Here is a 251,944-nt window from a genome sequence, read left to right as displayed (position 1 = left end):
AAAAGATTTTATTTATTTATTTGACAGAGAGAAATCACAAGTAGGCAGAGAGGCAGGCAGAGAGAGAGAGAGAGGAGGAAGCAGGCTCCCTGCCGAGCAGAGAGCCCGACGCGGGACTCGATCCCAGGACCCTGAGATCATGACCTGAGCCGAAGGCAGCGGCCCAACCACTGAGCCACCCAGGCGCCCCTACCTTACGGCCTTTAATGGATCAATTTGAATAGTTACTGGGGGAGTGAAGATTATGTGTCCTATACTGGTAGAAGAGGTTGCCCACAATTGGTCGGGGAGCACATTTAGGAACGGGGTTGGTGCGGGGAGAGGGGCAGGGGGGAGTCGGGGAGAGGTGAGGGTCGGGGCAGTGGACTGACTAGGGGGAAGTACTGGACAGATCAGTTAGGAATTCTGAAGAGCGAGAAGGCAAATGTAGCAGTACTTCATTTTTATTTAGTCATAGGAAATATAGGCCTGGTAAGCCTGCAAAAAATTTCTTCCTAACAAAAGTGCTGGAAGTTGATGTGCCCGGTTGGCTCAGTTGGTAGAGTAGTGACTTAGGGTCCTGAGTTTGAACGCCACGTTGGGTATGGAGACTACTTAAAAAAATAAAAAAAAGTGCTGGTGATGAGGGTACCATTTTGTTTTGCCTTGTTGAGTGCCAAGAATGAACTCTAGGGGTTGAGATAATGGGACAGTTGGTGGCTGATTAGTGACCCTGATCATGATTAAGTGCTTTTGTATTCTTGAGGCAGGGGACTAGAAAATAGATCCAGGAGTTGAGGATTGAAGGAGTTGCTCTAGTGTCTATAAGAATGTCTTGGAGGTGCCTGGGTGGGTCAGCATCCAACTCATGATTTTCATTCGGGTTGCGATCTTGGGGTGGTAGGACTGGGCGCAGTCTGTCTGTCCTTCCCCCACTGCTCCTCCTCCGGCTCACACTCTCTCTCTGAAATAAATTAATTAATCAAATTATATCGTAAAAAGAAGAATAAAACCATCTTCATTCTGAATTGTTATGAGAGTTTCTCCATTGGGGTTTGCTAGGGAGAAAGGGGAAAAAAATCCCCATTTTGTCCTTGGAACATCTCTAATCTGATAGAGGAATTGGTTTTGAGATTTGTGGGTTTTTTTTTTTTTTTTTTTTTGAGAGAGAGAGAGTGCACACATGTATGCACGTGTGAATGGGGTTGTGGGGCGGGGGGCATGTGCAGAGGAAGAGGGAGAAAAGAATCCTAAGCTGGCTCCATGTCCAGCATGGAGCCAGACTCAGGTCTTGATCTCAGGACCCTGAGATCATAACCTGTGCCAAATTCAAGAGTCAGATGCTTAACTGACTGCAGCACCCAGGAGCCCCATGATTTTTTTTTTATCTTTTGGAGCCATCTTTTGTATTTCAAGCATTCCTTTTTGAAAGTTCCAGGTTTTTTTGTTTTTGTTTGCTTTGTTTACGATTCTTTTAAGTAGGCTCCATGCCCAATGTGGGGCTTGAACTCATGACCCTGAGATCAAGAGTGGCTCATCCTACTGAATAAGCCAGCCAGGTATCCCTGAAATGTCCAGGTTTTTGCAAAAGAAACAGGTTTTATCGTTTTAACATGGATTTGGAGTTTGCCATTTGTAGAGCCATAAGGTTAGCCATTAATTCTTTTGAAAAAAATTTTTTTAAGTTGGGGTGCCTGGGTGGCTCAGTGGGTGGAGCCGCTGCCTTCGGCTCAGGTCGTGGTTTCGGGGTCCTGGGTTTGAGCCCCGCATCTGCTGAGCAGAGAGCCTGCTTCCCCCTCTCTCTCTGCCTGCCTCTCTGCCTACCTGTGATCTCTCTCTCTCTGTCAAATAAATAAAATCTTAAAAAAAAATTTTTTTAAGTTAAAAAAATGTTTTAATTTTTTAAAATTTATTTTGTTATTAGCTGATCATCTTTGCCAATCATGCTAGACCATGAGGAGTTTGGTCTGCTGGTCAGGGTCATGTTGTCTGACCCGAGTTGAGACAGAGTAAAGAAGTCCTCTAGAAACTCGGATTAAAACAATTTGATCTTTTATCCAATCTAAGGGTTCCAGAATTTTGGACAAACACTTTTTCGAATCTATCAAAAAATTGTAAAGCAAGTTCTTCCTTTTATTGTTTCGTTTTGTACTGCCTTCTAATTTATTTGAGGTGCCCACATATGGGACATCATTTTGACTTAATTTGCAGCTGTATTAGAAGTTTTTTTCTAGGGCCTCATTATGGGTAAGTTCAAAGTCTTGTGAGGAGTTTTCCTACCCAGCTTTATTCATCCATTCTTGGTCCTGTATAGGTCCAACAAGCATGCATACTCGTTGGTAAAGGTCAGAAGGGTCTGGATTAAGGGCCCTGATAGTCCAAATTAGTTGTCAAGTGAACTCTTTCGAATTTTCTTTTGGGTTAGGAAAGTCTTTTGCAAGATTAAGTTCTGTTTAGGACCAGCATATAACAGAAAAAGTAGAAAGCATGCCGTGGGGGACGGAGAACTGGAAATGGAAGATGTGGAATAATTTCTGATTCAGTGTTGCGTTGTTCTAATTGCTTTCATCTTTGACTTTTGAGTTTTTTTTCTTTTACAGCTGCTATCCCTGAGTCGTTTCTTTTGAGGGCTTATAACCACCAACTGAAACAGGCTTCCACTGATTTTGTGAAGTATGATAGCTTCCCCTTTCCAACTGTGTTCTTAAATATACCAGTTTAGGGACGTCAAAGGTGCCCCAACAAGGCCAGTGACGTTTTAAATAATATTTAGTGATCTGAACCCAGGTTGAGGAAGCTCCCCGGGCCATGGGTTTTTGTTTGTTTTAAGATTTTATTTATCTGTTTAGAGAGCCAGTGAGCTCCAGCGGTGGTGGGCAGAGGGAGCGGGAGAGTAGCAGACTCCACACTGAACTCCCCACTCAACAAGGAGCCTGGGGCAGGGTTCCAGCTCACAACCCTGAGATCATGACCTGAGCAGAAACCAGATCATTAGCCACCCGGGTGCCCAGGGGCCATAGTTTTTATCTGTACAATCAGCAGGCTGATCATCAAAAGCTGTTTCTGAGAGACTGGTACCCATTCTGTATCGGAGGAACCCTCCCCTGAAGGGCTAACAGTTCTGAAACGAGGAACTCTCCCCCCAGAAAGTCTCAAGGTGCCCGACTGGCTCAGTCCCTGGAGCATGAGACGCTTGATCTCAGGGTCCCGAGTTCGAGCCCCACCTTGGGTATATAGAGTATTTAAAAATAAAATCTTGGGGCACCTGGGTGGCTCAGTGGATTAATCCTCTGCCTTCAGCTCAGGTCATGATCCCCGGGTCCTGGGTTCGAGCCCCACATCAGGCTCTCTGCTCAGCAGGGAGCCTGCTTCCTCCTCTCTCTGCCTACTTATGACCTCTGTCAAATAAATAAAATCTAAATAAAATAAAATAAAATCTTAAAGCGGGAGGAGGGGGGAAGGAAAGAAAGAAACGTCTCCTGAGCACTACCGAGGTGGGGAACCCCCCCCCCCCAGGCCCCCATTATAGGAGCTGCCCTAAGAGAGGCGACACGGGGCTGCGGTGCTCACTGCGGCAGGTCCAGACCTCCGCGGGAGGTAATTAGGCTGTTGCACACTTTTGCCGCCGCTGCTCCACACTGTTAAGGGAAAAACCTCTGGAGCGAGCCTATGAGCGAGGAAAAAGACGACCACTCTTTAATGCGGTTTGCAAAGGGCGAAGCACCATCCCACTCCGTTGGTGTGCCCGAGCCTGGTTTACCCCCGCGAGGGAAAAATTTCAGCGGGTAGGGGTTTGCCCACCTATCAGCTGCCCTCTTTTGCTCAAGGCTGCGAGACGGAGGCAACCTTCCAGGGGTTCAAACCTCGGCATGTTTATCAGGATTCCGAGAGGGGCTGCTCTTCGGAGAACCCCACAAAATGGAGGCTGGTGCAAGATGGAGTCAGGGTGGTCAGCCCTTCCCTGACCCTTTTTCTTCTTCAGTGGGAACCAGCACACGCATTCTCTGAAGACACCAGGATATAATCCCATTCCCAAAGTGAGTGTTGAGGGATGACAGTCGCGCCGAGGGGACAGACCCCTTCGCTACGGAGGGCGAGTCCGCTCCTCCCAGACGACTAACCGCACATTCGATAGTCTTTCAACTCAATCGTCCAATTAAGCAATTTCGGTCGTCGTGCAAAAAATTAGAAAAACGGAAAGCTTCTTCTCTTCGGCGATGATATACCCTCGAGGCTCAATACACGTGGATTAAGTTTCTTAAAAGGAAAAACAAAACAAAACACTGCTCGTGGCGAATCTGCTTCTTCCAATATAAAGGTCCGTTCGGGCAAGCGCCAGGAATCTCCCGGCGCTTGGAGTCCGCGGAGTCCGCTGGCTTCAGTGCGAAGGGAAGCCGGAGCCTTGCTGAGGTAAGTGGGAGCGGCCTGGCGGCAGGAGGGCCCACTCCGACGGGAAGGACGAGGGAATTCGAGCCGGACCTTGCGTCCACTCGTGGAGGGGCCGCCATGTTGAAGCCTGGCAAAGTCGGGGGAAGCCCTTCTGGGGTTGTGTTGCGGAAAGCGGGGGCGGTAGCTGGGGTGGAAGAAGAGCCCCTTCTCCCACTCAGAGGGTGAGAGACTGGGGGTTTTGGCGGGGAGGGGGGGCAGCCTCGAGGGCCAGCGGTCCGGACCGAGGTGCGGCGGGGCTGCTAGGAGCACAGGCTTTCCCACCCAGACTTCCGCCTTCGCGGCCGCGGCGCCACTGCGCATGCGCGGGAGGGCTCCGTGGGTTTCGCGCTTGGATGCAAAGCGCGGGAATATTCTAAACTCGGGGGCTTTAGAAAGGGGAAGCACACTTTTCCACGCTTTGTTGGACGGTGTCGTAATAACGGATCTGCATCATGCGTTCTAACTATAAAGCACATCCACAGACACTGTCCTACCTAAGCTTCACCATAACCTAGTGAAGGGGCACGTAGCTACGTTTTTCAGAGGATTTAAGCTTTGGACGGACTAGGTCTTAACCCTGGTGTTCTCAGGATCTCGTGTTCTTGTTCCCTTTCCGCTCTTTTGTCTGTAATGATTAATTTCCCCGTCTACCTTCATCCCCCACCATTCATCGCTCGCATCTCATTTGAGATTTATTTATTTACTTTTAAAGATTTTTATTTATTTATTTGACAGAGAGAGATCACAAGCAGGCAGAGAGGCAGGCAGAGAGAAAGGGGGAAGCAGGCTCCCCGCCGAGCAGAGAGCCCGATGCGGGGCTCGATCGGAGACCCTGAGATCATGACCTGAGCTGAAGGCAGCGGCTTAATCCACTGAGCCACCCAGGCGCTCCTCATTTAAGATTTATGAATGTTTATGAAATGGTAACATTGACCGAAGAAACTGGAAATCTCAACCTAAGGCAGCAGAGGAGGGGATACTCCCAGGAAGATGGATGAGAAACCGTGAAGCTTGCTGCTCTCCTGGCGCTTGGTTTTAGTTTTCTTCCTTTCCTCTTCTCCCCTCCTCTCCCTTCCTTTCTTTTTCATGCCACTTAGGTTTTTTGTTTTTGTTTTTTAAGATTTTATTTATTTGAGACAGACAGAGAAAACTAGCAGGGGGCTAAGGGGCAGACGGAGCGGGAGAAGCAGATGCAGACTCCTCACTGAGCAGGGACCCCCGTGTGGGGCTCCTTCCCTGGTCCCTGAGAGGTGACCTAAGCTGAAGGCAGACACTTAATGAATGGGCTTAGCTACCCGGGCGCCCTGGCATTTAATAATGATAGAAGTATACCCACGAAGGAGAAAGAAAATTCAGACTCTCCCTTGTAATGCTCTTCAGATTTTAATTTGAAGAACGATGTGGGATACAAAGGCAGCAGAAAAATGATTAAATTTCCTTCCTACCTACAACCCTCTGACAAGTCCTGGAAACGGGCAGAGTGACATTCCTCTAGGGACCCAGCTGCCTTGATGCTGATACTTTGCTAAGGGCAAAAGGCAGTCTTAGCCCAAACCCCAGGATCCTGTGAGTCTACTTGAACATACAAAAATTCCTTTGGAGGGGCGCCTGGGTGGCTCAGTGGGTTAAGCCGCTGCCTTCGGCTCAGGTCATGATCTCAGGGTCCTGGGATCGAGTCCCGCATCAGGCTCTCTGCTCGGCAGGGAGCCTGCTTCCTTCTCTCTCTCTCTGCCTGCCTCTCAGTGTACTTGTAATTTCTCTCTGTCAAATAAATGGATAAAATCTTTAAAAAAAAAAAAAAAAAAAAAAAAATTCCTTTGGAAACTCCCTTTATCTCCGTCCCCTCAAGATCGTGTTGGCAATCATTCCCCAAGCATATGACCCACCGATATACATCAGGGGTCTCATGACTAAGGTTTTATTGGAAAATAGCCAGCCCCCTGAAAGTCCTGGAAACCTTGTTTCCAAAATTCCTAGAGATTGCCACGATCCGTAACCCCCTCCCAACTTGAAAGTTGGGAGGGTGCAGCTCTTTCTGCCCTCAGGTCCTGTCCCCATGCTTTAATGAAACCACGTTTTTGCACTGAAATGTCTCAAGAATTCTTTCTTGACTGTAGGCTTTGAACCCTAATGTCTTTCATACATTAAAGAATTCTTAAGGCTTTGAACAGGAGTTCAGTGGAGAATAATATCAGTTTTATTTGATGGATCTTTTATGACCTTTCTTCTTGGAAGGGATTCTTCCTCAGCCTCAAAAACACAGAATCCTCTTGGTTTTCGTAGTTGTTTTTGCTCTCCCCACCTTCACAGTTTTCTACTTTATGACAGCCATCTAAGGAAATACTAAGAGCTCAAGTCCAGCTCTGGAGTGGTCAAAGCCCTTGAATGTAACTCCCTGGCAAAGCTACTTCTTGGCCTTGTGATTTGGGGCAAAAGAAAGCTTTTTGTGTGTCTGTCTCACCTGAAATGGCACTAATAGTAGAACCTGTGTCCTGACAGTGTTGCAAGGGGAGGGGAATTAAGTGCTTAGCAAGGTGCCCGGCACCTCCTAAGTCTTCGATACAAGTTAACTCTAATAAGTATGGTCCTTGCGTGTGTGTCTGCAACCCTGTGATGGAGGATAGGGAGTGTGGTCTAGAATGGTAGGGCCAGTAGAATGGAATTGTTTAGAGACTAGAGCAGGGAGAGAGTCAAACAACATAGCGCTCCCTCTTACTTTCTTCTTTTTTTCATATGGAGAAGTTCCAGCCACAAGAGAGGAGACAGTGAGTTAGAGGCAGCCCCCAGAGGGACTGAAACCCTCTCATCTCGCCACTCGAGCTGTTTTTTTATCCTTTTACGGATAAGGATACCAGAGCTGCCTTCTCTAAAGTTGCTGGTTAACGATGACGGGCATATATACCCTCCTTTTATACTGTGGTGGCGGACGGTATAAGGTGGTTTTGCCTCTCAGTTCGTAGTCTTCATCAGGAAGTGTCCTAGAAGGGAGATAAAGCAAAGCATACACTAGACTAAAGAATATTTGCTGTGTGTTCAGGGAAAATGTGCTTGGTATTACAGAAGAGGTGCCCTGAGCTATGGGACAGATGAATTTGCTTCCTGCCGAAGCAGCTTGGAAGGATCAATAGAGTTTCTGTAAGTGGAGATGTGGAAAGGAAGACACACTGTTCCCAGGAGAGGAAATTGCACAGAGGAGGACCCGGAGCTGGGGGATAGAGCGCATTTAAGGATGAGGAGCAATCCTGGGTAAAGAAGATCTTGCAGTGGCTGTGGTGAAATGATAAGTGACAGTCAGAGGTCTTGAGTGCAGTGCCATTGATTTTGGATTTTATTCTGTGTTTGGTCTTTTTACTGGGAAAATAATCCCATAGTGCACCCTCCCTCCATGACCCATCAGATGAAGAAAAAGAAAAGTAAAAAGATCCTTGAGGAAAATACAAGTAAGAGGGGAAAAATTATAGATATTTTAATAAATATCATGGAAAGATATTATGAATGAGATTACTCATAAATTTGATAGAGCCCTCATTTGTTTGTTTATAAAAGCCAGCTCTGCAGCCAACGTGGGGCTGGAATTCATGACCCCTAGATCAGGGGTCACATGCTCTGCTCATTGAGCTGGCTAAGCACCTGGAGTCCTGGTTTTAAGGTAACGAATCTCAGTTATGGCTCTAAAGTTTTATAGAGGCGGTCACGTGAGCAGTAGCGGTGTCTGAAATGTTGGCAAACTGTATTATTCCAGCCAATTCCCCAGAATGTTTATCAGTTACCGTATCAGCAGCCTCTCCTCTCAACTTCAACTTTCCCATCCTCTTAAAAAAAAAAATTCTGGGGCACCTGGGTGGCTCAGTGGGTTAAAGCCTCTGCCTTCGGCTCAGGTCACAATCCCAGAGTCCTGGGATCGAGCCCCGCATCGGGCTCCCTGCTCAGTGGGGAGCCTGGTTTCCCCCCTCCCCACCCCGTCTACCTCTCTGCCTACTTGTGATCTGTCAAATAAATAAATAAAATCTTAAAAAAAAATTCCTGTATCAGAATGAATCACAGTTGCAGTATCTTTGCAGGGCTAAAGTTACCTTTGCAGTCAGTTCCCAGGCCTTCAGGCATGAACAGATTATCAGCCAGGGGATTGGGAAGAAAGCCCATGTTGCTTTTGAACCGGAGTCGGTTGCTGCCGGGTTGCTGTAATTTCAGCTATGCTACCTGTTGCAAAATACCACATCCAAAGCACCATTTTCCTTTGTAGTTTTGTGTTTTACCAACAGTCCTTCCCTTTCTTATCTTTTAAGGACGCATACCAGAACATTCATAGAAGAGCATGTAGGATCTAGAATTTCTTTCAGAGTCATCTAGGAGTGGGAATGCAAGTGAGGCACAAATGAAGTAAGACTGGCCACGTGTTGGTCAGAGTCAGGTGACGAGTTTGTGGAGGGCTATGCCATTCTCTATGTGGGTACATGTTTGAAATACTTGACAGTAAAGAGCTTTTAAAAACACCATTTTGGGGGGCACCTGGGTGGCTCAGTGGGTTAAGCCTCTGCCTTCGGCTCAGGTCATGATCTCAGGGTCCTGGGATTAAGCCCCCCATGGGGCTCTCTGGTCAGTGGGGAGCCTGCTTCCTCCTCTCTCTCTGCCTATTTCTCTGCCTACTTGTGATCCCTTTCTCTGTGTCAAATAAAACCTTTAAAAAAATAAAAAATAAAAACACCATTTTTCATAGCCGTTCCCAGGCTGGTTTTCCTATGACCATTTTAGCCTGAAAGGTGAGCCTGGATTTTGATCTGCGTTGCCACGTTGTCATGTAGTTGGTGAGTGTCCTGATGTGACTAAATTGGATGGTGCACGGATGGTCCAAATTCAAGCACGTTGCCCCTTGCTTCTTCCCGGGATGGAGTGTAGAGCAGCGGGTGACCACGTCACATAGTGGAGCCCCACTGTCTGGCTTTGATACTGTTCCATCCGCTCTGTGACTGGGAGGCCTCTGGCTCTGGGTCCTGCTTCCTTCCCTACTGAAGGAGGGAGTAACAGTATCTACTTCATGGGGTTGTTTGTTATAAGGATGAAATGAGTAGGTCATAGTAGGTGCTCCATAAAGGCTTGCTGTGATCCCTCCTAGAACATGAACGATTGGATGCCCATTGCCAAGGAGTATGACCCGCTTAAAGCAGGCAGCATCGACGGCACCGATGAAGACCCACACGATCGCGCCGTCTGGAGGGCAATGTTGGCTCGATACACCCCCAACAAAGGCGTCACAGGAGACCCCCTCCTCACCCTGTTTGTGGCAAGACTAAACTTGCAGACCAAGGAGGAGAAGTTGAAGGAAGTATTTTCCCGCTATGGGGACATCCGGCGGCTTAGGCTGGTGAGGGACTTGGTCACGGGCTTTTCCAAGGGCTATGCCTTCATCGAATACAAGGAGGAGCGTTCTCTGATCAAAGCCTACCGGGATGCGGACGGCCTGGTTATTGACCAGCATGAGATATTTGTCGACTACGAGCTGGAAAGGACCCTCAAAGGCTGGATCCCTCGGCGACTTGGAGGGGGTCTCGGGGGGAAGAAGGAATCCGGGCAGCTAAGGTTTGGGGGGCGCGATCGGCCTTTCCGAAAACCCATTAATTTGCCGATTGTTAAAAATGACCAATACAGAGAGGGGAAAAGGGAAAAGCGGGAGCGATCTCGGTCTCGAGAAAGACACTGGGACTCCCGGACAAGGGACCGAGACCACGACCGTGGCCGGGAGAGGAGATGGCAGGACAGAGAGCCAGCCAGGGTGTGGCCAGAAAGTGACTGGGACAGAGAGAGGGACTTCAGAGATGACAGAGCCAAGGGGAGGGACAAGAGGGACCGAAGTAAATAGAGGCCCAGCGCCCCCACCAGCACCCAGACGACGACGACACAGTCTAGACAGAAGCCCAGAGAGATCTGTGTTGCTGTTATACAGTGTGTATGTCCGGGGCTTGAATAAAACTTGCTGATGGTGATGGGAGTCTGGAGTAAGTTTTCTTTCCAGCCTGGAGCTGCGGTTTAAGCTGGACGTGCTGATACGATGAAATTTCATCTTGTTGTTCCAGGGACCCATTATTCAATAAACCTGAGAAACAGTTTTGTCCTCACCAGCACTATACAGAAGGGCATGTGGCAGTGGAGAATTCTCTCTTAATTTGGCAGTAGAGGATTTGTTTTTGGACTTTTTCTCCTTTCTGTTGAAATTGACCGTTTTGGGGGCTTGGCAAAAAGATGACCAAAAATCATTTGCATTGCTTTCAGACTCCTGGGAGCCAAATCTGGTCAGAATACGTTGTATCTTTTCTATCCTTATGTCCATAGTGTAAAGGCTTGCCGAGCTAAAGTAAAGAAGGGATAGAAAAGTGAATTCAGGGAGAATGTCCAGAACTGCGTAGCAAAGCCAGTGTGTGAGCAGTGGCCTAGGTCAGCAGTCAGCTACTCTTCAACAAATGTAATTCCATTCTGGAGGTAAATGCTGACTGCCTTTTTCTCTTCCCTGTTTCGGGCAGGGAGGCTAGCATTTAAAATGAAAAACCCGGGGCGCCTGGGTGGCTCAGTGGGTTAAGCCTCTGCCTTCAGCTCAGGTCATGATCTCAGGGTCCTGGGATCAAGCCCCACATCGGGCTCTCTGCTCAGCGGGGAGCCTGCTTCCCTTCCCCTCTCTCTGTCTGCCTCTCTGCCTACTCGTGATCTCTCTCCTTCTGTCAAATAAATGGATAAAATCTTTTAAAAAAATAAAATAAAATAAAATAAAATGAAAAACCCAAGTTGCAAGCCTCTGGGGTTCTGGTTTGTGAAGCTCCAAAGAGACGGTGATGGTTAAGCATCTGCCTTTGGCTCGGGTCAGGATCCCAGGGTCTTGGGATCGAGCTGGCATAGGGCTCCTGGCTCAGCAGGGAGCCTGCTTCTGCCTCTCCCCCTGCTCATGCTCTCTCTCTCTGTATCTCTCTGTCTCAAATGGATAGATAGAATCTTTAAAAAAAAAAAGAAAAGTGAGCATGAAACAAGTGAAGAGAAATCAATGAAAGGCTGCTATCCGGTTCTGATTGCTTTGTCTTCTCCCTTTTGGACATCCAACCTCCCGTTTGTTTGGGGGCTGGATATATTGGCCTCAGTTTCTGAGGGCTTTGAAAACTACCTTGCTCTTCACAGGACTTTCACAAAAGTGACACTTAGCATTTTTGTTTTACCAACGGCTGTATCTTTGAAAGCTCAGGTTCTTAAAAATTCAAGATGCTTCATGCAAAATAAAGGACTTTGTATCAAGACAACACATTCATGACTAGGTTTTTGCATTCCGAGTATGAATCTCGTTGTTACGAAGGGAACCTGCTCTATCTTAAAAGTGTTGTTGGGGGGCACCTGGGTGGCTCAGTGGGTCGAGCCTCTGCCTTCGGCTCAGGTCATGCTCTTAGGGTCCTGGGATTGAGCCCCGCATCGGGCTCTCTGCTCAGCGGGGAGCCTGCTTCCCTCTCTCTCTGCCTACTTGTGATCTCTCTCTCTGTGTCAGATAAATAAAGCAAACAAACAAACAAACAAACAACCAAAAAAAACTGTTGACGTTTGAACGGTTTTCAAAAAATAGACTCTTTCCTTTGTAAATTTCCAGTGCAGAATTTTACCATCTCCCACATCTCAAAAAACAGCTGTGCAGGAACACCCCTCTGATTTCACTCAGGTTTCACAAAGCGCTCCCTATTACGGCACCTGAAGTATTTTATGGGCTAGTGTTGGCAGGTCCTTCAGCTAAAAGAGCAGTCCACATCAAGAAAGCACGTGTGGTGAGACAGCATCAGAAGAAAGAAATCCATTCACGGAGTTTATGCCGTCCGAGCCACAGTTATCAACCCTGGGTACCAGAACATGGATGGACTAAACAAATACGCACACTCAGACCCCATCCTTGACATGCAGGCTCCATCTTGTATGGGTCCTGATAACTAAACAAAACAAAAAAATTGGTAGAGGCCCCACAGCAAGGACCTTAGCAGTAGCCCTGTGACAAAGGCATACACCCTATCACCTGGCAAGTAATTCTTCTAGTTTATTCTGCAGACTGACGTACATGTACGAAAGTGTGCGGTGCTGTTTTAGGCAGTAAAAGATCGGAAGGAAGCTCCCTGTCCATCGCTGGGGGCCTGGGCAAACGTGAACAAATCGCGCATCCACATGGTAGTTCTTCCATCTTGCACGATTACATCTGATGCTAGAAGATTCTCTGTTGTGGGATGCTGTCCTGAGCATTGTAGGGCGTTGAGCAGAATCCCTGGAGCCTACACCCTGAATGACAGTAGCAGTCGTGACAACCAAAACACCAAAATCAACTCCAGACATTGTCAAATGTCCCTGGGGGACACTGAGACCCACGTCTTAGTACCGACGTGGAGTCATCTCCAGGGTATTCTAAGAAAAGAAAGGTACGGAATAGCACATATATATAGTTTGCTGCCATTTATGTTTAAAAAAAAAAAAAGAAAAAATATATTTTGTTACATAACCGCATGTATATTTATAAGCTCTTTCAAGAAAGACACTCAAGAAACTGGCAACACTGGCTACTCCTGGGGAAAGGGCAACTAAAGGTGGCCGGGGGGAGGGGGTTCTTCATCGTCTGCTTTTATCCTCAGAATCAACTGATAAATCTCGTGGCCAATCTGGTTTGAGAACCACCGTGCAAAAGCCACATTATCCTGTCTGATCGTTATTTTCAGCAGTCTGGAAAGTTCCCATCGACTCTGTAAACCACCCTGATGGTTTCTTAGCAATGTGTAGATTGCGGACCCGTCCGATGTACTTGTGTTCTGTTAGCAAATGTTACCTCTCTCAGTCTGTCAGCACCCAGCCTGTGCCCTGGGTCCTCTGTGAGTAGGAGAAAGACCGTGCTATTTGGGCAGAACCCCAGCTCACCAGCTGCAGGCTTCTAGCTCTCTGTCTGCCACCCCAGCCCCATGAGTCAGCCCGACATGTGGTCCCCAAGCAATCACTTCACCCACCGCCCTCGCACTGGCGAGCCTCCCCGCTTCCCCCCAAGTCCTGTATCCCCTAGGCTCCTCCACCCCATTCCAAATCCGCTCCGGCACACTTGTCTTCTTTATAGGAGACCAAGTGTTTGATACACGGGAGGCTAAAAGGAACAAAGAAGCCAAGGGGAAAAAAAATACAAATGAGAAAGGTTGCAATGTCTCATCCTTAGCAACTTTGGTTAGTACTGCATAACTCGAGCTGATTCCAAGGCACTTGCTCCATGCTCTAGGCTGTGTCAGTAACAAGGTGAGAAAAGAGAACCCCTGGCTCTCTCTTGCAAGTCATCTCCAGCTTCTGGGTGGGGCTGTCATCTCTATTTTCTGTTGCTTCCCATCTAAGTGGGGCCAGCTCGCCTGGTGACTTCAGAGGCCCCGCTTATCTGACGGACGCATCCTACTTATTATGCTACCACCATGGCAACTTCCTGAATGATCTAATGAGAATCTACCACTTCCCTGCCTCCCACTCGATCGAGCACGACAGATGTGTTAATAAAACCTCTACACACAGAATTTCATACAAAGCAAGTCAAACAGCAGTTACAGTGCATGTGATGTATTTGGCTTAAAGAAGCTTGTGTTACTGAAGTTAATGCAAAAGTCTGGCCTCTGCTCATGGTATTATTAAATATATATCCTAAGGGATCAGTCATCTATTATAAACGGTGAGAGCCCTGGGTATAAATAAACATGTCTTTCGAGTTTGGCGTCAGTTTTTCAGTGTGCTTCCTCAAAGCAGACAGTCTGTTTGAGGGATCAGTTCTGAGGGTGCTTCTGAACCCAGAAGTGTGCAAGGTCGAGACACCCGGGGGTTGTCGGGTTCCGCTGCGGGCGCTGGCGGGGGACAGTTCCGGTCCGAGGGCGTGGGGGCAGGGGAGGTGGGCGCTGCGGTCACAGGTGCTGCAGGGCTTCCTGTCCTTGCTCCGTGTAACCGTCATCGCGGTGGGAGTTGGCCCACTGGCCAAAGGACTCCTGGATGTGCACGTTCCTCTGCGCGTTGGCCAGACGCTTCTTGTCGCGGGAGAAGAAGCTAAACCTTTTCGGAAGAGAAAGAAAAATGAGAGCCGGGCCTGGGCTGTGCCCTGTAGAGAGTTTTTTGCCATGCCAGGACACAGAGCAGCAAATGTGGAAGGAACAAATCAACTCAAGGTGGGAAAGAGAAAGTGGGGAGCGCAGGTCAAAGTTACTCGAGAAAGCAGCAGGGTGATTCTGCCTGTCACTGTCCCCGAACCTGGGAGGTGACACAGTGTGAATGCGGCATGCACCTAGGTGACGTGTGATGTGGCTCCTCTCTTACTTAAACACTGCTGACGGTCTCTTCCCATTACCGGTGGAAATAAACAACGACCAGAAACAGACATCTGGGGTTTCTTTACCCTAATGATGCGGAGAAGGTAGTAACTGAAAGCCACAGAGTTTAGGAGGATCCTGACATAAAGAGACGAATGTTTTTAAGTTGTTACGTAACATGACTCAGGAAAGTACATATGCAGCACACCGAAGCCCAGCTTTCGTGGATATTACTGCTAGAGAGGAGTCGGAAGTAGGTATTTTAGAAAAATGAGACAATTGAGAAGTAATTGGATCTGTCATTGGATCAACACTGTGGTTCTGTCATTGGATCAACACTGTGACTATTGTATGTGAATGAAACCGGGGAAAACATCAATTGACAGTGTCAAAAACTGACTTAAGGGCGAAAGCCTTTAGAAGTTAGCACCATAACTTGCTACATGGCGGCAGCTGATGTAGACAACAGCTCTGATTCCTGGGGCACCCGAGTGGCTCAGGTCATGATCTCAGAATCATGAGATCAAGCCCTGTGTTGGGCTCTGCTGGGCATAGAGCCTGCTTGTAAGATTCTGTCTCTCCCTCTCCTTCTGCCCACCCGCCCCCACGCTCTCTAAAAAAACCAAAAACAAAAACAAAAAAAAACTGAAACAAAACCAGCTATGACAACTGATCGTTGATCAAAGTGAACCATCTGATGCCTCAAAGATGAAGGAAGAAATCGCAGGCATAAAGCTTATACAATGGCCCATTAAAAACCTTTTTTTTTTTTTCTTTCTAAATTTTACTTTAGGCTCCACACCCAATGTGAGGCTTGAACTCACAACCCTGAGATTCAGAGTCACATGCTCAGGGCACTTGTGGGGCTCAGTCAGTTACTTGTCTGATTCCTGATTCGGTTTAGGTCACGATCTCACGATCTGAGATTCTCTCTCCCTCTGCCCGCCCCCTCCCCACCGCCTTGCTCGCACTCCCTCTTAAAAAAAAAGGTCACACACTGTATGGACTGAGCCAGGCAGGATCCCTAAAATGGCCCGCTTATTTTTTGAGAGAGAGAGAGAGAGTCTTAAGCAGACCCCATGCCCAGCTTGGAACCCAATGTGGGGGCGCTCAGTCCATAACCCTGAGATCACGACCTGAGCTGAGATCCAGAGTCAGGACATTCAGCCGACAGAGCCACAGGCGCCCCAGCACTGGCCCATTTCAAACAAGGCCGGCTTTGGCTCCACCTCCATGAAGACCACCCGGACCAAACCTGAGGCAGCCCCGTCTTGAATTTGGGCTACTTCTGAATTTTGGTGTCTGACCTTGGTAGGAGAGATAACAGCTATGTTGTGTTTCCCGGGGGCAGGAATGAACAGGGATGCAGGGCTGAGAAACTAAAGCCTCCCATCAACTCTTTTTAGTTCTCTCTGCTCACCTAGTAGCCTTTTTTTTTCTTTTAAGTGTTGTGGCCCATCCAGTTCAGTTTTGGGTGAAAATTTTACTCTTCTACGGTTACTGGACCCTACGATCACCTCCTACCAGGATTAAAGTGGTCTTTCTTCGAAAGCTGGGGCCAGCCGAGGATATCTGGAGAAATCCCCCCTCCCGGCTCAAGTGTCTTTTCTCTATAGCAGACATGTACACTGACGAGCCAAGGCACAACGGTCCTCTCCTGGGTTACTTGCGAGCTCTTCCCATGGTGTCACTGGGGCAGTCAGCGAGCCCAGAACACAGCGGCAGCACATCACTGTTACTTTTCTCCTCCACCTGAGTCAAGCGAGAAAGCCACATGCCACTCCCTGTCCAAGGGGGACACAGAGAGAAACAAAGCATGGGTCCCCTCCTCTGCCCTTCCTCTTGTAAGGACGGCCACATGGCTTTCTGACGGTGGCTTGGCAAACAAAAGCGGTTTAGAAAGCTAGGGCGTGAAGGTCGGAAACAGCGTTAGTGTCACTCGGGGGAGGGGGCGGGGGTCACAGTGGGTGTTGACTACTGACCCGTCACTTAAAGGACCTTCTTTACTGCATCATGGACAAGGTGGTTTTTAGAATGGAAACAGAAAGAAAGAAAAAAAAAAAGACAGAAAGAATTATCGGTGACAGGGCCGAGAACGCCATGGCTTTGCTCGTGCAGGTCAAGAGCCTCATGAGGGCACGTCTGAAATCACACTCGACACCCACTTCAGATGGGAACACGCAGGTGACGGCCATGCAGCTAAAGTGGCCAAGGAAGGCGGGCCAGCCTCAGCAGAGCCGCAGCACACACTGCAAAGGCACAGCTCCAAACCAACCTACAAAAACCCAGTGCCTACAAGGGAAACAAGTCTTCGGATGGGCTGCAGGGTGGGGTCGTCTAAGATCAGTCCAGCTGCTACCATGGGCATTACGGCTGTAAAGATCCTGGTTAGAAGTACAGATAGACACAGAGAAGATAAAAACAGGGAGGCATGAAAAGTAAACACACTGCACACGCAGACCGGCCAAAGGGTTTGCTTATGGGAGATGTCATCGGTGGAACTGTGTCCCCCTCCCCAAAACTCAACAGTGCAGGTCCTAACCCCCAGTAGCTCAGAAAGCGACTCTTTGGAGACAGGATCCTTGTAGAGGTGGCCCGTTAAGACAGTTACACTGGAGAAGAGTGGAGCTTTTTAAAAGGGGGAAATCTGGACAGAGACGCGCCCCCAGGAGGACCACAAGGTGAAGGTGAAAGCTGGGGCCCCGGCGATGCTTCTGCGCGCCGGCAAAGGCCGAAGAGAGCCAGCAAGGCCCGGAAGCTGGGAGAGGCATGAGCCCTTCTCCCTCACAGGCCTCACAAGGAACTGTCGCTGGCGACACCTGCATCTGGGGCTCCTCACCTCCCGAGGCACGAGACAAAAGTGTTTTGGCTTGAAGCCCTGACTGCAGTGGCCCCAAAGGAAGACACGGTGGCCCTTGGGGCTGAGAGGCAGGCCTGGGGTCTGGAAGAAGGGGTCAAACCCACTGTGGGTTAGCGGCGACACCCGCGGGTATCTTCCATTCCAGCATGTCTCCCCCGACAGCCACGCGCTGCAGGCTGCGGGTCCCCGAAGAAGGCAGCCAGGGGGTGTGCAGGAGAGAAGATGAGGTGGCCCGGTTGGGCTGGGCAGGGGAACGGAGGCAGAGAGCCTGCAGAAGCCACGCCCCTGCGGAATTCAGAGCTGATGGTGACTATGAAGATGCTCCAGTCAAGCCACCAGAGCTGATTTTGAACAACTTTGATTTTTTTTTTTTTTTTTTTTTTAGATGCTGGCTGGGAAGAGAGAGGCATGACTGTCTCAGATGAGGCTGGGGATTTCTGTGTTTGGATTTACTGCTGACACACTTCACAGAGTAGCTGGGAGTTGGCATCTTGGCAGAACCCACACGGGTATCTTCTCATGGTGACGGAAGAGGGGATACCTTTTGTCGAACAAGTGGGCCCAATCCCCCAAGGCCAGGCTGTCAGGGGCTCCAAGCCACCCGGTTCTGCACCGACCTCTGCCAGGACCCCTTTTAGCCTAGCAGCAGCCCTGGAAGACACAGTCATCGTGCAGGATGGCCCCAGACCCAGGGTGACAGGTTTGTCTGCCTTCATCTGGGGTCTCATCAGGGCTCAGGCCGGTGCCCAGGGCCTTGGGACACCTGGAGGGTTCTGGCCGAGTGACTGTATGTGTTGCTGGACGCACGGCCGCTTCCTTCTCTATGCGAGGTGCCTCCCCGCAGCTACCCCGTCCTCTAGAGGGGCAGCCCCTTCCGCTGACTTGTTTCGGTTGAATATTTATGTCCTGGGTATGGTGTAGCTGGTTTCACCTACTCCCTCCCCACTGACGATTTCTAGAAAACTCAATCCAAATGAAGTTGCGGCAGTGGCATTTCAGGCGGTGCCACGCGCGGCTGTGAGGTTGCTATTTCTGGGCGGAAGCGAGGAGCGCGGTGGGTAGGAGTACAGGGACAGAATGCACTGCCGCCACGACTGTCTGAGGCTTCGGGGCCGCCTACTCTGACGGCCACCCTTGCTGGCATGTGTGACCAGCTGTTCTGCTCCATAGCTTCCGTGGCTGTCGCCGTGTCCCCGCCGCCTGCCTCCTGCCTCCCGGCTCTGCAGAAAGCAGTTGCGCACGCGCGTGTGTCTGCAGGACTGTGGCCCAGAGACGCAGGCCACACAAAGGGGGCGCTGGTGCCTGGTGGCCACTGGGGACAACACTGGAGTCATTCCGCGCTCCCTCGTGACCTTCCCAGGCGGTGCCAACCTGGACTCTCTGGCCCGCAGCTGCTGGGTCACAAGCTATTCTTGGACCGTCTTCTGGGTTCAGTTTTGACTGGCGGCAGGAGTGTCTGTTTCCCTTCACCAGCTCAGCCCAGAAACGTAGAGGCTGACGTCCTTGGCTCGTGGTGCACTTGCGAGATACGGGAACTGGGCAGTCCGCCCGCAGCTGGTGACTTGGCAGGGGGGGGGGGGGGGGGGGGGGGGAAAGGGGGGCGGGGCGGGAGGTGGAAGGCATGTGTTCCAATCCCGAACTTTGACCCTTCTCAACGGTCCGATCTAAAGGAACCGCAGTGGGCTTCTCCAGGCCCATGATGCATCTGAGAAATGGAGTTAATCATCCTAGCTCTGAGCTTCTGACGGGGTGGAAGATACTTTAGTTCAGGTGGTGTGAGCTGATGAAGCCCCTTCAAACCTCCCTGGTAGTTATGTTCACTTGTTGGTGGACGGGGGAAACCGGTCAAGGGCAGGAAAGCAGCCATGACCTCTACTAGAGAGGCCATGTGATTAACATTCCAGAAAAGCAAGGCTGAAGGGACAAGCAGACCCCAAAGGGTGCCAGAGGTGTGAGGGATAGAAGGGGAGGAAGGCATGGAACCATCTGGAGGACCGCCATGCCCTACCCCCGGCCCCCAGGGAAGATTCGTCCCTGCCCCTGGCTCTGGGCTCCTGGGCCGCACTGATGTGGCTCCCAGTCAGCAGCCGAGGTGGACAAAGGCAACCACTGTCCTGCCTGGGCTGGTCAAAAGCCTTCTGTGCCAGCCTGATCTTCTAGTCATCCTCTAGAAGCTGGGGTGGCCACGGGACTGGCCACCTGCACCCTCTGGACGGGGGGATCCTGCTCTCTCTCCCTCTTTGTCTGTTTCTCTTTCCCTGAGTCTCCAATGCCAGCTGCTTCTCCTGCCAGGCTCGGAGCCCTAGGTCTTGCTGAGCACACAGAGGCCACACTAAAGGAGAGAAGGGCCGAGCATCCTTTGTGGGACAATCCAGAAAGGAGGATTTGACACCACAGCCTCTTCAGGTGTGGGTAGAAGAACCAGTGGGAAGAAGATTGCTGGCTAATTCGGATCACTTCCCTCTGGCTTTTTCCCAGTTTGGGATTTGCAAAAGCCAACTCTTAATTGCCTTTCTGCAGGGAAAGGGGGCTGGAGCAGAAAACCACAAAATCAGGACAGCCCAGCTTTGGAAGGCAGGCTTAGAAACACATATGTCTTAGAAGTCCAGTCCTGGCAGTGGTGTGTGCAGCACACGTGAAGACACTAAAAAGACCAAAGAAAGTAGAAGCCTGAGGTGATGTCTGCTATGCTGCCACCCTCAGGGACAGCATCCACGAACACAGCCCACCTATAGGAAAACCGAGCCAGACGTGGAGGGAACAAGGAAGAGGTCTGATGACAAGGCCTGGATCCAGCTGAGCCTGAAAGCCACTCTGACCTGGGAATTTTGGGTTCCTTAGCCAACAGTTTTTCTTGAGTTACTCTGAGTTGAATTTCAACTGCCAATTTTAGATTATTAACAGTATGTGGCCAAACGGTGTTGGGATTCAGAGGAAGCCCTTCTGGTTCCAAGCTTCACTCCTAGTCAGGGCCGACCCCTAACCAGAACTGGGAACTCCACACAGGGATCAAAGACCAAGCAAACAAGCCACGTAGCTGGCAAGAGAGGCTGGGGAAGGAGCCACGTGTTCCTGGGCGCACTCTAGAGGGCAGCTGCCCCCTCCCAAGAGGAGAGGCTCAGACAGTCACAAGGCTGCACACATTCTCCAATGCCCTTCCCATCGCTTCACAGGGTCAGACCTAGCCAAGAACTTCCCAATGTAATTGGTTTGCAAAGGTCGAGGCACCCAAGTAACATCCCAGTTGCTCTCCCCAAAGGCTCCTGGTGGCCTTCCAACCCACGCCACGCGCTTCCACAAAGCTCCTGCCAGAGTCTGGGAGAAAGAGAGGCCTCTTCTGTAATAAGCCGTGGGTACAGCTGGAAAGCCAAGAGCCAGGAAGACCCTCCTGGGGAGATAAGAAGGCTATAAGACAACAGTGTGAGTGTGCGCACCCGGCACAGTCTGAAACATGGGCTGTGGGGCCGGACTACCTAGGTTTGACCCCAGGCTCTGCCTCTTAATAGCTGAATGTCCTTACGGAGCTGCCTCAGTTTCCTTAACTATAAAATGGGGATGACAGGGCCTCTACCTCCCAGGAGTATCGTGGGGACTCGAGGATATGGTACCTGGCCCACAGCAGGCTCTGAGTAGACACTAGCCGTCCCCCCACAACCAGAGGTTTTCACCCTTTATCTGAAGGCCTGCAGGGGTCAGCACACCAGAAACTGTATGCATAGCTGAACATGAGGCTCTTCCTCCCCAGGGAGAGGGTCCACAAACTCCGAATCTCATGGGGGTCTTTGAGAACCACTCAAGTAGCTTCAAGTCTGGTTGAAGGCAATTCTGAGTTTTTTCTTTCTTGTGTGTTCCCCACAGCAACCAAGGCCTGACTCTGCATGCATTATGTAGGAATAAATACTTCCTTACGGAAGGGTCGGGGGTTATCACAGAAATGCACAGATGGGGTGGACCAGGGGCCATTCTAGACCTTTGCCGGCTGGGGCTGCAGGCCCTTTGGGTGTGTGAAATCGCCCCCACCAGCCTTATCTGCTGCCCAGAGACACACCCTGCCTGATCCGCTCAAGCCCTGAGCTTCAGCCCCAGGCCCCACCCCCTTTCCACCCTCTCTGCCTGCGGACCCCCAGCTGGAACATAGCGTTCAGGCGCAGGGATGAACTCAAAGTCAAGGGCTAAGGCCCCACGTGCTCCATGGTTAAGCCTGTCTCAGCAGGAGGGGGTTAGTGACAAGCCTGGCCCTGGAGCAGGTGCCCAGATGTGAAAGAGCCCGCGTGAACCACCAGGTCAGCTGTGCGCGAGCAGGCTCGCACTCTCGAAGCGTATCACTTACAGTCGCTTGATCCCGGACTCTGGCTGGGGGGATATTCTCGGGTGGACCACTGCTGGAGGTTGGGGTATTCGATTTTCCTCTTCTATTTCTTCACTGGAAGGAGTCGAGAGGCGTGAGATAAGAGAGTCAAAAATTCTGTGAGAGCTGGAATATTCCAGAAGGGTATCGTCTGATGGTCTGGGTGGAGTTATACTGGGAATGGGGGGAACCCAGGAAGATGGCAAAAGTGGCCTGTACCCCAACAGTCTCTTTGCTTGGGGCACTGGCCTCTTAGCAATGGGCATGGCCAGCTAAGAGAAGGGGTCAGCCCTGGAGGCAGTGGACCTGGGTGCCTGTGGTCTCTTTGGCCCAGTTGGTCAAATGTGAAGAATTTCAGGAAAGGAACTCACATCTCAAAAAGGCAACTTTCAGTTTCCTTTGAGGTATCTAGCCACACAGAACTACTTCCTCTCTCCTTTCCTTACCAAATGCTGTCTCCATACCTTGTGGTTTCTTCCATCTGCAATATGACACCCACTCCTGAACATCTCCCATACCTGAACAGTATCCTATCCTTTAGAGAAAGCCCAGTTCAAAGGCCACCCCCTACACGAAGCCTTCCTGATTTCTACCCCACCCCTGAGAAGGGATCTTTCCCTTTGAACAGCCAGTGCACATAGTATCAGTGAAATTTTCTTACGTGCCAGGCATATAGGGGATTTTCAATAAAAATATGTGGCCCTATATTTTCTGTGCCTCTCTTATTTTCCCTACTGGATCAGGGACCACTTCTGGTACATCTCTCCTCCCTTCTGGCTTCCCATTCAAGAAGTATTTGTTGCACATCCACTGCACGCTAAGCCCCATTCTAAGACTAGGAAACCTAGCCATGAACAAGACAAATGTTTTCTGGTCTCCTGTTGTCATAGTCCCTTATGGAAAGACACAATAAAATATGTCCATAGGATCAAAGTAAGATGATGAAGGGGCATGAAAAAAGTAAAGCCAAGGAAAGTGACGATGGCTAGAACTGGGCACTCCCTTGTGCCCAGTAGTACTCCAGTAGTAATGGGGAGGGACAGCTCTCTGAGGAGGTGACCTCTGACCTGAACCCTGATGACCAGGGAGTCAACCATGGGAAGAGCCAAGGGGAACATATTCCCAGCAGCAGGACCAGTATATGCAAAGGTCCTGAGGTAGAAACAAGTGGGGACTGGTTTTTGTTTTAAGTAGGGACTGTTTTAAGAAACCCATAGAGGGGCAGTGTGTATGAAGCTGAGCAAGCATGTGGCGGGCACACCCGAGGAACTGCATTTTGACTTTTATTTTAGCTCACTGAAATGTGAGCAGCCACACAGCTAGTGGCTACGTCACCATACCAGACAGTGCAGCTCTGATAAATGTAAGTTCACTGGCCGTGGGCTGAATGAACAGATACTTAGGCCGTACGGCTCTACCATCTCTGATCCGTAATTCTAAAATCCAAAAAGCTCTAAAAATGAAAATTCATATTTTGGTCCTTCATTTGGTGGCAAAATGTGACATGAGCCCGATTATCATGGCTGCTTGTCCCACTCGCATGCACACTCGCATCTTCCTCTGCGAAAACATTATTAACGTGTGTGATTTTGGGGAGCTGCCCCAGATGCTGGTGGTGTATGTTACGAATACACAGTCTGTGGACTATTCCTCTCTAACAGCTGGGAAGTTCTGAATTATAAAATGCACCTGGGCCCCAGAGTTTCAGAAAGGGCTTGTGAGCGTGGGTGTAAGTCCTTCAGAACAGACAGGGACCCCGGAATGGAGACGGCGGCCATCCCTGTCTTTCCAAGACCTCCTGCAGCCCCCAAAAAGCAGCCCGCCGGGGCGCGCCCGGGGCCGCTCACCTCTTGTAGTACGCCAGCTCCTCCTGCAACAGAAACACTTTGGACTTGAGTTCGTTCCTCTCGTGGAGCACGTCCCGCAGCTCCTGCAGTGTGAACCGGGGGCGGTTGGGGTCCTTGAGATCCATGGCCACCTTTTCCGCCTCCGAGACGCACTCCTCCCCGCCCGGCTCTGTCTGGAGGAGGCAGAGATGCCGCTAATGAATTCCTGGCGGCCGCGCGGCAGCTCCCACTCCACATCCTGCCAGAGCCCGAATTTCCCACCCTCCTGGGGCCTTTGCAGCTATTTTAGGAACTTGCAGGCGGCCTGTGCTCACGTTCAGTGCAGTCAGCGTCCCTCTGGAGATGAAAGCCGGCGGCCACCTGTTCATTGTTCGCCTTCTCAATAGCTAGACCTGCCATCCTGGCGCCTCCCCACCTGACTCAGGGTCTTATTACAAATAACATTAGAACGAGTCCAAGGAGAAGAAACAGCACGACTCCAATGCTGCCACCCTCCCTCATCAATCTGCTTTCCTTTTCCCACATCCTCTCCTCACATTCTTACTAAGACCATTGCTAATAAGACCACTGCTAATTTGGCCAAAACTGTTAGAGCTTGTGCACAATTTTCTCTTCTTCTTCCATTGGGCATTAAGTCACATATGTTCTCCCATGTGTTACTGGCCTTCTGGTCAGGCCCTCAGCCTCCCCTGCTGTGTGCTGGAGGTCAGTGGAAGACGGGAGGGGGAGGGGCAGGGGAGCTGGATCCTACCAGGCTAAGTCACCTGCCTCAGGCCAGATCCAAACCCTGTCTTCCCTCTTTCTCACAGCAAGGGTTTTTGCTTCGGAAACAAAACTGTGGTAATATACACTTAACAGAGAACCGACCATTTAAAAATACACAATGCTGTGGCATTTAGTACATTCACAACGGTGTGCAATCACCACCTCTGTCTAGTTCTGGAACATTTTCATCCCCCGTCGAGGAAACTCCATACCCATTAACAGCCATTCCCTAATTCCCCGCCCCCACCCCCGCCCACCAGCCCCTGGTGGCCACCATCTGCGTTCTGTCTCTACGGATTTGCCTTTTCTGGACATGTCAAACAAATAGAATAGTACAGCATGTTTCCTTTTATGCCTGGCTTCTTTCGGTTTCCGTGTTTTCACTGTTCATCCATGCTGTAGCGAGTCAGGGCTCTGTTCCTTTCGACGGCTGAATACTAGTCCCACGTATGGATACGCCACGTTTTGCTCATCTTTTGTCCTCTGATGGGCATTTAGGCCATTTCCACCATTTGGCTAGTGTGAATGGTGCTGCCACGAACACCCATGTATAAGGATTTGTCCAAACACCTGTTCCCAGTTCTTCCGGGTGGGTTCCCGGGGGTGGAGCTGCTGGGTCACGTGGTGACTGTATGTGTGACTCTGAGGAACCGCCAAGCTGCCTGGCACCGCGGCCACCCCACCTGTCACTCTGCCGGAAGCACAGGAGGGTTCCACCTTCTCCACATCCTCGCCAACACTTGTGGTTTATTTTCCATCTTTTTTTTTTTTTTTTTTTTAAAGATTTTATTTATTTATTTGACAGAGAGAAATCACAAGTAGACGGAGAGGCAGGTAGAGAGAGAGGAAGGGAAGCAGGCTCCCTGCTGAGCAGAGAGCCCGATGCGGGACTCGATCCCAGGACGCTGAGATCATGACCTGAGCCGAAGGCAGCGGCTTAACCCACTGAGCCACCCAGGCGCCCCTATTTTCCATCTTTTGAAAGCAAGGAAGTTTTTGCAAGCTGCCCCCAAGTCAGCTGGCCAGATCTGCAGGTGGCCATATTCCCCCCACGTTCCTGACACCCTTGGACCGCCAGTATCCCATCATCCACCGGAAGGAGTGGACACAAGTTCAGGACAACGGGGATGCTCTGGAACTGGGGGAAATGGGCTTGAAATAGAGACCTTCTGTGGTGTCTGGAGGGCTCCATTGGTTAAGCATCTGCCTTCGGCTCGGGTCATGATCCCAGGGTCCTGGAATCGAGCCCTGCATGGGGCTCCTTGCTCCGCAGGGAGCCCGCTTCTCCCTCTCCCTCAGCCCCTCCCCCTGCTTGTGCTCTCTCTCTAATAAATAAATAAAATCTTAAAAAGAAAGAAAGAAAGAAAGAAATAGAGACCTTCCCCTACCCAAACCCTCAGAGCAGCACAGGGAGAAAGGCACTTATACCCAGACGGTGACGCAAGGCCAGGCTGTTGAAGGACCCAGGAAGGCAGAGCTGAGATGCCTGTGTCCTGGGAGAGTCAGGACAGGCTGTTCTGGGAAAGGACACTTGAAAGGAGACACCACCCTCCAGAGCAGGTCAAGTGACAGAAGAGTCACCCAGCAGGCACAGGCCGGGGGAGGGGGTCTGACCAGGAGTCACACGGAGCAGCAGGCAGCAGGGGAGGCGTGTGGCTGCAGTAGAAAATGAACACCGGACAGATACCCCGCTGCCCCTGCTGTCTCTGAGCAAGGGAGTGGGGCCTCCTCCCACCTGAGAAGTAGGGGAGGAAATGTTGGATGATTTAACTTCCCAAGATGCTACTGTAGGCTTCTGTTGATGCCACACCTTCGGGGGGTGCTATGTGCTCAGGGTCCGTCTTCAGTGTCTGTCTCCTACAGGGCCACATGGCTGGACAGGGTCCTCTACCCAACATCGCGCATGGCAAGCGGCTGGTATACAGCTGGCACTCACTAGCACCAGTTCCCTTCTCTTCCCCTGCCCAGGTGAACCGCAGAGCATCCCTGAAGGTCTATAATAAATATTCAATAAGTAAATGGCCGTCTCAGTGAATATTGGATGTCTCGATAAACATTCAACATTCACTGCGCATCAACTCTGAATGAATCAGGTGGGAGCGGAGGGAAGAGACACACAGAGGGAAACCTACAGGGTCGTGTGGCAAGAGAGGAGCAAGGACATCAAACTCTAACTGGGAGGGATCACAGAAGACATTACTGCAGATCTGGTCTCTGTGCATGGGGTCCTGATGAATGCGTAGGAGTTTCCCAGGAAGTCTGGGGCCCTCCGTAACTCCTCCCCCCAACATTTTGTTTGGCCTTCACTGTGTTCTAAAACTCTCTGGAATTAGTTCCCAACAGTTTTATATTGGGAAATTTCACACTCAAGTTTGGGTCTTGGGCTTCCTTTTGGAAAGAATATTAGAAGATTGGGTCACACTGGATCTTCATGCTAACACTGGGCTGGTCCTATGTGGCAGCTGTTGCCTTTGACGTGTTCTTTCCAGGTCTGCTCAGCCCCTACCCCCTTCTCCTTCCATGTCTGGACCCCACAGGCCCCGGCAGCCCAGGCCGTGGACCCAAATCTCAGGCTCACACACTCCCTCCGGACACCACAGGTTTCCGCTCACCCCCACGGGTTGTGAGCACCCGAGACACCCAAGGGCTTCCTCAGGTCTGAGGTCTTTTTCTCTGGAGGAGGGATGGATGGCTCTTTCATCAGGGTAGCAACCCGGTGCCCTTGAGCTTGGGGGATTCCCAGACAGGTTTGCAAACCAAGTCCCGACTTCCAGGACCACTGCCTGGAAATCCCAAAGAGGGAAGCTTGGGGCTCCAGCTTTCCTGGAAGCCAGCAGGCACTAACGCAGCGCCCTTGGATGGGGTTGCCCTGGGAGAGAGACTGAAAAAGCTCTTTCCAGCAGGGGAATCAGGCCCATCGGCAGTGGGTCTTCTAGGCTTACTCCACGAGGGACCTCGGAGGTGGCTGGGGGTTATCGAGGATTGTCTGCTGGTCCCTGGAGGCACTTTGGGTACAGAGGGAGATAACCTGAGGTCCCAGGTGCTCCCCAGGGAGGCCCAAGAGGCCGGCTGACAAGTTGGTGGGACCAGAGTGGCCGAAGGGAGGCAACATTCTCCATCAGGCCCTGCGTCCTGAGGCCTGGCCTCCTGAGCCCACTCCCGCTGGGCACAGCACAGCCACCGTTCCCGCAGACCCTTGAACATACTTCTGAACAGCCCCTCACCCAGCAAAGGGGGAGTGACTGTGTCTTGGCCACCCCTGGTAACTTCTAGGCCACCACGCACACATTCAGCAAAAAAACCCGGCGTTACACGCCAAGCGATCAGGGCCTGTCTTTTTTTTTTTTTTTTTTTAAGATTTTATTTATTTATTTGTCAGAGAGAGAGAGAGAGAGAGCGAGCACAGGCAGAGTGGCTGGCAGAGTCAGAGGGAGAGGCAGGCTCCCTGCGGGGCAAGGAGCCCGATGTGGGACTCGATCCCAGGACGCTGGGATCATGACCTGAGCCGAAGGCAGCTGCTTAACCAACTGAGCCACCCAGGCGTCCCAAGGGCCTGTCTTATTTATGGCAACAAACACACACTTACTAAGATACCAGAATTTGTAAGGCAGAGAGGTCCAGTAGGAACTATTAATGTTAGTTTCCTTACTGATTTTATATGAAGTCCTTTAAACAGAGAGCCCACCATATCATTGTCTTAGGGGCTTCTATGTCTACCTGTGAAAGGCAGGAAGCTTCCAGTGAAAACATGAGGAGGGAGAGGAGCGAGAAAACACACTGAATAAAGGTGTTCAAGGACCACATGTCGCACGACTCCGTTTCCCTAAAATGTCCACAACAGGCATATTTGTAGAGACAGAAAAATAGATTTCATGGTGGCCAGGGGCTGGGGGAGGCAGAGATAGGGAGTGGCTCTTCGTGGGTACAGCGTTTCTTTTTGGGGTGATGGAAATGTTCTAGATGCTGGGGTTGGTTGTATGACAGAGTGAATATACTAAAACCTGTCACATTGTATACATTAAGTAGTTAAGTTGTATCTCAGTAACTATGTTATAAAGATACATCAGAAGCTTTGTTTACTGGACTGGAGTAATCAAGGCATGATGAGAATGGACTCCTCCCCAGTTCCGGTTCCCTCTGTAGCTCCCATCTCCTCTTACCGATCTCGGGCCAGGAGGAGCCCACGACCCAGCTGCACCTACTCATGCTCCAGTCTGGCTCGTGTCCTTCCACCTGTCTGGAGCGGCCCACGCCACAGTCCACCCCAGACCTCCTACCCATCCCGTAAGACTCCTCTCAATGATCTGAAAACCTGCACAGCTCTCGCTTCCCACTAGGAATTCACTGTGTGCTCTCCTCTGATTCCAGGCCCTCTATCCCAGCCACACTATTTGATCTACTGAACCAAAGTCAAGCTCACTCCCCTCACTTGTCAGATAGGAAACTGAGCACCAAAGGGATCCATGAACCCCAGGTCACACAGCAGCTCGAGCAAAGCCACCGCACCCTGCAGCTTCCCTATGTGAGTGACAAGCATCTTGAACTCCACCTAGCTCCGAAGGAGGGAGTCCAACCCAGCAAAGGTGTCCTGAGTTTGGGAACAGACTTTGCAAAACAGCTCCGGGGGTTAGTTAGAACTGTGACCTGACTTTACTCCGTTTCTGTCCCATCCCCCTGGTGCCAGCAAGAGAAACTGAAACAGACAGCCAGGTGGGCCAAGGGGGTGTGACATGTCCCTGCCCTTGCTGCTAAGGAGATCTGGAGCAGGGCTGGGAGTCTTGTGGCTGGGGCAGCGTCCTTAAGACCTGGGTTTGGACTGAGCCCTCCCCATCCAGGAGACAGGCCTGAGCCCTCATGGGGCACAGGAACCAGAAGGGGTACGCCAAGGGAGTGGGGGTAACAGGCCAAGCTTTGCCTAGTGGCTGTTTTTGGCGTCTGCCTCATCCCACTGCCACAGGTTTGGTTCGGCCCTCACCTTTCTTTCTTTCTTTCTTTCTTTCTTTTTTTTTTAATTTATTTATTTGACAGGCAGAGATCACAAGTAGGCAGAGAGGCAGGCAGAGAGAGAGGAGGAAGCAGGCTCCCCGCTGAGCAGAGAGCCCGATGCGGGACTCGATCCCAGGACCCTGCGATCATGACCTGAGCCGAAGGCAGCGGCTTTGACCCACGGAGCCCCCCAGGCGCCCCCAGCCCTCACCTTTCTTGCCTGGACTACCGCACGGGGCCCCCACAGCCAGGTTCTGCCATCAGCTCCCCTCCTTGTTCAAACTGTCCTCCAGAACCTCAGAACTGATGCCATTGCTCCCCTGCTGAAGCCTATGAGGGATCCACACTACCCACTGCTCAGAGATCTGTGTGTGGCATTTCCAGCACCGAAGATGACAGCTGCTGTCTCTGTCTGCCCTGCATCTGCTTCCATACTTCTAGGGGCTGAGTCCTGGTAGTTGTCCTCTGGAGAAACTCCCCTGGTCCCACTTCCAGTGCATGCAGCATGGACAGGCACCACGAGAGGTAGCCATGGGACTTGGGACTGGACACCATGCATATTTTAGACTTTGGGCCACAGCACCTGGTTCTGTGACGGGATGAGGAGAGGGCTGCCTGAGACTTGCTGGGAATTTGGGACAGAGGCAACTTCTTTCCACTGGGGTTGCAAAGCTGACAGAGTCCCAGGGGCCACTATATGGCATGGCCCATCTGAGAATACCACCAACACAGAGGAAAGCAAAGCTGAGACATCTTGAGAGCATCATTTGGGCACCTGGAACCAGCTATACCTGAAGCCAACATTAACACAAAGCCTTTAGCTATATAACCAAAAAAATTTTTTTTTAAAATCCTTAACACCTTTTAATTTAGGCTTCTGTCACTTTGGGCCAAAAACAAGCCCTAACCTCTCCCTTTTAAGACTTTTCTCCCTTACCTCCCTAACTGTATCCCAGCTTCCTCTCCTTCAGAGAACCTAGACATGTCTGGCCTGAAAGATGCTTAATGACTGTGCTGGCACTTGGGCCAACCTGATGGTGAGCTCAACTGTCTTACCTTCCCGACTTGTTACCCAGGAAACTAGCACAGTGTCTACAAACCACAAACAGTCAGTAATTATTTGCTGGAAGAAAGATAAGCCCCAAGCTTTTCCCTAAGGGTTCACTATGCTGTCCTGAAGCAGAATAACCATCATCTTCATCCACCTATCAAAATCTTAGCATTGTGAACACTAACATCAAAGCCAAAGGGACAGCTCTTCCATGAAACTGCATGCCACCGCCTTCAGGATTAACTGTCCTATCCCTGTGTTGCTGGCACCCCCACCCCCAGGGGACACATCCATGGGAGAGACACCTCTAGCCCCCTGAGTCTCAGCCCTGGACCCATCTGGATTTTCGCTGCAACTGTGGTGTGGTCCCGGAAACGTGGCAGGGACCCACCTCAAGCACACATTGCATGTCTTCCCACTCATGTCCTGAGCTCTGCTCTGTAAGTTCTGCCCAGGAATGTCAAGGCATTAATACCCCCGGGAGTCACCCTTAGTCAACTGGGGGCAGGTGCATGTAGATTAACGTTCCAAGCCTTTCTCCTCCAGAAAGACAGTTCTGGGACATGGTCTGTGGGCTTCTCAGAGGTCCCAGCAAGACTGAGCTCCCACTGCAGCCTCAATAACACACACTCAAATTCACTTTTCCTTCTTCCCTGTCTCACGCCTCAGATCTTTGGGATCACCGCCCACTAAACCTCCTGCCCATTTTCCTTTTCTCAAGTTCTGCTTTGAGGGAACCCAGACAAACACAATCTCTTACCGCAAAGATAGTCCCCTTTCACCTTAAGTGCGACACCACTTGGAGGTGACCAAGTCTGTCTCCCGCACTGGACTGTAAGCTCTTTGAAGCTCCATAGTCCCCAGCACAGTGCTCTCAGGGAGAAGACCAAACTCCACTCTGTGGCCTACCTGGCCTGCAGGAGTGGCCCTTACCTATCTCTCTGACCTCACTCAGACCTTCTTCCTGCCCTTCATACTGCATACCAGCCACCCTAGCCTTCTTACCCTTCTTTGACTGCATTGCAATTTCTCCTGCCACAGGGCCTTTGCATGTGCCACTCCCCTGCCTGGAACTTACTCTCCATTTACTTGTTTACTCTCATTCTTTTAGTCACCTCTTAGAAAAGCTTTTTTGACTCCTCCAGACAATCATGGTAATAACAGGCAACACTTTAAATGAACTAACTCATTTAATTCTCATAATAATCTGGTGCTAAGTACTATTATCATCCCCATTTTAGACTCAAGGAAAACAGTCACAGAAAGGCTAAATAATTTATCCAAGGTCATGGAGGTAATAACAGGCTAGATCTGAACCGAAGCAGACCAGCTCTAGCATCCATGCAGTTAACCACACAACTTAGCTCCTCCCAGGTTCCTCCTACTTTCCCCAAGTGTAATGGAGAAAACAAGGCAGCCTTGCCCACCATGAGCCAGCTTACAGGCCTACCTTCCCATTTTCTTCAGTGGCTGGTTTCCCACTTACCTCAGGCTTCTCCTCTCCATTCTGGCTGAGTTCGCCCTGCAGCCTCTCTCGCAGCTTCCCAAGCTCTGCCCGCAGGCTGCCCATCTCCTGTTCCTTGGTTTGCAGATCTGCCTCTAGTTCCACCTTCTGTTCGATCAGGGCCTTCCCTTGGGCCTCTACCACTGTCACACGGTGGCGGAGGTCATGGTTGATCTTCATCAACCGGGTCTGCTGCTGCTGCAGCTGGAGAGAGAGGAAGGCCATTTATGAGGCTGCCACATACAGTAGCTCACGTTGTGCACTGCACAAGGGCAAATCCTCTACAGGTGTGCCATCATACTGGAGACATTTTGACTTTTTTGAAGTTGGTTCATATTCTTATAACTGTTGATGCCAGAGATGGACAATTTATATATTTACTATAATAATTTTATGACAGATGGAAAGTAAGTGTTTTGTCAGTATAGTATGATGATTTCCCAACAAATGGAAGTAACATGCCTTGTGTCTTTCTAATTTAGGTGGAGACACTGTGTGGCGTTCTGGAGCAGCCTGGAGCACACTGGCCTACTCACATAGGGGCACAAAGGGGGTGATTTGGAGGAAGCCTCGGGGTCAGAACGAAGCCAGGCTGGGCCTCGGCACCTCCCCAGGGTGTGGGAGCAGCAGGTCACCGGGCAGTGCCACGATTCCTCCTGCGTGACCATGCAGACCTGGCTGAGGGTCCTCCCTGTGGCCTCAGCATTGGTGCTGCCGGGCCTCGGGCAGGACCCCTGCCCCACAGAGCCCACGGCATGAGGCCAAGGCAGAGAAGGGGAACCGCCTGCGGGGAGGAGGCCATCTCCCGTCATTATCTGCTGGCCGGGAGGGTGGACATGGGGTCGGGGCTCCTCACTTACAGCTTCCACATCCTCGTTCTTCAGACCGAGCTCCCTGTCCTTGGCGCGAATCTCGTCGCGCTGCTTGTCCACCACCTCCTTCAGCTTCTTCATCACTTGCCGCTCGCGCTCCGACATGCCTGGGATGGGGGGGGCAGGCGAGACCAGCTGGTGAGCACCCCCCCCCGCGCCGCCCTGGTCTGACCCACCGGCCCCTTCCTCTGGAGGTGCCCCTGACCCGGGGCTCAGTTCAACTGTTCCCTCCCCACAGAGGCCCATCCTTCCCGGCCCCCCTAAATGAACCCTGCCCCCTCCCCCCGACTACTACCTTCATGATACTTTTTTTTTTTTTTTTTTAAACAGACAGACAGACAGAGATCACAAGTAGGCAGAGACACAGGCAGAGAGGAGGAAGCAGGCCCCCCGCCGAGCAGAGAGCCCAATGCGGGGCTCGATCCCAGGACCCTGAGATCATGACCTGAGCCGAAGGCAGAGGATTAACCCACTGAGCCACCCAGGCGCCTCCATGATACTTTTTACAACTACCGTCTCGTAGGTCTTATCATCCAACAAAAGACCATTCAGAGCAGAGGCTCTGAGCGCACACACCGGCTTTCCCATTTACAGCTAGTGTGGCTTCAGACCAGCCTCTCTGTGCCTCTGTTTCCACATCTACATGACGGGAGTAAGAGTACCTACCCCATACGGCTGTTGTGAGGATGAATTTAGTGAGTACACAGGAAGCACATGGAAGATGATGCCTGGCCCACAGCAGGGAGTGGTGTCTGTTACTTAGTTGTTTATCGTGTGTACCTCCTGCCCCTGGCCCACAAGTACCTGTCGGCCCGGGGGGCAGGGCCTTCACTGACCTATTCACCGTGTATTGCCTTGGCTAGCACAGTGCCTGGCACACAGTAGGTGCTTGCTGAGTGGGCCCAGCACACAGTAGGTGCTTATTAAGTGATCCGGTGAGTTAACAAACCGTACCAGTTTCACGTGCCTGCTGTAACAAATGGCCAACCAAATGTGATAGCTATGTACCAGAAATACATTTTCTCATAGTTCTGGAAGCCAGAAGTTTAAAATCAATCCAAAGTCAAGATGTCACCAGAGCTGTGCTCCCTCCAGAGGTTTTAGTGGAGAATGAGCCCCTTCCCTCTTCTGGCTTCTGGTGGCTGCTACCGTTCTTTGGCTTTGGACACTCCAGTCTCTGCCTCCGTGGTCCCATGGCCTCCTCCTCTTCTGTCTGTCAGACCTCTCTGTGGCCCCCTCTTTTAAGGATACTATGATGGCATTTAGGACCTGACTAATGCAGGACAGCCTCACCATTTCAAGATCTTAACTGACTGAGCCACCCAGGTGCCCCCACCTCAAGATCCCTTTTTTTGGATTATTTATTTATTTATTCATTTATTTGACAGAGAGAGACAGAGAGAGAGAGAAGGAACACAAGCAGGCAGAGTAGGAGAGGGAGAAGCAGGCTCCCCGCTGAGCAGGGAGCCTGATGTGGGGCTCAATCCCAGGACCCTGGAATCATGACCTGAGCCGAAGGCAGATGTTTAATGACTGAGCTGCCTAAGGGCCCCCCACCCCCGCAATCTCAAGATCTTAAATGAAAACACATCTGTAAGGATTTTACCATACAAGATAACATCCACAGGTTTGAGGGATTAGGGCTGGATATTTTCAGGGGCTGTTAGCCTCCTCCAGGCATTGGGGTGGACAGCTAATCCTTGCCTCCCAGGAGCAGTGGGAACCACAGACTCACTCGGTTCTCCTGTGCTCGGCGGGGGGGGGGGGGGGGGGGGGGGGGGGGGGGGGGGGGGGCATGTGCCGACATAGCAGGCATCTGAGAAGAGCCGCTCTGTGTGAGTCCTCGACTGTTGTCCCGACACGACTTCCTTGTCCAAGGTGCTCCATCCCATGTGGATCTTCCCCTCTCCTGTCCTGGACATCTCCAAGCAGGTGGTCACCACCAAGAACAAGCATTTGTGTGTCCAGAACGGTGTGTGATGTCGCCGGGGCCACAAACGCAGACAGGACATGGGTCCCGCCCTTGAAGAGTCTGAGCCTTTGTGTGACAGGCACGAATGTTGATGTCCCAGAGGGCGGCTGTCCGGTCCCAACCCTCTGTACACTAGGGCTGCCCACACGGGAGACACGCCAGGCTGATGGAGCAGGGACTCACCCCCCCCCCCCCGCCCACCGACACACGTTCCCAAAGCATAGCTTGCTCCTGTTAACCCCATGAAGTACGAACTGCTTTGTATCTTTGACCCTATTTCAGTGTCGTTTCCAGCCCCTGGGAATGGGCAGTATTACTGTTGGTTCCTAACATCAGTCCCATCTTACAGACACAGAAAACTGAGGCCCAGAGACAGACTTGTTCCAAGATGTACAGCCAAGTGCTATCAGAGCTGGGACTCCAACCCGAGTTTTCGGACTCTGAAGTCCCATGTCCTTTCCATGAGGCCACGCCACCTTCCCATTGCAGGACAAGACTCAGAGGCTCCACTAAGGGGACTAGAAGTGTCACCATGGGGCAGACTCTAGTCCATTCTTTTTCTGACAGGGCCACCTGCTTGGGGTACCCTCACATCTTTGTGCACGTACACACACGCACATAGGCATACACAACCACGTACACACATGGTGTTTATGGAGCGTCTGCCGTGTACCTGACACTGGGCTAAGAGTCACTGGGGTGGGGATGATCAACAGATGCAGCCCAATTTTGCTCCCACTAACTTACAGACACCAGACGGAGATGGTGTCATTAGAGACCATGATAAGTGACACGGCAGACGCAATGGGGCCTGAGAGCACCACAAGGGGACCCGCTGTAGACTGTAGGAGCAGAAAACCCCGTTGCAAGAGCCTTTACACTGAGACCTGAAGGACCCAGGGGTGGGCAGGTGACGAGGACAAACATCAGAGGCTAGCACCAACTCGTGCAAAGGCCCTGGGGGCAGAGACTGCGCATCTGGAGAGCTGAAGGGCAACACTGGTGGCCAAAGCTAGTGGCCACAGCACAGTGGGCACGGGGAGGCCGAAGCTTGAGCTGCGAGCAAGCCTAGACCATGTGGGGCCTCAATGGCCAGGAAGGGAGTTGGATTTTCGCCTAAAGGGGCAATAAAAGCCTCATAAGCAGGAGGAAGGTCAGGCCAAGGAGACCGGGCAGGGGGAGCCAGAGAAGAAAGGTTGCAGAGGGCAGGTGTGCACTATGCAAATGAGACAGGCCAGAGGGAAAGGAATTATAATGAAGACACTGATGGGGTGATGGGGAGGCTCCAGAGTCAGAGAAAGATGAGCTGGAACATGCAGGTTCCAACACGGCACACAGCTTACGGCTTCTGAAGCAACATCAACCGCTTGGAGCCCTCCCTTGTTCACCTGCACGTTTTCTAGCTTCCTACCTCTCCAACAAGGCTGTGCAAAGTGCAGACGGAACTCACACAAGCCCACGAAACAGAATTCTTCCCGACGGGCAGGCCTGGAACCGAGCCCACCACTGGGCTTCCTCCTTGACCTGCCCAGGGGCCAGGGCAGGGTGGGGCGCGTCCTAAGCAATGCGGCTGAGAGAGGCAGAGACGCCAGGGTGGGCTGGGGGTGGGGAGGGGAGGCAGGGGTGGAAAGAAGGGGCAGGGATCCCGACAGGACAGAACGGATAGGCTAGGATGGAAAGTCCTGAGTGTGCAGTGCTGGGGAGAAGGTGGGGCCGCGCGAGCGTCACTGCTCGGAGCTGCTTTGGGACACAGGGGTCCTTCTGTCTCTTCTCAACAGCCGCCTCCTGAGCACACCCCCAGCAGGTGCAGGGTGGCTCCGTCAGCAGCCACCCAACCAGACACGACGCGACGAGGATGATTAGAAAACTGAGACATACTGGTGAGTGGAGAAGGCAGGTGGCTACCTGCACAGCACCAGACGCAGACAAAAACGTTCACCGGAGCTTTATTCGGAACAGCCCCAGCCTGGAAACAACGGAAATGCCCACTAAGAGCAGGACAGAGAGAGAAAGCAGGGTACTCGCGTGCAGGGCGAGGTGACACCGCGTGAAGAACAAGCCGGGCGCTCCACTTGGAGCTCACAAAGTCGGTCACTTGTCCAGTTGTCCTCCTCCTTCAGCGCAGTCAGCCCAGAGGCCGCAGGGCCCTCCGGACCTCTGCTGGGGTACCACAAGGCCGCCTGGAGGTCCTGGGCACTGGGCTCCCGTCCCTGCTAACATCTCTCAGCCACTGCTGCAAGGCAGGGCCGAGGCTCTGCCGGTGGGACAAGAGGACACCACCGCCATCTCCCAAAAAGGCAAGCGTGACACAAGGTGTGCACGTGTGCTGGGGCTGAAATCAGGTGGCGATGGAATCTGAAAAAGCCACACACACATCTGCTGTTTGCTCTCTGCGCACCTGTCCTGTTACAGGCTCCAGGCCAGGGCCTCAAGAGCTGAGGTCACTTCATTCCTGGTGGTGGTGGCAGGGGGGACAGATTTAGCTCCTGGAGGAACTGGGTGGCGGATGGCGGCGTGTCGACCCAGAAGAAAGAAACCTGGATCCGTAACCCAGCTACCTCGTTCACCTCCGGGGGACCTCTGGCTTTAACCCAGGACAGCAGAACAACGCAAACAAGAGCTTGGGGTCTGAAGCCAGATTTCCTGGACTCATTCCCCGCTTTGCTGTTGATCTGCCATTGACCTTGGGACCAGTTTTCTCGCCTGCAAGATGGGATCAAAGGCGGGTGGGGGGTGCTCTTGTGAGGTTAGAGGGGTTAATCTACGGGAAGTGTTCTCAGCAGGACTCAGCATTAGCTGCCCTTTTATACACAAAACTTAAATGCTAGTCCTCCCTGTTCCAAAGGCTGCAACTCAGATAAAGTCCAAGAGTCACTACAAAAACTTTGAGAAGTTAAAAGAAGGTGGTATGTTTTCAACAGACCCAGGGGCCTCGTGGAGAGCTGGGAGCGCAGAGCTAACACAGCCACCTGGCAGCTCAGGGTCCTGGATCTAGATGTAAAGGTGCATTTGAGCAAGTGCAGGAAAAAGCAAGTCCAACGTTGGTCACAGGAGCAAACAAACACTTCGACAGACAAGGAGCTTCCTTCCACATGAGGAGACAGCACAGAGAGCCAGGCAGAAGGCTGAGAGGCAACGGTGAAGTCAAAAAGGCAAGTGACAGTCACAGCAGCACAAGTCACAGCGGCCCAAAGGTAGAGCCCGAATGTACATCAAGAGCTGAATGGATAAACCAATTGGGGTCTATCCACACGATGGAATATTAAGCCCCATACAGAGGAACGCAGGACAGACACCTGCTACAATGTGATTCACCTTGAAAACACGAAGCTAAGTGGGAGAAGGCAGACATAAAAAGGCCAAGCGGGAGAAGGCAGACATAAAAGGCCACACAGTGTACGAGTCCCTTGACAGGACACGTCCTGTGACAGAGAGCAGACCGGCAGAAGCCAGAGGCCGAGGGGACGGACAGGCAGGTGAACTGGGGACTGACCCCTGATGGGTGCGAGGTCTCCTTCGGGGGCGGCACAAATGTACAGGAACCAAACAGAGGTGATGGTCGCCTAACTGTGTGAGTGAATTATGTAGTAAATGCTGCTAAGCTGTACACGTTACAACTGTTCCTCTGATGTTATGTGAATTTCACCTCAAAAAAAAAAAAAGGGGGCAACCCAAAGAACACATACTTTTAATTTGTGTAAAAAATTATATTTAATTTAATTTTAATAAAATCAATAAATTTAATTTATAAAATAAAATTTATAATAAATTTAATTTAATAAATTAATAAATTGTAATTAATCAAATCTAAATGAAATTAATAAATTTAATTAATTAAATTTAATAAAAGTTTAATAAAATAAAAATTTTTAATAAAAATTTTTAATTTTAATATGTGTTTTAAAAAAAAGCAAGTGACCCAAAAAAACCCCAAAAAACCAAAAATACATTTAATTTGAAAAACTAAATACATGTTTCTCTGCCGTGTCCATCAGAGCAGCTTTGGCTCATCAAAAAACAAAACAGGCATGGAAGCTGTATGTAGAATAAAGGGAGTAGTCTAAAGGGAGGGTTTTACCTCTGCTAAATGCAGTGAGAAGGGAGCCGAGGGAATTCTCAGAGGTTTCCTCAGTTTTGTTACAATCTTTCACAGTATTGATACACATTAGATTTTTTTTGAAGACCAAACAACCACCACCCACATACCCACACCATCCTCACCCTTGATCGCTAAAGACAGAAATGTCCTCAGGAGACTGAGCCACTTGCCGCAGACCTCGCTGCCCCGTCAGTAGCCACGCGGGAGCTGCGATGCAGGTGTCCTGATACCGGGCCAATGCGTTCTTCACCCCATCAGAACCAGAAAGCTGCTTTCCGCATGGGGGAGGATGAGGAGGACAGCTAACATTTACCCATCACCTGCCGGGGGCGGTGATGGGGCTGAGAGCTTGTGGCGGGGACAATGCTGGTGCGCGGACGCCCTCAGGTCCCCGTGTCTGTCTGCACCCCTCTTCAATGTGCCTTTTTTCTTTTTTAAAAAAAGATTTTGTTTATTTATGTCAGAGAGAGAGAGATTACACAGCAGGGGGAGTGACAGCAGAGATCCCGATGCGGGGCTCGATCCCAGGACCCTGAGATCATGACCTGAGCTCAAGGCAGATGCTTAACCGACTGAGCCACCCACGTGCCCCTCAGTGTGCTCTGCCACTGACCAGGCACTGGGGGCCACTAGGCTGGCAGGCTCTAAGGGCAGGAAACGGGGCCACTCACACTCCAGAGCTCACAGTCCTCCACGCGCTCAGCCTGTCCCACCCCTGCCGTATGCTTCTGCCCCCTTCCCTGTCCTGCTTCCTCGACCCCTCAGCGGTCTCCTCTGGGGATGCTCCCTTCGTAAGTCACCCGCACAGGAATCCTCACGTCAGAGTCCCCTTCTGGAAAAATCTGATCTAAACTGTGCTTGGCTCCTTTTATCCTCAGAATGCCTTCTGGAGTGGGACCCCTGTGGTCCCCATTTTGGAACCAAAGCAACCTGAGGTATACGGTGGCTGGTAAACTCACGCCGGCCACACCGCTGGTTAGTGGCTCTCCCGTGACTCACACTCGGGCAGTTTTGGCTGCAGAGCACCTGCACTCCTGCAAACCGGCCGGAGGCCTCCCGTGGGCCTTGAGCCTTACGTTATCAGCAAGTGGACTGCGTAGAACAGCAGCCCCCTGAACTCGTGTCCTCCTGGACGCGATCTTGTGTGCAAACGGGGTCTTTGCAGTGAAGACGGGGTCATGCTGTCCAAAGGTGGGTTCTGACTCCCAACACTGGTGTCCTCATGTCAGAAAGGAGAGGGGGCTTCAGAACGGACTGAGGCGGCCACGTGATGGTGTGTGACTGTGACAGTGGCGACGCTGGAGGGACACAGCCGTAAGCCAGGGAACCCAGGCTGTCCCAGCAGCTGGACGAGGCAAGGCGGGACCCTCCCCTAGAGCCTCTGGACGGCATGCAGGGCTGTGGACACCTTGGTTTTGGACGTCTGGCCTCCAGATCTGTGAGCAAGCACATTTCTGAGGATTTAAGCCTCCCAGTCTGGGGCGCTTTGTTGCAGCAGCCCGAGGACACGCATCCAGGCAGCTTATGGAGAAAGGCCCGGCGAGGGTGCACTGCTGGCTTTGTACTGAGCTAAAATGCATACTGGTCACTCTTGGCTTCCACAGACGCTTCAACGGGGAGCACAAAATCAGCATCACTGCCCTCAGGGACACCTCTTACTGGACAGCTGCGAGGCTGATGCTGTATCTACTTCTTTCTCCACAATCCTGGGAGGCCAGAGTGGCCATTCCCATGTCACAGGTGAGCAACCAGAGGATGGGAACAGTCGGTCCCCTTCTCCAGGTGACCCCGCTGGGAAGGGCAGGGCTGGGACTTGAACTCAGACGTGCCTCACTCCACTGCACATTCTCCCTCCAAAGGGCTGCTCCGTCGAGTCTCCGAGAACACACTGCCTTTTTTTTGGGACACTGATGTTCCAGGCTGCCCTTCAGAACGTGGCTGTGGGGTCCGTCGTCCCCCTCTCCCGGTGACAGAGTTGTTTGTCCGGAGCCCGAGAACTGTTTCCAGACCCTTGAGCGCATCTCTGTGCCTCCGTGTTCCCGGTCCCATGGCTTCGATGCCCGTAATTCATCTCCAAGGGCACAGACCCGTAGTGTTTCTCGTTGTCCTCCGGCTGACAAGACGGAGTTCCAAAAACAAGGGACAGAGATGTGCTTTTTAATCTGGAGACTTCCAGGGAGCGGGCGGTAGCAGTGCACCCGTGGCCCGCATCGGTCTGTTCAACCCCACTGCAGGTAGGGTCGGCTCCCCTGAACAAGCTCTCCCGGCCTACTCACTCCACACCTCACAACGGCACCCCTGCATCTGCAGCCGGCCCCCAGGCCTTGCCCCACTGCTCACGGCGGTGCCTGGCATACAGTCTAACTTTGCAGGCTGCACCTCCCCTCAGGGACTCCTCTGCCCAACGTCTATTCCTCCTGCAGGTGGAAGACGTGCTTTGTCCTTGCTGTGTTCCCATGGTTTCCCGTGCAAAATAAAAATAACCGTGAAAGGCATGCCTGGCATCTGCCCGGTCTCTCCGCTGGGGGGGTTGGGGGAGGGCTGGTGCAGACTGGAAAGCCCAGGCCTCCCCGGGCTAACCCTTTGGGAGCCAAACCCACGTGAGATGTCAATTAAATGTGTCTCAGATGGGGCCCGTGTGGGCTGCTTCACGGCAAGCCAGCAGGGAGCTGGGAGCCGAGGCAAAGCTCTCCCACGCGGACTGAGCTGCACACACACGGAAGCCATGAGCAGAGGAGGAGCCCTGGGCGGTCAGAGCCACGGCTGATGGCCCCCGAGGCTTCTGCGGCTGCCGGGGGTGGCAGGGGGTTCCCCGGTCACCCTCAGAGGCCTCACGGGGCCCGGCAGAAGCAACACACACAGAACAATGGCTGCGGCCTCTTCGACAAGTTCAACGTAGTTCCCACATGACCCAGCAATTCCACTCCCAGGTCCACACCCCAAAGCACCGAACACACACATCTGCACAAAAGCTTGGAATGTTCGCCGCAGCACTATTCACAATAGCCAAACGCTGGAAACAGCCCGAGTGTCCAGCGACCGATGAATGGGTAAGTAAAACACGTGGCCTGTCCGCACAAGGGCGGGTCCTTCGGCCACAAAAAGGAATGAGCCCCTGACACCTGCCACAATGCAGACCGGCCTTGAGGACACCGCGCTCCGTGAAACACGAGACACAGAAGACCACGTTGATCAATTTTGTGCACACAAAATGTCCAGAACAGCCAATCTCCAGAGGTGGAGAGGCGATCGGAGGCTGCTTGTGGCTGGGGTTGGGACAGAAGTGAGAGGGACTGCGCAGTGGCAGCTAAAGCGTATGCTGCCTCGGGGTGCCTGGGGGGCTCAGCGGGTTGAGCCTCTGCCTTCGGCTCAGGTCGTGATCTCAGGGTCCTGGAATCGAGCCCCGCATCAGGCTCTCTGCTCAGCAGGGAGCCTGCTTCCCCCTCTCTCTCTGCCTGCCTCTCTGCCTACTTGTGTTTTCTCTCTCTCTCTGTCAAACAAATAAATATAGAAACTTGAAAAAAAAGAAATTAATCAATTTATTTAGAGAAAGTGCACAAAAGAGTAGGGGAGGGGCAGAGGGAGAGGGAGAGAGAGGATACTAAGCCGACTCCATGCCCAGCACCGAGCCTGATGCGGCTTGATTTCAGGAACGTGAGATCATGACCTAAGCTGAAATCAAGAGTGGGACGCTTAACCGACTGAGCCATGAGCCCTGCCTTACTGTTCCTAAAAGAAAGAAACAGATCTATATGGATGGGGAAATTCTGCAAGATACAGTAAGTTAAAAAATCAAGGTGTGCTATACCCCATGTGGCATCCCAGACTGGATCCCGGAACAGAAAAAAGGACATTCCCCTAAAATCTGGTACAATCCAGATAAAGTCTGTGAGTTGGTTAATAGTAACATGCCAACGGGGGTTCCTAGCTGTGACCCATGACCGTGGTAACATGAGATGTCCTTATTAGGATATACTGCGAGGGGCATTGTGGGACTCTCTGAACTATCTTTGCAACTTTTCTGTAAATCTAAAATTATTCCACGATAAAAAGGTATCTTAAAACAGCAAAACAATGGGGGCGCCTGGGTGGCTCAGTGTGCTGAGCCACACTGCCTTCGGCTCGGGTCATGATCTCAGAGTCCTGGGATCGAGTCCCGCATCGGGCTCTCTGCTCAGCAGGGAGCCTGCTTCCCTTCCTCTCTCTCTCTCTCTGCCTGCCTCTCCGCCTACTTGTGATCTCTGTCTGTCAAATAGATAAATAAAATCTTTAAAATAAAAATAAAAAATAAAATAAAAATACAGCAAAACAAAACAAAACACCCAACAACCAAGGAGCTGGACAGTCCAAAACATGTTACCATTTGTGAGGAGGTAGAAAAGGATATTCTCCTCCTGCATTTGTGTAAAAATGTACATTTGAACGTGCACAGAAAATCTGCAGCAAGAGAGTAAGGGGTCTCCTGTTCTAGGCAGACTGCCTGGGGACAGCAATCAGGAGTGGAAGGGAAACCAAGTTGTTCACCATAAACACTGTGGCATTGTCTGATTTAGAAGAAAAAAAATACGGATGTGTGGGCGGCTCAGTGGGTTAAAGCCTCTGCCTTCCGCTCGGGTCATGATCTCAGGGTCCTGGGATCAAGCCCCGCATCGGGCTCTCTGCTCCGCAGTGAGCCTGCTTCCTCCTCTCTCTCTCTGCCTGCCTCTCTGCCTGCTTGTCATCTCTATCAAATAAATAAATAAAATCTTAAAAAAAAAAAAAAAAGGATGTTATTTATTTATTTATTTCTGAGAGAGAAAGAGAGAACGCATGCACATAAGCAGGGGGAGAGCAGGCAGAGGGAGAAACAGGCTCCCCGCTGAGCAGAGAGTCCAGTGCAGGGCTCATCCCAGGATCCTGGGATCATGACCTGAGCCAAAGGCAGACTCTTAACCGACTGAGCCACCCAGGTGCCCCAAAAGTCTGTTTTGTCTTCCATTCATATAACCACATCAGCTTTCTTTTGGTTAGTGTTTGCACGGTCTATCTTTCCTCAGCCTTTTACTTTCAACCTTTAAGAGAGAGGTCTCTAGAAACAACACAGAGTTGAATTTTTAAAATCGTTTATCTAGAACTTTTAACCCATTTGCATCTAATATGACCTCCAGTATAACTGATTTAAATCTCCCATCCTATAATCTACTCCTTTTCTGCTTTTTTCTATTTGTTCTTTTTGTTTTTTGCTTTCATTCAAGGGATGGAGTGCACACCATTATGCTACTGTGATATTGCAATATAATAAGAAATATATATATTTATATATAACATAATTGAACATATATAATACATATATTTTGGTCTTTGACCTCCATTCTTGGCAGAGTTCCTAAAACTCTTGTGATTTCCCAACAGAGGTGAGAAGAGCATCTTTTGTTGTCATAACAAGCCCCTTTCTACTGTATCTGAGTTTATGATAATGAACTTGGTGATTCCCCCTAGACAGCTTCAAGATGGCATCTGGTTGCCAGAGGAACCAACCATGTGATTCGTGATTAGAGGGTTAGAACTTTCAGCCCTAAATCCTTACCTCTGGGGAAGGGAGAAGGGGCTGGAGGTTGAGCTAATGATCAATGGCCAATGATTCAATCATTCGTGCCTACGTAACAGAACTTCCATCTGTCTCTGGGGTTCAGACAGCTTCCAGGTGGATGAAGAAATACATCCATGTACACAAAAGGCAGTGCACCCCAACTCCTCTGGGACAGAAACCTCTGACCTTGGAACCTTCTAGAGACCTTACCCTATGTACCTTTCTTCATCTGTCCGTTCATCTGTATTCTTTATAATATCCTCTGTATCCTTTATAAGCCAGTAATCGCGTTTCTCTGAGTTTTACGAGCCAGTCCAGAAAGTATTGAGCTTGTTGCTGGGAGGGAGAGGGGAGGGGTGGTGGGAACCTCTGACTTTGTAGCCAAGTCAGGCAGAAGTGAGTATCCTGGGAACCTGTTACCTGCAACTGACACCTGAAGTCGGGGCAGTCTTGTTGGACCAGTCCCCTAACTGGTGGAATCCGAGGCTAACTCCGGGGTAAGAAAGTGTCATAACTGAATTAAATTATTGGTGCCTGGAGAGCTGGAAAATCGGCTGGTGTGTGTGGTGGGGGAAACACCGCACACAGTTGGTATCGGCGTGCTGTAATCAGAAAAATAGTTTCCCTGGGGCGCCTGGGTGGCTCAGTGGGTTAAAGCCTCTGTCTTCGGCTCAGATCATGGTCTCAGGGTCCTGGGATCAAGTGACGTACCAGGCTCTCTGCTCAGCGGGGAGCCTGCTTCCTCCTCTCTCTCTCTGCCTGCCTCTCAGCCTACTTGTAATCTCTGCCTGTCAAATAAATAAATAAAATCTTTAAAAAGAAAAGAAAAAGAAAAAGAAAAATAGTTTTCCCTTAGCCAAGTTCTTCTGCCATTCTGGAAGGGAGATTCAGGTCTTAGCCTGTGCCTCTCGGCCTCCAAGCTGGCAGTTCGAGTGCCAGGCAGAGAGCAGGCACGTCCACAATGAATGACTTTACAAAGGGTCAATGAATGAGCAGTGTCCTGTCAGGAATCATTAGCTTTTGGGCACTAGACTAACACGGTGGCCCCAGATCAAGGGGTCCCAGACTGATACAAGCCTTCCTTCAAGGGGCTGATGTCAGCCGACCTGAGCGCCAGTCCTGACTTCGCCACTAGCTTGCTGGGTGACGCTGGGCACTTCACTGCGCCTTCCTCAGCCTCCTTCTTTCTCATCTGTTCAATGAGGCTGCACTTGACAACCAAAACCTCAGGAGTAATAGCTACCACCTGCTGCCTGAGGCATTAGGTACTATTCTAAGCGATCTGCAGGTGTTAATTCAACAAACCCTTACCACAACCTTATGAGTGATATATGGTTATTTCTCCCATTTTTACCTGGGGAGCAACTTAGGCACAAAGGCCAAGTGACTTGATCGAGGTCACTTACGAGTTAAGTATTGGGTTAGGCTGCACACCCGGGCAGTCCGGCTCCGGAGCCAATGCTTACAGCCACTAAGACTTTGGCATCCATTGCACAGATCACATGCCAACAAAGGAAAGGTAGGGAAAACAGAATTCCAGCACCTGGATCGAAATTTCCTCTTCTTGGGCCCTACAGTCCTTATCCGTGTGCTACTTTAGCCTCACAGAGGTGTAAGTACGGTTCTGAACTTCAGTGTCCACGTAAGCCCATCTGTCACCCCATCAAGTGGGAGGAGGGGGCCTGTGTGGTGACCCAGGGAGTTTCTTCAAAGACAAGAGAGAGGTCTGAGATTCCCAGGACAACGGGCAGCTTCTGACGGGGCAGGAGGCTGTGGGGGACAACAGGGCTGATGCACGCAAATCCCATGTCTACCTTTGCTGGCCGAAAACCCAGCAGAGGGCATGCAGTGAATGTTCTAGATCCGTTTGCAGGATGAATGACATTTTGGGGGCTTTAGTGCCATTCCGATCTGGTTTACCACCCTGGGTTGCTCATTGTTCAACGCGTGCCTCTGGCAGGAGTCCGATCTCTTTCCAGCACACTAAGGATAAAATCTAAACATTGGTCTCTAAGGGGTATGTGACCTGACCCCTGCTGACCCTTCTGACCTCATCTTTAACCACCTTTGGCTTCGATCATCTCTTCCCGCTACACTGGCCTTCCTGGCTTTTTATAAAACTCATGCCCCAGGGCCTTTGCACTTGCTTCCCTCCCAAGCTATGTGCATGGCTCACTCCATCACTTCATTAGGGGTCAAACAGCACCTAGTTAGAGAGGCCTTCCTTGATCACTGCATCTAAAGAGGCCCTCCCCACCAAGTCACCTCCCTCATCTCCCCTAGTCTGGGTGCTTCCAGAGCACTGGTCACCATTGGGAATCATGCCATCTATCTGTTACTTATCTGTCATCCAGCTCCTCTGTGTAGAACCTAAGCTTCATGAGGGCGAGGGTTCTGTCTTGTCCACTGTGTGCCCCCAATACCCCCCGGCCCCATGCCCACGATCACAGCAGGAGCAGCCTCTTCCCCGACCTCCCGGGCCGGCCCTTCCCCTTACCTTCGTGCTTCTGGAACTCCTCCTCGGAGAAGCTGGCATCTTTGTGCGAGAGGTTGGTCATGAGCTGCTTGTTCTCCTCCTGCAGCTGGGCAATCTGAGAAAGGAGGTCCTGCGCCTCCCCCCGCCACACGTCCTCCACCAGCTCCAGCTCCTGTGAAGGCGACCGGCCGGTGTGGGGGTCACAGCCCATCCAGGGCAGCGGCCTCACCCCCGCACAACCTCCCCGACACTTGGGAGCCTTCCTGTCCCCCCGAGGGCGGGCACACTGAGAACAAGGCCACCACAGGTCCATGCAGCAACTCTGCAAGAAACAGAAGGGGCCCCCTCCTCCGGGCAAGGCCTGCACTTGTGTTTTAGGACGCAGCCAGGTTAGAACTGTCTCAAGAGCCATAACCGTGCCTCTTAACCAGACAGAGAGAGCACGTAGATGAGCAGCCCTGGACCACGGGGCCCCTGACATTCCCAACCTCTCTGGGGAGGTCACAGCCCTGATCTGTGCATAGATCGGAGTCGGCACCCGCTTGTCTCCAAGGGAGAAAGGGGCTGTGAAGACCCCGGGGATGCCACCTGGCTCAGGGCTCCTTGTATGTCTGATGCTGGCATCTCTTCAAGGGGTCTTGGGCAACCAATGCACTTAGCAACGCTGAGCCTCAGTTTCCCTTAGCTGGCGAGCCACAATATAGAGATGCACAGGACTATGTGGGTAACTAAGGTCAGTCCATTGAAATCATTTTGCGGATGGCTACGATCAAAGAAACAGACGGAAGCGTTGACAAGGACATGAAAAAGTTGGAAGCCTCCGGCCCGGCGGATCAGGGTGTAAAATGGTACAGCCGCCATGGGAAAGAGCCCAGCAGCCCCTTAATAAGTTAAACCCTTCCCACGTGACCGGAAATTCCAATCCAAGGAGCTGCCCCAGAGACACGAAAACCCACGTCCCCACAAACACCTGTATGTGAACATTCCCATTCTCACAACCGCCGACACGGAGAAACCACATGTCCACCAACCGATGGACAGTGTGATCAACCTTGAGAACAAGGTGCTACGTGGTGCAGTGAGGCCACACAGTGTGGGAAGTGCCCGGAACAGGTACATCCACAGACAGAAAGCAGACGGGCGCTTGTCTGGGGCTGGAGGGTTGGTGCGGGAATGAGGAGTAACTGCTCCCTGGGGATGGGTTTTCTTTCCAAAGTAATGACAATGTCTAAAATTGATTCCGGGGGTGCCTGGGTGGCTCAGTTGGTTAAACGTCTGCCTTTGGTTTAGGTCACCGTCCCAAGGTCCTGGGATCGAGTCCCGTGTTGGGCTCCCTGCTCGGCGGGGAGCCCGCTTCTCCCTCTCCGCCTGCCCCTGTTCTCTCTTTCTCACTCTCTCTCTCTCTCTAATAAACAAATAAAATCTTTAAAAAAGCCTAAAAACGATTTTGGTGGAAGTTACCCAACTCTGTTTGAATAGACCAAAACCCACCGAATTAGACACTTTAAATGGGTGAACTACACGGAATGTGAATTACAGTCAATAAAGCTGCTGCCAAATAAATAAATAAATAAAAGATCTTTTGTAAAACCAGAAACTAAACATAGCGCAATCGCTGTGGCGGGGACAGAATGCTGGTTGAAAAGGCAAAAGGTCGAATGGAGCCTGTCGACCCAAGTTTGAATCCTGTCTCTGCCACTTATCAGCCGATCCCGGGGTTATTTCATCTTTGGGTGCCTTGGCAATGTGGAAAATAGTGTGCTCTCTACCTCCGAGGGCTGTCACGAGGCTTATGTCAATATCTGGCACAGTGCCCAGCCCCCAGAAAATGCTAAAGATGTGTTTGCTGGCTTCTGTTCCTCCTACAGCCTGTCACAAGCCGGCCCAGGTGGCCGGATAAACAGGGCCTCCGTTCATCTTTTAAATACATTCCCAAATCCCCATCTCCTGTCAGGAAGCCTGCCGCAGCGGGAAATGAGGGGGTCATTACGGTATTCGCCCAGTTGGTTCAAGGTCGCCAGGAGAGGTCAAGGTCGGGGCCAGAGGGCGGAATGATGGAGCGGGCACGTGGCCTTCCCGTGCGCAGGTGTGGGCCGCAAGCAGAGGCAGGTGCTCCCATGCCTTCCTTTCTGCTCCCACCCGGCCCAGGCTGAGCACGGAGGAACCCAGGCGGCAATGGTCAAGTGTGACTGACTGCATAGCCCACTCCCCGAGATGGGGAGAGTCTCCGCGGTTACCCCGGTGGGCCCGTGTAATCACAAGGGTCCTCCTCCGTGAAAGAGGAAGGCAGGAGAGTCAGAGCGCGAGTCGATGGGGGGACAGAGATTTGAAGACAGTAGCCGGCGGGCCGTGAGGATGGAGGAAGGGCCCAAAACCCGAGGCGTGCAGGTGGCCTCCGGAAGCGGGAAAAGGCAAGGAAGTGGATTTTCCCCTAGAGCTGCCAGAAGGAATGAATTTCCTGACCTCTTGATTTTAACCCAGAGAAACCCACGTGTGGTTTTTTGACCTCCAGAATGGTGTGCAGTATTATCCATACTGACATGAACCATACAAATCCAACACTGTATAATCATAATAAATGTGTGTTACTTCTAGCCAGTAAGTTACGGTAACTTGTTAGGGTCATAGTAGGAGATGAATACAGACTTTAACCAGCAGGGATGTTTTTTCCCCTCCCTTCTCTAAAAGGGGGCGGGAAGGAGTGTAGTTCTTGCCTTGAGCTGACCACAGTGAATTTAATCTAGCCTCCATACCAGCTAAAGGCTCCTCCAGGAAGTCACCCCTGATTGATTACTTCCTTTGCCGTCTTCAAATTCCGTACGCTGGCCTACAGGCTCCAGTATAATCAGACCCCGAATCCTCCTGACCTCCCCTGCCACCTCTATTCCTTCCTCACTCTGTTGTGGGCCTTCGTGGGGTTTTTTGTTTGTTTGTTTGTTTGTTTTTTGACAGACAGAGAGAGAGAGAGAGAGAGCAAGTGAGCACAAGCAGGGGGAGCGGCTGAAGGAGAAGCAGGCTCCTTGCTGAACAGGGAACATGATGCAGGACCCGATCCCAGGACCCTGAGATCATGACCTGAGCAGAAGGCAGACGCTTAGCGGACTGAGCCACCCAGTCTTTGGACACCCCCATTCCTGCCTCAGGGCCTTTGCACTTGCAGAGGCATCTGCCTAGAATGCCCCACTCCCAGCTCTCTCTGTGGAGGGTACCCACACTTGATGCAGATCTCAGCTCAGATGTCACCTCCTCAGGGAAGCCTTCCTGACTACCCATCTATTAGACCCCCATCCTGGCCAGTCTCTTTCATAGCTCCCTATTTTATTTTTTTCATATCCCTTATCTTAAGTTGAAACTTAAAAAAAAAAAACATCTATTTCCTCACACTAGAATTGCACCATCAAACAGAGTGGCCACAAACCACATGTGGTTGTGGAGCACTTGAGACGTGGCCAGGCTGAACGGGCACGTGCAGTAAGGGTTTAATAGGCACCAGATTTCAAAGACACAGGAAAAAAAAAATGCAAAATATCTCTTTAATAATTTTTGGGGTAATTATGTGAGATGATGGATGGTAACTAAGTTTACGGTGATGATCCCTTCACAATATACACAAATATCAAATCTTGATGCTATATGCTTAAAACGAATACAATGTTACATTTCAATCATATCTTCATGAGAAATAATTTTTTATGTCGATTACGGTTGGAAGTAATAGTTTGTATCAACGGGGTTTGATATGTTATTAAAATTAACCTCTCCTTTTCATTAATGGGACAAGCCACATAATTTTTCTACAAGGCAGCACTGCACTAGGAAGTCAGGCCTATGAGGGCAAAAACCTCATCTGTTGTGGTCCCCGCTGTCTCCCCAGTGCCCAGAATAGTGCCTGGTCCATAATAAGTGCTCAAGAAATACATATGTGGCATGAATAAGGGAACAACATATACTGTTATGTTATAGACATTATAGACAACTGTACCTACAGTTCTAAGCCTATTTGTATTTTTCCTGTCTTCCCAGTTACCCACCCACTGCCTGAGATGAGGATCCAACTTCCCTCGTCTCTGCCCTCCCCACCCAGGAGGGCACCTTGCATGCCCTGGACCATCAACAGGATTGCAGACTGAGTAACCAGATAGAACACGTTAAGACTGTGCCCTGAGGGATGTCTGGGTGGCTCAGTAGGTTAAGCATCTGCCTTTGGCTCAGGTCATGATCTCACAGTCCTGGGATCGAGCCCCACATCAGGCTCCCTGCTCAGTGGGGAGCCTGCTTCTGCCTCTGCCTGCTGTTCCCCCTGCTTGCATGCACGCGCGCTCTCTCTCTCTCTGTAATAAATAAAATCTTGGGGGAAAAAATAAAAGACTGTGGCCTGAGTCTGTGTGATGAGCAGAACTAACTGAGTCTAGGGGTGCCCTTGGGGGAAGGGATGGTGGAAGACAGGGTGAATGCTTTATCAGAGCCACGTGTGCTGAGAGAGAGTGGGGGGCAGAGAAAGTAAGGAGGTATGAACAGACAAACTGATAAGACCAGATTTTTGTGGAAATAACACTGTGAAAAGCCTTTGAGACTACAAGGAAAAAAAAAAAAATTAGATGAGTCTCTCTTGATCCTAAGAATACAGAGAAAAGGGAACCCAGGGCTGGGGCGAGAAAAGGGTTTTGTCCTCTGATTTCAGATCATCCTCCGTGTTTACAAACAAGCCCAGCTCAGAACACGCTGGGGTTTACTTCCTGGCTGATCGTGTTCCAGGAGTGACAAGTGCAGCTGGTTGGGAATTCCATCAGACTCCAGGCCTAGTGGCCTCTGATGGCCACAGGGGTGTCTCCCAGCCCAGCTGCTGCAGAACTCAAATGCCGAGGGTGGGGACACAGGTGCTGGGACTTCTGAGTGACGTGGGCTAAGTTCCTTGGTCCCGGTTAATAAGAGGCAACCACAGGAGAGGATTTCAAAGATCCCTTCCCCGAACTCTCTTAAGAGTTAACCAGCCCTTTGCACCACAACCCCAGCAGACGCGTGCTATTACCATCCCCATTTTACAGGTGAGGAAACTGAGGCACAGAAAAGCGAGGTGACTTCCCTAAGATCAAACGCGGCAGGGTCTGAAACCAGGCCGACTAGCTCCAAAGTCCCCTCTCTGGGGAGCCTGACATTAATTACAGGGCTGGGGCATTTTCAAGCTCTCAGTGTGATCTTGGAAAGGTTGCTCAACGCTAAGGAGCTTGAGTTTCCTTCCTGACCTCAGGGCATGGGGACCTGAAAGGGCAAACACCGTCAAACCCTGCAAACACCCTGCAAACACCCGCGCTCTTAACCACTCACGGCTCTGCCCCCAGGTTAAGACACAGCCACCATTGGGGCTATTTTCCTTGAAACACAATAGCTTTCAGCCTGCCAGGGAGGTTCAGAGAGGCCAAGTGTATTTCCTGAGGCCACACAGCAAGCCAGGGCCCACTCAGGCACCTTGATTCCTCCAAGGAAAGGCGTTTCCTCCTATTCTCTGTCCAAACAGTCTGACAGAACCTTCCTTGCGCTGAAGCTGGGGCAGGAAACCACACATCTCCCACTTCCTTTTCCCCAGGCACCTTGTCTAGACTCCCAGCCCAGTCGAGAGGTCCTGATTCACATGCTCAGAGGGATTCTTGTTCACAGGGTAGAGGCTTAGCTTTAAAGCTGCCCAGAACCAAGTCGATCCCTCCAATCAGGGGAGAAGCACTAGAGTTACCTCCACTGGGGCTGGGATTCTCTCAGCACTAAAGTGGGACAAATTCCCCCCTCCCTCCCCCAATTTTCTTCCTCTATAAAATGAGGATAGTTCCTGCCTCACAGAGTTCTGTGAAGATTAAAGATAAAAGCAAGGAGGGGACAGCACCTCAGGTTAATAGACTAGAAGCCCTGGGAAACAATTTGTAAATAGAAACCTAGAGACTTGGGGGGGGGGGGGGTTGTCAATGAGCTCCGTGGCTGGAGGTCACATCCTCTTTGCGCCGGGGGTTTTGGGGTAAGAAGAATGGGGATTGAAGCACATCTTCTGGGGTAACACTAAAGGGCAGAGGGCTTATTTCATTGCTAGAAAATAACAGTATCTAAGCACTTTAGATATATCACACTTAATTCTGAGAATTCTGATAAGGTGGGTCTTACTACTATCACTATTTGATATGGAAGGAAATAAAGCACAGAGAGGTTGAGTAACTTCACCAAGGTCACACAGCTATCGCATGGGGCTGGAACTCAGGTCTGACTCCAAAGAACTACCCTTAATCTCCGCAGCGTTATATGCCAGGTGGTGCGGGATGGACGGAAGAGGGCCAGGGGCCTCCCTCCCTCTGTCTTTCATCCTTTCGGTTCCCTTCCCACCTAGTTCCTCCATACACATACGTGTGCACCTACAGCTGCCCGATGCTGAAGGCCCCCAAGGTCCCAGCGGCCCCATTCCCCGGATGGGCAGCCTGGGGCCGCTCGCTGCCCACCTTCTGGTGCTTGCGCTCCTTCTCGATGCGGTCCATCCTCTCCAGGCGCAGACGGTCCAGCTCCAGGCGCAGCTCGTCCAGCTCGGGCGCGACGTGGTGGCGGCTGACCAGCACCTCCAGGATCTCCAGGACACGCACGACCTTGGGCATGAGGCGCGCGATGGCCTCGCAGCCGTGCTGGTCGATGACCCGCTCGAACTCGTGGCCCACGAGCGACGCGATGTCGTACACGTCCATGACGGTCAGCTCCGCCACGTTCTTCTCCAGCGCCGACTCGGCCGCCAGCGACGACCCCCGGTCCTCCTCCATGCCCCCGGGCCGGCCTCTCCCCCACCCCGCAAACTAGTGCAACTCCCAAACTTGCCGCTGTCGAGGGCAGCGCCGGGCCGGGCCCACCTCGCGTCGCCGCCGGCGGTCCGCGCTCAGCTGGCCCTCGGGCGAGGGCGCACCGGGCGGCCGGCCGGCGTCCGCATGGGCGGGGGCGGCGGACCGCGAGCCGGAGGGCGGCGCGCGGGGGGCGAGTCGCGGCGCGCGGCTCGGCCCGGAGCCTGCTCCCCCGCGGGAGGAGGAGGCGGCGGCGGCGGCGGCGGCGGCCAGGAAGGCGCGCGTGCGCAGGCCCGCGGCGCCTCCCAAGTTGGGAATCCGAGTTGGGCGCAATGGAGGCGCGGGGTCTAGCTGGAGAGGGGGCCCGGTCGCCCTCGGACACAGTTCTCGCCCGAGGGTCGCCCCCAAGCCCGGGGCCGGGGAAGGAAGCGCGGCCGCGGCTCCTCCGGGAAACTTTGGTGGCGGCGGCGAGACCGGGTGACCGGCTCCCCCCGCGGGGATGCCGCGCGCCCCGCCCCGATCCCGGCCTGGCGAGGGGCGCGCCCGGCTTCCGCCGCCCGAGGGCGCCCGGGTCCCCGCGGGCCCCGCCCCGCGACCCGCCGGCCAGGCAGCACCCCGACCCCCAGCACCCCGACCGCCGCTCCGCCCGCGGGACCTTCCTCCCCGCCGCCCCCCGCGCGTCCGGGCGCGCCGCCCCCTCCTCCGGCCCGGTCCTGGCTCCTCCTCTCCCTCCCGCCGGGGAGGGGTCGAGACTAGCCCGGAGGAGAGGGGGCGGAGGCCGTGGAAGCCGTGCAGGCGGGGTGGGGGGACGCCGGTCTCTGGACGCTTCGCGGAGCGGAGGAGCACCTTCTGCGTTGGAGAGGAATGGAGGGTCGCGAGGTGGCCTCGGGGCTGGGGCCCGTGCTGGGGAGAGCGCGAGGACCCCCTCCCCGCTCCCTCCCCCACCGCAGACCCGGTCCCGGGCGGACCTGGTGGCGCCGGGCCCTGCGCTCCCGTACAGGCGCCCGAGAGGGGCACGAGAAAGGGTGGAGGGGTCCCCTGCCCCGAAGCCGCCGCACTGCCCCGCCCGCAGAGCCACGTCCTTTAGCAGTTCCTTGTGACATAAACACCGCTTCACAGAGGAGGTGAGGCCGGGGTTTGGAGCTCGGCACCGCGAGTTTTTTTTGGTCCAAGCCCCCTGTCCTTTTGACCTGGCTAAATCCCCTAGTCCATGAGACACCCCGGCCCCAGCAGAGTCTTTCCAGAACCCACCAAGCCCTCCCCCCCTTCCCATCCTCCACGCAGGGCTTAGGGACCCTCCTCTGCATTCCCACAGCCGGCCGCCTCCTCCCATAGAACCGCTCACATGCTGAGTTTTAACCGTGTGGGTTACACAGGCGCCTCCCCCGTGAGACGAGCTCCTTGAAGGCATAAAAAAAACTTTAACGCCCTTAGAGCCGCAAAGCTCCCACCAGCCTAGCAGATATGGACTTTAAAAAAAAAATAAGTTGAAAATGGACTGCACAGCTATTTCATATTTAATTCTAAGAGCTTTGCAAAAAAAAAAAAAAAAAATTGCCTCATTTAATCTGTACTCCCATCAGTCTTCAGAGTGTGGCCTAATGACCACGGGGGGTCCCTAATACCCAAAGGGTCTCTGTGAGGTTGTCCCTTGTGCCAGCTTTGTATTAATATGAGGCAAGATGCACCTGGCATATTTAACACGGAATGGCATCTCACAATAAGACTGAACATCAGAAGCAGTTGTGAGAATCCTGCTGTCTTCCAACGAGCTAGACATTAAGGGGATTTGCAGAGATGTGAAATGCCACTATCCTCGGTGTTTTGTTTGTTGGGGAGCATAGTTACTTTTATTAAAAATATATATGTTGGGGTGCCTGGATGGCTCAGTGGGTTAAAGCCTCTGCCTTGGGCTCTGGTCATGGTCTCAGGTTCCTGGGATAGAGCCCCATGTTGGACTCTACACTCAACGGGGAGCCTGCTTCCCCCCTCTCTGTCTGCCTGTCTCTCTCCCTGCTTGTGATCTCTGTCTGTCAAATAAATAAAATCTTTTTTTAAAAATGCATGTTAAAATGTATCTGCTTTTGAATTAATATTTTTAAAAATATCGGTTTAGATTTCTGCTTACAGTAGATAGTCATAGATAGAATCCACTTAATCGAATCTCTTTATAGAGTCTTCAGTGGGTTTTGAGAGTGCCCTTGGAAAAGGGTCTCTGAGACCAGAAGGTTTGAGAACAGCTGCGTCACCACATCCTAAGAAGTATCATTATCCCAATTTTACAAATGTGGACACTGAGTCACAGAGCAGCTGGTAAGTGCTAAAACCAGAGATCAGATCCATGGCCAGCAACCCAGTGAGGTGGACATGTGCTTATCCCTGTCCTAAGTCAAGGGCAGGGAGAAATAGGAGCATTCCCTTCCTGTAGCTAATATACCAAGTGGCCACAAACTCGGTGACTTAAAACAATAGGAACTTATTCTCTGACTGTTCAGGAGACCAGACGTCTAGAATCAAGGTGTTCGGCAGGACTGGGCTTGTTCTGAAGACTCTTGGGAGGATTCTGCCTTGTCTCATCCAGCCTAGGGCATCCTTAGTTTGTGGCCACATCACTCCAGGCTCTGCCTCCGTCTTCAGGTGACCCTCTCCATGTGTGTCTGTCTTCTCTTCTGTCTCGTGTAAGAACCACCTGTCATTGGATCTAAGCCCATCTGCACAATTCGGAATGATCTCATCTCAAAACCTTCAACTTAATTACATCGCAAAGACTTTTTTCCAAATGAGGTCTCCAGTTCTGGGACTGGGACAGGGACATATCTTTTGCGGCAGTGTGGCACCATTCTACCCACAGCAGGAGGTTAAGTAACTTGCTTAAGTTCCCGCAGCGCAGCGGGGAGGGATGGAGCTGAACCCGGTGGGTGCCCACCTTGAACAAAGGACTAAATAATGAATGCCCAGACTGGGGCAGATTTGCCTTCAAGGCAGCAAAGATATACTTAGCATAGTTGGCTGAGAGGGACAAGGACCTAGGAACTGGAGAACCATCCTGCAGCCTGACCTTAAGACCAGGGCAGGAAAGTGAGGGGACGAGTGGGGAAGGCAGAAGAGAGGTGACTCCAAATGATGAGTCGGGTGCTTAGGGGAGTGGCTAGTCTTTTTTTTTTTTTTAAGATTTTATTTATTTGAGAGAGAGAGCATGAGAGGGGGAGTGTCAGAGGGAGAAGCAGACTCCCCACTGAGCAGGGAGCCTGATGTGGGACATGGTCCTGGAATCCCAGGACCTGAGGCGAAGGCAGTTGCCTAACCAACTGAGCCCCTCAGGCACCCCAGGAATGGCTAGTCTTATGTAAGTAGAGGCAGTCAAACCTGGTGGGTAAACTTTCAAAGCCTCTCTGTGCTCTAACCCTGGTGCAGTCACTGACCAGGTGTGTGACCTTGGGCAAGCCACATGATCTTTCAGGGCCTCCGCTTCCCATTCCGCTAAGTGGGATCACAGAGAGTAATTGTTATTATTAAATGAATCAGCATGTGTGCTGGCTTCAGCCTGTGCCGTAGAACAGTTAGTTTCTGTCATCATTACCATCATCGTTGAAGATAACGGGAGCAGATATCCGGGCTGGGTGTAGACGTTGTTGTCTAGTTGACAACTGGATATGTGGACCAGGACTCAGGACCAGAGCAGTGGTAAGACCCGTATCGACATTCATTCATTCAATAAGCATTTAGCTCTTAATATATGCCAAGTACTAGGTTAACCCTGGGGGGTGTGGCTATGTGCAAGAGGCAGGAGACAAGTTAAACCCCAAATAAACTAATTTCAGATAGAGCAAGACGGGGTTGAAAAGGGAGAGGAGCATCAAGAAATTAGTGTGTCCCAGAAACCAGGTGTGTTTGCACAACTCAGTTGGAAAAAGAGTCCCACACCCTGTATTTTTTCAACTGTTAATATTTTCATCTGTATTTCGGAAACATACTGAAACCAGGTACCCAGACTAGCATCACCCCTAAGAAAAATAGTAATTTCTTCATATCAAATATCCAGTGTTCAAAATGTCAATTGTCTCATCCCTTTTATTTCTTTACAGTTTTTGTTTAACTCAAGATCCAAATAGTATCCACATATTGCAATTAGTCGATATGTCTCTTATTCCTGCTCTTTTTTTTTTATTAATTTCTTTTCAGCGTAACAGAATTCATTGTTTCTGTACTGCACCCAGTGCTCCATGCAGTATGTGCCCTCCATAATACCCACCACCTGGTACCCCGACCTCCCACTCCCCATTCCCGCTCTTTTTTTAAAAATTTTTTTAAAGATTTTATTTATTTATTTGACAGAGAGAGATCACAAGCAGGCAGAGAGGCAGGCAGAGAGAGAGGAGGAAGCAGGCTCCCTGCCGAGCAGAGAGCCCAATGCAGGGCTCGATCCCAAGACCCTGAGATCATGACCTGAGCCGAAGGCAGAGGCTTAACCCACGGAGTCACCCAGGTGCCCCCAATGGACACTTTCCGCGGGCCAGCTGAGGCGGGCAGCCCTACACGGCCCAAAGCCTGCCTTCTGACTGTGGATTTGCTTATTCTGGGCATTTCAGATAAGTGGAATCATACACTATGTGAGGGAAGAAGAGAAAGCCACAAACTGTGTGTGGGAGGCCCGGGGGAAGAACGGGCTCTGTTTGGGTGAGTCAGCAGACGGACCCAGGACCGGATGGGGACCAGTGTGGGATGCCGTTGAAGGGGGCACCAGGGATTGACTGCGGGGGCAAGTTCCTACTGGACGTGGTGGGGATGTTATGTGACATCCAGCAAGTCCTTGCCTCTGACTCTTTGTCTCAGTTATTTCATGAGTAAAAGGAGAATAATCTCCATCACACCTCCCTCCAGGATGTTTGGGGAGATTAAATGAGCGGAGATATGTAAAATGTGTAGGACAGAGGCTGCCTCGCAGTAAGGGCTATGCTAACATTAGCCGTTGCTGTTCCTACTGTCCCGATGGTGTTACTGTTGTTACCGCTGTGGCATCCCATTTGGAACAAGGGCATCATAAAACCAACCCTGCTGTCTGACTGGGTGTGAGGTGCTATTGGAAGAATTTGGAATTAGGGCCCCCAAGTCCCCTCAGTTCTTTCTTTTAAAGATTTTAAAGATTTCTTTTAGAAAGACAGAGAGCGGGGAGTTGGCAGGGGAAGAGGGAGAGAGAGAATCTCAAGCAGGCTCCATGCTTAGCATGCTTAGCTTAGCACGGAGCCGGATTCGGAGCTCGATCTCACGACCCTGAGATCACGACCTGAGCGGAAATCAACAGTGGGATGCTCAACCGACTGAGCCACCCAGGCGCCCCTCTTCTCCCTTCTAACCTATTTTCTGCACAGCAGAAATTTTGCATAGTCGGGAAGTTTGTATGTGCTTGCATTTTATCCTGCCAGGTGTCAACGCCAGGTTACGATAAAACCCAGAGCCCTTACCTTGGCCGACCCAGACTTTGGTAGCCTGATCTATGTCTACTTCTCCATCTCCATCTCCATCTCCCAGCCATTCCTGCCGGTGTCCTGTGCACCACGGCGTCCCTCCAAACTCGAATGCCTGGTGAGAGCATCCGCATGGACGAGATGGTATCCCAGCCGGTGCGTGGAGATCAGGGAAAGCAAAGCATTTAACCTTGTCAGCTCCGGCAGAAGGAACAGCATTGTACCTTCACCAGGAGTCACACGGGGACGGACCACCCTGCCCAGGCTAGGAAAGGCAGCTCAGATACTGAGCAGGAAACAACACACGACTCACGCTGAGGCAGGGATGCAGACGCAGGCCAGAGCTGGGTGGCTGGGAAACTCCAGGGCATTCCAGATCATTCGAGGGCCCTTTCCTCTGCCATCTGCTCGGCTCCCAAATTCCCTTGAAATGACTCAGAATTCTCTATGAATAAAATGATACAATGTCTGTGAATTGCTCTTAAATAACCCACTCAGAGTGTGGAAAATGGTTGGGAAGGTGGATGCAATGAAGACTGTCCTTTCTGTTAATTGTTGGAGGCGTGGGGCGCCTGCGTGGCTCCGTGGGTTAAGCCTCTGCCTTCGGCTCAGGTCATGATCTCAGGGTCCTGGGATCGAGCCCCGCATCGGGCTCTCTGCTCAGCGGGGAGTCTGCTTCCTCCTCTCTCTCTCTGCCTGCCTCTCTGCCTACTTGTGATCTCTGTCTGTCAAATAAATAAATAAAATCTTAAAAAAAAATTGTTGAAGCCAGGCCATGGGTACATGGGAGTTCATTATACATGCTTCCTCCTTCTGTATTATTAGAGAATTTTTATAATAAAACAGCTTTTAAAAGAAAGCAGACTGGGGACTAAAAGGAGTGGCAAAGTGGGGTGCCCACTTGGCTCAGTCAGTAAAGCACGTGACTCTTGATCTTGGGGTTGTGAGGTTAAGGCCCACCTAAGGCAAAGAGCCTACTTTAAAAAATACAATAATAAAAAAATAAGAGGAATAGTAAAGTGTTTGCTTGCCTGTGATCGCCATACCTCTTGCTTCAGCCATAGGTGGGACAGGAGATATCTGATGCCACTAAGGGGAACAGAAGATCTGGAGTGGGGAGAGAGGGTGAGGGAACGCTGGGGACCACCCACACGTAGGGGCAGACGTTTCCTCTCTCTGTGAGTCCGTTAGGCTGGGCACATGTCAGATAGTAGCAGTGATTATGTGGAAGCAGAAGTCACTGCTTCCTGGAAAATCAGGCCACAGGGTCCTGAGAAACCACACTAGGGCTCGAGAGGCAACTTGGGGACACTTGGGAATAGCTTCCCTGTCCTGTTGTCATAGATAATGCAAGGGACTGAATGCCCATGTCCCCCCCCAAGTTCATGGGTTGAAATCCTGCCCCCCGAGGTGATGGTATTAAGAGGTATTATTTGTTCCTTTATAAAAGAGGCCTGCGCGCTCCCTTGTCCTAATACCGTGTGAGTTCTATGAGCCAGGGAAGGGGGTTCTCGGCTGATACCAAATCTGCCAACATCTTAATCTTGGACTTCCAGACTTCGGAACTGTGAGAAATAAATTTCTGTTGTTGTCAAAGAGCCCAATCCATGGTGATTTGTTTGAACAACCCACTAGTGTTTTATGAGAATTCCTGTTTTTCGGGAGTCTGAGTGGTCTCTCGCACAACTCTTTTACTTGCCCTGTTCCTTGAGCCCCATCCCAAGGGCTGAAACCCGAAGGAACTTCACACCCCCTCCTCCACCCGCACCGCCGTCCTGACTTCCCGTGGTTGCCGTTCTGGCTTCTCATCCCTCCTTCTCCTCCTGCTTCTTTGGCGGACCTGAGGTAATCATGGACAATTCCGATGTCATCATTGTATCTGAACCCTGGTGACGTCACATGAGACTCCTGGTCTCTTCTGCTTTGATTTTGTTTGATAGTCGACCTCCCTCCAAGGGCATTGGATGGAAGTATACACTCAGGCTCCCCTGACCCATCTTGGAAAACAGGATGATCAAACCTTAGCAACGAGATTCTTTCAAGTACATTGTGCACCGTCTCTGAATTTCAGTGCCTGCTTCTACCTGAAGGGAGGTTGCCTGGAAATGCTAGTCTGGGTAGATTTTCCAACATGTTAAATTGACCTGGTGGTGGTGTTTCTCTACTCCAAGGGTCTCATCCAATGCTTGGGCTCTTTTTTTTTTTTTCCCTAAAGATTTTATTTGTTTATTTGACAGACAGAGATCACAAGTAGGCAGAGACGCAGGCAGAGAGGAGGAAGCAGGTTCCCCGCCAAGCAGAGAGCATGATGTGGGGCACGATCCCAACCCTGGGATCATGACCTGAGCTGAAAGCAGATGCTTTAACCCACTGAGCCACCCAGGCACCCCTGGCTCATTCTTTTTATTTTTTTAAAAGATTTTATTATTTATTTGACAGAGAGAGATCACAAGTAGGCAGAGAGGCAGGCAGAAAGAGAGGAGGAAGCAGGTTCCCTGCTGAGCAGAGAGCCCGATGTGGGACTCGATCCCAGGACCCTGAGATCATGACCTGAGCCAAAGGCAGCGACTTAACCCACTGAGCCACCCAGGCGCCCCTCATTCTTTTTATTGACAACTAATTCCATTCTATAGACACACCACATTTATTTTTCTATTTACCTGTTGTTGGACATTTGGGTCATTTCCAGTTTTTGCCTCATTCAAATATGCATGTTCATGTGTTAAGTCTTTCTGGACACGTGTGTTTCTTTTTTTAAGGTAAACACCTAGAAATGCAATAATGTCTGGGTAACGCTATATATATATAAATATATATATGACTTCATTTATTTGAGAGGGAGAGAGCGAGAGCAAGAGTATAAGATCAGGGAGAGTTAGAAGCAGACTGATCAGGGAGCCCTATGTGGGGCTCAATCCCAGGATTCTGGGATCATACCCTGAGCTGAAGGCAGACGCTTAACTGACTGACTGAGCCACCCAGGCACACTGTTAAGTGTATGTTTAACTTTTTAAGAAATGCTTAACTGTCTTCCCAGATGATCGTGCCATTGCGCCTTCCTACCAGCCAGGATGAAGTAGGACAGGCTGGGCCTTTGTGATTTTACCCACGTCCCCGGGCGATTCTGCTGCTCACCCAAGTTGAGAACCACTGGCTTAGGGGATGATGGAATTGGGGGGGGGGTGCTCTTTTTCAGGAGGCGACATGGGACCAGAGATCTGGCTAAAGTGACAGAGGAAGCCAAGAGAAAACTGGGGGGAAGGTGGCTTCAGGCAGAGGGAACGGGAAGTGCAGAGCCTCTGACTCAGGAGTGTGTCTGATACAGTGGAGGGCCGGCGAGGGGGTCTGCAGGCTTGATTGGTTTTGCACCGGAGAGTGTCCTAGTAGACAGCCAGAGCGGAGGGCAGAACCCTCAGGGAAGGCTAAGAGGTATGGACTTCATTCTGAACAATCTGGGGAGCCAGTGTAGGGTTTTTGTTTTTTTTTTTTTTTTTAAAGATTTTATTTATTTATTTGACAGAGAGAAATCACAAGTAGATGGAGAGGCAGGCAGAGAGAGAGAGAGAGGGAAGCAGGCCCCCTGCTGAGCAGAGAGCCCGATGCGGGACTCGATCCCAGGACCCCGAGACCATGACCTGAGCCGAAGGCAGCGGCCCAACCCACTGAGCCACCCAGGCGCCCCACCAGTGTAGGGTTTTTGAGCAGAAGCATGACATGATTTTGTAGCAGAGGAAACCAAGGCTCAGAGAGGTGAATTAACTTGCCACAGGTCACACAGTAAGTGGCCGAACTGAGTTTCTGGCCAGGTCTGTCCACAGCCAGAGACCGTGTTCTTGACCTCCATGCTCCCTTTGAGCTGTCTTTGGTGTCAAATAAATGTATAAAAAGCAGATGTTTAAATGTCAACGTCCTCCAGCCGAAGAGCGCTGGGAGCACACCAGTGGTTGAGCCAGTCGGACTGAATCCTGCAGCTCGGGAGAACGCAGGCCACGGGGGATCCATGGGATGTCTCAGTAAGCGTACCCCAGGGGGCTACAAAGAACCGTATGCAGGGTTTGGGCTTTGGTTGGGTGATTCTGGGGAGACATTCAGAATCGAGGAGCTTTGCTGGAGAGTGCATGTTCTCAGGAGGCAAGGATCATTCTGGGACTGGAGCTCTTACATCTTCCCTAGACAGAGGACAGACTGGAGCCAGGCAGAGGGAGATGTTTGGTGTTTCATGGCCTGAACCATGCTCAAGTTTAGACTTATTTACTCATGTCACAAGGTGGCCTTTTCTGATGTTGATGTTCGGTGAAACTTATTTACGGGAGAGCGGGAGAGCGCAGAGGCCCACTGACGTGCCAGGCCGTCTCCTGGGTGGCGGACCCTCTTCTCCTCTCCCTCGGTGGCTTCTGGACAACACCTTGGGGGATGAAAACTTCCCATGTGTTTGTTTGCCTTAAACAGCTTTATTGAGAGACAGTTCACATGTCATGAAAATCCACCCATTTTAGGGGAACAGTTCCATGACTTTCAGTATATTCACAGATATAAGCAACCATCTCCGCTGTCATGTTCCAGAATATTTTCATTGCTCCAAAGGGAAACCCCAAGAGCAGTGACTCCCCATTACCTCCCTCCTCCACAGCAGAGCCCAAGGTAACCACTAATCTAGTCTCGGTGTCCGGTGTCCGTGGACTTGAGTATGCTGGATACTTCATGTACATGAACTCACAAAACATCTGGTCTTTCGTGACCAGCTTGAGCCTCTTGTGTTCAAGGTCCGTCCGCAGTTGTAGCAGGTGTCAGCCCTTTGGTCCTTTTGGTGGCTGAATCTTAGTCCGCTGTGTGGACGGAAGACCTTTTGTTTATCTCTTCAACCACTGAGGAACTTCTGAGTAGTTTCCTCCTTCTTGTTGTTTTGCCTGGGGTAAAAACCCTACTTCCCTCTGAAAGCTTAGATCCCTTCGTAGGAACCTGTGTCCGCTCACAGAGCTCCTCGTTTCTGGGAGGCGAAACCAAGCTCCAGCGGAGAGTGAGATGGGAAAGGGGAAAGGGCCTTTGTCCAGGCCGGGAAGCTCATGGCCCTTGAGAACCTGCTTTGTGCCAGGAAGGACTCTGGAAATACAAAGAGAAATTAGGGCAGCAGTCCCTGCCCTCAACTAGCTCATAGTCCAGAGAGTGGAGACAATACACGTGTTGTTTCTCCCCACCAGGATCCAGCCCATTTTTTCTGGTCTTCTTCAGGGGAATCCCCCCTCCCTTGATCCCTGGTTCCTGGGAAGGAGAAACCCAGGCCTGGCCAGTCTGCTTTATCCAACCCGGGGGTCTAGTTGTTGACACATGGATGGATATTGGCCTGACAGCCCAGGGAGATTCCATGACACTTTTCCTGGACTTCTCACAAAAGGTTATTTTTTGTTGGGTCTGTTGTTTTTCCTATGAGGTTGCTGAGAAAGTAGGCTGGAAGCCTGGGGCTGCTGGTGGCCATACTTAGGTTGTCTGGGGAGAGCCAGCCTGAAGCAGAAGGCCAGAGAAGGAAAGCAGGGCTCAGACACGGGAGCATACAAAGCAGAGAGCAAGCAGCCTTCCTGGGGTGATTTTACTCCATTTTACAGGTGAGGAACCAAAGACACTCCCAGAAAGGAATTGAGTATGAGCCTCTTACTGAGTGACAGGGCCAAGAACTATATTTCTAGAGGTGCCTGGCTGGCTTGGTCCATAGAACATGTGACTCTGATCTTAGGGCTTAAGTTTGAGCCTCATGTTGAGTGTAGAGATTACTTAAAAATAAAATCTTAAAAAGAGAGAGAGGGAGAGGGAGAATTATATTTCTAGTCCTTTATCTAGTCTTTGAAAACACAGTCGTTCCTTAGGTACTATTCAAAATGTCTAAACCATGGTGCCGATAATTGACCTAAATTATTTTAAAGCATTTAAAGCATTGAGCCTGCTTATCATGGACATCTACAAACACACAGGGGAAAGTTTCTATAGTTGTAATGCCTTTTGTTTAGGATCCCCAGAGTTTTTCAAAAAGTCTTCCACAACTCAAACTGACTTATGCAAATAGTTACATAAATAGGAAATCCAGATTGTGGACTTCAGGCACAGCTGGATCCAGGGGCTTAGTGATAGCAATGTCATCTGACTTCTGTTGTTCTTTGCCCATCAGCTTTGGGTTTGCATAATGTTGATATCACTTTCATGCAGGCTATCAACACATGGTGCCAAAGGTGGCCTCCAAGACCTGTAGGGCTACATCCTGCCAATAACTTCAGCAAATTCAATGAATTTTCATTGCATATCATTGGCTCAGTTTGGGACACATAGCTACCCTTGGAACAGTTACTGTACTTATGGACACGTGGACATGAAAATTGCTGATTAGTCAAGCATAGAGCCAGAGGGTGGAGACAGTCCACCAGAGTGATGTTGAATAAGACCGGAGAGAAAGGAATCCTCAATGAGCTAGTAGAGTGCTCCTACAGAGGGGTGAATGAATGTTGAGCAGGGTCATGTAGCCAAGTCTTTACATTCACTGGCAGCTCATGTTTAGACTTGACTTTTTTTCTCTCTCTCTTTCTTATAATCTCTGTACCCAACATGGGGCTCAAATTCATGACTCTGAGATCAAGTTATCATGTGCTCTGCTGACTGAGCCAGCCAGCTGCCCCCAGACTTTTCATTTTAACAGATACTAATTTCATTTTTGGTTTATAATTTAGGACAAGAGTTTGTATCAGCCGGAAAACAGAACCCATTCTAGATCTTTCCAACAAAAAGTTTGTTTTGTTTTAAGAGATTTTTACCTTTAAGTAATCTCTACACCCGGTATGGGGCTCAAACTCACAACCCTGAGATCAAGAGTTGAGTGCTCTACCAACTGAGCCAATCAGGTGCCCCTCCACAGAAAGGTTTCAATGTTGGAAATTGGTTCAACACATGCATTTATCTATTGCTGTGTAATGAGTTACCTCAAAACTTTTTGAAAAAAGATTTTGTTTATATGGCAGAGAGAGGGAGAGAGAGGGAGTACATATGCAGGAGGAGTGGTAGGCAGAGGGAGAGGGAGAAGCAGGCTCTCCGCTGAGCAGGGAGCCCGGTGTGGGACTCGATCCCAGCACCCTGAGATCATGACCTGAGCCAAAGGCAGATGCTTAAGTGACTGAGCAACCCAGGCACACCTCAAGTTACCCCCAAATTTAGTGACTTCTGACAACTGTCATTATCTTTCACAGTTTCTGCAGATCTGGAATTTGGGAGCAGCTTGGCCCAGGAGTTCTGATGATGGAGTCTTTCATGAGGTTGTAGTCAAGATATTGGCAAGGGCTGCTGTCATCTGAAGGCTTAACTGGGGCTGGAGGAGCCACTTCCAAGATGGCGCCCTTGATGACTGTTGGTGGGAGGTGTTAGTTTCTCTCCATGTGGGTCTCTCCCAGAGCAGCTCGAGTGTCCTTATGACATGATAGCTGACTTCCCCACAGGAAATGAGTCAAGAGAACAAGGTAGAAGCTACAATACTTTTAATGACATAGTTTCAGAAGGCACACACTGTCTCACCTACTACATTCTCTTAGAAGTGAGTCCCTAAGTCAGTTCTGCCTTCCAGTCTGGGAGAAGGGAATTAGGCTTCACCTTTTGAAGGGACGAGGGTCAAAGAATTTGTGGGTATATTTTGAAAGCATCACAACAGGAGCAGCAAAGAATAGTGGGACAACCCACAGATTAGCAATAGCAGAAAGACACTGTTCCAGTTAGGACTGGAGGGGAGGGTTGAACAACTCTGTGAATGCGCTGATTACCATTGGGTGGTGCACTTTAAAATGGTGAGTCTGGGGGCACCTGGGTGGCTCAGTGGGTTTAAGCCTCTGCCTTTGGCTCAGGTCATGATCCCAGGGTCCTGGGATCGAGTCCCACATTGGGCTCTCTGCTCAGTGGGGAGCCTGCTTCCTCCTCTCTCTCTGCCTGCTTCTCTGTGATCTCCTCCTGTCAAATAAATAAATAAAATCTTTAAAAAAATAAATAAAAGGGTGAGTCTGCTCTTTTCCTCCCTGACTCGTTGTGGCTTGGCCGCCATCAGGACTATTCAGACCAAGAAGTTCATGACCAACCAACTACTTCAATGGAAATAAATGGTCACTGGTGTTCATTACCCTGGAAAGACAGGGGTACCTAAGACAGATTTTCGGGAAAAACTAGCCAAAATGCATAAGAGCACATCTGATGTCATCTTTGTATTTGGATTCAGAGACAATTTTGGCGATGGTGTTGCAGGATCATTGAGAGAAGGCGGTCAAGAAAGAGCTCTTGAGACATTTTATGGCACAACTTAGCAAGTTTATTTAAGCAGCAGGAGGACAGGACCCGGGTGCAGAAAAAGCTGCATTTTTGCTGTAGGAAGGTGGTGGTTATATGCTTTGTGCTCAAGCAGGAGGGGACATGCAGGGAGTATTAGATCTTACATGTCTTCTTTGAATTTCTACTCATAAAACTACTTCTGCAAGATTTCTCTGGCGCTTATCATTCAGTTTGCTATGAATTGTCCCTGAGAGGTTCAGGCAGTCATGAGACCCTGTAGGAATGTAGCAACCAACACATATTTGATCCTTGTCAAAACCATGCAGGCTCTATAGGTCAGCCTTCTGGGCGGAAGGTGAACTTTTTTCCTGCCTCTGTCCCTTATTAGGGGCATGACAACTGGCTTTGGCATGAAAATTTAGCATTCCTTGGATTGTGCAAAGAAAAATGAACCTCAACACAAGCTTTCAAGACGTGGCCTGTATGAGAAGAAAGAGACGTCAAGAAAACAGTGAAAGGGGGTGCCTGGGGGGCTCAGTGGGTTGAAGCCTCTGCCTTCGGCTCAGGTCATGATCTCAGGGTCCTGGGATCGAGCCCTACATCGGGCTCTCTGCTCAGCGGGAAGCCTGTTTCCTCCTCTCTCTCTGCCTGCCTCTCTGTCTACTTGTGATCTCTGTCAGTCAAATAAATAAATAAAATATTAAAAAAAAAAAAAAAGGAAACAGTGAAAGGAACATGAGAACAGCACGAAGAAAGTCGGGGGGACTGCAAAAGCCAGGGTTGGTGTGGGCAAACAGTGAGCTGGCTACTGGACGACAGAAGGCATTCAAGATTCTCTAGTGACTTGATCTGGGGTAATTGTGCAGGTTTTTCATGAGAGGGGTAATGATCTAAGAACTTCCCTGTGGTTAAAAAAAAAAAAGGGTGATTTCATGGTATGTGAATTATAGACCAATAAAGCTGGAAAAAAGCAAAGAAGGAAGGGAGGGAAGAAAGACCTGGTTTTTGCTGCATCTCGCTGACTCCCACCGATAACCAGCTGGTAGGTTCTGAGCCAGGCCCCAGTTGAGAGATTCATTCATCATTCGTCATAGAATTACTAAGTACCCACTGTGTGCCAACCACTGGCTGTGTCCAATGTATTCATGCACACCGAGGCTCCCGGGCATAGGCCAGTCTGTGCCGAGGACCCAGAACGTGCACATTTCCTGTGGGTGACCTGGCAAGTCCCGAGAGCCTGTCTTCAGATATTGAAATAATGTCAGAAGATGCTTCATGAGTAATTTATGAGAGTGGCGCTGTAAGGAAAAACCTGCGTGAGAAAGGAACTATGCCAGGCAGTTGACAGTGATTATTTGATGGTTCTGTGACTACAGTTACTTTTCCAATTTTTAGATAGCACAGTTAATTATATAATATAAAAAATTTCCAAAGGATGTCTGGTTGCATTTTTTGTCTGGCCATCACTGTTTTCCGACATTGGAGTTAATTGCAATTATTTATTTATTTTTAATTTTTTTATTTTAAAAATATTTCTATTTATTTATTTGACACAGAGAGAGAGAGAACACAGAGAGAAGCAGGGGGAACAACGGAAGGAGAGGGAGAAGCGTGTTCACTGCTGAGCAGGGAGCCTGATGTGGGGCTCGATCCCAGGACCCTGGGCTCATGACCTGAGCTGAAGGCTGATGCTTAACCATCTGAGCCACCCAGGTGTCCAGTTAACTGTATTTAGATACAGCATCTGTGCTCCAGTTTGCCACAGACCTCCCCTCTCCTTATTGCCTTCAGCTGGTGCCATCTCTCATTCACATAAACTGCCTGATCCCTGAAGGCATTTGAATTTGGGTCCCCCGATTTATATAATAAAATCCCCACAATATACGATTCACTGTGGTCCACCGAGATGATAAATGTCCAAGTTTTAAGTCCCCGATAAGTGGATTTAGAATATCGAATCAGTCTGAAAAGGGAAGTTAACATATTTAATTTCTGGGTAAAACCAGAATTGTTCTTAGCACTTTTCTATGGAGTTCAGTTGCTTGGGAGTCCAAAAGGCTGTTTCCATCAGATTACTTCAGCTTAATAGGAAGCGCTGTAGGTATTATAATCAGAAAGAAATTCAGTACAGTGAAATGGAAGCACATAAGTGAGTTAGTGAGGCTGGAGAGACAGGATCTAGGCTTCTAGAGTGACACTACAGAACTGACCTGCCAGGAGAACCAGGGCCTTTGCCACAGTGTGGACAGTGGGGAATCAGGGGACTATTACAAGACCACTTGAATTCAGTAATGTAGGGTCATGGCAAGGCAGTTTCCATCGATGGAGCTGCGCACCTGTTTCTGGACACCTGAAGCAGGAAACTGGATTTTGGGCCACTACTGCCCCCTATTGCCTGTTGGTCTTTCAAGAAATAATGCCTTAAAAAAACAAAAAACAAAACAAAACAAAAAAAAAAAACACCACCTCACAAATTCGCAAAGCACCTTCAGATATACTGTGTCATCTGGTCCTCATGATAACAAGCAAGGCACATGGCGGGGGGGGGGGGGTTCATCATCTCCTCTTTACAGGTGAGGAGACTGAGGCTCAAAGTTGATGGAATGTAAGGTTACACGGCTTTGTGCAAAACTGGAGTAACCACCCAGGTCTCTTCATCCCCGGGCCAGGGCAATGAACTCAACTCACATGTCACGAGTGAAGTCTTTTGTGGCCCTGTGGTAGGCGCTGAGAGCACAGCATACAGATATCAAGGCTGGTGGCTCATGAGTGTCGTGGACTGGCAAATCACCGTTATCTGCATCAAAAGCACAGTGCACGGGGCCTGTACGTGGCAGAGGTATGTCTAGGGACATTCTCGAGTAGAAAAGGGGTGACACTTGAGTTGGGTTTTGAGGGATGAGTAAAGTACGTCTGGAAGCAAAATGCAGAAAACAGTCCTAGCATCTGGCAAGAGCTAAGGGGGCCTGATGAGACAGCAGCGCTTTGGGGAGCTCATAGAATTCTAGTTTTGGAGGATTTGAACAAGGTAGAAAAATGTTTTTGTAGTACAAGTATTATACACATACAGCAAAATAAGGTGCATCAGTCTTACGTATACATCTTTTTGAGTTAAAAAATAATACAATATGTAAACATGGTAAGATGTTAAACTTTCTGAACATCCTGGGAGATTCCCTTGTGCCCCTTCCCAGTCTATACCCACCTCCGTCCTTCTCTGGAGGTTTCTGGGGGGGGGGGGGATGAGGGTGTTTCCCAAGGGGTAAGTGCTTTCCTTGCTCAATACAGCTTGTCAAGTAACCAAACACTGTCGGATGACAGGCAGGTAATTCATCGGACCGCCAGAGAATGGAGGTGAGCTCATGGTCTGAAGGCAACTTCTGCCACTAGGACTCATGGTCAGGATTTCCGGGGTTAGGATGGAAGGGGCTGGCATGGAAGTTGACTGGAGGGTTTTTCCTGAAAGGGTAGGAGGCTTCTTTGAATCAGAGGATATAATTTCTTCCCTTAAGTGGGATGTGCCAGCAAGCTGGTAGATAGGTTTTTTTGTTTTAATACCAGAAGTGGGGCGCCTGGCTGGCTCAGTCCATGGAGCCTGGGACACTTGACCTCGCAGTTATGAGTTCCAGCCCCACCTTGGGTAGGTAGAGTTTGTTTAAAAAATAAAACCTTAAGGGGCACGTGGGTGGCTCAGTCGGTTGAGCGGCTGCCTTCGGTTCAGGTCATAATCTCAGGGTTGCAGGATCCAGTTCCGCATCGGGCTCACTGCTCAGTAGTGAGTCTTTTTCTCTGTCTCCGTCTCCTTCTCTCTCACAAACAAATAAATAGTTTTTTAAAAATCTTTAAAACAACAACAACGACTACAACAAAAACAATTAGATGGTAATGATCCCGAGGACTTCTGGAGGGTTAACAAGCATCGGAATTGGATCAAACTGGTCGAAAACTGAAAAAGTGGAGACAAGTTTGGAGTTTGTTAGCGAAAATCTCAACGCTCTTGGGGTGAGACCCCTGTTTCCTTTGATGTCATTTTTTTTTTTTTTAATTTATCTGAGAGCGCGACAACGAGCTGGGGAAACAGAGAAAGACAAGCTCAAGCCGACTCCCTGCTGACCGTGGAGCCCCATCCGGCGCTCCCGAACTCAGGACCCTAAGATCGCGCCTTGAGCGGAAATCAGGAGTCCCACACCTAAATGACTGAGCCACCCAGGCGCGCCTCTCCTTCTTCTTAGTCCTAGTGCTGCCTCCAGATCTTTCACCACCTCTTTGCACAGTCTTAGGGAGTTGCATTGGGCGCGGGAGGTTTTTCGATACCGCCGCTTTCTCCTCTGGTCCAGGTGCAATTTAGGTTGCCCGGGAAAGGGGAGGGAGGTGGGGACAACGACGTTTGGCCCTTCAGAGCCACCGTCGAGGCTCAGGTTGGGCGGAGCCGCCGTGTCCCTCGGCGGCCGCCGTGCGTCCGTTACGTGGCAGCTGCCGGAGCCCGCCAATCCACGGCGCCCGCATCAGCCCCCTCGGGTGGCGCAGCCGGAAGGGGCGGAGCTGAGACGGCGGCGGCTGAGGAGGCAGCGGTGGCGGCGGCGGCGGCGGCTCTGGAGGCCGCGGTCCTGGTCCTGGCTTCGGCCCCAGCCCCACCATGGTGACGCTCGCTGAGCTGCTGGTGCTCTTGGCCGCTCTTCTGGCCACGGCCTCGGGTTACTTCGTCAGCATCGACGCGCATGCCGAGGAGTGCTTCTTCGAGCGGGTCACCTCGGGCACCAAGATGGGCCTCATCTTCGAGGTGGCCGAGGGCGGCTTCCTGGACATCGACGTGGAGGTGCGGGCACGCTGCCCGGGGCCCAGGCGGGGTCGCGGGGCCGTGCGGGGTTGGCGGCGCTGGGGCGCGCGCGGGGCCTGCGGGGGCGCGGGGCGTGGAGGCCGCTGTCCGAGTGCTGGGAGCGGCCCGGGCCGCCGTCTGGCCCCCCGCCTGGGCGACCCCCCAACGGCCTTTTCCCCCGCGGTCCGCCCGGGTTCCATACCCCGGTACCGGGTCGGATACGGAGCCGTTGCTTAGCCGCCTTGGGTTCTTGGCTTGAGCGGCGGGGCTCCCCGTGGACCCCGTCTCCGAGCTTTGTCGGCCAGGCGCCGCGTGTCAGCTCGGGGCGCAGAAGGCAGCTAAGTGTTGAGGTTGGTCGAGGGCAGGTCCGTGCTGGGGCTGCAGCTGCATTTCGTCGCGTGACGGATTCACGTTGGGGCCTGACGTGAGAACTTGAGAAAAAGTAAAGCGAAAGCTGTTGAAGGCTAGACGGGCATTTGTGTTGTGCCGTTCGTTATTTTTCAAAGAGCGAGCCTGAGCGTGTAACCTATTTAAAAAGAAAAAAAAAAAAGATTTTATTTATTTATTTGACAAAGGTCACAAGTAGGCAGAGAGGCAGGCAGAGAGAGAGAGGAGGAAGCAGGCTCCCCGCTGAGCAGAGAGCCCCATGCCGGGCTCCCTCCCAGGACCCTGGGATCAGGACCTGAGCCACCCAGGCGCCCCACGTGTAACCTATTTTTATGCCGACCTCCAGATACCTCCTGAGGCCATCTCTGACTAGGGAAAAGGTGGACTAGGGTCATTCCGTTTAGGGATAATGATGGCAGATGAAGTATCTGGAGAAATCAGGACATTGTTCAAAGAAAGCTGCAGTCCCTAAATTTCCGTCTCTTATCTTTTTTATTTTTAAGCCGAAAGAGTAAATTGCTTTTATTTTGCTTTCTTAGTAAGTAATCAATACTTGAATTCACTGTTAACATTGTTAGTTGAGTTCAGGGGTTTTCCTTTTGACAGTGGATAGCGGTGTTGGGCACCAATTACACAGTCCCCGTGAAACCCAAAGATCAGGGGATACTGGAAGGAGGGACTGCTGAAATTAGTTAAGACTTCAGAGATCAGCTCTTCCAGTCTCCCAAGTTCTGCAGGTGACAGGCTTTGTAAGAGGAACTAAGTTAGTTAACCAGGGCCTAACAGCTGATTTTTAGCAGATGGCTGAGAACCCGGGTCTCTTAGTTTCCAGTCTGGTCTTTCTTCTTAAGCCATTTGGCATCTCAGATGCCTTCACTGGTTTGCAGCAACCAGTTAGGAAAACCCAAAGGTGTAACTTGCTCCGATTTCTTAGTTTTATTATTATTTTTAAAGATTTTATTTACTTACGGGCAGAGGAGGAGGGAAAGCAGGCTCCCCGCCGAGCTGAGAGCCCCATGTGGGGCTCGATCCCAGGACCCTGAGATCATGACCTGAGTCAAAAGCAGAGGCTTTAACCCACTGAGCCACCCAGGCACCCCTTTTTTTTTATGTTTTGATATTAATAGCATGAATGTGTGTTGGTGATAGAAGGCCAGTTGGAGACAGGTGTAAGGTACTGTTTCTGCTTCTGAGGGGTTTGTGTTTAAGTGGGACAAAGGAAGCGCGTCAGGACTGAAGCAGGTCCTGGAGAGTCCGTCATCTTGTGCAGCCTTGTTTCCTAAGCAGGAGAACTGCAGCCAAAGAGGTCACTCTCATTAAGTGACAACTGCATTTTCTTAGCAAATATTCTACAGCCAATAGACAGTACCTACAAACAGCACGGTTTAAAATCTTTTGTGATGTGTATTTCTTTCCTGCCTCCAGATTACAGGGCCCGATAATAAAGGAATTTATAAAGGAGACCGAGAGTCCAGTGGGAAATACACATTTGCTGCTCACATGGATGGAACGTACCGGTTTTGTTTTAGCAATAGGATGTCTACCATGACTCCAAAGATAGTGATGTTCACCATTGATATCGGGGAGGCTCCCAAAGGACAAGACATGGAAACAGAAGGTGAGATGAACATTCAGATTTATATCCCGTTTCAGGAATTGATGTTCTGTACATTGTTGCTCATCTTGAATGGAGTATTTATATTTTTTGACTTCTTCTTCTAAGTTCATTAATTGTGTTTAAAACCAAAAACTTTAGGGATACATTTTATTTCTCCAGGACTCCAAATTAACAAAAACAAGTTTCTGGGAATTTGTATTTATTTTGGTTCTTTAGAATTGCCTCTTCTGGCAACTTTTTATAGTCAGTCTGTGCTTTTGTAAGCATGTAGTTATGTGTGTTTTAGGTGGTTTGTTGTGTTGATTTGCTAATCCTGGTATAGAAGTCATTGTTTGCTCATTTATACATGACTAGTTGGATTAAACCTAGTTGTTTTATTTTTGTGTGTTTATATCTTACACTTTTCTTTAGGTGGTGGAGATACCTGGGATGGTAGGTGGATTGCTTTTTGACAGCAGCATCCTGTCTTGCATATTTTTCTTTGCTGCTAATTTCTGCTTTGCTTTCCTTTCTAACCTCGGTTTGTTAGCATGAGAGTGTTTTTTCTCTTAATTAAAAAGAGACCCCTACAACTAACTAGAGTTTTAGAGCAGTTGTTTTTATTTGGTTGATGGGAAGTATAGTTAGGCCATTTTAAATTAATGGCCCTAGAACTACAGTGATTGGCTTCTTAGTAACGTCATACTTTGTTTCTTTAAAAATGAATGCTGAGGGTGGAAAGATTCAACTGTAATTGGAGGGATAAAAGTCTTGAACGTAGCTAGTAGCAAATAGTGTTCACTTTGTATGAAGCATTTTGGTGGCTTTTTACCGTTATTGAAGTTTTGAAACTTGTTAGGATGTGAAAAGCAGTTCTAGAAGCGATGTCTGGAGATGGTGACAGAAGCTCCTTCAACCATATTTATAATTCAGTTAATTTTTGTTTCTTCACTGACCAGTAGTACACCCTGAGTCGAGTCTTCTAGTTAAATTGTTTACCAAGAACCAGCACATTTGGATTGGGGTGGTGGGCGGAAGGCAGGGGTTGTACAGTGTACGTCAGGATTTGTGGAAACTAGCAGTTCAACACATTTCCTAGTATTGACATTTGTCCTAAATATTAAGCATTTAATAGAGTACTTACATCATAAAGAAGTATTTGTTAGGTTTGAAATCTGTAGAATTTAGAGAGTCCTACTATTTAGTAATTCCTGTGTTTGTTTTTTGGGGCCATTTACAGTGTAGGACTTGGCTAACTTAAGGAGAATTCGGAGTTTTCAAGAGGTTTGTGCTTGTTTATTTTCTGGAAATTAGTCCTTTCTAAATAGTTAGAAAATGTTGGCTGATGAATGTGACTCTTGAGTTATTCTTAAACCTTTAATATCTAAAATTCTTGCTTTTGTTTGCTAATGTCAGTGAATGGAAACTCTGAAATCAAACCCTGTTCTAAAGCAATGGTCCTCAAGTGAGGACAGTGTTTGCCCCCAAGAGGATATCTGACAATATCTGGAGACTTTTTTTTTTTTAAGTAGGCTCCATGCCCATTGTGGGGCTTGAACTCACGACCTTGAGATCAAGAGCTTCATTCTCTACTGACTAATCCATCTAGGCGTCCCTATCAGGAGACATATTTTATTCTCATGGCCGGGTGGAAGATCCTAAAATGTACTGGCTGGCCCCCCACAACGAAGAATTATCTGGTCTAAAATGTCAACAACGCTGTTCCTAAGAAATCCTGCTCCCAGGTTTCATGTCGTGCTTGGGGGGGTTTCCCAAATGAAGCTTGTGAGGGATGATTTGAGATTTGAGATTCTACCTAACTACCTTAACATGGGTAGGGGTCCTCTGTTGGGAATCTTCCCTGTTGATAGATATTTTTTTCCTAACTCCGTGTTCACTGTCATAACGTAGCCCTGTCTAGAAGCCTACACTTACCCTTCAGAACCCTTAGTCTGCCTTGTATTCATTTTTGGCAAAAAAGAATATCTGATTTTAAACCTTATGCAACCGAGAGCTTGTCTTTTCACTTATGATGCCTGCCATTCCCCACTGTAGTGAAGTTATTGCTGTGATTTCCATAGAGGAATGTTTGAATTTTGGTGTGGATTTTTTCAAGAATGTCTTGGGTTTTTGTCTGGTTAGCTTCATTGAGATTAAAAATCTGTTTTGAGGCTGCATTTATATTAACATTAGAGTTATATGATTTTAAAGCATAGGTTTTTTTGTTTGTTTTTTTTTAAAGATTTTATTTATTTATTTGACAAGCAGAGATTACAAGTAGGCAAGAGAGGCAGGCAGGGAGAGAGAGGAGGAAGCAGGCTCTCCTCGGAGCAGAGAGCCTGTTGCGGGGCTCGATCCCAGGACCCTGGGATCACGACCTGAGCCGAAAGCAGAGGCCTCAGCCCACTGAGCCACCCAGGCGTTCCCTAAAGCATAGGTTTTGATTTTAGTTAAATATTATTATTTATAGAGTTATTATTAGGAATTTTGTTCTATAGTTTGTGTTCTTTTTTTTCTCCTCCTCAATTCTTTTTTTTCTTTTACAGTTAGTTAATATAGTGAACTTAGCAGTAATTCATTGGAGGAAATTTCTTAGGGTGAATTGTTTTCCTTTTGTTAGTAAGCATTATATAGTATGTTTCCCACCCTGAAAGAGCTTTCTGTTCTGGGAACGGACATTTAAAAAAATGCTTTGAGAATTTATTGTCATCAGTAGTCCAAAATGACGTCTGAGCCATTTCGAAACAGCTTCTAAACAGAGTATGCCTTCTCTGAGGAGTATTTTGAGGAATATTGCCTTATGCATATTTTTTCAAAAGGAGATGGCCAAATGTGTGCTAATCTGTTTTTATAATTTTCCGTAGCTCACCAGAACAAGCTAGAAGAAATGATTAATGAGCTGGCAGTGGCGATGACAGCTGTAAAGCATGAACAGGAGTACATGGAAGTTCGGGAGAGAATACACAGAGCAAGTAAGTTAACGCTGGAACTTCACAACGGTGTCTGGTGGCCAGAAAGTCCTGAAGTCCTGTTACCCAACAGCTTACTGGAATTTTCCTCATTTGGGTATTTTATAAATATGATCATAGTAAAGCATTGACTTGAAAATGCAACTATGCAAAAATATTTTTTGAGTACGTGTTTGTAGAGCTTTGTACCAGACTGGTTTTTTATTGGGATATTCATTCTAAACTGAAAAATGCTGTTAAGATTTAGTATGAGGTTTTAGGAGTTTTAAGAAAAATCTCTGGTCTGCTGAGGAGTAAAACTAATAGTTTTCCCAAAGCAGAAAGGAAAAATAGGAAGTGGTTGGTTTTTAATCACATAGTCGACATTTCTTTGCCAATGTATAATATTATATGCTGAAATCTTAGATTTTTTCCTAAAGTGGAAGGTTTAGGCTAATTAAAATAGCATGAAAACATGAGTCCAAGCAGTCACCAGGTGAAGCTCAGCTTGGGTTCCTGGGTTTGTAAACTGGGAACATGGAATGTGTTTATCTGTGGAAACAGTGATGACTCGAATCCCATGTTAGGTTGCAAAAGCCCATCTGGCCCAAGATCCAGCCGGAAGTATTACACCTTTGCACGTAAAATTGAGAGGTACCGTATTGACGCCCGGACAAGATACCATATTTTAGATCCAGGTCCCCACCTGTGGTTCAGTGTTTTTCATCCTCCAAATAGTTCTTGGGGCTAGATCTCATGGGAGCAAGCTCGTCCTCGAGTGCAAAGTGGTTGCAGTCAGGAGTCTTTGTTCCGAGTTTGGGGTAGAGCGAGAGAGTGACTTGAGAGAGAGAGAAGCACAGGCTGAACCTCTTCAAGATGTGGTTCGTGTTCTCCCTACTCTCTTACATTTCTTGCCACGGATGGAAATGAACCTTTAGGACCTAGAGCACGCTCCTAGCCTTTCGGTGGGAGAGTAATGAGTAAACACAACAGACTGGAGAAGTAAGAGCCCCTGTCCTCACTTTCTGGGAGGGGAGTGGGGCGTGAGGGGGACCACCGCTTGTATTCACGTGCTCCCGCCTCTTCCGCTATGGTTCTTTCTCCTCTTTGCCTCCACTGGTACTCTGTTTACCCTCTGGGATCGACACCTCCTCTCCCTCACCCGGTGGAAACCCATCTGTTGATTACCTTGCTCTCCACTGGAGCCCAGCCCATTCTGGGGTGAGAAGGTCCCTGAGCAGAGTCTGAAGGCTGAAAGCTTCTGCTTTTCACTTTAACCAGTTCAGACCAGGTGGCTTTAAAGGTATAGGAGGTTCTTGGGAACACAGTATTCGGAGAATCCTGTCTCTGGTCTGTGGGGGCATCCAACCTTGTTGTTTTGCATTTAATTTGAGTGGAGATGCTCTGTATTGTTTCACAAATAGAGTTTTAGGCTTTCTCTTTATTTTTGAAAAATGAGATAGTTCTCACAATGTTTTTTGTATATCTTCCTACAGCACTTACCCCTTAGGGTTGAACATAATGAGACTTTTTTTCTTCCTTTATCTCCAGTGTTGTACTATACTTTGTTACTTTTAGATGTGGCTAATGTGTGAATAGCGTGAGGACATTGTCTTATACCCACACTTTTCCAGGTAAAGTGAAGAGAGAGAGAAATACTTCTTTTTACATGACGGCTTAATATTTTGAAGTATTTACTCGGCCATTCCCCTCTCTGGACACAAGTCTTAAGTGCTAGTCCTTCACAGTTAATGCTGGGTATTTGTTACTAAGTTTTCAGCAGAAGTAAACTTCATGGCATGGAATTAGTACTAAAAACTTCAGCTTTGGTGTTTTTGAGGGTTCTAATTAGTAATATACTTGGGCATGTATCTCTTCTTATTCTGGGAAAACCCCATTTTTTGTTAACTGTAAGTTTTATTTTTGGGGGGCTAATTGCTTTTCACTTCTTTTTGAGTGATTATTAATCTAGTAGCCATTATAATCTAGGTAATGTTCTACAAATGATATTTATCTAAAAATATGACACTCACTTATTCATCTGATAAATATTATTACTATATTGCTGATTTATAATTGTTTTTAAAATTGGCCATTTGTAGAAAAGTCAGAAACTGCCTAGTAATTTTAAAAAGTAAAGGCTGTAGATTTGATCAGAAATTTGAAAGAATGTGACATAGATTGAGCAGAATAAATTAATAAAGAGTGGTCTTGGCTCTTGTTTTAAGGATCAGACCCTTAGCTTAAGAGTGGGATAGATCATGGACTGGTTCCAGTTTGTTGTAATTGCCAGTATTGGTTCATGAAACTGAGAAGCCTTCAGCTGGTACAGCTGTCAGATACATAGTAGGTGCTCAGTATTTGTTGAATACATGTTTAAGGAAAAAGCCACTTAGATTGACACATTTTCACTAGGTAGGTAGTGCTTTAGGGTAACTGTGTGTTCTTGAAATAGTCTGTATTTTTTTTCAAGTCTGTTTTCTGATTCAGCAAAAAAGATTATAATATAGGATATTTTTTTTTAAAGATTTTATTTATTTATTTGACAGAGCTCACAAGTAGATGGAGAGGCAGGCAGAGAGAGAGAGAGAGAGAGAAGCAGGCCCCCTGCTGAGCAGAGAGCCTGATGCGGGACTCGATCCCAGGACCCTGAGATCATGACCTGAGCTGAAGGCAGCGGCCCAACCCACTGAGCCACCCAGGCGCCCCTATAATGTAGGAATATTTTAATGTGAAGGAGAAAGGAGGTCATATTGGGTTTTAACCCTAGAGGTTGAAGTCACTTGGACCAGTCACTTTTCCTCACTGCTCTCCATACACAAGCAGAGCAGACTTGACCATATCCCATGAATCTTTAAGGTCCCATTTAAAGCTAAAATTTTCTGCTGCTGAGTTTGTTGAGTTGCTTGGGGACAAAAGACAAAAAGTATTTAGGATACTGTGAATGGTGTGAAAATACTCTTAGAGTAAAGACTAGGATGACTCATGATGCTTATGCTTTATTTTATTTTTTTTTTTTTTTTGGTTAAATTTTGTCTTTTTGTCTGTCCTCACAGTCAACGACAACACAAACAGCAGAGTGGTCCTTTGGTCCTTCTTTGAAGCTCTTGTTCTAGTTGCCATGACATTGGGACAGATCTACTACCTGAAGAGATTTTTTGAAGTCCGGAGGGTTGTTTAAAAGCCTTTTCCTGATGATCTCAAAATCATAATTCACTGTTTACCAAACATCTTGGTGATAATGATGTCATTAGTTTCTACATTTTTATTTTTGAAACTGTACATTCACAGCTTATGTTTCTTTGTGATTAATAGATATTGGGGGAAAACACCTTTTTAGGACAGTTAGAGTGAAAATTTGACACTTGATTGGCAAAAATTTCTTATTTCAATTCTGCCTCCATCATCCAGGTCTGTCAGAACTCCCCAACACTATAAATGAAACACAGGCATATAGTCCTGATTATATCTTCTTTCCATGTGTTTTCATGAAGTGCAGTTCAGGAAAGTACTTCATGGATAGTACTTCACTTAAATGACTGCATTCTTTGGCTCTCTTATCCTGCAGTTCAAGTCATTAAAGATTCTTTTTGTTGAATCCTTATGAGAAACAACTGTCTGAATCTTGACACTTTCTACCCAGCCTCCTGGCAGAGCTCTGACTGGAGTGTGGCCAGATTGGTACTTGGATACTTGTCTATCTTGTTTTTGCTTTAAAGATTAGACTTAACCACATTTCCCCTCTAAATTTGTGTTTTAAACCTTAGGACTCAATCACATCCAATTAAATTGATGACACAAGCAGCTAATAACCATTTTTTGGTTTCTGCCTAACTTTGCAAGCAGTCTCTACTAAAGCCGGTTCTCTGGATGTTGCAGGCAATGGTAGCTCTTTTCTTTCTGTGCTGGCACATCCACTTTCTCTGCTCTTGGCATGTAGGAAGTGTGCGTTCATAAAATTGGAAACATCTGGATTTCTGATGCCAAAGGATTAAAGCCTCTTGGATTTCATTGCAATGATATACAGCCACTATTTTATTTTTGATCAGTGGCATTTTTGCCACTGTTTAATTAGGGTACTGGACATCACTGTCAGTACTAGGATTTTGTTTTTGTTTTTTGGGTCTTTCTTGGCACATGTGGATTTTGTTTTGTATAAAATGAAATGACTTTTTTTTTTGGTCTCTGATGATGGGTTTAAAATTAAAGGAGCATCTGGTCGCGGTGTGGGGGTGATCCAGGATTATGTTGTGACTGATGTATATTAGTTACTTGTACATTTTTTCCGGATCTTTACAAGGGGAAAGCTACAAGTAACGAGTTTTGTATAATTAATTTAAATTTGTTACAGGTTTTCATGTTCAGGATAAACAATTTTTCAACCTTTGGTGAAAATACTTGCAACAGTTTAAGGTGACTGTATTTTACCTTAAGACAACAGTTGCAATGCCAATTTTTTTTTTTTTTTTTTGGGTGTGTGTGAAAACACTTCAAAATTGAATTAAAAGATGTACATTTAAAATTGGTTGTGTATCTAATCTGCCCCAAGTTCAGTAAATAAACAATTCTTTTTAAAAACAGTATTTTGTGTTTCATATTAATGATTAATTCACATCTGTTAAATATCAACTTTCTATTCATATTTGAAATGAGACATGTTTGTGTTTTCTGAGTTACTATGCCTGTTTTAGATGTCTGTCGCTTTGTACATCTGTAAACTTGAGGATAGTGAGTAGGAACCCAATATTAGTTTTCCTTGAGTGGTTTCTTTTGATGATTCATTGTTAATATCTTAAGTATTTTTTTTTCATTTGGAAAAAAAGTTGAGTTATTTAACTCAGCTGCCTGGTTTATTGGATGTGGGAAACACGTTTAGGAGGGATTCAGTGATTTGTGCAAGGCCCTCAGATGAAGCCTGGTGGAATCAGAAACTAGATCTCTGCTTTTAGAAATTGTTGCTCTTCCTCTGTTACACTAAGGCCCGTTAGTAATAAACTACCATTTGTTGGACACTGTGGAATGTCCTGGCACTATGCTAAGTGCTATATGCAGTCTGTTTTAATTTATTCCTCAAAACGGCCCTTAACCTTGGGTGCTATTATAATCCTCCTTTGGGAAATAGGGAAACAGGCTTGGAAAGCATCCAAGGGTCCGAAAACTAGTAAGTAGATACCCAAATGCAAATGCTAGTATGCTCTTTCCCTCTGCCTTTATTTTCAGAGCTATGGAAGTCCCATTTTATAACAGTTGTCAGGGGTATTTTGAGGTGTGATCCTGTTTCACTGGAAACGTTGCCTCAGACTTTTTTTTTCCACTTCATTTAGTTTGTGATGACTGGAGTCTGTATGAGTACTATTCCCATTTATCCATCCCCAAAATATCTGAGTGACTGCTGTGTGCTGCCAGCTGTAGCCCCTGGGTTAAAGAAATTAAAGAAAAATCCCCATTGTCGTGGGACTTACCTTTTAGGGGAGGAAGAATAACCTTATTAAGTAAATTGATCAGTGTATTAAGTAAGTAATTGATCGCGCTATTAAGTAAGTGCAGTGGAGGGGAGGGGAGGCAGGCTGAGCGGTGTTAGTGATTAGGCAAGGAAGCCGCACTGAGATGACATCTGTTAAGTTCGGCGCAAGCCGCGCACGGAGTCCGGAGTCTGGCACGTAGCAGGCCATGAATGAAAGCTTGCTGAACGAATGTGTGCGTGGACAGATGAGCCCGCCCCAGGCGACGGCGAACCGAGGAACAGGAAGATCATGTTCTCATTTGGTAATTCTAACCTTGTCGGAAGTAAACCATCATTTAGTGTGTACCGGGCGCTAGGTCCCCACCATCCCCGATTTCGCATATCTGTTGACTGGGGCTCCGGGAGCGGGGTCCATTTCTATCCACTCCAGACCATCCTGTCCCTTGGCCAGGACGCGGTCTTGTGCTGCCACCTGCCCCTGATGAGCGCAGAAAGCCAGCGAGCCGGAGCAGAATCCCTCCGCCGAAATGCCCGTTCTCGGTGGGAATGCGCCCGAGCCAAGGCGGCTGCGTGGGAGGGACGGCACGACCCCGGTCTGGCCCCGTCCCCACCGCCCACTTTCACTGCCCGGCGGTCAGCTCTTCCCGCTCGCGCAGGACCCTTTCCCCGAGCTCGGGAACTCTGCTGCTAGAGCGCGGTTGCCGGCGGTCCCGCGGACGGCCGGAAGCGGAAGTGCTCGCCGGCGCCGCCCCGGTGGCGGCCGGGTGGCGGCGGTGGCGGCCGAGGCCGAGGCCGAGCGCGCCATGGAGCACGTGACGGAGGGCTCCTGGGAGTCGCTGCCCGTGCGGCTGCACCCGCGGGTGCTGGGCGCGCTGCGGGAGCTGGGCTTCTCGTACATGACGCCGGTGCAGGTACCCGGCGCGGCCGGGCGGGGAAGGGTCCTCCGTGCTCCGGGGAAGGGGGTGGCAGGCGGGGCAGGGAGGCTCCGAGCGGGCCGCCCCCACCCCGCCCCGGGACTTCTGCCGCGTCTTCAGTCTGTCTACCCTGGTTAATGACGCCGGCGGGTGGGGGGCGGCGGCGCCCCCGCGCCAGGGCCCTGACCTCCTCGGCGACCATCACCCCCCGCCCCTGGCGCCTGTGAGTGCTGGGGCCCAAGTGCCGGCTGCGTCCCAGCGCTGCCTCTCTAGCAGGTGACAACGTCTCCGCGCCGTTTCCTTCTTACGGGTTTCCTAGGGTTGCTGTGGGACGTCCCTAAGACAGTGTTGGACACATTATGGGAGCTCAGAAAATAATACCTGCCGTCTTCCTATGCGGGCCAAGTGAAGCCTTCTGGCCCCATTTATATGTTTACTCAAGAAATATTTGTTGTGGGGCGCCTGGGTGGCTCAGTGGGTTAAAGCCTCTGCCTTCGGCTCGGGTCATGATCCCAGGGTCCTGGGATCGAGCCCCACATCGGGCTCTCTGCAGGGAGTCTGCTTCCCTCTCTCTCTCTGCCTGCCTCTCTGCCTACTTGTGATCTCTGTCTGTCAAATAAATAAATAAAATCTTAAAAATATTTGTTGAGGACATACTGTGTATCAGGTTTTCTAGGCTCTGGGGACTTTGCAGTGTTGGTCCCCAGGCATGGACCTTATTTTCTTTTTTTAAAGATTTTATTTATTTATTTGACAGAGATCACAAGTAGGCAGAGAGGCAGGCAGAGAGAGAGAGCGGGGAAGCAGGCTCCCTGCTGAGCAGAGAGCAGGACTGGGATCATGGCCCGAGCGGAAGACAGAGGCTTTAACCCACTGAGCCACCCAGGCGCCCCTTACTTTCTACTGCAGGGGAGGGAAAAAGGAGTAGAAAACGGTCATTTCAGTTGCTGGTAAGTGTCACTGAGGTCCAGGACAGGAGGTTAAGGTGGTGTGTTAGGGAAGGCCCCTCCAGTATCAGCCATTGAGCTGATACCGGAATGATTGAGGAGCTGACTGGGGGTGATTGGGGCAGGATATCTCAGCAGAGAGAAATGCCAGTGCAGATGTTTGGGGCTAGAGGTGACCTGGGAGGAACACAAAAAAGGCCTTTGGTTGGAGCCATCAGGCTTAGTATAAGAGATGAGCAAAGTAGGGTCCATGTTGTGCAGGGCCTTGGGGGAGTCTGGATTCCATTTAGATGCAACCGGAAGCCATCTTAATGGGAAGCAACGGATGAAGGGAAGGGAGGGGACTGCTGTGTGGAGAATGGACTTCAGGGGCTTCGAGAAGCAGGAGGTCAGGGGGGGCAGTGTCAAGTGAGAGGTGGTGGTGACTTGGAGTAGAGTGGATTCTGAGAAGGGAAGTTTGAGAGAGTGTTCAGGTTGTTGGGGGGCCAGATGTAGGCTTACCAAAGAGAGGAATCTAGAGGGAGTCAGGTTTTTGTCTTTAGCAGCTGGGTAGATGGCGGTACCCATTACTGAGATGAGTAAGGCAGGGAGAGGTAGCACGTTTCCGAGGGAAATTCAAGAATTACTGAGTTGAGACGTCCATGAGACCCTCAGGAAAGAGGTGGAGGAAGCAGGAGATGACAGTTGGGGGTACTTCGAACCCTGCCTTGGGACTGTAGTGCCGGGAGACCCAGTCACTGACATCAGCTGTTGGTAATCAGGGGCTATGCCGTCCACTGTGGGAGTCGGTAGACACATGAGGCTCTTGAACACTTGAAATATGGCGAGGCCAAGTTGAGATGTGCTCCACCTGTAGAAGGTACAATGGATTTTGGAGACTCAGGATTAAAAAAAGGAGTGGAACATTATCTCATTAATTAATTTTTAAAATATTACCTGTTACAGTGACATTAGTCTGGGTCTCCTGGGTTAAATAAAACACAGTAGTAAAATTCATTTTACGTTTTTCTTTTTACTTTTTTTTTTTTTCAAGATTTTATTTATTTATTTCACAGAGGAAGAGAGATCACAAGTAGGCAGAGAGAGAGGAGGAAACGGGCTCTCTGCGGGGCTCGATCCCAGGATCCCGGGATCATGACCTGAGCCAAAGGCAGAGGCTTTAACCCACTGAGCCACCCAGGCGCCCCAAATAAATAAAATCTTCAAAAAAAAAAAAAAAAAGTGCTCTATGTGCTGTGATGGGTGAGCTTAGGCTCTGAGGACCAGGAGTGGGGTCTTGGAGGGGATGACCTCAAAGCTGAGACCTGAGTCTGCTTTTTGCAAGACCTGGAGGTACCCTGTGGTGTTTAAAATGAGAGGGTTTATTGGAATCATTGTGTCTTTTTTTTTTTTTTTAAATATTTCATTTATTTATTTATTTGACAGCAGGAGAGTACAAGCAGGGGGAACAGTGTAGAAGGAGAGGGAGAAGCAGGCTGGCTCCCCGCTGAGCAGGGGCCCAGTGCGGGGCTTGATCCCAGGACCCTGGGATCATGACCTGAGCTGAAGGCAGTTGCTTAACCAACTGAGCCACCCAGGTGCCCCTGGAATCATTATTTTTTGATATGAGAGCTGGTAGATACTCCAAACCTCAGTGTCTTCAAACCCTTCCTGGTCCAGAGAGGAAAAGGACGTGAGGCAGGGCTAGTATTTAGGACTCTGGAATCCCAGCTCAGCTCACTGTTCCCTCCACACTGTCTGTACAGACACCGCTCCTGTGTTCTGCTGTGTTGCCTCTGAGCCAACCCCCTGGGGTGCTTTGTGGTGACTCTACTCAGGGTCTGCATTGTGTGTGTGTGTGTAGGGGGGACCCACTGTGACCCAGGCCACCCACTGTGTTCCGTGGGCTTTGGGCGACCTCCATGGAGCCTGGCATTCTCTAACGGGGGCTTTGCATCTCTTTCTCTAGTCTGCAACCATCCCTCTGTTCATGAAAAACAAAGATGTCGCTGCAGAGGCGGTGAGTACCTCATCGAAATGCAGCTTGTCCTCCTGTTTTCCCTCCAGAATGAACTGTGAGGAAAAGCAAACCAAATTATCTCCGTCTTGGCAGGTCACAGGTAGTGGCAAAACGCTCGCTTTTGTCATCCCCATCCTGGAAATTCTTCTGAGAAGGGAAGAGAAGCTAAAAAAGTATCAGGTGAGGTGTATTTTTACTTAGTCGTTGTAGAGGTCACAGTTCAAAGAAGCTGGTCAAAAGATTGAAAAAAAAATCTGTCCTCATTACCTGCAGATACCCTCTGTTTCTGAACCTGCCTGCCTGTTGATATTTATCTGTGGCTCTCCAGATCAATAATTCTGTGTTTCCTCCCTCATTCATGGCTTTGTGCAGAGCAGCAAAGACTCGGGTCACCTGCTGTGCTCGTTCCCAGCCGAGTCTGAACAGGGCAACGCTCTGCCTTCCTGCGTAGCTCTTAGACTGTAATAAACAGCCTTCCTTCTGTTTACCGCTGTGATTCTTGCTGGGGATTTCAGCGTTTAAAACGGTCTCAGGAGTAGAGCTGAAGCACTGGCTAGTGTTCCTGAGCGCCAGAAGGCTGGGATAGCCCTTTCGGAAAACGTAAGCGTGTGGGATACGCTCCATCCAGGCATGAGCTATAGTGTGACCCGCAGCGAAGTCAGTATTGATAAATCAACTCTGTATTATTCAAGGTGTCTTTAAACAGAAGCGCATATAAAAACCAGCTTCCGTATTGATTGATTGACAAAACATGACCAGAGGCTCCCCGGAACCTGACCCTGCATTTCCCCCAGTGGGGATGCATTTCAGTGTTTGTGAAGCCCGTGTTTGTCCATAGTGAGACCTGGCTGGGACCTAGAGCAGTGACTGATAAGCCCTGGGACAGAGGAAGCAGTGGAAACCCAGAATCCTGTTCCCCGGGGCACTCGGGGCACTCTGTGAGCTGCACGGTTCTGGCGCAGGTGTTCAGCTCTGTGAGCCCGCTCTGCTCACTGTCTCCTTTCCCCGCACTCGGGCAGGTCGGGGCGCTCATCATCACACCCACGCGGGAGCTGGCTATTCAGATAGATGAAGTCCTGGCGCATTTCACGAAGCACTTCCCGCAGTTCAGGTGAGTCGGACACGGCTCCCCTGGTAGCTATGGGCTGTTCCTTTGCCTGACCTGCTCAAGACCTGTTGCTTGTTTTAGCCAGATTCTCTGGATCGGAGGCAGGAATCCTGGAGAAGATGTTGCAAAGTTTAAGGAACAAGGGTAAGTTTGCTTGCTTCTGCTCCTTGTTTTTGGCACTGAACCCAAGAGGAAGCGATACCTGGTCTCGGCCTCATGGGGAGCATTCCCTTCGGCAATGCCCTCTCCCCAAAAAGTTGTATTCTCCAGGCCACATTCCCATTTTGTCTGCTGGCTCTTTCCTGGGGAATATGGCCTTGATGAGCATTTCGCCTTCAGTGAGTCTCACCCTGCAGAGGAGAAGGGAGTCGGGGTGGCCCTACCTCTCGCCAGGCTGACTATACAGAATTTAGAGCCCTTGCTTTTCTCACTCGGGGCTCTCTAAGTGGTCTTATCTCACTCCTGGTGGTCCCTGACCTCACGCTGAGTCCCAGCCCTGCAGGTAGCTACTTGTCTGCCTGGCATTTCCCGGGTATCTCCTGGCTATTGCAGACATGTCTGTGATGGGTGCTTTTTATTCCCAAATCTTCATGTCGTCTGGGGTTTCACAGTCCCCTGTCTACCCATGTGCTTCTCCTGAAGTCGGGGACTTGACCTCGATGCTCCACTGTCCCTTCCGTCCCCGCCCCTCGTTAACCATCACCGGCGCATTCACATGTTCTCTCCAGAGCACACATCTCGAGCCCTTCGATTTTTCCCTTTGCCCCCTCTCCCGCTCTGATCTGGACCAGCCTGTCTCTCCTGGGCTCCCGCCGTAGCGTTCTCTCCTGTGTGTTTCTGCTTTGCCTTCTTACAATCTACTCTCCAAAGAGCAACCCAGGTGGCCTTTTCAGAGTGCCAGCCTGATCATATCACTCATTGAAAACTCTTTACTGGCTCTTTACTGCCCTTAGGAAGGATCCTAATGTTCGTACAGGGCTTGCCAGGCCACCATTCTCCACTGCCGCTGCCTTCTCAACGCCTCTGCTGCTGCACAGACCCAGCTTTCCTCTAGAGCACTGCGTGGGTCAGGTTCCCTGGGTCCCTAGGCAGGCCCAGCGGTCGGTGTGCTGTCTGTCCCACAGCATTGCATCTTCAGGGCCTCACACGGTGCCGAGCACACACAGGTGTTTAAAAAACAGGCGGATGTTTGGCCGCATGCTGGCCATCAGCCCTGTGGGATTTTTTCAGCTGCACCATGAATAAGGTTTATTACGAATAGTGATGGGTTTTGTGGCTAGTTTGTTCGAGAAACTTAACAAAGAGAACTGCTTCTATTAGCATTTGCCGTGTACCAGCTATCCTCTGCAGTGCCTTTCAGCTGGGGTCACAAAGTTGTGTAGGGGTCAGAGGCTAACATCAGTGTGTGAAAGGGCTGGGGTGGGGTTGGGTAGGAACTGCTCAAACACTCCTCTCTAGCTGGTTGGTTGCCTTGAGGATTCTGGGCTCAGTATTGCCAGATAGTGAATTTTTTAAAAAGAACATGGAATTCCAAATTTTTATGTGTGAGCTCTACACATTTTAAACCATTGGCATGTGATTCACATTAAAAAACAAAAACAAAACACGTGGAAGACCTGGCTGGCTCAGTCAGTGGAGCATGCAACTCTTGACTTGGGTGGGCTTGTGAGTTTGAATCCCACTTTGGGTGTAGAGCTTGCTTAAAATTGAAGGGGCATCTGGGTGGCTCAGTCAGTTAAGCATCTGCCTTCAGTTCAGGTCATGATCCCACGGTTCTGGGATCAAGCCCCACCATCGGGCTCCCTGCTCAGTAGGGAGTCTGCTTCTCTCTCTCCTGCTGCTCCCTGTTTTTGCTCTTTCTCTCTCTCTTGCTCTGCTCTGTCAAATAAATAAAATCTTTAACAAAAGTTTCTTCTAAAAAAAAAAAACCCAAACAAAAAACCAACTTTTTGCAGGGCAGCCAGCGTGGAGGGACCGTATTTGTCCTTTCATCTGTGGCTGTGATTTTTTTTTTTTTTTTTAATGATTTTATTTATTTGACAGAGAGATCACAAGTAGAGAGAGAGAGGGAAGCAGACTCCCTGCCTAGCAGAGAGCCTGATGCGGGACTCAATCCCAGGACCCTGAGATCATGACCTGAGCCAATGGCAGAGGCTCAACCCACTGAGCCACCCAGGCAGTCCCTGCAGCTGTGATCTTTAACATAAAATTCTCTCTAATTCTATTAACACTTTCATTTTGTAGTTGAGTTACTTTGGGCCTAACGTGGCTGAATAACTTGTTGTAGGTCAGGGGTCAGCCAACCTTTTCTGTAACGGAACAGATGATAAATATATTAGGTGGACCGCGTGGTTTGTCACAGGTATTCGGCTCCACTGTTGGGGCGTGAAAGCTGCCGGAGACAATACATGCTGTGCATCGTCAGTAAGACGGCACAGAAGCAGATGCAGGCCAGATGTGGCCAGTGGGCCCCGTGTGTGCCCACACCACCCTGGGTCTTGGCCTGGAACCTGTCTGTTTTCCTCATGGCCCTCACGTTTCTGCCCTGAGCCCTGTCGCCTCACTCATGGCTGTCTTTCCCTTTGGTGGGAACTTAGATGACCTGGGTGACCATGGGGCATTCTAAAACTTAGTATTTGGAATCACAGATATTCCCAAGGTCCAGAGAGTGTGGTAAATGTTTATTGTGTTTTCAAAGTGGGAACATCATTGTGGCCACTCCAGGCCGCCTGGAGGACATGTTCCGGAGGAAGGCAGAAGGCCTGGCTCTGGCCGGCTGTGTGAGGTCCCTCGACGTCCTGGTGTTGGATGAAGCAGACAGACTCCTGGACATGGGGTTTGAGGCAAGGTACTGGACTCTGGGCTTCTTTGGCTTTGGGTGATACTGGCAGAAAGGAGAGCAAAGTGAAACTCCTTTACCACCTTATGACTGCCTTTATTGGGCTCATTTGAATTTCAGATCATTAGGTTGTTTGATCTTTCAAGTACTACCACACAGTTTAAGTTCCAGTTCTACTTCTTAAGATGCATTTTCTTTCATAATTTCTTTTAAAGTTTGTGTGTGTGTGTTTTGAATAGCTGTTGGGATATAATTCATCTATCGTATAATTCACTTACTTAAAATGTATAGGTCAGGGTTTTTAGTTCCAAAAAGTTTTTTGTCTTACCTTCATTCTCTTTTAATTGCCCCACGTGATAAAAGTACAATTATGTATTCATGTTGGAGAAAACTTGGAAAAACTTAGAGTATAAAGAAGAAAAGAAAAGTATAAAGAGAGTATTAAAAAGTATAAAGAGTGTAAAGAGTACAAAGTGAAGAAAAGTTGCTCATAATCTCATCCCCTGGTTAATGTCTACTGTAAATACTGGGATGGCTTTTCCCCTGGTCTTCTAAATACCTGTTTACTGTCATAAGGTGGTATTTGTTGATGATGCTGATAAACGAGGGGCTAAGCTCGAGGCCTCTTTTTTTAGCATAAACACCATCCTGGAGTTTTTGCCAAAGCAGAGGAGAACAGGCCTTTTCTCTGCCACTCAGACCCAGGAAGTGGAGAGCCTGGTGCGAGCAGGGCTACGGAACCCCGTCCGGATTTCGGTGAAGGAGAAGGGCGTCGCAGCCAGCAGCACTCAGAAAACTCCTTCCCGTCTGGAGAACTACTACATGGTGCGCACTGGATCTCCTTGCCGATTCCCGTGGCTCGGTCAGAATGCTGACTGGGGTCTCATGGGCGATGTGGCACTGCTTCTAGGGCAACCGCCTGGAGGGCGCTGTTGACATCCATAGGCTCCCCGGGTTGCGGGTGTGTGTGTGGGGGGCTGCTTCATTGCTGGTGTTTCCGGGCTGGGCTGGAAAAGTCAGGAGCCCACCTTTCCCGGGTAGAGGGAGGGGTCCATAGGTAGCGTCGTGCCTGGCTGAATGGGTGGCAGAATGCGACGGCCCCGGACAAAGCCCAGGGACACATCTTGGCTTTGTCCCTTACTAATTGAATGCACTTACCTATACAAAGGGGCTCCACTACTACCCACTTCATGGGTTGTGGTGCGGATTGATTGATTACTATGGATTAATACAGATTAGGCTAGTGTGTAGTACGTAGTAAGCACCGGTACCTGTTAGCTCTGGACACTGGCTGTGGCTCTTGTGGCTTTCTGCTGTTTTGTGTTCATTTCACTGATTGTGTTCGGAGAGATCTGAGTGTGTGAGAAGAAGTTCCAAATTGAGAATTTGGTTTTGGTAAAAATAGGGGGAGTACGTGCAGATGGGTTTAAATGTCTCTCATGTAGGGGCCTGAACGCAGCCGTTGAGTGAATTAGGAGGGACTGGAGTCTGTCTCCGTGGCGGTCTTTGAAATTTTGTACATTCTTTTCTGGAAGCCTGGGTTCATCTTACAGCAGCGATTTCTGAACATGGAGATGTATCAGAATCTCCTGGGGGCTCTTAAATAGTATGGATTCTTGGTTTGAATCCTAGACCTACTGAGTTAGTGTGCTGTGCCCAAGAATCTGCATTTAAAATCTATCCTATCTACCCTGGAGGGGTACCTGGCTGGCTCAGTCTGGAGAGCGTGCAACTCTTGATCTTGGGGTCATGAGTTCAAGCCCCATGTTGGGCATAGAGCTTACTTAAAAACAAAACAAAACAAACAAACAAACAAACAAAAACCTACCCTGTATATAGCTGGTGTGGTCCCTGTCTGTATACTGGGATTTGGGGACGATTGCTTTAGATGACTGTGTGTCTCCGTTATGTGACTCTGACTTCTGTCAGCAGCACATGCTGATACCCATTCAGAGCTAGGTGGACCGATTAATTCACTGACCGATTAATTCATTCTGTGATAGAACACAGAACTGTGTTCTGTCAGTGGAGGAAATCGGATTCCTTAACGTTTAAGGCTGAAACTGAAGATAGCTGAAGAGCTTATTAGCATAAGTTTTTTTTTTTTTTTTAATTGATTTCCTTTTTTACTTTACAGGTATGTAAGGCAGATGAGAAATTTAACCAGTTGGTACATTTTCTTCGAAATCATAAGCAGGAAAAACACCTGGTCTTCTTCAGGTAATTCTTCTGGATGCTGTGGTGGGAGAATCTGGGGTTCAGTCACCTCCAGAATGTACAGATGCATGTAGCCCTAAGGTTTGGAATTCTCTCAGGAATGTTTTTGCTTCAAGTAACTGAGAACCCAGCTTTTGTGACTTAAGCAGGAGGAGTTATTTTTCTCCTGTAGAAAGAAGGCCAGAGGTTAGGCAGGTCCTGACATTGGGTAGTGTCTCCCCCGTGTCCAGGTCAGTACTTCTGTGACTGTCCTTGGCCTTTTATTCATGTCTGTCCCTTCATGGTTTGAAGATGGCCACCGTCATGCTTGCTGCCCCTCTGCACTGAAAACAGAAAAGGGAGGGGGAAGGGCATTCTTCACATCAGAAGAGCAGAAAGCTTTCTCAGAAGCTCCTCTTCCCCAGCTGACTCAGGTTTTCATTTCAGGGGGCAAAGGTGAGTCACTGGGCAGCCGCTCACCTCCAGAGAGGCAGAGGAAATGAGTGTGCAGCTGTCCCAGCCTCTGTTGTAGAGGTGAGGGAGGGAGTGGCTGGGAGTGGCCTTGAAGCAGCCAGCCCAGTGGCTAACACTGTTTTGTCCTGCTGTCAGAACTCCAGGAGGGCTTCAGATCTAGAGTTTAGGGTGGCTCATGTTGGTAGCCATTGTCCCAGAGAGGATGGGGTCCTCTCCACTGCAGCTGGTGCTCGCCGCCTCCGTCCCCAGCAGTAGGGGACCCAGGCGGCCAGTGACTCTGAGCCCTCTGTCCGCTCTCGCAGCACCTGTGCCTGTGTGGAATACTACGGAAAGGCTTTGGAGGCCCTGGTGAAGGGTGTGCAGATCATGTGCATTCACGGGAAGATGAAACACAAGCGTGATAAGATCTTCATGGGGTTCCGCAGATTGCAGAGGTGCGTTAGCTGCCCTGCAGCTCACTGTGTGCTTCCGCAGGGCCCTCACATGGGGGTTGTGTTCTCTGCCCGGAACCCTCTTTCTCCTCTGCCCAGTTATCACACCCGCTCTGTGTGGTCCCGGGGCGCCCCATCCCCAGACTGACCCCATCATGCTGCACTGCGCTGACTTCCCTGCAAGATCACAAGCTCTGAGAATCTGGCCCAGCCCCTGGCCCAGGGGTTTTGATACCTATTTGTTGAATGGGTGGAGGGCATTTGGGTAGGAGCAATTCATTGAAGTCTCATAAGTTCTCATTGGGTCACTGCACAGTTGGGACCTCGCATCTCAGAGTGGCCATAATTAATTATGCATGTAGAAGCAACATTTTTCTGCTTTTCTAAGAGCCTCCTGGCTGTGTTGTTAAAAGCACTCTTCTAGGAGTGCCTCTGCCCTTGGCTCAGGTCATGATCTCAGGGTCCTGGGATCGAGCCCCCGCATCGGGCTCTCTGCTCAGCGGGGAGCCTGCTTCCCCCTCTCTGCCTGCCTCTATGCCTGCTTGTGATCTCCCTCTCTCTGTCAAATAAAATAAAATCTTTAAAAAAAAAAAAAAGCATTCTCCTAGACAGAGTGATAGAATGGACTGTACACCTAGGATTAGACGTATTACAGTTTTTGGTTTGTTTTAAAGAAAAGTATGCTGATTTAAAAAGTCCTTTCCCAGTCTCTTCCCTACCTGTTTTCGTTGGGAATTTGTGAAGTCCTGGATATCCTTAGGAGGAAAAAAAGTCAAAATGGGATTCCTAACTGCTTGCATCTGTGAGAGGTTCCAGAACCTGTGCAGTCCTGTCGTCGTCCTCATCGAGGCCGGGAAAGACTGATGGTGAGGATGCTTGCCCCCCTCTCTCAGAATGCTGTTTTCTCATTTTCTAGTGGGATTTTAGTGTGCACGGATGTCATGGCCCGAGGAATAGACATTCCTGAAGTAAACTGGGTTTTGCAGTACGACCCTCCCAGCAGCGCAAGGTACGGCATGACGGAATGTGACCCTCTGTCAGGAATCCGGCTCCATGAATCCTGATGAAGATACACATAATGATGTTCATCAAAACATTACTTTCGGGGCACCTGGGTGGCTCAGTGGGTTAAGCCTCTGCCATTAGCTCAGGTCATGACTTCGGGGTCCTGGGATTGAGCCCCACCTGGGGCTCTCTGCTCAGCAGGGAGCCTGCTTACCACCCTCTCTCTGCCTGCTGTTCCGCCTGCTTGTGATCTCTCTGTCAATTAAATAAAATATTAAAAAAAAATTACTTAGCAAAAATGGATGAATAGGTGAACCGTCCCTGGCGTGTGAAAATAGTGATGCCATAGTATACGATTTGTTATTTTCACATGCTTTTTTTTTTTAAACAGTGACAATTTTCTTAAAATATTTTATTGTTTTATTTATTTTTTTTTAAATTTTTTTTTAAGATTTTATTTATTTATTTGACAGAGAGAGATCACAAGTAGACAGAGAGGCAGGCATAGAGAGAAGGAAGCAGGCTCCCTGCCCAGCAGAGAGCCCAATGTGGGGCTCGATCCCACGACCCCGAGATCATGACCTGAGCCGAAGCCAGTGGCTCAACCCACTGAGCCACCCAGGCGCCCCAGATTTTATTGTTTTAAATGAGATGAGAGAGAGCGGGAGACAGAGATAACATAAGCAAAGGGAGCGGCAGGCAGAGGCAGAGGGAGAAGTAGACTCCCTACTGAACGGGAGCTCGATCCCAGGACCCCGGGATCATGACCTGAGTTGAAGGCAGATGCTTAACTGACTGAGCCACCCAGGCGCCCCTCCATGTGCTTTTTGAAGTTCTTGCACAGAAGCATCTGATAGATGCTTAAAGGAAATCAATACATGATTCCATATATGAAAGTCTTACTCTCCCAGAACAAACTTAATTTCCTCATAGATCCTTCCAGACAGGAAAATGTGAGGAAACAGACCTCCCACGTGGTAATGATCATTATTTTTTGTTGGAGGGCTTACAGGCCACTTTTCTGTACGTTTGTCTCCCAGTTTTCTTCTAGGACCTGTTTTACCTGTATCATCAGATAGGCATACATGTAAACTTTCCTAGTTCACATTAAATGTCTTGCAGAATCCTGTCCAGTTTGCGGTCTATATTTAACTGCCGGCATTTGCATCTGTGACCCTAGTGAGAGGCAGGGTTGGGCTGAGCCATGGAGTCTGGGCCCCTGCTTGCCCACTCTCACATGGTGATCGCCATCCCATCCCCCATTCACAGTGCCTTTGTTCATCGCTGTGGCCGTACAGCCCGCATCGGCCACGGTGGCAGCGCGCTCGTGTTCCTCCTTCCTATGGAAGAGTCCTACGTCAGTTTCCTTGAAATTAACCAAAAAGTAAGCGGTCTTCTCTTCTCATGTAGGATGCCCAGTGATAGGGTACTTGGTAGAGTTCTTTTCCAGCAAGTGGCCCGGAACTTAGAGGAGGGGTCTGCACACTCGGGGGCCAGGTGGTGACACAAGGGCAGGAGGTGGCTGGCTTGAAGGCAGCGGGGAGGCTCCCGGCCCATTCAGGGTGGCAGCCACTGCTCAGCTCCAGCTGAGTGTCAGTACTTGGGGACATAGACCTAGTGTTGGATATTCCCCAACTAGAAATCAGGATTTTTATATAAAATTGATTTAAAAAATTTCCTTAAAAAAATATCAGACTAAGTAAAGTACTTGGGAATTTTGGGCTTCAGTGTCTCTGATTAAAGATTACAATGAATTGTTTTGCCTTTGGTTTTGCTCTGGCTCTGATGGGGTTTTGGGGGCGAGGGCATCCCAGCCAGAAGAGGTGAGCATGTGGTCTGTGTGCAGTGCCCCCTGCAGGGATGAAACTCCAGAAAAACACAGGAGACCTCCTTCCAAAGCTCAAGTCCATGGCCTTGTCCGACAGAGCGATGTTTGAAAAGGGCATGAAAGCGTTTGTGTCCTATGTCCAGGCTTATGCGAAGCACGAATGCAACCTCATCTTCAGAATAAAGGGTAAGGTGATTTCATGTAATTGTCTCCTTAAACACCTACAGCCTTACAAATAGTGCAGGTGTGAAACTTCGTCTTATAAAAATGTTAGGTGTATGTCAGGGTTAGTATTTTCTAAATTTTTTTTTTTTAAGATTTTATTTATTTATTTGACAGACAGAGATCACAAATAGGCAGAGAGGCAGGCAGAGAGAGAGGAGGAAGCAGGCTCCCTGCTGAGCAGAGAGCCCGATGCAGGACTTGATCCCAGGACCCTGAGATCATGACCTGAGCCGAAGGCAGAGGCTTTAACCCACTGAGCCACCCAGGTGCCCCAGTATTTTCTAAATATTTAAAAGAAGCATCCCTAGGGTTTGTGTAGACAGAACAAATTTGCTACCGAGTATTCCTTTTTGGTAAAAAATAATTATTTTAATTCTAATTAAAAAGAACCCACTCAGTCATTCGGTTAGAAAAGAGCCATCTTCTTTGGGTTGGTGCTTACGATTCTATTTTGGGTGTGCTAACTCTGATGTTTTGGTTTAATTAGATCTTGATTTTGCTAGTCTTGCTCGAGGATTTGCCCTGCTGAGGATGCCCAAGATGCCAGAACTCAGAGGAAGGCAGTTTCCAGATTTCGTGCCTGTGGATGTTAACACAGACACCATTCCATTTAAAGATAAAGTTAGAGAGAAGCAGAGGCAGAAACTACTGGAGCAACAAAGGAAAGAGAAAAGAGAAAATGAAGGGAGAAAAAAATTCATAAAAAATAAAGCTTGGTCAAAGCAAAAGGCCAAAAAGGAGAAGAAGAAACAAATGAATGAAAAAAGGATGAGGGAAGAGGTACAGTTTTCCTTTATTACTTGACTACTCAGCTGAGAATTCTGAATGAATTTTATCAAAGTAGTGTCTTGTAGTAGGGAATGCGTGGGGCTTTTGTATTCCTTTATTTTGTTGGGAGTTGGCTGGGAGTGTGACATGTTTGTGGAAGCTGATCTGAGAGCGTGTCGTTGCTGTGAGAGCACGTCCCTGAGACGTTCAGTGGTTTGTCACTTTCTGCATTTAGGGTTCCGATATTGAAGACGAGGACATGGAGGAACTTCTCAACGACACGAGGCTCTTGAAAAAGTTTAAGAAAGGCAAAATTACTGAAGAAGAATTTGAGAAGGGGTTGTTTTCGAGCGGCAAGAGAACAGTCTCGAGAGCAGATACGGGGATGCCTGATTCGGAAGAGGACTGCTGACCCGGCCGCAGGGCATACTCGGAGCGCAGGGAGAACTGCAAGTGGGCCCCGCACAGCACCCACGCACTTTCCCTGTGTGCTGGATCCACAGCTGGCATCCAGGAAAGTCGTGTTCACACTGGGGACGGAGGGCGCGCTTCACACTCATGACTGCTTTATGGAAACCACAGCAGCCTTTAAGGCCAACAGAAGAGGGTAAGACTGAGTGTAAATAATAGATGTATTTATTTTGATGGGTCCCCTCTAAATTAAAGCTCATTTTTTTGTGCCTATTTTATACTTACTTTCTAACATAAAGATACTGAGGTATACTTGATTTTTGGCCTTTTAAGTTTCCTTACTATTACCAACCACCTGACCTTTGTGGGTATCCTTGCCCTGGACTTGAGTTCTCTCTCTGAGGAACTGCACAGAACACCCATGTGGAGGGGCTGTTGTTGCCGGGGTTTTCTTCTCTTTGAAGAATTGTCCCCACCACAGTTTTAGGGGAAGGAAGCAAGTCATTCTAGGGAAAAAAATTATGCTTTGTGTCAAATAAAATATTGCCTTCTATTTGAATGTCTTGAGTGTGTGAATGTGGCTACAGTGTCTTCACTAAGATGGCCAGTACCTCCGGGCCTGGGGTAGCACTCAATACTGATACAACACCATAGAAAAATCTTGCGTGTAGTTTATTTGAGAAGATGCTGGATTTGTCCCCAGGTACAATTTTTAAAAAGCTGTTCAGGAGCAAACATGTTTTAAAGGTAATTCACATCTCCTGCAGATACAGACTTTCAGTTTACAGATGTTCTGGAAGGTCTTCGTATGTGCTGAGGCCACGGAGGCTGCTCCTGCTAAATGCTGTTTCTACCTTCCTTGGGTTCTCTTGGTTTCCTTCCCGTCTGTCCCAATACCGATGTTGGGATGGCAGCCCCGGGCTTGAGGTCTCTACTGGAAGTCTGATGTGACTTCAGTCTGGGTTTCCAGCCTTTCTCCTAAGGCACCACTTATATGTCCTGGGTGGCTGTTGGTTTCCACAGGGGCGCCTGGCTGCCTGTAGGAACACCTGCTTTTTCAGGCCTGCATCTCTTTAATCGATGCTTTTGGCAAATCAGTCTGGAGTACAGGTTAGAAGGGAGGTAGGCTTAGGTATGTCCTTCATTGGTTAAATAGCCAATAATATAACTTGTATTTCTAGAAACTGGGAAGTATCTAGACACCATAAACACAATTCAGGTTGGGTTTTAGGGAAGCCATGAACACATTATAGATGGGGCTGAAATGGGTAAGAAATTTTCTTATGGTCGTAAGAAATCCTAAGTCTTATGGTTTTAGGTCCTTATTCCTTAAGTCTTCTTTAAAAAAAAAAAATCAGTTTTGGGGGCATCTGGCTGGCTCAGTCAGTGGAGCATATGACTCTTGATCTCGGGGTTCTTAAGTTCAAGCCCCACGTTGAGGGCAGAGATTAGTTAAAGATAAAATCTTTAAAGAAAAAAAAAATTCAGTATGGCCTGTCCCACGGAGGGGTCAAGAAGCTACTCACCCCGCCCCAGGTACATCAGCTGTGCGGCGGCAGGAAGGGGCCCGGGGGTTACAGATACAGCTTGATGAGCTCGTCGCTGACCGCTGAGGGCGTCAGCACCCCCAGGTCTGTAAACAGCAGTGTTATTAAGGAAGGGGACGTGTAGTCGACCCATGGGTGGTCCTCTTTGAGATCTTGTTTGGTCTGCATAGTCTTCAGAGTATCTGCCTTATACTGAGGAGACAGGAAGCACGTGTTGGTTTTCCCCCACACACCCAGGGCTCAGAGGTGGTGCGGGCTGGGCCTGAGCCATCAGTGTGCGGCTAGCTACTACCTGAAGTGTTCCCTGCACGTGGGGGAAGCCAGCTGAGTGGCACACTGGCGAGGAGGGCAGAGCGCAGTGGGGAAGTCAGGATGGCGGTCTGGTGGCCTCCCGGCCAACGGCCTTGATTTAATGAAAACCCCAAACCGTGTCTCCCCTCACTGGCATGCTGGATTCACGGCTCCAAACCTCTCGCGATAACAATTTCAGGTCTTTACAGAGAGCTTTGCTATGTGCCTGGCACGTGCCAAGCTTTTCTCCTGGATTTTCTCAGAACTGTCCTATGGCTCAGAATGCACTTCCAGCTCATCTGACAGATAACGGACGTTCAGAGCACAGAGCGAGGGCATCTGCCCCGGGCCTTGTGGTTAGTGAGCAGTGGCGATGGGGGGCTGAGCCTGGAGAGTTGACTCCAAAGCTTGGTCTGAACCATCAGCTTTCCCAGTGTCCCTGCAGCTCCCTCTCCTACCTGAGAGGGACTGAGAGATGGACGTGCTGCGGACAAACGGGACTCTGAGTCTGAGCTCAGCCAACCACTGATCTCTGCATGGCAAGTGTGGGAGCAACTAGTGATGGGAGGGGAGTAACTCACTGAAATACTCCAACTCTGCTTCTTCCCAAAGGCCTCAGTTGAGACTCAAATACCCCTTCAAATATGCAAAAAAGAAAGTCTTGCCTTAAACTTATCTGGGACATCCTGCTGGTTTAGTGGGAAGAGTCGTACAAACTTGAAACTTTCCGCAACAACATAAAAAGGCTTGTTCTGGGCTTTGGCGCACACGGCCATCTGGTTGGTTCCAATCTGGAAAGTCAGAAAAAGCAGAAGGATGAGATCTTATAGCATATTCGAAAGCGTGTGAATGAACATAAAATATGTAAATCTGGCTTTGGAATCAAAGACGATCTTTTTAAAAAGACAACAGAATCGACATTTCTCTCAAGATAAACAAATGGCCGGGGCGCCTGGGTGGCTCAGTGGGTTAAAGCCTCTGCCTTCGGCTCAGGTCGTGATCCCAGGGTCCTGGGATCAAGCCTCACATTGGGCTCTGCTCAGCGGGGAGCCTGCCTCCTCCTCTCTCTCTCTGCCTGCCTCTCTGCCTACTTGTGATCTGTCAAAGAAATAAAAAATCTTTGAAAAAAAAAAAAAAGATAAATGGCCAATACACACATTCTCAAAAGATGCTTAAGATTGTTGTTATTAGGCAAACACACAAATCAACCCACAAGGAGGTACTACTTCACACCTACCAGCATGGCTATAATTGAAAAACCAAAATAACAAGTGTCGGCAGGACTGCAGAGAGACTGGAATGCTTGTGCAGTGCTGAGGAGAATGGACAGTGGTGCGGCTACCATGGAAAAGTCTGGTGGGTTCTTGGGACGCTAGACGGAATTACCACGTGACCCAGAAATTCCACCCAGGTTCACACCCACAGGAACTGCGAACCGGAACTCAAATAGACGACTGCACCCGTGTTTGTAGTAGCCTTATTTACAAGAGCCGAAACGTAGAAACGACTCAGGTGGACAGGAGTTGGTGGACAAACAAACGTGCTCTCTGCACGCGATGGAACGTGACTCGGCCATAAACGGGGATGGTGTACTGACTCCCGCTACGACGAAGATGGGCTTTGAGAGCGCCATGCTGTGTGAGACCGCGGCCCTGAACTGTACATGTGAAAACCCTATGCTGTATCCACTTCACCACGCAGCAAAGGATCACGAGATCTTTCCATGTTAAGCAATGGATGGAGAAATTTTAACACACTATATTGATGTCAAATATGCCTAATTAAAAAAAAAAAAAACCCAACAATCAAACCCAATTCTAGTTAAAACATGTTTTGAGGAAGATAAACTGCAGTCTTGTGATTCACATAGATCAAAGAAATGGGACCAAGATTTGGCCACTGCAGTGGCTTCTGGGGACTGGGAGACAATTTGCTGGGATGGTGTCGTCTGGAGGCTAAGGGGGTGCTGGGGGAGCGAACGGTAACGTTGCCAGGATGCGGGTCAGCGCCCCCTCCCTGCCCGGAGCAAGTACTGTGGGGAACTGACGTTCTTACCTTGTTGATAATCCCTCCGTTTTCAACAACTCCTTCAGCACCAACTATGACAAGATCCACTTTCTCCATGATATAACTAGAGGAATTTTTAACAAAATTACACTCTTTTCTTGGCTCTTACGAGCAGCAGTATCACCTGCAAAGACCAGTATTCCATTTTCACCAATGTAAGTTCCTCTCATCACTTCCTTCCTTCAGAAGAGCACTTAACCCAAGACAACCTGGGCACTGCTGGCAGTTCTGCAACCACAAGCGTGAAAACGCGCTGTGACCCCAACCACCCCCCCCACCGCCGTGTGAGTGCCCTTCCCACGGCTGCCCGGCACACGTACACGCACAGGTGCAGTGACAGACGTGAGAATCCCGTGACCCGCTCTTGATCCTCACTACCTGTGCTACGCTCTCTTTTCTGATCAACTTCAAACAAAACAAATTTAAAAACCTATCGTGATCCAGAGTTGGAAGAAAATGTTTTGTAATTCAAGAATCTTTGAGCTACGGTGAAGGCCAATTTGCCTTTGAAAATGAGCAATGAAGCAGAATTCTTCAAAATGCTTTCTTTTGAACGCTTTCCTAATTTCCTTAATTATCTGCCTTATGTCTTTTTTCCCTTTTTTTTCCCAAGAGACTTTCAGTCCCGTTTTCTTTTGCGAGGTACACTGGCAATTCTCAGAACGTGTTTCCTCAGTTTTAGAAGTGAAGTCATACGGGAAAGTCAAAGAATTCCAGCGTGCCACTGAGGACAGCCCATGCCTTCTGCTGAGGAGGGAGCCCTGATTATATGTACTGACTCGAGCCTGACTTTCGCACCTTCCTCTTAAGACGCATCGTAAGGGACCCTGGGTGGCTCAGTAGGTTAAGCGTCTGCCTTTGGCTCAGGTCACGGTCCCAGGGTCCTGGGATTGAGTCCTGCACTGGGCTCCCTGCTCAGCAGGGAACCTGCTTCTTCCTCTCCCTCTGCCCCTCCCCTTGCTTGGGCTCTCTCTCTCTGACAAATAAGTAAAATCTTTAAAAGAACAAAATGAAATGCACCTTAAGGCCACATAAATGACTCCTATTCTCTGAAACACGCTACAGCTTGTCTCCTGCATACACCATCGAGACCTTTTCACGAGCTTGCTGGTTTAATGCGGCCATCAATTTGGAGGCAGAACTTGAGCCAGTGCAGTTCTATGAATGGGACTCCAACTGGAAACCCTGTTCCAATCTGACCCCAGGAGTGGGTGAGGAAAAGGAACAGTGTTCAGGGGAGATGGGAACTTACCCAACAGCAGCATCCAGGACCACAGTGACAGGGACGTTGAGGTGGCAGAGAGCTCTGGCCATTTTCTTACTGGAAAATGACATTTTTGAAAACATGAGCAGAAGTCCCATAGTGGCAGATGATGAGTCACTTAATTTGGACAATGGTAAATCACATTAGCTTGAGACTCAGTTCATATTCAGGGACTAAGGGGCATGTTCTAAGACTCTGGACTAAGGAAACAAGAATTTGGGTTCTTTAGAAGAAAACGTGTTTCAGGAAAACTATATTCTTGGGGACTCTGGGTAAGAGATGCAAATACAGCAAAAAAGGAGACAGTTTTCTCTTTCATGATCTTCTGGATGGAGATGGGAATTATCTACTCCTTGATAAAAAAATTTTCCATTCGTGTATCTAGGTCCTGCACAGTGGCCTACTATCAATACAGATATTTTTCTTTGAGGACAGGAAAGGCATAATGGCGAGACTGAGTCACTGCTCAGTGGGGGGGGCATGTTCTGGGGCTTTCTACACAGGTTCTAATCCTTCCCTTGCTCTCTAAAATGACCGCTGGGCCCAGAACCAAACGGAATGATACTTGCCCCGATAAGTCGGGCTGTGACTCTGTGATGTACACACTGAAACGCTTCTTGGCCACCACTGCTGCCTCCAAAACTCTCAGGACCACTCTGGAGTAGGCATGAGTTAATATTCTCTGCAGACCAAGAAAGTTCTGTCAAAAGGGCAAGCTTCACAGTGATCACCCCATACTCTGCCCCGCGCATGCCCGTTCCCGGTACCCCCAGGCTTCTCTCTATGCGCGCTCACAAATCAACTGGAATCAAGCGAGATTCTTGATGGCCCATCTGTGAGGGGTGGGTCACCTCTAACCATACCAAATGCAGGAGTGGAATCTCCATGTGGTGTTGCTCACGAGATACAAAAGCCTTTCTATCTGAAGGCTCTGCTCGGTTCCTTTAGGGGCGCTTTCCTAGTTCAAAGACATGGTTCTAAGACAAGGCCCACAGGCACGAGGCAGGTTGCAGGACGAAATGCAGGGGCTCGGGTAGGGCAGCAGCAAAGAGGAGAGACAGCGCCAGCTGTTGTCATACGGTCCTTACTACTGCCACATCATCTCATTTTTTTGTTGAGAATCCAAGACAGAAGTGTTGGCTAACTAACTTCTTTTTAAATTTATAAACACCATTTCAGGTAAACAACCCATCTGTGGGCCAGATACAATGGGCAGACACTCACTTTGGCTCTGTTCTAATGAATGGACTATGCGGGTCTGTATAATGCAAAACTGATGGACAAAGCGCACCCTCGCTCCTTTCTGGGCATCGCCCGGGAACCTGTCAGCGATGCGGATTCTCAGCTCCCCCACCCAGACCTGCTGAATCAGAACTGGCACTGAACAAGATCCCCAGGTGGTTCGTCTGCAGGTTCCAACGTGGGCAGCTCTGCTCTGAATTTAGTCTGAAGTCAGCGCTGATGCAGGTGGATATTAATACATTCACACACAGCAGGGCACAGGAGGCGGTCACAGTCCTGTCTCCGTGTGGCCCAAGGCAGCTTTGTTTGCAACTGGCTTTTCTACAAGTTCCACTCACATCTATTACGTCATTTTGTGAAGAACACACTTCAAAGGTTGGGAAGGGGGTAATAAAACAGGAGGAGATTTCAGAGTCAAACACAAATAAAGAATTTTATGGTCAATGGAGGCTTGGATGGCAGGAGAGGGACGCCAGTGGAGAGACATCATAAAAGTTTTACTGCCCCTTTGCTGGGGGACTGGCTTAACCTGCAGCTCCTGTCCTCACTTCACCTAGAATCCCTTGGCAGCTCTGCGTCTCAGCAGCAGCACTGGAAATGGAATGAAAGACAGCATTCCAGGCCAGCCCTGACCTTCACCGAGAAGACACTCAGTAGGAACCAGTGCCAACAGCTGTTAGGTGTTGATTTAATTTTGATTTAGTACATACCCGATAATGAAAACACTTCTTTGATAACAACATCTTATTAAACCAAGAATCATCCATGCTGTCCTATTGGTTTTTTTCTCTTCTGGTTTATTTTATTTAAAGTTTATTTACTGTTTTTCAGTAATCTCTACACCCAGTGTGGGGCTCAAACTCACAATCTGGAGATCAAGAGCTGCACGCTCTTCTGACCAAGCCAGCCTGGCGCCCCCGCCAGCCTGTTTGATGTGCCAGCCTCTGTAGTAGCATCTACGCATTTGTATAGGGCTTACTATGTGCCAGGCATAGTACAGAGTCCTTAGATCGTCTCAGTACCTCCTCCCACAGCAACCTGATAGGGCAGGTGCTGCTATTACCTTGATTTAGCGGATGAGAAAACCAGCACAGAGAGGTTAAGTAACTGGTCCAAGGCGACACAGCAAATAAGTGGCAGAGGAGGGATTTTCCCCCAGGAGTCTAAAAGTCCTTGCTCCCAATTACCACATGTGAGGAAAACTACTCACCGCCCCATCTTTGATGAAAGTATGGCACAGATCTGCAATTTTATTTCTTGATAGGGATGTTCTCCTGAGAAAAATTTCTCCCCGCTCGATCATGATCTTTTTACATTTAGAGTAATCCTAGGAAGAAAAGAGCAAAATGAGGGGTAAAGCCGAGGATACTTGCAGCCACACGCAGGAGCAGACAGGTGGCCCGAGGAGGGCGGGGCTTACCGAATATTCTAGAGAGGTCAGGCTGATGAAGCGCAGGAAGAGCTTCCCACCGGAGGACACGGCCACAGAAGAGTCCACGCCACACAGGGTTTCTATGGCACAGGTGAGATTCGCTCGCAGGCCCTGGATTGTCTCCCCTGCACGGGTCACATGAGGAATGCGGTGTTCAGGTTAGTATCACAGCCCCTTGGCAGATCTGTGATTCATACATTATGTGACCAGAGACATGCCAGTGAGTAGACAGGGTCCCTGCTCTGATAGGACTCCCCTTCTCGAGGAAGAGGCAGACAGTAAACAAGCAAAGAAATACACAAGTTACAGACTGAATGAGGACAGAAAGCAGAATGACGAGAAACGTGGGGCTAATAGGAGTGGCCTCTGGAATGGAGGCCATTTAAACTGAAACCCGAGTAATAAAGGATCCAGCCCCGTAAAGATCCAGTAGGAAAGGTACAGGTGCACACTATAACAACTCAGAGACCTGAGATGGGAATGAACTTTACATGACAGAGAGGCCACCAGACTGAAGCACAGTTTAGTGAGGGACGGCGTGGAAGGAAATAAGCAGAAGTGAAAGAAGAGGTCTGAGAGGCGGTGTAGACAAGGCTCAGTGTTTGCGTGTTATTGTAGGTATGATGGGAAGACACTGCAGGCTGTCTTAGAGACACACGTCTTTAGGCCAGCCCTTTGGATTAAAGAAGGCATTATTAATACTATTATTGTTATTTTGCTTGTGAAAGACATATGCTCTACCAAGAAACTTATATTTAGGATGCCTGAAAGAGTAGGCGATCACAATGGATGACGATAATACTAGAATTCTGGAACACTCTAGCAAGTGCACAAATTCTGGCACAAGACAGACACTCCATAAACACAAAGCTGAACTGTTGCTATAATTTAAGCTTCATGGTTAATTTGATATAACATAGTCACTCTTGATTCAAAGTGTATCTCACTTATGAAAAGGGACCCATTTAATGATGACTGATGGGCTCTTTCCAAGTCAAAATGAAGACTGAAATGAAGGAGAAGTTGAAACAGAGTGCATTACCTTACATAGGCCCCCACACAGTTTCACTTTCTACATTTGTTTTAAAAGATTTTATTTATTTATTTGACAGAGAAAGAGTGAGCGTGCACAAGTGCACAAGCAGTGGGAAGGGGCAGAGGGAGAGGGAGACGCAGACTCCTAGGATCCTGGGATCATGACCTGAGTGGAAGCTGGACACTTAACTGACTGAGACACCCAGGCGCCCCAATTTTCTACACTTCTGCCCGTTCCTAGAGGAGTGTTGGAATATGACCCTCTTCACCTTCATCTCTCTTCAAGAACTCCAGCAAAGTCCGGATGGCAGCTACTGCTGAGGCCATGTCAGGATCTTCTTTCATCTGAGACTTAAAGTAGTCAATTAACTCTGGGGAGGGAGAAAAAAGTGATTCATCAAATTCATTTAGCAGGTTGTAAGACCGGAGAGCTTTTCAGTGACTTAAGAAATAAACTAATTTTATTTAAGATTTTATTTATTTATTTGAGAGGGAGAGATAGAGAGGGCACACATACAGAGGAAGAAGCAGACTCCTGCTGAGTGGGGAGCCCGATGCAGGACTTGATCCCAGGACCCTGAGATTATGATCTGAGCCAAATGCAGATGTTTAACAGACTGAGCCACCCAGGTGCCCCAGAAGCAAACTAATTTTTAAAATACTTTCTTTGGGGCGCCTGGGTGGCTCAGTGGGTTAAGCCGCTGCCTTCGGCTCAGGTCATGATCCCGGAGTCCTGGGATCGAGCCCCACATCGGGCTCTCTGCTCCTCGGGGAGTCTGCTTCTTCCTCTCTCCCTCTGCCTCCCTCTCTGCCTACTTGTGATCTCTGTCTCTCAAATAAATAAATAAAATAAAAAAAATACTTTCTTTTTAGGGTGTTTGGTTTCAGAGGCACTATAAATGTTGATGGGAATAGAGATGACCGGACTTTATTTAGGATTTACCAGATGTGTTTCTCATTTTTGAAAAAGCTATCTGTGCACAAAAGGCATAAAATTTAAGCACCACCACGTGACAGTGGAAGGTCATCCTCCCTCTTATCCTTGACTACAAGTCCTGGGAGAATCCCAGAGTCAACCACTGTACCAATTTTCCCTCCACCTGTCCAGAGAGTCCGTGCCAATTCTAGCCTGTTCACCTACTTACAGATGTACATGTACATGCAAAGCTCCATCCCTCCGTATTTTTTAAATGATACGTATCATATGTCAGTTTGCCCTTGTGTTTCACTTAATAAAACACCCTGATAACCATATTAGATGAGCACATCAAATACGTCTTTTTAAAAAAATTCTAGTACCAGATCCAGTAAGGCGGGGAATCTTACTCATACTTTCCATATGAGGAAATCACGACTGCCGAAATCTGCACACCTCGTCTAAGTCTCCCTTTTTTGGAGGAGGGCCCTGGAAAGCGCTGGGAGGAGGAAGGTCTGGGAATACCCTCGGGACCCATCTTACAGGGACCGCGAAAGGGACCGAGTCGCTACTAGAAGCGGCACATCCCGTCCAGCAGCCCAAGCTTGGAAAGTGACTTCTGGATGGACCCCCGTGCGGCTCTGCTTTAGGCCCAACAGGCCACGTCCCGTCCCGACTCACCATTGCTCTCCATTGTGCCCTCCGGATCGCGCAGCCCGAGGGGACCGGGAAAGCCCGCGCGGCCTGGTAGAGTCCCACGACCGCAGGAGTTCTCCGCTACAGAGACTGACAGCACGCCGCGCGACTCCACACCCCACTTCCGGCGCCTTGGGGCGGGGCCGTGCGTACGGCGCGCCGAGAGGCCTTAGGTCACTGGGCCGCGCCGGAAGTCGGGGCGCGCAGATTCCGGAAGGCGCGCTTGACGGCTACCTGTGCGTTGGGGGGATCCTGGCAGCCATGGTGTCAGACGGTGAGGGGTGTGCGGGGAGGGACCCCCGAGCGCGGGGCCGGGCGGTTCGGGCTTGGCCAGGACCACCCAGCTGGAGCGCTATTGGGGGGCTGGGCAAACCTTTTAGTCTTTAGAGGAGTAGCAGATACATTCATTTATTCAGTAAATAGTTTTGAATGGCCTCTTGGGTGCCAGGCGTTGTTTTATGCGCTGGGAATACAGCAGAGAACATGGCAATCAGGGGCCTTCGTGGAGGTTCCAGTCTAGTGGGCGAGGCAGACCATAGGCAAGCAAATAAGAATAATTTCGGAGGATAAGTCAATCCGAGAAAGACAATTATCATATGATCTCCCTGATAGGAGGAATTTGAGAGGCAGGACGGTGGACTTGGCGGGGGGGAAGGAAAAAATGAAACAAGATGGGATCGGGAGGGAGACGAACCACAGGAGACTCTTAATCTCACAAAACAATCTGAGGGTTGCCGGGGGGAAGGGGGTAGGGAGAGGGTGGTTGTGTTATGGACATTGGGAAGGGTATGTGATATGGTGAACGCTGTGAAGTGTGTAAGCCTGACGGTTCACAGACCTGTACCCCTGGGGCAAATAATACGTCATATGTTAATATAAATATTTTTTAAAAAGGAATAATTTCGGAGGGTGACGAGCTGTGAAGACCATATACTGGGATGCTGCAGTACGTTGTGATTAGGGGATGATCATGGAACAGCTACTTAGAGAAGAGTCCAGGTGCTGAAAGGGAGTCTTGAATGACTCTGCAAAGGCTGTGTGGCACGTTGAGCCACTACATGACACTAAAACAGAATGGGGGACTTGAGGGTAAAGGAAGGTGGAGAGACCTCCATTCATACGTTAAACTACCAGTTATAGAGTCTGATGCCTTTTTTTTTTTTTTTTTAAGATTATATTTATTTGAGAGAGAGTGCTTGCACAGGAGTGGGGTGGAGGACGGGGGCAGGGAGAAGCAGACATCCCGCTGAGGAAGGAGCCTGACTCCAGGCTCCATCCCATGACCCTGAGATCATGACCTGAACTAAAGGCAGATGCTTAACCAACTGAGCCGCCCAGGCACCCCGAGTCTGTTGTCTTAAGAAAAAAGAGACCAGGGTGGTGGGAGTGAAGTGAGCTAGAGGGACGAGAGCAGGAAGCTTAAGTAGATGCGTGGCTCTTGTGGACCATAATATAGAGGTTGAACTTTGTTTTTAAGTGTAATATGAAACCATGGTAGGGAGGAATAAGCAAATAATTTCTACAGTCTAATTTATAATTTTAATTTTAATTTATTTGAGAGAGAGAGCATGAGCAGGGAGGAGGGGTGCAGGCAGAGAGAGGAGCAGGCTCCCGGCTGAGTAGGGAGCCCAATGCCGGGCTTGATCCCAGGACTCTGGGATGATGACCTGAGTCTAAGGCAGATGCTTAACCGACTGAGCCATTCAAGCACCCCTGATTTATAATTCTATTTATTTAATTTATTTTTAAGACTTGACAGAGACACCGCGAGAGAGGGAATACAAGCACAGGGAGTGGGAGAGGGAGATGCAGGCTCCCCGCTGAGTAGGGAGCCTGATGTGGGGCTCGATCCCAGGATCCTGGGATCATGACCTGAGCCGGAAGGCAGACACTTAACAACTGAGCCACCCAGGCACCCCATGACTTTTATAATTTTAAAAGGTCATTTTGGCTGCTGTGTGGAAAAGAGAGCAAGAGTGGAAATAGGGAGTCTAACTGTCCATGCTTATCTTTTTCTTTTTTTTATTTTAAAGATTTTTTTTTTTTAAAGATTTTATTTATTCATTTGACAGACAGAGGTCACAGGTAGGCAGAGAGGCAGGCAGAGAGAGAGGGGAGGAAGCAGGCTTCCTGCCAAGCAGAGAGCCCGATGCTGGGCTCGATCCCAAGACCCTGGGACCATGACCTGAGCTGAAGGCAGAGGCTCCTATTTTAGGAGCCTCTATTTTAAAAATTTTTATTTATTTATTTGACAGACAGAGATCACAAGTAGGCAGAGAGGCAGGCAGAGAGAGAGAGGAGGAAGCAGGCTCCCTGCTGAGCAGAGAGCCTGATGCGGGGCTCGATCCTAGGACCCTGGGATCATGACCTGAGCCGAAGGCAGAAGCTTTAACCCACTGAGCCACCCAGGCGCCCCCATGCTTATCTTTTTCAATCTATACCACCATTCTGTGAGAGAGGCAGGCCTGGCATGGCCCATGTCTACAAACTGTGGGGTAGAGACCCAAAGAAGGACATTCACCGGGCAGTGCATGGGTATAGATACTCATCTCTCCTGTGAGGCGACACTGCCTTTTTCCAGGCCTCTGGGTAGTAGCAAGGAGTGGCTGGCCCTGAGAGGTGTGAGATGGGGCCTCATGGAAAGTAAGGCCAAAGGATTGTGGGCTTGTGGGTAGAGGAGTGAGGGCCTGCGAAAGACAGTTAAGTGCTTCTGTGCTAGACGCTTTTGTGTGTGTGATTTGCACATATCATTTCATCCCAGCAAAAATCCTCCTTCTATAAGGAGTCCACGATCTAGTGGACTAGCTTTAGCAGAACTGGTGAGAGAGATCAGAAACACAAGCAACTGCGAAATGAGATAATGAGTACTAAGTGTCATTAAAAGAGGGTCAGAAGTGGACAGGGGGGTATTGAAAGGCCACACTCTACAGTCAAGCAGATCTGTCTTTGCAGCAGGGAGTTTTGCTGCTTGCTAGCACGCCGTGTGACTTCGAGCAAGCTCCTTTCATCTGCAAAAAAGGAGTGCGGTATAGCCTAATTGTCGAGACAATGTGGATTATGAGATACGTTTTTGTTTAGTATACCACTAAGAGAGATGTGCTGCCAGTCTTAGCTGTAAGATACCATCCTGATTTTAGCAACAGCTAAATGTTAAAAAGAAAAAAAAAAAGGAGAGTGGCCATGTCATAATTGATGGAAGGTGGCAGTAATATATATAATCCAGTATATTGGATTATAGGATTACATATGCCACTGGCTGATGCAGAGATGGCTGACATTGGTGTTCTCCTCAAGTAGGGAGCCAGGACCTGTTGGAAGACCTGGGGAGGGTCTTTACAAACTGGGATTGTTGGCTTGGATACGCTTTCATGAGGCTAATGTGTTTATCCTTTGTTAATACTTTCAGAAGATGAATTGAATCTTCTAGTTATCGTAGTTGATACCAACCCAATTTGGTGGGGAAAGCAAGCGTTAAAGGAATCTCAGGTAAGATTGCTTGAGGAGGCCTATGGATAATTCTGGTTTAAGTGTGTTTGTATTGCTTTTTGGGAATCAGCTTCATTAAAAAAAAATTAGCTTTTTTAAAAAAAGATTTTATTTATCTATTTGATGGAGAGAGCGAGCACAAGCCGGGGGAGTGGCAGGCGGAGGGAGAGGGAGAAGTAGGCTCCCCGTGGAGCAGGGAGCCCAGTGTGGGGCTCAATCCCAGGACCCTGAGATCATGACCTGAGCTGAAGGCAGGGGCTTAACCCACTGAGCCACCCAGGCGCCCCTTATCATGAGTTTAGATTTGTGTAACCTCCAAACCACCACCACGGTCAAGACTGAACCGTGCCAACATACCCAGGAGCTCTCTAGTGCTCCCTTTATAGATGCTGTCCCTTTGTAGTCAGTTCCTGGTCCCGAGCCATGGTAGATGCTGATCTCCTACTCTTGTCCCGCACTTTAGTCCTGTGAATAGGTCATAAAGTGTTTTTGAGATCCCCCCCCCCCAACAGAATGCCCTTGATCATTTTAGGCTGGTCCATTTAGCAAAGTTTGTCCTTTCTGTTGCGGGGTACTATTCCAGGGCATGAGGTAACACAGTTCGTTCCATCACTCACCTGGGAAAGCTCTCCATTTGGGGTTTTTTTTTTCAGTCGTCGGCTATTACATCAAAAACTGCTCTGAGGGGCGCCTGGGTAGCTCAGTGGGTTAAAAGCTGCTCTGAGAATTTGTATAGAGGTTGTTGTGTGGGTAGACGTTTTCATTTCTGTGGGATTAGTGCCCAGGATCGCAACTGCTAGAAAGTAGGAAGAAACTGATACATTGTTTTCTAGAATGGATTTATATTCCCACCAGCCAAGTGTGAGAGATGCAGTCTCTCCCTCCCCTCACCATGCTGACACATTTTTGTACTAACTGTTTTCGTAGCTGAATAATGATCCCTTAAGGTGAATCTTTTTTTTTTTTTTTTTTAAGATTTTATTTATTTATTTGACAGAGATCATAATTAAGCAGAGAGGCAGGAAGAGAGAGAGGGGGGCAGGCTCCCTGCTGAGCAGAGAGCCTGATGTGGGGCTCAATCCCAGGACCCTGGGATCATGGCCTGAGCTGTAGGCTTATTGGCCGTATAGATAAGCCTCCTGAGATGTGTTTGCATGTCATCTATCCATTGTTTGGTTGGATTGTTGGGTTATGTTTAACTGTTGAGTTTTGAGATTCCTTTATGTTTCAAGAGATAAGCCCCTTTTTCAGATATCAGATGCTGAGAAAATATCAGTATTTTCTCTTTAGGTTGTCTTTTCATCCTCTTGTGGTGATCTTTCACAGAGCAGGAAGTCTTTTTAATTTTGATCAAGTCCAGTTACTCGATATTTAAAAAATATAGCCTGTGCTTTTGGTGCTTTTGGTAAGAGTTCTCAACCTTGTCTAGGTCACAAAGATGTTCGCCAGTGTCATCTGAAAAGTTTTACATTTAAATCCACAATCCAGGGATGCCTGGCTGACTCGATCGGTAGAGCCTGTGACTCTTGATCTCAGGGTTGTGAGTTCGAGCCCCACCTTGGGTATAGAGATTACTTAATAAAATCTTAAAATCTACCTTGAGTTAATTTGGTAAAAAGATTTTATTTGTTTATTTTTAGAGAAAAGAGAGATCATATGCAGGGGTAGGGATAGAGGGAGAGAGAGAGAGTCTTTTTTTTTTTTTTTAAGACTTTATTTATTTATTTGACAGAGAGAGATCACAAGTAGGAAGAGCAGCAGGCAGAGAAGGGGGGGAAGCAGGCTCCCCACTGAGCAGAGAGCCAGATGCGGGGCTCTATCCCAGGACCCAGAGATCATGATCTGAGCCGAAGGCAGAGGCTTTAACCCACTGAGCCACCCAGGCGCCTCCCGGAGAGAGTCTTAAGCAGACTCTGTGCTGAGTGAGGTGCCTGACATGGGGCTTGATTTCATGACCTCGAGATCATGACCAAGAGTCGGCGGCTCATCCGACTGCACCATCCAGGTGCCCCCATTTTGAGTTAACTTTTTAATAGGCTGTGACATTTAGATTGAGGTTTATTATCTTGTCTATGAATAATCTAATTGTTCCGGCACCATTTTTGGAAAAATTACTCTTTCTCCACCAAATGGCTTTTGCAGCCTTGTCAAAAACCACTTGGGTGTAGATGTGTGGGTTTATTTCTAGTTGCTGCAGTGCTCTCTTCCTCAACCAGTACCACAGAGTCTTGATTACTATAGCAAGACAGTAAGTCTTGGGCTCCAGCGGGCTGTTTCGTCCCACTTTATTCTTCCTCAAAACTTTTTTTTAACTATTCTGGTTCCTTTTCTTTTCCATATAAATTTTAGAATGAGCTTGTCTATGTCTATAAAAGATCTTGTTGGAATCTTTTTTTTTAAAAGATTTTATTTGTTTGACAGACACACAGTGAGAGAAGAGAGGGAACACAAGCAGGGGGAGTGGGAGAGGGAGAAGCAGGCTCCCCACTGAGCAGAGAGCCCGATGTGGGGCTCCATCCCAGGACCCTGAGATCATGACCTGAGCCGAAGGCAGATTGCTTAATGGCTGAGTCACCCAGGCGCCCTTCTTGTTGGAATCTTGATAGGAATTATCAATTAAACCTGTTTATCAGTTTGAGGATGTATTCTACATAGGCCTGCTAGGTCTCAATTATGTTGGGTCTTCCAGTCTACAAATATAGTACATCTCTCCATTTACTTAGATCTTGATTTCTTTCCTTTTTTTTTAAATCTTGATTTCTTTCATTAGTGTTTTATATATTTTAAAAATATTTTTAAAACTTCTTTTTTATTTTTTTATTTTTTATTTGACAGAGGGAGAGAGATCCCAAGTAGGCAAAGCATCAGGCAGAGAGAGAGGGGGAAGCAGGCTCCCCACCGAGCAGAGAGCCCGATGCGGGGCTTGATCCCAGGACCCTGAGATAAAGACTTGAGCCAAAGGCAGACGGTTAACCCACTGAGCCACCCAGGTGCCCATGTTTTATACTTTTTATCAGAAAAGGCCTGTATAGGGATGCTTGGGTGGTACAGTTCTCCAGTGAAATCATCTGGGCTGGAGTTTGCATTTTGGGGAAGTTTGAAACTACGAATTAATTTTTTTAGTAGTTATTAAACTATTTGATATTTTTCATATTGGACAAGTTTAGTTATAGGTAGTTTTATTTTGATGTTTTTTCTACTTCGTGTAACATTTTTGAGGTTTATCCAGGTTGTGGCATGTATTGGTGATTCCTCTTTACTACTGAATAGTATTTTGTTGCATGGATATACTTCTTACTCACCTATTCATGGACATCTGGATTGTTTCCGCTGATTATTCTCAAACAAGTCTTTGTGTGGACATATGTTTGCTTTTCTCTCGAGTAGATGCCTTTGAGTTGAACTGCCTGGTCACGTGGTAGGTTTAGATTTAACTTGAAGATGCTGCCAGACTGAACAAGTGGGGACGCCATCTTCCATTCCCTTGAGCAGTGTGTTAGAGTTCCAGCACCTTCACTTCCTTGCCAACACCTGTCTGTTTTGTTAGAGTCATTCTAGTAAGCAGGTAGTGGCATCTCCTTGTGGTTTTAATTTGCATTTCCTTAAGGACTATTATATATATAGATATAGATTATATACATATATATATGTATATAATACATGCTTATAAACTGCCCTTGTATTTTCTTAATTGAAATGCATATTCAATTATTACACCCAACTTAAAATTGGGTTGTTTGTTTTCTTATTACTGAGTTGTAAGAACTCTTTATATAGTCTGGATACAAGTCTTTTTTCAAATATATGATTTACAAATATTTTCTTCTGGTCTGTGACTTTGTGGCTTGTCTCTTCAATTTCTTGATGGTGTCTTTCTTAAAATCAAGGGGTGCCTGGCCATCTCAGTCAGTAGAGCATGCAACTTTTGATCTTGGGATCGTGAGTACAAGCCACACATTAGGTATGGATCCTACTTTAAAAAAAAAAAAATACAGGAGCACCTAGGTGGCTCAGCGGATTAAAGCCTCTGCCATTGACTCAGGTCATGATCTCAGGGTTCTGGGATCGAGCCCCACATTGGGCTCTCTGCTCAGCAGGGAGCCTGCTTCCTCCTTTCTGCCTACTTGTGATCTCTGTCTGTCAAATAAATAAATAAAATCTTTAAAAAAAAATACAAAAGATGGAGCACCTGGGTGGTTTAGTGGGTTAAAGCCTCTGCTTTCGGCTCAGGTCATGATCCCAGGGTCCGGGGATCGAACCCTGCATCCGGCTCTCTACTCATCGGGGAGCCTGCTTCCTCTCTCTCTCTCTGCCTGCCTGTGATCTCTATCAAATAAATAAATAAAATCTTAAAAAAAAATACAAAAGAAAAGTCAAAGTTAAAATTAGCTTTATCAAGAGAAAATTGACATGCAGTGCTCAGCACATATTTGGAGTATTTGGTTTGATATGTTTTCGTATATGTATACATTCATGAAATTATCACCATAATCAAAACTATGAACGTATAAATCTGTCACCCCCAGAAGTCTCATATTTCTTTATAATTTATCCTACCTCCTTCTCTCTGCTTGTCCCTACCCCCAGGCAACCACTGATTTTAGATTAGCTTACATTTTCTGGAATTTTATATAAATGGAATCAATGGTCTGGTTTCTTTACTTAGCATAACTTTTGAGATTTGTCTGTGTTGTTACCGTAATTCGTTCCTTTTATTGGAGAATAGTATTCCATCTTATAGAAAGAACAGCACATCGCTGCGTATTACCCTGTGTTGCCCTCCAAAAATACTGTTTTAGTTTGAACTCCCATCAGTGGTATGTGAGAAGGCTTTTTTTTTTTTTGAAACCACACAAGACGTTCTCTTTCCTTATTTTATCTTTTGCCAATATCATGTACCATAAAAGCTATCTCAGTTTGCTCTTAGTGTATTCTATGGCCCTTTGTATTTTTCCCTTGGGGCATTGCCCATTTTCCTCTTCTGGTTTTGTTTTTTTGTTGTTTGTTTGTTTGTTTGTTTGTTTTAATGTTAATGTTTTTATTTATTTTTTTTTTTTTAGATTTTATTTATTTATTTGACAGAGAGAGATCACGAGTAGGCAGAGGGGCAGGCAGAGAGAGAGAGAGGAGGAAGCAGGCTCCTGCTGAGCAGAGAGCCTGATGTGGGACTTGATCCCAGGACCCCGAGATCATGACCTGAGCCGAAGGCAGCGGCTTAACCCACTGAGCCACCCAGGCGCCCTGTTGTTTGTTTTTTACCGATTTTTAGACACTTTATATGAGAAGGCTAACCTTTTGTGTCATATGTTGATATTTTCCCAGTTTGTAATTTGGCTTTCACTTTTGCTTACAGTCATTTTTTTGCCATACAGAAATTTTAATAGATTTGCTTTACTTTTTTTTTTAAGATTTTATTTATTTATTTGACAGACAGAGATCACAAGTAGGCAGAGAGGCAGGTGGGGGCAGGGGGTATGGGGAAGCAGGCTCTCCACTGAGCAGAGAGCCTGACATGGGGCTCAATCCCAGGACCCTGAGATCATGACCTGAGCTGAAGGCAGAGGCTTTAACCCACTTAGCCACCTAGGCGCCCCCTACTTTTTTTTTAATAAAGTGGGATTTATCAGTGTTTTATTTGTTGCCGGAAGTATTCTTTTCTTTAAGAGAAACATGCTTTATTCCAGGATTATAAGAATATCCACCTACATCTTAATAGTATTAGTACTTGTGAGAATGTAAGCTCTACAAAAGAAGGGATCTTTGCCTGACACATAGCAGGAGCCTGGCATACTTAGTGAATGAATTGAAAACTTACAGAAATCATCAGTTTAATCAGTGTGTGTTAATCATCTACTTCGTACATACTAATAATTTGTTAGTAATTTTATCACAGAATATGTGACATGTTTGCTTTCCTTAAATGTTTGCAGAAAATAGTTGTGGAATAATGCACTGATGTGGAAATCATCTCACATAAGGAAAAGTAGAATATTAGTTTTCAGGTGGTTTGCTTTTGGCTTTGGAGGAGGGAGCTCCCCAGCAAATTTTTAGCAGTGAATAAAATTTAAGTGAAATCTTTATTAAGACCCAACCTAGTTATTTGGATAGCTACTTTACCTTTTCTCATGTTTTCTGTTTTTCAACAGTTTACTTTATCAAAATGCATAGATGCTGTGATGGTGCTGGGAAATTCTCATTTATTCATGAATCATTCCAACAAACTTGCTGTGATAGCGAGTCACATTCAAGAAAGGTACGACCATAGTGATTCTTCTACCTATTTGGTGTTTAACATTTGTGAGGTTTTTGTGCCAGTCAGCATGTACTACTCTTCCTTTTCTGTGTTGCAGAATTTTTTTTAATGTAGCGTTGAACAAGACTCGCAGCATGAGTCAGTACATTTTGACAGAGATGAAAATTGGAAGACTCATTAGCTGATACCTAATAGACTTGCATCATGTGCGCATTTAACTTACCCGGGTTCACCCATCCTTTCTAGGCAAAAGCCAGGGACAATTATCCAGCAAGAGTGGCAGCTCCTATTACTGTTCTTTGCTCGAGTCTGCCCCGGGTGGGGGCAGACGAAACAGGAGGTGTGATTCTGCTCTCTTTCCTCGAGTTGTGGGCTCTGCGTGCTTCTCAGGGTGTAATGTTTCACTGCTCTCGGTGTGATTCTGGTGTTTACAGATGAGGGTTTTTCTTGTTAATTGGGTTTAAACCCAAGCGAAGGACTCCATCTGGTGCTCAGCCGAGGAAGCAGTGACCTTTTCTAAGACGGGTGTAAACACCGGCTGGGGCAAAGGGTAGAGTCTCTTAGGGGCAGGTGCGTAGTAGGGCAGCTCAAAAGGGACTAGGTATAGGCTACATATTTTCACCGCATTTACTTTTCATGCATATGCTGACCGTAGAATCATACTTCCCGTGTAAGACATGGCTCTTCTGGGTCTTGATTAAATGTTACATCCTGGTTGAAGTGACTCTTGTGTACCCGCGTATTTCATATAAGGTCAGTGGATAGTTCTCAAACTTCTTATTTCTTAGGGCTGTTCTCTTCGGTGTGTTGAAGGAGCCTGTGGGCCCCCTAGTAAGTGCTCCAGCTCCCATGATCACCATGCATTTTTCTCAGAGTTGAATGAAAAACGATGACTCTGATTTGGTTAAGGTATCAAAAGAAAAACTATGAGAAGCAAAGTTCTCCAGTGTTTAGAAGAATCAAATACGGGGTTTTATAGGATTGCTATAAAAATCATGAAGCACTAGGAGAATCTTTTAGGGACCCTTGGGGCAGATTTTTATTACTGGGGTAGATAAATATACCTCAAATAATAAACTAGTCGCAAGTGAGAATTTGGTTATGACTCTCTTCCCAGCTGGCATCTGAGAAAGTAGAATGAGGACCACCCCAAAGCTGGGACCCAGCACACATGCGTTATTTCCTCTCACTTGTGAGAAAACAGGGGATTGTTAAAACATTCTCTGGGGGTAGACCTCATGTTTGCCAGTTTGCCTGTCTTATACATTTCTTAAAAATGAAACTTACTGCAGAATCTTGTGTCAGAATTGCTGTGGGTGGTTGTTTACTGAATTTCATCTGGATGTCTAGTGAAGACAGTCCTGGTGTAACTTGGTGTTTTTTTCCCCCACTGTTTCAGTCGATTCTTGTATCCTGGAAAGAATGGCAGACTTGGAGACTTTTTTGGAGACCCTGGCAACCCTTCCTCTGAGTTCAGCCCGTCAGGGAGTAAGGACGGGAAGTATGAGTTGTTCACAGCCGCGAATGAAGTCATTGCCGAAGAGATTAAGGATCTCATGACCAAGAGTAATGGCTTTCTCCGTTCTTGTTATCTTACAATTGCAGTTGAATGTGGAGGTCCTGAGGCTTTAAGTCCTGAGAGTTGGGTTTCTTGGGAATATTTACTTGTGTTCTCTCTCTTTTCTTTTGTAAAATCCTTTTCCTCAAAGCCTGTGCCTTGTTTGTGTGACCTCGTGACCTCGCCAGCATCTCCCACTGTCCGCCAGCCTCTACTTCTTGAAACCTACTCTTAGCCTCTAATGCTTTTTTTTTTTTTTTTTTTAAAGATTTTGTTTATTTATTTGACAGACAGAGATCACAAGGAGGCAGAGAGACAGGCAGAGAGAGAGGAGGAAGCAGGCTCCCTGCTGAGCAGGGATCGAGCCCCATGTCGGGTTCACTGCTCAGCAAGGAGCCTGCTTCCCCAATTCTCTCTCTGCCTGCCTCTCTGCCTACTTGTCTCTCTCTGTCAAATAAATAAATAAAATCTTTGAAAAAAAAAAAAAAGATTTTATTTATTTATTTGTCAGAGAGTGAGCGAGCACGAGCACAGGCAGACAGAGTGGAAGGCAGAGTCAGAGGGAGAAGCAGGCTCCCTGCGGAGCAAGGAGCCCGATGTGGGACTCGATCCCAGGACGCTGGGATCATGACCTGAGCCGAAGGCAGCTGCTTAACCAACTGAGCCACCCAGGCGTCCTGGGAAAGGCCACTCTTTACAGACAGAAAGTAGGTTAGTGGTTTCCGAGGGTGGGGGAGGAGTGACTGGAATGGGCCCAAGTGACCTTTTGGGGTAAAGGAAATGCTCTAAAACTGGGTTGTGGTAATCGTATACAGCTCTCTAAATTTGCTTTAAAAAAACATTGAAGTGTTTACTTAAAAGGAGTGAATTTTATGATCTGTCAATTACACCCCAGTAAAGCTGGTAAGAATCCCCGGGAGGGCTTGTTAAAACAAAATGCTGGGTCCTACCCTGCAGTTTCTGATGCAGCAGGTCTAGAGTGGTCCCAAGAATCTGTGTTTCTGGTAAGTTTCCAGGTGATGCTCTTATACCTGGTTCTAGAATCATACTTTGAGAACCATGGGCCTCCAGGGTAAAGTCCCAACTTCTCAGTGTGGTGCTCAAGACCTTTCTGGGTCTGACCTCACCCATGGGTGAAGGTGTCCGTGCTCCTGGACCCGCTGCAGGCCCTGTTCGCACCGGATGTCAGTCCGAGCTCCCCACCCTCTTGAGAGGCTTGGCTTTTTTCACTCAAGGCTTCAAACAATTTTCCAGCTTTGTCTCTGCTTGCCACAGCCGAGGGGGAACATCCTGCCCCCTTTCTACTAGCGGGGCAGCTCTCTGAGGGGCATGAGACAGAGGGGTGGTGGGAAGGAGTGCGGATAGGCTCAGAGCAGGCAGTTGCACGTGACCTTTTGCACCACTTAGATTGTTAACAAACCTGAACCTTTCCAGAAAACACCAGGGTATTTTTTCCTGTGGTAGAATATACATACTGTAGGGTGCACCTGGCTGGCTCAGTCAGTGGAGCATGTGACTCTTGATCTCGGGGTTGTGAGTTCGTGCCTCACATTGGGTATAGAGCTTACTTAAAAATAAAATCTTTTTTGAAAAGAGAATATAGATAACACAAAATTACCATTCAGCCATTTTATTTATTTTAATTTTTATTTATTTGTCAGAGAGAGAGAGCGTGCACAGAGTGGCAGGCAGAGGCAGAGGGAGAAGCAGGCTCCCCGCTGAGCATGGAGCCTGATGTGGAACTCGATCCCGGGACACCAGGATCATGACCTGAGCTGAAGGCAGCCGCTTAACCAACTGAGCCACCCAGGCGTCCCAACCATTCAGCCATTTTAAAATGTGCAGTGCAGTGGCAATAAGTACATTCACACTGTGTGTAAACATCACAGCTGTCCATTCCCAAATTACCCCAGACTGAAACTTTGTACTTCCTCAGCCCCTTACCACAGGATATTTTAAATTGAGACGATGTTAAAAATTACTTATTTAAGCATTACTGAGAACAGATTGCTGCTATGTTTTTAAGTATCAGCTGATTTCATTCTGGAAGAAGAATGCTTTGGTTTGAAAATGGTTTTAGTTCAAGAAAACCTGAACATTCTCTTTAATTTTCTTTTTTAAATTACTTGCAGGTGACATAAAGGGTCAACATACAGAAACTCTGCTGGCAGGATCCCTCGCCAAAGCTCTTTGCTGTATCCTTGGTGTTCTCGTCATTCAGAAGGTGTCTTCCGGATATCTTAACTTGTGATAATTTTTAGAACCTTGGGTGTCCATATTAATGAAAGGCATGAATATTCTAAAGTGGTGGATAATCAAAAAAACAATTTGTCTTGGCCTTGGAATTTTTTTTTTTAAATATTTTATTTATTTATTTGACAGAGATATCAGAAGTAGGCGGAGAGGCAGGCAGAGAGAGAGGAAGGGAAGCAGGCTCCCTGCTGAGCAGAGAGCCCGATGCGGGGCTCGATCCCAGGACCCTGAGATCATGACCTGAGCTGAAGGCAGAGGCTTTAACTCAGTGAGCCACCCAGGCGCCCCTGGCTTTGGAATATTTTTAAGATAAGCTGTAAAAACTTGAAACGTAAAAGAAAGAAGACTCTTCTATAGTATGTCCTGCTCACACGACATTCTCCAGGATGCTTGTAACTTGCTTTGCCAAATTGGGGAGGGTGTGTGTGTCTTTTTTACCTTCCTTAAGTTAGGAGCTTATGTTTGGTATTTACAAAAGTCGTTCGCTGCTCCTGAGGGTTAATAAATGAGTGGTTTCTCCTGAGGCCCACAGGTTATTTGCACTTAACATAGAGTAAAGAACACTGTCCCAAGCATGTTGATGTCTGTTGGTGTGATGTTCTCCCAGTCTTTAAAGAAAAAAAAAAGATGTATTTACTTGGGAGGGAGCAGAGAGAGAGAGAGACAGGCAGGGAGAACAGGCTCCCTGCTGAGCAAAGAGCCCGATGTTTGTTTTCTGGCTTGTGGACTTAGCGGTCATCACAGTATTCTAGGATGTGGTGGATGATCGCAGGGTTAATCATGATGATTTTAATTTTCTGGGACAGAGATCAGGTTTTGGTTACAAAGCTCAGTTGATTGCAGTTGGTAAGTGGAAACTCCCAAGTAGTCTTGTGTGTTTATCTTGGGAAATAGAGCATTTCTTTTTTCACCTAGGTGGATGGATTAATTTAAAATTTGAGGTTATTTTTCTGTTTAGTATAAGTATTTATGAAATTATTTCAAAATTCCTTAATGCTAAAAAATTCAGACATTCATAGAATGAACAAGGAAGTGAAAGGTAGGAGTGTGGTTTTTTATGAGATCTGGAATCCTTATTTTATTGCTGTAATTTTGGTGGACTCTTTAAAAATGTTGGTTATAAAACCTTATGTTTACTAAGATGCAGTTAAATTTTAATCTGTCTTTATCTCTTTATAGATAATCAGGAAATGAAATCAAGGATTTTGGTAAGATTAAAAAAATCAGTACTATATTTATACACCACCTATATCAAATTAGAAAGCATAATGGCATAAAAGTGTTAGACCCATTTATAATAAATATGAGTATCCAGAATAAATTAACAAGCAATGTATAAAATCGATTATGATGAAAGACTAAAATTCTGAGAGACATAGGAGAATTGAAGGAATGGAGAGTCCTATTTTATTCTTGGATATCAGTTTTTCCAAAGTTAAACTATAAATTCAATCTTGGAATTTTTTTAAAGATTTTATTTAGAGAGTGCATGTCACGGGTCGGGGGACGCAGAGGAAGAGGGAATCTGAAGCCAGCTCCTCACCAAGTGCTTTAAGAAATTCAACAGGGCGCCTGGCTAGCTCAGTCGGTAGAGTGTGTGATTCTTGATCTCGGGGTAGTAAGTTTGAGCCTCATGTTGGGTGTGGAGATTACTTAAAATCTTAAAAAAAAATCAGTTTATCTGGAAGAATAAATCAAGGAGAATAGCCAGGTGCTTTCTGAAAGAGAATAATAAGCAGGAACTTGCTGTTAGATCTTAAAACACATTGCAAAGCTGCAGGAACAGTGTGGTTCTGGCACAGTAGGAGGCCCAGAGTAACTGGGAAAGGCCAGGCTCCAGAAATAAAATCAGGTCCACAGAGGAGTTTGGCTTGTCGAAAGAAAGCACTTAAGTCAGTGGGAAGAAAATGGATTATTCAGTTAAAGGGGCTGGGCCAATTGGTTGACCATTTGGGGGAAAACAAAGTTAGATCTCATTGCTCACACCTAAATAATTCTAGTAAAGGTCAGACATGTCACTGTGAAAGTTCAGGTCATAAAAGCGCTGGAAGAAAGTACCTGTTTATAATCTCAGGTTAGGAAGGACCTTGCTGAGCGTGATGTGAAGCTTAAGACCTCAAGAAAATCAAACCCCAAAACAAGGGTGAAAGAAAAGCTATTAAAAAGCATTTTCAGGGGCGCCTGGGTGGCTCAGTGGGTTAAGCCGCTGCCTTCGGCTCGGGTCATGATCTCGGGGTCCTGGGATCGAGTCCCACATCGGGCTCTCTGCTTAGCAGGGAGCCTGCTTCCTCCTCTCTCTCTCTCTGCCTGCCTCTCTGCCTACTTGTGATCTCTCTCTGTCAAATAAATAAAATCTTTAAAAAAAAAAAAGCATTTTCAGTATCGCTACCTGACCGAGGATTAATATAATAGTTCTAAAATGTTTTTTATCTTATTCATTTATTTTTTTAAGTGGGCTTCACGCTGGGCCTGGAGCCCAACTCGGGGCTTTAACTCACGACCCTGAAATCAAGACCTGAGCTGAGACCAAGAGTCTGACACTTGACTGAGCCATCCAGGCACCCTGACCTTATTGATTAAATTTTAAAAGTTACGGTTTACTCTAAAATATGTAGAAAACAAGCAGCCTGCAAAAGAAGAAATGCAAGTGGCCAGTTAGCATTTGAAAATACGCGGAGCCTTACCAGTGAGCAAAGAACTAGAAGCATCTGGTAACAGGGTTTGCATTGTCCGCTACTTGCTCAGCCTAAATGGGCACTTCCCCATGTTGGTGGCAGGCTTGGGGGTAGGTTTTCCTCTTGCATTGCCAGTGGGAGTGTAAATCGGTACAACATTTTTTTGAGGCGTGTTTGGTGGCCTGTAGCAGGATGAAAGGTGTGTGTATTTTAGCAATCCCCCTGATTATTTTAGGAGCTATTCAGAGAGTTGTGTACAGCATATACGAGAGCGTTCCCCAGAGCATTGTCTAAAACAGGACTGGAAGCTTCTTTAGTGTCCTCTATAGAGAACTGGTTCATCAGTGGAGTCTATGAAATTAGCACAAAGGATGACGTACATCCGAATCCACTGATACAAGATTCATCCCCCCGCCCTGCGCCGCCCCTGTGGGACCGAGAAGCAGATTACAGGGCTGCCTGGCTGGCTCAGTGGGTAGAGCATGTGACTCTTGATCTCAGGGTTGTGAGTTTGAGCCCCATGTTGGGTGCAGAGTTTATTTAAAAAAAAATAATTAAAAAAAAGCAGTTTGCAGAGCACTAGATAATCATCCTAGGGCACGTGTGCGCACTGCCTCTGTGTGTGTGTGTGTGTGTGTGTGGGCACGCATGTGCCCATGTAGGTGCTGTGTGGAACTGTTAACCAGGCACTGTCTATCTCTTGGAGAGTAGGTCATTTTACACTGCACCTGTGCACCTATTTATTTAACCATGGTGACTAGGCAGGCAGATTAGACAAGCTGCATTGGTTGTGTTTGCAGTGAGAACTCAGATATGCCCCCAGGTATTCACAGGGATGTGATTTTTAGGTGATTAAGGCTGCAGAAGACAGCGCGCTGCAGTATATGAACTTCATGAATGTCATCTTCGCAGCACAGAAGCAGGTGAATTGGGAGCATCTTTTGTTTTGTTTTGTTTTGTTTTTAAGTTTTGATTTAAATTCCAGCATATTTAACACACAGTGTTCTGCTAGTGTCATGCGTCCCATATCGTGATTTAGCACTTCCAGTTGTCACCCGGTGCTCCTTGTGACAGGTACACTCCTTAATCCCCATCACCTGTGTCCTCCACCGCCCCCTCCTCTGGTGACCATCAGTGTGTTCTCTGTAATTAAGAGTCTGTTTCTTGGGTTGCCACTCTCTTCTTCCCCCTGTCCTTTGGGAGCATTCTTTTTAGGAAATATTTATTTCATATGAGTTTTATTTTTTGAATGACCTATACAAATATTTTGACTAAATGGCCTTACCAGTGGATAAAGAATATGGAATTCATACATCGTACTAGTCATTACTCTATTTTGGGTCCTGGACCCCATGAATATTATGGGTCCCCAGAAAAAAGTACCCTGAAACACAGTTTTGCATATAGTTTCATGGTATTCATGTAACCCTGTTTAGCCCATCCTTGGACCTCAGGCTACGAATCCCAGACTTACAGTTTGCTGCATACCTTGCCTCTGTTGCTCTCTTTGCTTTAGGAAGGTCTTACCAAGATTTGATAGTTTTACTTTGCAAATAAATGAATGAATCTACACTAATTCAAATGAATTATTACCAATGTATTTTCTTTGGTATGTTTTTAAGAAAAAACTTTCTTAAAACTTCAGTTTTAACCCCAAATGCTGCCATATCCCCATATCCATGCCTCATATTCTCCATGTTGTAGCAGCAGCGTGATGTGAAAAGACCGTGGGCTTTGGGGACAGGCAGATTGGGGTGACAGCACTGCTCCCCCCGTCCCCCAAGCTCTGTGACCACAGCCTGGCCAAGGCCTAGGTGTTTCAGCTGCAAAATACAGATCAAATACCTGCCTTGCAGAGTTAATCCACTGTTTTAAGAATAGTCTAAAGAAAGTCTAGCACTTAGTAGTCCCAGTATAATTTTTATTTTTATTTTTATTATTCTATATTTTTATTATTCTATAATGTTTTTGGAATGTTTATTTCAGAATATTTTGATCGATGCCTGTGTTTTAGACTCGGATTCAGGACTCCTCCAACAGGTACGTGTTCCGTGGAAGTGTGGTGGTGGTGGTCAGGGGAGCCTGGTGTGTTCTCTTCGTTGTTAACTGCCTGTCACCAGCCTTCGCACAGTTTTAGGAATTGGCTGTGAGATGCTGTCGGTTAGAGCACTGACATCTCTCTGGTCCTTATTTTATTTTTTTATTGAAGTACATATGACACACAGTGTCACATTAGTTTCAGGTGTGCAACTCTCGGGATCCTTCAACATTTTTATTTACATTTTATGTAATGATTGATTCTGTAAAAGTGAGTCACATATTGAAATGAATTCAGGCAATATAAGAAAGGATTTTTTAAAGGGGTAAAAAAACGAGAAACCCTTCAAATCCTATCCTCTTACAGTTACTGTTGCTAATATTAGGTGAACAGCATGTCACATTTCTCTGTGTAGGTATAGATGAAAGCATGGGTCGCTAAGCAGAGAATCTTTTTTTTTTTTTTAAAGATTTTATTTATTCATTTGACAGTGATCACAAGTAGGCAGAGAGGCAGGCAGAGAGAGAGGAAGGGAAGCAGACTCCGCTCTGAGCAGAGAGCCGGATGTGGGGCTCGATCCCAAGACCCTGGGACCATGCCCCGAGCCGAAGGCAGAGGCTTTAACCCACTGAGCCCCCCAGGCGCCCCATAAGCAGAGAATCTTATAAAGATGGGGTCGTACTGCAGATCTGTGCTGTCCTGTGTGATAGTTGTATGGTTGTTGAGCTCTTGCAAAGAGGCTGGTCTGGATTGAGATGTGCTGTTAGTGTAAAATACACACATTGAATTCAAAGACTTAGTATGAAGAACAGAATGTAAAATAAAGATTTTATAGAATTACCTGTTAAGATGATAATACTTTGAATATACAGAGTTAAATAAAATGTTATTAAAATTAATTTTATCTGTTTTTTTTTTCCTTTTTTTATGCGGCTAGAAAATTTCAAGTTTCACATATTGCCCACATTATATTTCTGTCGGACAGCACTGTTAGATGATGCTTTTCAGTCAACTGTATGAGATGGAAATTTAATTTAACTAAAAAGGGGGAAAAAAAAACCCAAATAAGACTGAAGAAATTGCCAAACTTTTGATAAATGTTTTTTCGACCACAAGAAATATTCTTTGCTAAAAGATCAGTTAAAAGCACAACACTGGAAAATGCTGAGTTTAGGGTACTGCCGAGGACACAGAGTGGGAAGGGGAGATACGATTAGAAAGTATACTAGTGTCAGAGGTTCCAAATTGTCCTATTTCTTAAGCTTGATGGTAGATACATGGTGTTCGTTTTGTTTAAACCTACTTAAACCATACTTACATGTGTATGTGTATATGCTCTTGCACATATGGTTATATTTCAGAATTAAAAAATTGAAAAGGTTGAGTCCATTTTTTAACTGCACATTTCACTCTACACAGCGTCTGTGAACTCCTAGAGGATCTTTCCTGTGCCCTGAGTTTAAATGCCAGCTCTGCCTGCCTGACGCTCACGTCGCTATGTCTGGGCCAGACGCAGGCTCTCTGCGTTCCAGACTTGCATAGTCAGCTGCTCAGGCAGCATCTCCCCTTGGACATCCAGCAGCGTCTCAACTTGAACTTGTCGGAAACAGAACTCCTGGTTTCTGCCGCGCTGCCTCCCGGGGGCCTCCCCCTCTCAGCAGTGGCAGCTCAGTTCACCAGCCCCCACGCCAAAATGCTGCCGCTGCCTTGTTTCTTCTCTTCCTCTCCTTTCCATCCCATTAGCAAATCCTTTTAATTCGATCTTTAAAAATGCGCCCGAATCCCACCATGTCTGCTTCCTTGCTACCACTCAAGTGGCGGATGGTCCTTAACTGGTCTGTTTCTGCGCTACGCCTCACACCAAAGTCTGTTCTCTACAAGGCCGGCAGAATGAAGCTTTCAAAATGGAAATCAGATCTTGTCACTCACCTGCTTAAAACCCTCCCATGGCATCCCCTCACACACAGACTGAACCCCAGAGTTCTGCCATGGCTGTCTGTACATGCCATGATCTGGTTTCCGGGTATCTTCTTTTCCCATGGAATCTCTTTACTCCGGCCATACTGGGCTCTTTGCTATTGCTTTAAAACTACAGGCCTGCCGCCGCTGAGGGTGTCTGCATCAAGCTGTTCCCTCTGCTTCTAAGGCTTCTCCGTAGGTATTTGTATGGTCTACTCCCTGCCCTTGTTTGGGTCTCTGCTTCTGCTTTTCTCAGAGAAGCCTTCCCTGAGCATCTAGGGTCACTCCATGTCCCCTTACCCAACTTCCTTTTTCTTTATGGCCGTGGTCATAGCCTGTGACAGTGTTTCTGCATGTACTCGACTGACTGACTTTCCGTCTTCACCTGCACCAGGTGTCAATCAGTCAATGAAAGGAGTTAAACAAATCGTGGTATAACCATAAGATAGAATATTGTTTGGCCATAAAAAGGGATGAAGTACTGATCTTGCCACAGGATAAATCTTGAAAACATGATGCTGAGGTAAAATTGTATGAGTCCATTTGTACGAAATGCCCAGAATAGGCAAATCCAGAGAGAGAGAAAGTAGGTCGCTGGTAGCCTTGGGGTAGGAGGTTGAGAGTAATGGCTAATAGGTGTGGGGTTTCCTTTTGGGCTGCGGAAATGTTCTGGAACTAGATTGTGGTGGCACAGCTCTGAAGACAGTGAAAAATAGTGAAGCACACATTTTTAAAGGGTGAATTTTATGGCTTCAGGGTGATTTCAGAGCTGTTGTTAAAAATAGAATGAAAATGAGTAAACGTGGCTAGAATAAAAATTTCATCAATAGAAAACACAGGACCGAGGGCATGTACTGTCCTCCACTAAGCTCTTCAAAGGGGGAAAGGGTGTGGTGCCCCCGGGAAAAGTAGCTGAACACCTTGAGAGGTAACGGGAAGTTTCTGGTCCTCACGTACCTTTGCAAAAGCATGCCCTTTTGATGGGCTCCGTCATACCCCCCTCTCCTCCGGAGACCCGAAGAATGGCTGGTGAGATTGACATCTGTCTGGAAAAGCTAAGCGAGTCCCAGTTTGGCAGAGAGCCCTTTGGATGTCTTGCAGGCTTGTGACATCACGGGGGGACTGTACCTGAAGGTGCCTCAGATGCCTTCCCTTCTGCAGTATCTGCTGGTAAGGGACGGTCAACAGGGCCCTAACACCTTGCGTCTGGGTGAGCCCCTGTCTCCTGGGGAATGAAGGGGGTCTCGATGGTGATGCTAGTAAGTGGGAGAAGGAGTAGATGGGTGGCCCAGGGGCTTTGAAGCTAGAAGGGGACATCTTGGGTCGTCTGTGAAGGCAGCTTATGTAAGCAGACAACAGTGGCTGCTTTGGGGAGGTGCTCTGTACCTGCCGAGTGAATAAAGAAGCCTTTCTTGGTAGACTTTTTTTTTTTAATTTGTTTTTAAAAAAGATTTTATTTATTTATTTGACAGAGATCACAAGCAGGCAGAGAGGCAGGCAGAGATGGGGGCGGGGGAAGCAGGCTCCCTGCTGAGCAGAGAGCCCGATGTGGGGCTCGATCCTAGGACCCTGAGATCATAACCTGAGCTGAAGGCAGAGGCTTAACCCACTGAGCCACCTAGGTGCCCCACTTGGTAGACTTTTAAGGAAAATCCTAATTTATTATTCTCTTTGGTGTTCACTACCTAATATCTGATACTTGACAACTTCCGGTTATATTCTCCTATGTTTTCAGTAACATTTCTTTGCCTCTTTTTTTGTTCCCCCCACACAGTGGGTTTTTCTCCCTGATCAAGATCAAAGATCTCAGTTAATCCTCCCTCCCCCAGTCCACGTGGACTACCGGGCAGCTTGCTTCTGTCATAGAAATCTCATTGAAATTGGCTATGTCTGTTCTGTGTGCTTGTCAAGTAAGTTCAAATACTGAGTTTTTCTGTGTGTGGGGGGCACAGAAAATAAGTCAGCTGTGCGTTTGTTTTTTTCCAACATCCTGTTTGTTTTGTGTTTCAAATTTACAGTATTCTGCAATTTCAGTCCTATCTGCACGACCTGCGAGTAAGTATCCCTGGGCTGGTGTGTCTGGCCCACGCGGGGTTGGGGGGAGGGATTCAGAGCCCCGAAGAGGGTCTTCCTCTCTGTGTCGTTACAGGACAGCCTTTAAGATTTCTCTGCCTCCTGTGCTGAAGGCCAAGAAAAAGAAACTGAAAGTGTCCGTGTGATCAGAAGATCCCCCACGCCCCGAGCTAATCTCTTAGAGCTTATTAAGAGAAATTGTGTGGCGAAAGCTGTGATAGGAAGCCCTGAAAAAAATACAGCGTTGTATGGGATGATTTTGAATGAAGTTTCTTACAGGAAAGTTTTCTAAACTATTATCCTCATGCTGTGCTTTTGGGGGACCTGCTTTATTTGAGGGAGTCATTCTGTGCAATCTTTTCTGATGGTTTTTTTGTCCACAGAGGGAGAAGAAAGCATAAATTAGTGACTTTTTTTTTTTTTTTTAATGGGGTGATCATTTGTCTGTCAGCCTGGCCTGATTGCAGGCTTTAGACTCTGTTACGTAGTCTGGGTTCTGCCTGTGAAATGCACAACCAGTGGAATTTGAGCAAAGTTTTAGCGATCGTCCACTAATGGCATTAATCAAGATAGACCATCTTCCTTGAATCAACAGCTGACTTGGACGGTAGTCCTGCAAATAAAATCCTTATTTTCTAAGTTAAGATTTAGCTCCAGAAACTAGCAGATTTGCTTTTGCCTGACATCACTGTGTGTCTGGACATAGTTATCCATGTAATAACTGTCGCTGAGTAGATACAAAGTCTGATCTTAAGTGAATGTGGAGAAGGGGGTGTGGTACTCTGGCAGTGACCTTCCCTTCTTCAGAGATAGTTGGGTGAAGAGCTTCTGCGTGAGAGCTGCTGTCTGGGTTCACAGGGGGGCCTGGTGGAGAATGGATCCTTTATGGCTCAGTATTGTCCCCCAGGTGGAATGAGAAAAAAAAAAGAAGCATTAATGTTGGAGAACTGTTCTCTGAAATAAGTGCGATAGGTTCAAAACAAAAATTATTTGTAATTTCAACAAGAAAAAACTTATTTTTCTATGGAACCTTGACGTTACTAGAAGTCTTTTCAAATTCTAGCACAGTGTAAGAAGGATTTTCAGGAATGGTGGCTGCTTTGTTTTGTTTTACGTATATTGACAAAAACAAACAAGCAATCGTAAATTGACAAAAACCCATTTGTGTACACAACTTTGTATGTAAGTAAGATGTTAATTTTCCCTTCATGCCATCTCAGAAGCTGAGTCTCGTTTAAGTAATTTGGTATTTGGCTAGATGATTTCAGGTAGATTTTGTACTTTGGATTTATAATTTTGTTAAATACACAGAGGCTTTGGTGATCACTTGGCCAATATTTGTTAGTCCTTGAGTTTGAGAATCTTATTTGTCTTTTAGAAATAATATTTAATATTTCACAGTGTAACTATAATGGAAATCACTGTTTTAAGTCTGGGAAGTCATCAGATATCTAAAAGACAATTTCAAAGAAGCTGGTCAGGTTCTTGTTACTACTTTTTTGTTTGAGATGCTTTGTGTACTGGCTTAATTCTGTTTTGGTTTTATTTTTAACTGTTGTGTTTATGGTTTATATAAATTTTTATAATAAAATAATTTAAATTTTTACATTTGCTTAAGTTCTTTTCTCTTACTGTTTATTCCATGCTAATTCAGCTTACTTTCAGGTTTGTATTTTAACTAACTGGATTTGGTCAAATGTCAGTCAATTTTTTTTTTTAAAGATTTTATTTATTTATTTATTTGACAGGCAGAGATCACAAGGAGGCAGAGAGGTAGGCAGAGAGAGAGAGAGAGAGAGAGAGGGAAGCAGGCTCCCCGCTGAGCAGAGAACCCGATGCGGGACTCCATCCCAGGACCCTGAGATCATGACCCGAGCCGAAGGCAGCGGCTCAACCCACTGAGCCACCCAGGCGCCCCAGTCAATTTTTTTTTTTTTTTAAGATTTTATTTATTTTTGGGGGCACCTGGGTGGCTCAGTGGGTTAAAGCCTCTGCTTTTGGCTCAGGTCATGATCCCAGGGTCCTGGGATCAAGCCCCACATCGGGCTCTCTGCCAAGCTCCTCCTCTCTCTCTCTGCCTGCCTCTCTACTTGTGAGCTCTCTCTGTCAAAAACTAAATAAAATCTTAAAAAGAAAAAAGATTTAATTTATTTTTTGACAGGCAGAGATCACAAGTAGGCAGAGGCAGGCAGAAAGAGAGGTGGGGGAAGCAGGCTCCCTGCTAAGCAGAGAGCCTGATGTGGGGCTTGATCTCAGGACCCTGAGATCATGACCAGAGCCAAAGGCAGAAGCTTTAACCCTCTGAGCCACCCAGGCACCCCAAATGTCAGTCAATTTTTTATTCAACTCTGAGGAACTTTTATTTTTTTGAGTAAGCTCTATGCCCAGTGTGGGGCTTGACTCTTGCAAGATCAGGAGTCACATGCTCTACTCAATGAGCCAGCCAGCTGCCCCTGAAGAACTTTAATTTCAAATCTTGTTGAAACTAGATATGAAAATATTGTTACAAACTGCATGATAATAGATGGGTATAAAGTATTTAATGCAAAGTTTCTCACTGTGAAACTATAAGAAGAAAGATAAGATGTTTGTGATTTTATATTGGGAGCAAAGTTAGCAAAATTGGCTCAGTGGGTTGGGCCTCTGCCTTCGGCTCGGGTCGTGGTCTCGGGGTCCTGGGATCGAGCCCCACATCAGGCTCTCTGCTCGGCGGGGAGCCTGCTTCCCCCCTCTCTCTCTGCCTGCTTCTCAACCTACTTGAGATCTCTGTCAAATAAATAAAGAAAATCCTTAAATAGGCAATGTCCTATGAAAAAAATTTTTTTAAATATTTGGTATTTTCGTTGGATAAAGCAAGCTAGTATAATGTATGTTTTGATGTCATAAAAGTAGGAGTTAATTTTAAAACCATGAAATTACTATCTTAAAAGTAGATAGTTACAACTATTCAATTTGTTGTTCTAAAGGCAGCCCCTTGGGCTACCTTTCGTAGGTCAGTCTACAAAAAGATTCCTGCTCCCTTGCTTTTTTATTTTTTTATTTTTATTTTTTTAAAAGATTTTATTTACTTATTTGTCAGAGAGAAAGAGCATGAGCAGGGGAAGTGGTAGGCAGAGAGAGAAGTAGGCTCCCTGCTCGGCAAGGAGCCCAATGCGGGACTTAACCCTAACCCTGACTCAACCGACTGAGCCACCCAGGCGTCCCTCCCTTGCTTTTTAGAAAAACAATGATTTTGTTTTTCAGATAATCCAAGCATGATCTGTAGGACTGTTAGGAACTCCTGAAAGAGTGCATAGAATGCTTCCAGCAGTAATGGCGAGGAGAGTAGATCTACCAGTGACATTTTTATTTGAGAAGTACAGTATTTAAAAATCAGGGCTTTTCATTCATAGTTGAATTGAGAGTTTATGCCTACATTTATATTCATAGGATTGGTTGCACGGCATTTTAAGAAAATATTTTTAATTTTTAATAATGTCATTGTACCTCACAAATGACATTTTTTTTTTTTTACTTCTGAAGCATTTTTCTTTTTTTTTTTTTTTTTAACTGTAATGCTCCAGAATTCCACCGTTCATTATACTATTGGCTAAATAGCTTAATGCAACCAAAAGAAAATAAAAGCATACTTTTAACAAGTACTATATTTTTTTCTGATTAGAACAGAAAATGATTACATGCTTTTTAAGGAAGAAAAAGTACGTAAAACTAGGGGGAGAAAAGAGAAATACTGCTTTAATCATTCCTCCGTCCAGATCCTACCCAGGATTGGGAGGGTTAGAGAATCCCTGTGAATTACTATCTGGTGCATTTCTTTCTCTTTCTCTCTTTAGATTTATTTATTTTATTTTATTTTTTTAAATACAGATTTTTTTTAAAAAGATTTTATTTACTTATTTGACAAAGATCACAAGTAGGCAGAAGAGCAGGCGGTGTTGGGGGGTGGGGAGAAGCAGGCTCCCCACTGAGCAGAGAGCCCGATGTGGGGCTCAATCCCAGGACCCTGGGATTATGACCTGAACTGAAGGCAGAGGCAACCAGTCACCCCAGATTTCATTATTTTAGAGAGTGCAGGGGTGGGGAGAACGGGAGAGAGAAACAATCTCAAGCAGACTCCCTGCTGAGCAAGGAGACCAGCTAGGAGACCAGCAGGGGGCTTCATCCCATGACCTTAAGAGCATGGCCTGAGCTGGAACCAAGAGTTGAACTCCTGAGTGACTGAGCCAAGCAAGCACCCCTGGTGCATTTCTTGACCATGGCGGGATGTTGCATCTGGAAGTATTGACAAGGTTATCTGTTGTTTGGTAAGCAAAGGTCAGATTTCAATAGACCTAAAACAAAAATGTTCTTACTTTGAATGTCTGACAAACGATATTTGCCAATACGGGAAACTGAGGTACTAACGGTGCCTCCCTGCAGTATGTGACAACATGGCAATGTTAAGGTCTTAGTGAAGTAGAACTCAGCGAAGACGAAGATTTGTAGTACATCGAGAACACCCCCATAAACACTCATGTTTGCCTAAATTACTTTCTCATGTTTCCCCTAGATGTAGAAGCATTTTGACCCAGGGATTAAAAGTAATTCAAGACAACGATTTTCCTTGCGAAAATGTCTTTTACTGTCTTGTTAAAGAATACTAAATAGCAATGTGTGTTTGACAACCCTCCTGCTCCTATCGTTCTCCTAGGCTTTGTACCCAGGTACCAAGAGCTGCAAACACCTTGCAGTTCCCCTAGAGCTGATAGGCGGAGTGGTGGCGGGGATTTCATGCCGGTGCTAAACCTGCACAAATCCATGATTCTGTGATAGTGAAAGAACAAAGCGAAGCTCAGTGCAAGGCATTTGTAGTCCCTCAACTTTGAGATCGCTTTCAGAATGTTAGTTTTGCTCATCAACTAACACGGCAAACATTTATTTGGTATTTGCTATTTGTCAGGCCTGGTGTAGACATGGATCTTTTTTTTTTTTTTTTTTTAAGATTTTATTTATTTATTTATTTGACAGAGATCACAAGTAGGCAGAGAGGCAGGCAGAGGGAGAGGGGGATGCAGGCTCCCCACTGAGCAGAGGGCCTGATGGGGGGCTCCATCCCAGGACCCTGAGATCATGACCGGAGCCACCCAGGCGCCCCAGACATGGATCTTTTCAGCTAACCCTCACGCCCCCGCTCCGAGAGCTAACAATGAGTGAACATTTATTGAGTCCTTACTATATGCCAGGCATTGGTGTAGACTCATTAATATGGTACTTCATTGAATCCTCACACAATCCTATGGGGGAAGGGACTATTCTCTCCCTTCTATGGATAAGGAAACTGAAGTTTGGAGAGGCTAGGGGAGCTGCCGCAGGTCATCTAAGCGCAGAAGGAGGACGAAATCCCACAGAGACCTCAGAGCCTGCACGCCCGGTCACGGAACTGTAATAAGGCGTGGAATGCTTTGAGACTACTGACATCAGAATTAAGATACTTTGGCATCTGCCCTCATGCCGGGCAACACGTTTTGTGTTCTTTTTAAGATCCGCTTTCGGAGTGCTGACAGCGCTCTGCGGTAAAAACAAACCACACAAAACTCTTCAAAAAACCAGGAGAAGGACCATGAAAACAGTTCAGCCGCGCTCCACAATTACAGCACTGCAGCCTTACCGCTTACTGGCTGCATCCCAAAGTCCTCCTAAAAATCGAGTTTATTTAAAGGACCGCGTTTAAGAAGCCGGGGTCCGTGGGCTCGCTCTTGCTGAGTGACTGAATTAACTCTAGGTTGGGGGAACTCTTAACCACGCAACCTTTTTCGTGATCCCTCGGGTGGAGATTCCAGAGCGCACGGCCTGTGGGCGGGGCCGGGATGCTGGGCCCGGGCCGGGGGCGGGCTCTCTCCTGCGGGCCGCCCAATCACCGCCCGCCGCTCCGCAGGTCCCCGGCCGATTGGTGGTTGCCATAGCTCCGGTTGGTTTGACAAGATGGCGGCGGCGAGGCGGCGCGGGCCGGGCCTTCTGGCCCTGTGCTTCCCAGCTTCCAAGGCGGGCGCGCTTCTGTGAAGCCAGTCCCGCCAGGCCCCAGGCATGGGCTTGCCGCCTCCGGCCCGTCCGCTCTTGGGGCTCCTCCTTCTGCTGGGCATCCTGAGGCCGCTGTGGGGGGACCTGGGTGTGTACCGCAGGGCAGAGGCCTGCAGGCTGCGGGTTGGGGAGGAGGCGTTTAAGGGGCCAGACTTGGGACTCCTCCCGGGGTCCTTGCAACTAGTAAGTCCGCCCTTCCCCTTCCTTCCCGCCTAGTTTTCCTTCCTGCTTTCATCCGCATGACCGGTCCCGCGGTCACTGCGTCCCTGGTGGGAAGCACCGAAGGTGTGACCGTGTCCCTGACCCTGCTGCAGGACCAGGAAGGTAAAACGTCCGGCCCTTCCTGTGGGGGTGGCGTTGGGGGTGGGGTGGGCCGGGGTCAGGCCGCCCAAGGAGCCCGGGGAGGTGGCATCGCAGGATGTGGCATCCCCGGGGACCTCGGCCGGCAAAGTCGCCATGGGAGCAGGGCTGGGAGGCTGCTGCGGACCAAAGAGGTCCGACGGGCGGGCTGGGGGAAAGAGAGCTTGGGACAATAATGGCTAGCATTCACGGTCCCCTCTGCTTCATGTGCACCCCGCGTTTTCCCAGCAGGAACAGTAATATCCTTTCATGCCATTTAACAGATGAAGACACTACAGAGAGGCTGTCACTTGTCACTTGTCCACAGCCGTACAGCTTGTAACAGGCCCAGTCCCCGGCTGGGAACAGGATTCCCTCCTAGGGAGCCTGACTGCAGCCTGCACACCCTTAGCTGCTGGGCAATGGTGTCTGCGTCCTAATCTTTCCTATAGGATTATTGCCGGTTCCGGCTTGTGGAGTGCTGACCAATGAGACGGGAGACTGGAGCTTGACTGTGACCCCCGCTGTGGTAAGCCAGAGGTAAAATGTTCTCGGTGCCACCAGTGGAGACTGCACTGCACTCTTTGGTTGGACATGGTACAGTTTTCTCTGTGTTTGAACTACCACGACCCCGTGGGTTATCACATCGGGTAGACACCCACCCAGCCCAGTAGGTGCTGATGCCCGGGTCAGGGGTCCTTGGACGAGTTTCAAGAAGCTTCTGAACCCTCTGAAATTTTCTGTAATGTTCTGTGTGTGTTTTTCTGATGAGAGAAGGTTAACAGCTTCCATCGGATTATCAGATGGGTCTGTGACTCAAAAATCTTCAGGAATCACTGTCCTCACCCAGCTCTGAGCTTACGTGTAAGGGTACTCAAGCTGGGAGAGATGAAATGTCTTCCATTTAATAAATGTTTTATTGAGTGCCTAGTATGCGCAAGACATCAACTCTGGAGATAAAGGCTGGGAAAGGCAGACTTTGCTTGCATGTCAGGAACTGGGGACTGTTTTCATTGACTTTTTAATGCGTGTATTTGATGTTCTGCTGATACACTGGTAGGACGATAAAGAAACTAAAATCATGCTGGACACACTGAGTTGATTTATCAGACAGACCCGTGTTTAGTCTTCTCTAATATCCAGACGTTGCTTGGTTTCCTGTTGAACTGAGGATTAGGAATCGGGTCTTGCCTAGTGCCCTAGGCTTACCGGGTGAGACTGAACAGAATAATGTCGTTTTTGTATACAGTTCTTTTGTAAAGTGGGCTGAGGTGATGGGTGATTTTATCGTGTTTCCCATTGTATGTTCTTAGAATGATTCATGCTGTGTTCAGTCACTTTGAAAGGGACAACATACTTTCCTTTCAGAATGCACTGGAGGTGACAGTGAGGTTGAAGAGGGGTCGGCAAAGGTGTTCCTCTAATGAGACGGAGTCCTCCTCAGAGTCCCCGTGTATGGTCCAGGCTCTTCTGGTATCAGCATCTCGCAATTCATCCTGTTTAGCTCATCTACTCATCCGAGTGGAAATTTATGCCAACTCTTCTTTGGCCCATAATGCATCAGGCAAGTAAAATCTTTGACAATCAAAACATTCACTGCCGACTTTATCTGTTGGGTTATAGGCGTTTGCCACATAATCTGTACACTCTGCTCTTGAGTCCGTCTTGCCTTCCTAAACCTACTTCCTTTTTGTTTGAGTTTCTTGGTTTAGAAATTCCCACTTTGTCCTCTTTGACTTAATTCGGATCTGTTTTATTTTGCTCTACTGTTTGTACCCTTGTGGACTGCCTTCAAGGGAGAGCGTGAAGTTCGTTTCTGTGCATCGGATTCTTGTGACTCCATCTTGAAACCAAACCAAACCAAACCAAAACAAAACAAAAAAGCAAGGGAAAGATTAATGAAAGAGTTTACAAAACAAACAAAAACCCCCAAAATAGATTTTCAGTGAAAGCTTTGGATAACCAGCTTCTTTTTCCCAAGGCAGCCTCTTAATATACACTTATGGAAGTGTGTGGTATTCTTGTGTTTAAAAAGAGCACGCACACACACACTAATAACACACAATTTACTATTCTATACCTTTTAAAAATAAATGCCATGCAAATGGAAAAGTGTTCCTTATTGTTTTTAATAGCTCCTAGTACTAGTACTGGAGCTCCCTTGTTTGACTCGTCTCTTACTGATGGAATTTCAGGCAGTCCCGGCTTGTGATGTGTAACCAGCGCTACAACAGACAGCGCTGTGCACACACGTGTTTGGACTTGAAAGTGGTATCGTGTTATTCTCCCTTTCCCATAGCAGTGTTCTCAGAACGAGAGAATGTAGGTGTGCCGGTGGTGAGGGGTCCGGTTTGATAGGTGCCGCCTACCGCAACCACCTCCAGCATCTCTCGCCATTATGGTCATCTGGGATGAAGGGAGCCATGTGGCTCCTTTGTAGCAAAGGTCTGTCACTTTGAGACTCCACAGCATCATTTCCCTCATCACTGTCCCCCACTGTGGTCCTCTATGTGGTTTTGGAAGTGGAGGGGATTGGATAAGCGAAGATAGGGCCGTTCAGCGGGCTACTCTGCCCTCAGTGTGCTGGCGTGGAAGGTTCTCCAAGACAGATCTCCAGCTGCGGAAAGCAGATGCAGCTGGGTGCCTACAGCACGGAATGCGAATATATATTTATATTTGCACAAAGAAGTTCTGGAAGGCTGTCTGAGACGCTGACCGTGGGGGACCCTTTGGAGGAGCGATGTGGGAACAGGAAGGGGCGGGCTATGAAGACTTCACTGTGAACCTTTTTCTTAGATCCTTGTGAGTTCTTTGAACATGTGAAGCGGTGACCTATTTAAAGGTTTCAAGTTTTATTTTTAGAAGAAAAAACATTCTCTAATGTTTAAAATTGAAAACAAACCCACAAAATAATATCCGGGGGGTGCTTAAAAAAACTACCGGAGGGATGAAGGGTAGCCCTAACATTCAAAGTAGTAGTAAAAAATCTTGACTTGACTACATTTAGGTAATAAAATTTCTTTTAAAAAATTTTGAGTCCATTTAGGTAATATTTCAAAGCATCTTTGTGCAATTAGCCAAACTTTGGAAAATTAGAGTGTCTGTATACTGATAATTATGCGATGTCCGGTCTGACCCCATGAAGGTTTGAAACATTTTGCACCCAGTCAGACAGAGCTCAGAACAAGAAAAAGGATGGAAAGACAGACAGGAGGTACGTGGTATGCCTAGTAACAATGAAGCTAGCCAACAGCAGAGGAGACGTATAGATAGATACACAAACATCTATCTATATATCGTATAGTAAAACCCTATTCTAAAATGCCTTGCTTCCGCCCGACAGGTTTAATTATACTGATGGTCAGAGCCTTGTCTGGTCTCAGTGACATAGTCTGTTACTCAGACCTTCTCCTCATTCCTGATGCCATTGACATACGGGGGTTCTACTATATGATAGTGTAGACTACGTAATTAGTGGGGCTTCACATGCTGCAGCTGTCGTGTTCTTGAAGTTAAATGTTACATAGAGTTTAAAGAAATCCTCGTTACCTAGTTTTTCAAGAGGTACCAAATCCTAGGGCAAAGGTAAAATCAGGGGGCGCTTGGGTGGCTCAGTTGGTTAAGTGTCCGAGACTTGATCTTGGCTCAGTCATGAGTTTGAGCCCTGCGTCGGGCTCCATGCTAGGTATCAAACCTACTTAAAAAAAAAAAATGTAAAATTCAGCAGACTGAAAGTTTTACCCAGTAAATTATTGCAGAGAAACTGGGAACACTGCTGTCTGGATTCTGAGTTAGGAGGTTGAAATGTAATACAACATATTCCTTTTCCAGTCCATGTAAAAATTATTCATTTCCCCGCCCACTTTCACCCTGGAACCAGAATCAGGATGTGACGAGTTGAGTCTACAGTGCGATAGGATAGGAGGTTGAGCAGGTAGCATCATTAGATAGAATCTTGCGGCCAGATAGGCGCCAGATAAGCCATCTGAACCCTCCCCGTGGTTTCGGTTTTATCTGCTAGAGGAGGTAATGAAATGGAAGGAGTCAGTGCTTAATGTGAGCCCGTGCTATGAAAAGCATTGTTCAGCGTATAGAAACATAGAATCAGTGCCTTACGGTTATCCCAGCTTGTCAATTTTAGTCCCTCGATTATCTTTAAGATCAACCACAAGTTTCAGTTTATTATGACTCGCACATTTTCCTGTATTTGGGGTTTTGTAGGCGTGATAGATAACAGGCCTGGGGGAGGGTTTACGCACAGCTCAGGGATTCCTTAATGTGTCCTATATGGTCCTGGTGATTTATAAAACAATTGTGCAGCTTTATTTCGAGCATCCAAAAAACCATGGCAGTGTTTTGTCTGCATGTTTCATAGCTGGACTTCTCTGTTCTTTGTGCTTTTCAGAGAATGTGACTGTTATTCCCAATCAGGTGTATCAGCCCCTGGGTCCTTGTCCCTGTAATCTGACAGCTGGGGCCTGCGATGTTCGCTGCTGCTGTGACCAGGTGGGTATGTCCTTTCCCATTCCAGGTGCAGAGGTTCTGCTGCCTGAGGGCATGTGAGGAAGACCAGCCAGTCCCCATCCACAGCTATTTGAGCGATGGGCTTTGAAAACTAAGATTGCGTTTTGTGTTCAAATTGAGTATTTCCTCAATTTAATTTCTCAATCTAATACTCAAATTGAGTATGTTTAGTTCTGTCGGTCTAGTTTAGGGAAGGAAAAAAAAATGGATCTCTTCCAATAAAGTCAGCATTCAGATGATTATACTGAGGGGATGGTGTTACTCTTAGTGAGAAGCCTCTACGGAAAGGTAATTTTTTTGGTAAATAGAGGTACACAACCCTCACGATGACCCCACTTGAGAACATTTCCGTTACACCAAAAAGAACCCTTTGTGCTCCTCTGCAGTATCTCCCCTGCCCACTGCCCATCCTGGGCCCCTCTTCCTCTGTGCTCTGGCTTTCTGCATTGGCCTGTTCTGGACGTTGCGTGTAAGCGGATTCCGATAGCCTGTGGTCTCCTATGTCTGGCTTTTCTCGCTCGGCATCTTGCTTTCAAGGGTTCCACATTGTGGCAGGTGGCAGGAGCTGCGTTCCTTTTTATGGCCAAGTCACATTTCAGTGCAGGGATAAACCACAGATTTCCAATCCGTTTATCAGATGATGGACATTGGGATTACATTCGCTTTTTGGCTGTGATGAATAAAGCTTCTGTGAACATTTGTAGGCAAGTGTTTGTTTGGATGTTGGTTTCCGATTCTCTTGGGTAGAGTACCTAGGAGCGGAACTGCTCTGGCCTATTGGCAACTGTAGGTTTAACCTTTGGAGGTTTTCCAAAGTGGCCGCACCGTTTTACATTCCCATCGGCGGGGAAGGGTGGCGATTTTCCCCATGTCCTCACCTACCTTTGTTACAGTGATCTCTTGGATTTTAGCCGTCCTCGTGGGTGTGAAGTGGTAGTTTGCTCTGATTTTCATTTGCATTTCTGTAGTAGCAAATGATGTTGAACATCTTTTCATGCGTTTACTGGACATTTGTGTATCTTTAAAGACATGTCTTCCTAGGCCCTTTACCCATATTTTTATTGTTTTTATTTATTTTATTGCTGTTAAAGTATAAGAGTTTATTATACCCTTCTGGAGACTAGTCTCAAATCAGGTATGTGATTTGTAACAAGTGTCCCCATTATGTAGGTCGTCTACTTTCTTGTAGGTATCATTTGAGGCCCAAAAGTTTTGTAATTTGGAGTCTGGTTCATCAGTTTTTTCTTTTGTTGCTTGTGCTTTTGGCGTCATAGTTGGGAATCTGTTGCTGGATCCAGGTACTATCCGCATCTGTCATCCTTCTTTGCGATTTAAGAGGAATGACAGATGTGACACATTTCCTGGGACTCCAGTCACTCCTGATTTTGGTTGAGCACAATTACGTTGTGGTTGGTTTCACAAAACAGAAAAGGGAAAAGCAGAAAAGGGAACTTTAGGGTAGATCTCATGCTAACAATTGCACTTACCAAAACAATTATATTTAATCAAAAAATACAACACATCGTAAATCAGTAGCAGCGGAAGTGTCTAGATGGTATTCTTGTTCTCTGTCTTCCAGACTGCAGTCCTGTGCCCGGTTCTGACTTCTGTGTTTGTCATACTTGGTATCGAAGCATGCAGTGCTAGCCACTGGCCTTCTGGGTCAGTGATGTCTTCTGGGAGCTGCTACTCACCCCTTTAGTCGTGATCCGTTCTTTAATTTGAACTGTTCTTGTTTAAAATGTATTCTTCTACTGTCAGTAAACAAGGCATTTAGGACATAACTTTGAGCTCTCAACACTCTGTGCATCAGGGAAGAAAATGGACAAATGACCGAATACAGGAATGAAGTCACTTCTTGATGACATTAACTGGTTGTGTTCTCGTGTGGACCATAAGGATTCTTAGGAGTTCGGACTGTTTGCCCTGACTCAAAATGTCTTAGGTTTCTCCGGGCTCGGGATTTGGATGGTGATGGCGATTACTCTGTTTTATTCCCCATTTGGAATCTATTCCATATTATCTTCTCTTCATACTGTTCCCCCCCCCCCCTCCCTCTCTGTCTTTTTTGTGGGCACATCTCACATCCCCAGTAAGGATGGGATTCCCTGAACGGTTTGAAATCCCTGACCTGGAGGCTTATTAGGGAATTGATGAGAGGAATTCCAGCAGGATTTTACTTCCTGTGAGCTCGGAGCACAGGAGCCTGGACAGGAGACTCTGTTCCAGGCTTCCTCAGTGGCGTCCTGCTCGCCTGAGTGCCTCTGGGGGTTGGAGAGGGGGCGCCCCACGGCAGCTTCTGTCTGCTCACTGCCCCTCTGTTTCCTTTCCAAGGAATGCTCGTCCGATCTAACGGAGCTGTTCAGAGAGGCCTGTTTCACCGGCGTTTTCGGAGGCGACGTCAGTCCCGACTCTGACCACCTGTGCTCTGTGCAGGAGAGCCGCGGGGCGCCCGGCTGGTTCCCGTTCCTGTGTGTGCAGTCCTCGCCGGCCAACTCGCCCTTCCTGGGCTACTTCTACCATGGCTCCGTGTGCGTGTCCTCTCGCGGCCCCGACCTCACTGCCTCCAGTCGCCCCCAAGTCAGTTCTAGATTTCTGTTAGCAAGTTTATTTAGCGCTAAGGTTTTAAAAGAATTGGGCCTCACTGGAGAGAAATTGTTGATGCCACAAAGAGTTAACAGTGGCCATCTGGGTTTGGGGAAGGAGGGCTGGGCTCCCTGGGGGCTTGAGTTTCTTTCTTGCACCTTTCCCTGATGTCGAAATTTGACAGCTTTCTTCTTTTTCTCCTCCTCCTCTTCCTCCTCCTTCTTCTTCTTCTTCCCGCCCCTCCCCCTCCTCCCCCTCCCCCTCCTCCTCCCCCCCTCCCTCCTTCTAGAATTCTCATAACATAAAATTAGCCCCTAACCACTTTCAAATGTGCACCTCTGTGGCTTTTAGTCCATGTGTTATTTTTGTAATTAAAAAAGTGAAACAAAAGTTGAAAGGAGATACAGCCGCGAGCAGCAGTGGTCATCCTTGTCGTTCATCTACAGCTCCTCTCAGCGGCGCGCTTCCTTTCGAGTGCATCTGCGTGCTGATCTAAGAGACCGCTCAGACTTCGGTTACAAGCAAGGAGATCCGATCATGACTGTAGACAAGACCTATGTCACCATTCCGCAGGTAAGCATTTCAATTGCGATGTGCTTGGGGCCTTTAACATTTTTTCCCATCTTGTTAATTTAACTTAAAAAAATCTTATCCTAAGTTACTTTTCTCCTGTGGACTTCCCAGGCGTGCAGCTCTTTATGGTGTCGATTTTAATAGTCTCTCTTAAATTAGCCACTGTTTTTGCTAAATGTGAGAGTGAACTTCCCAACCAAAAGACATTCTCTCAATTCCATGGAACTAACTACCATTCTGAGCTTCTGTTAGTTTAACAGCCAATTTCTAATAAGCTATAAGTAGACAGTAGACAGTTTAATGTAATAGTCCAGAACTTTGAAAAATATCTCAAGGCTGTAGAGTTTTATGTAAAACTTTTTTTTTTTAAGTCCAAAATCATGAGGAAAAGATATTTGTGGGAAGAAAACGTTGGAGTCTAAACGGCCTCTCTTCACTGTTCAAGGAATCCATTTTTATGGTTTTTTTTTTTTTAAAGATTTTATTTATTTATTTGACTGACAGAGATCACAGGCAGGCAGAGAGGCAGGCAGAGAGAGAGGAGGAAGCAGGCTCCCCGAGGAGCAGAGAGCCCGACGTGGGGCTCGATCCCAGGACCCTGGGATCACGACCTGAGCCGAAGGCAGAGGCTTAACCCACTAAGCCACCCAGGTGCCCAGGAGTTTTCTTATTTTATGTTACATACTTCTACTCCTCAACCAGCTGCTTCCAGACTGTGATTAGCGAATGAACTAGATAGTTGATTTGTGGCTCATCTAGTCAGTGAACTTGACATTATTTGAAGACTAGCCCAGCAGTAGGTGTGGGCTGTGGGAAGAAGGCCCATATGGGCCACTGACCTGTGTTTTGTGATTTGACAGAGCTCATAGCCTTGTTGGGATTTCCCTTACCCTCAGGTGTCCCTGGCTGGGCAGTGCGTGCAGAATGCGCCCGTGGCGTTCCTTCACAATTTTGATGTTCGGTGCGCTACTAATTTGGAAGCCTACCAAGAGCAAGATGGTGGCATCATCCACGCAAAGATCAAGAATGGTGCGGTAGGAGGTACGTCATGTTTGTCTGAGAAAAGAACGTGGGACTCCTGGGTGGCTCACTTGGTGAAGCGACTCGACTCTTGATTTCGGCTCAGGTTGTGATCTCAGGGTCGTGGGTTCGAGCCCCGTGTCGTCGGGCTGTGCACTCAGTGGGGGAGTCTGCTTCTCAGCTTCTCCCTCTGCCCCTTCCTGCGCGTGCTCTCTCTCTTTCAGATGAATAAACGAATCTTAAAAAAAAGAGAGAAAGAACACAGACCTGAGTGTCTACATAAACTGCGATCCCATGAGGATATAAATCACTTCCACTGGATCAACTTAAAATACTTCAACTCTCAACTGAAGGAAAGGTTTTCCTCAGAGAAAGCCCAGTTCCATAGGGCAGCACATCCCATATTCGTTCTTCTCTACAAATGGAGGTAGAACTCATAACGGAGAATTAACTGTGTTGAGGTGTACAGTTCGGGGACATTTCGTTCCTTCACAGAGCTGTGCCACCACCCCCTCTGTTTAGTTCCAGAACATTTTCCTGCCCCTAAAGGAGATACTCACTATACCCTGACCCCTAGCAACCACTCCTCCCCTTTCTGTCCCTGTGGATCTGCGTGGTCCGCGCTTCCCATACACGAGGGATCCTGTGGGAGTGGTCTCCATGTCTGGCTGCTTCACTTACCATCATGTTCGCAGGGTTCCCGGGCTGCCGCACTGACCAGAGCTCCGCTCCTTTTTGTGGCTGTGTCCTGTTCCATCCCACGAACGATCGTGCCACATATGTCACCCGCTCATCCTTTGTGGCATTTGGGTTGTTTGGCACGTTGTTGGCAGCTGTGGTCCTGCTGCTGGGAACGCTCGTGTGCGACTGTCTGTGTGGGCACACGTTCGCGTCTCTCTGGCCCTGCACCCAGTTGCGGGATGGCCAAGTCACATTGTGATTTGACTTTCTTTCTTTCTTTTTTTTAAAGATTTTATTTATTTGACACAGAGAGATCACAAGTAGGCAGAGAGGCAGGCAGAGAGAGGGGGAAGCAGGCTCCCCGCTGAGCAGAGAGCCCAATGCAGGACTCAATCCCAGGACCCTGAGACCATGACCTGAGCCGAAGGCAGAGGCTCAACCCACTGAGCCACCCAGGCACCCCCTTCTTTTTCTTTATAAGATTTTATTTATTTGTCAGAGAACGAGAGAGCTCAAGCAGGGGGGAGTAGCAGGCAGAGGGAGAAGCAGGCTACCGGCTGAGCAAGGAGCCTGATAGGGAACTCCATCCCAGGACCATGGGATCATGACCTGAGCCCATGGCAGATGCTTAACCGAGCCATCCAGGTGTCCCGTGATTTGACTTTCTGAGGCAGCGCCAAATCGCGTCTAGAGCAAGCGCACCGTCTTCTGCTCGCCCTGGCAGGGGCCCGCGTGTTCGCTCCTGCAGGGGAAAAGCTCTCAGATCACAATGTCCCTGACTGCCAGTCTCCTCCCCAGTTATCATCAGATGCCAAGGCCCGTGGGATCCCCCTGGGGGGCGTCTGGGGAGGTGGAGGGTTAGCAGCTGGCACACAGGTCAGGCGCGGTCACCGTAGTTGCCTGGTAAGCTTGCCCTTGACCAAGTCTGCATGCTTGTGCTGGGCCATGTCTTCTCAGGAGGCTAACGGACCCCGGTATCTCCTCAGGCATCGTTACGCCGAGAGTAACCTACGAGGAAGCCGCCGACCCAGACGCATTCATCACCAGGACAGGTATTTGAACTCAGGCTCCCTGTCACCTCTGCAGAAACACGTAGGTCATTTCTGAGAAGGGATACATAGTCCTGGAGGGAAATAGATTTTTACAAAGAATTAAAAAAAAAATTTTTTTTTTAAAGATTTTATTTATTTAACAGAGAGAGAGAGATCACAAGTAGGCAGAGCGGCAGGGTGGTGGTGGGGGGTGGAGCAGGCTCCCCACTGAGCAGAGAGCCCGATGTGGGGCTCGATCCCAGGACCCTGAGATCATGACCTGACAAAGGCAGAGGCTTAACCCACTGAGCCACCGAGGTGCCCTGATTTTTACAAAGAATTTAAGGAGCTTCCCCACAGTTAGAAGTTTGGCCCACATTTGGTTTGTTCCTGACTTGTCTTGCCTCGCTGCACAGCACTGTCTGCCGCTTGGAGCCATTCCTCACAGCCCTGAGCTCTGTGGGCACCAGGGGCCCTGCTGGTCTTCAGGGAGACTGTATATAGGCTTCTTCCTCTCTCTCCTCCTTTTTTTTTGTTTTTTTTTTTTTTTTTTTAAATAACTAAACTTTGCCATCTTGACGCAGCCAAACAAGACATTCAGAGTTCCGCTAATAGCGCCAGGATTTTTGTTGTTCACGAAGGATATTTCTGTTACCTTACAATGTGTCGAAATTCTCAACTTTATTCATTTCTCAGATCTTCGTGAAGTACCTATAATACGGTAGTGAGCTAGACGGCAGGCCTCGGCTCCCAGGGGCTGACATTCTGTCCCTTGTCCTTGCCAAACACTGGAGCGGGCGTGTGCGTGTGTCGAGCCATGAGCCGCATTCTGGGGGTCCGGCAGTGGAGCGGAAGGGCAGACCTTCCCCCCCGGACACTGTGATGCTGTAGGGGAGGGGGCCCGTGCTGACTCGGTGGGGCCAGTGATCGACCTGAGCCCTCAGGAGGGTCGTTGATCTATGAAAGTATTTTTTATTCGCAGGAACACTTTTAAGCAATGAATCAGCCTCCAGAAATGTGAATGTGGAAGAACATTATATTTTCAGATGGAATAATAATACAATCAGTGAAATAAATGTCAAAATTATCCGGGCAGAAATTAATGCCCACCAGAAAGGTAAGTTTGTTGAGGGCAGTGAGAATGTTTTCAGTGTAAAACATTTCTTTTTCTTTCTTTAAGATCTTCATAATTATTACATGTAAAATTAAGTCAGGCTTGTTTCTTATTGTATTTGTGATTTAACAGAAAACTTTTCTTTTGTATGGCAAAATGTAATTATAAAGTAAAGAAAATAATACTATGGGGATAATTCCTTTTCCTAGTGAAACGGTACACATTGTATTTTCATTTTGCTTTATTTCTAGGAATCATGACACAGAGATTTATAGTAAAATTTTTAAGCTATAATAGTGGTGAAGAAAAGGAATTTTCTGGAAATCCAGGTAAGACAGTATATCAGTGTATGTCAACTGCTGACCCTATAAACATATTTTAATTCGGTACTCTTATACTACAATAATTGTAAGGCACTCTCTCCGATTTTAGTTTGTGACTCTAACCTTTCTCTTCTCTTTTGTGACACTGTATTCTTTTTCTGATAACAACTTTTTTTTTTTTTAATGTGAAGTGTCCTAGATAGTAACAAATTGTTGTAAATGCAAAACATTCTGTCTCTTTAGCTACTAGTCTTTAAAAAAAAAAAAAAAAAAAGATAATGCCCAATAACGTAGGTAAAATTAGCTTTTATAGAACCAAGAAGCTATATATCACGGGGACTGGGAACTTTTTAAGATTTTATTTATCCATTTGACAGAGAGAGATCACAAGTAGGCAGAGAGGCAGGCAGAGAGAGAGAGAGAGGAGGAAGCAGGCTCCCCGCTGAGCAGAGAGCCTGACGCGGGACTCGATCCCAGGACCCTGAGATCATGAACCGAGCCGAAGGCAGTGGCTCAACCCACTGAGCCACCCAGGTGCCCTAATTAATTTATTTTAATTAAAAAAAATTTTTTTTAAAGATTTTATTTATTTATTTGACAGAGATCACAAGTAGGCAGGGAGGCAGGCAGAGAGAGAAGGAGAAGCAGGCTCCCCACCGAGCAGAGAGCCCGATGCGGGACTTGATCCCAGGACCCTGAGATCATGATCTGAGCTGAAGGCAGAGGCTTAACCCGCTGAGCCACCCAGGCACCTCCCCCTTTTTTTTTTTTTTAAAAAAAGATTTTATTTATTCATTTGACAGAGAGATCACAAGTAGGCAGAGAGGCAGGTTGGGGAGAGGGAAGCAGGGTCCCTGCTGAGGAGAGAGCCTGATTTGGGACTCGATCCCGGGACCCTGGGATCATGACCTAAGTGGAAGGCAGAGGCTTTAACCCACTGAGCCACCCAGGTGCCCCATGTTTACTTTCTTTTAAATGAGATTTTAGTGTACTTGTTAATGTGGAGTTTTGGACTTTATAGTTTTGGATTTCAAAGCAGCCTCCTGAAATTTAAGGGTTTTCAGTTAATGATCTAATTTAACAGGATTTCTGAGAAACACCATTAGAATATGTGAAAAGTGTTGACACTCTTGTCCAAAAAGAATTAATTGATTGCAACCCAGAACCAGTCAGTCTGTGAGATAAGCACTTTCCGAGGCAGGAACGGTTTTGGCAGGAGTACACTACACGGGCATGATTCTCAAGGAATTAACTCTCTTACTTGGAAAGACGGCACCAGGTCATAGACACAACAGAGAATAATAGAAGATAATTAATACATGTGGGCTGGACTCACAGAGAGGCCTAGAACTTGAGAGCAGTGGAATGTTGACCGTCCATCTCCACTGCCCATCACGAAGGACCTGTGTCAAGTAGTTTGTGGAGGTTCTGATCTCAGTGCTGGAAGAAAAGCAGAGTGAGTCAGAGTTCTGCACTCTGGCAAGTTTCTATTCTGGGCTGTGTGGAGGAGATTGTACCTGGGAGAGGAGATAGTGTGGGTTGGGGACAGGAATAACTCAGGCGCTGCCAGGGAGGCAGCAACGGGGCCGCTGGGAGGTGGAGATGGGCAGGGACCGACCAGCGGCCGGAGGGCTCGGGAAGGAACCCGGGTTCAATTCTTGCTGCTTCAGGAATGCTCAGAGGTAAGGTCGGAAACACGCACTAGGCGTGAACCCTGACTTCGTCTCGGTTTGTAAAAAAGGCTCTAAAACATGTTTTTGGGGACATAGGAGGAAGTAGAAGTATGATACATTTTGATTATTAGAAATTATTAATTTTCTCAGGAGGAATATTGGTATCATGGTTATGTAGAAGAATATCCTTCCTTCCGGGAGATGTATGTTAGAGCTCTTAGAGGTGAAGTGTCAACTCTAAAGTTTACTTTCAAAAGGTCTCACCAGAAATAATCTGTGTGTGTGCTCATGTAATCCCGAGAAGATCAGGCTGGCTAATTATCCACGGTTGTTGATATTCGGTGGTATTCCCTTCATCTCTGTGTGCATGTGAACGTTTCTTAATAAAAAAGCAGAAACAGGGACGCCTGGGTGGCTCAGTTGGTTAAGCAGCTGCCTTCGGCTCAGGTCATGATCCCAGCGTCCTGGGATCGAGTCCCACATTGGGCTCCTTGCTCCGCGGGGAGCCTGCTTCTCCCTCTGACTCTGCCTTCCACTCTGTCTGCCTGTGCTCGCTCTCCCTCTGAAAAATAAATAAATAAAATCTTAAAAAAAAAAAAAAAGCAGAAACAGTAAGGCGGGCTAATAGGAGAGACTGGGAATAGGACCTGAATCACGAGGGGTGGGGTTGATTTACCGGAGAGTTCCATGGAAAGGCTGCTTTGGTTTAAGACTCCTTTTAAAGCGCCTGGGACCAGCAGTAGCGACCACTCCTCCAGTACTCAGGCGTGACGGGGCGGGGACTGACTCTTGCCTGCTTGTGCCTTTTCAGATTTGATTTTATTATTTTTTTATTTTTAAGATTTTATTTATTTACTTGTTAGAGAGCACAAGCAGGGGAGTGGCAGGCAGAGGTAGAGGAAGCAGGCTCAGCAAGGAGCTGGATGCGGGACTCGATACCAGGACCCTGGGATCATGACCTGAGCCGAAGGCAGTGGCTTAACCGATGGAACCACTCAGGCGTCCCTCAGATTTTATTCTTAAAATTTATTTAAAAAGTCACACATGGGCGCCTGGATGGCTCAGAGGGTTAAGCCGCTGCCTTCAGCTCAGGTCATGGTCTCAGGGTCCTGGGATCGAGCCCCTGCATCAGGCTCTCGGCTTGGAGGGGGGTCTGCTTCCTTCTCTCTCTGCCTGCCTCTCTGCCTACTTGTGATGTCTCTCTTTCTGTCAAATAAATAAATAAAATCTTAAAATAAATAAAAAGTCACACAAATATCTTTGTAAGATATGTGTGAAGAAGAAGATGCGTGAAGATGGTTTCTTTTCTCAAGTGTATTCTGATCACTTTGCCTGTAGGTTTCCTTTCTCTGTGTTATTCCTCTTTTATACTATCTGATGAGGGTTTGCTGTGTTGGGTTAACTTTAGCTACTTCCCATTATCGCGTTTGTCTAGGTTACCAACTTGGCAAGCCAGTTCGAGCTCTGGATATCAACAGGATGAATAATGAGACGACCTTACACCTTTGGCAATCGGGTAATCTGGTTTGGTAATCTGATTCGTGCTTTGACAAACTAGAATTGGAAATAGGGCCTTATTTTGAATCTAATCAAGTAGTTAATCACTTTAAATTCCTGTTGATTTATTTAGCTCATGGGGAGGGTGGAGGAGATCAGGCTTCTACAGCTTTCTTTTGTTTGGTTTTAAATTTAACTTTGTTTGCTCCTGAAATGCTGGTTATTCATAAGGGAGATTTAAATGGGGGTTGGCTGGGGTGCCTAGGTGGCTCGACTGAGTGGCAGATTCTTGATTTCAGTTTAGGTCATAATCTCAAGGTCATATCTCAGGGTCATGAGATGGAGCCCTGAGTCCAGCTCCGTGATCAGCAGGCTGTCTGCTGGAGATTCTCTCTCTCCCTCTCTCTGTGCCCTCCTCTTGCTCATAGTACATGCTCTCTCTCTCTCAAATAAACAACAAACAAACAAACAAATAAATAAATAAAATCTTTAAACATGGGCCTGGCTGTAGAGTCTCTTGTCATTGTTGCCTGTAGCCCCAGATGGTGGTAATTGGAGATATGACCATAACTTTGATCCAAACAATGGGAAAATCTTTGCGTTGGTGCCAGAGGCATTAACTTTCATGTTCAGAAAAGACCATTGATCCTGGGCCAACTATTCATACAGAAAGGCCCCTTTGTTCAGCTTTGAAAAGATTAGAGTAACCATGACTTCAGTTCTTAAGGAATTTGGAAACTTTATTTCTACTGATGGTTTTCGGTTTTCCAAGAAAAACTTTGAAGTAAATCTTTATTTTTATTTTAGCAAAAATAGAGGATCATCTTTTTACTTTCTAGCTGGAAGGGGTTTGTGTACATCAGCAACTTTCAAACCCGTTTTGTTTGGAGAAGATACACTGTCTGGATGTCTTCTAGAAGTCAGGATCCATGAAAACTGTACTCGGCTCAGGTGAGTGTATCATGGTGAATCTACCTGCCTTTTGAGTGGTTTGCTTAAAATGAATTCACCCCCTGAAATGACAGACAACATGAATGTGAAAAATTGCAGTCTGTAGAACACACTTGTGGAAAGTGGGAGTGGATAGTAGTCTCTTTAGAACTGATTCCCGGCCCCTGGATGGCTCAGTTGGTTAAAGCGTCAGACCCTTGATCTCAGCTCTGCTGTTCATCTCGAGGTGGTGAGTTTGAGCCCAGCATTGGTGTCCATACTGGGTGTGGAGCTCTACTTCAAAAAAAAAAGAGAATTGATTGGAACATTGGTAAAAGGGAAAATGGAGTTCTTTGTTGGCACTAGAACCCTTTCATCCATATTTATGTAGTTGCTCTGCTAAAGTCTGTCCATTGTTGGAACCCTGCACTCCTTGAAGCATAAAAAGGACAGGAGGCAGATGTAATTGGTGTGATTAACACTGAAAGAATACATAAGCCTTGGGGCGCCTGGGTGGCTCAGTCGGTTAAGCATCTGCCATCTGCTCGGGTCATGATCTCGGGGTCCTGGAATCCAGTCCTGTGTCAGGCTCCCTGCTCATCCGGGAGTCTGCTTCTCCCTCTGCCCCTCCCTCTGCTCGTGCTCTTGGATATCTCTCTCTTAAATTAATAGCTATGATCTTTAAAAAAAAAAATACACAAGCCTTGTTACATGGTGTATAAGGAACTTTGTACTTATTTGGGTGGCATTTGGAAGGTGTGTTTATGGATACGCTTATGCATTCTTTTTTTTTTTAAATTGAGGTAAAATTCATGTAACATAATCATTTTATTTTTTGAAAGATTATTTATTTATTTATTTGACAGAGATCACAGAGAGGCAGAGAGGTAGGCAAAGAGAGAGAGTGGAGAAAACAGGCTTCCCGCTGAGCAGGGAGCCCGATGCGGGGGTTTGATCCTAAGATCCTGAGATGATGATCTGAGCCAAAGGCAGTTGCTTAACGACTGAGCCACCCAGGCGCCCCATAATCAATCATTTTAAAGTAAATAGTTCGGTCACATTGAGTGCATTCATGATGTTGTACAACCACTGCCCTTATTTTGTTCCGTCTCTGCAGAAGAAAACCTGTACCGATTAACTATCCACCGTGTTCTCCCCTCCCTCCGCCCCGACAACCACTGATCTGTGTTCTATCTCTAGGGACTGACCTGTTCCAGACCTTTCCCATAAATGGATTCCTACAGTAGGTGGCGGCCCCTTCCACTCAGCTTCAAGTTTTCGAGGTTTATCCACACTGTGGCAGGTGTCAGGGCTCTGTTCCCTTTCGTGGTTGAATCCTGATCCTGTTCCACCGCCTGGCTCTGCTCCAGCTTGTTTATCTGCTCATCCGTCCCTGGGCACCTGAGTTATTTCCGCCTTTGGCTGTCGAACAGTGCTGCTGTGAAGGTTCATGTGCCAGTTTTGATTGGAGTCCCTGCCTTTAGTGATCTTGGGTGTAACCATTCCAGGAGAGGAATTGCTGGGTCATACAGGAATTAGATGCTTAATTTTTGGAGGAACCACCACATCGCTTTCAGTGGCGGCACTATTTTATATTCCTACCAGGAATGTGAGATGGTTCCAGTTTGTCCACATCCTCCCAACACTGGTTAATTTCTCTTGTTTTGCTAGTTGCCATGCCAGTAGGTGTAAAGGAGTATCTCACTGGAGTTTGTAAGTGCGTGCATTCTGACCCCATTTCATCTGCAGCATATCCTGAGTAGCATGTTCTCTGGGGAGCTGGGAGAAGATGGGGAGGCACTAAGCAGGGAAGTAGACAGGTGTAAGTTTCAGCAAGGCTCTTGACTGTGGGGAATAAGGCTGGAGTCAGCGGTCTCTGCCTTGCTGTTCATAAGGTTTGTACTTGCCAGTGACATCACTGGAAAGGAGGGATGCGAAATTCCAATTCCTTTTCTTCCTCTTCTTTTTCTGTTTTTTTAAAAGAGAGAAGGAGAGAGAAAATTCCAGGCAGGCTCCATGCCTAGTGTGGGGCACAATGGGGGGCTCGATCTCATAACTCTGAGATCATGACCTGAGCCAAAATCAAGACTCAGGTGCTTAACCAACTGAGCCACCCTGGCGGCCCCACTAAGTTCCAGTTGTTAATCTTTACTTAATCTTATGGCTCAAAGTTCTAGCTCAATATTTACGTTCCTTTTGCTCTCGGATCCCTCTGGCCTGTAAATTTAGCCTGGTGACTGGGTACGTGATCTACGCACCTTCCAAGTTTTATGACATTCAACGGAGTCTGTAAACTACATGATAGCAACATGAGTCACCAATATTTAAAACCCAGAGTAAACGATTGCTTCTGCATATCTTCCTCTAGTGGCTTAGGTCCCTCCTGGGCAGGCCATTGAAGAGAATGCAGGCGCCCAGCCGCTTTTAATGCCTTTTCCTCTGGCAAGTTTTTATTTGGGCCCCCAGCAAGTACAACCTGGACACTCCATGGAAAGGACCTCAGGATGAGCCCTACTGGCCGTGCGCTGAGAAATGTCTTCCTCTCTTGCAGGGAGAATGCTGCCGAACTACTTGACTCGTTAATACAAGCAACTCATGTTGCAATGAGAGGCAACTCCAATTACAGCGATCCTAGTGACGGCTGGCTGGAAATAATCCGTAAGTCAGAGCTGCAGAGATGTGCGGCGGGTAGCTCGTCGCTGCGAGTGTGCCATGTGGGCTGTGTGGGGGAGTCGTGGGATGAGTCTTCTGCCTGCGCTACAGCTTGGCTGAGTTCTGTCTAGAGGTTAGCTGTCCGGGCATCGGGCTCTTCACATTCCTTACCTCTTATCCATGAGGACTTTTTTTTTTTTTTTTTAAATATTTCATTTGTTGGGGCGCCTGGGTGGCTCAGTGGGTTAAAGCCTCTGCCTTCAGCTCAGGTCATGATCCCAGGGTCCTGGGATCAAGCCCCACATCGGGCTCTTTGCTCAGCGGGGAGCCTGCTTCCACCTTTCTCTCTCTCTCTGCCTGCCTCTCTGCCTACTTGTGATCTCTGTCAAATAAATAAATAAAATCTTTAAAAAAAATATTTCATTTGTTTATTTGACAGAGAGAGACACAGCAAGAGCAGGAACACAGCAGGAGAAGTGGGAGAGGGAGAAGCAAGCTTCCTGCTGAGTAGGGAGCTCGATGAGGGGCTCAGTCCTAGGATCCCGAGATCATGACCTGAGCTGAAGGTAGACGCTTAACGACTGAGCAACCCAGGCGCACCCCCCTGCTTTTAAGAGGAAATCCGCATGAAGTTCAGTGCCCCGTTGTTTTATGAGCTAATGGCCTTTGTAAAAGAAAGTCTAAATGAAGAATGAAGATTTTCAGTCTGTTTCAGTTTGCATTGCTATTTTCGATTGCCAGGAATATGGACAGTTGAGAGCAGACTTTACAGTTTATACAAGCAATGTTGCTAATTTAAAACAAGGTGATTGAAATGATGATGCTGAGTGAAAGAAGCCAGACAGACGTGACCCCGAACCCTCCGGTGCCATGTGTACGAGATGCCCAGAATGGGCCGATCTGCTGCCACAGAGAGTAGCTCGTCACCAGGGCCAGGTGCAGATGGGAGCGAGTGAGGAGGGACTGCTAATGGATACAGGCAATAAAAATGGAATTTGGTGATGATGGCCGCACAACTCTGTGAATATACTGGAAACCATTGAAATGTACATTTAACTGGGTGAACGGTCTGGTGTGAAATGTCTCTCAGGACAGCCGTTACAATAGAAAGAAGTGAGGCGTAGTGGGTAAGAGAGCAGGCCCCACCCAGGCCGGTGGAAAGGCGGCAGTCCTGTGCCTTTGAGCAGAGGAATTTGCAGCATCCAGACCAATAGGGACAGAGCACCAGGAGGCGGAGTGCGTGTGGCTCAGGCAGTAGCGGGGTTCACCTTCTGATCTAAAATGCTGCCCCTGGGCGCCTGGGTGGCTCAGTGGGTTAAGCCGCTGCCTTCGGCTCAGGTCATGATCTCAGGGTCCTGAGATCGAGTCCCGCATCGGGCTCTCTGCTCAGCAGGAGCCTGCTTCCCTTCCTCTCTCTCTGCCTGCCTCTCTGCCTACTGTGATCTCTCTCTGTCAAAGAAATAAATAAAATCTTAAAAAAAATAAAATAAAATAAAATAAAATGCTGCCCCTGAGCTGCCTCTCACTTAGCTCGTCAGGGCAGAAGCTCGAGGGCTCAGCGGGTCGTGGTAGAGCTGGACCCCAGACCCAGCCTCTTTGCTGGCTCCCCGGTGGGCAAGTCAGGGGAGTCTTGAGTATGGAAATGTCCACGGAAGGAAGGCTTCTTCTAGTGCTCTAATTAATGGCATTGCCTTTTGGGGCCAGAAAGAGGAAATTGGCTGTGCATCATCTGCTGACCTAAGTCCCCTCTTGTCACTGAGGACTCTGCCGTGCCCCTCCCTTTGGCCTGGACGGTGGTAAGCAGCTTTCTGGCTCCTGTTCTCTGTGCCCTCTTAGGTCGCTTCCGCTCAGCAGCCTGGAATTCACACAGCGGCCCATCCAGACTCGTGCCTGTGCTCTCCACACCCCTTGTGATTTCGTTTGGATCATTAGGGTCCCGGGTCCCCTGCCCTCTTTGTGCCAGCGAGGGATCATGTAATATGTCTGTGGGCCAGAAGTGCCCCAAATCACTCTCTGACTTTGGGAGGGGTCCTGGGGGCCATGGGGCGCGTAGGCTGTGATGCACCGATCCTTCCGTGCCCTGTGCTTGAGTCACTAGGCGCAGAGTTAGATCCTTTGCTGCTGAGGCCAGCTGGGTGAGCTGTGACATCCAGGGGGATGGAGGGAAGGAGTCAGTAAAGCACGTGAGAAGTAGAGAAACTGGGAGGTTTCGAGATAGAGTAGCCCCAAGGTTACATAAGAAGGACTGAGGTGGTGACATTTTGTTGCCTTCGGGGTGAAAGCAGTTGGCTTCTATGGCTGTCTAAGCCAAAATTAACCCTGATCCTGGTTGATAAACAGAAGAGATGGCGAGGGGCGCCTGGGTGGCTCAGTGTGTTAAGCCTCTGCCTTCAGCTCAGGTCCTGATACCAGGGTCCTGGGATCGAGCCCCACATTGGGCTCTCTGCTCAGCAGGGAGCCTGTTTCCTCCTCTCTCTCTGCCTGCCTCTATGCCTGCTTGTGATCTCTGTCTGTCAAATAAATACATAAATAAACAAATAAATCCTAAAAAAAAAAAAAAAAGAGGGATGTCAAACACACACATCGATGAGGAGGAAGTTGGAAGTCATAAATTGTCACAACTTTCAAGTCCCCCCAGTGTCCCCATGATTTGCTACCCGCCTCCCGCAGTTACTAACTTCTTAGTCGGTTTCATTCTCTTCACTGTGTTACTCTCTGATGACACAATAGGAAATTGCTTCTTCACTCTTTGATCCCTACTAACTGGAGTTGTTAGCACGGATTGCAAATGTCTCAGACGCCTTGTACGAGAACAGCGTCTCATGGTGTTTTACTGCAACTGGATGGTATTTCTGCTAAAGCTCTGGGGAGCCTGGAGCTTGGGAACTGGGTCCAAATGTCTGCTTTTATCACGTGGGTCTGGGATTTTAAAAGTTCCGGTCACTGACTTAACAGATGAGGAAACATTTTGAACACAAGGGCTCGCATGGTCACAGAGTGACGATACCAAGAGCCCGTTAGAGACGAGAGATGTGTAAATGTGATTCCTATCCCAGAACATTTCCCAATTTTGCCTCCGTATCATGGCACTGTACAAAAACCATGGTTATTCTTTCCAAAATGCACAACTTGATATTTTGCTCCAGGCGCAGATGCCGCCGACCCAGGTGCAGCCCCGCCTGTCAGCGTGCACGGCCTCTGCGCGGATGTTCCCGCCCGGCTGCACATCCGCATCCTTTTCTCAGATGCTGGCGCGGTGGAAGGGATGACTCAGCACGAGATCGTTGGCGTAGAGACAAGGTGTGATCGCATCTCGGATAAGTCAGTAAAGTGGCAGGTGCTCCAGAGTTGGGAAATGCTAACCTGCAGTCGGAGTGTTTATTTATGAATTGCAATTATTCCGGACCTGATTATGTGTATAAATGAAACATGTTATCATCTGCGTGTGTAATGGTAACTTGTTCTCCCAGGTGTTTATAAAGCTGTGTGAGGGATTCTGTGCGCTCTCTCAGGGGGCCCAAAGGGGAGAGCCAGGAATCTAATAATCCGTGCATACTGAGTAGGGACTACTGTGGGGAGGGCGTCTCCCCAAGGGGAAGCTGGGGGTCAGCTGCCAGAAGGAACGGGATGGAATGCTGGATGGGCAGAACCGACAGAGGTTAACCACTAAACACAGCTGGTAGCAGTCTTCTGAGAGGGATGTGCTGTGCGTGTACGTGGTGTGTAGAAAACACCTTCATACTCCTCCCAGCATCTGGAAACCCCTCCAAGATGGCTAGCTGCTATTGGTGTTCGTATTAAATTGTTGATTGTTGTAGCTGGGTGGTTCGCTGCGCTGCTCTCTCTCCTTGCGCATATGTTGGAACGTTTACATCGCCCAATGGGGGGAAAAGCACTAGTAGAATTTGAACCTTCTTATTTTTTTTTTTTTTTAAGATTTTATTTATTTATTTGAGAGAGAGACAGTGAGAGAGAGCATGGGAGGCGGGAAGGTCAGAGGGAGAAGCAGACTCCCCATGGAGCTGGGAGCCCCATGTGGGACTTGATCCTGGGACTCCGGACCGTGACCTGAGCCAAAGATAGTGGCTTAACCAAATGAGCCACCCAGGCGCCCAAATTTGAACCTTCTTTAGGAGAATCCCGATTTATATTGTTGCTGTTGGTTCCCTGATACTCTTAACAGGACCAGAAGCCAGTGGTGGGTGTGTTACCTGCGTAATCTTTTCCTTCCAGGTTCTCTACAGTGAACTGGCAGTTCCAGTGTGGGCTTACGTGTGAGGATAAGGCCGACCTTTTCCCTGTCAGTGCCTCTGTCCAGTTCATTAAGATACCTGCCCAGTTACCCCAGCCACTGACAAGGTAATCCAGTTCACGACCTAGCTGACATTATTAGGAAGCAGAAAAATATATACTTGAAAATAAGAAGTTTCTTTCTTTATTCAAGTTTTGATATATTTCATCAGAAGTGTGCTTTTTTGTGCCCATTGTAATCTTCTAAAATGTTTCCTAGATTCCAGATCAATTTTACAGAATATGACTGTAACAGAAATGAGGTGTGTTGGCCGCAACTTCTATATCCACTGACTCGTTATTATCAAGGTAGGGTAAAGCAGGTTTCTGGAAGGGTTATCACTAATATTTTGCCAATTAAAATAGTTTTAAAAAATATGTGTCACAGAAAACTTAAAAAAACACATAGAAGGAGTTTTAAACAATTTACTGATAAGGTTTCCACTTAGAAATGATCACTATTACTGTTTTGGTTGATTTCTACTAAGTAATTTCCCCCCAAAGTTAAGAAATAAGAATTCTGCTTCATTTGGTTCATTTTCTTGCAGGGGAACCTTATTCTCAGTGCGTAGCCAAGGGCTTACTCTTGGCATCCTTCTTCATATTAGCTGCGCTCCTCAGTAACCCCTGGACCAGAACATGCAAAGCTTGAAATGCAGCTACCACCTGACTTCTTTCAGTTCACAGACTTTTGCTTCAGTGACTTGTCGTACTCCTCTGTGCCTTTGTAAAGTTGTAATAAATGCAGTGCTTTATTTTTTAGATTTTTTAAAAGTTAAGTGCACTGTGGATTTAATTCACATACGTAACTATCCAGGTGTGTGGAGAGATGCAGAGCAGACACTCTCATTGCTGGACCAGATCAAGCAAAATGCACAGCAGGGTCACGGTGTAAATAAATGTTATCAGACGCTTTCGTGTATATCACAAGTTCCCACAGTCACGGGAGTTTTGGTCCACATGTTATTCTTACTTTAGAAAGTATTTTCTTCAAATTCTTATATATTTCCAATGAATTGGTTGGTTAATTTCCTCTATTTCAAAGAAAGAATTAAAAATTCATAAAGCCTTAGAAATGTATATACCATAAAATGTATGTATTATTTTGTAAATATACACAAATAAATTGAGGAGGGAAGATGTGGAGGCTGAAGGAGGGAAAGCAATATTGGGAGGAGAGTAAAACAAAACCAGGACAAGAGGTCAGCACAAGTATGATCAGGTACAGGAATCATAGACCCAGGTTAAAATAAGCTGGTTTTCAGTGAAGGATAGTTTTTCCTAGTTGATGCTTGAGAGAAATTCCTCCTGTGGCTCCCTATGAGGGGACAGACAGCATGATGTAGTGTGGGGGTGGGGGGGGTGGATATCTTCAACCACAGCCCACAGGGCCACAAGGCAAATCTCTGCATCTTCTTTGTGGACTAGACAAATTTTAGTCATGTATCAGATGGACTTTGTACAGGGTCAGTAAACCTAATTTTGAGATGTGACTGACTTCCCTTTCGCACTCTGCTGGAATTCGTGGTGCCTTCTGACTTCTGGTGCCTTCTGACTTCCCGGACACATCAGATATGTTGTTGCATTTTCCAGTGTAAATCTGTAAGCCTAGTTCTGTTTTTTTACTGATTCCTATTAAACATGTAACTAATGACATAAAGAAGTTTTCTCCCTCAAGTACCACTCTGTGTACTGCACTGAGAAATACCGATTCCTCCCCTTCTGCTTCTCTTTTTCTTTGATCTGGATCTCTGTGGTGGAAGTGATTACGCCCTGTAGAAAGAGTAAAACAAATTGTCTTTTGTCAAAGAAAAGGAAATATCCACTGGTCAATTAATTGTAGTGATTCAGAAGGTTTTTCTATGGCAGTTAATATAACTAGCTCTGGAAAATTAGTTTGAAATTTTCAAGTGACAGGTAATTGAGCCTGATTTGGTGGGCTTTGTTAGGATGCCTTTTGCAGTTAAGAGGGGAAAAGCTCACTTTGGCAGAAGAATGGGATCTGATGGTTTTAACTTTTCTAAGTTTATACATTCATGTATGCATTTGAGAAATATTTATTGAGTGGCCTCTGCATGCTGGGCCCTGGCAATAACCAAGGCAATGTCGTTTGTTTAGTGGAGCTTTCATTCTAGTGGGGGTGGGGGGGTGGGCAATAAATACAGACAAGATAATTTCAGTGATCGGTAGGTGTGATGAACAAAATAAAACGGGGTGGGTTGGGAGATTACCTTAGCTAGGGGTCTGGGACAGCCTTAGAGGCAGGCACCTTGGAGCTGAGGACCAAAGGAACCAGCTTTGAGAAGCTCTAGGAGAGGGGTGTACTGGGCAGAGGGAGGAATCGCCAAGTTCAAGCGCACGGGCCAGGGAAGATAAAGTAGGCAGGTGTGGCTGGAGCAAAGGGAGTCCAAAGCAGGCGATGGAGATGTTGAGGGCTTGGGGGAAGAAGGCGGTCAGGTCCTGTGGGGGTTCTGCGGGCCGTGGTAAGAAGTTTGGATTTTATTGAGAAAGCGGTGGGAGAAACCAGAGGATTTAAAGTGTGCTACGTGAGCTTTTCGTCCTGCGTCGGAGATGACGGTAGCTGCTGGGCGAAGGATCTGCAGAGGCAGACGTGGCCCGCGGGGCGACAGTGCCTGAGCCCGACCCGCCGTCTGGTCTGCACCGGGCAGGACCCGAGAGAAGGGCCAGCGGCAGGAGTCAGCCGCAAACGCATGATGCGGTGTCATGCTGTCGGTGTGATCTACGGGACGAAGTTGTTCGTGGTTGCGGGGAGCTGGGGACTGACGGCGCTGAGCAGGTGGAATCGTTTTCGGAAATTTTCTAAAAGTGGATCGTGATGTCGGCCGCACAACCACTCGGTACCTTTTCTAAAAATCACAGAATTGTGTACCCTAAATGGGTGAACTTTATGGCACAACCTCAATAAAATTCATTTTCCAAAATGTCTATAAAGAGCCGAGCGAGCGGCTCTCTCCCGTTGGAAGCCTCAGCGGTCGGCCGCCGGGTTTGTGCCGGTTGGCCTCGCCGGCGCAGGCGCGGCGGCCGGCCGCAACTCTGGGCTCCCATTGGTCGGCCGGCGCGGGGAGGGCGGGCACACGCGGGGGGGGGGGGGGGGGGCCCGGGCCCCGGGTGGGGCGGGGGGGGGGGGGTCTCGCGCGCGCGGTGGCGGCAGCGGCTGGCGGGGGCCCGCGGTGGCAGGACCGGGGGCGGCCGCTGCAGCCCGGAGCCCCCGATGGTGCGCGGCGGCGGGCAGGCCGCAGGAGGAGCCCGAGGCCCCGGCCTCCCCGGCTGACCGCGCGGACCCGAGCGGCCCGGAGCCGCCGCCATCCGTCCGGCCCCGGTGGGGCGCGGGCTGGCCCGCCATGGGGTCCCTATTCCGGAGCGAGACCATGTGCCTGGCGCAGCTGTTCCTGCAGTCCGGCACGGCCTACGAGTGCCTCAGCGCCCTGGGCGAGAAGGGCCTGGTCCAGTTCCGAGACGTGAGTGTCGCCCGGGAGACGCGGGCCGCACCTGCCCGCCCAGCGCCGCATCCCGCGCTTCGCTCGGGCCTCCCTTCCGCGGGCTCCTGGGCAGGGGCGCGCCGCTGTCCCCATTTCGCAGGCAGGGAAACTGGGGCCCGGCTTACCGGCCAGAGCTTCCGCAGAGCGGGGCCCGAGCCCCGGGTCGCCGGGCGTCTGGTCGGCTGCGGCTTTGGCCGGGTTAGTTAGGAACGCTCTGTGTAGTCTTCATCAACTTAGGGGAGTGCCATCGGGTGCTCCGGAGCGCCGGCTCCGTGCCGGGCGCTGGGCTCGTGGTGGGGAGAACGAGTCTGAGGAGGCCCATTTGGAGACCCTTTGGAACTTACGGGGGTGGTGGGGACAAATACCAAGCACGTAAAGGCGTAAACATGTTTGCTGTGAGGGTAATGAAGCGGGGTGATGGGATGGTGACTCGAGTCGGGGTGGTCAAGGAAGGCCCTCTTGAGGAGGTGACGTTTGAGCCCGGATGAGGCCTGAATGGGAAAGAGGTGGCCCTGCAAGATCCGGGGGGACAGGGTCCCGGATGGAGGACACAGAAGGAGCCCAGAACCTGAATTGGGCATGAGCTTGGTGTAAGCGCCTTGAGGGGAAGGGGTTTTCCTACTGATGCATGAGGTGCATACCACTGCCTGGTAAGGAAAGGGAACGGTCTTCCCTACAAGTAAGGATAAACACTTGTTCATGTATCTGCATACTTGTTTATTATTTGTTCACACCATGGGGTGTCAACCCCGAGGCCAAGGGGCCCCTTCTGACTTACTCACTCCTGATTCCCCAAGACTTAGCCTGGTCCCTGGCGTTTGTGGGCAGTAGCAGGCGTTTGTTGAATGAAGGAACAAGCCTTTATTGAGCGCCTGCTCTGTCCCAGATCGTGTTTTTAGTGCCGGCGCCTCAATGGTAAGCTGGGTGGACAAGGTCCTTAGGATCTTGCTGCTTACGGCTGGAAGGAGACAGATGCTCACGGTCTGTGAAATTGTGAAGTGCAGTAAAGGGGGAGAACAAAGTGTAGAAGCGGAGAGTTAAGCAGGATCTGATACCGAGTGACTGAACTGAAAGTCACTTCAAGGGAACATTTTATTTCCTCCTGGGTCCCAACTTTGATCTCCTGGTTGTTTCCCTTCATCTCTCTGAGGGGCCCTTAATTTCAAAAGGGAACACCCCTCCCCCAGATCTGATATCAGTGACCCTTGGGTTGGCTCCAAAGGGATTGCAAGGTCAGGGAGTAACCCCTGAGGGACAGCCAAGGCTGCAGAGAAGGCCCAGCTCCCTTCCTGTTTCCTGGAGTCACTTGGGCTTCAGCTCCGGGTCCCACTTCCCTGGTAGGTGCTGTGATCAGCTGTGGGGGGCACCCGAAAGGTTCAGGAAGCAGGAGAGAAACAGCCTCCCTTCTTTGTAACTGGTGGATTTGATCCATCCTGTTAGTGTTCAAGCTGAGAGACTTAACAAGCTTAAACTGTGGAGGTTTGAACAAAGACCCTGATGACCACATTCCCGTTTCCCTGACTGCCATTACAGGAGGCAGTGGAGAATACTTGGGATCCTTCTAGGCTGAAAACCAGTGAAAGAAAAAGAAAGTGCAGATAAAGATCTCAGCTGTGCCTGTCCGTGTGTGTGTGTGTGTGTGTGTGTGTGTGTGTGTGTGTGTTTGGGTTGACACTCAAGCTGCCAGTGTGCTAGTGCAGAAAGCTTCACAGCACCCGACACTTTTTTCTGGAGTTCTCACTGACTTTGCATTCGCCGGCTGGGCTTACTAACATTAGTCTCTTCTGGCTTGCATATGCTGGTTGATTTTTCCCTTTTAGTACTCCTGAGGGAAAGCAGGCAGACCCGGGGTTTCTGTAGTGACAGCCGAGGAGAAGACATGGAAGAGAAGGTCATTCAGCTAACCTAACCGGTGGGGCTCAGAGAAGGGCAGGTTCATCTCACTGTTGAGATGCTCTGCAGTCTAGGAACAATTTCACCGTTCGCCCTTCGGCGGTGGGAAGATGGCTGGTTTGGGTATCAGTAAAACCACCACCACGGAGCCTCTGCTGGCTTTGCTTGGTTCAAGGTTAGTGTTAAAATGAGTCTGCAATAAAATGCAGTGTGGTCGCTCCGTATCTGTGGGTATGCGTCCTGAGACCCTCAGTGGATGCGGGGTGCCCTGGAGAGTACCGAGCCCTGTAGGTATGACAGGTTTTCCTGTACAGGCGCACCTGCGGTAGCGTGTCCTCGACGGGTTAGGCACATTAAGAGATGAAAAACAAGGCAACAACTATAACGAGATACTCTAATAAAAATTACATGAATGTGTTTGGGAGAGTGTATGTGGGTTCCTTGTCTCAGTGTATCGGATTGTGCTGTACTCACCCTTCCTCTCTGGTTGATGTGGGATGAAGTGAGGATGACGTAGGCACTGTTTGCCCTGGGGCCGAGCCAGAAGACTCGGCTTGTCTGCTTCCTGACCTCGGAGGGGCACTACGACTGTGTTTTCCTATCATCAGTTTAGAAATAGGGTGACATAGCCTCCCGAGAAAGAAAACAGAAACAAAACTTTGTAAAAGAAACCGCATAACAGAAAAAAGCAGCTAATAGCTGTGAGGCAGTGATGGTGGCTTGGGTCAACCCAAGTACATTTGTATCCCGGCGGCCGAAATGGGCGTCTTCATAAAGCCCCTGCCGCAGGGGGAACCCTCCTGTCCGCAGAGCGCTCAGCAGTGCTGGGTGCTGCACGGACCCTGCAATGGGCAGGAGTGTGGTTTGTACACCGCTGGTGCCGCCTCGCTTCCTTCTGGTTCTCAGTTTGGTGCATCGTGCCTGACTCACTGAGAACTTGAAAGTGATTACTTGAGATTAGTTCGATCTCAGAAATGATTGTGAATGTGATAAACAGAAGTGAAATTTGAATTTTTGTCTTCTTCCTGGTTAATCCTTTTAAAAATATTAGAAAAACTGAACAAGAAATGAGCCCTTGGGGTGGATGCTGCTTGGCCCAGAAGTTTCATGCCAAGCCGTCCAATCATGATTTCTGAGAGGGCCCCGGACGTTGATGGGCTGGAGGAAAGATAACATTCTTGCCTTAAATGCCTTTCAACACGAGTGATTACTGTGATCTTTTTTTGTTATAAAATAATATATGTCAATTGTGGGGAAATTCTAAAATGTAAGAATCAGATTAAAACTTCCAGGATCCAGTTACCTAGAAATAAAGGCTCTGATTTCTTGGTTAATATTGTTCTAACATTATTTTCCTAATAATGTTTTAAAATGTACATCTATGTGTATTTTCATATAATTGGAATGACACTCAAAGTATCTTTAATTTTTTCCAGGCAGAAATCTTTTTTTAAAATATTTTATTTTATTTATTTGACAAACAGATTACGAGTCGGCAGAGAGAGATAGAGGAGGAAGCAGGCTCCCCGCTGAGCAGAGAGCCCTATGCAGGGCTTGATCCCAGGACCCTGGGATCATGACCTGAGCTGAAGGCAGAGGCTTTAACCCACTGAGCCACCCAGGCGCCCCCAGGCAGAAATCTTAACTCATTTCCTCATTTTATTAAATGTTCTTTTATAATTTCTTTTTTATTGTTTTAAGGTTTGTATTAGAAGTTAAGTAGAGAGAGGAGTGTATGGGAACAGTGAACTCCCGTGTACCCATAATATAAATTCATGGACCCTCATTCCAGCCTTCCACCTCCAGACAAAATCTGTCCCTCCCCTCTGTCGGGACAAGATGATTCTGAAGCAAATCGCAGATACCTAATTTCGTCCGTGAATATTTCAACAAGTATCTCTAAAAAGAAGGGTGCTTAAAAATCATAACCACAATATCATTGTCATACCTAAACTTTTTAATGACAACTTCTTAATAGAATCCAGTACCTTAGTCATTTAAAACATGAATTTTACTAAGGGCATAATCAGTTAAATGACTGAACCGTCATTTTTATACAACTTCATTGATCTGTATCGTAAAATGCACCCATTTCAAGTGTACAGTTTGTTGATTTTTAGAAGATTTACTGAGTGGTGCGTCCATCCCCACAGTGCAGTAGTAGAACGTCATATCCCCCCAGTAGGGTCCCTTACCCTTCCATTTCATCCCCTTTCCTGCCTCCCGCCCAGGCAGTCACTACTTCCTGCCCGTAGATTCTCCTTTTCTGGGCATTTCATGGTAATGGAATTACACAGTATGTGGCCTTTTGTATCTTGAAAGACGCGCTGGCATCGTGTTTCTGAGAGTCACAGTGGTGTTGAGTGGGTCAGGAATTTGTTCTGTATTGCTGGGTGGTGGTCTGTGGTAGGGATGGAGACTGTTCTTCTTTTTTTTTAATTTTATTTGTTTATTTGACAGCGAGAGACAGAGGGAGGTAGTGGGAGAGGGATGAGAAGGCCTCCCTCGGAACAGGGAGCCCGATGCAGGGCTCGATCCCAGAACCATGGGATCGTGACCTGAGCCGAGGGTGGACGGTCAACGACTGAGCCACACAGGTGCCCCGAGACTGTCTGTCCTTAAACCACTTTCCTACTGTCGATCACTTTTTCCTCTGTCCCTGAGGTTGATGTTCTTCTGGGTAGGTTTTTGTCTGTATCCAGTTTTTTCCCTAGGTTAACTTTCTTTCTGGGATAGTTCTGGGCCAAAGGATATTTTTTAGGCTTTTTTTTTTTAAAGATTTTATTTATTTATTTGAGAGGCAGGCAGAGAGAGAGGAGGAAGCAGGCTCCCTACCGAGCAGAGAGCCCGACGCGGGGCTCGATCCCACAACCCTGAGATCATGACCCGAGCGGAAGGCAGATGCTTTCACCCACTGAGCCACCCAGGCGCCCCTTTTTAGGCTTTTTTGATAACAGCTGCCACGTTGCTCTCCGGAAAAGTTTTGTCAGTTTTTACTCCCATCCAGTAGTGTGTGAGGGTGTGCGTTCCCTAAACCCTTGCCAATAATATTTTTATTTTTTAGATCATGTTTACATTTAAATTTCAGAAATTTCAAAAGCAAATTTTTCATCCTTTCTCAGCTCAACCAGAATGTAAGTTCCTTCCAAAGAAAATTTGTCGGTGAGGTGAAGAGGTGTGAAGAACTAGAACGGATATTAGGTAAGTTTTGTTTTATTTTGCTTTGTTTTGCTAGTTTGTGGGGGGGGGATAAGTTTAATTTAGTAACAGATTTTTATATAAGCAGACCTTGTTTGCCTTAGAAAAATTAGAAAAGAGAGAAAAAAAAAGAACTCACCATTCCTTATTTTTTCCTAGTCCTCTATAAAAGTAAGGATTCCCCTACACAGCGACCATGTTATTCCGTTGTCAGCTCCGTTTCTCACTGGTATTTCCTGTAACATTGTCTCACGTCAATAAACAGGTTGCACCTGGGGTCCTTTTTAATGGCTGCCTAGTATTTCATGAAATAAAAGTGCTATAATTTACTTAACGAATCCCTTGTAGTTTATCGTGACTTAAACACAGTACATGTTAATATATTACTTCAGATTATCTCTAAGAAGAGGAAGGTAGGAAGTGGCAGATAGATTGGCTTTGTTCTCAGATCACTTGTTTACCTTCAAAACTCAGTAGCTGTAGGCTACTTCCTTTATCTGTAAAATCTTCAACTTCTTTAGCTTGAGATGGTCACCATTATCCATTCAAGCCTGGAAGTTCTGACCAAAATAGGGGAGAAGGGGGTGGATCTCAGAGGACTGACTGAAGTACAAAATTTAGGATGAATGGAGAAACGTGGGCATGAGAGAGTCAAGGGGGGGCCAGAATAGGACTTTGGGAATGATTTCTAATAGCTAAGATTTATTGTGGATTTTACATTTTTAGTTGGAGATTTTTTTTTTTTTTAAGATTTTATTTATTTGACAGACAGAGATCACAAGTAGGCAGAGAGGCAGGCAGACAGAGGGGGGAAGCAGGCTCCCCGCTGAGCAGAGAGCCTGATGTGGGGCTTGATCCCAGGACCCTGAGATCAGGACCTGAGCTGAAGGCAGAGGCTTAACCCACTGAGCCACCCAGGCGCCCCAGAGATTTTTAAGACAAAAGAACCCTTTTAATCATCAGTTCCTTCGCATATTGTTTAAAGTCCCAGTTACTTGTGTGGACGACGTGTAATAGAGTGACATCATATTCCTGTCTTCGTAACGTAGTGAGTCATTGAGCATGTCATGTGTCAGCAATGAGATTTTTAAATTCAGTGACAACAGTTTAGACAGGTACAGGACTTCCTGTAGGTTAGACTGTTTTAAAAGGCATACAGACTTAAAAAAAAAAAACCAAACTCCCAAGTAAATGAGGTTTCATTGGTGAAAAGATTTTATCCCATTTCCAGAAACCTCTTTAACACCGTGCTTCCTTTGCTATCCTGTTGCTAAGACATCCTCACTTTTCTCTTTCTTAATAAAATAACTGGGAACACTTCTCCAGAATGTGGTATCTAGTAATGAGTTTACCATTCATTGTGAGTTTCATCCTAAGGACAATGGTGCTTCATGGCATTGAAAATGTAAATGAAAGAAATGGAGTTCATTTGGCCTGGCTCGTTACCAGTTTTCTGAACCTGGTTTAGGACGTGAGATCTGGTTGTTGCAAGTCCGAACAGCCTGGCTGACTGGGACCGGTCAGGAGAGCCTGGCTCTCTGCCCTCAGTCTCTCTGGGCTCCATGGGCTGATAGAGGTTGTACTTCTCCTTCCTCATAAGGGCATCTGCAAGGAAGTCACGCTGCCATCTCTGGTGGAGATGGTCTGTCGTGGGGTTATTCCTGCATTTGCAAGTGTGTCCTTTACCTGATTCACCTCCACAGTTCCGTCACGAACGTTTCAGAAACATTGCACACTCGGGGAATTCCAGAAAGCGTTCATCAGGTTGTTGTTTATATGGTCACTGCATGCTGACCTCTCTGTTTAGGGGCGGCTACTTTGCAGATCTTTGGAAATGAGGTTGCAAAAGGCTTTTTCTAAGTCAATTGGAACAAGCAAGACTTTTGTGCATCCAGACATTAATTTTTAGGCGAACCAGGGATGGTCGGGATGGAAAATGTTCCGACTGAGACGTCCTAGAGTGAGTTTTTGCATCTAATTGGTTTTACCTTTTATTCCCACAGCGTATTTGGTACAGGAAATTAATAGAGCCGACATCCCCCTTCCTGAGGGAGAGACCAGTCCTCCTGCACCACCTCTTAAGCAAGTCCTGGAGATGCAGGTAACTTGTTTCTGGTGAAGCCGTCAAAGCTGTCCCTGAGCTCAGACACTGCTTGTTGACTGACTTCATGTTGTCTAGGGCTTGTCGGGTTTTCTTCTCAAAGCTGCTCAATGACAGTTTAAGAACAACGCGATCGTCAGCCTTCAGTAACAGATTATCTGTGATGTAAGATGAACGTTCCCTTTCCAGGTGGTGGTGAACTGAGGCTAATGAAAATCAGTTTGGGAAATCTGGTGCTTCGTCATGTAATATTTCTGATCGTTCTTTCTGGACTTATCCATGCCTTAGCCTGCCTCTCCTGGTACAAGTAAGGGAGGCTGCAGCCAGTGCCTTTCGCATTCTCCCGGACCCGCTGGCCTCCGCTCTGATGCTGAAAAGCTAGTGGCAAGGCCATAAGGTGTTGTAGGTGGGCAGCAAACACAGTTCCTTGTCCCTGATTTCAGCACCTGGTGGGTTGGGGGCATGGCGTCCCCGCTGTGAGGACCCCGGCTTGTCTTGCTCGTTACCGCCCCTGCGAATGATCCACTGAGGTTTGGGTCTGATCCTTGGCTCGTGCACTGCCCTGGGAAGTAGACCAGCGATCCTGACCACGGACGCAGCCTGTGGTGTGTAGCCAGCACCATTCCGTGGCCGGTCGCCCTGGGGGTTTATCGGGGAGAAGTCACTTAACATTTACCGTATGAGAGGACTCCAGAAGGAGTTATGGCATCCGATGGGCAGAACGCCGCCATCTGGTTTGGCCTGTTTGGGTTGGTGGTGATGTAATGACGACTTCAGGGGGGACTGGGCGTGTGTGGCTTCTACGAGGTGGAGCGCACGTGAAGTGTCTGCAGACTTGCTGGCACACAGGTTTCTGTGGAGTCAGTGCTGTGTCTGACACACCTCCGTCGCTGCTGTGTTGTACTTTAGTATTATTAAAGATGCTCGCTGTCTCACTGCTTATTAAGGAAGACTTGACCTCAAGCATTCTTCAGCCCAGTTAATAGTGTATGTGCAACTGTAAGCAGACTCTTAAGCTAGAGACTCGGGTGTATATGCTTAGCAAAGATTACCCTAGTATTTTCTGCGTTGCAAATAAAAGGCAATGTAGCCTCGAAAGAGGAAGACTCTTTGCTATGTGACAGTGGAGAAGCGGAGGGAGGGAAGCCCGGAATAGTAGGGGAGCGGGGCTGGGCCAGGGCCACCTGCAGTGCTTTGACTCACCTTCCAGAACATCTGTTGTGGGCAGCATGGGCTGTGTGGGAATTCCCCGAGTCCATGGGAGACCATGAACAGTGGGCCTTGAATGTCTCCGTCGGATTCGGGCTCGTAAGCCCTCCCTGGACAGGAACATGCTTTCAGGAAATGGGGGTGGCCAGACTCGGAGCAGACCTGTCCTTTAACGTAACCAACCGCTCTCTTGTCTTAGGAGCAGCTGCAGAAACTGGAGGTTGAGCTGAGAGAAGTCACCAAGAACAAGGAGAAGCTGAGGAAAAACTTGCTGGAGCTGATCGAGTACACTCACATGCTCAGGGTGACAAAAACCTTCGTTAAACGGAATGTGGAGGTACTGACCGCCCGCCCCTGCACCGAGACACATTCCTTTTGTACGAATCTTGCTCCTGCAAGGCTTCCGGCTGGGTTATCCGTTCTCAGGGATCTTGATCTGACCTTTATTTTTCAGTCGGGTTAAAGGACATTCAACAAAATGTCAAGCCTTTCCCTGCATTGGTTGGTTTTAGCAATAACGATACTTCCTTTCCGTAAAGTTGCTTCAGTTTGTAGCTGAAAAATGAAAGAAATGGGAAAGTGGAGTTTGAACTCCAAAGTTGTTTCTTTTTTTCCTGCCAAATTGCTAAGAATAAAGGAATTCACAACGAGTGTCTAGTTCATGAGTGGAGTCTGTGACATAGCCCCGCCCACAGTGGGATACGGAGGGGACAAGGTCGTCCCGCCGGCGCTGTCTCACTCGGTGGCTGCGTCCAACCAAGCTCACTGCCTCCGAGTGAGGCAGCGACATAAGTTACAACATCCTTATCTCTAGCAACCTGACTTCGAGGAGTTCTTTACACAAGGGATGGGGATGTGATCTTTTTAATTGACCAGAGCTGTGTTCCACATCTGAGTTACCCCGGGGCGTCAATACCAGGTCGGGCAGCCGGTTAGGATGCTCCGTAAACTCGTTCGGAAACGTGACTTGGGAAATAAAATGTCACTTGTAATGAGACACGCTTGGTTTCGTATTTCTTTGTAGTTTGAACCCACTTATGAAGAATTCCCTCCCTTAGAGAATGATTCCTTGTTGGACTACAGCTGTATGCAGAGGCTGGGAGCGAAACTGGGGTAGGTGACAACTGCGGGGGGGGGGGGGGGGGGGCTGAGCGTCCCGCTGTCCTTGTCGTCCGCAGGGGGATGAATGCGACCATTCGAAAGCCTGTGGTGGAGTGAGAAAGTGAATATTTGTTTGAGAAAACACTGTACTTCTGTGTTTGCCGAGAGGAGTTATTCAGCTGTATTGACTTTTTAGATAAATACCATGGGAACTTCTCCTCTTGGTATAATGAGCTGGAAAGAAGGAACGTTTATGCCACTCAGTGTCATTGCAGTAAGGCTAAAATAATTGCTCAGTGAAGCGTCAGCCCCTGTTTTGTTTGGTGGAAACACAGGGGCTCAACTGAGTTGGTTAACTCATTAATTGTATTTTAAGGATCTTTTTCTGCTATTAATCCTTTCTGTTTACTCCAGCTAATGGTAGCTTGTTTCCTCATGTGATTTGTGAGTTCTTTTTATTACGAACATCTGTTCCTCTGTTCCTTGTCTGTAGGAATCCGATGACGGTTTAGTTTGAGGATGTAGTCCTTCAGCGAGAATTTGTTTTTACATCTCTCAGATAGTGGGGAGCATTCCGCCAGCCTGGGATCGTTTTACATCGATTTCTCAGCTTGGATTTTTTTGTTTTTCCTTTTCTTGCTATGCAAGTAATGTGAATTTCAGCCGTGAAACTGAGTGCATTCTAACCTGTGGTTATAAATTCTCAAGGCAGGGCTGCCTGGGTGGCTCAGTTGGTGAAGCGTCTGCCTTTGACTCAGGTTGTGATTTCAGGGTCCTGGGATCGAGGCCTGAGTTGGGCTCTGCTCAGTGGGGAGCCTGCTTCCCCCTCTCTCTCTACCCCTGACCCCACTAGTGCTCTCTCCCACTCCCTCTCTCTCTCAAATAAATGAATAAAAATCTTCAAAGAAAAAAAAAAAATTCTCAAGAAAGACTTTTCTTCTTCTATCTAGAACCCAAACTGAGATAAATAAGTTTATTTGAGGGTTCCTTTGTAAGATGAAGTTTTTTTTCCAAGTCCACCCATTCACTAAGGGTGTAGGTCTTTAGAGGTGAGGGGGTGGGAGTCCCAACCTTAGCAGGCATTGGGAAAGATTCAGTTTCATCTTCTTAGCTTACATAGACCTAGTGCCTGTCTCCGTTCTGACCTTGAAACTGAAGGCTTTAAGATACTGGGTAAGTGGAATACATCAAGGTAGCTGAGATCCTGGTTTATTTTTGGATCCCAAGAATTTCTCTTAATTATGGGTGCAGCTATATCCTTGAAGGGATGTTTCAAAAATAAGTTTTTGTAAAAGATTTATTTACTCATAGAGAGAGTGGGAGAGTATGTGTGTGTGTGAGGAGGGGGAGGGGCAGAGGGAGAGAGCACCTTCGACTCCCCGCTGAGTGTGGAGCCTGACCCGTGGCTCGATCCCACAGCTCCGCGATCACTACCTGAGCCAAATCAGGACTTGGATGGGCCACTAACAGAGCCACCCAGATGCCCCCCCCATTTTTTATCTAGCATTTTAGATATTTTGCATTTGGAGGGCTTTTAGGATATCTTCACCATTTTGCCTGAAATGATTCATTTCTCCTTTTGATGCAGTCAGAGAATTCCTTGCTTTCAACTGACTGCACCTTGTCTCTCTTCTCTCATAGATTTGTATCCGGCCTAATTAACCAAGGAAAGGTAGAAGCATTTGAGAAAATGCTGTGGAGGGTCTGCAAAGGGTACACCATCGTGACCTATGCGGAGCTGGATGAGCCCCTCGAGGACCCTGAAACGGTGAGTCAACGTCACGATCACCTTTTAATGATGACAGACCGACAGTGGTGTTGGACGCACGGGGCACAAGGAGCCCCTTGAGAGTGAGTTGTTCACCTGAGGCCTTATTATCCCAGCGCATTTCGGTGTGGCTCTTGAAGTCCAGGGCTCTTCCTTGAAATGCCTCCCAGAAATGAAGGGAGACACGTCGCTCCCCTCCGGGCCTCAGACCCCATCCGGGTCTCACCAGTTGACGAGTACCACGTTTTGAAGCGAAGGTCTAGTGCAGAATCAGTTTGCATCTCACTGTCCCATCTCTTTGGTCTCCTCCATTCTGGGACAGTTTCTCAGTCTTTCCTGGACTTGTAGAACCTTGATATTTGAAAATTCTTAGGTAGGATGTCCCTGCGTTTGGGTTTGTCTGATCTTTCCTCATGATTCGATCCGGGGCATGGGTCTTTGGCAGAAGTGATACTGTGTCCTCCTCACTGTGTCCCGCCGAGCGCGTGATTCGGCTCGTCCCATGGCTGGTAACGTTTGCTTTGATCGCGTGGTTGAGGTGGTGATGCTTACACTTCTCCAGTACGAAGTCATCTTTTTTCTTTGTAATTAATACATGTTTCGGGGGACACGCTTTGAACCTGTAACTCTGTAACTGAGTCATTCCTTATCAGATTTCCTTTCCCGTCCCCCCCCCGCCGAGTGTGAGCGGTGGGGTTAGAGGTGGGGCGACGTACAGAGGAGTGGACTGGAGAGATGTGTTCTCCTGAAAAGACAACTCCCCTGTAGTTACAAAGGAAATACGTGCCTGTGGCAGGAAATTGGGAACAAAACGGGAAAGATGAACGAGAAAATTAATCTTCGTGATCCTGCTTAGGGAGAGCCCGTGCTGGCTTTCAGCGTGCGCTCTTCTAGTGCTTGTTCTGTAGGAGTTGGGGTGTTGGATTGGACAGCTGGCGCTCGGGGTCCCGGATCTGGTTATTGTGTCAGGTTTAGGGCCTTTTGGGTTGACCGTCTCGTCCCCTCGCGTCCTTGCCGACACCGGAGCGTATTTCTAGTCACTTCCCCCTTGTCGGTCTTGTTTCTAGGTGCTGACCACTCTGTGTCGGAGCTAGACTCTGGTGATCTCCCTCGGTTCGATGACCTGTATTCTGTGTTGTGTGCTGTCCCTGTCCCGTCTTCAACCCGAGGTGGTTACGCTCCTTGACCCAGTAGTAGCTTTAAAATTGGGGCATCTTCAAACTCAGGTTTGCTGTAAATGCCATTCCCCCCCGCCCCCCGCAGTTTAGTTTCTTCCGTAACTTATTTTGGAGTAATTTCAGTTTCTAGAAAACTTGCCAGGAGAGAGCAGAGACTTGTATCCCTTCACCTGGATTTCCCAGTTGTTCCCACGTCCCCACATTTGCTCCATCAGCCACGTGCTCTCTCGGCGACTCTGTCCCCGTTTTCACTAGGTTCTTCGCATGCCTGGGGACAGGAGGCCGCAGACGTGGCTCCATCACCCCAGAGTTACCCCCGTGTGTGCGCCCCCAGGCAAGGATGCTCTTACACAACCACCTGCCGCCATGAGAGAAACCAGTGCAGGTGCAGCACTTTTGTCCAATCAAACATGCCATGCCCGCCTCCAGCGGTTCTCCTTCCTTCCTGGTCCGGCCCCCTCCCTGGGCCTGCGGTGGCGTTGGGAACATGCGTCCCGCCCTGTGGGCCCACGCCTCCCTCTGGGCCCCCTGAGATTTCTTCACAGCCAGACTCGGGCCACGTTCCAGGCAGGAACAACCTTGGAAGTCTCTCTGGCCACCTCAGCACCCACCATGTGACACGTGATGTCACCTGGACACGTTGGTGTCTGCCGGGTTTGTCCACCATCTCGTCACCACGTTGCCCTCTGTGGTGGTTTAGTAATTTCCAAGTTGTGCTCATGTCCCTTTCCTCACCAGCCCGCCCACCACACTAGCGTCCGTGGACGACTCTCGTGAACCGGTCCCCTCGGTCATGGTGGCCGCGCGGTCCTCATTCCTGCTCTGCTTACTAGTGGTGGCACAGAAGGCCGGTTTCCCCCCTCTCGCGTCTGCGGACTCGGGCATTTCCGCTGTGTTCGGTGACTCGTAGTCTGTTACGGTCCGTATTTATTTGGACACTCAAATTGTCCCTGATGATTTGGCTGCTGAGGGTCCCTTCCCTCGTGGTCCCGTGTCCTTGGCCTCCGGCAGCATCCGCCGAGCCTTCCCTTCCTCGTGGCACAGTGAGACGCCCCAGCTTCGTCCCGTGCTTTCCCTGTCTCAGCCGGAAGTCGGCCGTTTCTCCCAGGACCGCTGGTGCCTTTTAGCAGAGGACGGTGTTCTCAAAGATCCGCGCCCCAGAGTGCTGCTGCCCCTGGGCCCTCTGAGCAGTCGGAGCGTATGTGTCCACGTGCGCGTGCACATGCACACACACGCACCCGTACGTGCTTCGGTGGCTCCCTGTGCTTCGAGATTATGAAACCATGTGCTCTTAAACTATAACTCGAAATCCTGATCGGTTCTTTCTAGATGGAACCTTTCCCCCTGTTTTTAGTCTCTTTCCTGCCAGTGAGAAATCTGGCTGCCGTTGTCCTCGGTGTGTTTCATGAATTGTGCGGTCAGTGCACTCACTTATTCCACATAACCAATCTCCCGGCCACATGGACCATCTCCTCTGCCCACGCTGACCTTTGTCCTTGCTGTGGGGACCCCCTGCCTGTGCTTCCTTGAGGCTCCCCGACCTGTTCCTCATCTTTTGTGGTCTGGGGCTGGATTCTTGGGCTGCTTCTCTCCTCTGTGTGCCCTCAGGGATCCTACATAATTTCACAGCTTTAAATACTGCCTCCCAACTGCTTAGCTTGGATCTCTCCCCACAAAAGCAGACTTTTGTATGTAACTGGCTACTCTAGGTCTACTTTTAAATCCTTGGAAGACATTTCCGCCCAATGCCTAAAGCTAGACTCTGGATCTTTCCTAGCAAACCTGCGCTGCCAGGCTTGTCCAGCTCGGTAAGTGGCAGCTCTGTCCTTCTGACTGCTCAGGTTTCACATCCTGGGGCTCCTCCTGATTCTTCTCTTTTCCCTCAGACCTTGTATTAATCCTGTAGCAGGGTGACTGGAGATGTGTTCTAACTAGGAAGAGACTCTGGTCTCCTGGTCCCGCCCCCGCTCCTGCCCTGATCCAGGACACGAGTGGCCACACCTCAAGTTCTTCCCTTCTGCAGCCGCCGCCTCTGTCCTCAGTTCCTGCCCCGGCCGCTGCCCTACCGTGCTCTCTCCTCCCAGCATCGAGAACCATCCCTGTAAGCCTTCACTTCACTTCCCCTCTTCAAACCCACCACGGGCTTCCTGTCTCACTTGGCAAAACGCCCAGAGCCTTATAGCGTCTCCTCTTGCGGCTTCGTCACCCATCTGCCCTGTGCACCCCGCATCAGTGTGTCGCCTCCTTGCTGTCCCTGTCCCTGCTTCCTCACGAGCTCTCTGGCACACAGAGGGTGTGGCCAGTGGCCACAGTGGCCCGCAGTGGCCACACGGCTTCCTCCCTTCCTTTAGCCTTTAAGCTCCGATGTCCCCTTCTCAGAGAGACCTTCTCTGGTCACCCTATTGAAAGTCACAGCCCCCAACCCCATGCCTCCGTCACCTCCTCCAGCTGTTTCCTTTGCAGCAGTTACCACTTCCCCCCTGTGGTGGACTCTGTGTTTTCTTTGTGTCTCTCACTGGGAAATCGGATATATCCCCACCCCTTCCAGGTCAGGGAGTTTTGTCTCTTTTGTTCAGTTCCGTATTCCTAGCACCTAGAACAGGGCCTGGCAAATAGGCTAAAAACGTACTCAGTTTTATATAGAGAGTATTTCTCAGTATTTGTGGTAGTTCTGTAGGGTCTCCATGGACATGTGAATGAATGATACTGAACCACTGTCCTAGGGAAACACAGGGATAGTTTCTGCAAGCCTCTGCTTACATTTTTGTCCACCGATCAATACTAACCTTGTTTTATGTGTGTTTCTATTTAATATGTATTGTGGATTCATTAACACGGAACTCTTGCCAAGAGCGCTGTGACTCACGCCTGCACGAAGCTTATCTGACACATGGCATTTTGTGTGTGAGGCGCATCTCTGCCTTCTTGGGCCCAGGAACACTAGCTAGCACTTCAGCATTATGCCCGAGGACCATTTTAAATAGTGAAACCACCAGCAAAGAGCCCAGAAGTGTGAAAAACATAACTAAACTGTGACAAGGCTCCTTTACCGTATGAGATGGAACCAGAAGGCAGAGAACTGCCCTGTGTGGCCTCAGCTGGATTAGGCACATCCCGGGACTCGGACTTTGGGCCGCTCTGTGTGTCTGTAAATGACCCCATGCCGTTGCCAGGGCTGATGTTAGGGGAAGAACACGCGGCCGGGGTGGGTGAGGGGCGGTTACGGAGCCTGGGGGCCCGAGGGCATCTGCACCTGTGGAGGGTGTGAAGGGGCCAACTCGTGACAGAATTTGAGCTGGCAGAGTTCTCAGAGTTCTGGATACAGAAGTAACAATAACCCTGATTTCTTCTTCTAGGGAGAAGTTATAAAATGGTATGTGTTTTTAATATCCTTTTGGGGAGAGCAGATTGGCCACAAAGTTAAGAAGATATGTGATTGGTAAGAACAAGAAACGTTTCATTTCATCTCTGTGCTCATGTACAGTGGCTTCTGGTTCTCCCTAAATAGCTCTGTGTTCGAGGAGACATGCAGCACGTGCAAAGATTGCTGTGCTTAGTTCTGTGTCTTTGTTTTTAACGTTTAATTAGCCGTCTCTCTTGCCAGCGTTGTACATAAGATGCTTTAGAAGTAGAGACTGTTTTTAATAACATTCTCAGGTTTTATTTCTTCCCTGGGCATCAGGGCTTAAGAATAATTGGAGAAGGAACCAAATCTGAATTTTTGTGCCTCCGTGTTGCACTGAGCTCCACAGAGGCCTGTCTGTCATCAGGGAGCATCTGGTTCATTTTAGGCCGAACATTCGGCAGGTTTCTCTGTGAGCCGCGGGGGAGGAGGCCCGGATCCAGAGCCTGGCATCGCCACCCACTCGCTGGGTGAGCTCGGCGAGCCCCACGACCAGGCCTCATTGGGCTTTGGGACTGAGGCGACACAGGCGATACAGGGGAGGAGTGCCTCAGCGAGAATCTCTCTGTGACGTATATTCTCGTCAATAGTGGAAAAATAAGCAAGAGCCAAATAAAAATGTCAAAGAACACCCTTTGTTTTTAGATGGTCTTGTTTCTTTGGGAGTGAGGATGGGCTTGGGTATTTCCTTTGCAAAGTGTTTCCCAGAGGCTGATTCTCAGTCACGGGTGGCCTGGAAAGCCATTTCAGGTTTTATATGGACGAATCTGGTGTTATTCTTACAAATATATATTTATTTTAACATACAGTAGAAAAATTGTAACCAGCACGCAAACCCCTGATTTCATAGATATTGTTGCTTGGGATAAGGCTAGAGTTAAGTAGTTTTAATAGTTTTTAATAGTTTTAATAGTCAGAACTTAAAATGTTAAGTGTGGCATAAAAATGTCAAGGTGGATGGGGAGGACGGCCTCTGTTCCCCCTGTGTTGGGGTGCCGTGTGGCCCCCAGGAGATGGGCCCTGGGAGATGAGGGAGAGCTTTACTGCACCGCTGTCAAAGGCAGTTGCTAGGAAACCAAAGCTTTTTTTCCCCTCCCACCGCCCTTTATTTTCTCTTTCTTTTAAGGTAATCACTGTTGTGTGTTCTTGCTTTTGTGTTTCAAACTTGTTTAATGATTCGCAGCCCAAGGGTGGTGGGGAATTTCAGAAAGTAGGAACTGGGAGCGAGCTCGGGGTGATCGAGGGCAGGAATGGAACATGGAACCGAGCGTGTGCTCGGTTTGTTCCTTCCTGCGCACATTTGTTGAGTGTCTGTGCGGGTCTGCGCCTTTTTCTCCCAAGGGGCTGCTTTTATCCCATTTGGAGGGAGATGTGCCCGCGTGCAACACTGAATTTAGTTCTGGTGTTTGGTGTAGCCTCTCCTGGTCCCGACGGGTGCGCGACTATTAAATTCTGTCTCCTAGTTACCACTGTCACGTTTACCCCTACCCGAACACCGCCGAGGAGCGGAAGGAGATCCAGGAAGGACTGAACACCCGGATTCAGGATCTTTACACGGTGAGTGAACGGGAAATGGTCGCCTCCTTCTCTGAGGCGTGTAAAACATTTATAAATCCGTTTGCTTTCTTTTTTGATACGGAAAATTTTGGTGCGGACGAATGGAAGTGTTTCAGGGAGATTGGGCCATCACTTACCTCCCTCCTCTGCATGCAAGTTTTCTTTTAGCGGCCTGTTAGAGACCTAGGTGGTGTTAAAGGGACTTTGGAGAAGATTCTCTGGTCATCAGTGTGTTTAAAGTGGTACCTGTTATTTTGCTTTCACCATGTTCACTGATGTTTCTGCTAATACCGGTGAGAGCTCTTGGGGGCAAGAAGTAGACTCTGACCCCTACAGCAAAAGGGGTTTCAGGCCACATGGAGGGTGGAGGTGGTGACAGGTTGCTGAGCTGAGGCTGGGAGTGGCAAGAGTGGGGCGCTCCGTGGGCCCAGCCCAGCCACGGTGCTGCCACCCAGATGGTGACATCTAACCATTTCCTGTCCCCTTGGGGTGGTGTCCTGGAGGGTCAACTCCCTAGAGGGAGCCTCGGGTCGTCTGGGTCGTTTCTGCCGCTTCCCAGTGGTGCTGGGGTCAGGACGAGAAGGAACGAGCCACTCCCTTGCCTGCCCCCAGGAGAGGCAGGTGCCCGATGGACGGAGACCGACAAGTGTCCCCAGTGCTGGAAGCCCGTGTTTGTTCCCACCCAGGTGCTTCACAAAACTGAGGACTATTTAAGGCAAGTGCTGTGTAAAGCCGCCGAATCCGTCTACAGCCACGTCATCCAGGTGAAGAAGATGAAGGCCATTTACCACATGCTGAACATGTGCAGCTTCGACGTGACCAACAAGTGCCTCATCGCCGAGGTCTGGTGTCCCGAGGCTGACCTGCACGACCTGCGCCGGGCGCTCGAGGACGGTTCGGTAAGGCGACCTGGGGCCCGCCCCTGCCGGGACCAGACGCCGGGACGGGGCTGCTCTGGGGGCGTGGGGCAGCCGGCTGCCCCGCACAGGGGAAGCGGGACAGCCCTGAGCGGAGAGAGGCCGCTGAATGGGCTGGTGTTCAGAGAGCCAGAGCTGTGCCGTGCGTGTGCGTGTGTCGTCTGTGCTGGGAGTACGGAATAGGGTCTCGTGGTTGAAAGAAGAGGTCTGTAAAGTAAAGGACACAGCGGAGCGGCCTCCTCCCAGCCCTGTTGCCTCAGAGATAACTGTTGCTCCTTGTTACGTCTTCGAGTTTCGTAGTCGTAGGGAAGCAAGTATGAATGGGTGGTTTTCTTTCTTTTTTTAAAAGATTTTATTTATTTATTTGACAGAGAGAGAGAGAGATCACAGGTAGGCAAAGAGACAGGCAGGGCGGTGGGGGGCAGAGCAGGCTCCCTGCTGAGCAGAGAGCCTGATGTGGGGCTCGATCCCAGGACCCTGAGATTATGACCTGAGCCAAAAGCAGAGGCTTAACCCACTGAGTCACCCAGGCGCCCCAATGATAGTTTTCTTCACAAAGGGGTGTGTGCTATTCATTTGTACTATTCTTTCCACTTAATCAGATTTTGCTACTTTTTATAACTATGTAATATTCCACTGTGCGGATATACTATAGCCAGTTGCACGGGTCCCCTGCTTGTTCACGTGGTCTGTGGTGTCGCGAATGCCATTGCAGTGACTGACACCTGACCCATCTGCAGGAGAAAGTCCCAGATACCGCCTGGCCACGTCGGTTTGATGATACCAGCCACTGCCCTGCTCTTATTCTGAGTGAAGTTGAAAATCTTTTCCATTCAGGAGCCACTTGAATATTCCTTTTTTTTTTTTTTTTTTTTTTAAGATTTTTATTTATTTGACAGAGAGACAACAAGAGAAGGAACCCAAGCAGGGGCAGTGGGACAGGGAGAAGCAGGTTTCCCGCAGAGCAGAGAGCCTGGTGCGGGACTCGATCCCAGAACCCCAGGATCATGACCTGCGCCAAAGGCAGATGCTTAATGACTGAACCACCCAGATACCCTTATAGTTTCATTTTTTATTTTATTTATTTATTTATTTTAAAAAGATTTTATTTTTTTATTTGAGAGAAAGACAGTGAGAGAGAACATGAGCGAGGAGAAGGTCAGAGGGAGAAGCAGACTCCCCATGGAGCTGGGAGCCCGATGTGGGACTCGATCCCAGGACTCCAGGATCATGACCTGAGCCGAAGGCAGCCGTCCAACCAACTGAGCCACCCAGGCGCCCCTATAGTTTCATTTTTTAATTAAAAAATTTTAATTTAGATTGAGGTAACATATAACGTATTGTTAGTTTAGAGGTCAGTGATTCTTTTATTTTTATAAAATATTTTTATTTATTTATTTGACAGACAGATCACAAGTAGGCAGAGAGGCAGGCAGAGACAGAGAGGAGGAAGCAGGCTCCCCGGTGAGCAGAGAGCCTGATGCGGGGCTCGATCCCAGGATTCTGAGATCATGACCTGAGCTGAAGGCAGAGGCTTTAACCCACTGAGCCACCCAGGCACCCTAGTGATTCTTTGAATACATAGTTTAAAGCAAGTTTCAGAAGAGTTCTCCCGAATTATGCTTTTTGGTATTCGCTCTCTTCTCTTGCTCTGGTTTCTTCCTTTAGGACCCACTGTCAGGTTTCAGTTGAACCTTCTTTGTTTTTCTTCAATGTCTGTCACTTTTTCTTGAGTCTTTTATCCCCCCTCTTGAGTCCTTTTTATCTTTCTTTACTTCTTTTTTGATTTTTTAAAAATTACCATTCTTTTGCCTATTTCTCTTATGGCTTCGTTAACCAGGAAGGTTTCTTCACCTTGGGAGTTCCATCTAGTGTTGTCTCGTTGCTGAATATTTTTTCTTTTATTTCTGATTGCTTGCTGAGTTCTGTTAACCTCATTTATAATGGTATTTATCTAATAAATAAATACCTATCTAATAGGTATTTCTAATACCTAATTCTGCTTCCTGGTGCTTTTTCATATCATGCATTATTTTCCTAATTTTTTTTGCTCATTTTGAAATGAGTAAGGTAAATTTTTGTCTGATTTGTGGACATGTCCTCCTGCTCAGTCTTTTTTTTACTATAACTTTTTTTTACTATAGTCTTTTTTTTACTATAACTTTATGTAAGTTTTGACCTCCATCCTTCTTTTGATCACTCTAAAATGTAATGAGTTTTCTGAAAGCATGTTTAAATATTCAAGGAAATTCTGTATTAGACAAAATATATATTTATACATATGAAAATATTTTTAAGATACAAAAGGGAACCATACATTACATAAATATAAATACATCATCTGTTTTTATCTTGGTTTTACGGAACACGTTCAAGGTACTTAAGGGACTTTTAAAAGAGGGCAGATTCAGGATCACTTTCCTAACTTCACAGAATTTTCTTTACTACTTCTGAGCAGGAATCAAAAATCTGTAAGCCCTTGGACCTGAGGCTTCCTCTCTCCTTCTTTTACCTGGACCTTCTCTTTCCTTATCTCTTTTGTTCCTGTCCTGCTCAGTTTCAGTTTCATTCCTGGGTCTCTCATCAGTGGGGCACCCCTGTGGCGGCAGGATGTCCCGGCAGGTGTTCTGTGAGTATGGGGGAGCTGGACCGCTGTGTCCCCGCAGACCTCACTTCCCGTGGATCCCTTGCACTCATATACTCTGGAAGTAGACAGAACCCTTCCCAGTTCCAGCTGCTTTTCTTGGGTCGCCCTTCTGTGCTTTCCAGGGAATGCCTTTGACTCTCTTGGGATGTTTCTTCCTTGGGTCTCTCCAACGCCACATTGCTTCTCTCGCTTCCTCTGGTCTGGAGACTCTTTCTGTGCAGGTGTCATTGCGTTGAGCTGTTTGTCCCCATTTGCATGTGGTGGCTTGTGGGGACATGCTTTTGTGAGAAGTGTTGTCTGTGGGATTTTGGTTTTGCTCTCTGGTTGCCCTGTCTGCTCTTGAAGGGATTCGGGGCGGTTCAGAACTCTGTGCCATTGGGGATTTTCCCAGAATCCCCTTACTGGCAAGTATCTTAAATAGAATTTGACTGGAAAATCGACTCCTCTTCTAATAACCTGTTTTACTTTATTTAAAAAGGTTTTCCTGGGGCGCCTGGGTGGCTCAGTGGGTTAAACCTCTGCCTTCAGCTCAGGACTTGATCTCAGGGTCCTGGGATGGAGCTCCGCATCAGGCTCTCTGCTTGGTGGGGAGCCTGCTTCCCCCTCTCCCTCTGCCTGCCTCTCTGCCTATTTGTGATCTCTGTCAAATAAATAAATAAACTCTTTTAAAAAATAAAAAGGTTTTCCCTCCCACTATGAATAAACACATTTCTGAAGAATTGTGAACGTTGAAGGAGAAAGCTTACGTACATGACTTTGCTGTACTAATGTTGACATTCTGATTCATTCTCATCTATTTTTTGGTTTTATTAGTAATATTGGGTAGTTGTCTCCAGATTCCTCTTGAACATTTTGAAGAGATAAAAGATTAAGTTTCAGTTTTACGTTAGTGATTCTGAGACTGCCTTAAGTACATATCGCTGTCATTCCCAGTCCTGCTGTTTGCTTCCTGCCCTTGCAGCCTGGCTACACGCTTCCTTCTGTAAGACCGAACCCCCAAGTCCTACCCCCCAAGACTTCCTGACTCCTGTGGCCACTCAGCTGCCCTGGACTCTCCCTGCCAGGCCCCCCCCAGTGGTGGTTTGCACGTCCCCATGTGCCACGCAGAGCCTTGCCTGTCCGGGCTGGCAGGGAGCCATTGGTTGTTGAATGAACTCTTGGATGGTAATTTTTTTTTCTTTCTTTTTATGCGAAAGAGAGAGAGCGGTGCTACGATCCCCTCGTTCATGAACACGATCCCAACAAAAGAAACACCCCCAACTCTCATCCGCACCAACAAGTTCACCGAGGGGTTTCAGAACATCGTGGACGCCTACGGAGTTGGGAGCTACAGAGAGGTGAACCCAGGTCGGAAGCCTGAGGAGTTTTTGTCTGATCGCTGCCGCCTCTGCCTGCGAGGATGCGGCCGACGCTTGCGAAAGGCTCGCGGCTCCCGTCCTGTCCGCCTGTCCGTTCTCTTGCGGGAGTTCTGGAGAAAGTCGAGTGTTGGCATGAACTAGAATTTTCTGCCTCTGGCGAACCAGGTCTCTCGCTTTGCTCTCCCTGCAGCTGTCTTCACCATCGTCACGTTCCCCTTTCTGTTCGCCGTGATGTTCGGAGACTTCGGACACGGCTTTGTGATGTTCTTATTTGCTCTCTTGCTGGTGTTGAATGAAAACCATCCCAGACTGAAGCAGTCACAGGAGGTGAGAGCATAGACACCCCGCTTGGTACACCGGGGCGGGCGATTAGTAGTCGCTCCCCTCTTTTTGACTAAACAGGGGACGTTTCTCAAACGGGGGCGTCTGGCAGCAAGCGTCCCTGACTGGGCTGGCAGGGGCGTGGGCCTGTGGGCAGCGCCGGGGCGTGCCCTGCTCGGGGCGTGCCCTGCTCACGGCCCTGCTCACGGCCCTGCTCACGGCCCTGCTCACGGCCCCGCTTCGGCCGCAGATCATGCGCATGTTTTTCAACGGCCGCTACATCCTGCTGCTGATGGGGCTGTTCTCGGTGTACACGGGCCTCATCTACAACGACTGCTTCTCCAAGTCGGTCAACCTGTTCGGCTCCGGCTGGAACGTGTCCGCCATGTACAGCTCCAGCCACGGCCCGGCGGAGCGCAGGAGGCCGGTGCTCTGGAAGTAAGCGCGGCCCGGGGCACCCCGCGCGGGTTCGGGGGAAGAGCGTTTCCCGAGGCTCCTCCACGCCCCGGCCGTGCGGCCGCTCACGCCGCTCTCTGTTACAGTGACTCCGTCGTCAGGCGCAGCAGGGTTTTGCAGTTGGACCCGAGTGTTCCTGGAGTGTTCCAAGGCCCTTACCCTCTTGGCATCGATCCCGTGAGTGTGCTTTTTCCTCGTCATGATCGCGGCTTCCTCCGGGGTGCCGCTTGGTTGTCATTGTCACGGGGCTCCCTCAGGCTCTTGGGCGTGGCTCACGCCGTTGCACACCGTGGGGAAGATGCCCTGGGGGGGTTTCTGCGTGGGCCGCGGTGGCCCATGTGCGTCCCTAATGAACTTGGTTTAGAGATGAAGCTGAGCTGTCCCTTTGGGAAAGCAGGTCAGTGCAGAGGGGCAGCTGCACTCCGGCATGGTTCCTGACCTGTTTTTACTCTAGGGAGAGCCGGCCCTTCGGGAGCCCTTCAGGGCAGGCTGCTCCCTACGTTTCTTCTTTGTATGTGAGGATTATTATTATTATTTTTTACCCTTTCATCTAGAAAGAAATAGTATGGAGTTTTAGAGCCTGAAAGGGAGCTCAGAGTTCTCAGGGTGCTTGTGGAAGTAGTTTTTGAAATGGGAAGTGTTGGAAAAGGAAGACGTAGCTGCAGGGGCCCAGGAAGGCCTGCTGTCCCCCACAAGGTCGTTCCCCAGGGGGCCCAGGAAGGCCTGCTGTCCCCCACAAGGTCGTTCCCCAACCCCCAATAGCACTCAGTGAGCCAGTTCCCCATCCCCACCCCCACCCCTGCCTTCATTCCAGGCCTCCTCCAGGCTGAGGCACTGTTTCTCGGGACTGTTCGGCATCTTCTGGAGGAATCTCACCCTGGAAAGGGGAGCTTAGAGACCAGCTCAGAATTGGTCTGGGGGCACATGCTGTAACTGCGTACAGGAATGAGAAAACAGAATGACACAGGTCCAGCCTGCCTTCTTCCGAGCTGTCTAAGCCTCTGAATTATTCTGTTCATTCTCACCTTTACACATAATTTGTATAAATCAGCGTTTTTGCTTTCCGTCTTCATATAATTGGAAGCATGCAAAAACTTTTATAATAATTCCCTTTGGCTTTGGAGGCAAATTCCTAATAACGTGTGGCCTAACTTGAAGGAAAGAAAGGTTTCTGAATAAAGGCCCCGAGGAAGGAAGTTCAGGTGGTGTTTTGAGGGGGAGGAGGAGACTGAGGCATGGTACTGCTTCCTTTTGCTTTGGTTTAATTTTAAAAATCAACATTACTCTGATGTAGTTCAAAAATAGAGCCACGTGTGTACCTGGTGTATGTACAAGGTGCAGGTGTCCTGAAAGGTCTCCCCCGCCCCGTCCTAATCCCCTCAGACCCCACCTCCAGCACGGGAACCAGTGGGGTGAGTCGCTAGTGTTTCCTCGCAGGAAACAGATACACCTTTCTCTCCCCCCTTCTTTGCCTGAAAGATCGTTCTGTGCCCAGTTGCGTTTAGCTTAGTCGCCAGACAGAGACTTCGTGTTGCCGTTGCCGTGTCGCCCTGTTGCTAGTTTTCCTGCTGTCCTGCCCCCTCCTGCCCTCTGGGTCTCACAGTGGCCGCTGGCAGCCCGCTCTAACCCACCGGTCCAAACAGTCAAGCCGAAGCCGGCCGAAAGTCTTCTTTCTAAAGTCTTACTTGCACTTGAAAAGAACGAGTCCTTCTGTCCTAAGAGGCCCTGTTTTCCTTTTCCTAATCCCCCCAAGTGAGGGACTCAGAGTGATTTTGTCAGAGAGCGAGAGAAGCAGTCACAGTGGGCTCTGCGGGGCTGGGACAAGAAGCCCCGGGGAGTCCTGCCGGAGTCCCTGGGCCTTATCAGCAGCTGCTGGGCCTTATCAGCAGCGTGGTTTGGCTGCTCTGCGCTTCTGCTTCCTTCCTCTCTCTCTCCCCCTCTCCCCGCTTCCTTGTTTTCTGTTAGACTTTATTATAAAATGCACATACACGGAATGTATAAAACATGTATGTAAAGTTACAACATGCATATTTGTATGGCCCCTGCCCAGGGTAAGGCACCCAGGGACCTGGAACGGGCCCCGCTGTCCCCAGCTGTCCCCAGAGGGCCCCCCCCCCCCGACTCTGTGTTACTCTTTCTCTTGCACTTCCTTTTAGTGTCGCTGCCGAGTCTTGGATCCCTAAACACAGTACTGTTTCATTTGGCGTCCTTTGAACTTTACCTTAAAGATAGAATTGTTTGTAATAGTCTGTGGCCCTGGTTTAAGAAAATCAGCGGTTCTCAGCTCAGAGGCGTCAAGAACAAAGTCTGAATGTTGCCTTCTTTTTGAATCTCTAGCTGCCTTTTGATTTAAGGGAGGAAAATGTGCCCAGTGTCACCTGGGTGCCCCCAAGCAGGTGAAGGAGGTTAAAGATGTCTTGTCTTGTTTTGTTTTGTCTTCAGATTTGGAACTTGGCCACAAACCGTCTCACTTTTCTAAACTCTTTCAAAATGAAAATGTCTGTGATTTTAGGAATTATTCACATGACTTTTGGAGTCATTCTGGGAATATTTAACCACTTGTAAGTACAGATTCTTTTTTTAAAAGCAGTATTTATAAGCCAAGCTTGGTATTTCTTAAACTTTGCTTCTTGAGGGTAGACTATATGGGTCTTAAAGGCAGCTGGTGTGGTGGTGTGTTGTTTCTTTGATTCGGTGGTGACAATACAGGTGTTTGGTCAGTGATTAGTTTATTTAGCAGCTATTTATTGAGTGTATAGCACACGGGTGCACTATACTGCATAGGGCACTGGTCTACACTATGTGCATCGAATACAGGCTTTGCCCCCATGGAGTCCGACACTTGAGGGAGGGAGGCATGCAACATGTACATTCCAATGTATTTCTGGAATTGATTTTTGTTATGTTCTTTTTTCATTTTATAAATTAGAAAACTGTTTACCAGCATTAGTGTGTAAAGAGGAAGAGGTTGTATTTTCTTTTTTTTTTAAATTAAATTAAAAATTTTTAAAAAATTTTTATTCATTTTTTCAACAGAGAGAGCTCACAAGTAGGCAGAGAGGCAGGCAGAGAGAGGGGGAAGCTAAGCAGAGAGCCCGACGCGGGGCTTGATCCCAGGACCCTGAGATCATGACCTGAGCTGAAGGCAGAGGCTTAACCCACTGAGCCACTCAGGCGCCCCTGTATTTTCTGACTCTCACTGGGTCTCATGATGAAACACCAGCATTTTCATTGTGCTTAAACTTGTTTTCTTCATGGACATACCTGAATCCTGTACGAGTTGTCAGAAGACAAAGGCTGTTCCACTGAGCTAGACCTTGTCCCAGGGAATGGAAGAGTACTTTACTCTTTATTCTCTGTCTCAGTCCAGACTGGCTCAGGGTTTGGTCGATTCCTTTTTCCCTAGGCATTTCCGGAAGAAGTTCAATATTTATTTGGTTTCCGTCCCGGAACTTCTCTTCATGCTCTGCATCTTCGGGTACCTCATCTTCATGATCGTCTATAAGTGGCTGGTGTACTCGGCCGAAACCTCCAGAGTTGCCCCGAGCATTCTGATCGAATTTATCAACATGTTTTTGTTCCCGGCTAGCGAAACAAACGGCCTGTACGCAGGGCAGGTGGGTAATGCTCCTTTCCACTCTCAGGAACTTAAAGGAAGTCCTCCCAAGAGCCTTTTTGTGTCGATTAGTGGGTGATGGAAGGTGCTTTCCACAGCCTTCCTGGGCACGTAGGGGCTTCCTGTTTCTCTGGACGTGATCACATGAGCTGCCACCCTGCCCTGGACGCTGGCCTGGGGGATCTGGTCAAGCAGTGTTGTGGGAACTCGCTGCCACTCGTAGCCGTCTGAAGTGCTGGGAAGAAAGTATATTTCTGGAGGGTTTCTGAGTGCTGGCGAATCCCCCTCTTTTTCTAGTTACTTCATTTATTTATTTAAAAGATTTTTATTTATTTATTTGACAGAGATCACAAGTAGGCAAAGAGAGAGCAGGAAGCAAGTTCCCCACCAAGCGGGGAGCCTGATGCGGGGCTCAATCCCAGGATCCCAGGAGCACAACCTGAGCCGAAGGCAGAGGCCCCAACCCACAGAGCCACCCAGGCGCCCAATATCCCTACTTTTCTTTTCTTTTTTTTTAAAGATTTTATTTATTTATTTGACAGAGCGAGATCACAAGCAGGCAGAGAGGCAGGCAGAGAGAGAGAGGGAAGCAGGCTCCCCACTGAGCAGAGAGCCCGATGCGGGGCTCGATCCCAGGACTCCAAGATCACAACCTGAGCCGAAGGCAGAGGCCCGACCCACTGAGTCACCCAGGCGCCCCAATATCCCTACTTTTTAAAGAAAATGCTTTTAGTTTTGTTCTGAATCCTCTTTTAGTATTTTTCTCATGTAAAAGTGAATCCACTTACTATGTGCTCACGTTCCTTATGTCCTCTTTGGAATGATAATGAAAAAATCCAGAACAGGAATATAAAGAACAGCTTGTATTGGTATTCGCCCTCTTACGGTATTTCCAGAAAATTAATTAGCTGGAGTTTGAATCTGTCCAGAATTTTCTTACTTGTTCCTTAGATCGGAACCGAATGATACTGTTCCATTCTGTCGGCAGTGTTACTCTTTGGTTCTAGAATTCAGCTAGGAGTCTAGAAGACATGCACCAGCAGGAAGGATTTGGCTTATGTTCACATTCTGTTCCTTGTTTCTGCGAAGAAGGAGACACTGTCCTTGGGCTTCGCTCTCCAGGTGGGCCGGGGCCCGGTTCGCCCTGTGCTTGCATCCTAACGGGCTTCCTCCCCCTCCGCGCCCGCAGGAGCACGTGCAGAGACTGCTGCTGGCCGTCACCGCGCTGTCTGTCCCCGTCCTCTTCCTAGGAAAACCGCTCTTCTTGTTGTGGTTGCACAACGGGCGCAGCTGCTTCGGAGTGAGCAGGGTAAGCGTGAGTCGGGAGCGTGTGCGCGGGCGGCGAGCCGAGTCCGCTTTCAGGTTGTACAAGGAAGAGCAGCCCGGGGCCAGGGATGCCGACTCCCCTCTCTTCTCCCCGGCCCCTCCGCCTGCTGTTGTTGGGGTTCGACTCCTCCCTGTGTGCGTGGACCCACACCGCGTCTGTCCTTCTGTGCCTGCCTGTGTCACTGAGCACCATGGCTCCAGCTTTACCCCTGTCACCCCTTTTAAGGCTCAGTCACATTCTGTTGCGTGGCGAGACCGCATTCTTTTTGTCGGTCTGTCCATTCGTCAGCGGATGCTTGCATTGTTGCTGCCATTTAGCTCATGTGGCTCTGCTGCCGGGAGCCCGGGCGTGTGAGGCTCTGTTCCAGCCCTTGCCGTCGGTGCTCTAGGATACGTACCTGGAAACGGAGCCGTGGGATCACGCAGAGGGGCTTAATTTTCCGAGGCCCCATCGCCGTTCTCCACGGCGGGTGCGCCGCTTCACGTTCCTGCTGGCGGGGAGCAGAGAGCCGGTTCCTCTGCACCGCATGGAGACCTACTGGTCTTTTAATAACAGCCATCTTAATCGGGGGGGAGAAGGGGGAGTACTTGTGGCCTTGCAAACAACTTTTTAATTGAATTTAATTTAATCTTTTTGATTTCAAGTTTTTATGTAAGTTCTGGTTAATTAATACATACGGTACAATTGGTTTCAGGAGTAGAATTGAGTGATTCCTCACTTACACACAACACCCAGCGCTCCCCGCAACAGATGCCCCCCTTCAGGCCCGTCCCCCATCTAGCCTGTCCCCTACCAACCCTCGGTTTGTCCTCGGTTTGTTTTCTGTCGTTAAGTGTCTCTTAATGACATTTTATTCTCAAAGAACTGAGTCCTTAAGAGAAAGGAAGGGGCTCTGATGTTGGATTTGTCCCGTCCTTAAGATTTCCAAGGCAATGACTCTGCCTTCTTTTGGTTGTTGTCAGAGTGGTTACACGCTTATAAGAAAAGACAGTGAGGAAGAGGTTTCTCTGCTGGGAAGCCAAGACATAGAAGAAGGAAATAACCAGATGGAAGATGGATGCAGAGAAATGACATGCGAAGAGGTAATAGTCTCTGTTACTGTCGAAAACACTACACTGGAAGCCAAGCTCTCCGGTGCCTGGCTGGCTCAGTCGGTTGATCTCAGGGTGGTGAGTTCGAGCCCCACGTTGGCACAGAGTTTGCATAAAAAAAGAGAGAGAGAAGAAAAAGCAACTAAGCTTTCATGGAGGTATTCACCATGAGAATGATGATAATAATCATCTTAAAAAACAAAGAGAAACCAAACTCCAGACACGGTCACACAAGCTTCCCAGACGCTGCTTTGGTCATCTGTTCGTCAGAAGGGTTCTTCTCATTTTGCTTTTTCAACTTTGCGGGGGGATTTGTAGTGTTACTATCACGTGCTGTCATGGGAAGTGACTTCAGATGTCACGAGCTTTGCTTTTGGAAGGTTCTTGTCTCAGAACTTTTCCCTAGTTGTAAGGAGGAGGCGGCCTGCTTGACCCCGGCTTTCAGGGCAGCCTGCTGACTGGCTCCCGTCAGGACAGGAGCCGTGTGAGCTCCGGGCTTAACTGGTTTGTGGGTCTCCAAGAAGTCTGGGAACTTCTTGGTTCTTGGCAAGTTTGTTTTCCGTTCTGAAGCCAGTTGGCGCCCCGATTTTGGAACCTTGGCCACAGCTAGTGCTGACTGATTTTCTTTAGTCTTTCAGTAAGAGAGAAAAGTGCTCTTGGCTGATTGTTACATTAGGAAGAATCCCTAGGACGTACTGTGACGATCTGTCTGGGGTCACTTGCCATCCCCAGACCAACAGCTGCTCGGGTAGTCTGCACGGGCCGCTGTAGCACAGAAACCGACTGCCAGAAGTCCAGGTTCAAGATGTTGGCGGGGCTGGTTTCTCTTCCTTGGCTTGTGGACGGCTGCCTTCTCAGTGTGTCCTCACGGGGCCTGGTCCTCCGTGGGCATGTGTCTCTTCTTGTAAGGACACCCACCCTTAGGATCTCTCTTCACCTTAATATTCCCCTTCAAGGCCTTGTCACCAGACACAGTCACACTGGGGGTCAGGGCTGTAACACAGGAATTTGGAGGGGGACACAGTTTAGCCCTTGAGCTGGCGCTGGGGGTTTGGGATCAGGGGCGGGAGAAGCAGATCCCCCCAGAGAAGGGAGGCACAGTCCTGGCCACACACAGCTGAGCCGTTTTGCTACTTCATGTTCGTGGAAGCTTCCTTTGGTCATCCAATAAAGACTGAACAAAATTTCTTATAATCAACATTTTATAATTATTACGTAATTGAGTTTTGATTTGGGACGATTAATGATTCCCAAGATCATAACAAAGACCAAGCAGCAGAGCCGGGAGAGCATCGGGGGCCTCCTTTCCAGGGTCGCGCAGCCTTTTCACCATCGGGGGCCCCTCTTCACAGTTTCTCTTTGTGAGGCTTGCGTTTACCTCTCAGACGTGCACAGGTAGCCAGAGTCTAGCTCCTGAGTCACCCTGGGCTGTGAGGGTGCCATAGGGGAAACTGAGGCCGGGAGCGCTACTGTGTAGGTCACATAGTGGTCTGTGGTAGAGCTGGGAGTGGAGCTCGGAGCTTTGCTTCACTGTTCCTCATGCTCTGGGTGTTGTCCCCAACATCACAGATGCCACTTCTGTCACCAAGAGCAAGGGGGCGGAAGTGGGACACAGGGTGACTTGTGGGACCGTGTGGGCAGTACACTGGACCTAACACATGTGTGATCTCTCCCAGTTTAATTTTGGAGAAATATTAATGACCCAAGTGATTCATTCCATCGAGTACTGCCTGGGATGCATCTCCAACACCGCTTCCTACCTGAGGCTCTGGGCTCTCAGTTTGGCTCACGCACGTAAGTCTTCGCTCAGACCCGCAGTTCCCAAACTCTGTGCTGTGACACCCCACCGTGCCACAGGGAACCCCCAGGGAGGCGCCAGACCCAGTTTGGGTCAAGTCCTCTCTCTGGGAGGCAGGCCTCGGATTTTTCTGGCATGCCCCGTCTTCCTCAGGGTTTGCGATGATCAGGGGCTGCTTAGCCTCAGGGGCTGGTTCACTTTGACATGAGAAGCAGATCACATCTGGAGTCGGTAGGCGTGTGTATTATTTCGTGGGTAATAAGTCAGAATTGTCAAAAGGAAACCTGGTCCCATGAGCTAATGGTGGTGCCTCGGCGCGTGTGAACAGAAGTGAACTCTGCCAACTGCCTCCGCCCGCAGAGTTGTCCGACGTCCTGTGGACCATGCTGGTGCGTGTGGGCCTCCGAGTGGACACCACGTACGGAGTCCTGCTGCTGCTGCCGGTTATCGCGCTCTTTGCGGTTTTGACAATTTTCATCCTTTTGATCATGGAAGGCCTTTCTGCATTTCTTCACGCCATACGCCTCCACTGGTGAGTTCGAAATTTAGCTTTGAGACTGTTACTTAAAAAAAAGGAACCCCCTTCCTACATGTAGATATATATAACCCACACAGATCTGGCCACTTCAGGGAGGCTGGTGCTTGCCTTCCCGACCCTGGGATCTGGATTCAGATCCCCGGAGTTAAAATGGTATTTTGTTTCTGAAATATTATCACTGACAACTAAAAGCAGGTTTATGCTTGCTGGATACCTCCGTGTGCTTAATGCTTTTAATTCATTTGGGGTCTGGAAAATTCCTTTATCTTATTATAAAATAAAGTAAAAATTCTCATATATTTCTTAACATATAACTATTTCTAGCATATATCGGCTTACTTGTGTGTGTGACAGTACCAGAGTGCAGAGAGAGGCGCGTCTGTGTGGAGTGCGTGAGGTGGCCTGATGGGTTTGTGTTTCTGTTACACATGGAGAAAGGCGACATGGGGCACATACAACATACAACAATGTATTTTATTTTAAGTCAAAACATTTGTGCCATGAGAGCATGTACAGAAGGGAAGCAGCTTCAGCACAGGAAATTTGTTTTTTTTTGTTTTTATTTGTTTTTTAACTTAACACATGTTGTTTTAAGAGATGTTGGAAGTGTTATTCACAATCTTTCATTGATATACTGAATTTTTTTTTTTTTTAGGGTAGAATTTCAGAACAAGTTCTACGTTGGTGCAGGCACCAAATTTGTTCCTTTCTCATTCAGACTGCTTTCGTCGAAATTCAGTGACGACGTGGCATGATCACGTTGCCGTACCTAACGAGCTGTCAGATTTATGGAGAATTATCATGTTACAGAATTTCACTTACGTCAGATTTACGATAGGAAAAATTCCGTCTTCATTGATTGCCTTATGATATAGCCAAATAATTCTGTAAGATATACCTCTTCCTCTGTTAAATATTTTGTAAAGTTTATCAACTTCAGATCTCTAAATTTCTTTCAGTTTTTACAATGAGCAAATATAAGTGAAGGCCCAAAGTTATGTTTAAGTTATTTTTAAAAATACAGGCTTGGGGGAGAGAAGCAGTTTTGAACGGCTCATTGAAAATGGTCTTCGATACTCAATTCCTTTTTACCCTATTAAAAAACAAAAAGTCATTCTGTCGCTTGACGTTGTCAGATAATATTTTCCAACAGCTGAGGTTAAGTATAGTTTTTTAAAAAAATCTAATGACGGATAATCAAAAGATTCACGTTCTGCCTGATTACAAGTATGTAAACATTTTTTTACTGTATGCTGTCTAGGCCTGCAAGTAGGGGGCTGTTTCTACAATTTTGTCTTGTTTTAATAATTGGGGGAAATGGGATAAAATAACGAACAACAGATGGTTATCCCACTTGTATATTTTTAAAAATATTCTAATCCTGTTATCCTTATGTAAAGCCAATTATGAGAATTGTATGTTTGAAAGATAAAACTGTATCCTGAGCCTTAAAACCCAGCGTGACTGTAGAAGATACAATGTGGATGTGATTTGAACGTAGAGACCAGTTTAGCTGATGTTACTGAACCAAAAGGGGTTTATATTGAGTGAAGGGCAGAGCAAAAAGTAGTGTTTTGTATATTTTTATAACAAAATATAAATTAAGGTATTTTACCATGAAGAGATTGCACCTCTCCTTGAGAACAGTATGATTATAATTTTTTACTTTCAGACTAATTCTAAATAAAGGTCTGATAAAGGAATTTAGAGTTAATTTAAACTTTCAAACACTGTTCGGATCAATTGAAAATTAATTCTTATTATCTGTAGTTTAAATTCATCTGTTCACTTGACATTCAGTTTTGAATGAATGTGGGTCAGTCCTACTGAACATTTTAACCTGTCCAGACAGTCCCTGACTTAACAATCGTTCGATTCAGTGAATTTTGATTGAATGATGGTGCGAAAGCCATATGCATTCTTGGAATTTCGAGTCTAGACCTTGTCGCGGGCTCCCGATCCGCGGTCCTGTGCTCTCTTGTGATGCGGGGTTGCGGCCACTGCTCCTCGTCAGCCCTGCGATCACAAGGGTCCCAGACGCCCCCGAACCCTCACGGCCGAGCCGTCTGTTGCTGTCAGCGCGGGAGTCAAGAAATGACACGAGGGAGTAGACACTTCCTTATAGAACAGGCTTCGTGGTGGGTGATTTTGTCCCGCGGGAGGCTTGTGTCGTGCCCTGCGCACGCGGAAGGTGGGCCGGAGGTTGGCTGTGCTAGATGCGTTTTCAACTTAGCAGATTTTCAACTTACGCTGAGACCCCATTGTAAGTCAAGGAAGATTTATATTCTTGTAAATTATGTTCACTTTTCGTATTTTACTGTAGTTGATTTTAGATAATTATTTCCAAAAAGAAATCTGCGGCGTTCCCACTTCCGTAACGTTCTGAGGAAGGCGCACGAGAAGGCCGAGTTGTCCCCGCACTGCTGCACCTGGCTGGTGGCAGAGGTTGGCATTTACATCCCAAGCTGAGCTTCCGGGAGCCTGGAGTCTAAGCGTATCTTCTCAGGGAACGTCAAGACCGGTTTGCTGAGAGGCAGGGACTGAGCACGCTGGCCTGGGACTCGGCCATGAAACCTTTCTAAGTGTAGTAAACGCGTCGGGTTGCTTCTAAGTAAGCAGTTTCCCAAAGCCGGTTTGGAGGGGCTGCGTTTTGTCCCTCCTGTTACAGTGTCCGACCTAAAACGGTGCTGATGAGGCTCTGGGAATTGATTCTGCCCTCAGAGTTCAGTTTCCCTGGCAAGGGGTAATGTTGGTTGCACACTTCTTTGGAGGGGACACAAAATCTCAGTAACGCTGCTCAGGTCGCAGACTTGTCCCTACCAGCTGGCATCTTGATTACTGCTTACTCCAAGGAACTGTGGTAAGAAAATGGTAACTAATTCATCCCTGGGAAACCCTCGATTTCAGGGCACCATTAACTGATTCGTAAACAAGGGACATGCGGCGTCTGCTGCAATCTTTTCGGGCCCCCTCTGGTAACTTGTTACGGGCCAGTTGGTCATTCTTAAGGAACAGCTCTTATCAGGATATAGAACAGAGAGGGCAGAGTCATTTCTTAAATTGAAACCTATGTAGTAGATACGTAAGCTACCTTATTCTATGAAAAACAAAACAAAACAAAACAAAACAGTAGTATAACTTCTGTGAGAGAACTCTCTAGAAATAGAGTTTGATGATGTCTTTCAGGCACCAGGGGACTTTTTTTTTTTTAATTTCCCCTCCCTAAAGCTATAGGTTCCAATGTCAGGTTACCAGAGTAGTTGCTGCACTTAATTTTTAAGCTGTTTGGTAGAACTATTCCACGTACAGTTTTCAAGACAAGACTTCATTCCCTTAGTAGCAAATATCCAGAGGAAAAATGGTCAGTTGTCTGGGGAATGTCAGATATCTATGTGTTTTCCCAAAGAGGACATGGCATGACGGCCACCTTTTCCAGTTTTGATTCAGGTGTTCACTCTGTGTCTTAATGCAGTCCTAACATAAAAATCCAAGGGATTTCTTCAGGAAACAGAATTTGATTTCATCCTGCGAGGGTAAGGAATGTCCCCATGGTGACATAGTTGTGATCAGTTAAGTAACCCAAAGCGTGTTCTGATGATCACGGTGAGCTTTCCATTCATTGCAGATCGGACTTTGAAAAGATTCACCTTTTACCGAATGCTGTTCTGTCCTTGGTTTCAGGGTGGGTATTTTATAAAAACATTCTGTTCTCAGTTTTCAGCCTGCTGTAGCTTAATAAGCCATAGGATATAGCGTAGGTAACTTTTATGATATTTATGAGTTAAATATTCAGACATTTTAGGGCCTAATTCATTTTGGAAAACAAAACTTCTGTAACTGGTCTGCAGTCTGCATTTAGAAACAGTAATTTCTTCATTAAAATGTTAAAGCCAGGGACGCCTGGGTGGCTCAGTTGGTTGGACGACTGCCTTCGGCTCAGGTCATGATCCTGGAGTCCCGGGATCGAGTCCCGCATCGGACTCCCAGCTCCATGCGGAGTCTGCTTCTCTCTCTGACCTTCTCCTCACTCATGCTCTCTCTCACTGTCTCTCTCTCAAGTAAATAAATAAAATATTTAAAAAAAAAAATGTTAAAGCCAAATTTGCTTGCATGCCATCTGGTTCATCTCCAGTAAGGTTATTAAGAAACCTTAATTCAGGATGATGAAAGTAAGGCAGTTCCAATTAATAGTTTTCCAACAGCCAGGTCATTGATGCTGAGCTTTGGTTTAGAATTGTAAGAAAGACTTCAAACATTCCACTTGTTCCTTGATGGGAAAATCCAACAGGAAGGCTAAGTTCTTAGGGTCAGCCTTGTCATAAAGAGACTCAACTGTTGGGGGTGGGGGTGGGTAGTGGGTCACAGTCACTAAGTGAAAACTCCACAAATGCATGAAAGGACAATTTTGCATCTTTCTATCAGTATTGAACTTCCTTTTACTAATGAAAAATAAATATATTTTTAAAAACATGGGTGTTTTGCTTCTTTATATCTGGGCTTGGCTGGAGAGTCAGAGTGCTTGGCCCCTCTCCTGATCCCAAATGCCAGAAGTCAGTTGCCCCTTCTTGGGTCTCCCTCTTCTCCAATACCATGTGCTGCAGGAAGGAACCTGTCCCTTCTTGAACTCTTGGAGAAGTATTTGCCCTTCTGAGGCCCTTTGATCCACAGTGGCTGGCGGCTTGGACTGTCAGCCTCGCCTCTGACTCTGCCCCTGCCCCCTCCGAGACAGGGTCGCCTTCACCGTGCGCCCCCCGCCCCGTCACCTGGCTGGCCTCGGCCGGCTTAGGGGCACCATGGGCGGGACGCTCCCCGGCGGAGGTCCGCAGTCGGCTGTCCGGTTGCCCCGGCGGCTCCCGTCTCGGCCTCGTCTCAGCGCGTCCCGCGCTGCTCAGCTCGGTTCCCGGGTGGGAAGGGCCGGCCTGGGTCCGGTCAGGGCTGGGCGCCACCCTCCGGGCTCCGGGTCCGCGCGGCTGCGAGCGCGGGGGCGGAGGCGGGCGCGCCCCGGGGCGGTGCCGACCCGCGCCCGGTGGCCGTTGCCGGGGCGCCCGTTGCCAGGGGCGTCGTTGCCACGGACGCCGCCCGGCGCTGGGCTCCTGGGGCGCCGTCAGGCCCTGCGCGGCGCCATGGACGACCTGCGGGTGCTGTGGATGCGCGACCGCATCTACACGGCCTTCGGCCTCACAGACCCCAAGCTCTTCGAGGAGCTGCTGAACCGCAACGACGGCGAGGTGGAGGACCTCATCCTGCACTTCCTCAACCAGACCAGCGACGAGGAGGGCGCCTTGCCGCTCTTCTTCTACCGCAAGGTGGTGCCCGAAGAGGTGGAGGTGGAGATCGGTGAGCCTCCCCGACGCCGCCGGACTTCCCGCCGCTCGCCGGCCGCTTTCCGAGCCGCGGGCGCGGACACCTGCTTGGCCCAGTGTCCCCGGCTGGATGGCCCCGCTCTAGGCAGAAGCAGATCTCAGACCCCGGGTTCAATCCTGGGCCCTCGGACGGGTGCTCGGAAGTCTGCCTTGGACTGGGACCTGTTTCTGCGCTGTCTCTGACTCGCTTCCCCATTCTGTCCCTCCTCTCCTGGCTCTTCTGCCACCCTCGCCCCGTGGCGGGAATGCCATCGCACCCCGCGCCGAGCATCCTGTCCCTAGAGACTCACAGCTGCCCATCCTGGAGGCCCAGGAACGGCGTTGGGTTCTGGATGGAGGCGGGGAGGGGGCCCTCCCCCGCCCCCAGCTCCGTGGCTCCCAGGGTCACTCTCTGCTTATTAAGACACCTGGGCAGTTTCGTTGGCTCCTTTATGGGGCTCTGGCCCGTCCACAGGACCTGGATCGCACCACTGCCGGCCCCTTCATCCCTCCTTTCTTTCTCACTCTGTCCCTGCCCCAAGCAAGACTTCTCTTGGCTCCCAGTTACACATCATAGGAATGGCGACAAGTAGCTGCTGGTGTGGGTGGTGGCAGGGAAGAGGGGTGTCTGCAGCTCACAGCGCTAGCCCAAGGCACTGTTCTAATAGGCCTGCGTTTCTAGAAATAACAAAATGGAATCAGGCTGTCTGTGTCACGAAAGGACTCACTTAAATTTTAAAAAATGACACTGATTATTACTGAAGGGCATCCTCTCAAGGATTCACATGACATAGAATTATATAAAGTAAGGACTGAAAAGGCAAACCCTCACTATCCCTCAAGTCCCACTCCCGGTCCTGTAGGTAAGCGGCGCTACAGTTAGTCGTGTGTCCTGCCAGATCCTTCCCGGAACCAATCAATCAAGCAATCATCTGTATCTTCTCTATATAATAATATATAATTTTTTTTAAATTGTTATTTATTTATTGACAGAGAGAGAGATCACAAGTAGGCAGAGAGGCAGGCAGAGAGAGAGGAGGAAGCAGGCTGTCCGCTGAGCAGAGAGCCCGATGTGGGGCTCAATCCCAGGACCCTGAGATCATGACCTGAGCCGAAGGCAGAGGCTTAACCCACTGAGCCACCCAGGTGCCCCAATAATACATAATTTCTAAAATCAATCATACTATATATATTATTTTGTGACATGTCTCCCTCAAATACATCTTGAGAATTTTTCATATCAATACCTATCGATCTATCTACCTTTAATAGGTTTTAAGTACATTGATATACCATATTTTATTTATCCATTCCATAAATATTTTATTTATTTATCCATTCCATAAATAAAATATTTACCTTTCCGTAGTATTCTTTTTTCCCCACAAACAAGGTAACAATACCCATGTACCTTTGCGCCTTGTATATTTCCGTGGGAGAGGTTTAAGAAAGAATTGCGGGTTTCCTAGGTGTGTGCATTTACACAATGGGGGTAGGTTGCCAAACTGGTCTGGAGAAAGGGCCTGCCTGTCCACAGCCAACAGTGGCCAGGTGCCTGTCAGCCGCCAGTCCTGACTGCATTGGAACTGTCAATCTTTTTCATATCTGCCAATCCCATAGATGATGGGGACTGCGCTTGCTTAATCTATAGTACATTTTTGAAAACAATTATTTATTAGACACACACACACACACCCCGCAGTGGGGGAGGGGCAGAGGGAGAATCGTGAACCAGACTCCCTGCTGAGTGAGGGGCTCCACCTGGCGCTGATCCCAGGACTCTGGTATCGGGATCTGAGCCGAAGGCAGATGTTAACCCACGGAGCCACCCAGGTGCCCCCTATATTACATTTTAAATAATAATTAGTGGAGTTGAGCCTTTTTTTTAATGCCCGCTGATTGCTTGGATTTCTGGGGCCTGGTGGAACCATCAGGTCATTCTGCGACCTTGATTTTCATCTCCCGGGGAATTGGCACGGGTCTTCCTTTGGTGCCACTTAGACGTGTCTGGGGTAACTGGGACATTTCGAGGTGACTGCGTTGGCTCGGAAAGCGGCGCCAGTCCGGGCGGGCAGGGAAGGAGGAGCCAGGAGGCAGAAGGTTCCAGACGGGCAGGCGGCAGGTGTAACAACGCCGGGAGCTCGCACCCGAGGCCTCTTAACGCGAGAGGAGCGGGTCTCCCTGCGCCCGCCCGCAGCTTAGGGTGCGCGGCAGGGTCGCCGGGGGTCCGCGCACCGGCCGAGCTGCACCCAAGGGTGGAAGGGGTCGGGGCTCCCCGTCCTCGCCCTGACCTTCCCCCGGGACTGTCGCAGGCGCGGGGCTCGGGGGAGCAGTGGCCTCCGGTGTCTCGTGGGGTGGGACAGCCACGTGTAACTCCTTTCTTCCATGCTGGAGGCGGTCAAGAGGGCGACGTGGTGCCTGCGGCGACGGGGACCGAGGCGTCCGAGGCGACGGAGGAGGAAGGCGAGGAGGAAGAAGAGGACGCTCAGAAAGTCGAGGCGGGGGGTGAGTCAGGCGAGGAAGGGGGTCGGGGGCGCGGAGCGGGGCGCGGTGCGGGGCGCGGAGCGGGGCGCAGAGCGGGGTGCTGGCTGGGGGGGCGCGGGACCCGCGCCCTGGGGGCCGCCCTCTGCCCTGCGGCCTCCGTGGGTGGTGCAGGGGTGGGCAGCTTTTTTCCTTTCCCCTTCCTTTCCGTTGTTACGTGATTTCAGTTTATTTCTGGGACCTTTCTACTATTATCTAACTGAGCTTTCTTTTTGCCTCTCATTCCTGAAATTATTTTACCTTTTTGGGGGGGGGGGGGGGCATTTGCATGTATTTTTTAAAAATTGTATTAAGTTTTTAAACTTAATTTCAGTGTAGTTAACTTTCTATGAGCGTCAGGTGCACGGAATGGTGCTTCAGCGCCGCGGTCCACCCCGGTGCTCCTCAGGCCGCGTCCCCTTCCTCCGCGCACCTGCCTCCCCTCTGAGAACCATCGCTGTGTGCTCTGCAGTTAAGGGTCTGTTTCTTGGTTTGTCTCTTTTCCCCTTCGTTCCTTTTTGTTTCTTAAATGCCACATACGAATGAAATCATTGGATACTGGTCTTCCCCGACTGACTGATCTCACTGAACAGTCTACTCTCTGGCTCCCTCCGTGTTGTGGCCCATGGCAAGCTCTGGTTCTTTTCTAGGGCCGAGTGATACTCCACTGTGTAGAGAAACCGCATCTTTATCCATTCATCTGTGATCGACACTCGGGCTGCTTCCATCATTTAGTTACTGTAGATAAAGCTGCTGTAAACACAGGGGTGCATGTATCCTTTTGAATTAGTGTTCTTGTATTCTTTGGGTAAATACCCAGTAGTGCCATTGCTGGGTTGTAGGGCAGTTTTTTTGTTTTTTGTTTTTTCCCAATTTAAAATCAATTACCATATAGTGTATTATTCATTTCAGAGGTCCAGACCTGTAATGCTTCGGTCTTATGCATAGCACCCAGGGCTCAAAGCATCCTGTGCCCTCCATAAGGTCCATCACCTGGTGACTCCCATACCCCTCCCCCAGCAACCCTGTTTGTTTCCTAGAGTTAAGAGTCTCTTGTGGTTTCTCTCTTTCTCTGATTTGTTTTTATCTTTTTTTTTTTTTTTTAAGATTTTATTTATTTGACAGAACACAAGTAGGTAGAGAGATAGGCAGAAAGAGGGGAAGCGGGCTCCCTGCTGAGCAGAGAGCACGATGTAGGGCTCGATCCCAGGACCCTGGGATCATGACCTGAGCCGAAGGCAGAGGCTTTAACCCACTGAGCCACCCAGGGGCCCCTTATTTTACCTTTTTGAGGCGCCTCCATACTGTCCCCCAGAGTGGCTACGCCGGCTTCTCCTACTGCACTTCTCCTCCACACCTGTTGTGCTTTGTGTCTGTAACGGAGGCCATTGGAGGCCATTCCGTTGGGTCGGAGGCGGTCTCTCACTGTGGCTGTGATGAGCATTTCCCCCGATGCTGAGCATCTTTTCACCGGTCTTTTCGCCCTTTGTATGGGGTGGGGGAAGGGTTGAGGTTCTTAGGGGTGCCTTGGGCCCTCACGGGGCATTTGGTGATCTCTGGAGACATTTTGGTGGTCACCACTGGAGGGTGGGTGCTGGTGGCATCTGGAGGGTAGAGGCCAGGCATGATGTCAAACGGCCTAAAAGGCCCAGCATAAGGCCTGCAACAAAGAATAATTCAGCCTCAAAGGCCAGCAGGGCAGAGGTTGAGAAAACCGTGCTCCAGACCCTGCACGTTCCCAGTAGGGCTGAGCAGCCCTTGGGCCACACTTACCCCGGGAGTCACCAGAGGTTGTAGGCAGACACCTCACTTTCCCAAGATTGTGAATATTTGAAGATCAGAGGGAGAAGGGGTGTTTTGGCAACGTGCTCTCTCTCTGCTAGTTCTCTTCTTCGCAGAAGCACTCACTTTTAACCACAGTCTCGTCCCCTCTGTGGTGCAGATTGCAGGGAGAGGGCTGTGAGGGCGGAAACACAGGCTGTGCCCGTTCACGCTCAGGGAGGCGAGGTTGGATTTTGAGGAGACAGACGGCGGGGATGAGGGTCGCAGCCCTACTCCCTGCGAGGCTCCAAGAAGACTCACCAGTCAGTCTCTGGGCAGGAAAGACCTCTGTGGAAGGAGGCTGCTCGGAGAGGAAGGTCAGGGAGGTCTTCTCGACAAAGCAAATTAACGTTACTCCCAAGTGGAGATTTAAGTGCATTTTTTCTTTTTTTGTGATAAAATATACAGAACCTAAAACTTAACCATGAAAACTTCAGCGGCATTCAGTTGGTGCGTTTGTAAGTGTGTTTTTGGCTGCAGGCGGTTACTGGTGCTCTAACAACGTCGATACGGCTGCTTATAGACTGTCTCCTCCCCTGGTCCCTGGGCCAGGCACTGAGCCACACTGCCATCGAATCCTCCAGAATCTGACCACTCAATGTTATTGCCCCCGTTTTACGGATGAGAAACCCGAGAGCAGACCAGTAGACCCCACACACTTATTTGATTCCAAAGCCACCCTGGTGTCACGTCGTGACTTCTGCAGTAAGAGCCGAACCATACCGGGGACCTCTCTCCCTTCTCTGTGATCGCTGGATGCGTCGGTCACTCCCAGGGCTGTGACCGATGGGCTCTGAGGTTTCTAGATCTGTATCGGTAACAGGAGACTGGGGAGATACACATTCATTTTGTTTAGATTACTTCTCTTTTCATACCCCACTAATTTCGAGTTTCACAGAGAAAATAGAATAAATGCTAATATGTGAGCTGTCATCCTCTTCCTAATAATAAAACTCCCAGATAAGTGAAAATCTCCCGAGAAGTCACCCATTGCACATGGTAGCTGGAATGTACAGGTACACACACACACACACACACATTATTTCTGGCTGAGAACCCACCCATCAGAAACACAAAGAACTTTCATCATTATAACACACATCAAAGCTCTGATAGGATTCATTTGTAAAAAACGTATGTGTAGCTCTTTGGTAACACGTCCGTGGAATGAGCTATGCTGTTGCACAAGAGGCAGGTATGGTCTGATGGCAGGAACTCTGCTTGTCTGATTATTTCTGTTTGCACACTGAATAATGTTTTGCAGCTATACCCGGCCTAGAGAATGAAGACGTGGACAAAGAGATTTTAGAAGACCTCCCCGTCAAGGTACGTCTGGCTCCTTCTCCTCCCTGGTGGGGTAACGGGAACGCCCCCACTTTGAGTCTGCATGACTGGTCGTTCATACGGGGAACATTTCTGGAGTAGAGACGGTAGAATCCTGTGCTCACGTCCCTGTAGCTACCCGCAGATTAAATGATTCACTAGAATGAGTCCCAGGACGCAGAAAAATGCTTATACATGCAATTGTAAGTTATTTCAGCGAGAGCGTGCAGAGTAGAATCAACAAAGAAAAAGGAATGTGGGGCAGAGCCCAGAAGAAAAAGGGGCCCGAGCTCCCGGGAGGGTGACCTGGACGGGCTGCGTCTCCCAGCAAGGATGTGTGAGAACATGTAGGCCATCAGGGCAGCTCACCCGAGCCTTGTTGTCCGGAGTTTCTACTAGGCATCCACCCGTGGTGTGGAGGATCCATCACTAGCCTGCAGGAGGTCGGGCTGATCTAATGGGACGAGGGCCCCCGGCAAACAGAAACGGGCATTCACTACCCATTATGCAGCTAGTAAAAACTACCTGGCATGACCCAGAGCCCCGGGCACACAAACACATGGCTATCAGGTGGGCTGTTCCAAAACCAGAGATGATCACCAAGGAGCTGGCGAAGGACCCGCTTGAAAACCTTGGGAACGTGCAGAGTTTGGGCAACCCAGGGTTGCAGAGTTAACTGTTTACTTCAGACTCCAGGGGTGGAGCTTAAAGCCAGGACGTGAACATCTGGCCTGCTCTGTGCCCCACAAAATTCCTCTGATGTGCTCCACGCACGTACCCCGCCCCAGAAACCACATTCTAGCCTGGTTGTTGTAATTTCTAGCTTTGGGAAGCTCTGTCTGGACTTCTCCCAGGTCAAGTGTGGCTGCGTCGGTCAGTTACTAGAAGAGTCAGGCTGAGCGCTGAAGTCTGGGTGTGCTGTCACATGTGTGTGTGTGTGCACGTGTGTGCGTGTGGCTCGCTCTTGCCCGTTTTCAGCCGGGCAGCTCAGGCGGTGCAGAGAGGAAGGCTCCGGTGTGCCTGGACGTTGGCTTGTCTGGGTGAGCTGGTGTCCATCATTCTTTTTTTTTTTTTTTAAAGATTTTATTTATTTATTTGACAGAGATCACAAGTAGGCAGAGAGGCAGGCAGAGAGAGAGAGAGAGAGAGAGAGAGAGAGAGAGAAGCAGGCTCCCTGCTGAGCAGAGAGCCCGATGTGGGACTCGATCCCAGGACCCTGAGATCATGACCCGAGCCGAAGGCAATGGCTTAACCCACTGAGCCATCCAGGCATATCCCTGGTGTCCATCATTTTGATGCTCCTTTTGTCCCCTGTGTTTCAGAAAACCATTAAGCACACTGTGAATAAGACCTACCTCCATGTGCTGTGTACTCCTGTTCCCGAGGAGTTCCTGGACCAGAATGTGGTGTATTTTCTCAGAAATACGAAAGGTATATTTCTGGCTTGTGTGGGTAGGTATGCACCTGGGTGTGTGTCTGTGAGATTCTTAATTTTTACACTTTCTTGAGACTACGACTCTTTCCTTTCTGGACAGCCAATCCTCATTACTCGTGGGTTCCATATTTGTGAATTCAGCTCCTTGCTCACACTTTTTTATAACCCCGAAATCAATCCTTGTGGTGCCTTGGGGTCACTGACGGATGTGCACAGCATGGGGAAACATTTGACTTTATTTTATTTTTAAGTAATCTCTATACCCAATGTGGGGCTTGAACTCATGACCCCGAGATCAAACCTTGCATGTTCTACCAACGGAGCCAGCCAGGTGTGCCTTAAGGGGGAAATGTTGGAGTCCCTGAATATGTGTGTTCTTGGCTGTGCATGGACACGGGGACACATTTGAACTCTTGCAACAACCATCTTCATTGTGACTGCTTTAGTGCCATGGTTTTCACATTTTTTGGTGCTTCTTGTTGGTGATTTCATGGTTTCAGACGGCATCAAGCACAGTCCTGAAGTGCCACCCGGTGTTCCCGAGCCCGAGAAGGCTATGACGTTTCTTGTGGCGGACACAGGTGTATCAGAGACGCTTAGTTCAGGCATGAGTTAGTGTTGGCTGAGTTCACCGTGAACAGATCAGCCGTGCATGTTAAGTAAGTTGTCTGCAAACAGAAACACAAGTAGAGCCTGGTTTACAGTGTTGACGGCTGCAGAACTCGAATCCCTGCGGGTCCTGCGGGAGCCGTGGCTCGGTATTCGTGGATTCCTTGTTCGGGGGACGTCGGGGAACAGAACTACCGTGACTAATGAGAACTGGCTGTGTAAATGTAGTCTTAGTTCTGCTGTGACAATTAAAGGGAGAGGGATGCCAAATGAGGGGACCCTGAGTTGTAGGATGAGCTCTGGGGCTTTCTCCGTGTGGCTGTGTGATTGAAGACCGAGCAGTTGCTTGGAAGCCAGGTTCATCCCATGGGGTCATTTTGGGGTGGGATGTTTCCACCGTGCATTCCTACATGGGTGTTTCTAGTGACCCTCCTCCCCCCACCCCGCCCCCAATCCAGGGGTAGTCACTCTCCTGTCTCCTCTGACCCCCTGGCCCTTCCTCCTGCCTTATTTAATTTGGGCTGACTCTCTCCACTCTTCCCGCCTGGGTTTTCCCCATTTCTTCCGCCTTTGCCTCCCCATGCGGGCTGTGCATAGCTACGTTTTAGGATTCACCGTAAATTCCGGGACGAACATTTATGTGGCTTTCTTTTTTCTCGTTTGAACTTGGATGGTGTTCTGGTGCACAGGCTATGAGCTGGGCAGCCACGGGGACCCCCTCGGGCTTTATTACTGCTTGTTCTGGTCATCTCTGTGTCTCTACGGTCCGCTTTCATTGAGATCAGGCTCTTTCTTTTACATTCTGGGTTCTTCTGTGCCTTTCCTTTCAGTTTACTTGACTAAAGAAGAGTTTGATGTACAGAACTACACACTGTGGGTCCGAAGCCAGTGAAAGGACTGCCTTGGTTATGCTTGTCCTGTATGTATGTTTTGTTTCCCAACGAGGTTGAGGAAAGAGCCCAAGGGACCTTCAGTAGGTCTCTCCTGCTCAGTGGTGCTTGGTCTGGCAGAGTAAAGACAAGTGAAATAAAACCTGGCAGAAGGGTTGGCTGTCACCAAATCTGTCTTTAAAAATGCCCATCACTCAGAAGGGACTCTGACCAGGTGCGGTGTTGCTGGGAATGAGGACCCAGGCAAAGCAAGGAGCCCAGCCAGTATTTCTAGAAAACACGACTATGTCTCTCCGCTGGTCTGGGTAGTTCCCCGGGGCTGCCCGCACGTCAGGCTTACCTCAGTGTCTCACGGGCCGAGGGACTCGTCCGTCAGGACATCAGCAACATGTTGAGTCTGTTTATGGAGTGTTTCTGGGTGGCTGCTCGGGAAGAAGGAGTCGAGTCTCCGACATTTGGGAGTGTTACCTGCCTGCCACGTGCCCACGCGACTCAGGCTCGCATCTGTTCCCACAGAGATGATCTCCGAGGCGACGGACATGAAGGAAGCCATGGAGATCATGCCTGAGACGCTGGAGTACGGGGTCATCAGTGCCAATGTGCTCCTCTTTCTGAAGAATGTCGTATGTCAGGTAACTGTGCACGAGGAAGGGATCTCGGCATTTTGTAAGGTTCAGGCCCTCTGGTTCGTTAATGCCACACGTAAAGTTCAGGAGCCCTTCCGTCCCAGGGCCGTCGGGGGCCCCAGCGGTAGAGCAGCAAGCAGCACGGACTAGATCTCGGTGCTCTAGGAGCGGATACTGGGGGAAAGACTCAAAACGGATTCCTAAGCTGGAAAGTATCACGTGGTGACAAGTAGCAGGAGTTCAGTAGACCCTAGTACTGTGAGAGACATGGACTCTGTGTGCGCACACGTGTGTTTGTGTGTGCAGGGAGTGGTGGTAAGGGATGGCCTCATGCGTGGAGGCGGCGAGGTCTGATAGTGAAAAAAACCCTCGTGAATAGACTAAGTCTTTAATAAGTTCCTAGGGAAGTGTAACAGGGTGGGCCTCGGGGGGGCCAGGAAAGGCCCTTCTGAGGTTGTGGCATTGAATTGAGACCTGAATTAGGTGAAGGTGTCAGACATGGTGGGGGGGAGGACTTCCTGGGCAGAGAAGGTAGCATGTGCAAAGGTCCTGAGGCAGGAGCAGACCTAGCCTGGTGCAGGAATAGAAGGAGGGCCGTGCGGCTGGAGGGGAGTGGGGAAGGTTGGAAAGGCAGGTAGTTGTTCAGCAGGGGAATAACATGATTGGGTTTGCATCGTTCCTCTGGCTGTTGTGTGAAACTTGTGGGAGCGGGGGGCAGGGGCAAAAGCTGAAGGGAAGAGTAGACCAGTAGGAGGCCTGTGGAGGAGGATGGTTGTCTAGACAGGAGTTCAATCAGGGGAGGGAGTGGGAGGCAGGCAGTGTCCAGATGTTTTACTGGGGAGAGGACGCGTTGAACGTCACTGTGAGGGTGTGGTCTGCAGAATCCAGATGAGAAACCGCACGTTCTGGGCTCTTCAGTCATTGGGAAGTAGGCGTACGAGGTCTTAGACCATGAATCCAGGTTTCAGAAGAAAAGGTCTAGCTCAACCAACCAACCCACGGACATTTTTTTCATCATTTTTACGTGGGTGAAGCTTTGTTATTATATTCAAGTGACTTCGTAAATGCATGTTGCTGTCCTCAGCTGAATGTCCAAAGGACTGTGTCCTCAGACCCTCCCTTATTTTAGATTTTTATTGAAATAAACTCTGTGCCCCACATGGGGCTTGAACTCGCAACCCCGAGATCAAGAGTCGCACACTCTATCCACAACAGCGTCCGCCAGCCACGCACCCCCCTCCCCTTCTCTATTGTAACCTCCGGTGAACCAGCCTGGGGCCGAGCGGACTGGCTGACCCTGCTTTTGTCTCTTGTTTGTGCCCTGGTTTGCGCCCAGCCGTCTCGCCGCGGCCTGTGCTGCCAGAGGAATGCAGGATTTTCTTCTGGGTGGTCACCTCGGGCTGGGGTCACATCCTTACCCTGGGATCATTTTAGGTCAAACATCACTTCTCTCTCCCTAGGGTCTGTGCTCTGCGCCGGAGCAGTTTCCACTTTGTAGTTCTGTCTGTGGCTCTTCTGATAGAATGTTCGGCCCCCAGAGGCTGTCCAAGTGCGTGGTCTTGAACCCGACATGGGGTGATTTGTTTCAGGTTTTCATGCCGGCGCTGTCCTTCAATCAACACAAGGACGCCTCCCTGGGACTCACGTCGGCAGAAATCCCGGACTCTATTGAGCACGATGCGGACCTCCCCAGCGTGCCCGGCGAAGCCTATCACAGCATTCAGCTGATACGGGATGAATTTTTAATGAACATCCAGAAATTTGCAGGCAGTATTCAGAGAATAATGCAGCAACTTGAAGGTGAGGCTTCGTTTCGCTCGTGTTGAGGGAAGCACGATGGGTTTCCTTAAAGAAGGCAATTTCAGAGTCCAGGAGCCTTTTGTTTTCATTTATAATCCTCCATTCCTCTCTGGTCACCATATAAGCGACCCTGAGCTGAGAGGAAGGCCCAGAGAGGAATGACGGAGCCCTGCCCTTCAGGATCTTACAATCTGGGGGCACAAGGGACTATGGCCGAATGAGAACGTGGGAAAGAGATTTGGGCCTTGAGAGGTTTGGAAGAGGGAGACCATGTCAAAGAAGCAGGGAGAAATCCAAGGAGACTTCCTGTAGGAGGCAGCCTTTAACCTCTGAATGGACAGCAAAGCTTTGGTAGGTGGCGTTGGGGAGCCAGGGCATTTCAGGCAGCCAGAAGAGCCTAGACAAGAGAAGCGAGTTGGAAAGCGTGGAGTTTCCATGAACAGGGAAGGGTGGCTGGCTTGTCTTGGCCTACTTAGCTTTGCGTGCAAGGCCAGAAGCTGCTGTTGGATCAGCATGTTGTCCCCTGGGGTGCATGGCACTGTGGGAGTCCCCCAGCCTGGGAGCGTGCGTGGCATGAATGGAGAACAGTGAGGAGGAAAGGCCGGCCGAGCGGGTTGCACCGTGGAGGGCCCCCGCCCGCGACAGCCAGCACGCACTGTGAGATGGCATCATGGTTCCAGGAAAACGAACTGTCCGCCTCTTTGTGGTCACACTGACCGTACCTCCACCACCTAGAAATGTTCTCTGCTGGAAACGAGAAACACCCGTAGAGATCCAAACTTTTGATAACATGCTAGGGACCTGTGTTTTTCCGATTCTACTTTAGAACATTATTTTTACCCCCTCCCCCACCCTGCCCCCCAAAGCAATACTTCTCTCTCCGTGTCTGTGTTTCCTTCACTGGGGTTTATAGCCTTCCTTGGCCTGTCTGCCTAACCCTTTTCTCCCTGAGTTCGTGTAGACTAGCAGAGATGGGAAAAAATGTTTCTTCTAATCTTGGATATGATTTATGTGTCTTTTTTTTTTTTTTTTTTTTTTTTTTAAGGTTTTTTTTTTTTTTTGAGAGAGAGCATGAGCGGGGGGAAGGCCAGACGGGGGAGGGGGACAGAGAGACCATCTCTAGCAGATTCCATGCTGAGCATGGAGCCCAACACCGGGCTCGATCCCCTGACCCCAAGATCATGACCTAAGCTGAAACCAAGAGTCAGATGCTCAACCGACTGTGCCTCCCAGGCGCCCCGTGTCTTGTTGCTGGTGTCAAAACATAGACGCGTGAACACGTTTTTGTGTTTTAGATAAACCGCTAGAAGGAAATGCACTAAAATGTTATCAGCCACTGTTGCTTACTCTAGGTCATGAGACTAAGATGGTTTTCTTTCTTTTTTCCTGTAAGGAGAATGTATGACTTAGGAAAACCAGAAAAGCAGGTGAATTAATATTCTGTAACCTGGGTCGGCACATTGCGGCCCCTGGGCCACATCTCACCTGCTGCTCATTTTTGTGTGGCCTGTGGGTTAAGAATAATAGTCATAGTTTCCAGTGCTTTGATCAGAAATGATTGTATAAGGACCTACATTCTGTCTTCAGCCGTGTCTCTTGGTCTGCAAAGCTGCTAATATTTACTCTCTGGTACTCTTGGAAGAAATTTGTGGGGGCAACTAGGTCAACAGAGCGTGTGACCCTTGATCTCAGGGTTGTGAGTTCGACCCCCTTGCTGGGTGGGGAAATTATCTTAAAACGTCTTTATTATCTATTTATTTATTGATAGAATGAGAAAGAGAGGCGGGGAGAGTGGAAGCAGGCTTCCCGTGAGAGCGGGGATCCCGATGCGGGACTTGATTCCAGGATGCTGGGATCACGACCTGAGCTGAAGGCAGAGGCTTAACTGACTGAGCCACCCAGGCGCCCCCTAAAAAAAATAAAAAAAACTTAAACCAACCCATCCTGTGCCAATCCCTTTTTGTAGTACCATCTCAAGGAAGAAATTGGTTTTTCTTTATGGGACATTTATGAATGGCTTTTTGTAAGTTATTGGCTGTCCGTTGAAAAAGCTCCTTTTTTTTTTTAACTTCATTTAAAAAAATTTTTTTAAATTTTATTTATTTGACAGAGATCACAAGTTTGCAGAGAGGCAGGCAGAGAGAGAGAGAGGAGGAAGCAGGCTTCCCTCAGAGCAGAGAGCCCAATGCGGGACTCGATCCCAGGACCCTGAGATCATGACCTGAGCTGAAGGCAGAGGCTTAACCCACTGAGCCACCCAGGCGCCCCATATATGTTGCATTTTTTTTTTTAAAGATTTTATTTATTTATTTGACAGAGAACACAAGTAGCAGAGAGGCAGGCAGAGAGAGAGAGAGAGAGAAGCAGCTCTGCACTGAGCAGAGAGCCCGATGCAGGGCTCGATCCCAGGGTCCTGGGATTATGACCTGGGCCGAAAGCAGAGGCTTTAACCCGCTGAGCCACCCAGGCGCCCCTATGTTGCATTTTCTTAAAGGAACACATAAGGTTTAAAAAAACAATTAAAAGGTATTAACATACGGGGTGTTGAAGAGCTGACTCTGCCTTACTTTCCTTATCAGTGCGTTGTCCCTGCTGGTGACTTCCTTGGTTCTCCAGCTCTTCCTTCCTCCCTCCTTCCTTCCTTTCTTATTTTTAAAAAAAGACTTTATTTGACAGAGTGGGGTGGAGGGGCAGAGGGAGAAGCAGACTCCCCACTGGGCAGAGAGCCCGGTGCTTGCTCCCAGGACCCAGAGATCATGTCCTGAGCCGAAGGCAGACCCTTCACCGACAGCCCCCCAGGTGTCCGTTTAACTGTCTCTATCAATCACTGTTGCCACATCTGCAAAGTATATGCTTGCACTGCTGTTTCTTCTTAATCGTAGACATTAATGTTGTTTCCTGGAAGATGATAGGATTTCATCCACACTCCCCGGCCGCACGCCACCCTCCCACCGCCCCTGCCCTGCTGCGGCCAGCTCCCATCATGCTTCCATGCTCTTCTTTTCATGACGTCACAAAATGGGTTCTGATGTTACTAGGACAACGGGAAGACCGTTTACTTCAGAGCAGAGTAGGAGCCTTGGGTGAACTTTCCCTCCTTGGACAGTTCCCTTTCCTCTGCCAGCATTCCAAATTGCCATTCTGAAAGTATCTTATAAGAACGTCTTGGACAGGGGGCGCCTGGGTGGCTCAGTGGGTTAAGCCGCTGCCTTCGGCTCAGGTCATGATCTCAGGGTCCTGGGATCGAGCCCTGCATCGGGCTCTCTGCTCCGCGGGGAGCCTGCTTCCTCCTCTCTCTCTGCCTGCCTCTCTGTCTACTTGTGATCTCTCTCTCTGTCAAATAATAAATAAATCAGTCATTAAGCCTCTGCCTTCAGCTCAGGTCATGATCCTGGGGTCCTGGGACCAAATCCCACGTCAGGCTCCCTGCTCAGCATTCTGGTCTTATTTGATGGATGCCAGATAGTCTCACCTCCCTGACACTCATAATTGGGATTAAAAACAAACTCTTTGCATTGTCTGTTTCCTCTGAGGTCATTGTTTCTGATTTATCTTGGCCTGTCTATTTCATGTTGGAGGTTTTTCCAAATTTCTGTTGAGCTCTGGGTTGTTTGTCTAATTTTTATTTATTTTTCTAAAAAAAGGTTTTATTTTTTAAAGTGATCTCTGTATCCAAGGTGGGGTTCCAATACACAACCCCGAGATCAAGACCTGCATTTTTCTGACTAACCAGGTGGCTTAATTTTTTAAATTGAACTTATGGGATGTAAGTTCAGGATCTTAAATAACTTGATCTCCGTGACCCATATATTTTTAAAAAGATTTTATTTATTTATTTATTTGACAGAGAGGGATCACAAGTAGGCAGGGAGGCAGGCAGAGAGAGAGGGGGAAGCAGGCTCCCCGCTGAGCAGAGAGCCCAATGTGGGGCTTGATCCTAGAAACCTGAGATCATGACCCAAGTCAAAGGCAGAGGCTTAACCCACTGAGCCGCCCAGGTGCCCCTCTGTGACCCATATTAACACTGTTATAATGATCTACTTTTTTAAATTGCATTCTAAAGATTTTATTTTATTTTATTTTATTTTTGAGAGAGCGAGAGAGAGCATGAAAGACGGGAGGCCAGAGGGAGATGCAGGCTGTCTGCTGAGCAGGGAGCCCAATGTGGGATCCAATCCCAGGACTCCAGGACCATGACTTGAGCCACCCAGGTGCCCCTAGTTGCATTCTAATAGAAGGGAAAGTCTTACTGGACTGATGTCTGGAGAGAAAACCTTGAATGTTACTGTCTGTAATCATCTACCCCCAGATGAGCGGCTAAGCAAGTGACCATTTCTGTTCTGCTAGGTGAGATCAAATTAGAAATGCCGAGCATCAGTGTGGAGAGAGAGGTGTCTGACCTGGCCGCCGACCCGGAAGCTGTGGAAGCCTTAGAGCAGTGCGTGATCAACTGGCTCAACCTGATCTCTGCGGCCGTCGAGGACCAGCTGAAAAAGACTCCCCAGGTAGGTCAGGTGGTCCCTTTGCTCATTCTGGGGAGTCTGGGGATCTGTTTGACCCAGCCTCTGTTTGTACGGTTCTGTCTGTGAGCTCCTTAAGGATCAAAGCAAACACAGCCACGATGTTGTTCGTGGGCTTGCTGACGTTTAGCATGCTGCCAGACCACACTCTGGCCTGACGAAGATAATGCCGTGTGTCCATCACAAGGCTTGGGCGGCCAGAAACAGGAAACGTTACTCTGTTGGCTTCGACTGCCAGAAACTGGAAATGTTACTTGGTTGGCTTCAACAAGAGATCATTTATGGGCTCCCATAATTGCAAAGTCCAGAGGCAGGGCTGGTTTCAGGTACGGTTTGGTCTGGCTGCGTTTCTCCGGGAATCTCTCTTCTCCGTTCCATCCTCCTCTCAGATTGGTCGCCTTCCCGGTGGCAACTTCTTCCATCCCCATGTCACGTTGCCCGGAGAAAGGCAGCGTTTCTGCTCAGCCTTCCTAGCGAGAGTCCTCCGATCCAGTCTGATTGGTCCATCCTAGGTCAAGTGCATGGGTTGATCCCTATTTGGAGCAGCTGGAGAAGGAAACACGCGCGTGTGTGCTTCATGCCAAGGATGACACTTTGTGTGTTCATGTCACTTCTCAGGGTAACGGTCCCCTGGCTGAAATTGAATTCTGGCGAGAGAGAAATGCTACGCTGAGTGCGCTCCACGAGCAGACGAAGCTTCCAGTAGTCCGGAAGGTCCTGGATGTGATCAAGGAGGCGGATTCCATGCTCGTGGCTAACCTGCAGCCGGTCTTGACCGAGTTATTCAAACTGCACATGGAGGCCTCTGACAACGTGCGGTTTCTGTCCACGGTGGAGCGCCATTTCAAGGTACGCGGGCGGCCCGGCGCTTCGGAAGGTCAGCGATTGAGTTTCCTTTTGTAATTCTGCATTTAAACGACTGCGGCAACACGCATAGGACGGTGCTTGTTTTAACCCCTTGCAAGTGCGTAGCTCACACACGGTGCTGGGCACCCATTATGCTCCATGTAAGCATTTCATCCCGGAACATAAACCCAGAGCTCCTGACCCAACAGTTCCCTCCTCCTGGCATCCCGGTCACTGTGTTCCTACTCTCTGACTTCACCCAGTTTAGGTGTTTTCTGTAAGTGGGATCGTTTGTCTTGTGCGCATAATAGACGACGTCCTTGTGATTTTGACCTGAATTCCCCAGAAACTAATGACATTGAACACCTTGCCATGTGCTTCTTTCTTTGATAAAAATGTCTGCTTTAATCTTTATCCCATTTTTGATGTAGTCTTATGGATTTGATTTAGGAGTTAAATATTTTTTTCTTTCTTTCCTTTTTTTTTTTTTTTGCAAATAAGTTCCTTATCAGATTTATGTTTTGCAGTATCCCCATCTGTGGGCTTTTTCACTTTTTTTTTTTCAATCTTTGTTCTTTTTAAAAGATATTTTATTTACTTGAGAGAGAAGGAGAGAGAATGGGAGAGAGAGCACAAGCAGGGGGAGCGGCAGAGGGAGAGGGAGCAGCTCAGGCTTCCCGCCGAGCAAAGAGCCTGATGTGGGGCTCAATCCCAGGACCCTGAGATCATGACCTGAGCCGAAGGCAGACGCTTCAATGACTGAGCCCCCCAGGCATTCCTCCCCACGGCTTCTTTGCCCACACGGCTGGCGCCAGGGTGCCCCTGGGCTTCTTTCTCTCCACGTGGTACCTCATCCCCCGGGATTTTTCCACAGGGCTTGGGTGTCTCCAGGCCTGGTGGCTTCAGGGTAACCGGGTCTAAGAGACCAGAAGCAGGCCAGCTAAGGGCTGTGTTCAGAAGGGGTACCACATTACCTCTGCCATATTCTGCTGGCTAAAGAAGTAGCAGTCCGGGGGGATTTGATGGGTGGAGAAGATGACCCCATCCCTTCATGGCGAGGGGGCGCAGTCAGGAGGCTGGGGCTGCCTTTGGAAAAGACCCTCTGCCATGTGCATCGTGTCCTGAGTGTGCACGTGTATCCTCAGTAGACATAAACATACGTTCTTTCTCTGTCTATTCTCGCTCTCTAGATCTCTCGGTACGCACACTCATACTTTATACGTTCCTGCAAATTGCTTTATTTCCTTTCGTTGCGAATCTTCTCTTTCCATGTCCGTGTGTCCAGACGACGTCAGACTTCTTTTTGGGGGTGACACACTCCTCCCGTATGAGTGTATTTACTTTTGAATCAGGACGAGGAAGCTTCCCGCGTCCGTGTGGTTCAGTGACCTACTTGACCCCAAAGGCTGAGGTTGCTCGTTCTCTCGGTCAGAACATCACGCACGGCTCCAGCTTCCATGTGGTCTTGGAGACGATCCCGTCCATGATGAGCGCCCTGCGGATGGTGTGGATCATCTCCCGACACTACAACAAAGACGAGAGGATGATCCCGCTCATGGAGCGGATTGCCTGGGAAATCGCCGAGAGAGTCTGCAAAGTGGTTAACCTGCGGACTCTGTTCAAGTAAGAAGTCGGTGTGCCGAGGTCCTCTGGAGCTCTCAGCTGTCGGGGCGCCTGGCTGACTCTTTTTTTAAAAGATTTTATTTATTTGACAGAGCTCACAAGTAGGCAGAGAGGCAGGCAGAGAGAGAGAGGGGGAAGCAGGCTCCCCGCTGAGCAGAGAGCCCGATGCGGCGAGGCTCGATCCCAGGACTCTGGGAACATGACCTGAGCCCAAGGCAGAGGCTTAACCCACTGAGCCACCCAGACACCCCAACATGTCTGACTCTTGATCTCAGCTCAGGTGTTGATCTCGGGGTTGTGAGTTTGAGCCCACATTGGGCTTCACACTGGGTGTGGCATCTACCTAAAAAAAAATAACAAAAAAGGTCTTAAACAGCTTTACTGAAATCCACCCATTTAGAATGCACAACTCAGTGGCTCTTCAGAGTCCTGTGTCTGTCCTCGTAATGGATGGTGGAATACTTTTCTCAGTTTGAGAAGGAGCCCCATACCTTTGAGCTGTCCCTCTGTCTTCCTGAGCCACCTGGCCCTGGGCAACCACAGATCTACTTTCTGCCTCGATGGCTTTGCCTCTTCATACAGACAGAGTCCCCCAGCGTGGGGCCCTCGGTGAACGTCTCCTTTCACTCGGCGTCGCGTTTTCACAGTTCGCTTGTGTTGGGGCGGGTGTAGGTGTGCCGCCTTCCTCTTTATGGCCCAGTAATAACCCCTTGTGGGGATACATAGGTTGTTTGATTTATCTTAATTTTTAAAAATGATTAATTGATGTGCTTTAGAGAGAAAGCGAGAGTGAGTGCCTGAGTGGGAGGAGGGGCAGAGAGACTCTCCTGCAGGCTCCCTGCTGAGTGTGGAGCCCAGTGCGGGGCTTGATCCCAGGACCCTGAGATCACCACCGGAGCCGAAAACCAAGAGTCAGATGTTTAACTGATGGAGCCACTCAGACGCCCCATAGGTTATTTTATTTCATTTTTATTTTTTTATATATTTTATGTATCTTATATTTTATATATATTTTATTTTTTAAAGATTCTGTTTATTTTAGAGAGTACATACAAGTAGGCAGAGAGGGACAGGGAGAAGCAGGCTCCCCGCTGATCAGGGAGCCCGATGTGGGGCTCGATCCCAGGACTCTGAGCTGAAGGCAGAGGCTTTAACCCACTGAGCCACCCAGGGGTCCCAATGATTTTATCTTAATCAGGACCTTCTTCCTTAGTTAACCTGGGGGAGACAAAGTCCTACCGTCAGAGGGAAACTTCCTTCTGGACCCCAGGCCCCTGAGGTGGGAGAACCTCTAGGACCCAATGTTGGAAGAGATACAGATCTTCACTTTCTTTAAAAAAAAAAAATAAATAAATAAAAATAAAGCAAGCAAGCTCCCTGGGGGAAGTGAGTCTCTGGCGGGCTGGGTGGGCAGCTGTGGCCAAGATCAGCCCGGGCGTGGCTCCTGATGCCGGACCCGGCAGGTGTGTAAGGCCCTCACACCCTTGCACGCTGGTGCGGAGCAGCGGCTTCCCAGGTAAGCGTTCCCCACCAGGCTGTGAGATCAGGGAGGCCCTGCGGGGAGACTCTCCCCTTTGAAGCCTGCTGCCCTTGGAGAGCGCGGCTCAGACCCACGGCCGCTCGCTTCCCCCCATCATGGCTTCTTTTTTCTTCGCAGAGAGAATCGAGCCAGCGCCCAGCACAAAACCCTGGAGGCCAGGAACGCCCTCCACATGTGGAAGAAAGCCTATTTTGACACCAGGGCCAAGATCGAGGCTTCGGGGAGAGAAGCTCGGTGGGAGTTCGACCGCAAGCGGCTGTTTGAGAGGACGGATTACATGGCCTCCATCTGCCAGGATCTCTGCAACGTTTTGCAGGTGGGAAGGCTGGTGGAGGCTTTCTCTGCTGCGTGGGAAGCCGGCTGGCTGGAGGCAGGACTTGCCCCATGGAAGACGGTTTGGCTTTTTGATGGCACATTCTCTGTGTCGGGGGAAGCCAGGAGGCAGGCGGGGTCTGGCAGGGGGAAGCACTTGAGAGAGCATTCAGAATGTACCAGAACATACCAGAGCCACACCAGACCTCTTGCACCCCTCGTTCACCCTGCTTTTTGGTGTCCTTTGACCTCTGGCCGTTCCTTCTCCGTCTTTTGCAAAATCCTCCTCTGTCTTCCCCTTAAATGTTGGAATTTCTCAGAGTCCACGCCAAGACTCCTCTCTCGACTCTCCTGAAGCCACATCACGCTTGCCCATTGCTTCAGCAGCTTCCCATCCATCGGTGACTCTCCTAAAGGAACATAAAAGGGTTTAGTGGCTGAGTGGGTGAATGACCCACAGTCCTTTGTCTCACGAAGGTTGATGCATTCATTCATTCTTAGTATTTGTCGGGAACTCATCTGTGCCAGGCACCTGGCTTGCCGCTAGAGAAACTGTGGGAGCAGATCCAGGGCCGGTCACCTAACCTGCGGGGCCCAGTGCAAACAGACGTGGGACCCCTTGTTCAAAAAGCAGGAAAAAAAATGCTATTACAAACATTAAAATATGAAGCTTTTCTCTCTCTCCTGACGTGTTCTCAGTGGGCTTTAGTTTTTGCCACGACCGTAGCAAAGTAAAGAGAGTAAATTTAAATTATTCCATGAATTTTGCCATTCATCCTTAAATGGTACAGTCTTGGCTTAAAATGCAAAGACCAGGGCATTTAGCTCCTATGTGGAGTCACATTTTGTGCCTTGTCAGTTGGATGTGCCCACGTGTGTCCTCGCTGCCGGGGCAGCGGTGACCCGCACACAACTTTTCCTCTGCCTTCTCAATGCGCGCACATCTTGCCAGGCTCCTCTCCCCCCGTGGCTTGCTGACGACCGGGGAAGGGCTGGGACAGCAAGGAGCGTTCTTCGTGGTCTCTGCTGTCCCTCCCCTGTCCTCATCTCAGGACACGTAGCTGGTGAACACGGGGAAGTTACAGGAACAGGAAGCCGTAGGGTCTGTTTTCTGTTCAGGCGTGTTTCTCAGAATGGTTCGTGGGCTCCTGTGTCTGAAGCAAAGCCCAGTTTGAAGGGAGAATGTGGTCTTGCGGAGTAGCTGGTGTCCTCGTGTACAATCGTTCATGCAACACACTTACTTGTGTCCTGACTGCGAATGTCCCCAGACTGCCATGCATGGTGGGCCCACCAGACTCCTGTGCTCGTGGGGTCACACGCTCTGTGCGGAAAGGAGCAGGGGACATGCAGATCCCGGTGTCCTACTTGTATGTGTGCATGACTGCCCATCAGCCTTCATTTACAAAACACATGCAAAGAAGAAGTTATGAAGAATTTCGAGAAGGTCCTAGCAGAGCCTTAAACCCAGCATGGAGCCCTTTGGAGCTTGGAGCCCTGTGGACCTCCCTGGGTCACACGCCTGTGAAGATGGCCCTGGCAAGCATGTCCCTAGCGTGTAGCTTCAGGGACCTTACAGTCCGGTAGAAGAAAGATGGTAGACGTAACAGTCCTACAGATACATAGCTACAGCTGACGTAAACGCTCTGAAAAGTGCAGTCGAGGAGGCTCTTAAAGTGTGTACCGGGGCCTGACCTTTTCTAAGGGGTTGGGCGTGACAAAGTGATCGTCAATGATGAGTTGTAGCTAGCCTGGCAATTTGAACGGCAAGTACGAAGGCCTTGTGATAAGAAGGAACAGGGGACGGAAAGAGAGCCGGGCTGGTGGCAAGGAGACGGGGCGTGGGGCACAGTATGGGAAGGGGTTGGAGGAGAAAGTGAAGGTCTGAACGTGTAGACTTTGCAAACCGTGTCAGGACCTCTGGATCTTGTCCTACAGGCAGTGGGCAGAGTGCCGGAGGTCTTAGACTGGGAGGAAGTTGCCTATGTGACATGATTAAACAAAAATTATTATTTTAGAGAGCGAGTGGGGGAGAGGCAGAGGGAGAGATCTCCAGACTCCCTGCTGAGCGTGGAGCCCATCTCGGGACTTGATCCACCCACCCTGCGATCCTGACCTGAGCCAAGATTTTGAGTCGGATGCCCAACTGACAGAGTCACCCAGGTGCCCCTGTGTGACCTGATTCTTGCTCTCAGGCAGATCTAGATGCAATTTATTTGTAGTTAGAACATTCATAAGAAAACCAAAAGGCAACTTCCTTGTGCTTTGTTTGGGCAGGTTATGGAGGAATTTTACAATATATTTGGTCCTGAACTAAAGGCAGTGACGGGGGATCCCAAGCGCATTGATGATGTCCTCTGCAGGGTGGACAGCCTGGTCACCCCCATGGAAAACCTGGCCTTTGACCCTTTCAGCATCAAGTCTTCCCAGTACTGGAAATATGTGATGGACGACTTCAAGATTGAAGTTCTGGCAAGTAACCCATTGATCCATTTAATCTTGGAAGCAGATACTACATTTCCTCCCATGTTAAATTAGTTATTTAGTTATGCTTAGAACTTTTTTAAGTCACAAAAAGTAATACTTGCTTATTTGTGAACAAACAAACAAAAAAGCAATATGGAGGGGTATACGGTAGACATGAACATTCCTTAATCATCTTTGTCCCCATTCCTATCCTTAGGCAGAATAAGGTTAAATCAAGCCAGACACAATAGCATTTCTGCAAAGCTGAGTTCGGTGTATAATTGGAGAAGACCTAGGAGGGTGATGAATGAGACTTGATTTAGTAGACAGTAGGGAACCACTGAAGGTTGTTGACCAATGGGGTAAGGTCAAGAGAATTATGGTTGAGGAAGGTTCTTCTGGTCATAGTATAGGCTGATTTGGGCTAGGGTATGATAGGAGGTGGGGAGATGATACAGGAGGTTGCAGCTTAGGGTATGGAGGAGGCAGAGCCATAGAAGGGAGACTGTACCTTAGAATATAGTTCCACTCCACACAACGTGATAGGATGGTGGATGGTTCATCGTGAATTCCTTTCCAGCTTCATGTGGGAAGTGCATCAGTAGTACTCCCATTTATAACCCCAGAGCATCTTTTTATATGGACAACCCCAGACAGTTCTTATGTTATCCGAACACTTCCATTTTTTTTTTCCTAAAAGATTTTATTTATTTATTTGACAGACAGAGATCACAAGTAGGTAGACAGGCAGGCATAGAGAGAGGAGGAAGCAGGCTCCCCATTGAGCAGAGAGCCCGATGCTGGGCTCGATCCCAGGACCCTGAGATCATGATCTGAGCTGAAGGCAGAGGCCCAACCCACTGAGCCACTCAGGCACCCTGTTATTAATTTTTAAATCGAAATTTTCATTAAGTCACTTTGTCAAGTGATACTGAAAGGCTACCCAAAAGAAAAAGCAGCCCAAGCTAACCCCTCTCCCTTCCCATTATTGCTGTCATTTTTCATAATTCTAGATTTTTTTTGTTGTTTACCTTCCTGTTTCCTAAAGAACATGCCAGTGTGGTTACTTTCTGATTTATCAAATTAAATCGGTTTCAGAAACCTATTAAATCTTCTGAGTAGATACAGACTTGCCTTTCCTATTCCCTCTTTGCATCTTTGTCATCTAATGTAGTTCTGTCATAACTTTTGGTTAAATAAATGGTTAGTGTTTACTTCTTACGTCTGTGCCAACATTGTTCACTACTGAGCCAAGAAGCCCATTGTAACCATATCACCTTTCTCTTTCGACCCTTTGTTTTTCCTAAAGTTAGTCATTGCTTTTATTTTTATTTGCCTGATTATTTACATACTTTTTTTTTGCAACTGCTGTAACATCTCTGCTATGTATCTAATGGGTTCCATCTGCTCAAAAATATCAGTACTATTACTTTCCTGGCGGTCTTTGTTTCAGAGCTCTCTTTTTCTGCTCCTGTAAATTGTTTCCTCTTTAGACTTACTGCAAAGTAGTCACTCTAGAACTTCTTATCTTTTCTTAACTGTGTTGGATCCTGTTTTCTAGATTTTGCATCTTCCTCTTTCCTTGTAGCTCTTCGTGATGCTGGAGCACCTTTTTTAGGAGCTTCCTAAGAAAGTTTTCATGTTTTTTTTTTTTTTTTGAGTTTTGCAAGTATGGATTCTGAAATAAAATTAGCTATAGAATTTAAGGTTGAAATAACTTTTTTCAGAAATTTGAGGGTATTCATTGATTTCTTGCTTCCAGTGTTATTAGAATTCTGATTTTTTAAAAATTATTTTTAATTAACATATAACGTAGTATTTGCCCCAGGGGTATAGGTCTGTGAATCATCAGGCTTACGCATTTCAGAGCATTCACCATAGCACATTTCCTCCTCAATGTCCATAATCCAACCACCCTCTCCCTACCCCCCCACCCCCTAGCAACCTTCAGTTTGTTTTCTGAGATTAAGTCTCTCTGGTTTGTCTCCCTCCTGATCCTGTCTTGTTTCATTTTTTCCTTCCCTACCCCAAAACCCCCCACTTTGCCTCTCAAATTCCTCATATCAGAGAGATCATGTGATAATTATCTTTCTCTGATTGACTTATTTCGCTCAGCGTAATACCCTCTAGTTCCATCCACGTCATTGCAAATGGCAAGTTTTCATTTCTTTTGATGGCTGCATTGTATTCCATTGTGTGTGTGTGTGTGTATATATACCACATCTTCTTTATCCATTCATCTGTTGATGGACATCTAGGTTCTTTCTATAGTTTGGCTATTGTGGACATTGCTGCTATAAACATGATTTTTTTTTTTTTGAGAGAGAAAGTGTATGTGTGCAAAGTTGGGGGGTGGTGGGGGGAAAGAGAGAGAATCTTAAGCAGGCTTCATGCTCATTGTGGGGCCTAACATCAGACTCAGTCTCACAACCCTGAGATCATGACCTAAGCCAAAATCAAGAGTCCGACGTTTAACCGACTAAGCCACCCAGGCTCCCCTGAACTCCGATGTCATTCTGACTTAATTTTTTCCAGAACTAACCCTACTCTTTTTAGAGTAGGGTGGAATGAGGGTGTAGAGGAAGAGTAGTGGCCTGGCTGTGCCGTGTAGAGAAGGGACCCTGTGTCTGCCTCTCCCCCTCCTGGTGTCTGGTGTCTCCAGATGTTCAGGCTCCTGGAGGTTTCATGTGGAGGAAACCGGTTCCTACCTGCTCCCCTTGATGCCAGCATCAGGTTGTAATTCTGTGCCTTCTGTAACATTATTTATTTTCATCTGCCTAAAATTCATGAACTCTCTCATCTTGCTGTTGTGTCCTCTCCCATTTTCTTGGTTTCTATGAATTAACACTTAAAAACATTTCCTTTTGATCATTTTGAACAGAATGAGGGGAGAGAACAGAAAACCAGTGCAGCCAGTCTGCTGTTTTTAACTGGACACCAGCTTCCGCTAAAGCACACTGGCCACCCATCTCAAGTCACGAATTTGTTTTTGCTTACTTCTTGCCGCTTTGTTTTCTCAGGATAGTTACAGGGACATGAGGACGTTTTAAAAATTATTATTTTTACTAACATACAATGTATTATTTGCTTCAGGGTACAGGTCTGGGATTCATCAGTCTTGCATAATTCACTGCGCTCAGCACCGCACATGCCCCCACAAAGTCCTTCACCCGGCCATGCTATCCCCCCTAACCCCTTCCCATCCGGCAACCCTCAGTTTGTTTCCTGAGATGAAGAGTCTCTTATGGTTTGTCTCCCTCTGGTTTTGTCTTGGTTCTTTTCTTTCTTTCTTTCTTTCTTTTTTTTTTTTTTTTAAGATTTTTATCTATTTATTTGACAGAGATCACAAGTAGGTGGAGAGGCAGGTGGGGGGCTTGGGGATCAGGCTCCCCACTGAGCAGAGAGCCCGATGCGGGGCTCGATCCCAGGACCCTGAGATCATGACCTGAGCTGAAGGCAGATGCTTACCTCACTGAGTCACCCAGGCGCCCCTGGTTTTGTCTTGTTTCATACATGAGGATTGTTTTATTTTATTTTTATTTATTTATTCTTTATTTACTTATTTATTGGCAGGTTATTGAGAAAGAAGCAAAACATTTTATTGATGAATCTTTTAAGACGCTTCGGTCAGCAGAAGCAGCGTTCGACATGCTTTTAAAATTTAAGCACATTCGTTCACGGGAAGCTATCAATCGACAAATGATGATGAAATTCAACGATATTCTTGCACAGTATTGCAAAGAGGTAATTGCTAGATCTATAGGTGCCGGAGCGGTAGAAGAGCCTTGGCAAACTGTGGAGAATGGAATCACGCTCTTGTCTGTCTCTCGCATCCACGTGCAGAGAAACTGGGGCATTTTCCCCAGTAAGCATGTGACAGCACGCCCCAGGCAACCGAACCAAAGTGGATTTGTTCGGTGAAGAAATTCAGTAAGGATTTATAGTTCCCGTTGTGATGGGCTCTGTGTGAGTTAGTAGTCAGAGTCACTTTAATCATTGCGGAAGTCTTAGCTACCTGTATACATCTTTATAGATTAATTCAGAAGAATGTCTCCGGTGTTCACATATTCCAAACGTGGGGGGAGACACAGAGATGGAGAGCGGAACAAAACACAGATTCTGCCTTCGAAGAAGACAGTATCTGGTGGGAGAAACAAACCAAAAAAAAAAAAAATTGCTTATCATTTTATTCAGAGGATAAAGGATCTTAGAGGACAAAATGAGACCATGTGGTGTAATCAGGTGGTGTGACATAAAGGAGTGAGGGGGTCTCCAAACGTGTCTCTTCCTCTTGCCGCCGGAACAAGGGGCTACAAACGTGGTGACTTTGAACCACGCCGATTTGCTACCTGACACACGATCTTGAAGGTCCGGAATCGGCCCTGGTCTCATTGGGTTGAAATCCAAGGGTCAGCAGGGCTGGGTTCCTTTCTGGAGTCTCTAGGGAGAATCCATTTCCTTGTTCGGTCCCCCCCCCCCCCCCCCGCCATCCCCAGCTTTTAGAGGTTCGTGGCTCCCTTCCGTCTTCAAAGCCAGCGATGGCCAGTCCCGTGTCCATCGCTCTGACTCTCTGCTTTGCCTTCCTCTTCCTCTTTTAAGGGCCCTTGTGGGTCCCTCGGGCCCACCCAGCTAATCTGGGGTCATCACCCTTATAAGGTCAGCTGCTTGGCAACTTTGAGTTCCCTTTGTCACGTAATATATTCATAGATTCTGGGGATCGGGACCATTGCTGGGGGGTTACTATTGTGTCTCCCACCTCTAATTACCCACATGAGAGTGTGGAGCTGCTGCTTTTAAAAAGCGGGTCCAGACCATGTGGTCCCCCAATTCCACTTCTGGGCATAGACTCTCCAGAAGCAAAAACAGGGTCTTGAAGAGGTATCGCACACGGCACTAGGCACACAGGCCAGAATGTGCAAACAGCCCGGGAGTCTACTGATAGAGGCATGGGTACACAAAATGTGGTCTCTCCATGCGATGGAGTAAGACTCAGCCTTAAAGGAAGGACCTTGTGGCACCTGCTGCTCCAGGGTTGAGGCCGAACATTTCTGAAGTCAGAAAAGCTCAGTCTCTCTTTGGTTCCACTTGCATGAAGTACACAGAGGAGTTAAATTCAGGAGACGGAAGGGAGAGGGGTGAGTGCTGGGGGTCGGGGGTAGAGGGTGGGGAGTCAGTGTTTCGTGGGGATGGGAGTCTCTGGGACGGATGAAACCGTTCTGAGCCAAGTGGTGGTGGTGATACGAAGGTGTGAATGTGCTTAATGCTGCTGAAAGGCACTGAAAGATGGTAAATTTTTAAAAAAATTTAAAAAGTTTTTATTTATTTGATACAGAGAGAGAGATCATAAATAGATAGGCAGAGAGGCAGGCAGAGAGAGGGGGAAGCAGGCTCCCCACTGAGCCGAGAGCCGATGCAGGGCTCGATCCCAGGACCCTGGGATCATGACCTGAGCTGAAGGCAGGGGCTTAACCCACTGAGCCACCCAGGAGCACTGAAAGATGGTAAATTTTACGTTATATGTATTTTATGTAATTAAAAAAATCAAATAGTTATAAAATCTCAGTGGTGTGTGTGTGTATGGGTGCACATGCATGTGTACATAAGCACACACACACTGTGTAGGCCTGGCTGCTGGTCCTGCCTAGAACAGATCTCAGGATATCTGGGGCGCCTGGGTGGCTCAGTGGGTTAACCTCTGCCTTTGGCTCAGGTCATGATCCTAGCATTCTGGGATCGAGCCCCACATCGGGTTCTCTGCTCAGTGGGGAGCTTGCTTCTCTCTGCCTCTCTGCCTGCTTGTGATCTCTGTCAAATAAATAGATAAAATCTTTAAAAAAAAATCTATTAAGTCAGTGACATGATTGTGCGTGGTCTGCAGTCATAAGGCAATTTGGAGCACTGCCTATGTTAAACCAAAGGGAAAAACCTGCTGGGGTGTAAGAAAAAAAGAGTAAATAATCAGCCAAAAGCATGATTCTGTATCTCATTCGATGTCTGATGCTCGAGCGTTTGTTGGTTTCAAGACCCAGTTCAGTCTTCCTGGCGCACGTGCCTCTGATTGCTTTTCAGATCGACATTGTTAACAAGCTCTTTGTTCAGAACCTGGACAACCCCCCGCTGTACAAGAATCACCCTCCAGTAGCAGGTGCGATCTACTGGGAACGGTCCCTGTTCTTTCGGATCAAGCACACCATCCTCAGGTTCCAGGAGGTGGAGGAGATCCTGGACAGTGAGGGAGGAAGAGAGGTGTGTCACTTTGGCCGGGGTCATCCCCTCGAGTATTTCAGCGACAAGGGAGGGCTGCCCGCGGGAGGGGCATGTCCAAGCCTCCCACTGAGAAGGTCTTTCCTGTGGTCTCTGATTTCAGGATCAGGTTTAAAACTACATTTTGTGGGGCGCCTGGGTGGCTCAGCGGGTTAAAGCCTCTGCCTTCGGCTCAGGTCATGATCCCAGGGTCCTGGGATTGAGCCCCACATCGGGCTCGCTGCTTGCAGGGAGCCTGCTTCCTCCTCTCTCTCTGCCTGCCTCACTGCCTACTTGTGATCTCTGTCTGTCAAATAAATAAATAAAATCTTTAAAAAAAAAAAAAACTACATTTTGTGTTTTTTATCTTTGGCATCATACTATTTTTTAAAAAATTTATTTTTTCACTGTTCCAAGATGCATTGTTGATGCACCACAGCCAGTGCTCTAGGCAATCTGTGCCCTCCCTAAGACCCATTTAAGGCTCGCCCATCCTAATCCCACCACCCTCTCCCCTCCAAAACCCTCAGTTTGTTTCTCAGAGTCCACAGTCTCTCGTGGTTCGTCTCTCCCTCTGATTTCCCCTAATTCACTTTTCCTTTCCTTCTAATGTCTCCCGTGTTATTCCTTATGCTCCACAAGTAAGCGAAACCATATGATAATTGATTCTCTCTGCTTGAATGATTTCACTCAGCATAATCTCCTCCAGTCCTATCCGTGTTGCTACAAAAGTTGGGTGTTCATCCTTTCTGATGGAGGCACAATACTCCACTGTGTATATGGACCACATCTTTTTTTTTTTTTTTTTTAAAGATTTAAAAAAAATTTATTAGTTTGACAGAGAGAGATCACAAGTAGGCAGAGAGGCAGGCAGGCAGAGAGAGAGAGGAGGAAGCAGGCTCCCCGATGAGCAGAGAGCCTGATGCAGGACTCAATCCCAGTACTCCGGGATCATGACCCGAGCCAAAGGCAGAGGCTTTAACCCACTGAGCCACCCAGGCGCCCCTATGGACTACATCTTTATCCATTTATCTGTTGAAGGTCATCTTGGTTCTTTCCACAGTTTGGCGACTGGCCATTGCTGCTATGAACATTGGGGTACAGATGGCCCTTCTTTTTACTACATCTGTGTCTTTGGGGGTAAATACCTAGTAGTGCCATTGCAGGGTCATAGGGAAGCTCTGTTTTTAATTTCTTAAGGAATCTCCACACTGTCCTCCAAAGTGGCCGCACCAACTTGCATTCCCACCAACAGTGTAGGACGGCTCCCCTTTCTCCACCTCCTCGCCAACACACGCTGTTTCCTGTCTTGTTAATTTTGGCCCTTCTGACTGGTGTAAGTTGGTATCTCAGTGTGGTTTTGATTTGAATCTCCCTGATGGCTAGTGATGATGACCATTTTTCCATGTGTCTGTTAGCCATTTGAATGTCTTCTTTGGAAAAATGTCTGCTCATGTTTCCTGCCTATTTTTGGACATGATCATCTGTTTTTTGGGTGTTGCATTTGAGGAGTTCTTTATAGATCTTGGATTCCAGCCCTCTGTATCTTTGGTTTCTTAATCTGTACAGGCATCTTCTAGGTAACCAGGCACAAGGGCTTCTCCCTGAACTTGATCTCCAGCTTTTCCGGAGGAGGACCATCTTTCTGATAATACTGTCCCTCCCCCGCCTGTGGGTGTTTGTATGTTACATCACCAGGGTTGAGAAACCATTTGCTCGAAGGTTGGGAGAGTAAATGTTTTAGGCATTTGCAGGTCATACCCTGCCGTGGTGTAGCAAGAAAGCAGCCATGGAGAGGGGTACAAGGAACAGGCATGGCTGCGTTCTTACAAAACTTGGTGTACCATCGCCAAAAACTCTAATTTCCTGTGCTTTTCACACATCGCAAAGCACTGTCATTCTTTTTGGGTTCCTGCTAATCCTTTAAAAATGTTAAAAGCTGTTCTCTGCTCGGGCTGCACCCAAGGCAGCCCACGGGCTGGAGTCTGCTGATCTCTGCTAGTTGGCATGGATTTCAAGTTGTATCGTCTTAAACACACCCTCCAAAATTTGTGAAAATTTCTGTGCTTCCTTTTGCAAAATGTGCTCACAGATTACTTTGTTTTTAAAGGGGGGCGGGGAGATAGAGAGAGTGAGGAGTGTTATTTCCAAGGGCAAACTGATAATTGCCCGAGTTCCTTGACAGGTAAAACAGAAGTACTTGGAAGTGGGGAGGACCATGAAGGACTATGAGGACAGGAAGTATGAGCAGTGGAGGGAGACCACGGAGCTGGTCCTGCCGACTCTTATGAAGAAGAGCCTGCTCACTAAGGTGCGTATTTCCGGGTCCTTGCCCAGGTTAGGGCGCTGGGGGCAGATGATGGCGTCTGCCATTTTCTTGAGGTTCGGTGTGTGGACAGGTGTTTCCAAAATCCAAGGCAAAGAAGGGGCCAGGCTGCCAGGGGAGGAGACGGAGGCAGCATCCTGTCGTGATGAGGAAATGTGCCGGAATCCAGCAACCCCGCTCACCCTGTGGGCGAGCGGCTGAACTCCAAGCCTCAGTTTCCCCATTTGTAAAATGAGTCAGAGCAGGTGATACCAACACACGAAGCACTAGTCGAACTCTGTACGAAGTAGTTGTCCGTTGACCTGCAGAAAAAGGCCATTTCCCATGATTCGCCCTTGTCCACGGCACTTGAGCTCTACAGAGCCTCTGATAGACGGCAGGTGCTCAGTGACGAGATCCTCGTGGCGGGGCTGGAGGCGAGGAAGGGCAGGAGAGACCTGGGCCAGGCGGCTTTAGGACTGTGGTCTGCGAAATCCTGCAGCAGGGAGCAGACCGAGTGCAGAGGCCCAGATGGGGCGGGCAGGGAAGCCAGGATTCTGGATATTTACATGCAGTTGACCAGTCTGGGAAAGTGAGCGACTACATCGAATTCTTAAAATTCTTTAAATCGAACACTGTTCGCTGAACAAAACACGGATCCGAGCTGGCTCCAGCCGGCTCCCCCGCCTGGCCCCATCCAGGGCCCTTCGCCGATCTCTCTCCAAATGTACGTGGGCCCTGGGCTGTGCGGGCTCCTTCTCGGACCGCCCTCGCCATGCTCGTGAGACCTCTCTTCCACAGACCTCTTCCATTGCTGACGAGACGGCCAACTTGGAAAAGGGAGCCATGTTTGCAATTAATTTTTCACCGGCTCTCAAGGAGATTATTAACGAAACGAAGTACTTGGAACAGCTAGGATTCTCTGTCCCTGAATTAGCAAGAAATGTTGCTCTCCAGGAGGACAAATTTCTTAGGTAAAAAAGGTTCTTCTTTTAAATCAATAGTAAGCTTCTTGATCTCAGAACCCCTTTAGACATTCTTAAAGATTTATGCAAAACTCACCCTCTCTTGCTTTCTTTTTTCCTGCATTTTATTGCCACCAGGATTAGAAATGTTTAAACTGTATTCATTCAACTAAGCAATGTTTAAACTGTATTCATCCATTCCTCTAAAAGTAACGATAACAAACCCATTCCTTGTTAACATAAATAACAGTTTCTAATGAAAAATAACCAATATTTTCCAGAAAAGAAAGTTAGTGGGAAGACCAGCATTGTTTTCAATTGCTACACATCTCTCGATCAAAGCTTTAGCCTAGGGGTGCTTGGGTGGCTCAGTGGTCAAGTGTCTGACTCGTGGTCTCGGCTCAGGTCTCGATCACAAGGTTGTGAGTTTGAGCCCCACATTGGGCTCCATGCTGGCTGGGGAGTCTGCTAAAAAAAAAAGGAAAAAGAAAACAAAGCTTTAGCCTAGTTAATGGTGTTTTTGTAACCTATTTAAAATGTTACGGTTTTTATGAGCTCCATTGTACATGCTCGTATCAGTGACTTTCCTGTGACGCACAGGTACACGGAAGGAATACAACGGATGCTGGACCACCATCACAAGCTCATAGGAACGTTAAATGAGGCAGAGTCTCTCCTTCTCGACGATCATTCCCAGGAATTAATGAGAGTGTTTAGGTCTGGATATAAAAGACTAAATTGGAGCTCACTAGGTAACACAATTCATCTGTTTATTACCTTGTAGACTTCGGGATGCAAAAATAATTTAAGATCACTTTCATTGAATTATACTTCTTGTGTGTAGGTAGATGTCGCTGACACCTGAGTTTCAAACATGAATCATTTATACTTGGTAGAACTTAGACTTAATCTCAAGGCTTTAGTTGGGGCTGAAGATGAGACGGATGTCGTTTGGACAGCCGGCTGACCCGATACTTTGTCCTCCAAAAATAAAGTGACTTTTTTATTTTTTTCCCCAACATCTTTCTATCTTTTGCTAATATTGAAATTCTAATTTTGAAATAATTTGTGGATTCACTCCCAGTTGTAAGAATTAACACAGAGAGGTGCTGTGAATGTTTTACTCGGTGCTCTCCCCACGGTAGATTCAACAAAACTGTTGTACAGCTCACACTCCAGACCTGTTGACACCGATACAAGCGAGGTGTGGCGTGTTTCCGCCACTGCAGTGAGAACTCATGTTACCTCCTCCCCCCTTTTAAAAAAGATTTATTTATTGGGGCATCTGGGTGGCTCAGTGGGTTAAAGCCTCTGCTTTCGACTCAGATCATGATCTCAGGGACCTGGGATTGAGCCCCGCATGGGGCTCTCTGCTCAGTGGAGAGCCTGCTTCCCCCTCTCTCTCTGTCTGCCTCTCTGCCTACTTGTGATCTCTGTCTGTCAAATAAATAAATAAATAAAATTTTTAAAAAGATTTTATCTATTTGGTGGACAGAGATCACAAGCAGGCAGAGAGACAGGTGGGGGAAGCAAGCTCTCCATTGAGCAGAGAGCCCGATGCAGGGCTCGATCCCAGGACCCTGAGATCATGACCTGAGCTAAAGGCAGAGTCTTATCCCACTGAGCCACCAAGGTGCCCCTCATGTTGCTGTTCTAAAGTCCTATGCACTTCACACTCTTTCCCAGCCACAACCCTTACAACCACGAATCTGCTCTCCACGTCCATCATTTTGTCATTTCAAGAGTGTTCCATAAATGAAATCGCATGTAACCTTTTTGGGTTGGCTTTTCTCTGTTAGCATAATTCCCTGGAAGGTTGTCCAAGCTGTTACGTGTACCAGTAGTGTGTTTCTTTGGCGGCTGGAATCCCATGGTCTCAATGTGCCCTAATTAAGCCATTCACCTGTTGAAGGACACCTGGGTCGTTTCCAGGTTTGGCTATGATGAATAAACACATTTGTGCTAGAAAAATATTTGTGTGTGAGGCTTTACATGAACACGAGTTTCATTTCTCTGGGACAAATGCTCAGGAGTGCAATTTCTGGGTCCTATGCTGCTTGCATGTTTAGTCTTTATTATTATTACTGTTATCAATTGCCATGGTGTTTTCCACAGTGGCTGTGCCATTTTGCATTTCCATCAACAATATATGTTCCATTTTTTTTCTGGGTCTTGGCCAGCATTTTGGTATTGTCACTATTTTTTTTTTATTATAATCATTGTGTAGCTATGTAATGGTCTCATTATGGTTTTGATTTGCATTTCTGGATTGGTTAATGATGTTGAGCATTGTCTCGTGTTGGTTTGCCATCCGTGTATCATCTTCAGTGAAATGTTGTTCTATGTCTTCTGATGATACTGTTTGCTTTTGCATTGTGAGTTTTGAGAGTTCTTTATATATTTACATACTAGCCCCTTGTTGGATATGTGGTTTGCAAATATTTTCTCCTACTCCATAACTTGTGTTTTCATAGTCCTAATCGCGTCTTTTATAGACTGAAAGTTTAAAATTTTGAGAATCCCAATTAATCAAGTTTCCCTTTTATGGATCATGCTTTTGGTGTCAAGTGTAAGGATTCTTTTTGCCTGATATGCATCCCAAAGACTTTCTCCTATTTTTCTTAAAGTTGTTATAATTTTGAATTTTACAGTTAAGTTTGTGATCAATCTTGGTTAATTTTTTTGTTCAAAGTGTGAGACTGTAGTTGAAGTTTATTTCTCTTCCTTCTTCCTCCTCTTCTTCCCCTTCCTCCTCCTCATTTTTTTTTTAAAGATTTTATTTATTTGACAGAGATCCCAAGTAGGCAGAGAGGCAGGCAGAGAGAGAGGAGGAAGCAGGCTCTCCGCTGAGCAGAGAGCCCGATGCGGGGCTCCATCCCAGGACCCTGAGATCATGACCTGAGCTGAAGGCAGAGGCTTTAACTCACTGAGCCACCCAGGCGCCCCCCTCCTCTTACTTCTTGATGATGGATGTCTAATCATTAATTGAGAAGGCTAACTTTTTCCATTAAATTGAATTTGCATCTGTGTAGAAAACCAGCTGGGCATATTTGTATGGGTCTCTTTCTGGGTTCTTTATTCTTTTCCATTGATCTATGTGTCTGTTCCTCTGCCAGTATCACAGTCTTGATTACTGTAGATATAGGTTAAGTCTGGAAATTGGCTAGATTGATTCTTCCCATTTTTTTTCCTCAGGAAAATTGTTTTGGCTGTTCCAGTTCCTTTGATTTTCCATATAAATTTTAGAATAATCTTGTTTATATTTACCAAAAAATGCTTACTGGGATTTTGATGGGAATTATGTTAGCTATGTATATCAATTTAAGGAAAATTGATATCTGAACTCTGTTGAGCTTTGCAATCCATGAACATGGTATATCTTTCCATTTATTTACATTTTTTATTTCTTTCATTAGCACTGTTTAGTTTTCAACATACAAGTTTTGTACATGTTTTGTTAGATTTATGCTCAAGTATTTTATCTTTGATGAATGGTTGTAAATGATACTGTGTTTTTAATTTTGGTGTCTACTTGTTTGTTGCTAATTTATAGACATACAATTTTTTGTACATGGTCCCTTTTACCTCCATGGCCTTCTCTGGTAGAGGGATCAGGGTGCCTCATCACAGTAGTATGAATGTGGACATCTAGGCCCCCAACTGGTCCTTATTGGCAAGGGTTTGGGTGAGGTCACAGTTTTTTCTGTGGCGTTTGGCTAGAGTAGAGCAGTTACTTTGTAAAATTTTCTGTCTTGTCAGGATGTTCCTTTCTTTTGGCTAGACAGAACACAATTTTTGGGGCTTTAGCATTTATGGGTTGCCAGTTTCTTTTTTTAAAATTATTTTTATTAACATATAATGTATTATTTGCCCCAGGGGTACAGGTCTGTGAATCCTCAGGCTTACATACTTCACAGCACTCACCATAGCACATACCCTCCCCAATGTCCATAACCCAACCGCCCTCTCCCTACCCTAGGGTTGCCAGTTTCTTAATCTCTAAGTCTGAGATATAGAAGGAAAAGGAACTCATTCTTTGGGTCCCAAGGTCCCTAGCTGGTTGGCTTCTCTCCATGGCAGAGGGAAAGGGAGAAACAGGCTCTCTGCAAGCAGAGAGCCCGGTGTGGGGCTCAATCTCAGGACCCTGGGTTCATGACCTGAGCCGAAGGCAGGTGCTTAACTGACTGAGCCACCCAGGCGCCCTCCCTTTCTTTTTAAATTTAATTTTATTTTTGTTTTATTTTTTATTATGTTAGTCACCATCAGTATATACACCATACAGTACAGTTTTTGATGTAGTGTTCCATGATTCATTATTTGGGTACAACACCCATTGCTCATTAAAGCATGTGCCCTTTGCTTTTTTAAATAAGCAAGGCATTTTTGCTCTTCTTTTTTCCCCTTTTCAAATATTCTCCCCTCTTCTCCTTGTCATTTCGTTCTCTTCTTCCCTTCTCTGAATGGAGAACATGCATATTTGGACTTGGGCTGCCGAGTTAAACCCCCTGGGTTAAAAGTCCAGCTCTACCCTTGTGACTGAACTTTGTGGAGGCCCAGTGTCCTTATCTGTAATGTCAGCATCATCTTAGTACCCAGTTCACGGGATTGTTGTAAACACTTGATGACAGTGACATGCTTAAACCACTGCCTGGCATCCCTCCATGCCAATGGCCATCCCCCAGCCACCCCATCCCTCCCACCCCCCTCCTCTCCAGCAACCCTCAGTTTGTTCCCCGAGATTAAGAGTCTGTCTCCATCCCTGGTTTCTAAGAGATACAGCTGATGTTTGGATTGCTTTGTGAAAAATGTCCAGGTTTACAATTCATGTCATTACTGGCTACTTTTCCAAACAACGGGCCAGAGGAGACTGGAAGCAGAGTAGGGTAGAGTGGAAGGTTCGTGTTTCCATAGCAGTGGGAAGACAACGGAGTTGAACCTTCTCTTTCTCCTCACTACCTCTCCTGCTCTAGGTGATGATTAGCTAAAATCTGAACCGAGAAAATGTATCATTTGATTGATTCTTTTTTTATTTTATTTTATTTATTTATTTAAGAGAGAGTGCAAAACAGTGGCAAGGGAGAGGAAGAAACAGTCTCCCCACTGAGCAGGGAGCCCAACGTGGGGCTTGATCTCAGGACCCTGGGATCATGACCTGAGCCAAAGGTGGACGTTTCACCAACTGAGCCCCCCAGGCATCCCTGGTGGATTCTGAGTACAGGGGTCCTTGTCCTCATCCCTAAGAGTACTAAGGGGATATTAGCCCTGACCAAGACCCAAGGGGATGAGATGAGCAGGGTCTTTCCTGTGACCAGATGCCAGTATTAACCTCCCAGATGTTGGTGGGCAGCATATGGAAAGAAAGAGTTTGAAAGCGAAATATCTTTTTTTTTTCTCCTTTCTCTTTCTTTTTTCCCCAAAGGTATTGCTGACTACATAACTCGGTGCAAACAGGCCATTGGGAAATTTGAATCCCTTGTCCACCAAATTCATAAGAATGCAGATGACATTTCTAACAGGCTTATGTTAATAGAGTCTATAAACCTCTTTAAATATCCAGCACCCAAAAATGAGGAAGATCTTCCAGGTAGATATGATTTCTTGTTTCTCTGATAACAGAAGAAATGGAAAAAATACCCCCAACTGTTGGTTATGATTGCACACGTGCTCACACACACACACACACACACACACACTTGTTCCACAAATGGAACAAAACCATTCCCAAAGATCTCAGTCACTTACTTGAAAGGATCATGAGTAATTCTTTCTTTTTGCCATGTTTTCTATGTTGCTTAGACAGTTTTCAAATTCTGGGGTCTGTGACAATCAGGAGTATTTTTGTCAATAACTTTGTAACAGTAAAGTAGAGTGTGTTCTTATGGGCTGACATTTACTTGTTTAAACAAGGTCTTTTACATGGTCTTAGACAAGTCAAAAAGCAATTAAAGAAAAGCAAGGTTGCGCGAAGATCTAAAAGCCCTCTTATGTATGGAGTATGCTTTAGCAGGCACAGTGGGCATTCCCGAGTTGTCGTTTGTTTTTTGATTAGGGCATGTCTTAACTTTTGGTATTGACTTATTTTCTTTCAGTCTAGGTTAGAGGCTGGTTTTGTATTTTTTTAAAAAATTAACATATAATGTATTATTTGTTTCAGGAGTACAGGTCTGTGCTTCATCAGGCTTACAGAATTCACAACACTCACCATAGCACACACCGCATCCCTCCATGCCAATGTCCATCACCCAACTACCACATCCCCCCCCCGCCCCCAGCAACCCTCAGTTTGTCCCCTGAGATTAAGAGTCTCTTATGGTTTGTCTCCCTCCCTGGTTTCTAAGAGATATAGCTGATATTTGGATTGCTTTGGGAGTAATGTCCTTTCCTGCACTCACGAAGAATGGTAACCGATGTCTTCCTCTACAGGCGTGAAGGAGTTCTTTGAGCACATCGAAAGGGAAAGGGCCAAAGATGTGGATCACATGGTCAGGTGGTATCTTGCCATTGGGCCTCTACTGACCAAAGTCGAGGGTCTGGTCATCCACACCAACACGGGCAAGGCTCCCAAGCTGGGTTCCTATTACGAATACTGGGAACGTAAAATTTATGAGGTCTTGACGAAGCTCATCCTGAAGTAAGTTAATCTTGTTGCCTGTTTTAAAGACGGGGGGCATAGATTAAAATAATTTACATATATGAATAGCTGGAGACAGAGTCATAAAATGCAGAGAAGAAATCATCTGGACAGTAAGTCCACTTTCTGGTTGAAGGGCGCTCCCAGGACGGAAGGGTGACTTTCCCATTTGGCTCTCATTCTTATTAGGCCCCTCGACATTCTGAAAAGGAAATGATTTCCCTCCCCTTATTCAGCTATCCTAAAGACATACATCCTGTCACTCAATATTACCCAAATCCTAGGTGATAACCTCCCCTGTATTGAGAGAGGCTGAACTGAAGGACATATGACCCGATTATTCTCCCTGATGGTCTATAGCAAATCCTTGGCTGGGATGGCCATCACATATGTGTTGAATGTCTATTACGTGGGCCAACCTCACAACAGGCAAGGCTCTCCTGTCCCTTCTAGAGCTCTCAGCCCACAGCTCAGCACCTCAGCTAGACCAGCTCAAAGCTCACTGCCTGAGCTTCATCACATTGACTAAGGATCATTCTAGGAATTCCTAGTTTGGTTTCCTAGAATGACCCTAAGTCAGTGTGATGGGAACATCACACTGGGACTCTTACCTCCATATTGTCAAGGGTGGTATTCATTTCATCATGCAACCCCTTCTTTGTGAAGAACCCCAGAAGAAATTTTTCTAGCATCCCTTCTGATCCTAGTCTCCTGAAAAAGTTTTCTTTCTGTCATTTTTTTTTTTTAAGGAGTTTTCTTTTTTCTCTGTCATTTTTCTGTTGTTTTGTTTTTAAATGGTGTGGGTACTGTGAATTGTTGACTTCATAGCTTTCCCTTTTCTCCTTGGCTGCTGGGAAACTCAGAGCCCAATTTGTAGCCTAAATGCAGCAAGTTTATAGGTACTTATGTTTGTATTGTCTCATTCTTGGCTCTAGGTATATATATATATATATATTTAAAATCTATCACATATGGGAGCTTACTGTGCACAGGCTCATGTTACACTCTCTACAATCTCCTCCTCATTTTTCACAGACTGTTGGGAGGATAGGTGACTTGCCTAAGGCCACACACACACATCTAGTGAGAAGAAGGGCTAGAATGTGAATCTGGGTCAGTGATAACTTCATTAAACATCTGTGATTAGTTTCCTTTCTTTCATATTTTATCCCACTCTGATTTTAGGGTCTCTTACTGCAGCTATTTTTGTGAGCTGATAAAATCTACTTTGGAACAAGACATTGATAAATAAAATAAGCACCTTTGGTTGTCTTGCTTCCTGGACCTAGTTTTTTTTTTAAATTTTTTATAAACATATAATATATTTTTATCCCCAGGGGTGGACCCAGTTTGATAAATTTCACTAAGTTGATCGTTTATAAAAAACTGTGTTCTACACATTTTATTTTTTAAATTGTTTCTAACTTAGATTCCTGTAGCAGCCCCTTATATAGGACACTTCCTGTGATGTTTCCCTTTCTAATATGCTATGTGAGCCATCCATCCAACTATCCATCCATCCATCCATCCATCCATCCATCCATCTTCCCCATCCACCCTTCCATCCACCCATCCATCCATCCATCCACTCATTCATTCACAGGTTTCTTAGAGCCTGCATGTGCCAGGCACTGGACCCTATCCTTCTGGAGCTTCTCCATCTTCATAGGAGAGATACAAAACACAAGGAACCAGACATAACCAACATGATTTCTATGAAAGAAATAAGGCAGAATAGTGTTCCTGGGAGAAAACAGAGCAGCTGTGTTAACTGGGTGGTCAAAAAGACCTCCAGAGGCCACCTTTGAGCTGCATCCAGAAGACCCGGAGCAAGCTACAAGCGTGAGGGACTTTCTGGGGGAAGACAAAGCCTGTATGAAGACCATTTTTCCGAGCCAGGTGGAAGAGTTTCTGGAAGTCAGCACTGTTAAAGTGTCTTCCAACTGAAATCCACTTCCCAAAAGTAGAAATGAGCTATTTAGAAATGTAGGTCCAAACAAGGGTATATAACGAAACTCAGTGTACACTGTCTGCTATGACATGAGCTGTTCCTCACAGCAGGTTTTCACGTGTGGCTTTTGTGATGCTAGCGGTTTCCCTCGAGTGTTGGATGTACGTCACTCCAGGGAGCCCTGGGTCTCTTTTATTAACCCCTCCCAGGAATCTGCAGTCTTTTAATTCTCTAATCCTTGGGAACGTTCCTTTGTTTCAAACGGATACCATCCTGACGGCTCCAGAGATCATCTTGCATCCCAACGCGAGTGAGATCGACAAAATGTGCGTCCACTGTGTCCGAAATTGTGTGGAGATCACCAAGGTAAGGGCGGACGTGTCTGTGTCGATTCACAGGGGGCCCGTCGCCCCTGACAGCTGGCCCACAGGCTTTGGGAAGCAAGTTGCTAAGGAGGTGGCGAACCCAGGCTCTGCTCTGCTCCTCGTCCAGACTGTTCTCCTTCCTGGCTCTTCCTCTACACCTCTCGAGGCCAGAGTGGCCCACGCTGGCTTGATCCCAGCTCCCTTTTCTCCTCTCCATGCAATCATAACCAGTCCCATGGCTTTTAATCCTACTCCTCTGGAGATGACCACCCACGTCTGTCCCCAGCCCAGACCTCTCTGCTGCTCACCCTGCTATTCGAGTCACATGCCCCCTGGGGGAGTCTGCTCTGACCTGAGCCTTGGCATGTCCAAGGTGGAATTCTTGACTTCCTATCCTGCAACTTGTTCCTGCCCCAGGTTGTCTTATTGCAGGAAACTGGCATGAGCACCAACCTAATCGCATGAGCCAGAAACCTAGGAGCCAGCGTTGGTCCTTCTGTTTCCTCCCATCCGTCCACATCCCGGCCCTGGGAAGCCTGGTTGACTCCTGTGCGTCATTCCACACCTGGATGACTGCAGAAGCTTCCACAATATCTTCTCAGCCATGAGAGAGGAGGACCAGAGTTAGCTTTTTAAAGCATGAGTCATTTCACATCAGATCTCTTCTACAAAAACCCTGGATGACTTCACGCTGCATTAGAACATAATCTGAACTCCTTACCATGGTCTTCAGCTATCACCTGCCTGCCTGCTCTTTCTTTCCTTCTTTTTTCTTTTTTTTTTTTTCAGATTTATTTATTTTAAGATTTTATTTATTTGAGAGAGAGAGAGAGAGAGCGCGCACAAGTGGTGGGAAGGGCAGAGGGAGAAGCAGTCTCCCTGCTGAGCAGGGGATCTGATGTGGGACTCTATCCCAGGACCCTGGATTCATGACCTGAGCCGAAGGAAGGTGCTTATCAACTGAGCCAACCAGGTGCCCCAGGAAGAGGGAATCTTGACTGTGTTGCAAAGGGGTGGCAAATTCATAGATCATTCTGGGACCCTGGGGGGGTCCATTTTCCTGACTTTATGTTTCTCCATCTATGGAAACTGATGTTTAGGAAGTGGATGGCTATTGTTAATTTAAAAGTTATTTTTTTCCATAATAATTTACTTTAGGTCTTAGTGGCTTAAAACAGTAACTGAATTTCTTTGCTCATGGTTCTGTGGGCTGGGTTCTGCTGAGAGGTTCTTCTGGTCCTGGCTGTGCTCGGTCACAGGTCTGATGATCACCTGGCTGTTGGCTGGGGCACCATGGTTCTCCTGCGTGTGGCTTGCCATCGTCTGCTAAGCTAGCTCAAGTGCATTCATCTGCTGCTTGTGCAGTTTCAAGAGCATGAGGAGGGCAGCGGCTGGGCCACAGCTGGCACAAGACCATGTCTGCCCCTTTCCGTTGGTCAAGTTAAGTCACACGCTAGGGCATGTGGGAAAATAGACCCTCTCATGATAGAGCTTTGCCAATGAACTCATCCCTTGATGGGAGGAACCAAGGATTGTGGTCATTTTTGTAATCTAGCATGATTTATTAATAATAAAGTGATTTCAGGAGTAGAATTCCGTGATTCATCACTTACCTGCAACACCCAGTGCTCATCACAACCGATGCCTTCCTTGAGGCCCCTCCCCCACCTAGCCCATCCCCCACCTGCCTCCTTCCATCAACCCTGTTTGTTTTCTGTCCTGAAGAGGTCTCTCATGGTTTGTTTCTCTCCTTTCTCCCCCACTTCCCATATATTCATCTGTTGCTCAGCATTATACATGTTGGCTCCATCTATGTCATGGCAAATGGCAAGATTTTATTCTTTTTGATGATTGAGTCATATTCCATTGTATGTATAGACCACATCTTCTTTATCCACTTGTCAGTGGTGGATGTGTTGGCTCTCCCCACAGTTTGGCTAATGTTGATAATGTTGCTATAAACACTGAGATGCAGGTACCCCTTTGAATCTGTATTTTGTATCCTATAAGTAAATACCTAGGAGGCAATTGCTGGATGGCAGAGTAATTCTATTTTGAACTTTCTGAGGGGCCTCCATACCGTTCTCTAGAGGGGTTGCACCAGCTTGCATTCCCACCAAGAGTGTAGGAGGGTTCCCCTTTCTCCGCATCCTCACCAACACCTGTTGTTTCTTGTGTTGTTAATTTTAGCCACTCTGACAGGTGTGAGGTGGTATCTCATGGTTTTGACTGGCATTTCCCTGATGATGAGTGATGTTGAGCATCTTCTGTGTTTGTTGGCCATCTGGATGTTTTCTTTGTTCATGTCTTCTTCCTCTTTCTTAACTGGGTTATTTTTGGGGGGAGTTATTGAGTTTGATCAGTTCTTTATAGATTTTGCATACTAGCCTTTTATTAGATATGTCATTTGCAAATATTTTCTCCTGTTCCATCGGGAAACCAATATTGCACTGTATGTTAACTAAAATTTAAATAAAAAATGAAGTCAAACTCCTAGAGGCAGAGAGTAGAACAGTGCTTGCCAAGGGCTGGGGAATGGGAGAAATGGGGGGTAAGTACTAATAGGTAATTCAGTGATAAAAACTTCTAGAATGAGGTCATGATGAGGGTTATACAGCACTGTGAATGTACTTAGTGTAACTGAATTAGAAACCCTTTAAATGGCTAAAATGGTAAATTCTACATCATGTGTTTTTTTTTTTTAACCATGGTAAAAATGTGAAAGGGAAAAAATAATAAAGTGATTTCCATTATTAGCAAGACTTATTCTTGCATATAGATATATACATAGGAAGCAAGATAAATACTGAAGTGCTGTCTTTTTCCCCCGATTCTTCTTTTGCCAGCATTTTGTTCGATGGATGCATGGCAGTTGCATAGAATGCCCCCCTCAGAAGGGGGAGGAAGAAGAACTTGTTATAATCAGCTTCTACAGTGATATTTCAGTGAACCCTCAGATCATTGAACAAGCTGTTATGATCCCCCAGAATGTCCACAGGATTCTGATGAGTCTTATGAAGTACCTCCAGAAATGGAAGAGGTACCGACCTCTGTGGAAATTGGACAAAGCCATTGTGATGGAAAAGTTCGCCGCCAAGAGACCTCCTTGTGTGGCGTATGATGAAAAGTTGCAGTTCTATTCCAAGATAGCCCAAGATGTCCTGCGTCACCCTTTAATCAAGGATGAGCACTGCATCAGGCTCCAGCTAGGGCCTCTGGCAAACACCGTGCAGGAAAATGCCAAGTCTTGGGTGACCTCACTTGGGAAGCTTCTCAATGAGTCTGCAAAGGAGGAGCTTTATAGTCTCCATGAAGAGATGGAGGTAGCGGATCACTGGTTTTAATGAAACTGCTTCTCATGAAAGTTGGGTCTTCCCTTCAGACTGTTTTTTTCTAGGTTCATTAAGTGTCCTTTGTCCTTTCTTTTCTAGACCCTGACCAAGAACCTGAAGAAGAGCCCCAATACCCTTGAAGATCTCAAGTTTGTCCTTGCAACCATTGCAGAAATTAGAAGTAAATCTCTGATCATGGAACTGAGATACAGGGATGTCCAGGAGCGATACCGCACCATGGCGATGTATAATGTCTTTGTGAGTGAATGATTTTCTTATCATTGAATTCTAAGACCCTTTTCAGAAATGTTTCTCAAATATGACATTTAAAAAAAATTTATTTATCTATTTGACAGACAGAGATCACAAGTAGGCAGAGAGACAGGCAGAGAGAGGGTGGGAGGCAGGCTCTCCCCTGAGCAGAGAGCCTGATGTGGGGCTTGATCCCAAGACCCTGAGATCATGACCTGAGCTGAAGGCAGAGGCTTTAACCCACTGAGCCACCCAGGTGCCCCTCAAATATGACTTTAAGTAAGAACATTTAAATGCAAAGCAACCCCACAGTTATTTAGAATAATGGAAACAGATTATTTCTTGATCTTGCGTGGCTCAAGTAGTATTTTTTCATAGATTGATTTGTAACTGCACACCATGTTGATTCTCCCCCTTGTTTTGTTTGTTTTTTTCCCCTCTTTTTTCTTATTATTTTTGGTGTTAACTTCCTTTAATAAGTAAAAGGCTTTTGCAAAAATGATAAGTGAGAGAGGGAGAGTGAGGGAGGAGGAGGATGTGATAAAAGAAATGGGTAGAGAATAATAATTCAGTTATCTTTATCAGGGGTCATTTAGGGTGGTTTCAAGGATCTTTAGAAGTCTGTGGAGGAGTTTGAGGGGGTTTGACCTCTCCATGAAACTGCATGCAAAATTTTTCAAGCTGTATGTCACATACACTCAAAAAGAATCAGCTGGAAAAGCAGACTAGAAAGAAGAAGCAGATAACCATTATAAGTCTTCATTTGCCTAAGATTTGTATTTCAGAGTTTATGTTGCTTGACTGCTTTGAACACCTTCACTGAGCGATAGCCTAAAAAGCTAGAGGTCCTCTCATCAGAAAAATGTACAGTGTTGCAAAATTTGTATTTTTCTATTTAAAAGAAAAGTTCTCAATGTTGTCTTTGCTTCCATCTACTAAGTAAAACTTTTTAAACAATTTTTTTAAAGATTTTATTTATTTCTTTGGCAGAGACAGATCACAAGTAGGCAGAGAGGCAGGCAGAGAGAGGAGGAAGCAGGCTCCCTGCCAAGCAGAGAGCCTGATGTGGGGCTCGATTCCAGGCCCCTGAGGTCAAGACCTGAGCTGAAGGCAGAGGCTTTAACCCACTGAGCCACCCAGGCGCCCCAGTAAAACTTTTTAAAATTCTGTGTCTTAGAGCTCATTAGGGTCTGCTTGTATTGTCTGTGTGTCTCTTGGTTTCCTTCAAGTCATTTTGATCCTTATCTACCTGTTATTTCTTATTGAGTTCTGGACATTGTACGTAACAAATTTGTAGAGAGAATTGGAGGCTCCAGATGTTGTGTTTCATTAGAGAAGATGTGTTTTTGCTTCTGACAGACAGCACAGCTGGATGTACCAGCAAGCTAAGATAACCTTATTTTAATTGGACATTGTGTTGATTCAAAGCTGGATTTTAGTTTATGAAGGGCTTAGCTCTCTAGGTTATCTCTCTTTCTGTCTGTGTTATTTAGTTATTTTTTTTTAATTTAGTTATTTTTAAATGTGATTTCATCCTGATTTTGTTTGCATTATAAATATATAATTTTTTTCTAATCGAAGCAGTTTTCTCATGAGCTCAAATAAGCCAGCCTGCTATTATTAGAAGCAGAAATCCTTGGGGGGAGTAGCTTTGACCAGAATTCCAGTTCCAATTTGCAGACCACTTATTATTTGTTCTGTTTTTTTTTTTTTTAATTAAAAAATTTTTTTTATTAGCCTTCTGATGCAGAGAAAGAACTGGTTAACAACATCGAAAACATGTGGTTGAATCTGTTTAACGACTCTGTGAATGTGGAACATGCTCTTGGGAGCATCAAGAGAACTTTCACAGAGGTACCTTTTAAATTTTCTGCTTTCTGAGTAAAGATATTCACAAATATCCCTTGGGATAAATTAATGCAATCCTGCCCTTCTCAGATTACTCGAGGTGAAATATCAAATTACAGACAGCAGATAGAGGATTTTGCAAAGCGTTTTTACCGTGAAGGCCCTGGTTCTGTTGGTGACGATCTTGATAAAGGTAAGAATGTTCCTGTTGGACTGGCTGAGGTACTCGACTGTGGTTTGCTTCAGAACTTCACGGGATGATGGAATGGAGCCCTGGTGTTTGACCTTGACTGTACACTAGGTTCACCTGAGGATCCCAAAAGCACATGGATGCCTGGGGCCCAGATCCAAAGAGTCCGATCCCGTTGTTTTGGAGGGTGGTCCCGATGGCAAGATTTTTAAAGCTCCCATGGGGATTCTCTTGTGTTGCCCAGGTGGATTGAGTGATAAATGCAAAGGAGACAGAGTTTTCTAACTGGAAAATTTCACATACGTAACCTGGCCCTCTGGTTTCCTTTGGAATGACGGAGAGCTACAGTTGTGGTAACTCCCAAAGTGTCTTCCCAGATGGCTTCTGTGGATGGAGTGATAGTTTATGTCCACTGCCTATGATTTCTTGTATTTCTAGGCACTCACTGATCTATGTGTTTACTTATTCACCAGGAGTAGAACTTTTAGCCTCTTTTGAAAGAGAGCTCACGAAACATGAAAGGAACCGCCAGGAGCTAGCTAATGCTGAGAAACTTTTTGATCTTCCAATTACAATGTACCCAGAGCTGCTCAAAGTGCAGAAGGAAATGAACGGGCTGAAGGCCATCTACGAGCTCTACGAAGGACTGAAGGTAAGTGTCCGGCCGCACGCCCCTCCCTGAAGGCAGTGTGAGGACTAACAGGGCCCACTGGATTGTGAGGCCACCATGATAAGGAGACGGGGGCCAATTTTGTAGAAGCTCTCACTTTGGCTCTTGGGAGGCAGTGATGGGGAGCGATTGCCAACGGATCCAGGGTTTGTTGCCCTTTGGGGAGAAAGTCGTGGAACTGGATGGTGGTGATTGCCCAACATGGTGACTATACTTGATATCGCTGAATAGGACACGTGAAAGTGCTTAAAATGGTAAATGTCATGTGTATTTTACCACAATAATAAAAAAGAACACTCCCTTTTGTGGCTAGAGCTTGGGTAAGGAGTGGGGTGAACCATTTTAGTTGAAAGTGGAAATTAAAAGTAATAGCTGTCGGGGCACCTGGGTGGCTCAGTCGGTTAAGCGTCTGCCTTTGGCTCTGGTTGTGATCCTGGCATCTTGGGATCGAGCCCCGAGTCAGGCACCCAACTCAGTGGGGAGGCTGCTTCTCCCTCTCCCTCAGCCCCCTCTCATGCTCTTTCTCTCTCTCAAATCAAAATCTTTTAAAACAAAATAGCAACTATCGTGACATTTGGATGTCCTCTTAAGGTTTGTTCCCCATGCAAATTCACGCCATTCATTCACTTGTTCCTCTACCACTTCCCTCTGCTCGGTAGAGCCCAGCTCTGTGCTGGTTGGAGGGGAGGGTCTGGAAGGGAGTTGCATCTGCCCATGCCATTTCTGCCCTCTTGCGTCCCCAGGAGAGAATGTTTAAGTTTGGTTCTCCCAAGAAATAGAACAAATAGGCACCAAATCATTGATTGATCAATCTATCATCTATCTATCTATCTACCTATCTATCTAATGTAAACTCTGTGTCCAATGTGGGCTCAAAGTCATGACCCCAAGATCAGGAGTCATATGCTCTACCCAGTGACTCAGCCAGGTGCCCCACCAAATAGATTTGTTGTAAGGAATCGGTTCACACAGGTACGGAGAGTAGAAGTCCCAATATGTGGAGTTGGCAAGCTGGAGACCCAGGCAGCTGACAGTGTAGCTCTGGCTCAGGTCTGGGCTCAAAGGCAGGAGAAGGCTGGTGTCCCAGCTTGAAGACAGACGGAGAATCCTTTCTTCCTCAGTCTTTTTCTCTCTGGTCCTTGAGTGGATTGGATGAGGCCCAGCCTCCCCGGGGAGGGAAATCTGCTTTACTCAGGCTGCTGATTGCAATGTTAATATCACCCAGAAATGCCCTGGGAAATGTTGTCTGGAATGATGTTTAACCAAATACCCATGCACCTTTGGCTCGGTCAAGTTCACCCATAAAGTTAACCATCGTGCTGTCCCGTGAACCAATCACCATCGTCCTCTGATGTGTAATAGGGTTACAGTCGACAGAGCACGGAGGTTCCCAGGGGAGGAAGGTGGTGGCTCAAGGTGGTGGCATTTGAGCAAGCCCTGAGCCAGGAGCAGGTTTTCCCTGGGGGCAGTCTTTGGATTTAGGGCCTGTCCTTCTTCAGCGTGACCGCTTCTTACTGAGTTCCATCTGCAAAGGCCTGATCTCCACATAAGGTCACGTTCTGAGGTTCCAGGGTGATATGAGTTCTGGGGGGGGGCACTATTCAGCCTGGTACTGCAGGTAGTGGGATTCTCCAACATCAGATATCACAAGAAGATGCCCCTAAAAGGAAAGGAGAACAAAGAGAGGTCTCAGAGGAGGAGGATAAACAGGTGAGTAGAATGTCTTGGAAGCCAAGTGAAAACAGCCTTTCCAGGTGGCAGGGCTGTCGGACTGCCCCACATGCTGTGTGTGGGGGAGGTGTGTGGAATGAACACAGAATTTCATTCGCAGAGGCCACAGTGACCTTGGGGAGAAACATTTCAACGGAATAGTAGCCACCGACCTGATTAGAGTCCAAGGTATTTGCTCCAAAACAAAGAAAGCATAGGTCCCTGCAAAGACTTTTACATCCGTGTTCACAGCAGATTTACTTGTGCTAACCCAAGACTAGAAACAACCCAGTGCCCCACCAGGTGCGTGGGTAAACTGTGCCAGTCCATCGCATGGAATTCGAGAAAGTCGTAGAAAGTATTGAACTATTGATGTCCTAGGGCAGCGATGTGGATGGTCTCAAAATCATCTTGCTGAGACACCGAAGAGCACCTCCTGTAGGATTCCGTCTGCATACAGTTCTAGAACATGCCCATGAATTCATCATGGCGGAAAGCAGGGCAATGCGTGTGGTGGTGGTGGGGGGAGTTACAGAGAGTCAGGGGGAGACTTTTGAGAGCCGTGAACGAGTTCATGATCTCGACTGTGGTGATGACCTCATGGGTGGGCACACATGCCCAAATGTGGCAAATTGTGCGTCTAAATGTGTCGAATTATATATGCCAGTTAATCATCCCCCCAAAAGATGAAAAAGAATGGGGAGAGAGGAATCAGAGGTGCCAAATCTAGACAAGTTTCCCAATGTGTTTTTTTGCGAAGGGAAGCAGAGAAGTGAGTGGCGGTTGGGTAGAAGGGACGTGGGGTCAGGATAATTTTTTTTATGATGGGAGAAATAAAAATGGGAATTGCCTAGTGATGGGAATGATCCAGGAGGGCGGAAACACAGTGATAGGAGATGGAAGGGAGACTTGCTTGCGTGATGTCTGTTGTCCTTGAGTCCAAGGGAAAGGGTGGGGTTGGCATGTGGCCTCGGGTTGGAGTCAGTAGGGTCATATGGGGAAGGCAGAGCATATGCCCAGATGTGCTTCCGGTGGGAGATGTTGAACGGTCTGTTCTGATTGCTTCAGAGACGTGCGTAGCAAGATGATCAGAGAGGAGAAGGAGCAGGAGGAGTGTGGCCGGTTGAGGATAATGAAGCAGGGGTGAGGTGGTGATATGGGAAAGAATGGGGCAGCAGTTGCGCCCCAAGGGAAGGCAGCATTAGGGCCTTGGATTTAGACTGAGGCCAGTAAATGAGGTCCTCAGCCATCATGGTTGGCTGTCTGGGGGTAGGTGTTGAGCACTGAACAAATGCAAGGAGTGGATTTAACCATAGATGAGGTGTTTCCAAATGTGTCAGTGAGAGAGGGGAGGGGAACGGAGGGTGGAGGGAAGAAAGGCCCATTAATGATGGACAGGCTGTATGTTTAGGTGTAGGAACTCCAAAAAGTACTTTTAGTTTCTTTCTGATTCATCTCTCATTAAATTTTTGCAAAGAAAAGTTAACGACTTGTGAATGTCATCTCAAAATAATCTAAAAATGTGTTTGAGCTTTTAATATCTTTTCAGAAGATGAAGAAAAAAATGAAAAATTGTAAATATATCTTAATGTCATTTACATCTAAGTCAAAAGATGACCATTTGTATATTTCATCAATTAACACAATTTTCTGTTAAATACATTTCGTGACTCCAAACAACCCCATTGAGCCTTGTGGTCACAGGTTGCAAATGCAGACTCTGCAAGATGGTAAGTTTTATATAAGGTAGTACTTTCTAGGCTAAATATCAGGAAATCCAGCACAAAATGCTGATTGTCTGTACGCTAATCTGGCAGGATCATCCAAATTATAAGTATTTTGTAAACGTAGCTGCTTTTACTGGGAAAGAGAAGCACATTAGGACCGTGCCTGAATGAAATACAGGCTTTAGGAATGAAGATGTTCTGTGACTTAAGAGATGCCTGATACTGATTCTCCCTTTTCTCCTCTGCCAAGAAAGACGTATTTTTGGACTCCACACATCCTCAAGAGACCGCATTATTTTGGCCGGGCCTTGAAAAAGTTGGAATAATTTTGTTTGTATTTTGGAGCCAGTAATCCGTATTTCCTTTTGAGAAGCTGAGGTTCCCGTGGCTAGATGGGCGCTCTGGTTTGCAAACCCTAACCCAAGGATGGAGTACAGGCTCCCGCAGGTCAGAGGGGCCTTGTTGATGGGACTGTTTCTCACCCATTTCCAGGCTGCGAAAGCAGAATGGTCCCAGACCCTCTGGGTCAACCTGAATGTTCAGTTCCTCCAGGAAGGAATCGACGGTTTTCTCAAGTCCCTCAGAAAGCTGCCCCGGCAGGTCCGAAATTTAACGGTGGCCTACCACTTAGAGGCAAAGATGAAGGCGTTCAAAGACTCGATTCCTTTACTTCTTGACTTGAAGCACGAAGCCCTGAGAGACAGGTTGGTTTCGTCCTGTTAGCCCCTCAGACAGGGGGAGGCGCTTCAGTCTAAAATAGGTCCTTGCTGAGATCTGATGACAAAGCCCAAGGTCGCAACAGCCCCACTGGAATTTTAAGATGCAGGTCACATTTCTACAGACTTGTTTCCTTGAGAACTTTCTAGACAATTGCCAACCACAAGGATTCTCTTATTTTTTTAAAAGCACAAACCCACCAGATGTAAATGGGCATTTGTGGTTGCTTCATTCGAACGGTTTAAAAAAAAAAACAAAAAACAAGCCAGTAGGGGATCTAGATCAATGCCATCGGGTATTTGCAGAAATCCATGACCCAGGTCCCGATTTAAAATG

At 48.0% G+C, this 251,944-nt stretch overlaps 10 protein-coding genes and 1 long non-coding RNA gene across 15 annotated transcripts in view; 7 read left to right on the top strand and 4 right to left on the bottom strand.

Annotated features, from left to right (window-relative positions):
* Positions 1-427: 427 nt before the first annotated feature.
* LOC132023091 (uncharacterized) lies at positions 428-3,868 on the bottom strand. Its single transcript, XR_009405850.1, has 2 exons — positions 3,781-3,868; positions 428-943 (listed from the first exon to the last, which is right to left on the bottom strand). It is a non-coding gene; the product is annotated as an uncharacterized LOC132023091 (long non-coding RNA).
* Positions 3,869-4,304: 436 nt separating this feature from the next.
* SNRNP35 (small nuclear ribonucleoprotein U11/U12 subunit 35) lies at positions 4,305-10,393 on the top strand. 2 transcript variants are annotated; one of them, XM_059408263.1, is made up of 2 exons: positions 4,305-4,389; positions 9,521-10,393. In XM_059408263.1, the coding sequence occupies exon 2, from the start codon at positions 9,524-9,526 to the stop codon at positions 10,262-10,264; it is 741 nt and encodes a 246-aa protein (XP_059264246.1). In that variant the 5' UTR covers positions 4,305-4,389; positions 9,521-9,523; the 3' UTR covers positions 10,265-10,393. The 2 variants fall into 2 exon arrangements, with proteins under 2 accessions (XP_059264246.1, XP_059264247.1); XM_059408264.1 differs by lacking the exon at positions 4,305-4,389 and adding an exon at positions 4,399-4,589.
* Positions 10,394-11,975: 1,582 nt separating this feature from the next.
* RILPL1 (Rab interacting lysosomal protein like 1) lies at positions 11,976-53,998 on the bottom strand. 2 transcript variants are annotated; one of them, XM_059408261.1, is made up of 7 exons: positions 53,552-53,998; positions 47,097-47,247; positions 32,948-33,066; positions 32,070-32,291; positions 23,782-23,864; positions 21,917-22,009; positions 11,976-14,472 (listed from the first exon to the last, which is right to left on the bottom strand). In XM_059408261.1, exons 1-7 carry the CDS (start codon positions 53,858-53,860, stop codon positions 14,328-14,330), a joined length of 1,122 nt encoding a protein of 373 aa, XP_059264244.1. In that variant the 5' UTR covers positions 53,861-53,998; the 3' UTR covers positions 11,976-14,327. The 2 variants fall into 2 exon arrangements, with proteins under 2 accessions (XP_059264244.1, XP_059264243.1); XM_059408260.1 differs by having other exon boundaries at positions 23,782-23,954; positions 53,552-53,997.
* On the bottom strand, positions 53,894-54,993 carry LOC132023744 (collagen alpha-2(I) chain-like). Its single transcript, XM_059409894.1, has 2 exons — positions 54,844-54,993; positions 53,894-54,724 (listed from the first exon to the last, which is right to left on the bottom strand). The coding sequence occupies exons 1-2, from the start codon at positions 54,976-54,978 to the stop codon at positions 53,894-53,896; spliced, it is 966 nt and encodes a 321-aa protein (XP_059265877.1). The 5' UTR covers positions 54,979-54,993.
* A 17,150-nt stretch (positions 54,994-72,143) lies between these two features.
* TMED2 (transmembrane p24 trafficking protein 2) lies at positions 72,144-81,951 on the top strand. Its single transcript, XM_059408259.1, has 4 exons — positions 72,144-72,439; positions 74,252-74,444; positions 77,288-77,395; positions 80,428-81,951. Exons 1-4 carry the CDS (start codon positions 72,260-72,262, stop codon positions 80,550-80,552), a joined length of 606 nt encoding a protein of 201 aa, XP_059264242.1. The 5' UTR covers positions 72,144-72,259; the 3' UTR covers positions 80,553-81,951.
* A 1,617-nt stretch (positions 81,952-83,568) lies between these two features.
* DDX55 (DEAD-box helicase 55) lies at positions 83,569-98,533 on the top strand. Its single transcript, XM_059408255.1, is given in 15 exon segments — positions 83,569-83,746; positions 86,645-86,695; positions 86,789-86,875; positions 87,715-87,806; positions 87,885-87,947; positions 90,502-90,651; positions 91,278-91,467; positions 92,780-92,862; positions 93,615-93,746; positions 94,660-94,752; positions 96,018-96,132; positions 96,595-96,604; positions 96,607-96,762; positions 97,289-97,581; positions 97,805-98,533. Coding segments are annotated over 15 exon segments (1,800 nt in total). The 5' UTR covers positions 83,569-83,638; the 3' UTR covers positions 97,982-98,533.
* Positions 98,534-98,631: 98 nt separating this feature from the next.
* Positions 98,632-108,594, bottom strand: EIF2B1 (eukaryotic translation initiation factor 2B subunit alpha). Its single transcript, XM_059408258.1, has 9 exons — positions 108,456-108,594; positions 107,128-107,229; positions 105,812-105,948; positions 105,602-105,718; positions 103,715-103,831; positions 103,138-103,202; positions 101,874-101,949; positions 100,484-100,609; positions 98,632-99,719 (listed from the first exon to the last, which is right to left on the bottom strand). The coding sequence occupies exons 1-9, from the start codon at positions 108,466-108,468 to the stop codon at positions 99,555-99,557; spliced, it is 918 nt and encodes a 305-aa protein (XP_059264241.1). The 5' UTR covers positions 108,469-108,594; the 3' UTR covers positions 98,632-99,554.
* A 48-nt stretch (positions 108,595-108,642) lies between these two features.
* Positions 108,643-132,371, top strand: GTF2H3 (general transcription factor IIH subunit 3). 2 transcript variants are annotated; one of them, XM_059408256.1, is made up of 13 exons: positions 108,643-108,744; positions 111,877-111,956; positions 118,103-118,209; positions 119,609-119,775; positions 121,900-121,962; positions 123,030-123,059; positions 123,200-123,228; positions 125,544-125,618; positions 126,682-126,735; positions 129,794-129,862; positions 130,467-130,602; positions 130,711-130,747; positions 130,842-132,371. In XM_059408256.1, the coding sequence occupies exons 1-13, from the start codon at positions 108,732-108,734 to the stop codon at positions 130,909-130,911; spliced, it is 930 nt and encodes a 309-aa protein (XP_059264239.1). In that variant the 5' UTR covers positions 108,643-108,731; the 3' UTR covers positions 130,912-132,371. The 2 variants fall into 2 exon arrangements, with proteins under 2 accessions (XP_059264239.1, XP_059264240.1); XM_059408257.1 differs by lacking the exon at positions 111,877-111,956 and having other exon boundaries at positions 108,677-108,744.
* Positions 132,372-136,690: 4,319 nt separating this feature from the next.
* Positions 136,691-161,135, top strand: TCTN2 (tectonic family member 2). 2 transcript variants are annotated; one of them, XM_059408252.1, is made up of 18 exons: positions 136,692-136,910; positions 137,039-137,146; positions 137,614-137,690; positions 138,530-138,725; positions 141,567-141,667; positions 144,020-144,216; positions 144,718-144,844; positions 145,741-145,885; positions 147,532-147,597; positions 148,559-148,693; positions 148,942-149,019; positions 152,122-152,202; positions 153,023-153,134; positions 155,665-155,771; positions 158,912-159,065; positions 159,999-160,124; positions 160,276-160,364; positions 160,604-161,135. In XM_059408252.1, the coding sequence occupies exons 1-18, from the start codon at positions 136,829-136,831 to the stop codon at positions 160,705-160,707; spliced, it is 2,085 nt and encodes a 694-aa protein (XP_059264235.1). In that variant the 5' UTR covers positions 136,692-136,828; the 3' UTR covers positions 160,708-161,135. The 2 variants fall into 2 exon arrangements, with proteins under 2 accessions (XP_059264236.1, XP_059264235.1); XM_059408253.1 differs by lacking the exons at positions 158,912-159,065; positions 159,999-160,124; positions 160,276-160,364; positions 160,604-161,135 and adding an exon at positions 156,205-157,202 and having other exon boundaries at positions 136,691-136,910.
* Positions 161,136-163,233: 2,098 nt separating this feature from the next.
* ATP6V0A2 (ATPase H+ transporting V0 subunit a2) lies at positions 163,234-196,746 on the top strand. The gene is made up of 20 exons (XM_059408251.1): positions 163,234-163,534; positions 168,571-168,649; positions 170,650-170,747; positions 172,156-172,293; positions 172,981-173,069; positions 174,699-174,825; positions 179,360-179,442; positions 180,870-180,963; positions 181,650-181,862; positions 185,724-185,874; positions 186,076-186,212; positions 186,457-186,644; positions 186,749-186,839; positions 189,105-189,223; positions 190,069-190,279; positions 191,468-191,587; positions 192,568-192,687; positions 194,373-194,490; positions 194,855-195,026; positions 195,688-196,746. The coding sequence occupies exons 1-20, from the start codon at positions 163,418-163,420 to the stop codon at positions 195,785-195,787; spliced, it is 2,565 nt and encodes an 854-aa protein (XP_059264234.1). The 5' UTR covers positions 163,234-163,417; the 3' UTR covers positions 195,788-196,746.
* A 3,409-nt stretch (positions 196,747-200,155) lies between these two features.
* DNAH10 (dynein axonemal heavy chain 10) overlaps positions 200,156-251,944 on the top strand; it is a 140,082-nt gene continuing 88,293 nt past the window's right edge. The window contains 25 exon segments of the mRNA XM_059408227.1: positions 200,156-200,369; positions 201,218-201,237; positions 202,831-202,879; positions 205,980-206,041; positions 207,361-207,469; positions 209,489-209,604; positions 211,188-211,398; positions 215,746-215,903; positions 216,537-216,767; positions 218,197-218,387; positions 220,045-220,243; positions 222,514-222,708; positions 228,772-228,948; positions 231,131-231,256; positions 232,052-232,224; positions 232,816-232,967; positions 237,635-237,799; positions 238,639-238,846; positions 241,007-241,163; positions 244,009-244,485; positions 244,594-244,752; positions 246,484-246,600; positions 246,685-246,787; positions 247,258-247,436; positions 251,384-251,595. Coding sequence (XP_059264210.1) covers positions 200,156-200,369; positions 201,218-201,237; positions 202,831-202,879; positions 205,980-206,041; positions 207,361-207,469; positions 209,489-209,604; positions 211,188-211,398; positions 215,746-215,903; positions 216,537-216,767; positions 218,197-218,387; positions 220,045-220,243; positions 222,514-222,708; positions 228,772-228,948; positions 231,131-231,256; positions 232,052-232,224; positions 232,816-232,967; positions 237,635-237,799; positions 238,639-238,846; positions 241,007-241,163; positions 244,009-244,485; positions 244,594-244,752; positions 246,484-246,600; positions 246,685-246,787; positions 247,258-247,436; positions 251,384-251,595 — 4,160 coding nt within the window.

Source organism: Mustela nigripes, chromosome 8 (genome assembly GCF_022355385.1).
Source record: "Mustela nigripes isolate SB6536 chromosome 8, MUSNIG.SB6536, whole genome shotgun sequence".
NCBI classification, from domain to species: Eukaryota; Metazoa; Chordata; class Mammalia; order Carnivora; family Mustelidae; genus Mustela; species Mustela nigripes.
This window is presented reverse-complemented; position numbering and strand designations above follow the sequence as displayed.

Coding starts and splice junctions, on each gene's coding strand:
- TCTN2 (XM_059408252.1), top strand. CDS start 136,829: ATGGGCTTGCCGCCTCCGGCCCGTCCGCTCTTGGGGCTCCTCCTTCTG. Junction 136,911..137,038: donor GCCGCTGTGGGGGGACCTGG/GTGTGTACCGCA, acceptor CTTCCCGCCTAG/TTTTCCTTCCTGCTTTCATC. Junction 152,203..153,022: donor CTTACACCTTTGGCAATCGG/GTAATCTGGTTT, acceptor TTTACTTTCTAG/CTGGAAGGGGTTTGTGTACA.
- SNRNP35 (XM_059408263.1), top strand. CDS start 9,524: ATGAACGATTGGATGCCCATTGCCAAGGAGTATGACCCGCTTAAAGCA.
- EIF2B1 (XM_059408258.1), bottom strand. Junction 103,832..105,601: donor CTTTCATCAAAGATGGGGCG/GTGAGTAGTTTT, acceptor CTTGGTCTGCAG/AGAATATTAACTCATGCCTA. Junction 103,203..103,714: donor AGCCCGACTTATCGGGGCAA/GTATCATTCCGT, acceptor TTTTCCAGTAAG/AAAATGGCCAGAGCTCTCTG.
- GTF2H3 (XM_059408256.1), top strand. Junction 118,210..119,608: donor GCGAGTCACATTCAAGAAAG/GTACGACCATAG, acceptor CCACTGTTTCAG/TCGATTCTTGTATCCTGGAA. Junction 123,229..125,543: donor AAATGAAATCAAGGATTTTG/GTAAGATTAAAA, acceptor TGTGATTTTTAG/GTGATTAAGGCTGCAGAAGA.
- RILPL1 (XM_059408260.1), bottom strand. CDS start 53,860: ATGGAGGAGGACCGGGGGTCGTCGCTGGCGGCCGAGTCGGCGCTGGAG. Junction 32,292..32,947: donor AGAACGAGGATGTGGAAGCT/GTAAGTGAGGAG, acceptor CTCTCTCTCCAG/CTGCAGCAGCAGCAGACCCG. Junction 14,473..21,916: donor GAGTCCGGGATCAAGCGACT/GTAAGTGATACG, acceptor TCTTCCGAAAAG/GTTTAGCTTCTTCTCCCGCG.
- LOC132023744 (XM_059409894.1), bottom strand. CDS start 54,978: ATGTCACAAGGAACTGCTAAAGGACGTGGCTCTGCGGGCGGGGCAGTG. Junction 54,725..54,843: donor GCAGGGCCCGGCGCCACCAG/GTCCGCCCGGGA, acceptor TCTCCAACGCAG/AAGGTGCTCCTCCGCTCCGC.
- ATP6V0A2 (XM_059408251.1), top strand. CDS start 163,418: ATGGGGTCCCTATTCCGGAGCGAGACCATGTGCCTGGCGCAGCTGTTC. Junction 172,294..172,980: donor TCGTTAAACGGAATGTGGAG/GTACTGACCGCC, acceptor ATTTCTTTGTAG/TTTGAACCCACTTATGAAGA. Junction 192,688..194,372: donor GAGAAATGACATGCGAAGAG/GTAATAGTCTCT, acceptor GATCTCTCCCAG/TTTAATTTTGGAGAAATATT.
- TMED2 (XM_059408259.1), top strand. CDS start 72,260: ATGGTGACGCTCGCTGAGCTGCTGGTGCTCTTGGCCGCTCTTCTGGCC. Junction 74,445..77,287: donor ACAAGACATGGAAACAGAAG/GTGAGATGAACA, acceptor AATTTTCCGTAG/CTCACCAGAACAAGCTAGAA. Junction 77,396..80,427: donor GGAGAGAATACACAGAGCAA/GTAAGTTAACGC, acceptor CTGTCCTCACAG/TCAACGACAACACAAACAGC.